General features: G+C 53.6%; 12 protein-coding genes, 2 long non-coding RNA genes and 1 pseudogene across 46 annotated transcripts; 7 read left to right on the forward strand and 8 right to left on the reverse strand.

Annotated features, from left to right (window-relative positions):
- Positions 1 to 56,121: 56,121 nt before the first annotated feature.
- On the reverse strand, positions 56,122 to 64,282 carry PMVK (phosphomevalonate kinase). Of its 2 annotated transcripts, XM_058309769.1 has the most exons (6): positions 63,902 to 64,266; positions 63,313 to 63,756; positions 61,281 to 61,344; positions 59,873 to 60,025; positions 57,081 to 57,210; positions 56,122 to 56,632 (listed from the first exon to the last, which is right to left on the reverse strand). In XM_058309769.1, the coding sequence occupies exons 2-6, from the start codon at positions 63,441 to 63,443 to the stop codon at positions 56,496 to 56,498; spliced, it is 615 nt and encodes a 204-aa protein (XP_058165752.1). In that variant the 5' UTR covers positions 63,444 to 63,756; positions 63,902 to 64,266; the 3' UTR covers positions 56,122 to 56,495. The 2 variants fall into 2 exon arrangements, with proteins under 2 accessions (XP_058165752.1, XP_004475095.2); XM_004475038.5 differs by lacking the exon at positions 63,313 to 63,756 and having other exon boundaries at positions 63,902 to 64,282.
- Positions 64,283 to 79,985: 15,703 nt separating this feature from the next.
- On the reverse strand, positions 79,986 to 92,239 carry PBXIP1 (PBX homeobox interacting protein 1). Of its 2 annotated transcripts, none has more exons than XM_058309772.1 (11): positions 92,155 to 92,239; positions 89,222 to 89,309; positions 86,298 to 86,424; positions 85,969 to 86,030; positions 85,728 to 85,893; positions 83,992 to 84,225; positions 83,874 to 83,897; positions 83,528 to 83,610; positions 83,305 to 83,436; positions 81,095 to 82,329; positions 79,986 to 80,668 (listed from the first exon to the last, which is right to left on the reverse strand). In XM_058309772.1, exons 2-11 carry the CDS (start codon positions 89,270 to 89,272, stop codon positions 80,572 to 80,574), a joined length of 2,211 nt encoding a protein of 736 aa, XP_058165755.1. In that variant the 5' UTR covers positions 89,273 to 89,309; positions 92,155 to 92,239; the 3' UTR covers positions 79,986 to 80,571. The 2 variants fall into 2 exon arrangements, with proteins under 2 accessions (XP_058165755.1, XP_058165754.1); XM_058309771.1 differs by having other exon boundaries at positions 79,986 to 80,671.
- Positions 92,240 to 93,088: 849 nt separating this feature from the next.
- Positions 93,089 to 98,063, reverse strand: PYGO2 (pygopus family PHD finger 2). 2 transcript variants are annotated; one of them, XR_009188557.2, is made up of 4 exons: positions 97,153 to 97,372; positions 96,685 to 96,734; positions 94,733 to 95,851; positions 94,098 to 94,197 (listed from the first exon to the last, which is right to left on the reverse strand). XR_009188557.2 is itself a non-coding variant. In XM_058309777.1 (3 exons), exons 1-3 carry the CDS (start codon positions 97,253 to 97,255, stop codon positions 94,784 to 94,786), a joined length of 1,221 nt encoding a protein of 406 aa, XP_058165760.1. In that variant the 5' UTR covers positions 97,256 to 98,063; the 3' UTR covers positions 93,089 to 94,783. The 2 variants fall into 2 exon arrangements, 1 of the variants encoding a protein (XP_058165760.1); XM_058309777.1 differs by having other exon boundaries at positions 93,089 to 95,851; positions 97,153 to 98,063.
- An 11-nt stretch (positions 98,064 to 98,074) lies between these two features.
- Positions 98,075 to 108,412, reverse strand: SHC1 (SHC adaptor protein 1). Of its 4 annotated transcripts, none has more exons than XM_058309776.2 (13): positions 108,276 to 108,412; positions 104,785 to 104,952; positions 104,115 to 104,185; positions 103,522 to 103,585; positions 103,247 to 103,366; positions 102,936 to 102,989; positions 102,684 to 102,735; positions 102,364 to 102,490; positions 101,225 to 101,423; positions 101,079 to 101,148; positions 100,865 to 100,996; positions 100,464 to 100,702; positions 98,075 to 99,736 (listed from the first exon to the last, which is right to left on the reverse strand). In XM_058309776.2, exons 2-13 carry the CDS (start codon positions 104,947 to 104,949, stop codon positions 99,608 to 99,610), a joined length of 1,422 nt encoding a protein of 473 aa, XP_058165759.1. In that variant the 5' UTR covers positions 104,950 to 104,952; positions 108,276 to 108,412; the 3' UTR covers positions 98,075 to 99,607. The 4 variants fall into 4 exon arrangements, with proteins under 4 accessions (XP_058165759.1, XP_058165758.1, XP_058165757.1 ...); XM_058309775.2 differs by having other exon boundaries at positions 100,865 to 100,999; XM_058309774.2 differs by lacking the exon at positions 108,276 to 108,412 and having other exon boundaries at positions 104,785 to 105,776.
- A 274-nt stretch (positions 108,413 to 108,686) lies between these two features.
- Positions 108,687 to 111,778, forward strand: CKS1B (CDC28 protein kinase regulatory subunit 1B). Its single transcript, XM_004455840.5, has 3 exons — positions 108,687 to 108,833; positions 110,908 to 111,035; positions 111,593 to 111,778. The coding sequence occupies exons 1-3, from the start codon at positions 108,775 to 108,777 to the stop codon at positions 111,643 to 111,645; spliced, it is 240 nt and encodes a 79-aa protein (XP_004455897.1). The 5' UTR covers positions 108,687 to 108,774; the 3' UTR covers positions 111,646 to 111,778.
- Positions 111,779 to 114,501: 2,723 nt separating this feature from the next.
- FLAD1 (flavin adenine dinucleotide synthetase 1) lies at positions 114,502 to 120,605 on the forward strand. Of its 2 annotated transcripts, XM_023588047.3 has the most exons (8): positions 114,502 to 114,842; positions 115,021 to 115,246; positions 117,018 to 117,762; positions 118,426 to 118,573; positions 119,035 to 119,133; positions 119,215 to 119,404; positions 120,200 to 120,273; positions 120,389 to 120,605. In XM_023588047.3, the coding sequence occupies exons 2-8, from the start codon at positions 115,166 to 115,168 to the stop codon at positions 120,522 to 120,524; spliced, it is 1,473 nt and encodes a 490-aa protein (XP_023443815.1). In that variant the 5' UTR covers positions 114,502 to 114,842; positions 115,021 to 115,165; the 3' UTR covers positions 120,525 to 120,605. The 2 variants fall into 2 exon arrangements, with proteins under 2 accessions (XP_023443815.1, XP_071063567.1); XM_071207466.1 differs by lacking the exons at positions 114,502 to 114,842; positions 115,021 to 115,246 and adding an exon at positions 116,304 to 116,400.
- Positions 116,152 to 130,257, reverse strand: LOC105745892 (uncharacterized). The gene is made up of 3 exons (XR_001118474.4): positions 129,841 to 130,257; positions 118,824 to 118,894; positions 116,152 to 117,455 (listed from the first exon to the last, which is right to left on the reverse strand). It is a non-coding gene; the product is annotated as an uncharacterized lncRNA (long non-coding RNA).
- Positions 128,408 to 144,238, forward strand: ZBTB7B (zinc finger and BTB domain containing 7B). 6 transcript variants are annotated; one of them, XM_071207464.1, is made up of 4 exons: positions 128,408 to 128,539; positions 128,959 to 129,058; positions 140,456 to 141,606; positions 142,012 to 144,238. In XM_071207464.1, the coding sequence occupies exons 3-4, from the start codon at positions 140,462 to 140,464 to the stop codon at positions 142,475 to 142,477; spliced, it is 1,611 nt and encodes a 536-aa protein (XP_071063565.1). In that variant the 5' UTR covers positions 128,408 to 128,539; positions 128,959 to 129,058; positions 140,456 to 140,461; the 3' UTR covers positions 142,478 to 144,238. The 6 variants fall into 6 exon arrangements, with proteins under 6 accessions (XP_071063565.1, XP_004455900.2, XP_058165766.1 ...); XM_004455843.5 differs by lacking the exon at positions 128,408 to 128,539 and adding an exon at positions 128,712 to 128,801; XM_058309783.1 differs by lacking the exon at positions 128,408 to 128,539 and adding an exon at positions 128,732 to 128,784.
- A 3-nt stretch (positions 144,239 to 144,241) lies between these two features.
- DCST2 (DC-STAMP domain containing 2) lies at positions 144,242 to 154,863 on the reverse strand. 2 transcript variants are annotated; one of them, XM_058309779.1, is made up of 15 exons: positions 154,201 to 154,863; positions 153,867 to 154,037; positions 153,481 to 153,582; positions 153,038 to 153,235; positions 152,755 to 152,820; positions 151,618 to 151,831; positions 151,366 to 151,523; positions 150,624 to 150,788; positions 149,585 to 149,752; positions 149,340 to 149,440; positions 147,988 to 148,118; positions 147,498 to 147,625; positions 147,071 to 147,164; positions 146,825 to 146,965; positions 144,242 to 144,464 (listed from the first exon to the last, which is right to left on the reverse strand). In XM_058309779.1, exons 1-15 carry the CDS (start codon positions 154,466 to 154,468, stop codon positions 144,263 to 144,265), a joined length of 2,307 nt encoding a protein of 768 aa, XP_058165762.1. In that variant the 5' UTR covers positions 154,469 to 154,863; the 3' UTR covers positions 144,242 to 144,262. The 2 variants fall into 2 exon arrangements, with proteins under 2 accessions (XP_058165762.1, XP_058165764.1); XM_058309781.2 differs by lacking the exon at positions 150,624 to 150,788.
- DCST1 (DC-STAMP domain containing 1) lies at positions 154,502 to 168,802 on the forward strand. The gene is made up of 16 exons (XM_058309782.2): positions 154,502 to 154,942; positions 155,283 to 155,408; positions 155,502 to 155,576; positions 159,124 to 159,252; positions 159,616 to 159,755; positions 160,432 to 160,648; positions 160,740 to 160,883; positions 161,565 to 161,686; positions 162,092 to 162,249; positions 164,413 to 164,512; positions 164,644 to 164,739; positions 164,853 to 164,979; positions 165,327 to 165,443; positions 165,930 to 166,072; positions 166,224 to 166,337; positions 168,483 to 168,802. The coding sequence occupies exons 1-16, from the start codon at positions 154,882 to 154,884 to the stop codon at positions 168,735 to 168,737; spliced, it is 2,124 nt and encodes a 707-aa protein (XP_058165765.1). The 5' UTR covers positions 154,502 to 154,881; the 3' UTR covers positions 168,738 to 168,802.
- Positions 168,803 to 169,395: 593 nt separating this feature from the next.
- ADAM15 (ADAM metallopeptidase domain 15) lies at positions 169,396 to 180,381 on the forward strand. Of its 19 annotated transcripts, none has more exons than XR_011645414.1 (24): positions 169,396 to 169,595; positions 170,752 to 170,858; positions 171,470 to 171,546; positions 171,953 to 172,031; positions 172,211 to 172,287; positions 172,381 to 172,573; positions 173,365 to 173,430; positions 173,504 to 173,572; positions 173,648 to 173,817; positions 173,958 to 174,042; positions 174,492 to 174,640; positions 174,720 to 174,894; positions 175,145 to 175,237; positions 175,367 to 175,671; positions 175,753 to 175,948; positions 176,204 to 176,281; positions 176,704 to 176,776; positions 176,968 to 177,106; positions 177,545 to 177,614; positions 178,216 to 178,290; positions 178,393 to 178,447; positions 178,700 to 178,771; positions 179,050 to 179,168; positions 180,058 to 180,381. XR_011645414.1 is itself a non-coding variant. In XM_058309787.2 (23 exons), the coding sequence occupies exons 1-23, from the start codon at positions 169,520 to 169,522 to the stop codon at positions 180,098 to 180,100; spliced, it is 2,586 nt and encodes an 861-aa protein (XP_058165770.1). In that variant the 5' UTR covers positions 169,396 to 169,519; the 3' UTR covers positions 180,101 to 180,381. The 19 variants fall into 19 exon arrangements, 15 of the variants coding, with proteins under 15 accessions (XP_058165770.1, XP_058165772.1, XP_058165771.1 ...); XR_011645415.1 differs by having other exon boundaries at positions 178,219 to 178,290; XR_011645412.1 differs by lacking the exon at positions 178,393 to 178,447 and having other exon boundaries at positions 178,700 to 178,920.
- Positions 179,275 to 181,567, reverse strand: LOC131280891 (uncharacterized). Its single transcript, XR_009188558.2, has 3 exons — positions 181,454 to 181,567; positions 180,868 to 181,097; positions 179,275 to 179,585 (listed from the first exon to the last, which is right to left on the reverse strand). It is a non-coding gene; the product is annotated as an uncharacterized lncRNA (long non-coding RNA).
- Positions 181,516 to 190,069, forward strand: EFNA4 (ephrin A4). Of its 2 annotated transcripts, none has more exons than XM_023585851.3 (4): positions 181,516 to 181,632; positions 183,643 to 183,938; positions 184,257 to 184,325; positions 189,754 to 190,069. In XM_023585851.3, exons 1-4 carry the CDS (start codon positions 181,520 to 181,522, stop codon positions 189,969 to 189,971), a joined length of 696 nt encoding a protein of 231 aa, XP_023441619.2. In that variant the 5' UTR covers positions 181,516 to 181,519; the 3' UTR covers positions 189,972 to 190,069. The 2 variants fall into 2 exon arrangements, with proteins under 2 accessions (XP_023441619.2, XP_012376780.2); XM_012521326.4 differs by lacking the exon at positions 189,754 to 190,069 and adding an exon at positions 184,732 to 185,272.
- Positions 190,070 to 194,736: 4,667 nt separating this feature from the next.
- On the forward strand, positions 194,737 to 204,000 carry EFNA3 (ephrin A3). Its single transcript, XM_004482802.3, has 5 exons — positions 194,737 to 194,864; positions 200,917 to 201,230; positions 201,726 to 201,791; positions 201,978 to 202,055; positions 202,269 to 204,000. Exons 1-5 carry the CDS (start codon positions 194,737 to 194,739, stop codon positions 202,397 to 202,399), a joined length of 717 nt encoding a protein of 238 aa, XP_004482859.1. The 3' UTR covers positions 202,400 to 204,000.
- A 7,672-nt stretch (positions 204,001 to 211,672) lies between these two features.
- LOC101434651 (small ribosomal subunit protein uS5 pseudogene) lies at positions 211,673 to 212,356 on the reverse strand (annotated as a pseudogene).
- Positions 212,357 to 238,317: the final 25,961 nt, after the last annotated feature.

Below are 238,317 nucleotides of genomic sequence, written 5' to 3' on the forward strand. Positions count from 1 at the left end.
GGAAACGCATCTGTGTGGGGTTGGTACCAAGACAAGGAATTTTCCAGAATAGATTGCCAGAGACAAGTATCCCCTACTTCGGGCTAGACAAGCACTAACTGGAAAGATTCAGTCTCCCTGTGAAGTAATAGATGTGACACGCCCAGTGCAGTACTGAGCACACAGTAGGTACTCAATAAATGTTCACTCCCTTCTCGACTCTCTCTTCATCCTCCTGGGTGAAAATGTTCCACTGATGAAAAGGGGGATTTGGTCAGGAAAAAGGGTCTCTGTGGTACCCGGATCAAGGCCCCCGAAGCACTGAAGCCAATGAGTACGACTGAATTTAATTCATGCCATTGCCAGGGGAGGGAAGCGGATAGGCACGTTTGTTTCCTGGAATGTGTGGCAAAAGGGAAGGAGCTGGAGCACGCCAAGTTAGTTGTGTCCTGGCTGGACTAGGCAGGGCCCATGTGGGCAGGGGAGCCACACCTCGGAATCCCTGAACCTCCTAAAAAGCCTGGAGAAACCAACATCCAACTAGCCCAGGGGGCAGACAGAGGCCAACCCCAAGGCCAAGCTCATGGTGCAGCTCCCAGGCTATTCTCGGTGTGAGCGTTCAGCCCCCTTGCTTCTCCTCCTTCGCCGTGGCCTTGGCCGTTTTGAAGTGGGCGAGCAGCTTGGCCAAGGGATGCACCAGAAGAGAGAAGAACAGAAATGTGCATCCATGTGGCAGTGTGTCAGCTGCACCAGAAAAGTGACGGTGGGGGAGGTGGTGGAAATCAGTGACTCAAAGCAGGTTCGGGGGATTATCTGCTGTTTTCAATTATCCATGTCCCTCATCACCATGGAGAATTGAGAATTGGGTGTATTTGCCTCCTCCTCAATGCTGTTGCTGGCATTGGAGACATGAATCGTACTTGGAGCAACTGTGGGTAAAGGACTCAGAATGGTCTCTGTGTTCAATTTTTGCCAGCACTGAAATGTCATTAACTAGCTCTCTGAGCTGGCACCTCTTGGTCCCTTTAAAAATAGCTGGAAGAGAAACATATCTAAGAAGAGAACTGACAATTATTGACCATCTGTGTGGTACTCAATACTCATTTTGAGCCAAGGAAACTTCAGAGAGGTTGTGACTCGCCCGTGCCTTGTCACAGGTGTGACAACAAAGCCAGTGCTCCAACATGGAGCCATCTGACTCCAAAGCTCATTTCCCACTTCACTCCTCTCTTGGTGAACTCAAACCACACTTAGAAAATACGGCAGGACCATCTCAGACCTCCTCGCCTCTGTCTGTTAAGATGTTTTCAGCTGCCAGTAAAGAAACCCCAACTCAAGAAGAGTTTAAAAACAAGGGCATTTATTATCCTTCCCACTAAGAACTCCAGAAGCAGGACAGTTCCAGGCATGATTAACTTGATGGCACCATGTCGTCATGAGCATAGGCTCTTTCTGACTTTCTGCTCTGCCATCCTCAGCACGTTGGCCACTCCCTCATGATCACAAGATGGCTGTAGCACCTCCAGGCATCCCATCATCACCCTTCAAAGAAACAACAAAGGGAAGCCTCCCTGTCTTGAATCTCTTTTTAATAATGAGAAAACCTGTCCCAAAAGCTCCCAGACCTTCCTTCACATCTCATTGGCCAAAAATGGGCTAGATGCTCAGCCCTAAACCAATCACTGGCAGAGAGGAGAGGAATCACTATTTGGCTAGATTGGGGCTGACGGCCTCCAAATCTCATGTTGACCAGAGAAGTGTGGACAGATTGGATGTTCAAGGAGAAGGTTTGGGAGAGGGCTGTTACTGGCCTCTGGGTAGGAAGAGCTGAATCTGCCACCCCAGCCAGAGGTCCAGATGCACCTCGAGATAAGGGTGCTCACCGCAGGGGCAGCTAACCAGTGTGCACCCTGAGGCCATGTGCCAGCTCCGCGTCCTTGCCACTCAGATAAGAAGGGGTGAGGCACTGGTTCGCACCAAAATGGGAAACAGCTGACCTGATTGTGAGCTTATCTAGAGGGCACATATGACTGACTATATTAAAGAGATTTGGGAAATAAGTTTTATTAAAGATTTGTTCTATCCTATAGCAGGGAAGCAAAGCCTTTCGTGAAATGTAACGGACAGCGCAAGTGATGCCATCAGCTCCACGGTGCCGAGATCTTTAATTTCCTGTAGAAAAACTTGATGATTATCTGTCTGGAAATGTTTCGGCTCAAGTAGGGGTATGTGAGAGCCAGCATGAAAGAGCCCTTTGTATTTTAATGCTACAAATCTCAACTCCTTAAAAAGAGTTGCTGGTCGAGGGAGGCAAGTTGAGAGCATCCGCTAACTCTGCCCTCTCCAAACACCGGTAAAGGCAAGTTGGGGCACCTTTAAACAAAGGAACCCAAGTCCCAAGAGTCTACTTAGAGGAAGGTGGTCCTGAGGCAGGCAAAGAGAAACAGAGTAGAAAGATGAGCGAGAGACAAGAGCAAGGTGAGCAAAGCAGCAGAGACGACAAGCCCTCAGAGATGGAAGGAGACAGAGAAAGACCAAGGGGCTAGAGAGGGAAGGAAAGGAAAGGCAGAGAAGAGAAGAAAGGAGATGAGGAGATATGGCAAAGAGGCAGGGAGAGAGAAAGGAAAAGCAGGATAGAGAGAAAGGAGAAAGGAGGGGAGAAAGAAGAGCTCCACAGGCAAGAGATCCCCAGCAATCAGTTTTTCAAGATTTCCTGTTGACACCAATACCTACCAGTGGGCATTTCCAGCCATGTCACCTCTGGAGGCCATTCTTGCCTCCTGCATGAGGACAGAAACCCAAGGGTCACATGGCTGTTCCAGTCCAGCAGGGTCCAGATGTTTCCATTCCTGGACCTAGTGATTCTGATGGATTGAGGGGTCATTTTTCAAATAGGCCTTGAACACACATGACTCTTAGCTAAAAATGGGAGGAGAAACAGCCAGGACTCAAAGGAGTTATTTTGATTTTGTGTGTTCAGACCTTTGAACTCACTTCTTCCCTTGATTTCTGTGCCTGGGATGAGGACAAGCGTCTATAAGCAATTCACTTGTTCCATCTTCCCTCTTAGCACATGTAGGCATCTCCAAAAATAATTCCCAAAGTGTCATGAAATCCATTTCCCTCTGTCTTCTGCCTAGAGAACTCTTATTCATCCCTCAAGACCCAGGTCAAATGACCCTCCTTATGAGACCTTCCCTACTGCCCACAGCCCCAAACAGGGTTAGCTGCTCTCTCTGAGGCACTTCTTACATCACATTGTAATTATGTGCTTATGTTCCCCAGCCTGGATAATGCCTGGAATATATTAGGGGCTCAATAAATATTTGTTGAATGACTGAGTAAATAAATAGATCTGCCTCCCTGACTAGATTGTAAGCTTCTCAATTTATGTACAATTATGTTGATTCACAGAACTTTGCAGCAAAAGGATGCTTGGCACTCACCTAGTCCAACTTTCAAACATCAGTGTCTGCTTTATTACAAATATGAACCTACTAATCACCAAGTTCTGCTTACATCCCTGGAGAAGCTTGTCTTATCTATGCCGAGGTAGAAACATGGGAGACTTGTCAATCTTTCATTTAGTTTTCTGAAATTTCATGGTAAATATTTGCTCAATATAAGAAGTTTGGAGGGAAGCGGACTTGGCCCAGTGGTTAGGGCATCCGCCTACCACACGGGAGGTACGCAGTTCAAACCCCGGGCCTCCTTGACCCGTGTGGAGCTGGCCCATGCGCAGTGCTGATGCACGCAAGGAGTGCCCTGCCACGCAGGAGTGTCCCCCGCGTAGGGGAGCCCCACGCGCAAGGAGTGCACCCATAAGGAGAGTCGCCCAGTGCGAAAGAAAGTGCAGCCTGCCCAGGAATGGTGCTGCCCACACAGAGAGCAGACACAGCAAGATGACTCAACAAAAAGAGACACAGATTCCCATGCTGCTGACAACAACAGAAGCGGACAAAGAAGATGATGTAGCAAATAGACACAGAGAACAGACAACTGGGGCGGCAGTGGGGGGGGGGGGGGGAGAGAAAGGGGAGAGAAATAAATAAATAAATCTTTTTAAAAAAAAGTTTGGAAAGAATAGAAACTATAAAGAATCAGAAAAAAATTTTCTATAACCCTTTACCTAAAGTAGGTATCATTACTATCTTTTGCTACGCATCATGTTTTCCTTACCGAGCTGAGAATATAGTGTGCATACGTGGGTTTCCAAGCAGCTGTGATTAGTGTGCACCTGATATTTTATGTTCTACTTCTTTCATTAAATACATTCTCATAGAAACATTAAATCCCATCTCATTTACACATCAATATAATCCCACATCCTTGACATTTTTTTACATTTTCCTACTCACCCATCACATATCTACAGTTTGTTTGGCCACCCATTATTCTTGGGCGCGTGGACGATTGTCACTTTCGGGCCATTATAAACTTCACTGCCCTGAACCCCTAGCAAGCAGGTATGTGAGTGGAGAAAAAGCTCCCAGTCACAGCGTCATCCACGGAAGGGGGCGTCTCAGCCTGGTTAGATGGAGATGAAGGTAATGTGCTCTGGCACCTGCTAGTGGACTCAAAGGTGGCTCTGGTGAGGGTGGCACCCCTTGGGTGTAGCTGCACGTGAAGTACGTGGGCTCAAGGGGCAGGTCCCAGCCTGACTCGGCGTCATGACATCCCCAGAGCCCAGCACGGGGCCTGGCACACGGCGCGGGAATGAACGAGGGCTGCGTGGCTGGACGGCTGGGCGAGCTGAGTTCAGACACCCGGGCAGTGTGCTTGGAGCTTCAGCTTTCTGAGTGTTACGTTCTCCGGTTGCAACATGGAGCCCCCACCGCCTGGGGACGTCTGGGGGTGTTATGTGTTGCTGGTTGGAAAGTGTTCCAAGTCCTTGGGCTAAAAGCACTGCCCGGCAGCCTGGCCATCCCCCCAGCTGGGCAGTAAATATTAGCGAATGGTGATGAGGCGCCAAGTGCAGCAGGCGCCCCAACTCCCAGGCTCCCCCTTCCTCTCTCACACCCACACAAGCCCCCACTCACTCCCCGTCTGTGCCCCTCTCTGCTCTCATCTGGGGTAAGCGTCCGAGCCATCGGTTTGGGCAGATCATTCAGCGGGTCAGAAACAACAGAACAGCCTTTCCCTCGGTCGTCACGGAGCAGTGCTGGGTGCTGGCGACTCCCCTGACAATGCGGATCAGCAGGCCCGAGCGTGGCTGTGCAGTCACTCATTCCACAATCTTCTCTTGGGCCCCTGAGATGAGCAAGACGCACCTCGCCCTTGAGATCTCACGTATGTCCCGCGTAGACTCTTTTTTTTTTTTTAAAGATTGATTTTTTATTTATTTCTCTCCCCTCCCTCCTGCCCCAGCTGTCTGCTCTCTGTGTCCATTCGCCGTGTGTTCTTCTGTGTCTGCTTGTATTCTTGTCAGTGGCACTGGAAATCTGTGTCTCTTTTTTGTGTGTCATCTTGCCACGTCAGCTATCCATGTGTGCGGCGCCACACTTTTTTTGCGCTGGGCAGCTCTCCTTATGGGGCGCACTCCTTGTGCGTGGGGCTCCCCTACGCGGGGGACACCCCTGCGTGGCAGGGCACTCCTTGCGTGCATCAGCACTGTGCATGGGCCAGCTCCACACGGGTCAAGGAGGCCCGGGGTTTGAACTGCAGACCTCCCATGTGGTAGACGGACGCCCTAACCACTGGGCCAAGTCCACTTCCCCCGTGTAGACTCTTGATCTGCTCTTCCCCCCCTCCCAAACTATCCCTCCTCCAGTGTCCCTGCCTCAGGCAGAACCCCATCATCCCCCGGAAGCCGGGAGAGGTCTTATAATTAAGAAAAGGGACAGAGAGAGCATGAAAGGATTTAATCAGGGCAGTGACCTTCTTCAAAGGCGGACCCTGGCTACAGTGTGGGCAAAGGCGAGGACAGACAGAGGCTGCAGAGCAGGAGATGAGCCGGAGTTGGTGTCAGTAATCCAGGAAGAGGAGAAGGGCCTGAGGCAAGGCAGTGCGGGTGGAGGGGAGGGGAAGAGGGAGATTAGGTAGACATTTGGAAATGGGCCTGACCAGGCTTGGTGATAAAATGAGTGGGCAGTTAAAAGAGAGAAAGGATGGTCTCCAGATTCCTGTCTCAAGCAACTCGATGTACTTCCCCCGAGAGACGAGAGACGGTATGGGGCCAGGGCAAGATGAGGATACACCCTTTACGAGGTAGATTGAGATTCAGGAGTCTGTGGGACCAAGCAACGGCACCCATCAAACAGGGCCAGAGCTCAGGAAAGAGGCCGGCAAGGCTGCGGTTCAGTTCAAAAAAACACTAAATGAGCACTTAGAATGAAAGGTTGGTGCTCGGAAATATCAAAATCACAGAGGACCAAGAGGGAGAGCTACCCAGGTTACCATGGGAACCCAGAAAGAGGTATTGGATCACCTGCAAGTTCTGGAAAGCCTCCTAGAGGAGGCGGGGCCTGAGCTGCCCTTTAAGGAATAAAGAAGTGGTGTGGCCGGCGAGTGTGGGAGACCACAGAGATTTGATGTTAAAGGAGTGAGAAAGTGCAAGAGGGAAGTAGTGGGAGAAGAGGCTGGAGAGGTCGGTAAATGCCAGATCACGGAGGCCGCCGTGCTAAGAACTCAGAACTTAGTCCGAAGTTACTGTGTCGCCGTTGGAGGGTTTAATCCAAGCGTTGGCGTCGTCTGACCCGGAGGGAGCAGAAGGAGAGAAACAGACACCGCTACCTCCCCAGGAGGCACTGCTCCCCCCACCCCCTGAGTCCTTGTAACAGAACCCAGCTTCGTTCAGGGAGTTCATATTCCATGAGGCCGTATGTCTCAAGGAGGGAGGGCGCCGTCTCTAACTCCAGAGCTTGAATCGTAGTTGGTCTAAGGCTGCTATGGTGACCCTGTTCTCCTTATCAGTGAACGGTTCAGGCTTGGGCAAGTGGTAGCCAGTGAGACGAAAGGACGCTATGAGAGGCTTCTGGGAAAGTTTTATTTGATGCTTGGCCTTGCTGGATCTGTATGAGATGTCTGAACCTATGGCAGCCGTCTTGGGACCATGAGGGAAGTAAGCCCGCGGAGAACTCCATGAAAGTGGCAAAGCAGAAAGCTGAGAGGAAGCCCTGTGTCTGACGACATCACTAAGTTGTTGAAGCAACTAGCTCTGACACTGCCCTCTTTCCATCTTCTTATTATGTGGCCTAAAAACCCCGTATGCTGAAGCCAACCTGGGGCAGTCCCCTGAAGCCAAAAGCACCATCGCCAACACAGAGGACAAGAGAGGACGCTGTGGTGCTGGCCGGGAGAGCCGCAGGCAGGAACGTGGCAGCACGGGGCTCGTGGCTGAAGGCATCTGTGGGGATGAGGTGTCCATCAGGGAAGGTAGCAAGTGCAGAGTGAGACGCCGAGGAAGGAAGGACAGTGTTCTGGAACAGCAGTTAAGGGGCTGGCTAAGGAGAAGGAACCCTCGTCGGAGGCCTCGGAGTGGCTGCAGACAAGGAAGGACGAGGAGAGAGCAGAGCATCAAGATGCAGAGAAATAAAAGGAGTGCCCAAGAGCAGAGCGGTCCAGAGATGACTGTGGAATTCGCCCTGGCCTCAAGGAGGTCACAGGTGACACTAGTGAGAACTAAGTCAGGGGAGCTGGTGGGCGGGGAGTGACAGAACCTTGATGGCAATGGGATGGGGATAAACGGAAGGGAGGAAGCAGAGCCAGTAGTGAGTGCGAGCGGCTCCCCAGAACTCTTCTGGAATTCCACCGGCCGGGCCAGCACAGTGTGACAGTGGCCGGATGATGCAGGGTGTGGGGCGTCCACCCAGGTCACCTGCAGCCGCCTCGAGAGTCCGGCCGTGAGCAGGTGCTACAGGAGCAGCGACAGCCGGAGCAGCATGGGCAGGTCCGACTAGTTTTCTAGGAATATTCTGAGTCATTGAATCCAGTGTTCGCAGGCAGTCAGCAAGCAGTGAGAAGCAGTTATTACTCTAGTAGAGAAAGCTGTAGGACCCATTTTGCCCCATGAATCTGTAAAATCTGGATTTTAAAATGACCCTTTCAGTGTTTCCTCATGCAAGCTTTCTTCTAGGTTGTCCTGCTGAGGGAAGAATCCCTTAAACTATTTTCTCAATTAACATTTTGGGGGTATACTTCAGAGCGATGTTACCTGACTTCAAAGTAGTTTCTAATTCATTAAGTGTGGGTCTTTTACACCACATGGCAGTGAACACATTCGAGAGACATGCTTCCATGGAAAACTCAAATGTGCTAGAACCCTAATTTTAAAAAGAAGCATCTGGGGGAGCGGATGTGGCTCAAGCAGTTGAGCACCTGCCTCCCACAAGGGAGGTCCCAGGTTGGGTTCCCAGTGCCTCCTAAAGAAAACAAAACAAAACAATGAACAGACAATTAGCGAAAACAACAAACAAAAACAACAAGCAGACAATAAGTCAAAAAAACGAGCAGACAATGAGCAAAAACAAAGAGCAAACAATGAGCAGACAACAAGCAAAAAAAAAAAGCAAGGAGTGGATGGGGGGGAACCTCCCAAAAGGGAGGTCCCAGGTTGGGTTCCAGGTGCCTCCTAAAGAAAAAACAGACAACAAGCAGACAATGAGCAAAAACAATGAGCAAACAGATAAGGGAGCCATCTTGGGGTGGGGGGGGTAGGGGGAGGGCAGAGATGTGGATAGAAAAGAAAAAAAACATTGGCTCAAGTGGTTGAGCACCTGCTTCCCACGTGGGAGGTCCTAGGTTCTGTCCCCTGCGCCTCCTAAACAACAACAACAAGAAGCAAAACTAGGGAAGCGGATTTGGCTCAACTGATAGAGCATCCGCCTACCATATGGGAGACCCAGGGTTCAAATCCAGGGCGTCCTGACCCGTGTGATGAGCTGGCCCACGTGCAGTGCTGATGCGCGCAAGAAGTGCTGTGCCACACAGGGGTGTCCCTCACATAAGGGAGCCCCACATGCTGTGCCCGCGCAAAGAGAGCCACCCCATGTGAAGAAAGCGCAGCCTGCCCAGGAGTGGCGCTGCACACACAGAGAACTGACGCAGCAAGATGATGCAACAAGAAGAGACACAGATTCCCAGTGCCACTGACAAGAATGCAAGCGGACACAGAAGAACACACAGCGAATGGACACAGAGAGCAGACAACGGGAGGGGAGAGAAATAAATAAAAAATAAATCTTTAAAAAAAAAAAAGAAGGAAAACTAATGAAAAATCTAACCTAAGGGAGTCCATGTGGCTCAGTGGTTGAGTGCCGGCTTCCCCCATACAAGGTCCCGGCTCATTCCCTGACCCCAGTAACATAAAACAAATAAAGTAAAAAACATTTCTCACGTGTGGCAGTTTGAGATTATTTATGAATCCCCCCCAAAAAGATTGCTTATAAGCTGGTCTGTACCTCTGAGTATGATACCCTTTGATTGTATTAAATTCAATGGTTTTAGATTTCCTTGATTAAATCCATTTGGGGCTTTTGATTCCATGTCCGTAGGGCATGACTCTGGTTGAGTCCCTGCCCCCTCGGTGGGCTGATATAAATGGACCTTCACTCAAGATGACACACGGAAGAGGCGATAGCTCTGTCAGGTTTGAACCTGGGCCCCTGGGGAGAGAGATGAGCTATTCGCTTGACAGTTTGCAGCTGAAGAGAACAGAGCAGCTGGGCAGCTGAGAAGGCCTAGAAAGAAACCAGCCCTATGCCAGAGACTGATATAAGACGCTCTGCGAGACGAGCCCCGTGCCAGCCTACAGCTGAGACCCGAAGAAGCTGGGCCCACAGAGCCTTAAGAGAAAGGACGGAGAGACCGGCAGAGATCACCCGCCGTCTTGCTTCAACACGGGGCAGCTGACTTTGGTGAGAAAGCAGCCTTGAGTTGGACTCTTGGGCCTTGTAACCATAAGCTTCTACCCCAAATAAATACCCTTAATAAAAGCCAACAGGTTCCTAGTACTCTACATCAGCCCCCTTTGACTAATACACTCATGTTTGTTTGTTTCAGTTTTATTTTCATTTAAATCTTTTAGGTTAAGGCTAAGCTTTTTAAAAAGTAAATTTTTGAAAATTGACACAATACTAATACTGTAGGACTGGTGAGCCTTTTTTGTGCTGTATTTGTTTTCGGGTGTATTTTGCTAAATGAAACTTGTTAACTCAATTTTTTTCTTAAAAAAGACTTTTTCACAACAACAACAAAATAGCAAGTGTATGATTCTCTTCTTACAACTTGGCCATTAAAGAGAGTCTTACACATGGAGAAACTAGAAGGGAAGACAAAGAGGAAGGATTAGTTATCTATTGCTGCATTACAAATTACCCCGAAAACTTAGTGGTTTAACTAACAAACACCAACAAACATTTCATAGAAGCATTATTCACAGCAGTCAAAAGGTGGAAACAACCCAAGTGCCCATCACAGATGAACAATAAGCAAAATGTGGCGCACACATGCAATGGAATATTATTTAGCCATAAAAAGGAATGGAGTCCTGATACACACCACAACACGAATGAACCTTGAAAACATTATGTAGAGTGAAATAACCCAGACACAAAAGGACAAATATTGTGTGATGCCACTTAGATGAAATATCTAAAATAGGCAAATTCATGAAGACAAAGTATATGACAGGGTAGCAGGAGCTGGGGACGGGGGAGAATAGGGAGTTATTGCTTAATGGGTAGAGTCTCTGTTGGGAGTGATGAAAAATTTTAGAAATAGATAGTGGTGAAGGCTGCATAGCATTGTGAATATAATTAGTGCCACTGAACAGTATACTTAAAAATTGTGACAATGGAAAATTTCACGTTATAGATAACCACGATAGAAAAATAGTAATAAAAAAAGACTTTTTTTATACAAACAAAAGCTAAGGAATTTATCACCAGCAGATCTGCACTACAAGAACTTTTTTGTTGCTGTTTTTTGTTTTTTAAAGATTTGTTTATTTATTTATTTATTTATTTATTTCTCGCCACCACCACCACCACTGTCTGTTCTCTGTGTCCATTTGCTGTGTCTTCTTCTGTGTCTGCTTGTCTTCTCTTTACGCAGCACCAGGAACCGATCCTGGGACCTTCCAGAGTGGAAGAGATGAGCTCAATCCCTTGCACCACCTCAGCTCCCTGGTCTGCTGCATCTCTTCTTATCTCTCCTCTGTGTCTCTTTTTGTTGTGTCATCTTGCTGCTCCAGCTTTCCACATGGGCCACCTTGCCTTTACCAGATGGCCCCAGGAATCGAACCCCAGGCCTCCCATATGGTTGACAGGAGCCCAATTGCTGGAGCCACCTCGGCTTCCTATTACAAGAACTGTTAAAGGAAGTCCTTCAGGCAGAAGGAATATGACACCAAATGGAAATACGAATGTACACACAGGAATGAAAGCATCAAAAATGATAACTGTGTAGTTAAGCCAAAAAAAGAAATAAAATGGAATTATAAAAAATATTCAATTGTTCCAAAAGTAGGTAGAACAAAAGAGGAAAGAGAGAACAAAGAATAAAGGGATGTTGTGTCATCTATTTAACTTAAAAAAAAAAAAAGACTAAATAAATAAATAAAACCTGGGGGTGGGGGGGAAGAATAAGGGGAACAAACAGAAAAATCAGTAACTATCTAGAAGCCTTAAACAACACAATCAACTGAATTGGCCTAATCAACATTTGCAGTGCCCTCCACCCACCAGCAGTAGAATACACATTCTTTTAAAGTGCATATAGAACATTTACCAAGATAGGCTTTGTTCAGAGCCATAGAACAAATCTCAATGAATTTAAAAGGATTCAAGTCATACAAAGTATGTTCTCTGACCACAATGAAATTAAATTAGATATCAATAACAGAAATATTTTCTCAAAATCCCCAAATATTTGGAAACTAAGTAATGCTTCCAAACAACCTATTAGTCAAAGAAGAAAGCAAAAGGGATATTAGGCAGTATTTTTTACCTGAATGGAAAAAAAAAACACAACAAATTTGTGGAATACTGTAAAGGCAATACTTAGGGGATTTATAGCACAAAACACCTATATTAGAAAAGAAGAAAGGTTTCAAATCAATGACCTTAACTCCTACTTTAAAAATCAGAAAAAGAAGAGCAAACTAAACCCAATGTAAACAAAAGAAAGGAAAGAATAAAGACCAGTGTGGAAATCAATTAAATAGAAAGTAGAAAAACATTAGGGGGAAAAAATCAATGAAATCAAAAGCTGGAGCATTGATAAGACCAATAAAATTAATGAACTCCTAGCCAGATAGATCATGAAAAAGAAAGAAGACAAAAATATCAGGAATGAGAGCAGCTACATCACTCAGATTCTACAGATACTAAAAGGATAATAAAGGGATATTTTAAACAACTCTATTCCAATAATTTTGGCAACTTAGATTAACAGATAAATTCTTTAAAAGACACAAACTTTCAGGGTTCACACAAGAATAAATAGATAACATGAATATCCCTATATTTATTAAAGAAATTGAATTTGTAGTTTAAAACCTTCTCACAAAAAAAGCCCCAGGTCCAGATGGCTTCACTGATTAATTTCACCAGTAATTTTAGGAAGAAATAATACCAGTTCTACACAAAGCCTTCCAGAAAACTGAAGAGGAAGAATATTCCCAACTCATTCTATAAGACCAGAATTACCCTGATACCAAAACAAAGGACATTATTAGAAAAGAAAACTGCAGACCAAAAATCCCCTGTAAATATGAATACAAAAATTCAAAACAAAATTCTAGCAAATCAAACTCAACCATATAGAAAAAAAATAAAACAACATGATCAGAGGAGAAGGTGTATCTCAGTGGTTGAGCACCTGCTTCCCAGGTACAAGATCCCAGTCTCAATCCCCTGAAACCTCCTAAAAAAAAAAAAAAAATCAAGTTAGATTTACCCCAGAATGCAAGGTTGGTTTAATTTTTGAAAATCAATCAATGGAATTCACCATATTAACAAACTAAATAGGAAAGAATATATAACCATCTCTATAGCAGCAAAAAAAAAAAGGTATTTGGCAAAATCCAACATACATTCCCGATTAAAAACCCTCAGCAAACTACAAATAGAAAGGAACTTCCTCAAAGTAAAAACCTACAGCTAACAGCATGCATGATAGTGAAAGACTGAATGCTTTCCCCTTAAGATCAGGAGTAAGATAAGCATGTCTGTTCTCACCGCCTAATCAATATTGTACTAAATTTTCTGGTCAGTGAAACAAGGCAAAGAAAAGAAATAAAAGGCATCCTTGTTGGAAAGAAAGGAATAAAACTGTCTTTATTCATGAGGAAATGATTGTCTACATAGAAAAACCAATGTGGGAAGTGGATGTGACTCAAACAATTGAACTCACTCCGACCACATGGGAGGTTCCAGGTTCGGTTCCTGGTGCCTCCTAGAGAAGATGAGCAAGAGAGAGAGCCGGCACAACAAGCAGGTGCAGTAAGCTGATGCAACAAGATGATGCAACAAGGAGGCACAAAGAGAAAGACAATGAGAGATAAAACAAACTAGGGAGCTGAGATGGCTTAGTGATTGAATGCCTCTCTCCCACATGGGAGGTCCCAGGTTCAGAGAGCAGATAGTGCAAAAACAATGAAAGGGGAGGGGAAAAATAAATAAAATCTTTTAAAGAAAAGAAAAACCAATGAATTCTATTTAAAAAGCTACTAAAACTGAGTGAGTTTAGTAAGATTTCAGAATACAAGATTAATATTTTAAAAATAATTTGTGTTTCTTTATACTAACAACAAATAATCAGAAATTGAAATTTAAAACAAAATCCATTTAAAATATCATAAAAAATATGAAATGGTTAAGAATGAATCAAATGTTAACCAAAAACTGCAAAAAAATTGCTAAGAAAATTTGAAAAAGGTTTAAATAATGGAGCACTATATACCATATTCATGGGACAAAGAATCAATATTAAGATGCAGTTCTCCCCACACTGATCAATAGATGCAGTGCAATCCCAATCAAAATCTCAGCATGCTTTCTTATAGAGATTGGCAAGCTGATTCTAGAGTTTATATGGATATGTAAAGGACCTAAAAGAGCCAACACAACTTTGAAGAAGAATGCTGTAGGCTTTACAGTGCCTGTTTTCAACACTTATTGTCAAGCTACAATAATTAAGACACTGTGGTGTTGACATAAAAATAGTCAACTAGATCAGTGGAACAGAATAGAGTGCCCAAAAATAGATGCACACGTTTGTGGACAACTGATATTCAACAAAGCTGCAAAGGCAGTTCAGTGGAGAAAAAAATACGCTTTTCAATAAATGATGCTAGAACAATTGAATATCCATACACACAAAAAAAATTGACTTTAATCACACCATACACAAAAATTAACTCAAAATGCATCATGGATTAAAATATAAAACCTAAATCCATAAACTTCTAGAAGGGAACATAAGTGAAAATCTTTGTGACTATGGGTTAGGCAAAGGTGTCTTCGATAGGACACTAAAAGCAAAATTCATGAAGGAAAGAAGATGATAATTTGGACTTCATCAAAATTCAGAGAAGTTGGAGACCCAGACATAAGCACACAGCTCTAAGTGCCAAGGGAATGAGTGCAGTGGGCCTTTGCTGACTGCGGTCCCAGCAACCAGCAACTGCTTCTGTTTCCTAAAAGGTTTCCCTTTGGGAACTACCCCACTCACGCTTTGTAGCAACCGTGCGTTTGGGTGAGACTGACTCCCAGGTCCAAGGTAGGCCCTGCCTGGCAGAATGCCAATGTAATTTGATCCCTGCACCACACACTGACGGACTGAGGAAAAGGAGGTACTGCTGACCTAAGTCAGCCAGTGTGTGGATTCTCTTGGACAGTAACTGGTTTAGGTCCATCCAACCACAGTGACGCTCAGGGCTTTTGCTTTACAGCTGGGGAGAGGGTGGATGAAGGATGAATGTGGTTGCTATTGCTGCTGGCAGCCACCTTGCCTTCTTGGGAGAAGCCAGGCTGAGGACAAAGACAACATATCAAAAGGTGAGGGGAGCAGATGTGGCTCAAGCAACTGGATGCCCACCTCCCACCTGGGAGGTCCTGGGTTCAGTTTCCAGTAACTCCTAAAAGAAGTCAAGCAGATAGACAAGGGAGCCTCGGGGGGGGGGGGGGGCGGGTGACATAGATAGATAGACAGACAGACAGACAGACAGACAGATGAAGTGGGTCTAGAGAACTAATGAGAAGCAGAGCTATAGCCCTGATCAAACCAGACCTGAAGCTTACATTACCACTGGAATTTTAAGTTATCTAAGTTAATGAATTTCCTTTATTAAGCCCATATGAATTGAGTTTTCTGTTACTTGCAACCAAAAGCCTCCTTTCTGATATGGAAGCCTATTAATTCTGGTGTTGCTGGGGAAGTCATCTCAAAAAGGGAAACACTCAAGCTTTGATTTTGATTTATAGAATAAGTAGGCGTTCACTAGGAAGAAAAAAAAGAGGAAAAAATTAGCAGGACCTGAAACTGTCAGCCAGTTGGGTCGTCCCCATGACCCCCCCGGTGACTTCAAGGCCAGCCTGACTGCCCCCCCCCCCCCCCCCCGCTTTTGCTACTGCTGAAATCCTTTTCCTCTGGTGCCCCCGCCCCCGCAGGGTTCGCACATTCTCATCTCTATTCAGCAGGCGGCCACTTATCGGCAGGGAGGGGAGATATTAAAGCTGACTCCTTCTGCCCAGGAAATGGAAAGAACCCAGGAGAATTAGCTGGAGAAAACCTATTAAGCAACAAAGAACATACCCAGCTCTCAAGTCATCTCCAGAATTTTAAATGGTGTTAAGTTGCCTTCCAAGAGGTTTTCCCAGCCGGCGTGGGCTCTCTCCTTCAAGAGGGCCTTGGAGGCCAGCAGTCTTTGGAATTTTACCAGCCTGGGCAAGACCTCTTCCATCTCCCCCGTGTGCTTCTCTCTAATCGGCCGCGAGACATTTACAACAAAACCAACCGTGCAGTCACGACACCCCCTAATAAGTACAGTGAATCTTCGTTCCTTTTGAAAAGCCGAACTTTGTCGCTTGGGCTGAGATAAAATCCAGCCGTGGATGGGACACATTGACAAGAGCCCCTCTCCTGGTGCAGCTCTTTCCTACCCCTGCCTGCCTGGAGCGTCCCCGCAGCCCTGAGAACCAGGCACAGGTGTCCCAGCCAGGGGGCAGGTGATGCGGTGCAGAGGCTGGGAAAGATCGTCTTGCTCAAGGTCACACAACTAATACCTGGACCCGCAGGATCTGAGTACAGGCCGTTGTTCCTGGAATCTGTGCTGCCTCTCGGACCCAAAAACCCTAAGAGCCCCTTCTTCCTGAGCCTGCCCGGCCTGCCAGGGGGAGCAGCAGAATAAGAGGAGCCAGTCCTTCCAGAAAACCAGGGGACTCCTGGTGAGAGCTCAGCTGCCCCCGTGAGACCTCAGGGATACCATGCCGTGGGCCTGAGCCTCAGGGCCCTCACGACAAGGGACGCAGCCTCACAGGCGCGGGGAGGATCTCACAGGGGCGCGGCGTTCCGCTGGGGGGCTGGCGTCCACCCTGCGCCAGCCCGATGCCCGGGCAGAGCCCCCAGACGCACGCAGGCACACACTGGCCAGGGCGGCGCTGGCGTGGGAGCCGAGGGGTCTGGCCGACGCCACGCTTGGCTGGGACGATGGAAAAGCCGCTCACGGCAGAAAGAGGTCAGGGGAAGGGCAACTTCCTACCTGCTCCGTGGGAACCAGAGCAGAACCTCCCCAGGGCAGAAACCTCCACCCCGAGCTCACAGTTTCCATCCTTGTCACACCGCGGCGGCCGCCGGCTTCCTTTCCCACACCGGTCTCGCCGCCTGAAGCCACCACCCCTGCCGCCCAGCCTCGCCCAGAACAATAGGACCTGGAGGCTCCTGGGCTGAGCCGGCTCTGCCTCCAGCCCTGCCCGGGGCCCCGCCAGCTCTCCTGCCGCTGCCCAGGTGCCGGCGGGGGCTTCCTGAACCAGCGTGGAGCCCCCGTTCCCCCCCCCCCCCCCCCCCCCCCGCTGTGTGTGCCCTCTCCCCTGCCTCCCTCCTTCCCATCCCGGGGCTCTGGGTTCCACCTGAATGAGCAAAGGTGCCAAGGGGGCAAAGCGGGGCGTGCACGAACAGCAGGCTTCCCTCTGAGTGAAGAGCCGGGGCTATTTCTAAGCCGCAGAGGAGTCCACTCCATACCCTCTGGTCCCACCACACTTCCCTGGAGAGGACCCTTCCTCAGGTCATTCCTTCCCCTCATTGCCCAGATCTCCTCCATTCTGCCCCCTGCCACCCGCCTGGAGACACCGATGACCTTGCTTCGTGCTTCATGGGGAAAATGCCCATGCGCTTAGACAGGAACCCCTCCTCTCTCTACCGTCAAACCTACAGCCCACCCACGTCAGGACACCTGCTCTGCTTCCCTCCTGCCATGTCTCTGCCCCCATTCTCCAGGGCATCACGCCTGCCTCATGTCCTCTCTCCTGCAGCATTCATTTCTCCTTTTCGACCAAATCCATCCATCAGGGTGCAAATGTTTCATCATCTCCTATCTTTAACACACACACACACTTGATCCCATATCCCCTTCCAGCTACTGCCCCACTGCTTTTCTCCCCATCCACAGCAAAGCTTCAGAGGAGAGTTGCTCCCGCCCCAGGCGCCACCTCCTTCCCCCTTGTTCTCTCTGCTGCACGCTCCCCTGAGCCTGCTCAGGTCCAGGGGACTAGTGACCCCATCTGCCAAGTCCAGTGGCCCTTCTCATCAGTATTTTACACAGCGGACAATTCCCTCCTTGGATCACATTATTCTCTTGGCTGTTCTGATTCCACATTCTGGTTTGGATTTCCTCCAGCTCCACGGCTGCCCCTTCTAGGCCTTCTTTGTAAGTTCTTCCTCCTTTAAATCGTGGAGGATCTCAGGGCTCTGTCCCAGGACTCCCTCTCATCTCTGTCCGCACACTTTCCCTAGGTGATCTCCTCCAGTCCCAAGGTTTAAAGTACCATCTATATGCTGATGGGCCCCAAATCTACATTTATAGCACTGGAAATCACCCTGGAACTCTATGTCTGAATATTCAACTGCCTCCACGAATGTGAAAGTATAATTAGCATCTCAAACTTCACCTTGGCAGAAAAGAACTCTAGATTTCCAATCTCTAAATCCTTTCCTCCCTTAACGTCCCTGTGTTACTTTCCTGGCTGCCGAAACAAATACCATACAACGGGTTGCTTAAGCAATGGGAATTTATTGGCTCCTGGTTTTGCGGCTAGGAGAAGCCAAAACTGAGGCATCAGCAAGGTGATGCTTTCTCCCAAAGACTGTGGTATTGCAGGGCTGGCTGCCAGAGATCCTTGTTCCATGGCAATGCACATGGCAGCATCGACTCCTTTCTCCTCGGGGTTGCATTGCCCGCCAGCTTCCAGCTGCTCCCCGCGGCTCCTCTCTGTCATGTCCAATTGCCTTTGCTTACAAGGACTTCAGGCGTATTGGATGGAGGCCCACCCTCTTTCAGTGTACGAGTAACATCTTCGAAGGTCCTGCTTACAAATGGGTTCACGCCACAGAACCAGGAGCTGGAACCTGCACGTGCCTTTTGTGGGGGTCGCCAGCACTGCCCATCTCAGTAACACCACCATTCTATCCAGTTGCTCCCTCCAGAGTCGGCTCACTTCTCTCCACCTATACCACCTTCACCTTTGCCCAGTCACCTTGGTCTCTCCTAGTGGGTCTCCCTGCTTCCTCTCTTGCCCATGAAATAATGAGTGATCTTTAAAAACCTAATTCAGGTGGCAAACTTGGCCCAGTGGTTAGGGCGTCTGTCTACCACATGGGAGGTCCGCGGTTCAAACCCCGGGCCTCCTTGACCCGTGTGGAGCTGGCCATGCGCAGTGCTGATGCACGCAAGGAGTGCCCTGCCACGCAGGGGTGTCCCCCGTGCAGGGGAGCCCCATGCGCAAGGAGTGCGCCCATAAGGAGAGCCGCCCAGTGCTAAAGAAAGTGCTGCCTGCCCAGGAATGGCGCCGCGCACACGGAGAACTGACACAACAAGATGATGCAACAAAAAGAGACACAGATTCCCGTGCCGCTGACAACAACAGAAGCGGACAAAGACAACGCAGCAAATAGACACAGAGAACAGACAACCAGGGTGGGGGGAAAGGGGAGAGAAATAAAAATAAATAAATAAAGCTTTTTAAAAAAATTTTTAAAAATTAAAAAAAAATAAAACCTAATTCAGGTAAGGTCACTTCCATGATTGAAATCCTCCATTGGCCTATCATCAGGCTTAAAATCCAAACTCCTTGCCCCAGTTCACAAAATTTTATCTGTCCAAATGCTGGCTTAACTTCTACTCTTATCCCATGCTGTTCTACCCAACACACTCCCCACTCCAGCCACTCAGGCTTTTCTCACTTCATTTGTTTATGGTCTATCTTCCCCCACAAGAATTAAATTCCACGACAGCAGAGACCTTATCGCTGCTCTGTCCCCAGTGCCTAGGGCAGTGCCTGGCACACAGTCAGTAGTCAGTAACTACTTGTCATTTGAATGAATAAAGGTGTCCCAAGTGGGCCTATTTTGATCTTTAGAAAGGGGTATGAAAGATCACACTTGGAACTAAGTGTGGGACAGGTTAATATCAAAAGTCTCCAAAATGGATTGGGAGGGTGAGAAGCTGAGCACCAAGCTTCCTCTTAGAAGGCTGATGCAAGAGGGGAGGCAAGAGGATATGTTGCCAAGATTGGTGAAAATGACAAAATTCAGTAGTGTCCAATGTTGGCAAGGGTGGGGAAACCAGCACTGTCATCAACTGCTGCTAGTATATACTGTCTGATGTTTGGGGAGGGAAATTTGGGAGTAGCTATTAAACATATTCAATGTTTATATTCTCTGACCCAACGTTTTCACTTCTGGGAGATTATCCTACAAAAATACTCCCATGAATGCATAAAGAAATATGTACACAAGGACATTCATTGCCGCATTGTTTATAATGGCAGAAACTTGGAAACAACCCAATGTCTATAAATAGAGGACTGGTTACATAAACGATTATACAGCCACACAATGGACTACATATGCGAAAGAGGCAGACCGATACGTAGAGTCATGGAAAGATGTCTAATGTATTTTGATAGGAAAGAAGAAACAAATTGCAGGATAACAGTATACATAGTATTATCCTATTTTTGTTTTTAAAAAGAGATAATAATATGTTGGTATAGGTATAAAAACTTTGGAAGAAAATGCACTAAATTGTTGATGATAGTTATTTCCGGGAGGCTACATACAGGGAGGAGGGGTACTTTCTACATTTTGTATTTCTGCGGTGTTTGGGTTTGCATATCTGTGCATTACTTTTGCAGTCGGAACACATAAACAGCAAACAAGAGGTAATGAACGATGAGAATTTGAACTAGGACAGTGGGAGAGGGAATGGTGAGGAGGGGACAGATGCGAGAGCTACTGATGATCAGACAGGATTCACAGAACCAAAGAGGGAGAGGAAGGCATCAAAAATGTTATGAAATTTTGGGGAGCGAATATGGCTCAGGCAGTTGAGTGCCCACCTTCCACATGGGAGGCCCCAAGTTCAGTTCCTGGTGCCTCCTAAGGAAAATAAGCAATGAGCAGACAACGAGCAAAACAAAAACAAACAGACAACGAGCTAAAAACAAACTAGCAAAACAGCGAGCGAAACAACAAGCAAAACAACAAGGGACGAACAACTCAGGGGAGCCGATACAGCTCAGGGGTTGAGCACTGGGCTCCTGCATACGAGGTCCTGGGTTCAATCCCTGGTCCCAGAACCTAAAAAAAAAAAAAAGTTACAAAATTTAAGTCTGAGTGATTGGGAGGGTGATGGCCTCTAACTGGTGAATGAGCACCTCCCCAAATTGGAATCACAAAATAGTCACATTTCATTTAAATATCCAAATTATGATTGGCCAACCCCCACTGGTAACAGCCACCACTCGAACCCTACCCTTTCCAGGCCACTCAGCCCCAGTGTGACTACAGCTCTTTCCTCCACTCCCCACTAAAGAGCAGGGACCTGGCTGCCAGTCCCACCGTTGCACCTGGGCCAAAGAGGCTCTGCCCTGCAACAGCACACACATACGTCCACACACCAACTCTGTACAAGAACACGGGGCCCAGGGGTTCCCCTTCTAGGTAAAGGCCCAAGAGAATTGAAAATATCTGTCCCCACAAAAATCTGTACACAAATGTTCATAGCAGCATTATTCATAATTGCCAAAAAGTGGAAACAACCCAAGTGTCCATCAATTGATGAACAGATAAACAAAATGTGGCATAGCCACGTAATGGGATATTATTTGACTATAAAAAAGAATGAAATCCGGATACATGCTACAACATGGTTGAACTTTGAAAACATTACACTAAATGAAAGAATCCAGACACAAAAGACAACATGAGATTCCATCTATATGATAAGTCCAGAATGGGCAAATCTACAGAAAGGAGGGGGAGTGGGGAGTGACAGCTAATGGGCATGGGGCTTCTTTTTGGGGTGATGAAAATGTTTTGGAATTAGTGGTGATGGTTGCACAGCTCGATAAATATACTAAAAACTCCTGCACTTTCAATGGGTGAATTGTACGATATGTGACTTATATCTCAACAAAGCTGTTATAATAAATCCCACACACACGTTCATCCTGGCACAGCATAGCACTGAGCCGTAAACATCCTCTCTTGTCACTCACGTTTCTCCAGACAGAGGCCACTAGGTCCAAATACGCCTTCCCAGGGCGTGGGCTGTGGCGCCGCCGACGCTGGAGATGAGCATCCGCGCTTTAGAGTGCAGGGAGGTTTCAGCGGAGACGTGCTTAGGCAAAAGAAAGGCAAATTAATTAATTTGTCAAATCCTTCCTTTTTGGTAGCATAACAACCTTTTCTTTACCACTCAACCATCTGGGTGAAGTGTTCATTTTCTTGTTTCTCCTCCTGTTTTAATTTTGATTCTGGAAATTTGAAAGTATTCGTGAATTAGCAGAGTATTCTCAACCGTTGCGCATGGTGGCTGAGGGATATTTTCAATGTTAAATAATTCATATTACTCTTAAATTTGTACCTACATATGTTTAGATATAAATGCATAAAGCTTGATACTGACTGTTTACATTGGCCAGCCAGATGAAGGTTGAATGGTAGAATTGGAAATAGTTTCATTTTTCTAAAAGCATGTAATATGATAATATTTTCATTAAATAAAATTTGAAATTGTCCTCTTCTTTCAAGATTTTGCTTTGAGTTTTTTATATTCATTTTATTTTTTTTTTAAGATTTATTTATTTATTTATTTAATTCCCCTCCCCTCCCCCGGTTGTTTGTTTTCTGTGTCTTTTTGCTGCGTCTTGGTCTTGTTTCTTTGTGCGCTTCTGTTGTCGTCAGCAGCACGGGAAGTGTGGGCGGCGCCATTCCTCGGCAGGCTGCTCCCTCCTTCGCACTGGGCGGCTCTCACTTACGGGCGCACTCCTTGCGCGTGGCTCCGCTGCGCCGGGGACACCCCTGTGTGGCAGGGCACTCCTTGCTCGCATCAGCACTGCGCGTGGGCCAGCTCCACACATGTCAAGGAGGCCCGGGGCTTGAACCGCGGACCTCCCATGTGGTAGACGGACGCCCTAACCACTGGGCCAAAGTCCGTTTCCCTATATTCATTTTAATTAGTATGTTGCCTTTTTATTGTAATAGATAACTGGACTATTTTAGAAAAGAAAAGTAACTTTTCTGAAACCATATGGAAATTAAGTTTAATTTTTCAATGTTTTCCTTTCACATCAATATACATTTTTATGAAAATATATCAAATTCTGTACTTTTTTTCCCTTTAGGGTATGATTATCTATAGTAGCAAATTAGGTGAAAATCGTGACCAAATCAATATCTATAGCAGCAAATTAGGTGAAAATCGTGACCAAATCAATATAATTTCTCTAAAATAAAGGTAAGAAAAAGAACTGTTATGGAAAAATACATAATAATTTACGAATGACATCGTATTTTACTACTCATCCAATCATCTCTGGCTCAACAGTACACGACCTGCACAATCATTAAACTCAATCAATTTTGATACTTTGTCAACTTTGAACCACATAACTTTCAATACACAATATACAAATAAAGGAATATTTGAAAAAGCGAGAGGTTCGAATGAATTTCATTTAACGGCTCGTTAGTGTGACTTATTTAAACTTTACAGCTCTTGGACGTGCAGCGGGGTCTCCCTCTCCGCCCGGGCCCTGGCCCCACAGACGTGCGGGGCGGGTGCCAGGGCTGCGCTCACCAGCCGAATGGAAGGAAAAGAGCAGCTGCCGGAGACCGGGCTCCGCGCGGGCCCACCCCCGCCTCCGCGCGACTCCCAGCGGGAAGGGAGGGAGAAGCCGGCCACGACCCGGGGGCCTGCCTTCCCAGGGACAAGCCCGGCCCCACCGGGAGGGGGCGCTCCTGCTGCGCGGCCCCAGCTACAGCGACCGCAGCACTGCACCCCGCTTCCTTCCTGCAGCCGCCGGCGTCCGGGCCCGCGCAGGCGGGCGCGTGCCGGGAGAGGCCCCAGCCGCTGGCAGCCCAGTGGCTGTAAACACGTGGCCCAACAGGCAGGCGCCGGCCGCTCCGCAGGTCCTGCCGCACGACCGCTCTAGCCTCCGTGTCTCCTCCAGGGTCGAGTGTGAGCCCGTGCGTCCTGCCGGGGCCATCCCCCAGACCGCTGGGTCAGCAAGGCCACTTGGCGCACAAGAGCAAACCGCAGCCCTGTGAGTTTGTGCAGGTCGGGGAACTATTTCTCCTCCCCTCCACCCCCACAAAAGTGAGGTGGGCTCGGAGGCGGAGCCCAGCCATACCAGAGGGCACGGCTGGGGTCAAGCAAGTGCCCTCGCTCAGGCAGCTGGTGGCTTCAGCCTTCCCCAAGGTCAATGGGAAAGAACACTCACTTCACATGCAGGCGACCAAAGGGCCCCTGTGGGTATCTCTCCTGAAAGGAAGGGAAATTGCCTGATCCAAAATGAAGTCTCCAAGTCTAAAGTCAAAACACTTTTTGCGACTCTTCGGTGACAGTCTTCCTCCCTCAGTGCACCAACATTTCACAGATCTGAGGTTCAGTCCCAGCCAGGACACCCTGTTAGAGCGTGGCGGAGGGGAAGGGGGCACGTAGGGGGGGTACTTCAGAGGGGCCGGGAAGAGGCTAGTTTGAATATAACTGAGGGACGTGGGTGAGAGACGCAGGAAGATTCCGGAGTCATCTCCTCCTGGCGAGCTGGCCAAGGAAGGGAGGAGGAGGGAGCAGAAGGCAGGGCCTAAGAACACCTATATTTCTAGGACAAGAAGAGAGGAGGGGTCCGAAACAGAGAAGGCAGGAGAACCAAAGGAGTGAATTCGAGAAAGAGGAAGTGGGTGATGGCGTCGGCTGACGCAGGCAGGTGGTGAGAGCTGAACAGGGCTGCGTGCCTGGCAGGTCACCTTCAAGGAGCAGTTTCACTCTAATCCATACTCTATTCCTCCAAGAAATTGTAGCAGTGATGTGGAGAAAGTGTCCATGATAGCTGCGGAAGGTAGGGAGTGGGAAGAAAAGGTGTGATGTGGGGGCATTTTCAGGACTTGGAGTTGTCCTGGGTGGTGCTGCAGGGACAGATGCTGGACACTGTGTGTCCTGCCACGGCCCACTGGGTGGACTGCGGGAGCGTGTAAACTACAATGTAAACCACTATCCATGTGGTGCAGCAGTGCTCCACGACGTAGTCACCAAATGCAAGGAATGTGCCACGATGGTGAAAGAGGTTGTTAATGTGGGAGGAGTGGGGTGAAGGGGGTGGGGGGTATATGGGGACCTCTTATATTTTTTGAATGTAACATTTTTTTTTAAATAGAGGGAAAAAAAAGAAGCAGCTTCAGCCGAGATGGGAGCAGAGGTCAGATTTCAGGGTTAAGGAGGGGAGGGAGGCAAGAACTGAGATGGGGCTTGGAGGGAACAAAGGGAAGGGGAGCTGATTCAAGACAAAGGAGGAAGGAAAAGCTGGAGAAGCCGAGGGAGGAGGGCGGGAGAGGGGCCACCTGATTGGCAAGGTCACGGATGGGGAGGTTAGCACTGCAGAGAAGCCAGGACAGCCGGTCCACTGAGGCCGAAGCGGCCAGAGGGGAGGATCGGGTGGAGGTGAGCCTAGGCTAAGGCTCAGCAGCTCTGAGCAGCCCTCCTGATGCCACCGCGCTAAGGGACGCAGGTGGCACTTCCAAGGTCGCAAGTTTGGCCCCTGACCAGGACCCGCTCGCCCTCTCCGACGTTCACTGCCCAGCTACTGCCTGATGGTGCCGTGCTAGGTGCTGGGACGTGGCCTCCCAGGGCTCAGAGACGGGGCAGGGGACCCTCGGGGGACTTGCACCGCGGCTGGTAAAGCTAGGTGGGGGGCTAAGGAATTCCAGAGAAGGACACGCCGCCCTGCGTGTGTGTTTACAGGGGGCTGGGTGGGAGGGGCCCGGCACCCAGGGAAGGAAGGGACAGCTCATAGAGAACCAAAGCGAGGGGAGGGGCACGGGCATTCCACGCAGAGGGCAGAGCACACGCAAAGGCCCAGCGGGGACAGAGGGACTGGTGAGGCCCGGGAGCTGCGAAGAAGTCCAGGGCGGGCGGCTGGAGAGCGGAGCTCGGCGCCAGCGGTGAGGCTGAAGCCCCAGGACCGCGGCCTCCCTGGGGGTAGCAAAAAAATAAAATTACCTAATTATAGGTAGAGGCACTCCTGGGGCAGGTAGCCTGCGATCAGAGCAAGTGTGCACATTGTGGCCGGAATAAAGTCCAAACCCCCCGGCGGGGTGGGGTCCTGATTTACCCCAGTGGCCGGACCAGGGACCAGCAGCAGGGACCTCCTGAAGGCAGAAGTGGGTGCCGGGGACTCACCGCAGCAGGACGGGAGCTGGTCGTGCCGGCCAGTGCTGGGAGAGGCTCACCCCACCCCCCGTCCCGATGGGTGCACGGAGTCGTGGCTCCCCAAAAGCTACGTCCCGGCCCTGACCCCCGAAATCTGGGAAGGGTCTTAGAAAAAAAGAGTGAAGTAAATGAACCTACAACTTCTCTAAGTTTAAAAAAAAAATGGTTATAACTTGGAACGGGTCACCGGAAAACAGAATGAGGTTAGAGAGTGGAAAGCTGAGAGTTACCCTCCACGGATCAGTAAATTACGTAAATTGGTAAATTGTGTTAATCTTTGGAAATGAACAGAAGTGAAAGTACAGCATGATGCTTGTAACTAGCAGTACTATCATGTGGGTATGAGAGTGGTTTAAGGGAAAGTCTAAGGTCATATATATCACTAAAAGGAAAACAACAAAATGTAACATGGGACTCTATAGCATAGTAAAACCACATGCGAAATATGAATAGGAGTAAAATTGCATATATAAGACCATCTTTCTTTGAAACTGAACAAATGTATGTTAATACTACAAGATGTTAATATCAGACAAAAAAATCCTTTATGCTAAGCGAAAGAAACCAGACACAAAGTACTACATATTGTACGATTCCATTTATATAAAATGTAAATATAAATCAATTTATAAAGATGAAATTAGATTAGTAGTTATGTAGGGCTGGGGAAGGACTGCTAAAGGGTGTGGAGTTTTTATTTTTGGAGTAGTGAAATTGTTCTAAAATGTTTTGTGGTGATAAATGCACAGCATTGTGATTATACTAATAGCCATTGATTATACCCTTTCAATGGAGCATATGGTATGTGACTGTATTGCAATAAAATTGCTTGATCAATAAATAAATAATTGTGCAGGAATAGCCAGAAATAGCAGCTACGTCCAGCAGGGGTTGAGGGGTGAAGAAGTTTCCTGTTGGTCGGTTTTTTGTTTATTAGTATTATTACTGCAATAATGAAGATGCTCTGACAATGACTGAGGTGATGAATGCCCAACTATGTGATTATACCAAACACCACTGATTGTACACGTTAGAGGAATTGTTTACTTTATTAATATGTACCAATCAAATTGATTTGTTTAAAAAAAAAAGAAGGCGCACCTCTCCCTGCAGCACAGCCACACCTGTATCTCAGGTGCTTACTTCCCCTTTCTTTCGTTTCTCAATAAACTCTTTACTTGCTTGGCTACCCTAAAAATAATAATTTTTTTTTTTAAAGAGTGCAACCAAACAGAGATGAGACAGACAGAGGAGGAGGACACACAGAGGCCCTCCGGCCAGGAGAGGCCAGGGCAGAGGCGCGGTCACACAGCCCTAAGCCAAGGAGCCTCCAGGAGCTGGAAGAGGCCAGCCGGGGCCTGGGCCTGCGCAGGCCCGTGGCCCTGCCCGCACCTTGACGCTGGGCTTCGGCCTCCAGAACCCTGGAAAATGCATGTCTGTCGCGTTAAGCCGCTGCGTGGGCGGCAATTTGTTACGCAGCCCTGGGACCCTAGGACACGACGGGTGAAAACGCAGGCCACGTGGCGCAAACTACCCGGAGGAAGGCGGCGAACTGGGGCGCCCTCGAGGCGACGCTGCTGGGCACCCGCGCTCACGGCGCCGCCGCCCGTGCTGGGAGCCCCGATGGCAGCGGCTGCAGGAGGAGGACTGTCACAGGCCTGCTTGGCTTGCAGGGGTCGGCACATCCAGCCCATGGATTCTGCCAGGCCCCTTCTGACCCCGTCACCCACCCTCATCTTGAAGGCGTTACCTCCCCTGTTCAAGCGAGTGGCATCGCAGTATTGGTATCTTCTTGTCTTCGTTGATTTGTTAGCTCCCCAAGGGCAAGGAGGGGGTTGTTCATCCTTCTACACCCTGATTCGTGGATTCTTGTGCTCGAAATGAACGGATGAACAGGCTTGCAGGACCGGGTATCACGCCCATGCTTGGTTTAAGAGGAGCTAAACGTACCTGACCTCATCGTTTGGAGGTGGGCAAGCTCAATGCCAGCAGATGTCGTGAAAGTGGAGCCCGTGAAGAATGACTGCCAGCAGGAGAGCGGGTGTGGACACGGCCTGATCTGCACCTGACCTGCATGCCCAGCTCCATCCCGGGTGTGGACACTGTCTCACGTAAACACCTCCTCCACGGCCAGCCTACTGTGGCGGGAAGGGCTTCAGGTCCTGAGGCGTGCTGAGAAGCCACCCTGGGGCCCGGGGCCACCAAAGAAGGCAACCGAATGGGTCCCGGGAGGCCGACTCCAGTTGCCCACCCCCTCCCAGCTCAGCGTGGGCTCAGAAAACTCATCAATGAGGCCATATTAGAGCCTCTCCTCGCTCCCAGAGCAGCTGGGAAAAGCTCCCCAGAAGATCCCAAGGACCTTGGCAGACCTGCCTCTGGGGCCCATACAAGTGTGGGCCAGCCAGGGAGGGGGCAGCGGGAGGACACAGGAGCGGGGAGAGGGCCGGAGGGCTTGGACACCCGGGAGCAGCATTCTGCCCTTGGTTCAGCCATTCATTTCCATGTTTCTGAGTTTCCTCTTCATTTCTTAAATAAAAGTTCCACCTTATATATCCCAAAGAGAAAGGTGGAAAGGAAAAAAAGAAGAAAAACCCACTAACAATGGCACAGAAGCTCGATTCAGGCCAAAATCTGCTGTTTCTGGCCATGTGATCTTGGGCAAGGGAGAAAAGGAAAAGTCATCTTTCCTGAGCTGCTGCTAGGGGCCAGACCTGAACAACCCTTTGAGGTAGCATTAGCCCCAGCGGACAGGTGAGGAGTCGAGGGTCGGAAAGGTGAAGTCGCTTGCTTGAGGCCACAGGTCGATACTGGCAGGTGGGATTCAAACCCGACTGCAAAGGATGCTGGGCAAAGTCCCTTTACCTCTCTGTGTCCTCATTTCTTCAGTTTTACATTGGGAACAGCAGCAGGGCGGTGGTGGGAGTCAAATGAAAGAGCACGCGTGAAAGCGCACGGTAAACAGGAAGCGCATGACACACCAACCTGTCCCAGCAAGACTCTGAGCCCCTCTCCTCTCGGGTGCTGAGAACGACTTGCCAGATGATGCGAGGTCTTGGCTCCGCGTCCTTCCCAGCTGGCTTGGCCCGTCCTCAGCAGGATCTACAGCGCGCTTCCTGGAACATGCCGCTAGAACAAGGCCCAATCGCAGTGTCCCGAGGCCCCCGACCGCCGTGCGGGGCAGCCAGCCGCTGCAGCAGGGCCCGAGGTGCCAGCGCCACCATTGGCTCCGCTCTGGGTGCGTCTGGAAATTCACCAGGGCTGTCGCAACAGAGGGGCATTGCTGGGAATGTCTCCACTTAGCAGACGCTGTCGGGGCGCGGGTGGAAAGCAGCCACGCTGAAGGGCAGGGACGCGACCTCAGGAATCCCAGGCGCCAGCCTCCAAGGAACAGCAGGTCCGAGACTACACCCGTCTCTCCCACCCCCTCGTCCCCCAACATGCCAGGACTGTTCCCTTCTGGGACGTGACCTCTGTGGCTTCCCCGGCATCCAGCCTGATTCACCTAAGCAGGGCATGGCAGGTGGCATAGGCAGGTGGCCTGGCCTCCCCAGGAAAGGCTGGAAACACCCGGGAAGCAGGGACCTGTGCCACGCTCTCCAGGGCTCAGGCTGCGCCCTCTCGGCCATCCTCAGGTAAAGGGCGCAAGGCCCGTGCTCTCTCGAGACACAGCGGGCAGGAGGAAGGGCAGCGAGCGTGGAGTCAGGAGCCCTGGGGCCAAGCCCTGGCATTGCCACAACTGCTGTTCAACTTCAGGTAAATCACTTCCCCTCTCTGGGCCTCAGTTTCCTCATCTCTACATGAGGGCTTTGGAACTAGCTCTCTGAGGTTCATTGCAACGCTGGTTTTCTGTGTCATCCTGTAACTAGATGTCCCCTAGGACAGTCTCACACGGTCCCTGACACTGACTTTCCGTGGAAGCTGGAAACCCCTAAAGGCAAAACGACTGGGCAGGAAGCAGACAGCAAGGTCCACCTCCGACTGCCACCTTGGGCACCCCAGGCCCTAATCTTCAACTTGTGCCTGGATCCCAGCGGGAAGAACCTGGGAGAAAGGGTTAAAATCCCAAACTGTAAAGGGAGACTCTCTTGGGGTGAGTTATGTCTCCCCAAAAGATATTGTGAAGTCCTAACCCCTGGAACCTGTGAATGTGACTTCTTTGGAAATAGAGTGGCTGCAGGTGGAATTAGCTAAAGCGGGGTCCTGCTGCAGGACAAAGAAGGGGGGAGACCCAGGCAGACACGGGAGAACGCGGGTACGGTGGAGCCAGGGGTGGACGAACTGCGGCCCAAGCCAGGCAAGCCGAGGGAGGTGGCCGCCGCAGAGCGAGGGGGAGAAGGATTGTGCCCGCGGGCTTTGGAGGGGCACAGTGCTGCCCACACCCTGACTTCAGGGTCCGCCCCTCCAGATGGGCGAGGCACGAGCTTCTGTGGTTTGGACCCCCGGGTCTGTGCTGCTCCGTTACAGCAGCCTCAGGAAACTGAGGCCCGCGGCGCCGCCCGGCTGTCAGAGCAGCAGGGCCCCGTCCACATGCTGAACCGGGCCGGGCAAAGGACAGCAGCTGCCCCCTGGTTAACGACAGTTGACGAACTTCCTGTCACCGCTCATCGGCGGCGATGTCCCAGGGCCCTCGAACACGTCGTCTGCAGAGAACACAGGGTCCTTGGGGCCCCCCGGGCAGCAACGAGACCCTGGTGAACAGGAGCGGGGCAAAGGGGCCGGGCTAAGGGGCCGGGCTTCAGGCAGCGAGCCCCAGGCAGACAGACTGAATCAGGAACAGACGGGAAAGCCCGGCCGCCCTGGACAAGCCCCCTAACCTCTGGGCCTCCTTTCACTTGCTATATAAAAGGGGGAAAGTACAATAGGATCGGTGTGAGGGATAAAATGTATGATGCATAGACATGTGCTTTATAAACAGCCAAAGGGCCGCCCACATGAACTGGGGCTGCTTTGTTGATGAGGGAAAAACAAAAGAGGTGTAGACTTTTTATAGTACAGAAAGCAGCTTCCACCAGCTTGTGAGAACCATTTATAAATGTTCACGAACTTTGCGAGCCAGTGGACATCACATGGGTAGCGTGAAACGAGCCACAGCGGGAGTATTTACACCACAGAAATTGGTATATGCTAAAAATCAGGCCTTCTTTTTTGTTGTTGTTCTTTTCCAAAGAGCCTATTGTTCAATATTTAACAGCAGCCTGAAAGGGTGTCCTTCAGCTTGCCTCCTTCATCAGAAATTAGCACCAAATTTCCCTTGGCGGTTTCAAAACTCCAAATCCACTCTCACAGGATGAAAATTTGCCATCACTGAGACCAGTTTCTCAGAGCAAGGAGGATCTCCCAATGACACCTGATCGATGGTCACGAAGTGTCTGTGCCCAAGCTCCCAAGGTGTCTGCTTCAGGTTGCAGCGGGCGCTTGGATGTACAAGACCATTTAAATTTCCATCTCATTACTCAATAATGCCTTACAGGGAACAATAAGCTGCCAACATTTTTCTCTTAAGACACATTCATGTTCTGTCTTGGAGAATGCCAAATTTGAATTTCAAAAATGAAGGCAAAAAAGTCCAAATGCATCCAGGCAGAAAAAGGAGGTTACCTTCAAAGAAACAAAAGTCAAGGTGACCTCACACTCTGCAACATTAAATTTAGCAGACAATGGAGCCAGGTCATGAATTCTGTTCCAGCCAACTCATTGTCCATGTGTAGAAGCAACAGAATGCCATTCTCTCATACACACAGGTTAAGAAAACATAGCAAGAAGCAGATGTGGCTCAAGCAATTGAGCTCCTGCCTACCACATGGGAGGGCCCAGATTCAATTCCTGGTGCTTCCTAAAGAAGACGAGCAGGACAATGAGCTGACAGAATGGGCTGGCACAGTGAGGTGATGCAACAAGAGACACAAGGAGGAAAACATAATGAGAGATACAACAAAGCAGAGAGTGGTGCCTCCTAAAAAAAAAGGAAGATGAGCATACAACAGATACAGAGAGGGGGTGTGTTGGGAGCGATAAAAAGAATGTATGCCGAACTCAGCGAGAGTCAGTAGCACGGCTGCCAGAGAAGAGCCAACCTTCTCATTTGAGCAAACTATGATTAGCTCCTCACAATATGTCAGGTCCCACATCATGGCAGAACCCAAATCTGCCTTGTCACTTCCTCATTCTTCTTCCCCTTCAGGTCTTTGTTCTCTGTCTTCCCGCCACTGCCCAGGCTGACAAGGCAGTGCGCAGGCACAAGGGAGGTAAACTGAAACCCACTCTACATATCAGTAGTGACCACAACCAATCCCTAACTTTCACCTCCACCCATTACCCCTCCTTTTCCCAAGAGTATATATCCTTTGTTCCCCTCAATAAAATTTGCAGCTTGATCCTCACCCTGTCTCGCTGTCATTCCTCGCGTCTCCTGTCTCATCATTCTCCTCCACGCAAGCCACGAGCCCCAGTTCGCAGCCCCGCTGGCCGGGGCATTCACAGGGGTGCAGACTTGGCCCAGTGGTTAGGGCATCCATCTACCACATGGGAGGTCCGCAATTCAAACCCCGGGCCTCCTTGACCCGTGTGGAGCTGGCCCACGCGCAGTGCTGATGCGCGCAAGGAATGCCGAGCCACGCAGGGGTGTCCCCCGCATAGGGGAGCTCCACGCACAAGGAGTGCACCCCGTAAGGAGAGCCGCCCAGCGCGAAAGAAAGTGCAACCTGCCTAGGAATGGTGCCGCACACATGGAGAGCTGACGCAGCAAGATGACGCAACTAAAAGAGACACAGATTCCCGTGCCGCTGACAACAGAAGCGGACAAAAAAGAACACGCAGCAAATGGACGCAGAGAACAGACAACTGGGGCAGGGGGAGAAGGGGAGAGAAATCAATAAAAAATAAATCTTTTTTAAAAAAAAAGATACAGAGAGCACAAACGAGGGGTGGGAAGAAAAACATAAATCTTAAACAAAAAAAAAACATAGCACCCACACCCCTTTTGAAATAAATATTTGAAGACGCAGACCAACTTTTCAGAGATGCGTCAAAAGACAAAATTTTGGGAAGCAGATGTTGCTCAACAGAGCATCCACCTACCATATAGGAGGTCCAAGTGTTCAGTACCCAGGGCCTCCCGGCTCATGTGGTGAGCTGACCCACACGCAGTGCTGCTGTGCACAAGGGGTGCCAGCCCATGCAGGGATGCCCCCATGTAAGGGTGCCCCCCATGCAAGGAGTGACCTCTGCACAAGGAGAGCCACCCCGCGTGAAACCACAGCCCACCCAGGAGTGGTGCCACACACACGGAGAGCTGACGCAGCCAGATGACGCAACAAAAAGAGACACAGGTCCCCAGTGCTGCCTGATGAGAACACAAGTGGACACCGAATAACACGCAGCAAATGGACAGAGAGCAGACGATGGGGGGGGGCAGAAAAATAAATAAATAAATCTTTAAAAAAAAAAAAGACAAAATTTTGGAGTGGATGTGGATCAAGTGATTGAGTGCCTGCTTCCCACACGGGAGGTCCTAGGTTTGGTCCCCAGTGCCTCCTAAAAACAAAAAAACAAGCAAGCGAAAAAGTGAAAAAACCAACTCAGAGGAACCGATGCAGCTCAGTGGTTGAGCATCGGCTTCCCACATAGAGGTCCAGGGTTCAACCCCTGACCTCAGCACCTGAAAAAAAGACAAAATTCAAAACTGGGAAAATTGAAGTATCTCGAAAGGCTGAAAAGTAAGAAATACACCAATTAAGTCTGAAAAAATAAATGATCGTTATAAATTTGTTTAAATTGAATGTTAGCCATTTATGTGAAATTCTAGAGCAGGCAAAATGAATCTGTGGTAAAAGAAATCAAAAGAGTAGTTATCTCTGGGAGAGCTAGAATTGACTAGGAAGGGTTAAAAGGAAACTTTCTAGAGTGATGGAAGTATTCTCTATTTTGAGGATTTGCATTACAGGATTTGTGTGCACATTTATCAAAACTTATTGACCTGTACATTTAAGATCAGCACATTTCACTGCATGTAATTATACCCAAATAAAAAATGAATACTATCTGTTTTAGTTTCCTAGGCTGTTCCAAGCAGATATATGAAATGGGTAGGTTTAAACATGGAAATTTATTAGCTTACAGTTTTAAGGTGAGAAAATGTCCAAATCAAGGCAACATCAAGGTGATGCTTTCTTTCCAAAGACCAGCTGCTGGCAATCCTAGGTTCCTCTACCAAATGGCAAGGCACACGGCAGCATCTGCTGGTCTCTCTGTTCTCTTTCAGGTTTTTTGGGGTTTTGTTTTGTTTTTGTTTTTATTTCTCGCCCCTTCCCCCCTCCCACCCAGCTGTCTGTTCTCTGTGTCCATTCGCTGTGTGTTCTTCTGTGTCCGCTTGCATTCTCGGTGACACCAGGAATCTGTGTCTTTTTTTGTTGCGTCATCTTGTTGCATCAGCTCTCTGTGTGTGCGGCACGGTTCCTGGGCAGGCTGCACTTTCTTTCGCGCTGGGCGGCTCTCCTTACGGGGCACACTCCTTGCGTGTGGAGCTCCCCTATGCAGGGGACACCCCTGCGTGGCAGGGCACTCCTTGCGCACATCAGCACTGCGCGTGGGCCAGCTCCACACGGGTCAAGGAGGCCCGGGGTTTGAACTGCGGACCGCCCATGTGGTAGACGGACGCCCTAACCACTGGGCCAAGTCCGCTGCCCTATTTAGGTCTTCTTTAATTTCTCTTAACAATACTTTGTAGTTTGCAGTATACAGGTTTTATGTATCCTTTATCAGATTTATCCCTAACATTTTCATATTTTAGATGCATTATAATTTAATTTATTTTAATATTTTATTGTTCATTGCTATGAAGTAGAAATACAATTGATTTTTTATATTGGTCTTCTATCCTGAAACCATATTATCAGTTCTAGTAGTTTTTTTGGAAATTTCATCAAATTTTCTACATGGATGATCATGTCATCTTTGAATAAACATGCTTTCATTTCCTTTCCAATCTGAACGCCTTTTGTTTCTTTTTCTTGTCTTGTTGCACTATCTTTTTGCACCACCAGTGAAACAATAATAGTAAGATCAGACATTCTCACCTTGTTTCCAAACTTAGAGGAAAATCATGCAGTCTTTTACTGCTAAGTGATATTATTTGTAGATTTTTCACAAATATTCTTTATCAGATTAAGGACATTTCTTTCCATTCCTAGTTGGCGTAGAGTGTTAATCAAAAATGAATATGGAAAGGAGAGAACTTTGTCATTTTTGATCCTGCCATGTGACAGAAAGATAAAGGCTCAAACAGCTAAAGCCCCAGGGAGAAATAGGCCATTGGCCTGAGAGCTTACAGCTGACCTTGGGAAGAGCGCCCAGACTTACATAGGAAGCCCTGAAAGGCAAGCCCTGCGCCAGCCTACAGCTGAGATCAAAAAGAAACTTGGACTTCCGGGAAAATGGCGAACTAGAAAGACACGGGACTGTCTTCACCTCCAGAGAAATAGCTAGAGGATGGGTGAAAGAGCCTGGAAAAAAGACCTTCTAGGGTTTAAGACACCAGGCAAAGGCTGGACACCACCCAGAGGAGAGAGGGACAAAGGAGGGGAATCCCAGCCAGGAAGGGGGTTAAAGGGATTCACCACCCCAGGAAAGGGGAGCGAGAGGGACACAGCCTAAGGCTGACAGCTTTTGATGCCCCGATTTGGTCTGCTGTGTCCTAGGAGCCCTTCCAGGCCAGGCCGGGCTGTGCCATTGTCAGCCTTGGGAGCCCACAAGGGGCTATACATATATATCACTCTCCCAGTATCTTCCTCTACTAATAGGGACTGATTGTTGCAAACTCAGAGGGGAGTGGAAATATTCCTACCCGGGAAAAGGGAGGGGGCTGCCAGAGAAGGCTGGAGAACTGTCTAGGAGAAAGTTTGAATTATATGGCCCTTAGCCTCCAGACAGGAAGCTCTACCACATTGATCCTGTCTACGTTGCAACAAACACGCTCCGACCAGGCACTGAACTGAGAGCTGCCAAACAGCTCCATCTTCTGGCAGACCAAGGAAGTGCATATGAGAAAATTAAAAATAAGTAAGAGGCTTTTTCTGGTCTTTATAACTTCCCTCCCCAAAGCCCTAGGAAGTGGGTCTGCAAACAATTAATGGTTCCAGAGCCCAGTTTTGTACAACTAGCAGGGACAATCCTAACAATCCAGGTCAAGCCAAAAAATCAAAGAGCAGTGGTAACACACAGTTTTCTGCAACTAAATCCCTACAAAAGAGAAAGAAATTAAGCATCTGAGTAAACTACATCCTAATCAGATGACTACACATCAGCAAAAAATTATGAGCCATACTAAGAAAATAGAAGACATGGTCCAAGAAATGGAATATACCAAAGCCCCAGAAGAGATGCAGGATTTAAGAGAACTAATTACCAAGATGCGCACAAATTTCCAAAATCAAATTAATGATTTGAAAGGCAATATGACTGAAGAGATAAATGACATCAAGAAGATATTGAGGGAAGCGGATTTGACCCAGTGGATAGGTGTCCGCCTACCACATGGAAGGTCCAGGGTTCAGACCCAGGGCCTCCTGACCCATGTGGTGAGCTGGCCCACACACAGTGCTGATGGGTGCAATGAGTGCCCTGCCATGCAGGAGTGTCCCCCGCATAGGAGAGCCCCACACACAAGGAATGTGCCCCACAAGGAATGTGCCCCGTAAGGAGAGCTGCCCAGCACGAAAAAAGTGCAGCCTGCCCAGGAATTGCACCACACACACAGAGAGCTGATGTGGCAAGATGATGCAACAACAACAACAAAAAAAAGAGACACAGATTCTGGGTGCTGCTGACACAAGCAGACCCAGAAGAACACACAGCAAATGGACACAGAGAGCAGACAACTGGGGGGGCAAGGAAGGGGAGAGAAATAAATAAATAATAAATCTTAAAATAAAAAAAAAAAGATACTGAGTGAGTGTAAAGAATTTTAAATCCTGAACAGAAAAGTAACAGAGCTCATGGGAATGAAAGACACAATAGGTGAGATCAAAAACACATTAGAGGGAAGCGGACTTGGCCCAGTGGTTAGGGCATCCATCTACCACATGGGAGGTCCATGGTTCAAACCACAGGCCTCCTTGACCTGTGTGGAGCTGGCCCATGTGCAGTGCTGATGTGCGCAAGGAGTGCCCTGCCACACAGGGGTGTCGCCTGTATAGGGGAGCCCCACGCCCAAAGAGCATGCCCCATAAGGAGAGCCGCCCAGCGTGAAAGAAATTTCAGTCTGCCCAAGAATGGCACCACACACACGGAGAGCTGATGCAACAAAAGGAGATACAGATTCCGATGCCGCTGACAGCAGCAGATGCGGACAAAAAGAAGAACACACAGCAAATGGACAAAGAGAACAGACAACTGGGATGGGGGGAAGGGGGGAGAAATAAATAAAAAATAAATCCTTAAAAAAAAAAGATGCAATTGCAAAAAAAAAACACATTAGAGGCACACAACAGCAGACTCAAAATGATAGAAGAAAGAATAAGTGATACTGAAGACAGAATAGCTGAAATTGAAGAGAAAAGAAAGGAAAAAATTGAGCAGGGTCTCAGAGAGTTGAATGACAACATGAAACACAAAACATATGTATCATGGCAGTTTCAGAAGGAGAAGAGAAGGGAAAAGGGGCAGAAAGAGTATTTGAGGAAATAATAGCTGGAAATTTCCAACTTCATGAAAGAAATGAACTTACATGTCCAAGAATCACACCAAACCCCAATCAAAATAAATCTGAACAGATCTACTCCAAGATACATACTACTCAGAATGTCAAATGTCAAAAATAAAGAGAAAATTCTCAGAGCAGCAAGGGAGAAGCAAACCATCACATACAAGGGACACCCAGTAAGACTTAGTGCAGATTTCTCTTCAGAAACCATGGAGGAAAGAAGATAGTGATATAATACAATTGGGATACTGAAAGAGAAAAACTGCCAGCCAAGAATTCTTTATCCAACAAAATTGTCCTTCAAATATGAAGGTAAGTATAAAATACTCACAAACTGAAACTAAGAGAGTTTGCAAAAAAGAATCCATCTTTACAGGAAATATTAAAGGAAGCCTTAGAACCTGAAATAAAAAGACAGGACAGAGGCCTAGAGGAGAGTATAGAAGAAAGGATATGGAAAGGATATCCAAAAGAGGAGAGACAAAATATGATATGACATATGGAAACCAAAGAATAAAATGGTAGAAGTAAATAAAGCATTTATAGTAATACCATTGGATGTGAATGGATTAAACTCCCCAATCGAAAGATAACAGCTGATAGAATGGATAAAAAAATATGAGCCATCCATATGCTGCTTATAAGAAACTCACCTCAGACCCAGGGCTACAAACTGGCTGAAAGTGAAAGGTTGGAAAAAGATGCTCCATGCAAATAGTAGCCAAAAAAAGATCAAGGGTAGCTATATTAATATAGACAAACAGATTTCAAATGCAAAAAAGTTATGAGAGACACAGAAAGTCATTATATATTCATAAAAGGGGCAATCCACCAGGAAGCTATAACAGCCATAAATATCTATGCACCTAACCAGGGTGCCCCAAAATACAGGAGACAAACTCTGGCAAAACTGAGGGGAGAAATAGACATCTCTACATGGAGACTTCAACACCCAATTTACATCATTAGATAGAACAACTAGACAGAAGATCAACAATGAAACAGAGAACTTGAACAATATGTTAAATGAGTTAGACATAACAGTCATATACAGAACACTGCATCCAAACTCAGCAGGTTATACATTCTTCTCAAGTGCCCATGGATCTTTCTCCAGTATAGACCACAGGTTAGGGTACAATGGAGATGTCAATAATATAAAAAGATTGAAAGTATACAAAGCACCTTCTCAGATCATAATGGAATGACACTGGAAATCAATAATAGACAGGAAAAAGTAAATTTGCAAATGTGTGGAAATTAAACTACACACTCCTAAATAATCAGTGGGTCAAAGAAGAAACTGCAAGTGAAATCAGTAAATATGTTGAGATAAGCGAAAATGAGAACACAACATCAAAATGTATTAGATACAACAAAGGCAGTATTGAGAGGGAAAATTACAGCCCTAAAATGCTTCTATTTAAAAAGAATAAAGAGCTAAACTAAAAGATTTAACTGAACAACTAGAGAAAATAGAAAAGGAACAGCAAATCAATCCCAAAACAAGCAGAAGGAAAGAAACAAGAAAGATTAGAGCAGAAATAAATTAAATTGAGAACAAAAAAACAATAGAGAAATATCAGCAAATCCAAAAGCTGGTTCATGGAGAAGATCAATAAAACTGACAAACCCCTAACTTGACCAACAAAGAAAATAAGAGGGAAGATGCAAATAAATACAATCAGAAATGAAAGGGGGGAAGTTATAACTGATACCACAGAAATAAAAAGGATCATAAGAGGATACTCTGAGAAACTGTATACCAACAAACTAGACAACCTAGATGAAATGGACAAATTCCTAGAAATATACAAACAACCTACACTGACGCTATAAGAAAAGCAAGAACTTAACAAACCAATCACATTTAAAGAGACTGAGGGAAGCAGACGTGGCTCAACTGATAGAGTGTCTGCCTACCATATGGAGGGTCCAAGGTTCAATGACCCTCCTGACCGTGTGGTGAGCTGGCCCACGTGAAGTGCTGCCATGCTCAAGGAGTGCCATGGAGGGGCGCCCCCATGTAGGGGTGCCCCACGTGCAAGGAGTGCGCCCCACAAGGAGAGCCACCCCACATGAAAAAAAGCACAGCCTGCGCACACAAGATGGTGCCACCCGACAATGCAAGTGGACACAGAAGAGCACGCAACAAATGGACACAGAGCAGACAACAGTGGGGAAGGGGAGAGAAACAAATAAAAATAAATCTTTTTTAAAAATAAATAAATAAAGAGATTGAATCTGTCATCAAAAATCTCCCAGCAAAGAAAAGTCCAGGACCAGATGGCTTCACAGGTGAATTCTACCAAGCATTTTGAAAAGAATTAACACCAATCCTGTTTAATCTTTCAAAAAATTGAAGAGGAGGGAAAATTAATCAACATATTTTATGAAGCCAACATCACTCTAATACCAAAGCCAGATAAAGATACTATAAGAAAAGAAAATTAGAGACCAATCTCTCTAATGAACATAGATGCAAAAATTCTCAACAAAATTCTTGCAAATTGAATCCAACAGCATATCGAAAGACTTATACTTGGGAAGCGGATTTGGCCCAGTGGTTAGGGCATCCATCTACTATATGGGAGGTCTGCAGTTCGAACCCCGGGCCTCCTTGATCCGTGTGTGGCTGGCCTACGTGCAGTGCTGATTAGCGCAAGGAGTGCACTGCCATGCAGGGGTGTCCCCCACATAGGGGAGCCCCACGCGCAAGGAGTGCGCCCCGTAAGGAGAGCCGCCCAGCGCGAAAGGTACAGCCTGCCCAGAAATGGTGCTGCACACACAAGAGCTGACATAACAAGATGATGCAACAAAAAGAAACACAGATTCCTGTGCCACTGACAACAACAGAAGCAGACAAAGAACACGCAGCAAATAGACACAGAGAACAGACAACTGGGGTGGGGGGAGAAGGGGAGAGAAATAAATAAATAAATCTTTATTAAAAAAAAAAAAAAACTTATACTTCACGACCAAGCAGGATTTATTCCTGGTATGCAAAACTGTTTCAACATAAGAAAATCTATCAACATAATATACCACATTAACAAATTGAAGGAAAAAAAAACATGATTATCTCAATTGAACAGAAAAGGCATTCAATAAAATCCAGCATCCTTTTTTGATAAAAACACTTCAAAAGATAGTCATAGAAGGAAAATTCCTCAATCTGATAAAAGGCATATATGAAAAACTCAAAGCCAACATCATACTCAATGGGGAGAGGCTGAAATCTTTCCCTCTAAGATCAGGACAAGAAAAGGATGCCACTGTCACCACTGCTATTCAACATTGTACTAGAAGTTCTAGCTAGGGCTATTAGACAAGAAAAAAAAAAATTAAAGACATCCAAATAGGAAAAGAGGAAGTAAAACTCTCACTGTTTACAGATGACATGATCCTATATATAGAAAATTATGAAGTAACCACAACAAAGCTACTTGAGCTAATAAATGAGTTCAACAAAGTGTCAGGAAACAAGATCAACACCCAAGAATCAGTAGTGTTTTTGTACACTAGTACTGAAAAATCTGAGGAGGAAATCAGGGGAAAATTCCATTTACAAAGCAACAAAAAGACTCAAATACCTAGGAATTAATTTAACCAAAAAAGTACAGGACCTAAATGCAGAGAAAACTACAAAACAATGCTAAAAGAAATTTTAAAAGACCTAAACAAATGGAAAGACATCCCATGTTCATGGATTAGAAGAATAAATATCATGAAGATTTCAATCTTACCCAAACTGATTTATGGATTCAATGCATTACCAGTCAAAATTCCAACAGCCTACTTCACAGAATTAGAAAAGGCAATTACCAGATTTATTTGGAAGGGAAAGTGCACTCGAATAGCCAAAATCATTCTAAAAAAGAAGAATGATGTGGGAGGAATTTCATTGCCTGACCTTGAAATATTTTACAAAGCTACAGGGGTCAAAACAGCATGCTACTGGCATAATGATAAACATCAATCCATGAAATAGAATTGAAAATCCAGAAATAAATCCTCACCTATACAGTCAACTGGTTTTTAACAAACCTACCAAGTCCATTTTATTGGGACAAAACAGTCTCTTCAACAAATGATGCTGGGACAACTGGATATCTATAATCAAAAGAATGAAAGAGGACTCCTATCTTACTCCCTATACAAGAATCAAAGACCTAAATGTAAAAACCAGGACCATAAAACTACTAGAAGAAAATGTAGGGAAACATCTTCAAGACGTTGTAGTAGGTGTGGCCTCTTGGACTTTACAACCAAAGCACACATAACAAATGAAAAAATAGATAAATGGGATGTCCTCAAAATTAATACTTTTGTGCCTCACAGGACTTTGTCAAAAAGGTGAAAAGGCAGCCGATTCAATGGGAGAAAATGACATGTCCGATATATAAAGAGATGTTACAACTCAACAATAAAAAGACAAATGACCCAATTAAAAATGGGCAAAAGACTTGAATAGACACTTCTCCAAAGAAGAAATATAAATGGAAAAAAAAAAACATGAAAAAATGCTCAACATCACTCATGATTAGGGAAATGAAAATCAAAACTACTATGAGATATCACATCATACCTATCAGAAATGGCCACTATTAAAAAGACAGTGAACTACAAGTGTTGGAGAGGAGGTAGAGAGATAGGAACACTTATTCACTGTTGGTGGGAATACAGAATGGTACAACCACTGTGGAGGACTGTTTGGCAGTTCCTAAAGAAGCTTAATATAGACTTACCACGTGACTCTACAATACCACTACTGGGTATATACCCAGAACTGAGAGCAGTAGCACAAACACACATCTGCACACTGAAATTCATAGCAGCATTATCCATGATTGCCAAAAGCTGGAAACAACCCAGGTGTCCATCAACTGATGTATGGATAAACAAACACTGGTGTATTCACACAATGGAATATTACGCAGCTGTAAGAAGAAATGAAGTCATAAAGCATGTGACAACATAGATGAACCTGGAGGACATTATGTTGAGCAAAGCAAGCCAGACACAAAAGAACAAATACTGTAGGATTTCATTACAATGATCCAAATATACTGTGTAACGTATTTTATGATTCCAAAAAAATTATATGTATCCAGAACATTTGAGAAATGTATGTTTTTATTCAGTGCTGTTTTCTTTTTATTTTTTAATTGTCTATATTTTCAACTATTAAATGTACAAAATAAAGTTTAAAATTAAAAAAAAGAAGGTCCTACGAAGCCTCAGAGGAAGAGGAAGCCCAGAAGGGAAGGCTGAAACCTGGCAGAGATGGACCACCATCTTGCTTCAACACATGGCAGCTGAATTTGGTGAGAAAGTACCTCTTAAGGTACTATATTAGTCAGCCAAAGGGGTGCCGTTGCAAAAATACCAGGAATCTGTTGGTTTTTATAAATGGTATTTATATGGGGTAAAAACCTACAGTTACAAAGCCCTAAAGAGTCCAACTCAAGGTTGCTTTCTACCAAAGATGGTTGCCCATCTCTGTGAGGGTTCAGCCTACCTCTCTCTCAGCTACAGGCTGGCATAGGGCTCAGTTCCTTCAGGCTTTATCATCTGTTCAGCTGCCCTGTTCTCTTCACAAGGTCACATGTAAACTATCAAACAGCTCATCTTTCTTCCTGGGCCACAGGATCAAAATTCTCTCCTCTGCTATGTCTGTGGAGCTCTCTCTCTATTCCCATGTCTTCTCCTGTGTCTTCTTAAGTGAGGGTCTGTTTCTGTCAGCCCACCCAGGGGGCGGGTACTCAACCCTGAGTCACATCCTAATCTTAACGTAATGTAATCAAAGACATCTCAGGTGAATCTAATACAATCAAAGTGTATCACACCCAGAGGAACAGGCCAGTTTGCAAACATAATCTCTTGTTTTGAGATGCATAACCTCAAACTGCCACAGGTACCTAGAGTTGGGCTTTCCATGGCCTCGGGACTAAGCTTTTACCCCAAATAAATACCCTTTATAAACATCAACAGATTTTTGTTACTTTGCATTGCCACCCCTTTGGCAGATTAATGCAAACGTCCTTCCTTGAAACTCCTGTTTATAGCCGGTAGCAATGTAAAATGGTGTAGCTGCTGTGGAAGACAGTTTGCCAGTTCCTCAGAAAGTTAAGTATAGAATTACCATATAACTGGGCAATCCCATTTCTAGGTATATACACAGAAGAACTGAAAGCAGGTTCATAGCAGCATTTTCACAAAATAAAATATAGAAACAGCCCAAGTGTCAATCGTCTGATGAATGGATAAACAAAATATAGTCTATACATCCAATGGAATACCATTCAGCTGTAAGAAGAAATGAAATTGGAATGCATATGACAACATGGATGATGATCCTTGAAGACATTATGTTGAGTGAAATAAGCCACACACAAAAGGACAAATATTTTATAGTCTCACTAATATGAACTAAATACGATGAATAAACTCAGGGAGGTAAACTCTGGAGTATAGGCTACCAGGAACTAGAATGTGGCGTAAGAATGGGAGCTATGAGATGGCCAGGTTTACAGAGCCGCCACGCTGGCTCTGTTTCATAGGGCCGAAGGGCACTAGGCACCAGGCCAGTGAAATACTGGAGCTTGCCTCCAAGGCCAATGATGCTGGCTACGAGAAGGATAGACCAAGTGGAAAAATAATTGCCAGAGTAATGTGACTAGAACTTAAACAAACAGAATTGGTATTATGGCCTGTTCCCACGGAGAGATAGCATGTATGGTATTGCAAACCTGGAACTTAGATCTATTAACTACAGCTCAAAGAGGAACTTGTGCATTGATTAGTACTAAGTGCCGTGCCTGTATACCTGATATGATAATATCTCTTCTATTCTAAATCATTTTCAGAAGGATATTGAACATGGTAAGTCTTAGTAAACTTAATTCATTTTTTTAAAGGTTTATTTCTCCCCACCCCACCCCCTTGTTGTTTTGCACTCACTGTCTGCTCTCTGTGTCCATTCACTCTGTGTTCTTCTGTGTCTGCTTGTCTCTTCCTTAGGCAGCACCAGGAACCGATCCTAGGACCTTCCGGAGTGGGAGAGAGGCACTCAATCTCTTGTGCCACCTCAACTTTCTGGTCTGCTGCATCTCTTATTGTCGCTCTTCTGTGTCTCTCTTTGTTGTGTCATCTTGCTGTGCCAGCTCTCCATGTGAACCAGCCCTCCATGCAGGCCAGCATTCCTTCACGGGCCAGCGCTCCGTGTGGGCCAGCTCTCCTTGGGTCAGCTTTCTGTGCAGGCCAGTTTGCCTTCACCAGGAGGTCCCAAGAATCAAACCCTGGACCTTCTAGATGGTAGATGGGAGCCTGATCTCTTGAGCCACATCTGCTTCCCTAAAAATTTATATTTTATTTCTTTATTTCTCCCCACTCCCCTTGTTGTTTGCACTTACTGTGTCTGTTCACCTTCCTTGTTTCTTTAGGAGTTACCAGGAACTGAACCCAGGATATCCAATGTAGGAGGGAGGTACCTAATTGCTTGAGTCACCTCTGCTCTAAACTTAATTCATTTTCTAAGTAGTTAATGAGCATGCCTATAAGATAAAGGAATGGCTCTCTTAAGTTCTGTCTTTATTTTGCTTGTTGCCTATACTGCCTTTATGAGTTTATGTCTAGGGCAGTGCCTCTCCTAGCTGTCCTAGGCATAACCACTGCCATGGGAACTGGGGAAACCCAGCAGTTCTACCACGATCTCTCCCTAGAGTTAACCAGCAGCATAAAGAGCTCAAGGAAGAAGGCTGCTTCCCATCAACCTAAGGAGGATGCAGCCTCTAAGGCACCCGGCCTTCCTCACTCTCGTGGTCTAGTATGGCATGGCTGGCTCCCCCTTTTGAGGCCCACTTATCACCATTTTCTTTATCATTTTAAGTAGGACCATATATCTTAAATTCTAATGCCTTCCAGAACAATATTTAGTCATGCAGGGTTTTCATCCAGTTCCCTCTACAGTGCCAGACCCATCTTCCCTCAAACTCAGTAAAATAGCCAGAGGGTTTTACACCTGGTCAGGTCGGGCCTACTCCCCCAAACCAGTAGGAAGAAGCTACAGAAGAATGGCCATCACCCTTCAGCTCCCCTTAAGAATAAGGGTGTAAACTCTCTGAGGGGGGAGTTGAGGCAACTTAGCGTAGTGAAAGAAGAAAGGCGGCTGAGACCCAGCAGAGAACGTGCCCAGCAGACCACACGGCCGGGAGACCCCGCCCAGAAACCTCCTGAGGCTACAACTAAAGAACAAAGCTGGAGAGGCCCTGTGAGACCCTGGCCACAACGTCCCATTTGGAACTCTTTCCAGGGCCAAAGAGAAGTCCCGAACAGGCCTTCCTCACTGGGCCCCTGAGAGCTAACAGGTGGGAATTGTAAGGCAACTAGTCAGAACAGCAAACAGCTGGGGCCCCTGCCCAGCATTATGAAGGGGGAGGAGAAGTCTTAAAAAGGTGCAACCTGGGGCCCCACACGCGCATCTCACCCTGCGACACACCCACAATCCACGTCTCAGATTGCGTACTGTTTTTCTTTTCTTGTTTCTTGATAAACTCTTTACTCCCTTGGGGGAAAAAAAAACATGGGAGCTGATCCTTAACATATGTAGGATTTTAATAAGGTTTATCATAAAAGTGTGGAAATGAATAGAGTTGATAACACATTATAGTGAATATAACTGGTGATTTATAAATATGATTGTGGCTGAAAGTCTGTGGACACAAATGTCAATTGAAAGGTAGCAAGAGACTAATCTAGGGACTGTATAACAGAAATTTTGGTAGTGGATGGAGATTGCGGTTAATAGTATGAATATAAGGATGTTGTTTTACTAAGTGTCAAGACTATGGTGATACATGGGAAAGTTACAACTAATTTATGAACAATAGTTTACAGTAATATTGTGATATTTTTGCAGCAATGGCAAAGAAGATGTTATATCAATTCTGAGGGACAACAATGGGGGGGGGGAGGTAAAAAGGGGTATGGGGCAGTGCCTGGCATTGTCCCACTCTGGACCCCCAAAGATGGGCCCGGGCAGGGCTGGAGGCTTCTGCCACCGAGCCAGCGGCTGCATCTGGGGTAGAGGGTGAGCCGGGTCCCAGCACCAAATGCCCCTGCCTCCCTGCCAAAATAAAAAGGGGTGGGGGGGGGATATAGGATTTTTCCTTTTGGAGGAATGAAAACATTTGAAAATTGACTGAGATGATGACTGCACAACTATATGATGAAGATAAGAGGCACTGAGTGTACATTCTGAATGTATTATACAAAGCATGGGGCTGTGAAACACAGTGAAACCTGTGGTAGAAGATGGACTGTGGTTAACAGAACAAATATGAGAATGTTCTCTCATGAACTCTATCAATTAAATAATACTAACACAGGTTGTTAATTATCGGGTGGGTTGGGGGAAAATACACTAAATGTAAGATATGGACTATAGTTAGCAGTAACGTTTTGATGGTACCTTTTTTTTTCTTTTTCTTTTTTTTGGGGGGGCTGGGTACCAGGGCCAGGTATTAAACGTGTGACCTCCTATGTGGGAAGCTGGTGATCAACCACTGAGCGATACCAGCTCCTCATATTCTTTCATAGTTTGTAACAAATATTTCACAACAATGCAAGGTGTTGGTGGGGCGAGACATATGGGAGCCCTGTGTGATGATACGCTTGCTTTGTAAGTTCACAACTTTTACTATACACTATTTGTTTATGTCTGTTCCTGTATGAATTATATACTTCAATAAAACTTTTTAAATGAATATGGAATTTTGTCAAATTGATATTTAGCTACAACACAAACTCAATTAAAATTTCTTTAACTGTAGATGGGAAACAGATATGGCTCAAGCAATTGAGTCCCACCTACCACATGGAAGATTCCCTGGTTTGGTTCCCAGGGCCTCCTAAAGAAGATAGCAAGCGGCACGACGGGTAGGTGTGGCGAGCTGACTCAACAGGATGACACAACAGAGACACAAGAAGAAAAAACATAATGAGAGAAAATAAAACAAGGAGCAGAGGTTCCCAGCGCCGCCTAAAAAAGGTGCGTAAGACAGCAGACTGCCATGGGAGCAGGCACGGCAAGCTGATGCAGCAGGATGGTAGAACAAGAGACACAAGAAGAAAAACATAATGGGAGACACAACAAAGCAGGAAAACAGGTGGCTCAAGCAATTAGGCACCTTTCTCCCACATCAGAGGCCCAAGGTTCAGTTCCCAGAGACGCCTAAAGAAACAAGAAAGATGAACAGACACCACAAATGCAAACAACAAGGGGGTAGGGAGAAATAAATAAATTTTTAATCTGAAAAAAAATTAACAAATTTCTTTGTGGAAACTGATTCTACAAAAGCTGATTCTAAAATTCATATGGAGGGAAGCAGACTTGGCCCAGTGGTTAGAGCATCGTCTACTACACGGGAGGTCCGCGGTTCAAACCCCGGCCTCCTCGACCCGTGTGGAGCTGGCCCATGCACAGTACTGATGCACGCAAGGAGTGCCCTGCCACGCAGGGGTGTCCCCTGCATAGGGGAGTCCCACACGCAAGGAGTGCGCCCCATAAGGAGAGATGCCCAGCGAGAAAGACAGTGCAGCCTGCCCAAGAATGGCGCCGCCTACACGGAGAATTGATACAAGATGACATAACAAAAAGAAACACAGATTCCCTTGCCACTGACAACAGAAATGGACAAAGAAGATGACACAGCAAACAGACACAGAGAACAGACAACCGGGATGGATGGAGAGAAAAGTGGAGAGAAATAAATAAATAAATCTTAAAAAAATAATTCATATGGAAATACAAAAGACCCAGCATAGCCAAAACAATTTTAAAATGAGCAAAGTTAGAGTGGCTATACTACCTGATTTCAAGATATGTTCATCAGGATGTGTCTTGATCCTATTAGTGGAGTCCTTTATACACAGAATGAATACAGAGAAAGAAAGAAAAGGAAAGAAAAGAGAGAGGAAGAGAGAGAGAGAGAGAGAGAGAGAGAGAGAGAGCGCCACAGGAGCAAGAAGCTGAAGTCAACAAAACCCAGAAGAGAACAGAGAACCCAGCAGACATTACTGGGTGCCTTGCCATGAGGCCAAGGAGCCAAGGATTGCCAGGAGCCGGTCTTCAGGAGGAAAGCATCACCTTGATGATGCCTTGATTTGGACATTTTCACAGCCTCAAAATTCTAAGTTAATAAATTCCCATTTCTTAAGCCAAATCATTTTATGGTATTACTTTAAGCAGCCTAGGAAACTAAAAGAGGTACAAAGACAACTTAAATCCTAACACTATAAAACTTCTAGAGCAGAACATTGGAGAAAATCTTTGTGAGCCTGGATTAGACAAAGATAACTTAGATATCGAAAGCATGATCCATGAAAGAAAAATTGACAAATTGGACTTCATCAAATTAATAACTTTCGCTCTTTGGAAGACAATTAAGAGAACGAAAAAACAAGCCACAGACTGGGAGAGACTACATATCTAAAACAGGATATTATCCAGAATATTAAAAAGAAAAATCCCAAAACTCAATAATAAAATAAAAAGATAAGCAAAAGATTTGAACAGACACTTCACCAAAAAGATATATACAATGGCAAATAAGCATATGAACAGATCCTCAATATCATTATTAGGAAATGCAAATGAAGCTAAAATTCCAAAGACTGATCCTAACAAGTATCAGTGAGAAGACAGAACGACTGGAACTCTCGTTCACTGCTGGTGGGAATGAAAAATGGGGCAGCCGCTTTGGAAAACAGTTTGGCAGTTTCTTAAAAATTTAAAAGTTACCCGAGAGAAATGAAAATATATATCCATACAAAGACTGGTACATGAATGTCCATATCCACTTAATTTTAATAGCCAAAAGCTGGAAACAATCTACATGTCCAGCAATGAATAAATGGATAAACAATTATGATAGGCATACCACATGCCAGCAATTAAAAAGAATGAACTTTTTGGGGGGTGAGGAGGTATTTATTTATTTATTTTTATTAGGGAAGTTGTAGATTTACAGAAAGATCATGCAGAAAATACAGAGTTTCCATACACCCATCTCATTTTTAACATTTTGCATTAGTGTGGTATCTTTGTTACAACAGTCGAAAAAATATTACTATAATGTACTATAACCTATAGTCCATAGTTTACTTTAGGGATCACTGTGCTGTACGGTTATTTTTTGCTTTTGTCTTTTATACTTTTGTTCCAAAAACATATATCACCTAAAATTTTCCCTTTTTAACTACACTCAGACATATAATTCAGTGGAATAAATGACATAAAATCATAATGTTGGGCTACCATCACCACCATCCTTTACTAAAACTTTTCCATCACCCCAAAAAAAACGGCACCGATTAAGAATTAACTCCCCATTGCCCACCCCACCCCAAACCTGGGCAACCTACATTTTAGTTTCTACGAGCTTGCTTAAAGAATTAACTTTTTTAAAAAATAAGTTTTCTTTTTTTTTTTTTTAAGATTTATTTATTTATTTCTCTCCCCTCCTCCCCCACCCCGGTTGTCTGTTCTCTGTGTCCATTTGCTGCATCTTCTTTGTCCACTTCTGTTGTCAGTGGCACGGGAATCTGTGTTTCTTTTTGTTGCGTCATCTTGTTGTGTCAGTTCTCCATGTGTGCGTCGCCATTCCTGGGCAGGCTGCACTTTCTTTCCTGCTGGGCGGCTCTCCTTATGGGGCACACTCCTTGCGCATGGGGCTCCCCTACATAGGGGACACCCCTGCGTGGCGCGGCACTCCTTGCGCGCATCAGCACTGCGCGTGGGCCAGCTCCACACGGGTCAAGGAGGCCCGGGGTTTGAACCGCGGACCTTCCATGTGGTAGACGGTCGCCTTAACCACTGGGCCAAGTCCGCTTCCCAGAATTAACTCTTAATACCTGCAATAATGTGGATGAATCCCAAGATAATTACATTGAGTGAAAAAAAGCCAGGCAGAAAATAATATATACCACATGGTCCGTTTGTATAAAATTTTAGACAACGTACGCTACTCTAGAGAGAAAGCAGAGCCTTGGTTGCTCAGTGTCTTCACCTGACAGGGCCGCTAGAGCAGATACCACAGGCTGGTTGGCTTAAACAGCAGGAATTTGCCTCACAGTTTCGGAGGTCAGAATTCTAGATTCAAGGTGTTGCCAGGATCATGCTTTCTCCATTGTCTCAGCCTACTGGCAATGACTTGCCAGCAACCCATATCTCAATCTCCAACCTCCTTCACATGGCCGTCTGTCCCCTGCTGTCTCCTGTATCCAATCTCCTCTGCTTGTAAGGATTTTAGTCATACTAGATCAAGGCCACCCTCATTCAGGTTGGCCTCACCTTAACTAACAATATCCTCAAGATCCTATTTACAAGTAAGTTCATATCACAGGTTCAGGGATCTGAACTTGAACATGACTTTATGGGGGCATGATTCAATCAGTCATAGTTGGGGATGGGGTGCAAGTCTGGTGGGTGAGGCAGGAGGGAGGGCACAGGCTGAAGGTGATAGCTATGTCCATTGTCATCATTATAGTGATGGCTTCCTGGTGGTACACATATGTCAAAACTCATCCAATTGTACACTCTAAGTAGGTGCAGTTATTATATGCCAACTGTATTTCAAGAGAGCTTTTTTGAAGTGGAATAGAATATTTTAAAGAATGTTAGTGTAACAAATAATTTTTTTTAAAGAATTATATTTTTTATTTATTTCTCTCCCTTCCCCCGCCCCAGATGTCTGCTCTCTGTGTTCATTCACTGTGTGTTCTTCTGTGACCACTTCCAACCTTATCAGTGGCACCGGGAATCTGTGTTTCCTTTTTTGTTGTGTCATCTTGTTGTGTCAGCTCTCCGCGTGTGCAGCGCCATTCCTGGGCAGGCTGCACTTTCTTCACGCTGGGCGGCTCTCCTTACAGGCCGCACTCCTTGCGCATGGGTTTCCCCTACATGGAGGACACCCCTGCGTGGCAGGGCACTCCTTGCGCGCATCAGCACTGCGCATGGGCCAGCTCCACACGGGTCAAGGAGGCCCGGGGTTTGAACCGTGGACCTGCCATGTGGTAGGCGGACGCCCTAACCACTGGGCCAAGTCTGCTTCCTAAATAATTCCTGGAAGGACATGGACAATATAAAAACAACCGCAATACTCTGCGATTATAACCACAGACAAAGTTAGCAAAGACTAGGTCAATTGGGGCGGGTATCTTAGAATAAAAGTAGCTAAATCGTCGTGGTAACAGAGGGTTTCAAAAGCTGAGGTTATTTTCTACTTTGATGTTTAGAGAAATAACCATTTGAGAAAAGGAGAATAAGAGAGCTTCAAGTCCATCAAAACCAAGTCTGGTTAACCACTTGCCTCCCATCTTAAGAAGTGTCAGAGCCAACCAGTCAGGAGGTGGGGACCCGCTGGCTTCCCAAGCCACAATCCTGTGATGCGTCGAAATGCCCAGGGCTGAGGGACGAGGTCAGCACCCCTCTCGGGAGACCCACCAGCCCCTCCTCCCCTTTCCTAGGGCCACAGTCAGTGATCCCTTACCCTGGTGCCCACTTTATAGGCTCACATTCATCCTGAGCTTTGGAACTCATGGCCTGTGAGGGCAGGGCGTGGTGCCATGCTGCAGGGGAAAGTGAAGCTCCGGGAGGTGCCACGAGCTCCGGGCCACACCGGTGGTCGTTATGGCACAGCGACCTTGACCAGGTCTCCTAAGGTCACTGCTCTTTTATTTTTTTTTTAAGATTTTATTTATTTCTCTCCCCTTCACCCCACCCCACCCCACCCCAGTTGTCTGTTCTCTGCGTGTTCTTCTTTGTCCGCTTCTGTTGTTGTCATTGGCACGGGAATCTGTTTCTTTTTGTTGCGACATCTTGTGTCAGCTCTCCGTGTGTGTGGCGCCATTCCTGGGCAGGCTGCACTTTCTTTTGCGCTGGGCGGCTCTCCTTACCGGGCGCACTCCTTGCGCGTGGGGCTCCCCTACGCGGGGGACACCCCTGCGTGGCAGGGCACTCCTTGTGCGCATCAGCACTGCGCATGGCCAGCTCCACACGGGTCAAGGAGGCCCGGGGTTTGAGCCACGGACCTCCCATGTGGTAGACGGACGCCCTAACATGCTGCCTCTTCCAGTAAAAAAGAACTAGATGTTTCTTCCTGGCTCCAGCACGTCCCACCCACCAAAGACTCAAGAGCGAAAGTCCAGTTTGGGCTTGGAAGCAGCTGGGAGAAAACATCACAAGCTTTGGTCAGCTCCCTTGGAGGAGAATTCCTGTTTCTAATGGAAATCGAGACTTACACTGGAGGGGGCTTACACGGGCTACTCTGCCCCGCCCAGGAGAAAGCCTGGGACCACTCCTGCCCTCGCCTCCCCTGCGCTCCTCCGAGGCCGTGGGAGGCTGCCCAAGTAATCGCGCTGCACGCAGTCCACCCTCCAGACCCAAGGGGCGAGGCTGGAGGGAGATGAGGGGTCGCTGAGGAGGTAGGCGGGAGTCACCCCATGCCCAGCCCCCCCTCCCCTCAGCAATCAGAACGGCTGGAACACGCTGTGAGTCACAGGGACCAAAGACAAGGAGGGGCCACCGACTCCCGCCTAAGGGGCTGCCCCTCACACCGGGGACACCCCCGGGGCAAGGCCGTCAAGCCCAGGGCTTCCAGGCGCGAGAGCTTTGCCACCCGCTCCACACGCACTGGCTGCGTGGCCCTCGGAGGATCCAAAGGGACCCTCAGGTTAGTCCCGTTAAGTGGGAATCCACGGGCCGCCTCTGTATGCAGTGGCTTAGCCCAGAGCCAGCACAGTCATCCTGAAAAAAATGCAATCACCATCATCATTCTCATAAAATCTACCTTTGTTGTTGTTAAACACCTGAGAGCTTTGTTGATATTCTTCCTCATTCATTTTTTTCACGAATTCTAAAAGCTCTTTCCAAGGATACATGTAAAGGACCTAACGTGATGTCTGGGGCCTGGTGGACATCCAATGACGGTCACTCACATGGGCACTGGGACACGTAGGTGAAGCAGGCACAGGCCTGTCCTCAGGGAGCTCTCGGCCCAGGGGGGCAGGCAGAGGTGTACCCCAAGGGAACACGACGTCAGTGCAGCCTCGAGGGAAGGAGGTGGGGGCGCCACAGCCTGCAGGCCGGCCCCCAGGCGAGCGCTGTCCTCTCGTCCCGGGGGCTCTGCCACGGCTGCTTGGGAAGCCTGCTCTGCGGTGGCTCTGGGGCCCCGGGCAGATGCCTCCCAACAATCTCAGTCATGACAAATCCCCTTGAGGGTGGAAACGGCTCCTGGAAAATGACCCAAGGCCATGGCAGCCGTGTCTGGTGAATACAGGAGGTAAGGCTCTTCAGGTCGCAAACCTCAGAGGAGTATAAAGCAGAGTCACCGACGACGGGGGCTCACAAACGGCCACCGCCACGCTGAGCAGAGCCCAGTCACCGAGGCTTGGCATTGGCAAGGGCCCCGGGGAACTGATGCGACCGCGGCCTAAGACAGGGACCTCTCAAGGGTGTCCCCAACAAAGGTATTTTGAGAAAATTAAAACATAACAACAAGAAACCTGAGAGCTGATTTTGGAGGCACCTACTTCATGCAAGCGCCATGCTAGCAGTTTTCACACACCTGCCTCAATCTTCACACCTTTCTCAGGAAGCATAATTATCCCCATTTTCAAGATAAGCAAACAGACTCAGAGAGGTTTTTATAACTCACCCAAGTGGGGCCACAGAGAGAGCTGAGATTTGAGCCCAGGTCTGTCTCGCCACAAAGCCCCCCCTCTCAGCCACTAAGCCCCCACCGTCCCCACACTGGGTAACCACTTCAAAGAAAGCCCTTGGACACAAATGCATTTTTTGGTTAGAAAAAACAGAGTTCCGCTGGCAGAAGTGTCGGAGCAGAGCACTGAGAGCTGTGCTGGGCGAGCGAGGAGGGGGCGGCCTCTGCCCTCAGGCGCTCCCTGGACAGCGGTTGGCGTCTAAAGGCGACTCTGGGACAGGACAGAAGGTGGCCCACACTGTGAGGGAGTCCCTTAGGACTCTCGGGAGTTCAGAGAAAGAGAGGTGCTGGCAGGGGCGAGGGAGGGAGCAGGACAGGGCCCCGGAGAGGGCGGCGATTCAGCCAGTCTTGCGGCAGAGTGGAGTGGGCACAGGCAGAGGTGGGTGGGAGAGGAGGTGCGGTGGGCCCAGGTACAGAGGCGGGGGTCCCGAGGTGGGCCGAGGCTGCTAACCAGTACGCGATGAGGGGGCAGGAGGGCAGAGTGATGTGAAGCCAGCAGACACACGGGAAGGCCTTAAATGACGGGCTGAGGAGACTGGAGGAGGAACACAAGGTCAGAGAGGCAGGGAGCACACAATCATACCAGGGAGAAGTCAGAGCCAAGAGACCAGCTAAGAGGCTTCTGTAAGATTCCAAACGAGAAGTAATGAAGGCTGAAGGGGGGCAGGCCTGCTGGGAGGCAGATGGAACGGCGGGAGGCTTCCACCTTGTTTCTGACCCAACCCCCCTGAGACAGACCGGACCTACTGCCATCAGCACAGCAGGGAGAGCAGACATGCAGTCCCTGGGAGCTGGGTCAGAACCTTCTGGTTCCGGGTGAGAAAACATGTACTGCACAAAATGACAGCCCGCCCCGTGGCTCCAGAGGGACTTCTGTGGAGCTGTCTCACCATGCATTCAGCCGTGCCCCTTTACTCAGCACCCACTATGGGCCAGGACGGGTCGAGGGGCTGGCGGGGCAAGGCGGCCAGGGGAGGCGCAGGAGTGCGAGGCGACCCCCGCATCCAGGTGTGGGTGGCTGGAAGAGGGGAGAGCTGGCCGTGGGAAAGGGCGGCCAGGGGAGGAGGTGGGCTCGAGGTTCCATTCGGGGCATGTTGAAGTCAAGGTCACTTCTTTGTCCTCTTGTGCATGAAAACTGACAGCATTTGTGAGAGGACAAGGAAGCCAGGGCCAGAGCTGGGGGGCTCAGACCTGGCGTGAAGATGGCAGGAGGCTGGGGCCCGGTACCACCCCCCACAGGAAGGGGCGGCGGAGCCCTGGCTCAGGGGGCGAAGGCCCGCGCTCTGCTCGGCACTGACACTTCCGGGCCAGCTAACCTGGGCAAGTTACTTCACTTTTGAGTTCTTGGCATCTGCTAATCCTCGCCCATTCCACAGGGTGGCTGGGAAGAATCTGGAAGGTATTTAGAAATTGTGAAAGGCTATATAAATAAATGAGGACAAGTCCAAGACTTCAGATGAGCCAAGGTTCCAAACGGTGATGTGCTCGTGGGCCCTGCGTCGCTCAATGGTGACGGGAGACCGTTGCTCCCTGGTGCTTCCACCCCTGTGCACTGCAGCCCCCGCGGGTGCTTCTTGGTGGCCTTTCTATGGAACACGGAGCCCTTTCTTGAGGCCATCCCCGGAAGCAAGACCCTCCAGTGGGAGACAGGGGAACATGCAGCCACCAGGACCACCCTGGCCCCGCGGGGCCTCACACAGGTCATGTGGGTGTCTGGGAAATGAGACGTCCAGCTCTGAGCATGTGCGTCAAGGTTTATTAGTGTCCACACTGGGGAGCCCCAGGCTCTCGCCTGGGACGAGGGACTGAGAGCACCAAGGGGGAAGCAAGGCCACCACAGGCCCCATCCGGCCCGGCACCCAGGAGAGGGTGATGCTTCTGCTTCCAGCACAGCCAGGTGGCCCTCCCTGCCCGGCCAGTGTCCCGCTGAGGAGGCAGTGCCATCCTCTCCACTGGGAACCGCGCTCCCCAGAGGCTCCCCAGCTTGCCCGATCCCATCAGCCCCCCCAGGAACCTAGACTCAGGCCACCTCAGCCAGCACCAGAGACCCCATGTCCTGCAGAGTCGGCCCCACCACCGGCCACTCCCGTCTTGCTCCCAGGACCGAGGACTAAAGTCGGGAATGGACGAATTTTCTCAGGTTCTCCAACTGCTCCTCCAGGCGCTGCTCATCTCCATGGTTCTCGATGACCCAGTCGAAGTCCCCAAAGCCATCCAGGCCACATTCAGACTCAGCATCGTCCACTCCTGTGGAGACATGGGCCAGGTCAGGCCTCAACCCTCGGGACAAACACCAGGCATGGAGGTCCACGGGTCCCAGCAGGAGCAGGGCTTCCCCAGGCTGCTGCCCCCAGCCAGCCCCCCGCCCCCACTCTGGAGGGCATTTGCCCACCCTCAGAGACACTGGGAAGCAGGCTGAGAGCCCCGGGATTCCCTGCGGACTTAACCCTTCCCTTGCCACTGCCTACGGAGGGTGGACTGGGTCATCTAAAACCATAGACAACCAAAAGGGCAGGGCGTTTTCATCTTGTTCTACCCGGGAGTCTTTCTGACTGGAGCCTCGCAGCACTCCTGAGCCCAGGACGCAGCGTCTCAGATTCGGTTTCATAATGCCTGGCTCCTCCAGCCTGCCCTGGAGACAGCAGGAGGCTGTGCCCTGCAGGGGGGCTGCAGGCAAAGGTTGTGAGCAGCTCACCTGGCGTGAACTCCCAGCCCCGCTGCCGTCGGCTCTGCTCCGAGGCCACCACACGGACTGTCCGTGTAGCGGCCCCATAGGCCTCCCGAAACCACTGGATGTCGGACAGTCTCCTTGTGTCGCTCACCAGCTGCAGGGGAGGGACACAGCAGGTGACCAATGGGACAAGGTGCAGGGAAGTGCAAGGCAGGGCGCTGGGGGGGAGGGGAAAGGAGGGGAAGACCCAGCCCAGCCCCCCTCTGCGGAAGCAGCTGCACAGGGGATCCAGAACCACGGTGCAGCCCCCTCGCTCCCCACCATCACCTGGCAGGAACAGACATGGCCTCCACCTCCAGGCGGCCCTCCCGGATGGCCATAGCCACCTTCCACACTGCCCATGCTGCCTCTGCTGGGGCGGGGGGAGGGGGCGGAGGTGCGGGGGGGGGGGGGGGGGTAATGCATTTATATGCTGAATATGGCTGAGAGAGAGGCCACACTTGAGCAACAAGGAGGCCCTCGGGAGGTAACTCTTAGGCAATATATAATACTAGGCTAAGTTTCAATTCGACAAGAAAAGGTTCATAAGTACAAGCATAAAGTACAGTATCAAGGGCCTGGCATAACATCTGTCCTCCTTTACCAGGCACTGCCCATGTACTGGGGATTCTTGCTGTCCTATTAAAGAACGTAGCAGAACTCTCAGGATGAGAATTCAGTATTCTTCCAGTTATTATGTGGATCTCCACTCCCCGAGACAATTTCCCATAAAACCCAAACCTTTCACCAGGCTGAGAAGGCCCTAAGAGATCTGGCCCCTGATTTCCCATTCTCTTCCCTCATTCACTCTGCTGCAGCCAACTGGCCTCCTTCCTGTTTCTCAAACATGCCAACCACAGGCCCTCCCCAGGGCCTTTGCACATGCTGTTCTCACTGTCTGAATAATCACACGGGAAGCTCCCTCACTTACTGGACGTCGCTGTTGAAACGTCACCGCTTCAGGTACGGCTTCCCTCAATGCCTTGGCTCTTGAGCCTGACATGCTGTTGACCTTCCTCTTAGCACTAAGTCCTCTCTGAAATCATCCTAATTGACTAGTTTGTTTGTCTGTCTGCCCCACCAGAGTCCGTTCCAAGAGGGCAGGGACTTTGTCTCACTGACTGGTGCATCCCGGGCCCTGGACCTGACACATAATCAGCCCTCGTCAGCATATGTCAATGAGCGAATGATTGGCTCAATGAATCAAGAGGCCTGTTCACGACAATGCCACTGCTGTGTTTATTCACCCAGTTATTAAATGAGTTTTGTCAACAGCACCTACTGTGTGCCAGGGACGGGCCAGGTGCTGAGGGTAGAGGCATGAGCAAACAGACCTGGTCCCTGCTCTCACGGAGTCGGGCTAGTGGGAGAGGCAGGCCTTAGACAGGCAGCCTCGCCAGTAACCAGGGAATCACAGCGCCTCGTCGCAAGCATCACAACCGGAGCCCCGCCACAGCCGGACTCCTGACTCTCCCCCTCAACCTGCTCCCCCCACATCTCCCCTGCCTCAGAAAATGACAACCCTATTTGCCCAGTTGCTCAGGAAAAAACCCTTGTCACCATCTCCTGTCCTCACAGCCCGTAGCCAACCCATCAGCAAATCCTATTGACTCGCTCTTCAAAATCTAGGCCAAACCGTGACACTGAGCAGAGTCAGTCCTGTCCCCTGCAAAGGGCCTCTAGGATGCCCCTCTGCCTTGCTCCTGCCTTCCACCCGGCAGCAACCCCCTCTGCTCAAAAGCCTTCAATGACTCCCTGGTTCCTGCAGAGTAAAATCCAGGGTCCTTCCAAAGGCCCTGCAAGACCTGATCACCTCCCACCACCCGCCCCTCTTCCTCCAACGTGCTAGGCACGCTCCCACCCCAGGGCCTTGACCCTCACTCCTCCCTCTTCCTGGAAAGCTCTTTTCCCAAATAGCCATTCAGCTCACTCCCTCATTTTCTCAGGCCCTGCTTAAATGGCATGGTATATCAGAGCCGCCTTCCCTAACGCCCTTAAGAACGCCCCTCCCCAGCCCTCCCTGTGCCCTCGTCTGCTTCATCTTGCTCCTCAGTATCTAGCCCCACCTGACATATTCCATATTCGTCCATCTTGTGCCTCTCTCTCCCCCTGCCCCAGGAGGGGCTCCCCAAGGGCAGGGACTTCATTGCTTTTGTGTACCAATGTATCCCCCAGAGCCTAGAGTCATCCCAGGTATGAGACACTCAAGCAACACTTAGTGCAGAACGAATGAGGCAGGAAAAGGGCAGGCTGCTATGGGCACACCTAACAGGAGTACCAGTTAAGACATGGGCATCAGGGAAGGCTGCCCTAAGGAGGTGACGTTTACGCTGACCTGGAGCTAACCAGGTCAAGAGGGGAAGAGAGCAGTCCAGGCAGGCGGAAGAACACGTGCAAAGGGGCCTGATTCTGGAAGGCCCCTGACGTGTTCATGGAACAGGGAGAAGCCGTGGTAGCTGCAGCTCAAGGAGTAAGGGGCAAAAGGGGCGCAGGCGCCAGCTCCCGCAGGGCCAGAAGTTCATCAGAACTACGGGAAGCCACAAAGCGTTCACGCAACAGAACGGCATGTTCTGCAAGGGTCTTGCTGCCGCTGTGTGGTGAATGGATCCCAGGGGACAAGAGGGGCAGGGGGGACCAGTGACTGTCCGGGTGAGAGACAGTGGTGGCTTGGAACAGGGTGGAGAAGCGGAGAGAGAGGAAAGGACACGGCTGAGGTGTACCCGAGGGCAGGGCAGGGTGGGAGTGGGTTTCCCTCATGCTCTCAGGGAGCCTCGTACCCAGACGGGCTGGGGCACGCCCTCCACAGCCTTCCTGCAGAAGAAGCCGGGGTCGGCCTGGCGCTTCTCCTCCCCCCAGCGGATCATGTCCCTCCGGAAGGCCTCCTTGTAGGTGCTGGCGTCCAGCAGTCTCTGGAAGTCCAGGCCATGTTCCTGTCCAAAGCACACGTCAATCACCAGCCCCTCCAGCCGTCTCTCCTCAGACAGGGGGGGAGTCACCCCTGAGCCCCCCTCCCCGCACACACACAGGCCGCCGCGGGGACTAACGCAGTTCCACCCAGGACCCGGGCCTGCAGGGGAGAGGCCCAAAGGGCTCCCGGTCACCCGCGGACGGAGGAAAGGTCTAGGATAATTCAGAAAATGGTTCAATTTGTCTTGGGATTGCGCGATGTGGCTTTCTTCTTTGCAATGGTTTTACCTCCCAATTATTTCTGGCTTAAACTAATCCTGAAATTAGTTTGCATCCCCTGGGCACAGGCTTAGCCTTCAACTCAAGTGGGAAATCTGAAAAAAACTGTATCCCGTATCCTCCCACGACCCCTTCTGGCCTTGTTTTCCCCCATCCCAGTGCCCAGGAGATTGCATTCCCCTGTCTCTCTCCTCTCCCTTCCTCACTCCCCATCCCCCACATTTCTGGCACCTTTGCTGAAGGAGCAGCATTCCACGTGACTCCCGGCATGCCCTGGGCCTCCCACTCCCAGAGGACACCTCTGGGTGCTCCCGACCTGGCTGCTCTGACCACCCTGGGGCGCTGCTCCCAGACCTGGCCTTTCCTTCCCCAGGGACACTGCAAGCATGAGGAATCCCTCCAGAGGGCCCCAGGAAGGGCAGGGGTCTGGAGGCACCCCATAAATATTCATTGAATAAATGAATATATGAGCAAATATGTATCATTATTTTTTTACCATTTTTCTATAAATGTACAAAACATAGCACTCGAGAACTCCTATGTGGGAAGCAGGTATTTAACCGCTTGAGCCACATCCACTCCCCGATTTATCAATATATCTTGACAATTCATGTGACTAAATTTCTAAGGGGAGAATTCCAGGGGCTGTCAGGCCAGCATGGGGGGAGGGGGACGGAAAACGTAATAATGTGAGGGGTCACAGCTTTAGAGCAGGGGGAGGTGTGCAGACCCTTGCTAATCACACTGCATCAGCAGCTGCCAACTCGAACCCACGGCCCTTCCTGCACACACATCCTTGAACCTTCTGGGGAGTAAGTGAGTAAAGCTGGTGGGAAAGAAGCTGGAGCTGACAATGCTCCCAGAGAAGCCCACCCGGAGAAAACTGAAAGCTGGCCGCCAGCAGTCACCTGGTCAGTGCCCGTGACTCGAGTGGCAGCCACAGCACCCCCAGCCCGGGAGAGGGGCTCCTCTCAACCCCGCCACAGGACCACCGCCTACCTGAGCATACTGCGCCTTGAGCGGACCGGAGAGCCGGAGGACAGCACAGACGTCAGCGCCGAGGCTGTGGGAGGGGAGAGCAGAACCCAGTCAATCTAGAGCTTCCAGGCTCCAGACAACGAGTCTGGAGGGCTGGGCTGAAGCCCCATTTCTGCTACTGGCATCTACGTACCTTTGGGAGATCTCGACTTCCCTGATCCTATTTCCTCAACCTTAAAATGGGGGTAACAGTTTCTGTCCTGCCTCCCACACGGGACAATCACAAAACTCAAATGTATGTGAAAGAGCCCTGAAACTATTAATAGGTAAAACAGATACTCGGTGATAAAATTATAAGTACGATGTGAACACCCATGCCTGGAGATGTTCTGGCTGGACTAGATGGCACTGCTGGGCCTGTGAACTCATTCTCCCACAGCCCAGCCTCGACAGGCTTGGTCTCCGCAACATAAAGAATTCATTCAGGGGAATAGGTATAGCTCAGTGGTTGAGCACCTGCTTCACATGTACGAGGTCCCGGGTTCAATCCCTAGTACCTGAAAAAAATTCATTCATTCAATTTACCCAACATTTATTAGGAACTGTGTTTGGAAAGAGGCGTTACAAATGTGAATAAGATACATGAGGAGAGGCGGGGCAAGATGGTGTCTGACTAACATGGAGTTGAAGAATGTCAACCACCACACCATAGAGCCAAGAGTGCCTACAACTGAAAGCAGGAGGATTGCATCCAGCATCCAAGTGGAATCTAAGTCCCCTCTTGACATAGATGTGGAGTGGACACAACCAATCCAAGGTCCACAGGATGGAGAAATAGAGTAAGGATTAGAGTGGACTTACTGATAATCTATTCATGAACTATTGTGGTTAGTAATCAAAGAAAATGGCATTGGTGTGCAGAAAGTGGCCATAGTGGCTGCTGGGTGCGGGGAATGAGAGGAAGAGATGAGATGTGGAGGCATTTTCGGGACTTGGAGTTGTCCTGGGTGGTGCTGCAGGGACAATTACCGGACATTGTAGATCCTCCCACGGCCCATTGGATGGAACGTGGGAGAGTGTGGGCTATGATGTGGACCATTGACCATGAGGTGCAGCGATGCCCAGAGATGTATTCACCAAATGCAATGGATTTGTCATGATGGGGGAGAGTGTTGCTGTGGGGGGAGTGGTGGGGTGGGAGGGGGGAGTGAATGGGGACCTCATATTTTTTTAATGTAATATTTTTTAAAAATGAATTAAAAAAAAAAAAGATACATGATTCCTGCCCTCGCCTTGAGATACTCACAGATACTCTTAAACACTGACTCTTAAACAATTTCCATCGTTCAGATGAGAAAACTGAGGTTGAGTGAGGAGGATCAACTCACTCAAAGCAACAGCATTGGTAAAATAAAAGTAATAGCCAACATTTAGTATCTGAACCTTTGCTAGATGCCAAGAATTGTTCCATCTAAGCCTTTCACATGCATTATAGCATTTCATCCTTACAACCCTATTATTATCCCCTTTTTACAGATGACAAAACCAAGGCACAGAATAGATAATAATTTACACAAGAACGTGCACTGGTAAGTGGTAGGGCCAGGATTTGAATCCAACAATCTAATTCCAGAGCCTGTGGTTCTAACCATTATTTGATTTCTGTGTTTTAGGGTAAGGAGGGGTCCAATTTAAGAAGGTAGTGAGATCCCTGGTGGTGGTGAAAGATTCAGGTGGCAGACTCTGCCCCGGGCTTCCCCCATGACCTCTTAGAACCCAAAATCAGCCCCCCCAGTACACCCGCCACACTGGCCTTCAAGAGAAGAGCCCACTCCACTCTCCCCAGCTCCTCCACTCTCAGCCCCATGTTCCAGCAAAAACGCTGGCAGCCAGAACATCTTGCTTTGAGAGAAAACACAGAGCAAAATGTACTATTTGTGGAGGCAGTGGGGTAAAGGAGAAGAAAACCTAGTCCTTAGTGCCAGGCAAAGCTGGACTTGAATAGTGGGTCTGCCACTTACTTTGTGACTTGGCAAGCTTTTGTTTTGTTTACCTTTTCAGAGTCTCGGTTTCTTCATCTGTGAAATGGAGATGCTGACACTTATAATACCACCAAATAGTTAAAGAGACTATGAGAAATGAATGAGATGATGTGCACACACAGTGCCTGGCACATAGTAACATTCGGCAGAGTGATTAGCTAAGTCATCAGATGTCACTGGAGGCAGGTGCACTTGGGTGTGGTCTTAAATCAAATCCTGTACCTGTGCCTCGGTTTCCTCATCTTTCATGGTTACTGCCTGACACGTGGTGAGGCTTAGAAATAGTGTATGGAAAGCACCCTGGCAGTAGCTGTTCTTAATGCTTCTTGGAGAGAAAGACCAATAGATAAAGGTCTTTAGAGGGGCGGCCGTCTGGTTCTTTGCAGTGTGTAGACTGTCGTTCCCACGTGATGGCAGCCGTCTTCCAGCTCCCCGCGCCCATCGCTCCTCTTGCCCTGCAACCGAAGAAGGACCCCTGCTCCGAGGCTCACTCCATCTCACACACACACACACACACACACACACACGCACGCACCCCTCGTGTCACGTGCTGCGGGGTCGCCCCCCACGCTGCCGCCGCCTCCCCCGCCCCACCCACACCTGCTCAGCAGCGCCTCGGTCACGAAGTCCTTCCCGGATTTCCTCTTCCCGCTGAACAGCAGCACCAGCCGCGGGGCGCTCGCCTGCGGGGCCATGGGGCCGCCCGCCGAGCTCTCCCCGAAGCGCACGCCTCTCCCCACCCCTACAACCCGGCCACCCCGCGCGGCACGGCCGCGGCCACTAGGGGGAGGGACAACAAGGATTTCTTCCTTCTCCAGAGCTGCAGAGAGACGTCATTTTAATCGACGTTTAAGCAAAATTAAATAGGGAGGGAAGGAGAGTGTACGTTCGGTGCAGCCTCCTTCCGTAAACAAGGACCCCCACCAGACCCATTTAGAGGCTCCCAGGCCCGCCCGGGCCCTACGTCACCGCCCCGCCTTCTCGGCCCACCCCCGGGTGAGCTGGACGCAACTCCTTTCCTCCACGGGGGAGGATGTTTTCGAATTTCCTGAGGTAAATTTCTCACTCCCTTCCAAAGAACCGTGAAGACATTACCAAAATTCATAAGCGTAATTTCGTTGGATAAGTTTCCAAGCCTACTTTTTAACCTGTGTGTTATACTGCATTCATGCACGCACTAAAGCAAACCTGTGTTTCCCCCACAGTGAAAATGGGTCTTTCCAGAGAGGAAACGAATCAACGACGCGAGGGGGCGGTGTCTGGTGACGTCGTGGGGGGCGGGGCTTAGTCGAACACGCGCTCTTTTATTGTTCAATAGGTTTCGTAACCCGACAACCGCTCTGACTTGACCTTTTAAGCCCAGTACAGGCCTGTCATCCCTTCTAGAGTGTAGCCGCCTTTCCAGAGGTCCTTGGAAGGGAGAGAGCTTGGAGTGGCGTGGGTGAGATCAGTAGTAAAGGTGACTCAGGGGCTTTGAAGCCACTGCTGGGCGAGAGGACCCTGGTTATATGCGGAGTCAGCTCCCAGCCAGGAGTTCAGGGGCCAGAAATAAGGGGTGGCGAGCGCTCCCTTCCTGGAATCCCAGTTCTGCCTCTGCCCACAACAGCTGACGCCCAGTCCCAGTTGAGTAAATGGAGTTGCCTTTAGCTATGACTTGCTGTGCTGCAATTTTCTGAGCCTGTCCAAACAGATCCCGCGACCCATTACGGAATCCATTTCACAAGCTATAAGGTCATGTAAAGACAAGAAGCGAGTGTGGAGGCCCACTTTGTGAGAAACCATTAATTCCCTGAATATTAATGACGCTAAGGACATTAGAGTGGTCAGATGCAAAAAAAAAACAGACTTTGGGAGGTTAGGATTAGGGTTAGGATTTTTTGTCTTTTTTTTTCTTAAGCAAATCAGAAAACGCTGCCCCCTTCAAGGCACTTAGGAGGCAGCATAGAGTGGAAAGAGCTTTACTCCCACTTTTGACCCTTGGCAGGAACGTAACCTTGAGTAAGTCATTCAGAGCTCACCATTGATAATGCTCACCTCACAGAATTGTGCTAAGAAGGAAGTGAGGAAAATGTACGGTTAAGCACAATTAAAGTACTTTGTGAATTCCAAAGTGATATCCAAGAGTACGGGATTGTTACTTACTCCCAGCACTTTGTGCTTTTACAGTTTGTACTTCAAACTTTGGCAGGAAATCTTCAAAAAAACATTTATTTGGGTATCCCACATCTCAGCTCTGCCAGCAGAAACAAAAAGAATGAGCTCCACTTGCACATTCCTACTTGTTTGCAACACCACCAGGAGCGTCTGAATCTCCAAGGCTATCTCCCCCAGGACCTCTTCCCTCCAATCTACCCCGGACTCTGGAACTTCCAGTCAGTGATCAGAAAACTCACCCCATACCCTTGCCTCTGCTCGGAAGTTTCCCTCCTACTCCCTCTCACCTGAACCTCACTGTTCCCTACGGCCCTCTCAGTGGAGATGCTTTATTCTTCCCCAGCCCTTATACCTCAGCGTAGACTTCGTGACTGGCTTCCCTCCCTGCCCATTTCAGCTTCCGGACCAGTACTCTCACTGCCTCTTGGAAAACTCTGGCTCTTCTAAAGCTCTCACCACCTGGCTGAGCTACCCTTTCCCCCTCGGTGCTGACAAGCACGGGTCCCAGTGGGCTTGCTCTCGTTTACTGAGGACCAGCCACTGGCTCCTCGTCTTCTCGTGCCTCCAGTTCCTTTCATCATTCTCGGCAACGTCACTATCCGCATAGCCAACCTTTCCAACGCCCTGCCCACTCAAGTCCTTGTCCTCAGAGGTCTAAGGACTTTTTCCTTCTCTCCTCCCCAGTTGCCTGCTCCCATGGACACACCTTGGGCTTTGTCATCACCAGAAGCCACCCAACCTGCAAATTCACAATTCACACACTCACCCGTCCTGCCCTACAAAGCTACTTACTCAGATACTCCCCAGAGCAGTGCTGCCACCCAAGGCCACCACTAGCCCTCGAAGCTATATTATATAACATCTGTTCTGCCTTGAGAGCATCAAACGAGTTAATATAGGTGGAAAGCCTTTGTAAGCTGTAGAGGGCTGCACAAAAGTGAGGCACTATTTTTAAGGTAGAACAACCTGTCTCAAGGCTGGGATGTTGGGAAGAGTGAGACAGGAAGGGGAGGAGGAGCAGGATTAAGTGATGGGGGCAGAGACTGCCCTGAACCCCAAGGGAGTCGGCAGAGTCCTTGGGGACTTCACTGGAAGCCAGAGATGTCTGACACCAGCGCCCCATGCTGGAGCGCCAGGGCGAAGGGATGATGCTAAAGGAAACCAACACTGGCCTCGGACAACAGATGAATGCCCTGAAACACAGGGACACAATTCTTCCTGAAGGGCAGACCCGCTAAAGAGAGGTTTGCCTCGCTGTCTAGGAGGCTGGAGCTGAGCTTGGAAGTCAAATCGAGCGTGGTTGAAGGCCATCTGCTTACTGTATTAACACAGAGATAGTTTGGGCCTACAAGGAACCAGCTCTTCCAGCTCTGCAGAGCCTAGAAGAGGTAGGAGCTGGGCTTTTGCAGGTGACCCTCCAACCCCTATCCAAATAGGGAGTACCAAGGTCCCCACCTCCCCAAGCAAGCCGGTCCCATGGAACCGGATGGCATCCTGGCTCAGTGATGCCACCAGTTGCCCCTGGCCCTGTTCAACTCTGATTACAGTTTCTCCTCCCCAGGTCACGTCCCAGCTGACCCAGTCATTCCCCTCTGTGTTGCCTGTGGACTGTGAATGTAGTTTGTGACTTAGTCCTTCTGTGTTTGAGGACCATTGCTCCAGGGACAATAGGGCCTGCCATGTGAGGGATGGAATAGGGTGGGTCTTGTAGGGAAGCGGATGTGGCTCAAGCAATTGGGCTCCTGTCTAGGTCCAGGGTTTGGTGCCCAGGGCCTCCTGGTGAAGGCAAGTTGACCCATGTGACGAGGTGGCCCACGTGGAGTGCTGGCCTGCACATAGTACTGCAGTGCTGGCCCACACAGAGAGCTGGTGCAGCAAGATGATGCAACAAAAAGAGACTCAGAGGAGAGACAATAAGAGACACAGGAGACCAGGTTGCTGAGGTGGCGCAAGAGAATGATCACCTCTCTCCCACTCCGGAAGGTCCCAGGATTGGTTCCCAGAGCTGCCTGGTGAGAATACAATCAGATGCAGAAGAACACACAGTGAATAGACACAGAGAGCAGACAAGGGGGGGTGGGGGGATAAATAAATAAATAAATCTCTAAAAAAAAGAGAGAAAGAGAGGAAGTAGAGTCTGAGTCTTTGGGGACCTAATGGGAGAGAAATCTGTTGTTTATTCATTCATCATGTATTTAAATGCCTAAAATAGAAAAGCACACCTGGCTCAACGGATAGAGCCTCCCCCTCCCACTTGGGAGGTTCACGGTTCAAACCCAGGGCCTCCTGACCCGTGTGGAGCTGGTCCATGCGCAGTGCTGATGCGCACAAGGAGTGCCGTGCCACACAGGGGTATACCCCACGCAGGGGAGCCCCACGCACAAGAAGTGCGCCCCGTAAGGAGAGCCGCCCAGCGCAAAACAATGCAGCCTGTCCAGGGTGGCGCTGCACACATGGAGTGCTGACACAGCGAGATGACGCAACAAAAAAGAGACACACAGATTCCTGGTGCCACTGACAAGAATAGAAGCGGACATAGAAGAAAACACAGCAAATAGACACAGAGAACAGACAACTGGGGTGGGGGTGGGAGGAAGGGGAGAGAAATAAAAATTTTAAAAATAAATCTTTTAAAATAAATAAATAATAATAAATGTCTAAAATATGGCAGGTAATGCAGGAGACACAACAGTGAACAAAACAGAACCTGCTTTCAAAGAGCTTCCATTCCCATGGGACTCAGGCAATGACAAGACAGCTTCAGAATGGGGGGTGAGGGACTTCATCCCAAAACTGGAGAGGGAGAGTTGAAATAAATTCATACTTTCATGGTGGTTTTTTTGTTTGTTTGTTGTATTTTTTTAACCAGGAACATTTTTTTAATGGTTTACAAGCTAAATTACAAATAATGTTAATAGCAAGAACACTCAAGGACAAGGGATGGGGAAAGAGAGACAAAATCATAAAAAGAAAATATATAGAAAGACTTAAAATGTACAGAGTTTCTATTTGAAATAATGGAAACATTTTGGTAATGGATGGGGGTGATGGTAGCACAACATTGTGAGCATAGCACACTGAGTTATATTTTTGAATGTAGTTAAAAGGGGAAATTTTAGGTTGTATATATAGTACTAGAATAAAATTTTTTTTAATCTATGGAACTATGCACTGTGAACCCAAAGTTAAACTATGGACAAGTTAATAGTATCATTTTAAAAATTTGCTTTTATCAATTGTAGCAAATGGATCACACCAATGCAAGGTGTTATGATAGGACGGTATATGGGAATCCTGTATTTTAAGCATGATTGTTCTGTAAACTCACAACTTTTCTAATTTGAAAAAATCTAGTTGAGAAGATAAGTTGATATATATTAAACACTTACTATATAAATGTTTTTTAAAAATAATATATATATATATATATTTTTTTTACATTTTCATTACAAAACCCCAAGGCGCACATGACCACAAATCCCTCCCACCCCTGTCCACAGAGACTTTAAAAACTACTACAGGGAAGCGGACTTGGCCCAGTGGTTAGGGCGTCCGTCTACCACATGGGAGGTCCGTGATTCAAACCCCGGGCCTCCTTGACCCGTGTGGAGCTGGCCCATGCGCAGTGCTGATGCGCGCGAGGACTGCCCTGCCACGCAGGGGTGGACCCCGGGTAGGGGAGCCCCACGCGCAAGGAGTGCGCCCGGTAAGGAGAGCCGCCCAACGTGAAAGAAAGTGCAGCCTGCCCAGGAATGGCGCCGCACACACGGAGAGCTGACATAACAAGATGCTGCAACAAAAAAAAGAAACACCAATTTCAGCTCTGCTGACAACAACAGAAGCGGACAAAGAAGAACATGCAGCAAATGGACACAGAGAACAGACAATGGGGGGAGAGGGGAGAGAGATAAATAAAAAATAAATCTTAAAAAAAAAATAAAAACTGGGGGGGGAGAAGGGGAGAGAAATAAAAAATAAATAAAAGAAAAATTTTTTTTAAAAATTAAAAAAAATAAAAACTACTATAACCTGAAATATAATTGTTCATCCTTCTTTTAAAGAAATATATTTTTTCCCAATACCCCCTCTCAGTCACAGCCCAGAAAAAGTGTCAATACTCCCCTCCTCTGGAGGGGGAGGGAGGCCTTCATGGGAAGATGGGAGCAGAGATCCCTGCAACTGAAGAATGAAGAGTTCTCAAGGAGAAAAATCCAAACATCCCTCATCTGCCTTGTGAGGTTGCAAGGAAGTGGATCCTGGTAAAACCCAGTCCCTACCCCAGAGACCATCAGAAGACTCCCTTGCTCAGGGGAGGGGCAGACAAGTGGTTTGGGGGCAAAGATTTCCACTGCAGCCCAGCCTACTAGGGGGGTGAAACACTAAAATAAAGGCATATTGGCGGGATCTATTTTTTTAACCTAATTCTTTAAAACAGAACCCCCCCCCATGGTTTTGTTTTGCTTGGTTTTCAAAAGTTTCAACTTAGCCCTCTGTTACCAGTTGGCCTTACAAAAAGAGCGGTAGCAAAGGTTTTGGGGTCCTGGAAGCGGCTGTGGCTCAATCAATTGGGCTCCCGTCTACCATATGGGAGGCCCTGGGTTCGCATCCCGGGGCCTCCTTGTGAAGGGAGGCTCGCCCGCACCCGTGGAGAGCTGACGGCCCACGCCAACAGAGAGCTGGCGCAGCAAGATGACGCAACAAAGGGACACAAGCAGACACAGACGAACGCGCAGCAAATGGACACGGAGAGCAGACAGCAAGCGAGCAGCAAGGCGGGGCGGGGGGGATAAATAAATAAATAATCTTTTTTTTTTTTTTTTAAGTTTTGGGGTCCTGTCACTCCCAAATACAGGAAATATTCATGACTGGGCATTCAGAGATTAGGACGTCAAACCCAATGTCGGGTGAGGGGAAAGGAGTCATCTTTTTTGGTTTTTTGCCATCCCTCCTCAGCAACAATTAAGAGGAAGGAGAGAGTGTGGTAGAGGCAGACTTCAGTGCATCTGACACTGAAACCCCCTTTCATCCTCACCCCCCCTCCCCTCCACTCCCTCCAGCCCCAGAGCTGACCAGCCAAGAGGGGAAGGGGAGTGTTGAGGCAGCCAGGCAAGAGTGGGGGGCCCGCCTGAGTCCAAATAGCCCCAAGCCAAGCCAGGTCACCCCACACTGGAGAAGAGGGTGAGCTCGAGGGTGGGGGGCCGAGGGAAGGACATCGGAGTGGAAGGTGGGGTACGGGCTTGGTGACATCCTGGAAGAAAGGGCGAGCCCGAGCTGCCATCGCTGAAATGCGCTTGTCGGGGTCATAGGTATACCCTGACTTCAGTGATGGGATAGTGGACCAGGGGGGCAGCAGGTGTTCCAAGAAATCAGGAACACGGAATTTCTGTCTTTTCCCCAAGGCAGAGTTCTTTCAGGGTATTTTAATATACGTTACTGAATGGCTCCAACTAACTACGCATCCTCATGTGGTTCCCTTGGCCCAAACACCCTTCCCATCTTTTGTGTGTGTAACAAACTCCTACTTGTACTTCATCACTTAGCCTTTCTGACTCCTGGTGTGACTTAGAGACCCCTTTTCTATGCTCCTGATACACCCTGTGCTTACCTGGACCGTAGCACCTTACACTATACCATAATTACCAATTTCCTTATCTGTCTCCCTTCCTCCCAGAATAGCTATTAATTGAGCACTTACCATGTACCAGACACTGTGATAAACCTTTTCTCATTTAATCCTATGATGTAGGCACTATTATCTCTATGTACAGATGAGGAAACTGAGGCTCATTTTAATTAAGAGACTTGCCCAAGAATCTACCCACTAGGTTAGTGTACAGATGCCCAGCCCTGGAACCCCAATCCAGAGAGAGGGGCAAAAAATATCCAAGCAAACAAATGAAGGGTCAGAGATACAGGCTCCCACCCATCTCATGAGCCTTCTCCCCCCACATTCTTTAAGTACACAGTGAGGGTGAAGCCAGAGAAAATATAAGGTACCTCCCAGCCCTGTCTTTGTTGGATTCTCTAGCTTTCAAGAAATGGCCCAGATGGAAGATCCTCTTCCATGCAAGTGGCTGCTTCCTTGTGGCAGTGCCAGGTGGCATCCAGCCTTCACATCCCGCCTGAGCAGACCGTCACCTGACCAGTGGGAAGGTTGGACTCTCCCATTTTGTCCTTGGCTTACGATTATTTCTATAATTCTACCCTGGATAGGATAGGTTACTTAATCCTAAAAGTCACCTTACAAGGTAGACATATTAACTTTGTTTTTACGGCCAAGGAAACTGAGGCACCATGTCAATGAATGCTGTGCAGGCAAGGTAAAATTTGAGCAGTCCTCTTCTAAATTGCTATCAACTTAGAAAAATGCATGCCTTGAGCATTCAAAGTGCACTCACCGCGATCCATAAAAACTTCCGACTCTTATTTTATCACAACAACCCACAATGTAATTGATAAAGCATGGATCCTCCTATATTCAAAAGAAAATCTCCAAAAATGTAACCTGTGTGCCTAAGGATGGTGACTACATCCAAATTTGGAACACAAAGAGAGAACAGAGTGTGTGGCGGTTTGTTTTTTTTTGTTTTTTTAAACAAAGATGCATGATTAAGAGAAATATTTTGTTTTTCTATTACATCATTTTGTAGTAAATGTCGACCTTGGAGCTGGGGAGCTAACCCCACTTCAACTGCTATTAAGAGTGACTTCTTGGGAAACGGACTTTGGCCCAGTGGTTAGGGCGTCCGTCTACCATATGGGAGGTCCGCGGTTCAAACCCCGGGCCTCCTTGACCCGTGTGGAGCTGGCCATGCGCAGCGCTGATGCGCGCAAGGAGTGCCGTGCCACGCAAGGGTGTCCCCGCGTGGGGGAGCCCCACGCGCAAGGAGTGCGCCCATGAGGAGAGCCGCCCAGCGTGAAAAGAAAGAGCAGCCTGCCCAGGAATGGCGCCGCCCACACTTCCCGTGCCGCTGACGACAACAGAAGCGGACAAAGAAAGAAAAGCAGACAAAGAAACAAGACGCAGCAAATAGACACCAAGAACAGACAACCAGGGGAGGGGGGGGATTAAATAAATAAATCTTTAAAAAAATAAAAAAAATTAAAAAATTTAAAAAAAAAAAGAGTGACTTCTTGATTTCACTTTACTGTTTCTTTAATGATCTTAGTGATAAAAATAGATATTTATTTTCTAAGGAGATTGAGAGATTTGCCACAAAGACAGGAGCTTATTAGTGGTAGAGCCGGGTCTAACTCCAAAGCCAGCCTTTTCCCAGGCCAGGGGCAGCCCCTTGGCCATGCAGCCCCACCTCTGCACGCAGGGATTTTCAACACTTAGCCTGCTGTAAAGTGTATCAAGTGACCCCACCCAGCTCCAGGCACAGAATAAGTGGTCCATACATGATTGATGAATGAATGAATGAGTGGATGGGTGGGTGAATGAATGAGCAAATTAATGGGCAGGCTCTTTCGAAGGAGATAAGGGCGGCCAAACTTCACTTCTGAGCCTAGAATATTCCCTCGTGGGTGGCCCTGAAAGCAGAGACCTGATAACCCCGTACCCAGTAGCTCAGGTTCCCGCAGGGGCCCTGTTACCTGTCCTCCCCTCTCTTGCCCCTCCTGCTGCTGCTCCCCTGTCCCACCACCAGACGGCGCTGCAGAGGGAGTCAGGAGCGAGCGCAGGGCAGGGGAGAGGAGAAGAACCTGACTTGTAGCCAGCGGCTCCTCTGCATCTCCCCTGGGTCGGGGGGAGAGCAGGAAAGGCAGACTCTTTGGGCTGTCGACCCCACTTTGCCCCTAGCAAGCTTCTTTTTTTAGATTTATTTTATTTATTTCTCTCCCCTTCACCCTCCACCCCGCCCCCCCCCACCCCAGCCCATTCGCTGTGTGTTCTGTGTTCGCTTGCATTCTTGTCATGCAGCACTGGGGAAACTGTGTTCCTTTTCTTGTTGTGTCATCTTTTTTTTTTTTTAAGATTTATTTTTTATTTATTTTTCTCCCCTTCCCCACCCCCCCCAGTCTGCTCTCTGTGTCCATTTGCTGTGTGTTCTTCTGTGACCACTTCTATCCTTATCAGTGGGTTTCTTTTTGTTGCATCATCTTGCTGCGTCAGCTCTCCGTGTGCGGCGCCATAACTGGGCAGGCTGCACTTTCTTTCACGCTGGGAGGCTCTCCTTACGGGGCGCACGCCTTGCGCGTGGGGCTCCCCTACGCGGGGGACACCCCTGAGTGGCACGGCACTCATGCACGCATCAGCACTGCGCATGGGCTAGCTCCACATGGGTCAAGGAGGCCCGGGGTTTGAACCGTGGACCTCCCATGTGTAGGGGGATGCCCTATCCATTGGGCCAAGTCCGCTTCCCTGTTGCATCATCTTGCTGTGTCAGCTCTCTGTGAGTGCAGTGCCACTCCTGGACAGGCTGCGCTGTTTTCGCATGGGGTGACTCTCCTTGCAGGGCACACTCCTTGCACGTGGGGCTCCCCTATGCGGGAGACACCCCTGCGTGGCAGGGCACTCCTTGCACAGCAGCACTGCACGTGGGCCAGCTCACCATACAGGTCAGGAGGCCCTGGGTGTGAACCCTGGACCCTCCATATGGTAGGAGGGCGCTCTACGAGTAAGAGCCACAACTGCTTCCCCCTAGCAAGCTTTGTGACCTTGAACAAGTCACTTCCCTCTCGGCCTCTGAACAACAAAGAGGTGGAACTAATGCTCATGAAGGGCACGGCCAGGGCTGTTTCCTGGACCTACAAGCTGGCACCAACAAGGTGGTAGCTGGTGGCCAGAGAGGAAGTGCTGCCAAGGCCACCTGGGGAGCTGAAGTGAGAGGACGGGGCACCCGGCCCCAAGGAGAAGACACTAGAGAGACACCCAAATGGGAGCTCAGAGGTTGCTACCAACCTCCAAGTCACCTGGGGTGGAAGAGAAGGGGAAGGCAGCAGACCTGCCATGCCAGTGCCCACGCTGGGACCAGGTGTTTTCCACTGTCTAGCTATCAGGTGGCCTCAGGCAAGTCACCTAATCTCTCAGTTTCTTCATCTGTGAGATCTGGTCTCTCCTTCAAAGTCTACAGCTCAGCGAGAGAAAGGTTAGGAGGGGCTCTGCAGAGTGAGGGCCCTATAGATGATGACGGGGTGGCCGGATTCTTTCCAGGCCTAAACGGCAGCCTCTGCTTCCAAAGCCGCCCTCCCAGAGGGCCACGGCCACAGGCCCTGCATTTGTGGCCCGTCTGGCCTGCGGGCGACTGACCTCCCCAAGGGCCTGCCTCCACGGCACGGGGCTTCCCGTAGGGTTTCTGCCTGTCCCACCCCAGCCTAAGGACCTGTCCCTTTGACTCTGAACAGGGTCCCAGTGAAGACAAGTCATGCCCACCCCACGCTGGGCTGGGATTCTCCCCTCAAGCTCTGTAAACCTTCTCCAAAGGACACTGCCCTGGAGAGGAATGGGGGGGGGGGGCCAGCATGACATGGAGGGACAGCGTACAGGCAACTTGGGGGGGCAGAGAGGTGATCTGCCGGGGGCTAGCCCTCCCCCAAGGCCCAAGTCCAGCATCTTCCTCCCCACCGCCTACCCCCACAAAGCCAGTTCTGGCCTCTTCTCCAGCCTTGCCTGAGCTGCCAGAGGGATGTTACAGTCACCTGCCTGTCACCAGGCGGGGACGTGGGTGTGTCCTTGTCCCTCCCCCCCACTCCCACTCTCACCCAAGCCCGTCCCTTCTAATTCCCTGCCCTGAATCATCTCTCTCTCTGGGCTGTTTGGTGACACCTCCTAACTCCCTCCAATTTCCTGTCGCTCCTTTCCAGCCTTCTGGCTGCCAGTTACACTGCACCCACATGTATTTCCCTCCACGCAGGTGCCCCCATGGCCCTCAGATGCCTCCAGGGGCACCCCTATTTCCTAGGGTAAAGCCAACCCCACTGCTCTGGACCTGGAGTCAGGCCTGTGCAGGAATCCACCCCTCCATGAGGCAACTATTGGCTACAAGGCTGTTCCACTCTCCCACTCTCCTCCCTCTGCCCAGCCTGACGTCCCCCTACTGAAATCCTGGAATCCTTCAAGGTCCAGCTCAAAGGCCACCGCCCCTCCCCCTCCCCTCCCCTCCCCCTCCCCGTACCATTAAGGGAGCACCTTTTTTTAAAAGATTTATTTATTTATTTCATTTTTCTCCCCTCCCGCCCCACCCCAGTTGTCTGTTCTCTGTGTCTATTTGCTTCATCTTGTTTCTCTGTCTGCTTCTGTTGTTGTCAGTGGCATGGGAATCTGTGTCTCTTTTTGCTGAGTCATCTTGCTGTGTCAGCTCTCTGTGCTGGCGCCATTCCTGGGCAATTCCTGGGCAGGCTGCACTTTCTTTCGCGCTGGGCGGCTCTCCTTATGGGGTGCACTCCTTGTGTGTGGGGCTCCCCTACACGGGGGACACCCCTGCGTGGCAGGGCACTCCTGGCGCACATCAGCTCTGTGCCCAGCCAGCTGCACACGGGTCAAGGAGGCCCGGGGCCCGAACCGCGGACCTTCCCTGTGGTAGGTGGACGCCCTAACCATTGGGCCAAGTCCGCCGCCCTTCTTTTTTTAAAAAATCTGGTTGAATTATAGTCGTTTTTGGTGCATTGCTTTGCTGCGAGGGCGGGGCGCAGGGGAGCCTGTGCGTCTACACAGCCCAGGTCTGGGATGCCTTTTTCTTTTTACCAGGAGGTCCTGGGGATGGAACCCGGGTGCTCCTTATGGCAAACTGGAGCTCAACTGCTTCAGCCACAGCGCTTAATTCTTTTTATTTTTAAAGAAGCTTTGGAAGGAGCACTTTTACACTCTGCTTTGTGTTGACCTAATCCAGTTAGCCCCAGGGGCAAGGCCTGGGGGCCCCACAGCACCTGGCGCAGGGTTAGACCTGAACGCCGGTTAGCATCGCCGCCAGCTCCTGCTGCGCGGTGTGGAAACCAGCACCTTCTCCGCCGTAGCAGCAGCCCCCAGAGACCCCAGCTCCCCCTTAGAGGTTCAGTTAAATAACAACAGCTACTATGCTGATAGTTCTCTATGGTTTTTCACTTTTAGTGACTCATCAATCCCTCACAACAGCTCACAAGGGGCTATCTAGACGCTTTAACGATGAGAAAGCTGAACCCTAAAGCCAGGAGGGGCGCCGTCTGCGGGCCCCCGGCAGGCAGTGGTGGAGACGCGAGAGTCCGGGTTTTCTGACCTCAAAGCTTGCCCAGCCAAAGCCCTGATCATGAGAGTTCTGGGCTGGGCCTCCACCTGATACAGGCTAAAGAAGAACAGGAGGGGAGCAGATGTGGCTCAAGCAGTTGAGCACCCACCTCCCACACGGGAGGTCCCGGGTTCGGTTCCCGATGCCTCCAAAAGAAAACAAACAACAAGCAAAAAAAAAACCACCAGCAAAACAATCACCAGACAGATGAGGGAGCCAACTCATGGGAACCAAGATGGTTCACTGGTTGAGTGCCGGCCTCCCACACATGAGGTCTGGGTTTCAATTCCTGGTCCCAGGACTTGAAAAAAAAAAAGAGCAGGTGATCCTTTACTAATATGTATCAATAAAAATTGATTTGCTTAAAAAAAAAGTGTGTAAGTGGGGAAGGGGCTCTGCTCTTGCTCTAAGTTGTTCCACTGGTGCTTGGACAGGGGCCTATGCTGAGAGCCCAGGGCTGAAACCTCAAGGAAAGGCCAGGGAGGGGAGGGGAGGGAGCTGGAGGAGGGCACCAAGGACACAGACCTAAGTCTGAAGTGGCCGGCAAGGGGCTCTCTTCCACGGGCTGGGGGACTGAACGGTGAGGCAGGGAGGGGCAGCACTTCCCTGTTCTTGTCTGGGCAGGTGGCAACAGCCCACCCCCGCCCCCACGCACCCCACCCCACCCCCTGCCTGCAGGCCCTACTGTAAGCCTGGGAAAGGGCCAGGAGCAAGTGTGCCCTGGAACAAGGCCAGGCAAGGAGCTGTGCCTGCACCAGCGCAGCCTTGAGGAGTTCCCATGGCAACAGCCAACGGGTACGGCATCTGTCCTTGGGCCCAGCAGAGGAGGCTGGGAGCACTTCCCCACAGGAGCACCTGCCTCTGGCCCGGGAGGAGTTGGGAGAGGTGCAGAGGCTGAAGGTCACCCACACGTGCTGGCGCCACCCCCCCCCATCACCGGAGGATGGGTGGGACCTGGGAGGACCTGGTCACGGGCCGGAGGGACATGGGCGATAGAAGGATGAGCTGGAGGCAGTGGGGGAAATGGGTTGTTGGAGCCTGGCAAAGGGCTGAAGAATGAGGGGCGGGGATGGGAGGGAGAAGCAGCAGATGGGGAGACAGCTGGGAAATGAGTTTTGGGGGCTGGCCAAAGTAAGTAGAATTTTTCCTCTTGAGAGGGGAAGGCCCAAGAAGGCCACCTGTAGCTCCAGTGATTTCTTCCTGGGGGAGCTGGGGAGCTCCCAGAGGGAAGGGCAGAGAAGCTAAGTGCCAAGATGCCAGGAGCAAGAGCCCAGACAGGCCCCGGGAGGTCCAGCAGGGAGTGCGGCAGGGCCAAGGGGGCCGCCCACGGGCCTCCCGAGCTGTCCCCGAGCCCCTGGGGACGTCTCCGCAGCTGCAGCCTGCCCCGGCTCACGTCCGCGCGCGGGTCCCACGGTCTGGAGAGCTCCCTGGAGCTGCCTGGGGTCTGCGCCAACGCCGCCATGGGCGCCCGAGGGTGGCAGCACCTGGGGCCTCGCAGCCTGCGACGGGCGTGAGGGTCACCTCCCTCCCAAGGGCACTCGGACTGGCCATGTCCCCAGTGTCCCGGCCCGCCCCATGGAGGCTTTTCATGGCTCCTTTTCTCCTTAGCGCAGCACTTTCAGAAACCTCCAACTCAGCAAATCCATTTCCTGAGGAAAATGGGGGCTTGGGGAAACCTCTCAGCCTCCCCCAGAGTTCGTTATGCAAACGAAGGTAACGGGCCCTAGAAACGAAACTGAGAAGCCCCAAGCAGCCTCGAGTGTCACCCTCTGGGAACCCGTGCAGGCCGGTCTGTGTCCCCTCCCTGAGCCCAGCCCCCCCCCCACCCCACACTGGACGCTGCTACCTTCCGGCCTGAACCCCTCCCCAGCAACCCGATTCAGACAAGAATTCCCAGCACCTGCCGAGGCGAGGCGGTATGAACAGGGTGCCAAATCCAGGCCCTGCCCTGGGCCAGCCTCTTCTTGCTCCTCCCAACCCCCTCTCCAGAAACTGAAGACCCCTTCCTAAAGCCCCCTCTCCAGCCCCTAACCCCTATCGCTGCCCTTCTGCCTGGAAGGAGACTCATCCTGAGGTCTAACTAGAGTCCCTCCTGCTGCAGAGAGCAAGCAATAGCCCTCTCCACTGGACTAGAAGTTCCTGGAGGAGTCCAGTGTTCCCAGGGCCACGCTGCTTCTGATACATAATAGATTTTATAAATATTTGCTGAACGACTGGTCCTTGTTCTATCCCCAGCCTGCTCTGGGCCCAGCCCCCCACGCTTGAATTAAATGAGCTAATACATGTAAAGCCCTCAAGCGGCATTTGCTAAATAAAGCAGAAGTGGCCACAGCCCTTCCAGAAGCCCAGACCCTCCCCTCCCTACCTGGCGCTCCCTCCTCACGCCAGGCCTGGGCAGTTGTTCCGCCCTGGGGGCGGGGGCTGTCAGGAGGCCCCAGGTGCTGCCAGAGGGTTTGAGGTTAGAGCTCAGGAAGGACTTCCTAAAGTCAAGGGGAGTCTGGGTTTCCTTCTTGGGAAAGCTAGCCAGAAGCACTGGCCCAGGGTATGAAATTTCTGGAAATTGGGTGCTAACTATTGGGGAGCAAGGTCAGGGACAAATGTGGAGCCAGGGCGCCACCTAGTGGCTCACTCCCCTCCCCACCTGGAGGTGCCGAGGAGCCCAAGCCTCTCCTGTCTGCTTCTATCCTGTGCACCAAGGCAGGGAAATGAACTTTGAGCGCCAAATATGGGTCAGGAATTTTGCTTCCATGGTGTTTTTTTGTTTTTGTTTTGTGTTTTTTGAGGTGTCAGGGCCGGGGACTGAACCGCAGACCTCATATGTGGGAGGCTGGCGCTCAACCACTGAGCCACATTGGCTCCCGTGAGTTGGTTTTTTCGTTTGCTTGCCTTTTTTTTTTTAGAAGGGACTCCCACGTGGGAAGCAGGCGCTCAACTTTTTCAGCCACCTCTGCTCCTACATGGTTTTATTTACTCTTCCCCTATGCCTTTAATCCCCCCCCCTTTTTTTTTTTTTGAGGATAAGAAACCCTAGGCGCCCAGGGATTAACTTCCCCAAGATCACTCAGTCTACATTTGAGCCCGAGGCTCAGACTCCAAAACCCATGCTCATTTTCCGACATTTCCCAGGGGTGCAGCCAACGCAGCTGTGAGCAAAATGAGGGTGTCCCAGCCCAGAGGGCCACAGGTCTGTCGGGAGGGTGAGGTGAGGGCCGCGGGGGCACATGAGGCAAGCAGCCGCGCCTACGCCCACCCTGTCCGCTCAGGTGGGGGGTGTGGGCTGTGTCCCCTGCATTCAGAAACCACCCCAGGTGACAGAGCCCCAAGCAGTGTCACAGCTCCAACAGCACTTTATTGGGCTCGGAGTCTCCGGCCGGCGCGAGGAGGTGAGGCCCTGTGAGAAGCGGGGCTGAGGAGGGGGCTCTGCCCCCTGGGACCTCTGCTTTCAAATCCAGCCAAATCCGAGGGAAGGCCTGGGGGCTGGACCTCCGGCCAGCAAGTCCAGTCTAATCCCAGCGGGCAGCGTGTGTGGGACTGCAGGGCGCCCCCGAAGGGCGTGCGCACAAGAGGATGAAAGCGCTTTGGCTTCAGGGTCAAAATGACACCCCCCCAAAAAAAAATACAGATTCCTCTCCCATCCATCCTCCCTTCCCATCGGCACAACACAATCAGGTTACCAAGGGTCAGTTCCCTGGGTCCTGAGCATTTGCATCCATTTGCATCCATTTGCATCCACAGCGAGGCAGGTCCAGCTAAGGCCTTTCTCTAGCGAAAGTGGCATCAGTGCAAGGTGGGTGGTTTGGCTCTCCTCTGCTGCTTCCCCCCCAACCCGGGACACCAGGCAAGCCCAGGGAGAGGTCGGACGCCGACCCCAGGGCCGGGCCAGGCCGAGGTGATTCCCGGGCTGGCTGCGGCCCCTCAGCCCTGGCGGTGGTGGTGGTGGCGGCGGTGGCTGGGGTCCTCCTGGGGCCCTGCGGCTCTGGGGCCCTGCACGGGCCTGTCCTTCTTTCCTGACCTGCTGGGAGACATGGGGTGGGGGGAAGAGGCCTTCAGAGCAGCACACCACGTGACGAGAAGGGGCTCCCTGAGGAGGGACCCTGTCCGCAGCCCCCACCAAGCTCGCCGGGCTGCTGGCCTGCTCCTCCAGGAGGGAGGCCTGAAGGGGAGGCAGACAGGTGGGGTGCACCCTGGGCCGTGCAGGTAGAAGAAGGGCAGGTGAGTGCAAGGAGGAAAAGCCCCCCACTCAAAAGGGGACCTCCCAGGATCGCCCTCGGGGGCACACGCCTGGTGGCCTTCTCTACGGGAAGCCAGCCAGGGACTGCAAGTGCAGCTGAGCTCAAACTAAAGCCCCCGCCCCACTCGGGGCCCTTGCTCCTTTACCCCCCCCCCCCCACTCAGCCTCCTCCTCCGTCCCAGCAGACCCGCCCCCACGCCTGCCCACCTCTTTTTCAGTGCTTTGTCTCCAAAGAAGTGGCTGAAGATGAAGTCCTCAAAGTCATCCACCACCTCGTCATCACCTGTCTGTCTCACAGCCACCTCCTCCAGACTGTCCTCCAAGGCATCCACAAAATCCCGGAAGCGAAGGCGGTCGTGGCGGAAGATGCCGTCCTCGCCAAAGTACGCGGGCGAGAGGGGCAGCTCCTCGGCCAGCTGCCCGGCCCAGGGCAGCCGTCCCAGGTACGTCCTCAGCAGAGACGTCAGCTCCTGCTGCCGCACCGGGGCCAGCTCCACACCGAAGAAGGCCAGGCCCTCCTGCCGGGCACACTCGTCCACGCCGGAGCAGCCCTGCGGGGCCCGGTACTTGTGCCTCGCCAGCTCCGCCCAGGGTGGTAGGGGGTCACGCCCGTCTTTCGCGCCCTCCCTCCACCGAGGGTGCTTCTGCCTGTCTCTGGAGGAGGAGGGGCTCCCATTTTTCCTTGGGGGCTCCTTGGGGCCTTGCCGCTTGCCATCCTTCTTGTGGCCCCAGTCTTCTACCCGTGGTTTGCCCTCCTTCTGTTTCCCTGCCAGACCCCTGTCCTTCTCACCCACCCAGCTCTTCTTCCTTTCCCGGCCAGGCTCTTCCTTCTTATGCTTCCAGGGCTTGGCCTTCTTCCAGTCCCCCTGCCCATCCCACCACTTTTCCTTTCCACTCCGCTCCTTAGATGTCTGGAAGTGGGGCTCTCGACCCCAGGCCTCGGAGACATTGGCAGGGACCCCAGGGTCCTGCCCCCAGCTCTCCAGGCCCTGCAGCTTCTGGGCCAGTCTGTGGCCCAGCTCGGCCAGACCGGGGTGGGCCGGGTCCCCTCGGCCAGCCTCCCTCAAGCTCCGCTCCAGGTCCTGCTGCACGGACCCCAGCAGCCGCCGCTGCCTCTCCAGCTCTTGCCTTAGCGCCTGGGCCTCAGCCTCCAGCTGCTGCTTCTGCGCCAGGAAGCCGGGTCCTGGCTGCTGCCCCTGGGGGCCTTGCTCTTCGGTGGCCTGGCCTTCCTGAGGGCCTCTGCCCCAGTGGAGGCACACCCCATCTGTGCCCCGGGTGCAGCCAGCCTCCAGGCCCTGAAGCCGGGCCCGCAGCTGCTGCAGCTCTGACTCTAGGGCCTGCTGGGAGGCCGCCCCCTGCTGCAGGGCCCCCCGGAGCCGGGCGTTCTCCTCCTCCAGCCCACTGGGCTGGCGTAGCAGGCTCTGGAGCTCTTCCTTCTGGGTCTGGAAAGGGGGTAGGCATGGGGGCATCACAAGGAGGGGCCCTTGTCAGGATGGGCCCTGGGCCTTTGACCCCAGCTCCATTCTCTCGTGGTGGGCAGGAGGCCCAAGATCCTTCTGTTCCCCACCCCCCACCCTGCATTAGACCCTGGGATCCCCAAACTCCATCCGGGGCCTCAGCTTCTCTGAGATTCCCCTAAGGACAGTCAATATGTGGCTCTTGTGGGGAAACGGATTTGGCCCAAAGGATAGGGCGTCCGCCTACCACATGGGAGGTCCAAGGTTCAAACCCCGGGCCTCCTTGACCCGTGTGGAGCTGGCCCATGCGCAGTGCTGATGCGCGCAAGGAGTGCCCTGCCACGCAGGGGTGTCCCCCGCGTAGGGGAGCCCCACGCGCAAGGAGTGTGCCCTGTAAGGAGAGCCGCCCAGCATGAAAGAAAGTGCAGCCTGCCCAGGAATGGTGCCGCCCACATGGAGAGCTGACACCGCAAGATGACGCAACAAAACAAGACACAGATTCCAGGTGCCGCTGACACAAGCGGACACAGAAGAACACACAGTGAACGGACACAGAGAACAGACAACTGGGGGGGCGGGGCAGGCTGGGAAGGGGAGAGAAATAAATAAAAATAAATCTTAAAAAAAAAAATGTGGCTCTCGTGGCCCTATTTCCACCTCCCAAACCCGGATAGGGCATTAGTTGGTCGCAGCACTTCCTTCCCCCAGGGCCTCGGCACAGTCTTCAAACCCTTCACCCGCCAATGCTCTAGGCAGACCAGAGCAATCAGCCAGTGGGAGCATGCCACAGGAAACTCAGCTGGAGGCGAACAGAGAACTAGGAAGAAGCCCCGACTATGGCGGGAAAGGGAGAGGGTCAGGGTGTGTGGGGAACGAGGGCACACTCCTCTGGGGAGAGGACACTGAGATGGAAACCCGGCTGGGGGACCTGGCCGGCTTGCCCCCTCCCCCCGTGCCCACCTGCAGCTGGGCCTGCAGCAGCCGGATGTCCTGGCTCTCCTTGGCCAGCCTGTCCAGCAGGAGGCCCATGTTCTGCAGGCTGGGAACACTGCCAGGGGGGGCCGGGGGCTGCAGCTGCTCCCTTAGCCCATCCTGAGGGCAGAGGAGCCAGTTACCCCACGCTGCCCCACAGCACAGGGTGGCCCCGACTCTCCCCCAAACCTATGGAGACGCTCACACGTACCTGCCCATCCCCCATGTCCTCCGGCAACTCAGTGTCGGACCCAGGATCCGGGAAGACCTGCAGCTCCACTTCCTCCAGGGACCCTATGGGGAAGTGAGCTCCTCAGCCCTGGCCCCAAGGCGCGCCCGTGGGCGCACCCCCGCACCCCTCCTGTCCTAGACCAACTCTATGGCTCGGGGATCCAGTGAGGTAAAGGGCCAAGGGTGACCCTCTACAGCTGACAAGGCCAATAACGAAGCAATAAATATGCAATTCCTAGCACCCCTACTCCTGGCCAGGGCACCCCTGTCCTTCCCCATCACTGACAGAGGTCAGGCACGCCAAAGCCAGGGCCCCTTCCACTCACCACTGTCAGACTCTGAGAGGCCACCTGAGATGGAGACAGAGGGAGGGGTGGGTGAGAACGTGGTAAGAGGCAGGAGGGGACGGAGGGGAGCGCGGCCCCCGCGGGGAGGACCACTCACCGGAGAAGAAGAGGAGTCCCAGGCCCAGCAGAACCAGGGCTCCGAGGAGACACATGTTGAGGGAGATGCCCAGCTCCCCGTCCGCAGCCCCGTCCCCGGCCTGGCCCTCCACACCCACGGCCGCCGCGGGCCGAGGAGGGCTGGGGTCCCGGCCACGCCGCCTCCGCAGACCCTCCACGTCGAGGTCGGTGTCGTCCTCACTGCTGGAGCAGCCGAGCTCCTCTCTGATCTGAGCTGGGGGAGGGCAGTGAGACAACGGGAAAGACAGGGCCAGGGGAGGGGTAGAGGAGTGTGGAGGAGGGCACCTGGCCTCCCGGCCCTGGCTGCAGAGAGGGGCGCGCGAAGACCCTGCCTCTTCTGCCTGGGCCTCGAGGACAGCCTCTGTCCAGTCTGGAGGCAGGGGACCAGTCCTCCCAACGACAGGAGCCACGTGCAGCCCCCAAGTCTCCTCCTTCCTCAGTGTGTGCCTCCGCCTCAAGCTCCCGCAGCCGTTACCGGCCTCGGGGCTTCTCTGGTTAGCTCAGGCCTGTCTGTCTGATTGTCTGTCCCTCTGCCCCTCCGTCTTTCCATCCCCCTCCCTGGCTCATCTGGAATCCAGTCTCATTCACCGAGGACCTCTGCTCGTCTCACCGCACACAGTCACCGACTCTCCCCCGTGCCCCTGACGGCCCCCACAGCGACGGGTCCTTAATCTCTAGCTCCTGGCCCGGCCTCCCTGGCACTCCAGGTCTGAACTGCCTCCCGGGCACGCCTTGACAACTCAACACCGGAGCATCTCATCAGTCCACCCCTCTTCAATCCTCATTGCCACTGCCTTAGCGCAGACCTGCACTTCCCTTGGCCCGACCACTGCATCACCTCCCGCAAGGCCCCTGCCCGGGCCTCTCCCCGCCGCGTGGCTGCTCGGCCAGAGGGACGGATGGATCGTGCCACCCCTTGGCCACAGGCCCCGCACTGCGCCTCCTGAGCACCGGGCCTGAAACGCAGCACGGCTGGGCCCAGCTCCTCCCTCCTCTCCTCACCCGCACCCCCTCCTGCCCCGGGGCACCGCCTGCTGATCCGGGAGTGGAGCACCCTGGACCGCGGGCCCCCATTCCTTTGCCGATGCTGCAGCCTGGAAAGTTCTCTTCCTCCTGCCCTACCTACCAAAAGCCTTGTTGCTCAAGGCCCCACACAAAGCTCACCTCCAGGGCGACCCCTTCCCTCCTGCCCCGTCCTCTCTCTTGCCCCCCCACCTGCCCTGACTGAACCACTCTCCTCCTCTTTCGGGAGCACCTGACCACCCCTCCTTTCGGCACCCCTCGGAGGTGTGACTTCCATCTTGGCTTGCTTGGTCCTGGGCTGCCTCCTGCACACCATGAGCCATCCACCCTCCCTTCTTCCCTTCCTTCCAGGCCCAGGGCCGGCACATGGAAGGGACTCAGTGAACAAGGGCCGAATTCCAGAGGAAAGGAGAAGGGAAGCCCCACGGCTGAGAAGACGGAGTCAGCCGGCCCTGGCCCTGCCACTTAGCAGCTGTGACCTTGGTGAAGTCACTTAACCTCTCTGAGCTCAGTGTCCTTACGGGGGAGGGGAGGAGTCACTGGTGGAATTTAAGGAGGGCCCAAACTGCTGTGTCTCCGGACCTGTACTGCTGTGCCTCAGGACCTGGACTACGGCATGTGCTCAGTAGTGACGGCTGCTCCCTTCCCTTCTAGAAGGAGAGGGACAGAGGGAGGCAAGGAGAAGGTTCTCACCTGCTTTGGGGGATGAGGGCAGGCTCTGTGGGGGGCTCTGGTCCTCCAGGTCCTGTGGCTCAGACCCCAGGCCTGCCTCGGTGGGGGTCTCCGGCAGGTCGCCCTGGGCCACCGAGTCTCCTGGGCCAGGGGGCTCGAGCCCACAGCCATCACTTTCCAGGGTGCCCTGTGCAGACACAGCCGTGAGCAGCTCCTGGCCCTGCCCCACGTCCTGCCCGTCCTTCCCAGTGAAGGATCTCACCTTGGCCTCAGTCTCCTCTGGCACAATGGGGTCAGGCTGGGAGTCCTCGCTCTTGAAGGTGCCTATTTGGGGAGAAAAGGCCCAGGAAAAACATTAACCACTCCACCCCACCTGAACTTCCCGTGCAGCCTTCTGGCTCCCAGAGCCCCCTATTGGGTTGGGAGAGGTAAGAAAAAGCCAGAAAATCCAGGATGGAACGGGGGAAAGCGTTTCTCAACCAAGATTAAAGGGGGAAATAAGACTAACCAGCCCCGCTGTCCCCGAGGAAACTGGAAACTCCAGCAGGCGGAGGAGAGGTAGCCACCCCGACCCTCAGCAGGGCCCCTTACCGTCTCCATCCAAGGTGCCAGCTAGTTCCTCCCCCTCTGCCCTGGACGGACTTGGACAGGTGAGGGGGGCCATCTCAGACTCTGGGTCCATCCTGGACTCTGGGCCCAGGGTCTCCACGGGCAGGCTCTGAGGAGAGGGGCAAAGCGGAGGGGCTGCACCAGAGCCAGGACAAACCAGGCAGCCTGGGGTCCCCGCCAGGGTCCCTGGGACCGGCCGCACCTCTCAGGGACCCTAACCCCCATCCCGTGAAGATAAGGTACGCTCGGCAGCGGGTGGGGAAGCTGGCACCGCAGCCCCTCAGCTCAGACATAAAGCCTCCGGCCGTCCCCTAACCTTGCTTCTGCCGTGAGGGACTGGCAGAGGCCAGGTTTCTGTAAAACAAAGAAGCACCCCTTGGGAAGCGGATGTGGCTCAACTGATAGAGCATCCGCCTACCATATGGAGGGTCCAGGGTTCAATCCCCCAGGCCTCCTGACCTGTGTGGTGAGCTGCCCACGCGCAGTGCTGCCGCGCACAAGTAGTGCCATGCCATGCAGAAGCGTTCCTGCATAGGGGGGCCCCACACCCCCAAAGGAGAGCTGCCCCGTGTGAAAAAAAAGCACAGTCTGCCCAGGAGTGGCTCCACATACACGGAGAGCTGACGCAGCAAGATGACACAACCACAACAAAAAAAGAGACACAGTTTCGCAGTGCCACCTGGTAAAACAAGTGGACGCAGAACACACAGCGAATGGACAGAGAGCAGACAAAGGGGGGGAAGGAGAGAGAAATAAATAAATCTTAAAAAAAAAAAATAAAGTAACACAAATCATAAAATATTTAGGTATAATATTACAAAAGATTAGTAAGATGTTTTATTGAAAACTCTAAATACTGAAGAGACATATTTAAAAAGACCTAAATAAATTGAGAAATATAAAAAAAAAAAAAAAAAGAAGCACCACTGGACCAAGGAGGTGAGTCAGTCAGCTTAGCAACAAAGGCACAAGCCCCCACATCAAAAGTCTTAGTACCCCACTCCCCCTCACACACACACCACGGCTTTGGCTGGGGGGCTGGGGGTGGCAAGTGAATAGAACCCCCTGGGCACCCAAGGGTGGCAGCTCTATTCCCCAGGGGATTCCCTCCCAACTGCCCACCCTCCTACAGCTTCCAAGTTTTCCTGGCCTTTCCCGCTGGCCCCCGGCCTGCCCTACCCCACCCCTCCCTCAGCAGCTGCTGGCAAGGCCAGCGCACGCCAGCCACAGCCAGGGTGGGGGTGGACCCTGCCTCCCATGGTGCTCTCGGCCTGGCCGTCCAGCCCTGGCCATGCAGCCTCTACCGCTCCTCTCCCTGGATATGCTCCTCCTCAGCAGGCCCCCACCCATCCACCCCTGCACAGCTCTCATCATCCCTTCAAAAATAATCCTTGCGGGGAGCAGAGGTAGGTCAAGGGGTTGAGCGCCTGCTTCCCATGTAAGGGGTACTGGTTTTGATCCCTGATACCTCCGAAAAAAAACAAAAAAAGCAAAAAACCAACTCTCACTGGGGAGCAGAGGTAGCTCAGTGATTGAGCACCTGCTTCCCATGTAAGAGGTCCTGGGTTCAATCTTCTGGTACCTCCTTTAAAAAAAATCCTTGGCCTTAGTATGTTTCTTCACAATTTTCAAAACACTTTGGGAAGTGAATGTGGCTCAAGCAATTGAACTCGTGCCTACCCAAGAAGACACTGAGCTGGCACGATGGGCAGGCGCAGCAAGCAGATACAAGGTGACATAACAAGAGACACAAGAAGGAAAAACATAATGAGAAACAGCAAAGCAAGGAAGAGAGGTGGCTTGAGGAATTAGATACCTCCCTCCCACATCGGAGGTCCCAAGTTCAGTTCTTAGTGCCTCCTAAAGAAACAAGGCAGATAAACAGATACAGCAAGTGCAGACGATGGGGTGGGGAGAAATGAATCTTTGAAAAACAAAAAAAACCACTTTGACAACTACTGTCTTGCTTTATTCTCATGACCATCCCCACAAGGCAAGAATCACGGCTCCCAATTTACAGATAAGGACAGAAAGGTGAAGTGGCCTGAGGACCCCCAACTGTCAGCACAGGTACCCCAACATGAGACCAAGAACATGGTACCCGACTTCTGCACTGCCTTCTCCTCCACCAACGGGTCCCGCCCAACCTGAGGTCCCCTCCCTCACCCCCAGCTGGGCTCCTCAAGGGCGTCGCAAACTCAGCAAGTCTAAACTGAGAGCCTCACCTTCTCTCCTGGTTGTTCTAAGACAGTCTCTGGGGCTGGGAATGCTCACAGATCCCTTTTGACAAAACTTCTCCATCCTCTCTCCAGACCAGCAAGGCTCCCAGCCCCCCTCCCTTCTCAGTGGCTTCAGGAGCCCAGGAGCCCGCCGGGTTCCTGTCCCCACCAGCTCCTTCCTGGACTGTATGTAGTAGGAGCCCCGGAAACCCTCTCCCCATACCCACCCAGCCTCAAGAGGGTGCCAGCCTCTTCCCGAGGCAGGGATTGTCCTGCGCTGGTGCAAATGCCTCACCAGGCCCGCAGGCCTCCTCCAGGGGCCCCGGCTCTGCCCCCACCTCACCTCCCTCGCTGGCTCTGACATGGTTCCACCTCAAGTGATGGGCCTCCTCACGGTCTCCCCCAAAACAGCTCTCCCACTGTTAACTCAACATCGTAGCCCACGCTGGTCTCCTCCTCAGAATTCCCTGCCCACTTCTCAGCTTACTCCTTCAAGGCACGGTCCAAGTCACAACACCTTCTCCATGAGACCTTCACCAGCAGCCCCGCCCTGGGGTCCGCGCCCCTCCTCCCTGCCTCTGGAGTCCCCCTCGCAGCCAGCTGGAGATGCTGCAGGGGGCCAGCAGCACCCAGAAAGCTGCAGGAACGCCCGCTCCATGCGATGATTCCCAGGCCTGCTCGTCTTACCTCTGAGCCGGCGAGCACCCAGCTATTATCTGAGTCTGGACAGGAGGCCATAGCTGCTGAGGTCCCCAAGGCTGCAGTGGGTCACCACCTGCAGAGAAAAGCTCTCAGCAATCCCAGCTCCCTTCAGGAAAGGAACGATGCCGTGCAGCCTTGGCTGCTCCAAGGTTCAAGGGCTGGGCAGGGGCCTCTAGAACCCAGCCTGGTTCCAGCCCTTCTATCCCTAACACCTGAACTCTTCTGGACAGGATTTGCCTTGCAAATCAGAACCTGCCAACAGCCACAGAGAGGCCTGTCTCTTCCAGGGACAAACTGGGCCTTGGGAAACTGACCTGCCCCAGAAAGGTAAAAAGGCATAGGGCTGGAAAGGCTCTGGGGAATGTCCCGCCCAATTCCCCTCAAATTATAGAAAGGGAAAACGAAAACCCAGAAATGTTGACTGATTTAACTTGCCAAAGATCAGCAGCTAGTAGGAAGAGCAAAGCAAGCAACTGGGCTCTCCCTTCACAATCACTAAGTCCCCAGGACCAGACAGAGAAGTCTCTATGGCCCCCTTCAGCCCTAAGTCTCTCACCATAAGTCCTTTCTATGGTGCTATTCCAGGGGTTCTCAACACTGGCTACACATTGCATCAACGAAGATTCAGATTCAATTGGTTGATGCAGGACCCAAGCATGGGTCTTTTTTTATTTTTTAATGGTCAAAAAACATACTTAGAATTAGCCAGCTGGACTCAGTTTAGATGATCCCAATTATGTTGGCAATATCCAAAGCATCGTTGTCAGGAGTCGGTCAAATATATGCCTTCTCTCCATCAGGCCTGGTCACGGTGTTGACCTGGGCCACATCCAGGTCATAGAGCTCCTTCACCACCTGCTTTATCTAGCACTTGCTGGCCTTCACAGCCGCAAAGAACACGAGTGTGTCAGTTGTCTTTATTCTTCACAGCTGACTCAGTGGTCAGGGGGATCTTGATGATGGCCAAGCCTGTTTCTCCCAGGGGCACTTTTTCAAGGATATCTGGGCTGTCTTCTGAGACACAGTGTCTTCGGCCACTGGAAGGTGGGTGACGTGCAGATCTTTTTTGTGTGGCTGTGAATGGCTTTCAGTACTGCCTTCTTGGCTTTCAAAGCTTTTGCTATGGCTTCGGTTTTGGGAGGTGCAGGGGCTTCCTTCTTCGCTTTCAGCGCCATCTTCGTGAATAGGTCACCCGGGCCTTTTTCAAACCCTTTCCAGATGATTCTCAAGTGCAGCCAGAATTGAGAACCACTGGCTTACCTGAGATCCATCTGGATATACCTTTGGTAAATCTCCCTGTCAGTCTCACTCTTTATCCTCAATTTGGTTTCCCTTCTTAGTTATCTCCAGGGTTTGAGTTTAGGGGACTCGAGGGTGAGTGGGAAAAGGAATTTATGACAACTGTCATGTATAAAGCACTTCACAGCTTGCAAAGCATGGCCAGAGATCAGGGCTGCGGGCCTGCTCCTGCTGATCTGCTCTGACTTGGCAGAGCAAGAGGGAGAAGCTGCTCCAGCCTCCAAAACCTAACAAAAAGACAGGGGCCCACCACTTCATGCAAGACCAAGACTGTCCCCTCACGCCGTGGCAGCAGCAATTGGGACCTGGTATGGAAGTAGAGGGACAGAGGAGTTGACCTCTCTGAGTCCTGGGTTGTGATCTTTCAGAGGGGGGTAAACGACTGCTCACTGAGACACTGGAAGGGCAGGATGTGGAAGATGACTATGAAAGGGAAGTGAGGAATGGGGAAGGAGCATGGCAGTTCCACCTTTGAAAACAACCTCAAGGTTCCTTCTGCTTTGAGCTGGTTTAAGTTCTGCATTAACCTCTGTGGCCCTTGCCGGTCGAGATCCAGTTCGAGGATGGGTGAAGGACAGACACCTCAGAATCTTCCCCAACATCCAAGTCTCCCAGACACATGAACTCATCCCACATGAGAACAGGAGAATGGCTGCAGTGACTTCCTCAGGCCAAGGCCAAGAGGACACCCTGGCAGGCTTCTACAGGCGTCTACAGAGCCTTCACTGCTCTGCCCGCTGCTTTCGGGCCCCTCCCCCACTGTCCTGTCATCATCTCCCCATCCCCAGTTGCTGCGTGTGACTGTTAACAGGTGGTGGCAGGAAGGAAGTGGCAGCAGCTCGGGCTGAAGTCCCTGTTTATCCCTGGCTGTGTACAGCCTACTCAGGTCCTCCAGAACCAGGCACCATGGCAACCAGGGTGATGTCAGACCCACTGTCTCCATAGAAACCAGTAACGGTATTTGGGTCAACAAGACAAACACTTCTGAGACCCAAATAGGAGGCGGTCTGGAACCTCTGCGCTCAGGGTCTCAGACCCTAAAACCTCTCTCTTTGTTGGGTTCACCTAAGATTCGGAAGGATATCCCTGTTCTCCCAAGCAGCATCTCACTGCCTTATTAGGAAGTTCTTTCTGCTGCTTAATCTCCACCCCTCCCTGCTGTATTTTCAGATCTTTTTCTTCTCATCGACCTGACATCTGGAGGGGGAGCGCCCCCCCTTACTCCCTCCCTTTTCATTCATTGTCCACCCCCAGGCAGGATTCAACAAAAACATCCTCAAAGGACTGACAGAGACCTGCTATTTCTAAAAGACAACTAAAGGGGGAGCTCTCCCACTCTGTACAAAACTAGGAAGTCCCTGGCTAATTTCAATCCCTTTAACAGTTGTTCCCCCAAATCCTCTAAAGCAAACGACCTAGGACCACAAGTACTTGCCTAGGGGACCCAGGGCAAGTTCCTGTTTTGAAAACGTACGCCCGTGCCCCGCCTTCCCCCAGCCCAGAAATGACAAGCAGCGCTGCGGTCCCGGGGGAAGCCCATCCCCTCAAGGATTCAGTCTCCCTTCCCTTTATCTCCTTTCGCGAGGGATCTGCAGTCCCCTTCCGCGCTAGGGCATTACCTGACCCAGCTCTGGCTTCGGTCTTCAACTGAACTTCTTGTGGCCTCTCCGGGTTTCCAGCCCAAGAACTGAGAGGAGAGTCACGTGACCAGTGACTGACCAATGGCAAGTCAGCTCCCCCGAGGGGGCGAAAACTTTTGACCAATAAGAACTGGACCTGAGAACCAGGGGAGGGTACCGGGGACCTGAGCTGCCCATAGACCCGGGTTTACCTCCCGGCGGAAGAGTGAGGGTCTCCTCAAACGGAATTTGGGGTGACCTTCCCTCCTTTCGCGATGCCTAAACAGTTTCTAGAGGGAAGACCAAAAACCAAGAGAAAGGCGAAGTGTGGCCTCTCCTGAGACAAGAACAAGGGGCCAATTGGCCCCAGGAATAGACAGAGACAGCTGCAGGACGGGGGAGGGGAGGGAGCAAATTGTGGGCTTGGAAATAGTCCTCCTGCCACTCTCCAGCGCAGACTGTTTAAGGATGCCGCTATTTTTAAAAGGTGGGAGGGGTCCGAAAAACCCTCCAAAAATGAGCTCGACTGGGGACAACCCCTGCCTCGCCCACCCTGGAGCTGCACCTGACCCTAACCCAAACAAATGAGGCCCGTGTGGTGGGGGTGGGGGCAGGACGCTAAACCCATAAGAGTTTCCTGCACTTGTCCCCCGGAGGCCTTGGAGCTGAAGTTCTTGCCTGGCTCCAGGCCTGGCCCAGGAATGCGCTCAGAAAGGAAACTCAGTTTCTCACAGCAGAGATGCAAGGGGAGGGGTAGGGTCAGACCTTTGGCTCAGCAGCTTGTGCCAGGGCTCCAGGGCCTGTATCTTTTTGCCATGCCCACTTCCAGGGACTGTGGGTGGTATGTATTCCACCTCCCCCCTGCCCAGTACCCTTCCCCAGTGGTGACAGTGACTCATACTAATCTTTTTGCACAAAAACAGCAAGGAGTCCATTTGGATTTTCAAGTCATTTTATTAATCCAACAGTACAAAAGATTCCCCCTCCACATCTCTGCCATCTCACTTCTTCTAAGTACTGGAGCAAGAGTGAGCAGACACTCCCCCAAAAGCCATTTTACAAAATGGGGAGAAGGAAGACAACACAAAAATACCAACAGATAAAAGGGGCAAACAGAAGCACATACACAACACAAAGCTGCGGTGGGGGGTGGTCTTCTGTGCTCTTCTCAGCCTCAAAGGATGTTGGCCCCACCAGACAGATGAGTTCTGCCCCATACCCCGTCTTCTCTCCACGTGCTAGGGAACTGAGAGAACTGAGGGTAGGGGGCCACAGAGGGGTCTCTGCCGCCACACCTCCTGCAGAGGGGCCACCAGCTTCTCGAGAGGGCTACATCCCCTGCCTGCCCGTCCCCACCCCAGTGAGGAATGTGTACATGAGCTGTAAGGAAAACAGAGCAGCTGTGAGGGGTTCCTCATCACACCCCCAGCCCATCACTGCCAGGCAGTACTTAAAAAAATAAAAACTAAGTCCAGTTCAGGACTTTGGCTGAAAAGTATCAGAACTGCTAGACCACTAGGCCCGAGAAGATGTGGGACAGTGGCCAGGGAAGAGAGAAGCAGAAAAGTATCCAGGCTCTTCAGACTTTTAGTAATATGGCAATGCTGCCCCACACCCCTCACCCCCAGGGCCTTACTTGGATCCTATTATCAGGAGAGGAAATGAGGTATAAGGGCTCTGCCCCTTTCCAAGCTTTTCTTCGGTCAAGCCAGGGGAGGCAAGGGAATAAGGGCACCCGAAGTTGAAGGCGCACAGGATAATGTGCAACAGGTGGACAAATTGGGGGAGGGTTGTACGACCAGAGTCCACGCTTCCAGGAAGGCCCACACTTCCAATATGCTGGTCTGTCAGACCACATATCCCAATTTTTGGCAAAAATATGGTCATTAGGAAGAAAGCACAAGAGACTGAGAAAGAACCAGTGACTTTGGTATGAGGGAGATATGTTCTGACAGCATCTCTTACCTACTGTTTTGAAGCCCCAAATCACCAAGAAACTGCCACAGCCAAGAACTCTCCTGCTTCTTGAAGCTATTTGGTTCTCTGAGGGGGGAGGAGTTGGGGAGGACTTAGAGGAGGCAAAGGGGAAGTGGAAAAAGGGGAAAATCCCCATTTATTCCCTAAAGCTGTCTCCCAGAGCCCACTATAGGGCTACTAAAGATGAAGAGACCCAAACTCCTCTGGTCAGAAACCTTTAGCACTTGACTCCAAAAAGTAAGGCTGGAGCTGTGAAACTAGAGTGTTAGGGTGTTAGGCACAGGTATCAGAGGGTACCCATCAGCAGCAGAGGGAACCCTCTTCCCCTCCAGGTCTTCCTCCAGCCCCCTTTCTCTTGCAGCCACATCCCTAGACCTCCAGAGATATCCATCCAAGAAATGGCTCCACTCAGCAAGGCTTTGGTTTCCTGGACCTCTGTAGATCTCAATGTGCAAGTTTCCAGAAAAGTGAGTGATCCAGCCCCTCTCCTGCCTGCCCACCTTAGTTCCATTTCTGCCCCCTGGAGCCATTGTGTTTCTGCCCCAAGGGGATGGGAAGCCAGGGGGAACAAGGACCGAGAGCCAGACAGGGAAACAATTACCCTGGAAGAGCCAGGAGGGATGTGTGCACTTCCCAGGCCACCTTGCCAGTGTCACCCATCATTGGCAGCCACCAGTTGCCCCATGCCCTCGCGGATATAGACGGACTGGATCTCCTTGGTCTTGAGGCAGAGATCGCAGGCCCAGACAGCAGAGGCCTCAGTAGTCAGCAGCCCATAGGCGCTCTCAGTCATGCCCGTGCACTCTCGGTGGAACCACTTCTGGCAAGAGGCCTCACACAGAATGGCATCTTGGTCGTCGTTCACCTCACTCCGACAGGCACCACATGGGTACACCAGGCCTGGGGGAGGCTGGGGCCCTGAGCCCCCACCTGTCTTGCCAGGGGGGGCCAGGCTGTTAGCATCTGGAGTGCCCCCACCCCGCCCACTGCTGTTTGGGGGAAAACTGGGCTGATTCCCATTAACAGCAGCAGCCGGGGAGCCTGAGTGGGGCTCCTGGGGAAAAGCAGTGGGAGCAGGCGGATTCAAGGGCTTCCCCCCATCCTCACCGCCAGGGCCAGGAAAGCCAGGATCCGGACCAGGGAAGGGACTTGTGTTGGGCGGTAGGCTGGGGAGCCCCTGACCAGGTCTCTGGAGAGGAGAGGGGCCAAAAGGTGCCCCTGGTTGGGCAAAGCGTTGAGGGAGAGAAGGGGGGCCCAGTTCCCCTCTGGGAGGTTGTCCCATCGTGGGTGAGATCATGGGGCCAAATCCCCCCACGGGGCCAGGCATCATCTGGCCACCAGGAGGGCTAAAGTTTTGACCTAGAGGCTGACTGAAGGGTTGGCTGGGAAAGTTCATGTTGCCTGGGGGTGGGTAGCCAGGGCCCTGGGGGGGCATGTTGAAAGCAGGGCCCATAGGGTTGGGAGGGAAAGGGGGAGGCTGCCGACGAAGAGGCTGGGGACCCCCTCCACCGCCAGTGCCGTAGCCTGGGGGTACCTGGCCAGCCATGCCCCCCTGTACACGGAAGCCTCCAAAGGGCACAGGACTGCCAAGGAACTGAGGGGCTGCGCCCCCCACCTTAGGAGCTCCGAAGTCATCCTCAAAAGGGTTGGACGCAACCAGGTGATCCACCATGGGAGTCGGGGGTGGCGCAAACTCCGTCAGATGTGAATATGCAGGGCCCTAGTAGGAAACAAATGAGAAAAGATCATAAAGGAAGATGCCCAGTTAAACCAGGAGAACGCTAGAGATACATTATGTTGTTGAGGCTAGGCCAGCCAGCTCAGATCTGAAACCAAGATGGACCTTAGAGCACAACAGAGGAACAGAGAGTTGACAGAATAGCAATAGTATAGTAATTGTTGTGTGTGTGTGTTTTTAAGGAGGTACAGGAGACTGAACCCAGGACCTTGTACTTGGGAAGCAGGCACTCAACCACTTGAACTACATCCACTCACCAATGAGAGTTGGTTTTTCCGTTCGTTTATTTTGTTTTTAGGAAGTACCAGGGATCAAACCCAGGACCTCATACATGGGAAGCAAGTGCTCAACTAGTTAAGCAGGTAGAATTAGGCTAGAATCCCAGCTCTGACCCTGAATAATAGTTTCAAGATCCCAGGACAGTAAACAAGGAGAATCTTTTAAAAATAAAGTAAAATAAAGATAATATCCACCTCCTAAACTACACAGCACTTTAGCACAATCACTGGCACCTGTAAGTAGTAGGTGCTATCATCATGAGGGAACTAGGACAGGAAAAGGAGGTGGGAGGTGGGCGGTGAGGGGGTGGGAGGCGGGGGATGGGATGGACCATTTCTATGCCTGATGAGATCTTTGGCCATATTATCTCTTGAGGGAGTGTATTTCCCCAGTTTATGATGATGTTGAAAGAAAGGACAAGAGGGGACAGCTTTCCCTTCTCTCTACCTGATAAGATACAGATATATACTGGAGTGGCAGTTAAGACAGGGTCCCAAGAGACTGCTAGGAATTCCCCACCACCAACCACCATTCACCTGAGTATTTGACTTCCTTCGCTTTTTTTCCGGGCTCTTCATTTGCAGACCTGGAAGAGCAGCAAACAGCAGAAGCAGACAAGTTTTCCTGAGGTTTCCTCAAAATCCTTTCTCCCAACTATCCCCTGAGGAACTCCTCCAATTTCATACACTTGCTAATTTATTGAACAATGACCAAGAGAATGATAGAAAAACAAAGTGAGTATGACCATACACTTAGCTACCTTCTCAATTAAATGAGAGATCGTCCGTCTCTTAATACCCTCAGACTTTAAGTGACACTTGAATTCCACGTGGCTTCAAACCCTAGGGCCTTCAGTGATACCTGCCCCCAATCCCTGGAAGTCTTCGCCCACCTACCCTCTCTTCTGAGCCTTTTTCCTTCAGGCCCCTGAGCTTATGATCCCAACTCCCTTCGGGGTTCCCAGGATCGGCCTCCCCAGCCCCCGTCCCTCTCAGCGCTCTCACCGGCCTTGCCCTGCTTCCTCCCGGTGCTGGGCGGTGCAGGGGGCGGTGCGGGGCCGCCACCTCCCTCCAGCTTGTCCGGTGGGGGCGGCGCCGAGGCGGCCATGGAGTGGGAGACCAGGGTCAGCGGCGGCGGGGGATGGAGGCGCCCTCGAGCTGCACCATCGCCCAGAAAGGGAGCCAGGGGCAGTGCAGACAGCAAACTGCAGCGACCTCAAGGTGCGGTGAGGAGGCGGCGCGGAGCAAAACGCAAATCGCGCGCCCGCTCCAGACTCAACGCCAGCCCGCGGCAGCAGCTACAGGAACCGGAACTGCGCGCGGCCGCCACCACCGAGCCCGGCGAGGAGGGGGAGCCAGGGAGTAAGGAGCGGGCGAGACGCTCCTGCAAACTCAAAGCAGCGTGAGCGGGGAGAGCAGAGCCACAGGGCGAGCCTAGTGGAGAGGGCGCTTCCCTCTAACGGAGTGGCGCGGACCACCTCGCCTCGGGGCGGCGCCGGCCGTCACCCTGCTGCCGGGCCGTACCACTGCGGGCGGAGGGGCCGCGCAGAGGAGGCGCGCGCGCCGGAGGGGCGTCCTGGGGGTCTCGGCTCGCGGCCGGAACCGGGCTTTCTGGCCTTCTGACCTTCTGGCCTTCGACCCCGCCCAGCCCGCGGGGAAGACAAGAACGCGAAGACCGGAACCTCTTCGCAAACACAAATAGGCCCGCGGCACCTAACGGAGGGGCTGCACGCCCCTCCCGGCCGCGCCCGTCCGGCAAGCCGGCTCCGCAAACCTCGTTTCCGCGGGCGGTGCCTCGAGGGTCGAGCCGGGCGCAGCGGCTCCCGCCGCGCCCCGAGGCGGCCGCCAACTTCCCTCCTCCCCTCCCAGCATCACGAGCCCACTGCGAACCTTGGGCCTGCGAGAGAGACTGAGACAGAGGCCGGGAGAGAAGAAAGATGGACTTTAATGGGGCGTATTTCCCTTTGGTATAAATGACACCCGTGAAAACATCCACACAAAAGGAAACGAGGATAAGTCAACGCTCCTTATGCCCCGGGCCTAAAGAGCAGGGCCGTCTTCTCTGGCGTCGTGGCCACACCAGGCCTAGCAGGACTGGGCATGTAAAAAGTCGATAAATAATGGCAGGTTTTCATTTTACTTTTCTGAAACATTTCTTAAGCCAAACGTTTCTCTCTCAGCCTCGATGTAAAAGGCCCATGTTTTTCTAGTCCTAGCTCTTAAACTTCTCCCTGCCTTACAGCTCTCCTATTAAAAAAAAAAAAATTAATGCTGCTGATCCCCATTACCTCACCGGCTAGGGTGAAGAAAATGCTAATTGTAAAAGGGCTTTGCAAAAGTCAAAAAGGTGATATATAAACATAATCGATTATCATGTTGTGCTCAAGCACAAGCCATAGAAAATAAAATTAGAAAGTAAACCTACAATTCTAAAATACATGTATATAAAATAAAAAATAAAAGCAGTTCCACCTCTAGAGATGGTATTTGGGGATGTCTACTGCTTTATAGTCTCAAAGCCCCTGTTCCCTCCTCTATAAAATCCTCCAGGAGGCCCAAATTCAGTCTTCCTCCCATCCCCACCACACCCCAGCAGTGGGGGAGGCAGGGCAGAGGCTACAGGAGGAAGGGCTACACTTTGGCTATAGAGCATAACATGCATGCAACCTGGTGGAGTGGGGGCTCACGAAATATATATACAGACCCCTTCTGTGAGGGGCCCCGGCCAGGAGGCACTGAGTAAGGGAAGGGTCCATTTCCCCCCTGGCCGGGAGGGGGGCTCTGGGGTAGTCTCTAAGGGTTACATATCCCCCGTGGAAAGGGGACAGCTGGCACCCCTGCCTCTGTTCTCCCAACAGAAACTGGAGGTGCTGAGCGAGGAGAGAAGGGGGTCCCAGAAGCCAAGGCGTCAAGACCCCTGTCCTTGACCTCAGGGGCCCAGGAACTCTTTGTATAAAGTATCTTCAAACCTAGGAGACCTCAAAGGCACAAAGTTTAAACATTGAGGGCGGGGGAGGGGGCGGTAGTTGAGAGGGGCCTGGGGGGTATCCTGAGCCCAGGTGTGGACCAAACTTGTGATGTGTTCCCCCTTCCCTGGAAGGGTGACTGCTTCACTGGGTCTATTCACAGGACATTTCCCACCACAAGGAGGCACTGCCCAGGCCTCAAGCATCCACTTTCTTGGGGAAGAGGGGATCAGGTTGGCACAGGCAAGGCCCAGGGAAGAGGGCTGCTCTGTACACTAATACTTTGGTGAGGTTTGGGGAGAAGCAGGATTCTACCACAGTCTCTTGCCTCAAACATTCTCACTCAGCCAGATGCTGAACCCAGTGTCCATACCACTCCCAGCTCCGACACAAGGCCAAGCCTTGGGAGAATGCTCCTAAGAGGGGTCCTGAAAATCAGGGAATAGGGTGGATGGGGCTGGAGGGTATCTTCTGGGAAAGAGCCTGGGCACGGATCATAGTTTCCGCTCCACAGGCTGCTGGAGACAGAGTTCGCTGCCCGCAGAGATGATGGGCAAGTGATTGTCCATGTGGTAGCTGATGAGGTGACTGACACTCTCAAAGCGGTGATCCTTTGTCCGAACCTGAGAAGGAAAGGAGGGCAACTCAGGTGAAGAGTCTAATAAGACCTCAGCCTCCAAAGTCAAGGAAGCTGGAATATTCAAGAGGGTTGAAGAAGAATAAAAAAAATGGTGGTGGTGGGGGTGGAGCTGTCAGTCCTGATCACTGAGGTTTTTCTAGAAAAAAGCTAGAGATGGCTGTGGGAATGGGCAGGGCAAAGAACCGGGAAAAGGAGAGAGAACACCAGCCCAGGAATCATGAAGCTGAGGGATATCTACTTCTTCCTTGCCCTAGAGGCAGCTAGGATGTCTCAAAAAGAGGATACACAGTGCAAAAAAAGCTGTGTAAAGAAGGTTGAGACTGCTGAAGCAATAAGACCAAAATGTTGAGGGGAAATGGGACAGTGCAAACGGGAGAAAGAAGAGCACTGCCCTGAACCCTCAGTGCAGAGAAGCTGGGAAAGCACATGGCTCACCTTGCAAGAGGAGATTCGGGGTCTAGCCTTGAACTACCTGCCCATTGGACACAACCTTCCCAGGATGGTTTTCTCATCGTTCAGGGGAAAGAAGGGAAGGAACCCTAAGCCGCTGGAGAGCAGTCACTAGGCATCTTAAAGAGCAGGGGAGACCTATACAAAGCTGCCCAAAAGGAAAAGCCTAGGAAGCAATGCCTGAAGGAACAGAGCTGCACTGGAGAGGACAGTACCTTTTTTACTGCAACCCCTCCCCCCACACACCCCACCACACTCACCACACCCTCAGGATCCACTAGGAGCAGGTGCTTGGGCTGCCCACTCTGCAAGCCAGTGAGCACATACTGGCCCGTTGTGGTTGTGCTCTCCCGCACCAGGAAGTCCCCATTGAGCTGCAGCAGTGCCTCAGCCTCCCTCCGGCTCAGCTTCCCATGGAACCAGGGCTCCCCTCGGAGCTGCTCAGCCATGGACAATGACTGCGGAGGCGGAGGCACCCGCAGGGCATCTTCAAAGGGCTCTGGGGGTGCAGAGAGAGGGTAGGATTGGCAGCCCATGCAACACTCACCCAGGACCCAGACCTTAGGGGAGAGGCAGCCAGGAAGGAAAGGGCAGATGGGCAAAAAAACAAAGGAGGATCCAAGGGGAGGTGGGGATGCAGAAAGAAGAGAGAAACACTCACTCATGTCAAAGAGGTCACGGGGCGTGCAGCCATTGATGGTAGGATTGGAGGGCCCACCCCCGCCCCCTGCTTGCCGAGCCTTGTCTAGGTTCTGGACGTTGACATAGGAGGGGTCATCAAAGAGCTCTCTGCCTGCTGAGGAAAAGGAAGCTTTACAGTGATCCCAGCCTGACCCCTGCACCCCTGGTTTTGTTCATCTCAGCTCCCTTCATACCTGGGCAGGGTGGCGGAGGTGGCATCTGCTTGCGGACTTCTGTGTCTCCCCCCACAGGCTGCCCCACAGGCTGCAGGGACAAAAATAAAGTGAGAACAGCCTCCCCCACATCCTGGGCCCAGCCCACCTCCATCTAAGCAACTTACCAGCGTGGCCCCCAGGTGGCTGGGGGTCTGGGCACTGGGTGGAGTGGGTCGAACAGCCCCCGGGGTAGCGCCTTCCCGCAGCCTCATGTCTACCACCCCCCCAAGAGGGGGTTCCTTCCCCGGGAAATCATTATAGTACTGATGATCGGGTGGCTCCTCCTCTTCCTCATCCCAAGCCGAGCCATCAAAGCCAGCCATTCTGAGAGAAACGGGGCGGCGTGAGGAGTATGGGTATAAATGCGTGAGGACGAATGGGAGGGAACACAACAGTGGCCATGTGGGCATTTAGTACAGGCTAAACCTGAGGCTGGAGTTTACACCCAGACATTTCATCCTCCCGACACTCTTGTAAAGTAGGTAATTCTTAAAATTTTATTGATAAGGAAAATGAGGGTCAGAGAGGTGAAAAGATTTGCCCACGGACACATAACTAAAAGGTGATGGAGCTGAGATTTAAATATAGGTTTGACTTTAAAAGCTCATGCCCGGGAGCAGGTGTAGCTCGGTGGATGAGCACCTGCTTCACATGTACGAGTAAAAGGTCCTGGGTTCAATCCCCAGTACCTCCTAAAAACAAAAGAAACAAAAAAACAAACTCAGGCCCTGTGCTATCTCCCAAGGGGGAAGGGAAGCACTAATAGCAGGAAGGCTCCCAGAATCTTTTAACCTCCTCTAAAGACTCAAGACCTACTAGTCACACAGCTGATCCCTCAAGGCCTGATGGTGGGAAAGGTGGAAAAAAGAGGTATCTTAACTCAAGCTTATACTTGATGGCTTCTAGGGGCGGGAAAAGGCAGGCAGATGGGGAAATGGACAAAAAAGAGGGATAGGCCAGAAGTGAGGAGGCTGGGACTAGAGGCCCATCTAGTCAGGGAAGGAGATGCAGCCCGGAGGCCCTGGAAAACAGCTCCACTGAGGGTAAACCTAAGGAACACTTGGCCGTGCAGCAGGCAGGGCCTCAAAAGCCTTTCCTGACGGGCCACAGGAAACTTAAGAATAGCAGGAAGTGGGAAGCAGGGGCGCACAGGTTATTTCCTTCCCTGAACTTCTCCGAGCCCAAGCATGAGAAGAGCAGAACTCCTTTCCCAACTCAACCTCTGGAGCCTAAGAGCTGCCCCGCACCCTCTTCGCCCACTCACCTGTCATGGGGGGTGACTAGCTTGGGTGGGTTCCTGAGGTATTGTTTAAAGCGCAACTCGAAGGCTTGGCCAATGGTGCTGATGACGTCCTGGGCGAGCCCTTCAGGACACTCCAGGATGTGGCAGGCTGAGGGCACAGCAGATGCTGTCAGTAAGCTCTGAGGTGGGGGGTTGCCAGAAGGCATGGACAGAGGCCCGCATCCCCGTCAGGAGAAGCCCCTCCTTAGCTCCACGCAGTAAAGGCAGGGAAAGACGTCCCTGGTCCTGCTCACCTGCCTCATGGAGAGCCGGCCCCACCCAGTGCTCCCCACCCGCCTCACCTCTCTGATTCACAGGGTCTTTGGCAACGTAGGCGACGTACTCGGCTGTGTCCTGGCAGGGACAAAGAGGCCACTGAGCAAAATGTATTGCCCCTACCTCACTCCTAACCCCCAGAACCCAGTCCTTTTCAGATGTCCCCTCAAGATTAGCACCCCCACCTCTCCTACCAGGGGTCTTCCCAATCCCTTACCCCTTACTCTTCCCCCACCACCTTCACTCTACTCCCCAACTCACCCTACTCCCCAACTCACCGGGTCCCCACCGGATGCAAACGAGATGGACTGCATATGGTGATTGGCAATGATCTGAGGGTCAGGGCAAGGGATGGAGAGAGAAGGGAATGACATATGTCAGACAGCTTCAGGGCCCATCTAGGTGCCCTGGCCAGAACCCTGGAGTCCTAGTCTCATTCTCTCAGCTTATCCACGGCCTCAAAATTTCCTCATTCCCGACTGTACCTCTCTGTTCCCAAACCCTCTCTCCTACTTTCTTGCCCTCATCACCAGATCCCCCCTGAGTGCTCCCATCAGAGTTTGGGGTCCCCCTGCCCCAGCCCACCAACCTGCTTGCAGTCTGCAGCCATGAGGTTGAGGCTGCTGGTGGAGATGGTAAGAGTGATTGGCATTCCAGCAAATTTCAGGTTACTCCTCCCCAGGATGGAGCTGAGCGGGCGGCTACAGGGCTGAGGGAGGGCCCAGAGGCGGCAGAAGTGAGTGTTCCCAACACCAGGAAACCACACCCCTGCCTTCTGGTCTTCTCTCCACCAGCCCCACACCTGCCACCCCCTGCCCCTCCACATCTCCCAGCAGCACCCCCAGCCCCACTGACCCCAGATACCTTTCTCCTTCTTGTCGCCCCCTTAGCACCCGGCACAGCCTCACACACCAGACTGATGGCCTCCCTGGGGAAAGAATGGTACTCAGCCCCAGGGCCTGCCTCTCTCTAGACTGGGGCTGCCACAGGGCTGGGGGAGGGGAGGGCCAGGCCAGACTACCGGGGCACTCCAGGCTCTTTGTCGTGGCAGATTGAATTAAGGGCCTTTAATATTTGATGACACTGAGAGGCCGCTTCCTGGCTGACTGGGTTAGACCCTGAATGGGTACAGCCCCACCCCCTTCCACTAAATACCCCACTCCCTTCCCAAAGGCAGCCGCCACCTTTGATCTGCCCCCCTTTTCCACTCAAGCTCAACCTGCCAGCTGCCTCTGCCACTGGCCCCACAACTCTCAAAGCTGGACAGGTAAGGAGGATCCAGGCCAGAGTTGCCCCTTTTCATTCAGACTGAGACTTACTCCCCTAACTTTCTCAGTCCCCTCTATCTCCCAAAGACAAGCCACCATTAGCATCACCACCAAGTGACCCGTGCCCTCCTCCCCCTTCCCACAGCCTCACTAGTCCAGGGCTTCACAGTCCAGCCCCTCCTGACTCACCTGGTAACCTGAGTCCGGGTGTTGAAGTCCAGGGCACGCATCGACTGCAGGACCTCCACACAGCCCATGTACTGAGGGGAAGGGCAGGAGAGCGCAAATCAGTTGCTTCCCCCAATCCCTTTACAAAGGGCCCTGGGACTTTTCCCTATGTGGTCTCTAAAGAGGCAAAAATGAGAAGGTTCTGCCCCCTGACTGTGGCGACATCCCACAACGTGCAAGACAACAAGGAATAAGGGTAGGAAGAAAGGGCAAGCCAGGGGGATCTCATGCATCTGGGAAGAGAATTTGGAGGGGAGTATCTAGCAAGGGGTGGGGTAGAGACAATAGAGTGACATCTCCAGAAAGGGGGAGGAGACCAGAGGAAAATCAAGAAGTCACTCCTTCCCACACTTACTGAGGGCCTACCATGTGCTGGGCATTGTGCGAATCATGGCACGGTGGGGGTCAGGGAGTCAAAGAAGGAAGGGGCCCAGGCAGAGTTGGAAGGGAAGGGGCTACAAAAATGGAGAAGGGGCAAGAAAGGTTTAAGACAGGAAATGAGACGTTGGAACAGAGCTCTCAAGGAGGGGAGTGTTGGGGAAAAGCAGGAAAAAAAGATATTTCAGCAAAGCGGGAGTGAGCAAAGGAAGTGAAAGGGGCCTGGGAGGGAGAAGGGAGGATGTTCACTCACCCGAACCAAGTAGGAAACCCCGGGTCCCATGACTTTGTCGTTGGGATGCAGCCAGCCCCGCGTGGGCTTATTGACAAAGCTCCCGTGGCGGGTCCACTCCTCGCCCCCCAGCTGGCCCCCTTCCACCCGAGTCCTGCGCCCGCCGCCTCCACTCAGCTTGTTCATGTCCTGGAGGAGGGGCAGGGGGCCTGAGTCCGGCATGGCTGCCCCTACGATCCCCTCCCCATCCTCGGCTGCCCTTCCTGGCTCCCCTCTTGGTCCCGAGCGCCCCCCAGCCGGGTTGGCCAGCTTCAGGTTGCTCATCCGGGGGAAGAAGGAGCACAGGGTAGTGGGACTATCGTCCACAGGCAAAGGTGGCAGGATGGGTCCCAAGGACGAGGCTGACGGGGAAGGCAGCTCCTCCGGGGGCGTGGACCCTGAAGCCCCTTCCTCCAGCGATGACAGAGACTCATTCCGAAGTGGGTTGTACTTGGGCTTAGGGGGCAGGAGATCCATGGCTGGGGTGAGAGGGGGGCTGCTGCCCAGCCTGGCCCCCCTGCCAGTCTGGGCAAGGGGGCCAGGCAGGGGGCATTCCCAGGCCCTTAGCCTGGTCAGACCTCTATGGCCTAGGGGTCTCAGGGGTCCTGCCAGGGAGGGAGGTAAGTAGCTTCCACTCCCCCAGCTCAGACCCAGCCAATTTCAGGCCACATCCCCGCCCAACGTGGAGCCTCTTCTCTGGCGAGAGGAGAACAGGCTGGACCCAGAGCTGCCTGGCTCCTCCCCAGGGGCGGGGAGCTAAGGGGAGAGACCAATCCCAAGGACAGTGCTGACTCACAGGCTCTGAGGGGCTGAGCCCCCCCCCAACCTAGAACCTAGGCAGGGGCCGGGATATCTGTGCCCCCACCCCTGAGCGGGGAGGAATAAAGTGGGGGTTGGGGGCTGAGGGAATGATGGAGAAGCGGGAAGGAAAGGAGGGAGACGAGAGGAGGTCTGGATCTGGATCAGTCCAAACCGGACATAGGCAGGCCAGGGGGAGCAGGAAGCCAGGATGGGGGGGCGGGGGGGGGCAATGAGGGAGGAAACAGTGGCCGCTGGGGGTGGGAAAGGGAGGGGATCCCTGAGCTCAGCACTTCCTTCCAATCCTGGTTGAACTCTCACACTCCCCCATCCTCCAGCCCAGGCCACCTCCCCACAACCACACACAGTGGGGTAACCCCAGGGAGCCTGAGCCATTAGCATCCTCTGCCACAACAGCTGTGGACTGGAGCTAGAGAAATGGGGAAGGGACAGAAGTGGTGTCAGGGGATGCACAGAGGGGCCAAGAAGAAAGGCAAAGCTGGTAGACTGAAGGGGATAAAGTCCAACCTGGGTGGTGCAGCAGGAATGCACTAGGCGACAGCTGGAACAAGAGGACAGGCTGATCCAGCCTTGTTCTCGATGCATGGCACCTACCATGCCAAGGAGCAAGGGCCCATGGCCAGGCACTGTTCTATGCCCCTTTCCACAGGCCTAGTTAGCAAAGAAAGCTGTCAAGGCTGAGAATTGGGGGCCAGAGCACTAACTGGAAAGACAAATCCCTGGATCTGGCAGATATACTTATACCCCGCCTCTCTCTTGCAGTGGTGACTAGGGAATGGGGCAGTGTCCAACATTAAGCACAATGTTCCTCACACCAGGGGAGGAGTCAAGCTGCAAGAGAAGTGGGGGCTACAGGCCACTGCAGGATAGAAACAACAGAAGACAGATATGTTAATAACAACAGGAGAAAAGGATACCAGGAGAAGATGGGCTGAGGCTCGACACAAGGAACAGTCCCAAACCTTTGGCCCATGGCTTCCAGCCACAACAGCTCTGCTTAAGGGAGCCATAGAAGAAATTAAGAAGTGACTTAAAAAAACAAGAATAAAAGACACACACCCCCAGCTCACCTTGGAATTACCCTCTCCTGCAATCTACTTCAGAGGATAAAAAGGAGAGCAAATATGATTATAGTGATCAACATTAACACTTAAAAAGTTTGAGATACTGTACTAAATAAACTCTTTCACGTCCCCTTAGCTCTCATCCCAGAAGAGCTTATCTCTCCATCACTCCTGAGAAGGAATTCTATCATTCCATCTCCTAAGGCCTCAGCTCTCAGGCAGAAAATGAGGAAAGAAAGAATGCTCTCACAGTCCCACACCTCCAATACCTCCTCATCTTTCAAGGCGGGCATTCTGTGGATGACTGAAGTATACAGAGGCAGGTAGTGACCAACAGGTGTGGGCATTTGGAAGAAAAGAAGGCGGAAGTTAGACTCTAAATTTGCATAGAAAGGACAATGCCTACAGAAGTCCCGGTGGTTGGGTGTGGGGAAGCTGTGCCTGCCTTCTCAGCCCAGCTGGGAGGAGGCAAGAGGGGAGGGAAGTAGCAGGAAATGGCGAAAGCCTCAGGAATGTTTCCAGCGGGAAGGCTGGGCAAGTGGGGCCAAGAGGAATGCCCAGACAAGAACTCCCGGAGGGGGAGGGGAAGAACCAGAGAAGTGGTGGAGCTGAGGAGTCCCCTACAAAATCAGCCACCACCAAGTAACCACTTCTCTGGTGGAAGAGAACTTTCACTCCTTCATACCCGCATGCCACACACCAATGAATCTGCAGCTGTTCCTAGGGTGGAGTCGGTCCTGGAAAGGGAAACTAAGTGAGTGCGGCTGGGCATCTATGAGCAAGTCTCTCTCCCACTCTCTTGCCAAATCCCAAGACCGGCCACTGTCGAGTGCGTCCACCTTTGGAAAGGGATAAGGGAGAGGAAAGGGGCTGCCTGTCTCTCACTCCTCAGAGCCAGAGATGGGAACTTAGACTTTTCATTCGGTGGAACTTCAGAGCGCTCAGGAAAGCTGAGCCCAAAGCCCAGAAAGCAGAAAAGGACGGAGAAATGTATGCACGCACAGGGTCTGGGATCTAAGACAAAGCTTCTGCAGTGATGACCTGCGTCCTACAAGGATAAGCTCCTGAGGGGGTGTGGTCCCCTAAAACGCGTGCTTCAGATACTTCCAGGAGCAGAGGTTACTAGACAATCAGACAAGAATTAAGGAAGAGGTGTGGCCTCTGGAGGGGTGGAGCCCCTCAAGAGGCGTGGCTTCGATGAATTTGAATGGTTCCCTGAGGGGCAGGGCTTTGCCCTTTCGGGAGAAAGGCCTTTTGATAGACTAGTTAGCGGAGAGTCCTCGCAAGGAGGCGGAACTTCAGAGAGTTGAAAGGACTAACGAAGAGTTTCTTGTAGTAGTACTTGGAAGCATGTCTGGGAGTGGGCTGGGGGTGGGGCTCCCAAGAAAGCTGGCGACAGGGAAGGATCAGGAACAATAAGTGGAAAACAAGTCGGGGTTCGGGGAGCCCCTTCAAGTTGGGAGGTGGGACTTCCGGGCAGGGGGTCTCAGGGGGCGGGACTTGTAAATGAAGACCGGAAGTGGGGTCCCGGGAGAGGGGTTCCGGGGTGGAGGTGTGGGTCATCTTAGGGGAAAGAGAGTCAAGACTTACCAGGGCCTCATGGAGTCTTCACACCACAGCGCGAGCCGATTTGGTTCCGGATTACACCACTGCCTCCCTAGGTCGCTGCTCCAACTTTCTCCCGGGGCCCGGCCTCCCTGGAGAAACTTTATTGCACTTACTTCCGGCCTCACTAACCCCTGACCCTCTACCTCACCGTCCCGCCTTTACCCCGCCCACTTCCCAGAATCAGCCAATGGCAACGCAAGAAAGAGCATAAGTGCAGTGATAGCCAATAAGAGGCCTAATTTGGACCCAAACTCTTTCTAGAGAAACGTAGGGTACTGCTCTCCAATAAAGGCCCGAAGAGAAGCAAATCTAAGCCAATCGGAGGCTTGAAGGTGGAGCTGTCCCGCCTTGAGCCAAAGGAGCCAATAGGAAGTGCGGGCGGCGTGTTTGAAAGCGAGGCCAAAGAGGGTGGGAGCGCGTGCTGCTGGGAGTTGTTTGGAGGTTGGCGGCGCGGGGCTGAGGGCCCTCAGTCAGAGCGATCATGTCGCACAAGCAAATTTACTATTCGGACAAATACGACGACGAGGAATTCGAGTACCGGTTAGTGCCGGCGCGGGGGCCATAATGAGGTCTTGAGCCTTGACAAGTGAGAGCACGAGAAGTTTGTAACGAGCACTGAGGCGACATATTCGGCGCATGCGCTGGAGATTAACGGGAGGGATGCGAGATAGTGGAGGGCGTGAAGCGCATGCGCAAAGGGTGGGACGCGCTCTTGAAAAACGATGAATTGGTGGCGAATTTGGAGTGAGTCTTCTACTGAGTAGTTTAGAGTGCATGATTAGATCCCTGACCACCATCACCCTTGCAGGTTTCCGAATCATTCTCCCAATTTTATTGGGCAAGCTGACCTTGCCCTCTTGGGACTACTGCTATCACGGAATACCATAGGACCAGAGAGCCTACGGGGAAAAGGTGGCAAAAGCGGAGCTGGAGTTTTCCTGGTGTCCTCAATGTGAGGAGAGGCCCGAGAGAGCCCAAGTGTTGCTTATTAATTCATGGAAAGGGGCGTGGCTGTCTGGCTTGTTTAGGAAGGGGACACTGAGAAAAGGTTTAAGATAGGTCTAATAGAGGTTTCAGATAGTTGAAGGGCATCTATTAAGGAAACAATTGAGTGCTTGTAGGTTTCAGGTGTCAGGTGCTAAAGTGCCAGGTTAAGACGTTGTCTCTGCATTCAATGAACCCAAAAATCTGTCGAAAATACAGATATATGATAGGTACAGGTTGTGATGGGAGTACATAGGAGTACCTAATACTTGGCAAGGAAGGGCGCAGGTCGGGAAAAGTTTTCCCTGAGGAAACTGCCTGAGATTGACTCTAAGAGAAGTAGGAAGCAGAAGGCACCTCAGAATGAAGTTGCTGGTTAGCCCATCTACCAAGCATAGTGTAAAAGAAATCCCTGCACTGGATGTAAAGTTAAGATTTGATAAATCCATAATTCAAGATTGGAAAATGAAGAAATACAAAGGATTCTACAATTGTTGACATTCTATTAATACAAATCTGTATTAATTGTAATATTTAAGACAACTTCCTAGTTTGCATCTTGTCTCCTTAATTGGAGAACAGAAAATGGAAGTTTGCTTTTCTTGTGTCTCTTCACCCAGCCTAGTACAGGGTTCTGAGCATACTTTGGAAAATTGTGTGTGTTGACAGATAAATAACCATCTTCATTCTAGGTCCTTAGGAAAAGACCCCAAGCTCTTCCTTCTTGGACCCAATTAACTTTCTTTTCCTCAGCTCTTTTCCTCTACATCTGAACTAAATTAACTAAAAGTATACTTATCTTTGCAAGGCTAAGGAGAAGTTACTCATTTCATCCTCTGGAAGATGTAACTCTTAGCGTGGCAGTGGTATTTTGGTTTAAGTGGCTTTTTTGTTAAATTATGTCTTGAAGTCCAGCTTTATGCCAGAAGCTAGTTAGAATGTAAGCTATTTTCAGACGTCTATACTAGAATTATCTCTGGAAAAGGAAAAAAAAAACCTCTGGTACTAGCACAGAGGGAGCATTTAGTACATTTTTACTGAACATGATGAGATCCTGGTTAGCCTGATTCAAACTCAAGATTGTGTCATGAAGAGAGATTTCTCCTTGGTTAGGAAAGCATGGAGTTTCCCAAAAGAAGTCTCATGGCACATCACTTCAGAATTGGGAAAATGATTTGTAATAGATTAAAGGATAAGACATTTCCATTTCACCCTTTATGATGGCTCTTATACACAGCAGTACATAATGGGCTTTTCCTCCCCACAAAATTGCTGTCCCTTTACTAATCCTGTTCAAAACCTAGCTTAATAATCAACAAGATGTATATTGTGGGGCTCCCACTATGTTATGGGTAATCAGTGAGAAGACTAAGCGTGATGAAGGCAGAGACAATGTCTGAAACGTCAGGGCTCACTCATTTAAATTATTCATGTATACTTTTGTGAGGATTTACATAACTTGGGCTGTATTTATAGCTGCCTCTACCCTCTATACACAATAAGGAATGTATAAACTAGACATCAAAAACTGGTTTTTCTTTCCTCTTGTGGCTTTGTATACAAGCACTTTTCTAACAGACTGTACCCAGGACTGACACAAATTCCCTGCCTTCCCATGTTTCTATTACAGGCATGTCATGTTGCCCAAGGACATAGCCAAGCTGGTCCCTAAAACCCATTTGATGTCTGAATCGGAATGGCGGAATCTTGGCGTTCAGCAGAGTCAGGGATGGGTCCATTATATGATCCATGAACCAGGTCAGTGGAAAGGCTGAAAGCATCTGTCTAGGACTGCTACATTGAGGGAATAAAAGAAGATTGTGTAACCCAAAGAAATGGGGGGTAGGGAGTGGGCATGAATTACTGAGCCTCTCCCCCACCCCACCCATCTAGAAAAGCTGGAGTGACCAAAAATATGGCCCTGTTTAATTCTCCACTAGAAAGCCAATTTTTGGATGTGTTCCAAATAAGTCAAGGAAAGTGTATTTCCTGATAAGACACCAGACACCCAGCTGCCAGGCAAAACTAATAAGGGACATCCTGGGGCTGTATAAACACAGCAAAAGAACTGATATTAACAGTTCTGTATTTGGCAGACAAGACAGACCTCTGGGTCTGCTTCTAGAGCCATAAGCTTAAATGTTAATTTTTTTTTCTTCTTTATTTTCTTTTAAATGTAATTAAATCTTAATTTAGTTAAAGATCTGAGTGGGTGAAAGCTGGGAGGTGGGGGTGGGGAGTGGAAGGAGGGAGATAAACCGGGGTGTGCATAGAATGGTGTGAACTTGTCTCTTAAGATGTCACTCCTCTTTCAGAACCTCATATCTTGCTGTTCCGGAGGCCACTGCCCAAGAAGCCAAAGAAATGAAGCTAGGGAGCCATTTTTCAGCCTCAAGCTGTACACAACTGTCCTTACTTGCTAACATCTTTCTGATAATGTTGCCTTCTTGTTGTTCACTTTGATATTTAAAAAGGATGTTCAATAGACTATTTGAATGTGCGGTGACTGCTTTGCCTCTTGAGCAGAGCCAACACCACCACTGCCCAGCCAGACAAGTGGTCTGTGGGCTGCAGCCTCAGCTAAGTGTGACCCCAGAAGCCATGGTGGGCTCTGTATCCAGCAGAACACACCTAGCAGATGGAGGAAACATCTGAGAGTAAGGCCCATGGTTCAGTTACTGGGATTGTGTAAACTTGGTGTTTTGTTTTTCCCTGCCGGGTATTACATGTATGGTGACTTGTGGCTTTATGTTTCAATGTATTGGAAACTTTCCATTTTATTCAAGAATCTCTTCCATATTAAAACCCTTGATTAAAGAAGACATTTTTATAATTCAAATCTAATTGTAAGGTTTTTTCCCCCCCAACATTCTCAGGTGAGCATTATATTCAATATCATGGTCTATTATCTGTCCTTCAGATAGATAATGAGGTTTATCTCAGCAACAGGTAGTTGGTTTTGGTTGGTTTTTTAAAGATTTATTATTTATCTCTACACACGCACGCACACACACACACACACACCCCACCACCACCACCACCACCACCACCCCCCCCCCCCCCCGTATATTTGCACTTGCTGTCTATTCATTGTGGTCTTCTTTTTGCAGGCACTGGGAACCAAACCCAGGACCTCCCATGTGGTAGGCAGGAGCTCAGTCACTTGAGCCACAGTAACTAGTTTTTAATTGACTTCAAGCAGACATGCTGTCCAACATCTACTGATCATTATTTCACTCTAACTACAGGCTTGAGGTAGAGGATATATAGGGATAACCTCATCTCGCCAAAACACATGAGCTGTTTCCTTCAGTCAGGGATGTTGCCTTAAACCTAGTCCCAATATTTGAGGCGTACATGAGGGTACAGGGAGGAGGCGGTCAGCCAGCAGCTGCTAATGTGCTCCAATTCCTGCCCAGCTCATAAGGCTCAGGTACACCTATGAACTATTCATGGGATGAGGGTGTTTTCAGTGGCTCTCAGCTTTGGCTGGGCATTGGAATCACCGGGGAAGCTTTAAAACACCACTGCTGGAGTCATTCTTAGAGTTTCAAGCATTCATATGCAAGTAGCTACAGCACTAAGCTTTGAATAAGCAGGTGTGGACTGTTAATAGTTTAGGAAAATATTTTGTCAAGTAATAGCTCACCCTCTATTTTTAAAGATAATAGTACTAAGTAAGGAAGATTATTCTCCCTCTCCCCTTTTAACCATTTATTCCTACAGCACTTCTCCTAGTTCAAGAGTTCTTACAAGGGGTCAATGAGCTTGAATTTAAAGCCAAAAAAAATTCTTGTGGAGACGTGTTGGTGCAGGTGTGATACACTTATTAAATAATACAGTATAGTGTGGCCTTAGTAAGGGATCCATGATTTTCACCTGATGAGCTGAGGGGGTCTGAGGAACAAAAAAAGTTAAGAACTCCTGTCCCAATTGGTCTCTGGACCAGAATTCTCAACATCACTTTAAAACATGTTAGAAATGCAAATTGTTGGCCTTTGCCCTAAACCTACTGAATCACAAACTGGGGGCGGGGGGGGGGGGGGGGGGGGGGGGGGCAGTGCTAGCCTCTTCAGGTGATTCTGATTAAGAGCCCACTGGTAAAACACTGAAATCAGAGCTGATGTTCTTTTCACTAAAAACAAACCGCTTATTACCCGAAAAAGGACAATCTACCACTTTTGTGGCTGTTGGGTAGTGGCCCTTCATCTTTTCGAATCTCCTGTAAAATCGGCATTATACCTATCTTAGGTTTTTAAGGGAGTAAAATGAGGCCAGATGTGGTTCAGCAGCCTTCCGAAGGTTGAATGAACAATAGACGCTTTTTACTCAAAATTTAGTCCAGAGAACAGCTGCATGAGTAACATATGGGAACTTAAGTGCACCTCTCAGACCCCACCCAAACCTACGAATCAAGATCTGCAGGTGAAAAACATCCCCAGTATGAACACTAAATTTTCAGAAACACTTAGACCAAAGGCAACTGAGATGGGAGTAAATTAGGATGACCAGGGAATCTACTGTGGACACAGAAGGCATTCCCTACTCGCTGCCCTCACTTGTACCTACAAGATCAATGAAGGGGAAGGATGACGTTTAAGCACCACCTGGAGCATGGGGAAGCACGAGAAAAAGGTTTCAATTTTTTTTTTTTTAGAAGTTTAAGTAATTAGTTTTGTCTTTTATATTAGAGACAAATGAAAGTCCCACGTACTGAAAGCTCAGCTACTCCAAGATCTTCCTACCACACAGGGAACACCTTGTAATCATTCTCGGAGGGCCTTCTGCTACAATATAAAACCCCTTCTGGCACCAGTTTCAGTCCCTGACCCCTAGAATTCGAGTTATGGTTAATAAAAACTGCATATGAATACAGGACTCTGACTAGAGAGTGTAGGAAAGAGTGAAGCCTGTTACCGCCAAGCACCAAAAAAGAAGCAACCCAAAGGCCTTAGAGTACCTACAACCACAGCTCTTTCCACGCCCGGGACTGTAGGTCCCGCCCCTGGAGAGAAAGCCCCTCCGCCGGCTAAGGCCCGGCCCCCACATTTCCTGTCGAGGGGCGGGCAACTGGTTGTCGCCAATGCTACCGAGCACCGCTCCCACCCACTGGCTAAAGCCCGCGAGCGACAGCCAATTAGGCCAATGAAACCTTGGAGGCGGGTCTGAGCGACAGACAAACTAACCAATTAACATGAGGCAGGTGAGAGTCTGAGGCGGGACTCTGGGTACGGAAGCTGCCCCAGGACACGAGGAAAGGAAAGAAGGAAAGACCCGGTGGAGGGGCAAAAGAGGCAGGAGAGAGAGCTTGGAAGAACTCAGTAGTTTGGAGCGTCAGGGGAGGCGAGAGGATTCCGGGCTAGAAAGGGTGCGGAAGCCTGGAGGAGAAGGCGACAGGGTTCTGGTCAAGGGTAGAGGCGGAGAACGCATTTAAAGGGGCCAAGGCCCTGGAGAGGATAGACTGTAAAGGTTCAAGGCCTTGAAAAAGAGACATTTGAAGGTTCAGATCCCCGAGATAGTGCAGCCACTTGAGACCAGCTCGGCCTACAGAAGACATTTAAAGGGGTAGGTGCTCGGGAGAACAGGGCATATTTCAGCTTAGAAGACGTATTCAAAAAGCCATAGAACAAGTTTATTAAAGAGGCGTGGATAAAGGAGTCGCTTGTCAAGGGCTTGGTTAGAAAAGACCCTTAGAGGAACATGCACTCACGCTCTGCCCTATTGTACTTTCTGGTTTCTCTAGAGTTCCCTCGACCCAGGACCCCCAGTTCCCACGCTATGGCCCCCAGTGCCCTGTAGACCTGGCGGGACCCCGGGGCTTGCGACCCCTATTTCGGGGTCTAGGTGGCTACTTGAAGGTCTTGCAAAGGTGCAGAGAAGGCAGAGCCATGGCATCTAGGGCCTCTGAACCTCCCTCGAGGCGCAGCGTGACGGCGGGCATCATCATTGTTGGAGATGAGATCCTCAAGGTGTGTCTGGGACAGAAGTCAGGGTGGGGTGGGGTGACCATTCTCATGTCCTTGGGAACTTGTCCCCTGTCCTGCCCAGGGAGGGTGAGCTAGGTGGGAATCCCTTCCTGCATTTGGGTACTGGAGTGAATCCCGTGTATCGAAAGAAAAATGACCCTTGTTTTTTCAATTGCTCTGTGGAAAAACTTGTGGCAAGTCCGTACAATTTGCCAAGCAGTGTCATAGAGGGAGGAGAAGGCTATACATAAATGACAGGGAGTCCAGGGTGTAGAGGAGGTACGGGTGCATGTATTATTTATTTATATCCAGTGTTATTTGGAAAATGACTCAAGGCACTCAGCAGTGTGGACAAGCAAGGTAGAAAGAAAGTACTAGAAGGTAGGAATCCCTTCTGAATGATCAGGGAAGTTATTGGAATATGTGGCATTATGATTAGGCTTTGACGCATAGTAGGTTCTTGACAAGGGAAAACCAAAGAGGGCATTAGAGATATAGTATGTCCAGAGAGCAAAGTCATAAAGGTATGAAAGAAAATATCTTTTAACAGAAGTCAAGTAGTCCAGTTCTACCTGACATCAGGTTCATAATAGTAGTATTGACCCCTAGTTATGAGGTGCATACTGGGGCCCTCATGCTTAATAAGCACGCTTATTACATCACATGTGTGATTTTACTAATGCTCACAACAATCCTCTGCGGTTGGTACTTCTATTATAAATCTCAGTTAATTGTGAAACTGAAACTCAGAGAGGCTGAGAACTTGCCCAAACTTAACACAACTAGGAAATATTGAGATGGAATTCCAACGTAATCCTCCCTTACTCTACTTACTCTTAACCACTAAACCCTCTTTAAAGAAGCAGAAGGAGATTGGGTACACACTAGAAATAGAGCTTCAAATACTCTGCAAAGGAATTTGAACTTTATTCTGTATACAGTTGGAAACAACAAATGGCTTTTGAGCCCAAGAGTGATGCAATCCCAGTGACACATTACGAAGGTTACTCAGGCAGCGCTGGGCAGAGTGCTTTGGCTAGAGGCAGAAGTAAGGAGCCTGGCCAGAAGGCTGTCGCCCCTGTCCAGGTGAAGGATGCCGAGGATCTACTTGGTAGCAGTGGGCTCAGAGAAGAGAGCAGATGAAGAGATATTTTGGGGTACATGGGGACCTCATATTTTTTTAATGTAATATTTTTTTAAAATGAATTAAAAATAAGTAAAAATGTGAATAGTGATCAAAATAAAGAAACCTCATGTGGCAACAATTCAGCTCAAAGAACGCCTGGAAATGCTAAAGAAATAAAATTCTTCTCTTTTAATCTGTGCAAAAAAAAAAAAAAAGATATTTTGGGGGTAGAATTGACAATCCAGGCTCAATTAGCTGTGGACAGTGCCTGGGGATGCCATTAACCAAAGTGACAATAGCCAGGGATATAGTGAGGCTATCCAACAAGCACTAAAACTGGGTGGAAGGTTAGCATTGGTGAAGAAGCAGACAAGTTGTCATATAGAACTGATCACTGAATCTGTAAGCATAGATGTAAGCATAGGTCCAGAGAAGGAAGCCCAAGGTGGGTCATGTTATCCCTAACTCCGTTTCAAATGGACTTTTCCACTCTTGGGTGCCGTCCAGGCTTTTTGGTAGCCCAAGGTGGTGTCCCCCAAAGATCAGAGCACCCCATCATCAAGCAGATGCAACTGTCATCCCCTGCCCCTCTGCCCTTCATCTTCACAGCATTGATGCTCTCATCCTCTGCCTTTCCCTTCCCTCCAGGGATACACTCAGGACACCAACACCTATTTTCTGTGCCGGACACTGCGCTCCCTGGGGGTTCAGGTGTGCCAAGTCTCTGTTGTACCTGATGAGGTAGCCACTGTCGCAGCTGAGGTCACCTCTTTCTCCAGCCGCTTCACCCATGTCCTCACGGCTGGGGGCATCGGCCCCACTCATGATGATGTGACCTTTGAGGCAGTGGCACGGGCCTTTGGGGATGAGCTCAAACCGCACCCTGAGCTGGAAGCTGCCATCAAAGCTCTAGGAGGGGAGGGCCGGGAGAAGCTGTCTCTGTTGCCCTCCTCTGCCCGCCTGCATTATGGCACAGATCCTCACACTGGCCGCCCCTTCAGATTTCCTCTGGTCTCCGTCCGAAACGTCTACCTCTTCCCAGGCATTCCAGAGCTGCTGCAACGGGTGCTGGAAGGACTGAAGGACCTGTTCCGAAACACAGCTGTTCAGTTCCACTTGCGAGAGCTGTATGTGGCTGCTGATGAGGCCTTTATCGCCCCCATCCTGGCCAAGGCCCAGGCCCACTTTGGGCACAGGCTTGGCCTGGGTTCCTACCCTGATTGGAGCAGCAACTACTATCAGGTGAAACTGACACTAGACTCGGAGGAAGAAGGACCCCTCGAGGAAGGCCTGGCCTACCTGACTGCCCATCTGCCCCCGGGATCGCTGGTCCCCTACATGCCCAATGCCGTGGAGCAGGCCAGCAAAGCTGTATACAAAGTCACTGAATCAGGTGAGAGCTTCCTGGGGGTAGGACAGCAGGCACCAGGCCATTAGAGCCACCCCTGGTCTCAGGAATGCAGGGGCTGCTTGGGGCTTCCCTCACATCCAGGGAGGGTAGAAGATAGCACCTATTGATTCATTCATTATTCCTGTATTGACTGCTTTCGCCAGCATTTGCTGGGTATTGGAGATAAAACACAACGGGTTGGCTGTATGCCCTGCCCTTATGAGCCAGTAGTTTAACAAGAATGGTGGATGTTAAAAAGGTAATCATGTGTGCAGTGTGAGTAACAACGGGTGCTCCAAAGCAGGGAGATCACCCTTGATCTGGGGTCCAGGAAGGCTTCTCTGGGCAGTGACCTTTAAGCAAGCTGAGTGATAAGGAGGGTTTGGTCAGACCAGGAAGTGGGCAAGAGCAGACATTATGAGAGAAGGCCTGGAAGGAAGTGGAATCAGGTTTAGGGGGTATATGGAATCCAGGACCCCCAAAGGGAAGACACGGAGGGAGAGAGTGGCGTGAGGGGTAAACTGAATGGCAGATGCGGCAGATTGCAGCGCCCAGTGGGCAAGGTGGAGTTTGGGCTTTATTCTGGGAACCCTGGGAAGATGCTGAAGGGTTTAAGCAAGGACAGTGTGTATCTATCTGTTCCCTTCTTCCCAACCTGCCTGGCAGGGTCTCCTCTGGGGCAAAAGGTGGCAGACGCCCTGCAGACCATTGAGACTGCCCTGGCTCGGTACAGCCTCAGCCAGCTCTGCGTGGGCTTCAACGGGGGCAAGGACTGTACTGCCCTCCTGCACCTCTTCCACGCTGCTGTGCAGAGGTGAGCCCACACTGGGAGGCGGGACCCCACAGGTACCTGGTTGCCCCTTCTCCAGGTCCCCGTCCCAGGAAGCAGGAAGAAAGGGGTATCTGGGTGGGGTTTGGGAGGAGCCATAGTGACCTCTTGCTTCCATTCCCCCACTGTGTTCACTGAGCCTCTGGCACACGTGCAGCACAGGTGTGGGCCTGCAGGCCACCGTCCCTGCCCACAGGGAGGTTACTGTCCTTTTGGGGAGGTGAGATTTACATACCTGAAACATACACGTGTGCTCAGGATTTGAGGGGTGAGAGATCAGGCTGGGCTTCCCAGAGGAAGTGGGTTCTGGTGCAAGAGAAGCACAAGAAAAAGGAGAAAGAGAGAGTGTACATCTCAGGACCCAAAGAGAATAGAATGAGCCCTCTGGGGAGCTGGCTTCCTGCCTTCGCGGGCCAGCCTGTGGATTCTCTGTCCCCATCTCCCAGGAAACGCCCTGATGCCCAAGAGCGGCTCCAGATCCTGTATATCCGCAGCATCTCCCCTTTCTCTGAGCTGGAGCAGTTTCTACAGGACACTATCAAGAGGTACTAGGAGTCTGGGGGTTGGGGCTTCAAGAGGGGCTTGGTGGGGCCCACCCCTGACCCCCACCTTGCCTCCTTTCCAAGGTACCGTCTGCAGGTGCTACAAGCAGAAGGTGACATGAAGCAGGCCCTGGGTGAGCTGCAGGCACGGCACCCCCAGCTGGAGGCCGTCCTCATGGGCACCCGCCGCACGGACCCCTACTCCTGCAGCCTCCACCCCTTCAGCCCCACTGACCCAGGCTGGCCTTCATTCATGCGCATCAACCCGCTGCTGGTAACAGGGGAGAGAATTTACCCCGTAGCCTAGGCGCCCATCACCTCTGTCATCATTGCACCCTGGTTTCCCCCTGGGCAGGGGGCTGGAGCCTGGAGCTTCAGTGACAAAGAACAGGCACCCGTAGCCAAGGCAGGCAGTGCTATTTGCTCATTCAGTCTTTTGATCAATATTTACTGAGTACCAGAGTTCAATTGTAGGCATTGTGCTCTGCGCTATGAACAGAACAATCACTTAGACCTGTGCTGTCCAATATGGTAGCCACTAGCCACAAGTAGCTATTTATACTTCACATGTCATTCATTAAAACTCAGTACAAATCACTAAAATCCCACAGAATCATACATTTGGAAAGGTTGTGTATTAATTAGATCTCAATTTAATACCACTTCATACAATTAAAATTTCGGTTCCTCAGTTATACTAATCACATTTCAAGTATTTGATTGTTTTGTGTGGCGTGTGGCTCCTGTATTGGACAGCATAGACATAAGACATTCCCGTCATCACAGAACGTTCTCTTGGACAGCACTGGCTCAGGCAGAGACCACTCCACCCTGACCTCCTGGAGCTTTACACACAATGGAGGGTGGATTGGGAAGGGAGAAGGGAGAGGATGAAGACTTTCTCTTTCTCACTGCATAGCCTACACAGAGCTAGAGAGACCAGAGAATCAGCTACCAGGCCCACCCTCAGAGGCCCAGGGAGCAACAGGAGAGCCTGAGACAGGCCCCTTCCTGGGACAGCGGGGGAGGCAGGTATTTGTGACTAGTCTCTGATTCCCTGACCCCCCAGGACTGGACCTACAGAGACATCTGGGACTTTCTGCGTCAGCTGTTTGTCCCATACTGTATCCTGTACGACCGAGGGTAAGGGTGTTGGGGGAAGGAGTGGGTGTGGAAAGGATATAAGGATGCTGGTCTGGGGAAGCCCACCGGGGGGCCCACCCCACCACATACGTATCCTTCCTTCTCCCCGCTGTAGTTACACATCACTGGGGAGCCGGGAGAACACGGTGCGGAACCCAGCCCTGAAGTACCTGAGCCCGGGAGGACACCCCACCTACCGCCCGGCCTACCTCCTAGAGAATGAGGAGGAGGAGCGGAACTCCCGCAGATGACCGCCCCCCTCTCCCAGTCCAGGAGGGAGGGAAGGAGGCTCTCCTGACAGAAGCTGCCAATAAACCGTGCCTCTCACTGTGCCCGTTGTTCTAGCTGTTTCTTCCAAGGGTGGAAGAAGTGAGCCAGACCTGCTCACTCTCAGGGCTCCAGGTAAGAGGCAGAACCAGCTGGAAAGGAGCTCATCAATGGTTCTCCGTACCAGCTTGGGCAGGAGACACCAGGGGGTAGGAGCAGGGAAAGGGTAACCAGTGAGGGTACCCAAGGTACCAAGGCCTGGGCTGGAAGAAGGGAGCTGAGCTGACCTAACTGTAGTGGGTGAAAGAGGGAGTGGCCGGGCCCTCCCTCCCACTAACACCCTTCCCCCTCCTGCAGGGGCTGACTCAGCCCATTCCTGGCCCAGAACCTTCCCTTTGCTTGGCCCTGAGGCCTTTGTCTCTGTCAGTCATGAGGCCTGAGGGGTGGGGGACAATACTGATAAAAGGCTCTAGAGGCAGCTCCCCCTCTTCCTCAGAACTGCTGCCCACATGCAGCCTCGGACACAGCCCTTAGCCCAGGCCCTACCCTTCTCCCTTGGAGGGGCCCTGCGAGACGCTGGGCTCCGGGTGCCTGTCATGAAGATGGGCACAGGGTGGGAGGGCCTGCAGCGGACCCTGAAGGAAGTTGCCTACATCCTCCTCTGCTGTTGGTGTATCAAGGAGCTGCTGGATTAATGGCAGAGAACTGCCTCCTCTCCATGGCTGGCATCTCTCAGGTGGGCAGAGTAGGGCAAACAGGCAGGAGGCATGGCTGCAGCTTCTGCAGTAGACCTGCCTCTCAGCTTCCCATTCTCTTCTTTTAGCACCAGCCTGACCCCTCAAGACTGCTCAGGCCAGCTGTGCTTGACCAAGGATGGGCCACAAACAACAAGTTTAGATCCTGCTTTAAGCTGTGCCATCTGTCAGACCTGCTTTGTCTCTGGGCCTCCATTCCCAATCCCCACCTCTGGTGGGCAGGAGCTACGCCTGTTGGCTGGGACCCCGTAAGATTGCAGCAGGTCCTGGAGCTCCTCCCATCCTGGCACAGTCAACCCATCGGCCCAGATGGCTGATCCTACCAAACCCTCTTAATACCAGAAATGGACTGCCGTAAGCCGGATAGCTGAAAGATATATATAATAAATGGGCCTTGTGGCCAAAAGTTCTAAATGTCTAAAGGGGAATTCGAAAAAGCCGGCAGCCTGGGTACAGACCAAGAAGGGAAGGAGTTGTCCTGGATAGAACTGAGACTGAAAGCCAGTCTCCTGACTCACACTGGCGCTTGGGTGGAGAGGGCGAACAGCAGAGCTGGAAGGGCCAGGTTCCTCCCAGCCTGTGGGTAGGGAGGGGTCCAGCTTGGGTGGGGTCTTACTCTGAGGCTCTGGGTCTTAGGATGGGAACCCCCAGAACCCAGCCCCTTCCCAAATAGAAGGCCTGGTCTGGGCAGCTCCCTGCTTCTGAGGATCTTGGGGGAAACCACTGATCCTGATACTAGTCCCCAGCTCAGAGGAAATAAGGCAGTGAAGCCTGCTCTCCCAGCTCTCACAGAGCTGCAGGAGAAAGGCTCCTGTGTGGCCGCACAGGTCCCTCAGGCCACTCCATCAGGGCACAAACAGCCCAAGCAAGCAGACTTGACTCCTTATTTCCCCTTGGCAGCTACATGCTTTCCCTGAATCACTCCCAGCGGTGGATACATCAGCCATGCACTATCATGCACATACCCCCACGGCTTCAGAGCCAGCCGTAGGGCTTTTTCAGAGTCTCCCTGGGATCCCTATTCAGCATCCCCTCCTCTTGGGGCCCAGCTATTGCCTGCCTCCCTTTCTAACCTGGAGAACTGGCCTGGAGATGGTATTAGGGCCCTCCCAGGGGCCAGCTCTTACTCAGCCTTCTTAGTTAACTCCTTCTCTGGGCTTATTTTTCTTTTTGTAAACATATGTCTAAAGAATTCTGATAGTCAAACCTAAGTCTCCCATGCCTATCCCCAAAACTGCCAGCTCTCATTCCTAGAGGTACCTATGGTTACCAGTTTCTTGGAGAGCCTTCCAGAGATAGTATGTATATACTGCATTTTCATTCACTCAATTGCTCAACAATATTTTAGAGCATCTACTATTTGCCAGGCTGGCAAAACAAGTAAGGATGCTAAATAACATTAGGTCCCTGCACTCACGGAGCTTATGTTCTAGTGGTGGGGACAGAATATAAACTATAGATAAAGAAAAATAAGTATATAGGTGATAGAAGATGGCAGTAGCTACAGAAAAGAGAAAAAGAGCTGGGAGTTAGGGCGAGCTCATGGAGGGCTTTGTAGGCCGCCAGGGAGAATTTGCGCTTCTACACTGAGCGGAACCACCACCCACCAGAGGGTTTTGAGCATGAACTGACTGGTGATTGCAAAGGCTCACACATGGTGCTGTGTTGAGAACAGGCTGTAAAGGAGCAAGGGTAGATTATGAGGGACCGATTAGGTAATAGCACAATCCAGGCCAGAGATTGGCAGTTCAGACCAGGTTATGGCAATAGCAGTGATTAGCAGAGGTGAGCAGTGGCTGGATTCTGGATATACTTACTCTTCCTAAGCATACACTCAGGGCACTGTTCCACACCTTGCTTCTTTCTCTTAATAAACCTTGTGCAGGACTCCACAACAGCACATGTGGAGCCTCCCCATTCTTTTCTACTGCAGTATAATACTCCAACTCGAGATTATGTCTCATCCCTGGTAGCTCAGACCCCTCTTTAGCCATCCACAAAATCCAGGTTGGTGGGTGCTCTTGCCTGGTCTCTTCAGAGCCCCCAGCCTCATGCCAGAGCACAGCAGTGAGGGAGCCAAACAGAGAGGAGGTTAGGGAGGGAGAACACAGAACACACAGTCCCATCTGAATTGGGGGTTCCTTCCTCTGAGCCTGGTTGGCCAGCTCCAGTTCTTCCCTGACTCAGGCTCTGGCCTCCTGCCTCCCTCCCTTTCTTAGGCCCCACTCCCACCAAGTTGGGGCAGTGCCTGGTGGTGGATCCTGGAATCTGAGGTCTGGCCCAGGGTGGGCAGGGATGTCTGGCAAAGACCACTGTGGAAGTGGTGGGTGGAGGAAGGCAGGGCCCAGGGCTGTGGGCTGTGGTGGGGTGGACTGTGGAGAGCTGGAGTGGGGAATGAGGAGTATAAACTGACAGTGTGGCCCAAGGAGAATGTCAGAGCTGGAAAGAAGACTGGAAGTGGAAAGATCGTGGGGGGGGGGAGAGAACAACAATAACCTCACCTACCATTCTAAGAGCGCTTTTCACATCACAAAGTGCTTCGAGCCTCATAAAAGTCCACTTTGAGGAAGTGGATTTGGCTCAACTGATAGAGCATCCACCTACCACATGGGAGATCCAGGGTTCAAACCCAGGGCCTCCTGGCCTGTGTGGTGAGTTGCACCATGTGCAGTGCTGATGCGTGCAAGGAATGCTGTGCCACACAGGGCTGCCCCCCGCATAGGGGAGCCCCATGCACAAGGAGTGCACCCCATAAGGAGAGCTACCCTGCGTGAAAAAAGTGCAGCCCGCCTAGGGGTGGCACCACACACATGGAGAGCTGACCCAGCAAGATGATGTAACAAAAAGAGACACAGATTCCTGGTACTACTGACAAGAATGCAAGCAGACACAGAACATAGCAAATGGACACAGAGAGCAGAAAACGGTGGGGATGGGAGGGGAGAGAAATAAATAAAAAATAAATCTTTAAAAAAAAAAAAGTCCACTTCAACAGTAGGCAGGACAACATTATCCCACTTTAAATTGAAGGAAACAGGTCCTGAGTAGTAAAGTGACTTGTCCAAGGTCATACACAGCACACTGCAGTAGGGCAGTCATCTAGTGAACCAGTATTTACTGATCTCAAATTCAGGGCTTCTCCTTATTAGCCTGTCTTCCTTTTCTGAGCTGCTGGTGGCAGACACAGTGGTGTAAGCCACCTGGAAGGAGAGGCCAGGCAAGCAAAGGAGGGGAAGGTGCCACCAGGTCTTGGTTCCCTGGCTCATCTGGGGACCCAGGAGAGGTTGGGATAGAGCAGCGCATCACCACTAGCTCTGGTTCACAGCCTCCCACTCCTCTAGAAGGAAAAAGGGTTGCGGTGGCCTCCCCCGCTCCATATTCTCTTCAGGGTCTGAGTGTCCAAACTAGTTCTTATGGAACTCGTAGTAGATGTGCCCGTAGTAGGGGAGCAGTGAACATGGAGCCAAGACAGTGAGGGATGGCTAAGATCTCACCTATCCCTTGGCACCCCCAGGGCGTCTAGTGGCCACAGGGTTAGGGGTGGGGTAGGAATGGAGGAGAAAAGGAGGCGTTGCAAGTGACCCCCAAATACCCATGGCGAGAGGAAGAGGCACCACGCGAGATCCAGGGCCTCCAGTGTATTTCGTTAGCCACAGTGCTAGATGATGTGCCAGGGGCAGGTGGAGGCAAGGGGGTCACGACCAAGTGGTCTGAGGAGCGGTACGCAATACACGGAATATTATGGTAATCATCCCAGAAGGGTCCCAAGCTTTCACTGCAAGGCCGAGAGGGCCGTGGAGGGAGGGAGATGGCAACGGTTTCACGGAAGGCACCGGAAGGCAGAACCCCCAAAGGCAGGGGCTCATACTTGCGTTCTATTTGCATCTCGTTTGCATATGAGTTATTTCCCCTTCAACAGGCAGATATCCCCACCCCCTTCCCAGTCAGTCCAACTCCAGTCCTCGCCAGCCTCGGGGGCACAAAACCACTCTTCCGGCCGTTCTCAGGCCCGCTGACCTCCGCCCCTCAATACCTCTCAGTGGGTGGCCCCGTTACCTACCCCGGCTTCCCAGGAGCGACCTGAACTCCAGCCGGGTTGGAGGAGCTGGGAGACCTGCGCCGCCTGGTGGCTGGCGGGGGGGAGGCTGAGGGCAGAGGGGTTGCTTCACCCTCGCTGGGACGTGGAGTTTTTGGAAAAAGTTTCCCCGAGCTTCCTGAGGCTAAATTTACCTCTCCCCGCCCAGGGGGGCGCAGAGATCCCAGCGACGATTAGAACTGCGCTGCAGCGGGCTCCCGAGCTAAGGCCCGGAATAGGCGCCGAGTTATAAATAGTGCCGCCCGCAGGTGTGGGGGGAGTCGGCGGGAGGGGGTACCCCTGGCAGCCACGGCCCCTTCAGGTGGGTTGGGCGGTCGCGGTGGGAGCGCCGGGGGGCGGCAGCCGGGGGAGCTGCGGTCTCAGAGCCCCCGGCGGTTTCCTGGGCGGCGGGTTTTTCGAGGGAAGCGGAGGCAGCGGGGTGGGGGCGGGGTGGGGGAGCGGTGGGCGCCTGGCGTCGACTGAGCTCCGCTGCCAGCTCAGCCCCCAACATCCCGAGACAGGCCCCCAGACCCAGACCTCAAGCCCCCGCCCGGCGAGCCTGGCCTCCCTCCGCGCTAGCAGCCCTCTCTCCCCAGGCCCCGCAGGCATCCGACGCCGCAGCTGCCCCTCTGCGCACGTGGCCCGGCCGGTCCCGGCACCTGACCGCCACCCTGAATCGCAATCCCCAGCCCCAGGTGTATATCCTTCCTCGGAGGGGGTGACTCCCAGCCCGGGCTTTCATCCCGCTCTTTGGGCAAACACCTCACACTCTGGGTATTTACCCACCGCCTGCTACTTTCCCCAACTATTCAGGTCTAGCTGATGGCCCGAAGATTTAAGCCTGACCGCTGCCCTATCCCCAGGAGCTCCGTGCAGGCCTCACCCCTGCCCTCCAGCTCCCAGCTCCAGTCCCGGCCGGGTGCGAGGCAGGGGTTGGCGGCAGGCCCCGAAGGCCCGACCCGCGTGTCGTGGGAGGGCGGAGGCCCCGAGTTAGCTTTTCTCGGCTACCGCTGTCTCAGTGGTTTGGCACGGTTAAGGGTAAAGAGTTGGGGAGTAGGCCGGAGCTTCAAGTCGGGGACCCCCCCTCCGACTTCTGAGACGGGGATGGGGGACTGTGGATACAAGAAAAGGGAAGCTAGGGAGAGGGTCGCTGAGGAAGCCACCGCAGGCTCCAGAGGGCTGTCAGACTGCGGTGGGGAGTGGGGATCCGGCCGCAAAAAAACTCCGGGTTGTATCTACCAAGCCGGTCACGACCCTCCGAGATGGGAGGTGGGGCGAACCTGGAGCACTGGGCGCCGCTCGCGTCTCTGTGCCCACGAACTGGTGCCAAGATGCCCGCCCTTCTATTGCCCCCGGAGGCCCCGGCTCTGCCCTCCCAGGGCCACTAGCCCTCCCTTTCCCCCGGCCACGCCCCCTCCTCCCGCAGCAGCCCCTCTCCCTTTCGCTAGTGCATCTGGCACCGCTTCCTCGCCCCTGGCACTGCCCTTCTCCAGGCCAACGCGACCCCGACGGCTGGAGTAGGGAAGCAAAAACCCCGGCCTGGACGCCACCCGCTCCGGCCTTCACAGACCCAAATGGGTCCGGTGGGGCCGAAAAGAAAACCCGGAGCAGCGGCCGACCTCGGGACCCAAGAGGGACAGAGCCTATAGGAAAACCCGGAGCGGATTGCCCGAGTCGGAGCGCCCCGAGCCTGCTGTTACCTCCCCCGCCCCCCTTCCTATAGCCCTCCTAATTCTCCAGTGAGATAATGTCTGGGGTCGGGGGCTGTTTGGTTTGGCCTGGGCCCTCAGGGGCGCCTCACACTTTCCGCCCCTGGCTGGGGCGCAGGGCAGCGGCCCGAGGCTGAGTCACGGCCCGGGAGCGAGGAGAGGGAGGGCGGGCCCCGGGCTCCGCCCCTCCCCCTGCACGGGGATCCCGGGTCAGCCCGGGTGAGGGCCAGGGCCCCCTGGCGCCGCCCATTGTGGTCCAACAGGTTGAGCTGGTGTCCCGCGGAGCCACCTGCTGGAAAGGGAGGGGGGCCCCCTGCGGAGGGGGGTGGGGAGAGGAACGCGAGTCCGACCCGGTTCGGCCAGGCCCGGCCGGACGCGGGAGAGCGGAACGTGGCCCGCGGAGGCCGAATTTGAGTCCGTTTGACACCCGTGGGAGGGGCCCTGTGAGGCTCGCAGCGCCGCAGGCCCAGCTGGAAGCGTCCCTCGGGCCACCTTCCTCCTTTTGGGGGCGGGGGCGAGGGACTGAAGTACGTATCCTGGTCGCTCTCCACCCACACATACACAGGTCCCCAAATACACCCAGACCCCTCTCGCCACCTGGGTCTCTGAGCGAATCCGTGTCAAGAGCGTCCCTGCTTTGCGGAGACTCAGTTTCTCCACTTAGGGAACAGGCGGGACAGAGGCGGGGAGCAGGAACTGAGGGCGCTTCCCCCTCCCCCTCCGCAGGGGCCCCTCCCCTTCCCTCCCCTCTGACAATGCCAAGGCCGCAGTAGGCACCCGCTGGAGCGCAGAGGCTGCCTGCCCCGGGCGCCGTTCCCTCCCCGCGGGGCGCCGTCACGCGTGGGGAGGGACGCAGGGTGCCCGCAGCTTCGACTCCCTCGCTCCTTCCGAGGGGGAGGGGCAGAGGGCCTGCTGGCTCTCCCTCCCCCTCCCTCCCGGGGCCTTGACCTGATTATAGCCCCTCACGGGACCCTCTCCCGCAAGACCCTTAATCCCCGCCTCGTCCCCAGCCAGCCTATCCTTAACCTCTCACATCCTTCCCTCCCGAGGTGCTGCCCGTACAGAAGCCCTTCTCGAAGGAATGAGAGCTCGGGATGGGGTGCTCGGTTCCCCAGCCGCCGCGGACACTGCCCCTCCCTTATCCCCTCCTCCAGGTTTCAGGCCAGCCCCTTGGCTCCGCCCCCTCCCTGGCCGAGCACAAGGCGGGACCCATTTGGGACGGGCGGCTGTTCAGTCCAATGAGCGAGCGGGGCGGTGGAGTGCAGGGGGCGGAGCGAACCAGCCGCGGAGGGCTGGATGGGGGTCGGGGGCGGGGCTCGAGTTAAGGTGGCCTGGGAGAGATACCCGCAGTAGAAGAGCGAGAGAGGGGTGGCGAGGGACCGCAGCAGGTGAAGGGAGAAAGACAGAGAGGAGGAAAGAAGGAGAGAAAAGAGAAGGGTGGGAAGGGCTCGGAGCGCAAAGTAAGAGCTCGGAGGAAGGGGGCGAAGGAGGAGGGAGGGACCTATCCGCGCCCTGCAGGGACTAGCTGGACTAAGAGGTTGAAGTTTATGTCCTTATTGGGCGGAGGAAGGGGGGCCTGGGGGGGGCGGGCGAAAAACCAGGAAGTGACTGAGGGTGTTGCTAAGGGTTTGGGGGGGGAGTTTGGGGGTGGCAGGGGGCGGGGGGAGGGAGGGGAGGGATGGGGGGAAAGCAAGCAGGAGGACAGGTGAGACAGCAGGACAGGTGAGGCGGGCCCTAAGGGGGGGGCGGGTGGGAGCCAGGTGGATGTGCGGCTCTCGGCGGCCGAGGGGGGGGCGGGCGGCAGGAGGAGGCAGAGGGCGGCGGAGGAGGAGCCCCCCAGCAGCGAGCGGCGAGCGACTGACCGCGGCCTTCTGACCAGGACAGAGCAGGGCCCCAAGCCCCCGGGCCTGGCGGGGGACGCGCTTCTCCGCATACCCCGTGCCTCAGCAGTTCCAGCCAGCGGACCCGACGGCCGAGAGGTGAGTGTACCCCACTTTTGTCTCCCGGCTCGAGGTCCTCCAGAACTCAAGACTACTGCAGTGTCCTTCGCCCGTCCTGTTAAGAGTGGACCCCCCCCTCTCCACGCGTGCAAACCAGATTCCCACCACTCCCCTTCCCCGTGGCTTCTCAGCACCCCGGGTCTTTGGAATTAGTTTTAACTGCGGGAAAAGGTAGAGCTGAACTACGGCCGCCCCCCAACTCTAGGCAGAGGTCCCCAGAAACTTTCTCTGCACTTCTCCTGGGATTAGACAGACAGGCGGCTCTAGGATGGAGAAGGGGTGAGGAGGCGCTGAACGCTCCCCCAGTTTCCTTCGTGATTTTAGGGGAGACCCCTGACCGGATCGAGGTGAGGGAATGGAAACGCTGACGGACTCTAACTAGGACAACGCGCCACCCCCCGCGCCCCCTGGCGCGGTGGGTTGGACCCGGGCCAGTTGTATGGGGGGGTAGGGGGGGACACAGGAGGAGCCGCGGCTTGGGGGAAAGTTACCGGCTGGACTATTCGGTTTCTTGCCCTTCCAGAGTCGCGCTCCCTCGCCAGCGGTAGGGGGGTTCCGCGACAACCTCCGAGCGCCATAGAACGACCCTCTCGCCGCCGCCCCTCAATCTTGTTCCCTTCCTTCAGGCTCCAGCCCCGCCGCCACCATTTCAGAGCCAGCTCAGGCCCCCAGAACCCGAGAGCGAGGGTGGGTGACTGGGAAGAATTCCCCTCCCTACTACCCCCCCCACACACACACACACCAGCCCTGGTGCCGCGCACCTGCCCTTCCCAGGATGGGGGTCGCTGCTGGGTGGTTGTAGGATCTTCAGTAAGCGCCGCTGGCAGAGGGCTGCCATTCAAAGGGGTGGGGGGCGCTGCTTTGAAATTCCAGCTTTCCTTCCCTCCTCCCACCCCACCCCAAGTAAGAGAGCGACGTGTCCCGGCCAGAACGAGGGGGGGCTGGGAATGGGGGGGCGGCGTGGGCAGTGGGTTGTGCCCGGACACGTGCCTGCCCAGGCGCCCCGGCCCTGCTGGTGTTTGGAGAGAGGGCGGGTCCCCTGCCCCCCGCCCCGCACAACCCCTGCGTATCAAAGGGCGGCTGAGACGTGGTGAGACCTCGGGGCGCCCTGGGGGGCGGAGGGGAGGCGGGGAGCCTGGGTCCGGAGCAGGGGAGGGGCAGAGGCGCCGGTGCTAGCTGACCCACAGGAAACGAGCGCTGCTGACCTAGTTTGGGACACCGGAAGTGGGTGCTGGGGAGAGGGGGAGACCGGCAGGCTGTCCTGGCTTCCGGGCCAGGTGGAGAGCGTTCTTGAATTGACCCCCGCCTGAATGCCTTGGAGACCCCTGGCTGCAGCTGAGAAGGGGAATGAGTCAGCGCGGCCATTCCCCCTTCCCCCAACTTATTCCTGGTGGAGAAAGGCAGTTTATCAGGGGCTGGGGGAGCCAAATTGGGCAGTGTAGGGTTAAACCAAGATGGGAAGTCTCTGTTCCCTGGTGGAGTGGGGGGGGGGGTAGGTCTGATGAGGCCTGGAGGATTATGAGGTTGCCTCCTGTCCCCCCCCCTTCCCAGCACCAACTGGTTTGGTGGCCCCTGTACCTGCCTGGCACTGAGGGCACTAGCGTGGAGGTGGACGTCAAGTCCAGTGGGAGGAGAGTGGGCATAAGGAGGCCTGGGCTGGAGCAGGCCATAATTGTGACTGGGCTTGGGTGGCAGGTAGTGTTCCTCCTTAGTGGTGACTGGGGAGAAGGGCAGGGGGCTCCCCCTGGAGCAGCTGATGAAACAAGGAGAAATCTCTGTCAGTGCCTCCTGTCCCTGGCCCCCGGGACCCCAGCTCCCCCAGCGTGCCTCTGTTACATGGTTGCTGTGGGCACGACGCAGCCTGCTGGCACCCCCAGACACTGTCCCTTCCCTTGGGTACCACACGCCCTCCATCCTCGGGGCAGGGGTCAGGAATGGGTTAATACCACCAGGAAGGGGCTCTAGGGAAGAAAGAAGGCAGTGCCCACTAGGCTCAGGTGTCAAGGAGAGAGACCTGCTCTAATGGGGCACTCTCATCACTCCTGGCTGATAGGACCCCAGTGCCTGCGAGACAGGTGCTGTCCTCTGCCCTTTTCCCCGTGGTGCCCCCTGGCACCCAGGGCCCCCAGCTCCTCCTTGGCCTAGTGCCCGCCCCGGGAGGGCGCGGCGGGCAGCGGGGGCTGGGCTAACAATGCACCATCGGGCCCTTTGTGTGCTTGCACTTGGCACCCTGGGGAAGGGTGGGGGAGGGGGCCCTGGCGGGCATGGGGGGGCGGAGCGCCTCTGGGGTGGGGACAGTGAGGACTGGGGGAGAGAAGCAGAGAATGAAAGCAGGTGGGGAGGAAAGGGAAGTAGGTCAGATAGGATGCCAGGCCCCCCATTCCAAGCCAAGGCTGAGAGAACCAGCCCCTGGTCCTACAGCTGCCCTGGTGGCATCATGCTGGCGCCTGAGGCACAGCCTGGGACTGGACGCTTGGGGTCAGAAGTCATGGCCCAGGGGACTGCTCAGATGGGGGAAGCCTGGCCTGGTACTGCCCCCTTCTTGGCGGCCGAGGGGCCCCGTTCTCTAGGCCCAAGGCTGAAGCCCTAAGATGGCTAGTCACTGGGCTCCAGGCAGGACACTGCCCTCTGATAGAAGCCTCTGGGCCTCCTTCGGGCTTCCTGCCTCCAGCCTGCTTGGCTCTCTGACCTTCCTGAGAGTTAAGACTGCCCTGCCACCAGGCCTTGGGGCCTATGCCTGTTTTGGCCTAGAGCTGAAGAGGAGGGTGGGGGAGGAAGGTGGGGACAGGCAGACGGGTAGGACCCTGGCATGGGGTGTGCCTGCCCTGGCCTCTTCCCCCTCCTTCTGCTGAGTAAACTCGTGAGTAAACTTGACGTTTTGCCCGGACAGTTTGAAGTTGCCTCGCCGCCCCCCCCAGTCCTGCCAACACACAGGCGGCCAGACGCCAAGGCGGGCCTGGGGGACTGGAGGGAAGGGGATAGGGCTACTGCCACCCGCCGTCAAGGGCTCCTGAGGTGTAAGAAAGACCCCCACCCAGCCGGGCCCGGGCGTTGGCAAGAGTGTCCGTCCCAGAAGCGCGGGGAGCCCAGGGAACGTGGCCTCGGGTCCTCTGCCCACCGCTGACCTTCGTGCCCTCTCCACCCCCCACTAGGGAAAGGTGCCCAGCCGCCATCTGGCCCCCTGAGGAGTTGCCACCTTTAGTGCTCAAGAGGATGCCTGGCACAGGGGGAAGCTACCTTTAGCAAATTCCCCAGGGAGGCCAGGAGGGCGGCCCTCTCTCCATTCAGGCCCACTGCCTTGGCCTGGGGTGGGTGGCAAGCTGGTGGCCTCGGTCTCCCAGGCCTCTCTTCTCTGAAGCCTCCCAGCTCCTCTGCCGCGGAAGAGAGCGTCCTTGTGTGATTTGCCAGCACTCTTCCTTGACCCCACCCCTGGGCCCAGCACCACATATGCCACCACCCTCTTCACCCCCAGGCCTGGCCCTGGCACCCCCCAACCCACTGCTCTGACTGTTGGCACCCGCAGAAACTGGTGGGCCCTCAGAGCTGCCAGGCCAGCCAACTCCTGCACCAGGTGCAGTGGTGGAGGGAGACCCGGACACAGAGGGACAGTGGCAGGGAAATGGAGCCAGCGACCCCCCATGCCAGTTGCTACCACTCAGTACTACTGATTCTTCTGAAGCCTGCCCAGTCCACCAGAAAGCGGGGCTGGGGGGAGGGGGGCTTCCCAGTTCCTGCAGGCCTCGGAGTGGGGCTCCCCCAGGCCTTTGCTTTCGACCTCATGTCTCTGGCTTCAGTTTCCTTCCTGTTTCCACTGCCCCCCCCCAACTCCTCCCCACCCATATGCCCCTTTCAACAGACATCCTCTCCTCCTTCCTTCCTCCTTTCCTCCCACTTTGCCTGGGAGCAGGGGTCCTCTCCGCCCTCCATGGGTCCCCTAGCCTTTTACCCCTCCTTAAACACAGTCCCCTTGAAGAGTCGTGCCAAGTGCGCCGCCCTCCCCACCCCATCAGCAAGGCTGTAGGGGGAGAGGAGCACAGGGCTTCTCAAGGGAACTACAACTCCCAAGGTACACACAAGCAATTGTGGTGCACACTGGGAGTTGTAGTCCGCCTCGCACTCTCGGTTGGGTTGCGACTGGAAACGTTTCTGGATGGGGGTAAAGGCCAGGACTGGGATGGGTTGATACATGGGCACCCTCTGCATCCTTCCGCCTTGTTCTTGCCATCCCATTCCTATGCAGCACCCATCTCCCTTGCTGAGACATGCTGCCCATTTTCACCGTAGGCCCCACCCAAGAGATGCCCACACCCTACCCTGCTGCCCCTGGCAGGGGTGAAATGGAGGGGCCCCATGAACTCCCTCCCTGCCCCCTGCCCTCTAAGCTGGTTCCCTCCCTTTATGGGGATCAAAGGGCAGAGAGCAGCCCCACCCCACTCCCTCACAGGCTGCGGGCACTAGGGCTCTCAGGAATTGCAGGGACTTTGGTGCCCAAGCAAATGCTTGGGCAGGGGAATGCTAGGAGGCTGGCGCCTGGTGGCCGGGAGAGACATTGGCCCCCACCCTGGGGAGTGGAGCCTCGGGAACTGCTCGTCAGGCTGTCCAGAGGCGCCCGGGCTCTCTCTGTTTAGGCCCTGACCGGTGCGCTGCCTCTGGGAGGAGGCCGTTTGAGGAAAGGGTCTTAGGCCATATCTATAAGGGCCCGGGGGCCTGGGCCTGGCTGGCTGGCACCAAGGCACAGGGGTGACCCTCCCCCACCCCAGGCCCACACTTGGCATGGGGCGCTGGGAGCAGGGGGGTAGGAGGGAGAAGAGGGCAGGACTGCCAGCATCCTGGTGGGTAGGTGCCAACCGGGCCGGGAGCTGGTGAGGGGCAGCAGGCCAGCGGCACTGAGCCAGCAGCTGTTGGGGGGAAAGGGGAGGGGGTACTTGAGGGGGCATTTCTGAGGTCCCCCCCAGCCTCGCAGGACTTGAGCTAGCTTGGTGCCAGGGGGACGTCAGGATCCCCTTGTTCCAGGAATAAGGGACACAGGGAGTTGTTTAAGTGGAACTTTGTGGCCCACCCATCTCTGGGCGCAGAGCCCTCCTGAGTTGCCCCTCAGGCCCAGGCGGGTCCCACCCAACCGGCCAGGGTGGCAGCGGCTTGCGCAAGGGGTGGGGCTAGGCGCTTCCCAGCAGATGCCCCCTCCCGGCTCCTTCCTCTTTCGGTGCCCACAGTTCCCCCCAAGTGTCCACCCCCCTTGGGGCTGCTCTGTCCCCCAGTCCCCCTGGCCATTGGGGGCTGGCACGGATGCTGCCCCCTGGCCTGGTTGGCAGGGGCTGGTGCCCGGGCGAGGAACTGTGGTATGTGAGTGGGTTTGGGGTGAGGCTATGGGGAGGGCGGGGTGCCGCCTTGCCCAGCCCCTGAGGGGCCCCAGCCCAGTGCAGGGTGGGGAGAATTCGGCCAGCTCCAAGGGGCCTGGGGGACCTACCAGGGCCTAAGGGGCCACCTTGTGGTCCCCTAGCCCACATGCCCTGAGGGGCTTGGACCTGGGCACCTGTCACCCTGGCACCGACTGTCCAGGGTTCCCCTCCTCCCTCTTCTGGCCACTGCCGCCTCCTGTCCCCTCCCCTCCCCTCTTCCTTCTCCTGGTCCCACCTCCAGCAGCCTCTCCCATTGCTCCTCCTCACCTCTGTCCTCCTGGACTGTCCCCGCTCCTACCTTTCCTACCCTTCACCTTTTTCCCCTTTCAGGACCGAGCAAGGACGGGTGGGGGTGGCAGAGCTGGGGCTTCGGGCAGCGCAGGCAGAGGCTCGGCAGTCTCTGGGCCCTCTCCCACGCTGCCAGCCCTCTCCTCTCGTAACCCCTCCCTCCAAGCTGGGGGGAGGGGGGCCAGCACCCAGAGGGTTAAGGCTGTAGGGGGGAGGGGCTGGGCCAGGTCGTGGGCGGCCCCTTTGAAGGAGGGAGCTGGAGCGGGGAGCAGCCACCCTGCCTCCCCCCCAGCACAGCCCTCCCCCACCTCTCCCAACCTGCTCCCCCCAGGGGCCAAGAGGAGTTGCGGGCCAGGCCCCTCTGCGTTCAGGTGAGTAGGCCCTGCTCTGGCCTGGGAGATCAGGCCCCAGGGGAGGTTCGGAGGCCTAGAAGTGGCCAAGGGGGCAGGGCGCCAGCTACTGAAAAACAGCCTAGGAAGAGGGTGCTCAGACTTCGCCGAGGAGATTTGGGGGCACGAGGGCCCGAGGAGCTGAGAGTACGCGGAGGCTTCGGAGTCTCAGGGGGACCCAAGAGGTCCAGGAGAGGCAGGAGAGGGGCCTGCAGGAGCCCAGGGACTGCTGGGCCCGGAGAGGAGGTTGGACAGGCTGGCAGGGAGCCGGACTCCGGGGATCGGGCTGGGGTGTCCTCTGGGGCTGGGGGGCTCAGGTTTCTGCTGGCGGCTTGGCGGGTGTGGGGTTACCAGGCGGCTCGGTTACGCAGCTGGAGACGCTGGGCTGGGGGAGGGGGTGGGCACAGGACAGACCCTGGCACCTTGTGCCGGCTCCTTGGGCCCTGAGGGGAGTTGGCACTGGCCGGACAGACCCTGCTGGGAACCCTGAGTGGACAGTGGCCTGGCTGAGGATGGGCACCCTCTGGGGAAAGTCCAGCAACTCCAGGGCTGGAAACTCTGACGGGCAGAGAGGCACAGGTTGTCTCCCCCACCCCACATCCGCTCTCACGGCACTACCCTCTCCACCACCCATCCTCCCCAGCTGGCCCCCAAACTTTGGTCCCCTGCTTCATCCAGAAGGGGGGCGTGGGTACCCTAAGTGTGGCTGTCTCTTGGCATGACCAGGCCTTGGAGGGCAGGGCCCGGTCCCTGGTCTAATTCCCTTGCCCCTTCTCTCGCCACTCATGCCTGCGGAGAACGGAACGGATGCTTGGGGCAGAGGGGCGATGGAGGGGGTAAGAGAGGCTTGAGGGAGAACAGCCCGGAAAGGGAAGGAGAGGTAGTAATGGTTCCTAGGAGGACACAGACGTGGTAGAGAGGAGGTGAGGCGCCCGGCAAAGGCCGAAGGAAGGGAAGCAACGGATGAGTCTCGTGGAGGGAAGACAAGGGTGGGAGACGGTGGTAGTAAAGGGGCAGAAAGAGGCCAAGGTGATGGGCCAAGAGTGTGAGGAGAGTTGACTGAGCTGGAGGGGCAGAGGTTGCCCACAGGTGGAGGGGCGAAAGCTGAGGAAGGCTGGGAAGGAGTTTCCCGCTGCCGTTGCCCATCTTTTTTATCTCCCTCACGTTCCCCCTGATGGAGCCTGGGGGGCTCTGGGCTGGGGCTGCTGTCCTGGGAAGAAAGTGTGGGCCAACACCGAGGTCTCCCTCACTTCAGGAGCCCAGCACCAGGAATGGGGGGATTTTGAAGGGGGGAAAGGCTTAACCCCCACAGCACCGGGAAACAGCCAACTCCCCTTGCCTCCTTCCCCCTTCGTGGCTTGCGGTCTCTCTTCCCCGCCTTGGCCCCCAGGAAGTGTGAGTGCTGGGGGTGGTGAGGTTAGGACGGGGGAAGCGTCGGATGGGGGATGGGGAAGGCAGGCACAGGCTTGGAGGGGCTGGGGCGCAGAGAAAAGCGCCCCCCAGGTCCCGGGCAGAGGACCTCGCCGACGAGGTCCCTCCGGTCCTCACGTGGGGTGCGGCTCAGCCCCTTTACCCTGCCTCCCCAACGGGCAGTCCAGACAAGTGAGGAGGAGGGGTGCTGGCCAAGGCTTCTGGGGCCTTGGGCAGAACCTCGGGACTCTCCATCACCCCTGGCAGGAGGATGTCACAGCCCGGTCCTCATCCTCCCTCGCCCCAAGCTGCTGATCCTGGAGAAACCTGGCCAGACCCCCGTCAGGCTCCCCGGCAGAGCCCGGAGGTGGGGGCATTGTGGCCTGGGGCGGGGGGGTGCTGTGTGTGCCTGTGTCTCAGACCCATATCTATTTTCTCCACCGCTAATCCTGGTTCCGCCTGCTGCCCCCCACACTAAGCCTCACTCCCCTAATCCCCAGGGTGGGGGGGAGGGGGGCAGCTTTACTCAGCTGCCCTGTTCAGGGCCTCCTAGCCCTGTCCTTCAGCTGGTGCAAGCCAGCAGTGTTGGCCCCGGTGCCCCCCAGCCCTGCCCTGGACACTGCCTGAGGTCAGCACCTGGAAAGAGCGCCATCCTCCCTTTTCTTTCCAAGCCAGGGCCAGTGCCCTCTACGTTTCAGTTTCTTGGTGGTGGACACACCCTGGCAGGTGCCCTTGGGCACTGAAGGGCAGGTGATAGGGGCTACCACCTTTCTCACCCCTAAGTCTTTCCCCCACCAAAAATGGGGCAGGCTTGACTCAGGGCCCAGTTTCAAGAGAGCTGCCCACCTGCTTGGCCGGTCTAGCAGGCCTGACAGTGAGGGGAGCCTGGGGGGGTGGCAGGAAAGGGGGAGCAATGGGGCGGGGCCCCCAATTCTCCCCCTACCAGGCAAACAGACCAAACAGACCTCACCTGGTTCCTTGGCACAGCTGCCCCCCCCAACCACCACACCCGCCCATGCCCACAAGGTCTTAGCAAGAGGGGGCATGCCAGGCTGGGTGGGGATGGGCCGCCTTCACTGGGCGTCGGGGGGCTGGGCCCTTTGGGATGCAGAGGTGGGAAGGGTGCCCAAGGTGGGGTGGGCACCCTGGCACCAGTGTCCCACCCTGGCAGAAAGAAGAGGGAGGCCTCCACCGCACCCACCCCTCCCAGATGATGGGGCTAGGAGGGCCCCCTTGGCCTGGTTGGCACCAGCATAGTTCCAGGTGGCACCTAAACTGGCATGAGTGCCAGAGCCCTGGATAAGGACTGGGGGAGTTTCCCAGAAACTGGAGAGCCGTATGAACACCTTCCCTTCCCATGCACACCCTCTGCCTCTCCCACCACCTATGCTTTTGCACCCCTCTGCCTCCTTCGTTGCCACCTCTTGGCCTTGGGCATTGGATTTGGCCTAAAAGGTAAAACACCCACCCTTGCCCAAGCCTGGTGTGTGTTGAGTGGTGAACCAGCCTGAGCCTGTGACCTGACAGCAGGGTCAGCCAATCAGTGCCTGTGCCACCCCAAGTTGCCATGGAGATCAGCCCAGGGGTGGGAGAAAGGAGGCGGGCTTAGTGGTGGGAATGGGTGGGGTGGGGAGGAAAGGAGGGAGAGGGATGGGGCGAGCCATGTGCCTGTGGGTGCCCAGCTCCCTGGCCAATGAACAGTGAGGACAGCCCCCCCCACCCTCTCAGGAGGGGCAAGATCTGTTCCAGCCCAGGAGGGTGCCCACTACCGCTGTCAGTGGCCACTGCTGCTGCTGCCCACTCCGTTTTTGTTTGTTTCTAAGTCCTGGGGCCATTGTACCGTTTGCAAAGTACACGCTGAGCTCCCAAGCCGCTCGGCCCCCAGGGAGAGAAGCCGTTTGGGGTCTTAGGTTGGGAACTGGTGGGCCATGGAAGAGTACCCAGGTGTGGCTTACAAGCAAAGGCAGCCACGTGGGCGCTGCTCACGCAAGTCTTCCGTGCAGGAGCCAGGCCCTGGCGTGGCAGCGAAGGTGGCAGGCAGGGAGGCAGGCAAAGACAATGCAGCTCTTGTGAACTAAAGAGGAAATGTGTGGCCCTTGACCCTTCTACCCCCCCCCCAAAAAAAAAAAACCTTCTCCCACCAAGAGCCAGGACTGAGCAGCTGCTGGGAGGGGCAGAGGGGACAAAATGTCAGTGGAACTTATCCTAAAGACCATCTGGGCCAGCCTTTAATATTACAGAGGAGGAAACGGGCCTCTTAGGTAAAGGAAGTAACTTGACCAAGGTCCTGTAGTTGGCAGTAACCTAGCTCCCTCTTGAGGGAGGGAGGCAGACCTGTCCCCAAAGAGTTCTCTCAGCAGAGGCCGCCCTGGTAGTGGCATCTGCCCCCCAGCTGTTGGGGGCAGTGTTGAAGGAAGGGTGGGAACGTTTATCAAGTGCCTACTGTATGCCCGACAGTGCACCGTTTGTGGTCTTATTTAATCCTCACCTAGGAAGTGAAATTATCCCATATTACGGATGAAAAGAGAGGCTCAGAGATTAAATCAACTTGTTTAAGGTTGCAGAGCTAATCAGAGGCCAAGTGGGGATCCAGACTCAAGCCTGGGTGACTCCAGAGCCCATCGCTTTCCCGGCTCCAGCACTGCCTGCAGTTGCTCCAGACTCACCAAATGTCAGGGCTAGGCCCTTGGGGTGCCCATTCCCACCCCCTCCTCCTACAGACAGCCCCGAGAGAAATGACTCGCCCAAGGTCATTCAGCAAGATTGTAGCAGAGCCAGGACTTGAAGCAGATCTCCCCGCTTCCAGGCCAGACTGGCTGCTCTACCCCGCCTCCCAACCTTGGGACTGCTGCCTGCCCCGTCTCTTCTCTGAGTGCCTTGGCGGGGAAGGCGCAGCGGGGGCCCCGCTGGGCATGCTGGAGAGGGGCACGCTCCACTGGGAATGCCAAGGGAGAAACGGTGGTAGTAGCCGAAGGGGAGGGGTGGGTGTGGAACTCGGCCTATTGGCAGTGGGGGATGGGGGGCAGAGGCTGATGCTTATCTGTGTGGGGCAGGAAGCACCCCCGCCAGCAACACCCCAGCAAAGGGTGGCTGCTCCTTGGCCCAATGGGGGAGGGGAGGATGTGCGTGTATGGGGGGGTGTTGGGAACTGCGTTTCCCGTTTGGCCTCTGGGGGGGGCGGGTGGATCTAGAAAGGAGATGAACTTTGGGTGGCTGGGAGAGAGCAGGAGAAGGAGGTGGAGGAGAGGATGGTGCTTGGAAGCCACCTCCTCTTGTTTGCATTGTGTTTTACAGTGTACCAAAGGCTTGAGGGAGATAACTCAAGTTAGAGCACCTGGCCATGCCTGGCCTTGAGCAGACCTTGGTCCAGTGTGAACCTAGAGTGTGACTCTCCCTGGACAGGCAGGCAATTCCATCGCAAAGACTGTAGCCCCATTTGTTCAGATGGCTGAAGCCGATTGCCAGGGCCACCCACCAATGACCAGTCCTCCAGCCAATTCTGTATGAAGCCTGAACTGGGACCCCCGAGGCCTATCTCCCAGTTCATTCATTGTTTTTGGAGGGCTGGGGATGGGGCAGGTGAAGCAGATGGATCTCTAGGAAAGGGCCCGAAAGTAGTCAGGGCCTCTGCAGTGCAATGGTTAGGTACCCCATCCTGCCACTTACCTTGGAAAGGCACTTCACTGGTCTGAACCTCAGTTTCCTTGTCGGTGAAATGGGTAATAATAGTACTTCAGGGGGTTGCAGAAGACTAGCTGGGTGTAAAGCACTTAGAAGAATGTCGGCGTGTGGTCATCTCTCAGTAAGTGTTGGCCAGTGTTACTATTCCTTCCCCAGACCTCCTTGCAGGGCTGAGCATCTCAACATCGCCTTCTGTTGTTCCCCTGCAGGAGAAGATGGGGAGCCCTGAGGATGACCTGATTGGGATTCCCTTCCCAGACCACAGCAGCGAGCTCCTGAGCTGCCTCAATGAGCAGCGCCAACTGGGCCACCTCTGTGACCTCACCATCCGGACGCAGGGCCTCGAGTACCGGACCCACCGAGCCGTGTTGGCCGCCTGCAGCCACTACTTCAAGAAACTCTTCACCGAGGGTGGTGGTGGGATGGGGATGGGGGTTGGGGGCGGTGGGCCGGCTGCTGGGGGAGCAGGAGCTGGGGTGTGCGAGCTGGACTTTGTGGGACCGGAGGCCCTGGGTGCCCTGCTCGAGTTCGCCTACACGGCCACCCTGACCACCAGCAGCGCCAACATGCCGGCTGTGCTCCAGGCCGCCCGGCTGCTGGAGATCCCGTGTGTCATCGCTGCCTGCATGGAGATTCTGCAGGGCAGCGGGCTGGAAGCCCCCAGCCCTGACGAGGATGACTGTGAGCGAGCCCGCCAGTACCTGGAGGCCTTCGCCACAGCCACGGCCTCTGGAGTGCCCAACGGTGAGGACAGCCCTCCACAGGCGCCCCTCCTACCGCCGCCTCCTCCGCCCCCCCGGCCCGTCGCTCGCCGCAGCCGCAAGCCCCAGAAAGCTTTCCTGCAGACCAAGGGGGCACGGGCGAACCATCTGGTTCCCGAGGTGCCAGCGGTGCCCACGCACCCCTTGACCTACGAAGAGGAGGAGGTGGCAGGCAGAGTGGCCGGCGGTGGTGGCGGTGGGCTGGGGGACAGCTACAGCCCTCCCCCCGGGACAGCCTCACCCCCCGAGGGGCCCCTGAGCTACGAGGGCTATGAGGGTGAGGAAGAAGAGGAGGAGCTGGTCTATCCCCCAGGCTCCGGGCTGGCTCCGGGCGGCCGGCCGCCGCTGTCTCCAGAGGAGCTGGGCTCGGATGACGATGCCGACCTGATGGCCTACCTGAGCTCCCTGCACCCGGACACCCTGCCGCCGGGCCTGGATGGCCAGGACAAGCTGGTGCGCAAGCGCCGCTCCCAGATGCCCCAGGAGTGCCCGGTCTGCCACAAGATCATCCACGGCGCGGGCAAGCTGCCGCGCCACATGAGGACCCACACGGGCGAGAAGCCCTTTGCCTGTGAAGTCTGTGGCGTCCGCTTCACCCGGTGAGCACCCCGTGGCGAGGCGGGTGGCGGGTATGAGACCCGTGGGGTGAAGGGTGGTGGTCCTGGGGTATGTGGGTTAGGAGAGTGAGGAGAGAGGCCAGGAGAGCGGGGCGATGGGGATGGGTCATGGAGGGTGGTGGTCCTGGGGTATGTGGGTTAGGAGAGTGAGGAGAGAGGCCAGGAGAGTGGGGCGATGGGGATGGGTCATGGAGGCTTTGGTGCCCAAGAATGCTGTGATGGAGGCAGAGGAGTGGGTGATGGCACGACCTAGCTAAGCGGGGGGCCAGTCAGCAAGGGCACCCTGGGGCAAAGGTGGGAGTGGGGCAGGGCCTGGGAGGACAGCGGAAGTAGCCAGAGCCCCTGTCCTGAGTAGCTCCCTTGCTCCCTCACCCCTGCCTGTGCCAGGAACGACAAGCTGAAGATCCATATGCGGAAGCACACGGGAGAGCGCCCCTACTCGTGCCCGCACTGCCCAGCCCGCTTCCTGCACAGCTACGACCTCAAGAACCACATGCACCTGCACACGGGGGACCGGCCCTACGAGTGCCACCTGTGCCACAAGGCTTTCGCCAAGGAGGACCACCTGCAACGCCACCTCAAGGGCCAGAACTGCCTGGAGGTGCGCACCCGGCGGCGCCGCAAGGACGATGCGCCACCGCACTACCCGCCGCCCTCTGCCGCCACCCCCTCCCCCGCCGGCCTTGACCTCTCCAATGGCCATCTGGACACCTTCCGCCTCTCCCTGGCTCGATTCTGGGAGCAGTCAGCCCCCGCTGGGCCCCCAGTCTCCACCCTGGGGCCCCCTGATGATGACGAGGAGGAGGGGGCGCCCACCACGCCCCAGGCCGAGGGTGCCATGGAGTCCTCTTAAAGAGAGACAAGTGGCCAGGCTGGAGCAGCACAAGGCCGGGGACACCCATGCCAAGCAGTGGGAGCATGCAGGACAGAGCTGGGGTCGGGGCACTGAGCCTTGCTGGCATCAGAATCAGCCCCCACCCCCACCCCACCCTGGAGCCCTCATTCCACTTCCGGAGATATCCAGGCAGAGGCTCCCCAAATTGGGGTGATCCCCCAAGGAATGATAAATGATACATATATTATGTATATATTTACAGCTCTATTGTAAAGGTGGGGTCCCTGTCCCCAGCTGCTCCTGGGGAGTAGAAGCAATAATGTATTTCTGATTTGTGGGGTCCCTTTTCGGCTATGCGGGTTTCTAGGGGTGGGAGGCTTGGGACCAAAGCCTTGCCCCACCCCACACCCCCTGGGGGGTTTGGCTGTGTAGAAGGGTGCAGGACTGGCCCGCCCTTCCGAGACCCCTCCCTGGTTTCAGTTCTCTTTTCCTGACAGTGAATGATGAAAGGGGGCCGGAGGGGGTGGGCAGCGAAGGAAGGGTAGGTGGGGAAAAGCAAGGTAGAAGTTTGAAGGACCGGGGCGGGGGCGCTGGGCCTGTAAGGAAGGAGCCATCCCAGTCCCCCTCCGCCCTGCTCCCGGCGCTGAGTCACGGGGTCCCGAAGACGAAGGGGGCGGGGTGGCCTGATTGGCTCGCCCGCCCCTGGGGGCAGCGGCTGTGGCCCCGCCCGGACAGGGAGCCGCTGCGCTGCGCTCCCCTCCCCTCCAGCGTCCCCGGGCAGGGAATGTCTTGTTCCCGCCGCTCCCTCCCGGGGCCAGAGGGCAGGGCGGGCCGGGCTGCGTCCTACCCGCCTCTCCTCCCCCACCGCATCGCCTCCCCGCCCAGGTGCGAGCCGGAGCCGCCACCGGGGCCGCCTCTGACTCACGCCGCCCCCAGGCTGGCGCGGCTCGGGGTGTGGGACCGAGCGAGGGGCTGGGGGGAGCCGGCGCCATCTGGCGGCCGCGTCGGGCGGTCCCGCGGCGCGCACCGCGGGCGCCCCCTTGCCCAGGCGGTGGGCGAGTAACGTGTCGCGCGGCTGCTGGGAAAATGGGCTGCGGACCTGTGAGAAAGGGGCCCCATGGCCAGACCGTTGCCAGCCTGGGCTTCTGGTCGGGTAGGGGAGGATTAACTCCTTCAGGCTTCCACCCCATTCTGTACATAGCCCCTTCTGTTGGTCTCATTGAAATCTAGTTTCAGATTTTTAACTCCCCAATTCTGCTGGGGGTGGGGGAGTATCTCCCCTCCCCCCTTCCTCGCTGGGTGCTGGACCCCCGTTGCGGCCTGGGCTCTGCCTTGCACTATTTCCCCTCCCTGGCCTGGCGGCCCCTACCCCTCCTTAAAAGGGGCCCGGTGCTCTCTCTCCCTTCCATGCACCCCCCATGCCCATTTGCACAGCTGCCCAGGTACCCCCAACAGTTGGGGGGGTCACAGGGAGGGGGTAGTGGGACCAGTCCCTGTATCTATTTAAAAAGTGATGATGTAATATATTGGAAAGGGGGGAGAGGTTGGGTTGGCTGGACTTCATCTTAGCATTTCAGGTGATGGGTGGAGCCCAGGGCCGGGAGACCTGGGGCCTAGCCCCAGGGTGCGGGGACGCGTGGCCTCCCCTCCTCCCCTTGCCGCTTTTCCAGTCAGTGCCTTAGGGGGGGAGGCAATCCCCCCCTCTCCTGTTCCTTCCCCTTCCCCCTCCCCCCCCACCTCGGGTGTAAACGACAGGAAGAAATAATAATTTAAGATTCACACTTGTGTCCACCTCTGGTTCCTTTATTTTGGGGGCGGGTGGGAGCGATCAGGAAGGGGGGTGAGAGGGACTGGAGGTGCTGAACCTGGGCTGGGAGCTGCTCTGGGAGCAGGGGGTTTCTGAGGTTGCCAGTGGGGCTCAGAGGGCATGGGAGGGCCGGCAGCCTGGCGGGCTTCAGGTTGGGGTTTCTGCCTTCCCTGAGGCGCCTTCTCCCCATCCGGGTTACTAGAAGAAGGGGGCAGCCGATCACCAGATCACCAGCATTCTGTTTTCACAGGCCCATTCCTGCCCCCAGCCCTCCCCCAGCTGCTCAGGCCAGCACCTGTTAACCAGCCACTCCTGCTCTCAGACCAGCCTCTGGCTGTAGATAACCTGATTTCCTGATTTCCTGAAGGACCCAGTGGGCAGTAACTGAGCTGAGGTCACCTGGCTAGTAAGGGCAGAACCAGCAGTGACCTTGGTGAGCTCACCTGGCTAGTAAGGGCAGAACCAGCAGTGACCTTGGTGAGCTCAAGGCTCAAGCTGTCCCCACTGCCATCCCTGCTTTTAACTTCATTGGGAGCTCTGCAACCTCTAAAAATAAAGCTTTGCTTCCCCATCAGCCTCTTGACCCATCACTACCCCTGCCCCATTCTCACTGTCACGTGCTGGACAGTTGTCTCTGCAGCCCTCCCAAGTGGAGGCAGCTTGTTCTCAACCCTGGCTGGCCCCGGACAGCCACACCACCAGCCAAGACCCCCTGCCATGGCCATCCAGGATTCTGGCACCTGACCCCCTCACTGGGAAACCCATCCAACTCTCCGGCCTTTCAGTTCCCTGACTTCCTTGGCTCACACTTAGGCATCCTCCTAGTCTTGGCCACTCACTGAATTTGTGCCCAAACTCTTCACCTGTCCATGGCCTGCTCTCTGCTCCCCCTCCTGGCTGCTGCCGCTGTTCTCGCACCTCCGCAAGACGGAGAACCTGGACTGCCCCCTGAGCTTCCACCCCTTCTCTTCCTCAAGGACAACCATCTCAGACATTTAGCAAAATGCTTTCCCTCTCATGTCCTTCCCCTAATGTTCCCAGAAAAGCCTCTTAACCTCAATTCCTGTTCACAGCTACCACATTTGCTAGAGAAAACCACACAACCCTGCACACCGAAGTCAGTTGTTGCAGGTTGTGGTTTTCAACATGATCTGTACCTTTAAGGCTACCTGGAAATCCTGTAACTTCCCTAGCTGGCTTTTCTGTACACACTCCTCACGGCAGATATTTCAACTTCCACCACCTACTCCTTGAAACCTTGAAACCACTCCCAGCCACCCCCTCACTCAGCAGGTGCCCTTGCCTCCTACTCCCCAGGAAAAGAGAGGCCACCAGGCCCGGGGAGGCTGCCGCTGCTCAGAAGAATTGACACTCTCCCTCCTGCCTGGAGCCAGCCTGCTCCTAAGGCCATCATGCCCACCTGGCCCGAGAGCCCCCTTCTCCTGCAGTCCTCTCTCTTCAATGCCTTCTTTCTTTTTCACTTCCTAAATACTCACATCTCCCTAACCTCGAGAAAAATCCTTTGGAGCTGTGTCCTCTTCGAACTATGGTCTCTTGCTGCATGAAGCTAACTCCTTCCTTGACTACAGCAATTATTGTATTAAATGCAATACAGTATTAAATGCAGCTAGTCAGCCGCCCTTCAACCTATCATGACCAGGTTTTGACCTTTCCTTGGTCGGTGATCGAGCTCCTCGGGGTTCTGTCCCTGTCACCTTCTCTCCCACCACGTCCTCCACCAGGGTGACAGCTCGTTCTCTTTCCTACAGTCTCTTAACAGGCCAGAAGTACATCTCCAGCCCAGAACCCGGCCCCTTCCCAGCTGCCTCCTGGGCATCTCCAGCTGGAAGCTCTACAGACCTCTCAAAGTTCTCAAAGTGGTCCGTCCTCTTCTCCCCAGAACCTGTGTTTCCTGCCGAACACCCACCGGTCCTTCTCTCTCTTCCCCTGCCCCTGCCCGCCTCTGCCCTCCTAGCTCAGCATACTCAAAGACAACATCTGCAGATGCTAAGCAAGGCTCTTCTCCCTCAGTCTCGACCTTGATTTTCAATCTCATCACCCAGCATTCTCTGAAGTCTCCATTCACACACACACACACACACACACACACACACACACACACACACTTGCCTTCAGCTCTACCCTCCTAAATGGCTCCCATTCTCCCCTGAAATACTTTTCCTAACAAACCACCAACTTGCTCCAAGACTCAGCTCATCTGCTGCCTCTTCTATGAAGGCTTCATTATAAACCTCCTGTCCCAACTTGGTGGTTCTGCCTTCTGCGCTGCCCAGGGCTGGTTGCCTTCCTCTGCTGGCGCACTCTCCACAGCTAACCTACTTGCTGTCAGGCTCCCCACGACGCAGTGAGTTCCTCCAGGGCAAGGGGCCTGATGCAGAGCAGGCGCCAGGCAAATCTCAGCTCCCTCCCCTCCCCTGACCTCAGTCTCCAGCCCCGGCAGAGGGCCAGGCACCCAAGAAGGCCTTGGCCAGTGGGACAGAACATGCTAAGGCCTCCCACTTCCTGGGCTCCCTCTCCTGCTGCTGCTCCCTGCTCACCTGGATTCAGAGCTGGAGTCCGATGAGGGGGGCCTGCCCGGCGCTTCTGGGAACTGTTGCTGCAGTAACCACTCTTTCTCTGGGCCCTGCCTTTGAGCAGCAGCCAGCCACCGGTGGGGGCCCTCCTCGTCGCTGGAGTCCCTGGAGAAGCCTCTCATCTAAGTGCCCCAGAGAGGTCCTGGGGGGAGAGGTGGCTACCCCCACTATCCCCCAGATTCCAGCCCCCCGAGGCTCTGGCTGACTTACAGCTCCAGGTCCAGGTCGCCCAGGTAGGTGAGGGCAGACACACACACAGAGCAGGTGTTTTTCAGGAGGGAGAAGCAAGTGGGGCAGAAGAAACCTGTTGAGAATGAGGTGAAAGCGACTCGCCCGTCGTCCTCCCAGCCCATCCCCGCCAGCGGTGCCCCCTGGCTTTCCCTGCCTCCGCCCTCAGGCGGTGCCCACCAGGGAACTGCCGCGAGGCCACCTGTGTATAAACCCTCAGCACAAAGGAGAGCTAAGGCGAGCGCGGAGTTGCCCAGGGGCGCTATGTAAACGAGGACACGCACAGTAATGACGGGAGGGTGCAACAGTGAGGTGCGGGAGAAGCCCCCAGAGGCAGGGCTCCAGGTGATTGTCACGTGCAAACGTGGTGAGTCCTAGCAGGGAGAGGCACCCTCGCCAGGGGTCTCACCTCGGCAGCCTGGGGTGCTGCAGGACACAAAATTCTGTGTGTCTCCTTCATCCGGGGACCGCTCACAGCCCAGGCAGTAGGTCTGGTGCGGCAGGAAGTAGCTGAGGAACGGAGCCAGGAAGGGGCACCTACGGAGGGGGACCCCAGCCACTAGGCAGGCCAATCCAGCCAGCTCGGCAGCTGGGAACCCGACCACCACCGCCACCAGTCCATCCCCAGCATCACCTCCGAACACCACGTAGATCTTCCTGCACCTATAACCTCCATCCCTCCGACTATAGCAGCAACCTCTGTTACCTTGTCCTTCCCCCTTCCCTCCCTGCTCTAAGAATTCTCATCCCTAATTCTCCCAGGGCACGGAATGGGCACCCTCTTCAACCAAACCTCTCAACACTTAGGGAGGATAGTGATCCATTCTGACCTCTGGCTCTTTTTCTGTCCCTTCCCACCCCACCCCCATAAGAAATGTGTGGGATAACAGGGGACTCACCGCCTGGTCAGCACAGAGAGGACACTCATCTGGCCCTGGTCAGCTGCCCGCCGCCTCACTGCTCGGTGCAAGACAGCCGTCAAGTTGGTTCGGCGACTCAGAAGTATGCTGTACAGGTAGGCGATCCTCTCCTGGTGGGTGGAGGGGAGATCAGGAACGGGCTCCCTCTTGATCCTCCTTGCCTCCACTCACACTGTTCCAACTGCCTGGAATGCCCCTTCACCATGTCCACTCCCTACCTCTCCTTCCTTTTTTTTTTTATTTCTCTCCCCTTCCCCGCCCCCTCCCCCTCCCCCCCCCCCCAGTTGTCTGCTTTCTCTGTCCATTCACTGTGTGTTCTTTTGTGTTCACTTCTATTCTTGTCAGTGGCACCCGGAATCTGTGTCTCCTTTTCTAGCATCACCTTGCTGTGTCCGCTCTCTGTGTGCGGCGCCACTTCTGGGCAGGCTGTGCTTTTTTCAAGCAGGGCAGCTCTTCTTATGAGGAGCACTCCTTGCGCATGGGGCTCCCCTGCGCGGGGGCACCCCTGCGTGGCAGGGCACTCCTTGCGCGCATCAGCACTGCGCATGGGCCAGCTCCACACGGGTCAGGAGTCCCTGCGTTTGAACCCTGTACCTCCCATGTGGTAAGTGGACGCTCTATCCGTTGGGCCAAATCCGCTTCCCCTACCTCTCCTTTCTGTCCAACTCGCCCTTAGGCTTGGCTCAAATGTCCCTTCCTCTGGGAAGCCTTCTGGACTCCCTCAGGTAGAGTTACCCACTCCCTCCTCTGGGTTTCCATAGCACTTCATCCATTCCTTAATAAAAACACTTCAGAAATGCTAACAGCTTGTGAAAAGTCTGCCTGCTGTGCCACTCAATTGTTCACATTAAAATGGTTACATTTATGTTATATGCATTTCACCTCTATTAAAAAAAAAAAAAAGCCTGTCTGACCTGCCCTGAGACTGTGAGCTCCAGACTGTATCTGGGCGTCTGGGCGTCCTTGGAGCCCAACATGGTGACTGGTATACAGTCGATGCTCAATAAACGGTCAGCAAAAAAACTGAACAGATGGCAAGTTCTCACTCGCACCTTGCCGTGCTAACACCCTCCCTCCCTCCCGGTGGTTTTAACAAAACTAGGAGGCACGCTCTAGCTCAGGAAGCCCTGTCCCAGAGGGCACTATTTCTCCCAGCCCCATCTGGGGGCCAGAGTCCTGCAGCCCAGATGCTTCACTTTGGGACTCGACCAGAGGAGAGAGGGCTGGGGCTGCTGAAGGACTCCAGGTTCCCCAAAGCCAAGCTAGAAGGCCACTAGCTTGGCATCCTGGGGAGGGGGCCAGGGCCCAGCTGCCCGCCAGGGACCCCTCACCTGCTCCCGGGATGGGTAGTAGGAGGCACAGATGACCCGCCGCAGCCGACTGATATAGTTGCCAAACAGAGTGACAAAGAAGCACAGGCCATACATGACACCTGGGAGCAGAGCAGGCATGGCAAGCGTTGCCGGGAGGCACCAGGCACCAGCCATTCCGCAGGCCCACCCCCAGCGCCAGCAGCCTGTGCCCTCATGCCCGGAACAGTGCCCGTCCCCCAGTGCCCTCAGGGTGCAGCTGATACCGATGACCATGTAACCACGGGGGTCAGGCTCCGAGGGATGCAGGGCGCAGCGCTGCGACAAGATGCTGATGTTGCCCTGCTGTAGGACATCAAATGCTGATACCAGGTCTTGGAAAATCCTCCCGGTAAAGCCCGTCCCCTCCACGGTTATGGATATTATCACAGGGCCTGGCACAAAGATACTGCGTGAGGGCCTTTCGCAGAGGTGTCCGCTCCAGTGTGCAGGAGGGGCCGTGCCTGCCCCAGGGTGGAGCGTGGAGCAGCGTGGGTCCTAGGGAAGTGCCCGGCCTGGGTGATGTTCAAGGCATTCTCCTGGTGCCCTGGCACCCGGCCTCAGCACCTGGCACCCAGGACTGGCCCCGTGGTCCAGCTGAGCGGCACGGGTGCCCGGTCCGCCTGCTGGGCCACCGAACCTGAGATGACCTTAATGGTCAGCGAGTCCATCCCCCTGCCTCCGGGACACCTAGAAGCACTGCCTGTGTAGCTGGCACTAGACCAAGTGCTTTATGGTTTTTGTTTTACTTTGTCCATTGGACCCCGGGTACACAGAATTAAGCTCATATCCCTTGGTTCGTGGCACGCTGTCAGTCAGTGGTCTACCAGGTTCTCGTGTACTCGCTGACAAACATGACCTCGTTTACTCCTTCCAGAGAACCAGAGCAGTTGCTACCACCATTACCCAATTGTTCAGAGGAGGAAACTGAAGCTCCAGGAGGTCAAGCGACTTGCTGAAGGTCACCACCTAGTAAAGCACAGAGCTGGGAGAGCTGGGACTTAAACTCGGGCCCGTCTGTCTCTAGAGCTTGTGTTTTAACTATTCCGTTATGTTATAACCTTGAACTAGACTCAGGTGTTACCACGCAGAAGATAGATTTGGAAGAGGGGCCAAGCCAGAGTAATAGTGAGTGGGGACAGTCAGGCGGTCCCCCAAGACGGAGGGTGGGAAAGAAAGGGCTCAGGAGACGAAGGGGAGGCTGCAGGAGCTGCCAAGGGGGCTGCAGCGGCGGGGGGGGGGAGGGCGTAGGCTGCAGGCGCTCACTGCGGGCCACGATGTCCCCCTGCAAGTGGTACCGGGCCAGGTCGAGCACCCAGAAGACGGCATAGTCCAGGAAGATGAGGAACAGCACGAGCAGGAGGTGCCGGACGAGGCTGAAGACCGCCAGGATGTAAAAGAAACGCTCCCACGGAGACAGATACATGGAGCCTGGGTGGGAGCGGGACGGGGAGGGGGTGCTCCTCGATGCTGCCCCCTGCCAGACCGCAGCACCTGGAGAGGGCCCTGACCCCGACTGAGCATGGGCCCCCGTGTGCTCCTCTGAGAAACGCAAAGGAGAGGAAGCTGAGGCCCCACGGGCCCGGGGAGAACGCGCTCTGGAGGGGCAGGCAGGCTCTGGGGCTAGAGGCGCAGGCCTCGCTTCTCTGCCTGGCACGGAGACCCCTGCCCAGGCTCTGGGCACCCTCCCGGGGCTGCCCCCGCCCCGCAGTCTCCTGCCAGGCTGCCTCTCCTCCACATTAGCATGTCCTCGCTTCCTTCCTCCAGACCCTGACTTCAACTGCTCGGCATCCACTCCCCACCTATCCTTCCCTCTTTCTGGACGTCCAGGATGCGTCTAGAAGCCCCATCTGCCCCTTCTCGCTCTGTCTTCATTCTCGGAGGGTGGCTGCTGTCTCGTTTCGCAACTTAGGGCTCCCCCAGGTCAGGGATGGGTCAAGGCCGCGGGACGGGGAAAGCGCCCTCCCCCGTGTCCGGGGCGCCCCTCCCCCCTCCTCAGGGCCCTCACCTGGCTGGATGTAGCGGCTGGTCTCGTGGGCGGTGAGGGGCAGCACCGTGGGCAGGTCCACCTTGGCGCGCACAGCCTCCATGCGCAGGAACCGGCTGGTGATGTAGACGTTGTCGAAACTGTCGTGGTTCAGGTAACAGTACCGGTAAAACAGGGCTCTGGGGGGGGGCGTGCACGTGAGGCCCCTCGGCACCCCTGACCAGACCCCACGGGACCGGGGCTCCACTGCCCAGCCCGGCCCACAGCCCTCACTCGAGGTAGAGGATGGTGACCAGCAGAGGCATGGTGTAGCCCATCAGGGCCAGCACCTCTCGGGCACTGTACAGCTTCACGCTGATGGCTTCCCCGAGGTCCATGGCGACCTGCGACAGGCTCCGAGAGGCGTTGAGTTTCACAGAGAAGCGGTGGGTGGCTGTCATGTTGAACTCAAACTCCCGACGCACCCGGTCGATCAGCCTCTTCACCGCTGGAACCGGCAGGTCCAGGGAGAGATGTGAACAAGAACAGTTAGGAGGGAAGCCGATGTGGCTCAACGGACAGAGCGTCCGCCTACCGTATAGGAGGGCCAGGGTTCGAACCCAGGGCCTCCTGCCCCGTGTGCTGAGCTGGCCCACACGCAGTGCTGCTGCACGCAAGGAGTGCCATGTCACACAGAGGTGTCCCCTGCGTAGGGGAGCCCCACGTGCAAGGAGTGCGCCCTGTAAGGAGAGCCACCCAGCGCGAAAGAAAGTGCAGCCCGCCCAGGAGTGGCATCGCACACACAGAGCTGATGCAGCAAGATGATGCAACAAAAAGGGACACAGATTCCCGGTGCTGCCAAGAATGCAAATAGCCACAGAAGAACACACAGCAAACGGACACAGAGAGCAGGCAACGGGGAACAGGGTGGGGGAAGGGGAGAGAAATAAATAAAATACATCTAAAAAAAAAAAAAGAACAGTTAGGAGTGGGCAGCGCTGCTGCTCCAGGAGGGGCCTGGTACAGCCCGGGTATCACAGCCCGGGTATCACAGCGCGGGGACCGGTGGTGGAGTGAGGAGGGGTCCGAGCCTCCGCAGGTCTGTGCCCAGCACCCAGCTCCACGTCTAGCATGCAATCGATACTCCATAATGCTTTGTTGAGCCAATCGGTGAACCATGGCAATGACCAGCCCCGGGGAGCAGGAGCTCCTGGTGCTAGTTCCGGCTCCTGCCCTAAAGGCAAGCTTTGGTGAGGTCCCTTCCCTCCACTGAGCCTCGGTTTCCTGATCTGCACAGCACCGCGGCCGCCTGGGAAACCTCGCCGAGGTCCTTTCCTGTTCCCGCATAGTCGTCCACAGCCTGGGAGCATGCAGGGTGAGGCAGGGAGATCCCGGCAGCATGGCCCCGGGGCTGGGAGGGGGCGCACTCACGGATGCCGATGGTCTGGCGCAGAAAGGGCTGGACGTACCGCGGGATGACGCAGAAGATCTGGGCCGCTGCGGGCCCAAGACGGCGTCAGGAGGAGGGCAGAGAGAGTGGCAGGCAGCCTCCTCCACCTTCAGGGGCCCTCTCCTGACCAGGCCCCTCCTTCCTGGCCCCCTCCCCCTACTGGGCCCACCACCATTTGGTCCCACAATGGTCACCTCTTGTAGATCCCCCTGGCCCCGCCCCTGTGTTAGCTCCTCCCTGCGGGCGGCCGCCGGGCCTGCTCACCCCTGGCGAGGCCACAGAGCGTCAGTTTGAAGGGCATGAGCATGTAGCACAGGTGGTAGGCTCGCGGGATGGCTTCCATGCAGTTGTCCTTGGCGTGGTCGAAGATCCACGCGCACTTGGAGTAAGGGGTGCTCAGCTCGGAGTTGCACACTTCACCGATGTGCATCAGCCAGTGCCACACGTTCCGCAGGGCCCTGGCTGGGGACGGGTGTGGGGCTGGCACCGAGGGCCAGGGTCCTGCAGTGCCTTCTCAGGGGATTGGGGGACACCAGGGCCACACTCAGAGCTCGAAAGGCCTGTGGCCAGAGGCCTGGCTTTGCCATCTCCAGGGGATACCAGCCAGGACCCAGGAAGGACAGGAAGAGGCCTGGACAGGGCGGGGGTGAGGAGCCCCCGTACACACACACATACACACACACACACAGACACGCTGACGTGCTGACCTATATGCTTCACGCCATCCATGATCGACCGAAAAAAATTGCGGATCCTGTCAGCCACCACTTTGGCCTTCTGGGCAATGGCTTTAACCTTGGTCAGGGCACCTGTGGGGCAGGGGCGCTGTGGGGCCTCGCGCACTGTCCCCGGGGTAGGGAATGGAGAGGAGGCTGCCAGTCCAGAGGTGGGGAGCCTGGTTGCTCAGGCCTGGGAGCACGTTCATCTGGCAGAGAGCAAGGATGAGGGGTCTGGCGGGGCCCGGGGTACCCTTTCCGGGCCTGGGACGCTTTGAGGTGAGGCCCCAGTGCCAGCAGAGAGGGCTGAAGCCAGACGACTGTGGAACACACCGGCAAGGGGGTCTTGGGTGCCAGCGGGGGACGGGGGTCCTTACTGAGTAGGGGCTGCTTGGCCCGCTCCAGCACTTCAACGGTCTGGTTCAGGGCCAGCTCCGCCCCGCAGGCCACGGCCTCGCTGGCCCGGGTGAAGTTGCGGAGAGTGTTGGCGCAAGGCCCTTGCAGCACCAACCCAAAGGCAGCCAGCAACAGCAGTGTCCGGCTCTGTCCTGGGGAGACATCTCCATCAGGGTCAAGATCGCGGCCGCGCACACGGCAGCACAGACCGGTCCCCGGCACAAGGCTGCAGAAGAGGTCCCTCCATGGCCATCTCCCGCAGGCTCCCTCCTGCCCCTGCCCCAGCACCCACACCCCATTGGGTGCCAGGCTCACTGGAGAAGGCCTGGGGCAGCAGCAGGAAGACGGTGACTCGTACTTGGCGGGAGAAGCCCAGGCCCAGGCTAAGGAAGGCGGCCAAAGTGAGGGTGCCCACCAGGCAGCTCCAGGGGCTGTGCCGTGACACCAGCAGCTCCAGGAGCCCATAGGTCGTGGCCAAGCACAAGCCCAGGGCAAAGCCTGCCAGGCTGCGGACCACCGCCCGGCCCGTGCTGGGCATCTCTTCCTCCAGGGTAAGCACAGCATCCTTGGGGACTTTGGGCATGATTGCTGAGACCAAATGTCTGCCTGGCTCCAGGCGAGGGCCACCAGGTTATGGGGCTCTGAAAGGGTCCTGGAATTTCTCACCACATTCCAAGGTTCCGGAGGGCTTTTACTGTGTGTTCTTGGAATCCCCTTATCCAGTTCCAAGGACAAGGGAGGGGACAGGTGTGTGTCTAATCTCCTTCCCTGTATCTCAGAGCCGAGAGATCCAAAGACACCGGCCTTAGACGGAGACTGTGGGGAAGGCAGAGGACACAGGTCCTGGTCCTGCTGGAGACGTCTCCCCCGGAGCTGGGTGAGACGCTGCTGCCAGAGGCTGCCTTGGTGCTGCAAGCACCTTCTCTCACCAGAACCTCAGGTCCAAAAAGAGACCTGAGACTTCTGGGGTGAGAGGGGGTTCCCTAGAGCAGACTTATGGACATCAAACTTGACCAGAATGGAGCAAAGGAACAAAGAAGGAAACCACCCCACACCAGTGAGTCAGGCACCAGAGACCCTGCCTCTTCCCAGCAGTCCCTGACCCCTGCTCTCATCCAATCTCTCCCACAGGGATCCCCCCACCCCTTCCCCCATCTTGGGGTGCCCAGCCTCCACCCTCTCTTCCAATACCGTCCTTTCCTTTTCTCCCCTCATACCTGCCCTGCTTCTTCAGGGTTCCTCATCTTCCTCAGAACACCCCCAAGTCCCTGCCACCCTCATCCAGTTCCCCCATGCTCTACTCTCTTTCCCCGGCAAGCCCCTACTTCTAATGAGCCACATCCCAGCCAGAAGAGTGGGCTGTTGGCCCTACTGAGCTAAACCGTTTGCCTCTTCAGCGGTGCAGAGGGTCCTGAGCTGGGGGCTGCCCGTCTCCTGTAATCAATTCTTGTGGCGTCGGCCGGGGCAGTTTCCTATTACTGCTTTCCTGCTGGGGGCAAGTATCGGGGGGCTCCTGGCCATAGGTGAGTGTGGAAGCAGACGCTCAGGGGTGGGCAGGGCAGAGGGCCAGGGATGGGATCCACACTTGGACCTTTGGTCTGACTCTGGGCCCCTAGGTCTCTTTCAGCTCCTGGTGAACCCAATGAACATCTATGAAGATCAGAAGATGAAGATGTTGTACAGCTTGGCCGGTTAGTGCTGGGCAAAGGCTGGGGACGCTCCAGAGGCTTGTGGAGCACGACCCAGTCCCAGAGGCCCAGAGAGGATTCTGAGCTTGTTCCTTCTGTGTGACCTCAGCTTTTTCCTAGGCACTGGGGGAAGATCCAGATGAAAGGTGGCCCCAGGCTGAGGAGGAGACACTGTCCTTGCCCTCAAGAAGGGTCCCCGGCTGAGGGACTCCCCATTGTCCACATGACATAGTCCAAACTCCAGGACCCGTCATAATCCCCATCTCTCCTGACCTCTCTGGACTCGTTTCCGGCTCCTTCTGAGAAATTAAACTCATTCACTCATTTAACATTTATTAAGCACCTGCTGAGGATTTAGCAGTGAACAAGATTAATAAGCACCCAGCTCTCTAGGTCTTTATAGTCTCTGGAGAGTTAGATGAACAAATAAAGAAAGAAGAGCATCTCTGATGGTGACAAGTGCTATAAAAAAAGAAATTGAACAGAGGTATGTGATAGAAAGCAACTGGAGAGGTACCCTAACTTGAGTCAGGAAGGTTTCTCAGAGAAGGTGACATTTGAAGGGAGACCTATCAGGAAGCGTTGGGCTACGAGAACAGAAAATCCACCTAGAAATGGCTTAACGATAGAGTTTATTATCTTACATAACAAAACAGCTCAAAGTAGGGAACTTTTGGGGTTTGGGTAATTCAGCCGCTCCATAACCCCACCATCTCTGGCCTGTTAGCCCCTCCTCTTCAGGTCACCAAAGAGCTACTCCAGCATCACATCTTACGCAAGTCAAAAGACCAGAAAAGAGATCCTTAAGATCAAGGAAAACTTTCCCAGAAGCCCCCAGAAGACTTTCCTTCACAACCCATGGGTCAGAACTTCATCACATGCCCTTCCTAAATCCATTCTAGGCATGGGGAAAGGACTTAGCATCTTTACCAGTTTATCGAGTGGACTAAACTCTATGGGACACCACCAGGAAACAAACCACTGAATTCCAACTTGCTTCTCCTACGATGACCAACCAGACCCTTAGCTTCTGCTTGTTTTCATTTAGAAGACCTAGACCTGCTTCAGTAACTGAGCCTTATATTTAGGGATTAAAAGGTCTAATCTAGCCTACATCAAAATTTCAATCTCACATCTATTCCCAAGCATCTTGCCTCCTCACCGCCTCACCCCATTAGTTCGGGCCTGAACAGTAAAGGGGGCCTGGCCTGCTCTTTCACATTTTTCTCCATTTCCTTCCCTTCTGGCTCCTTTGATGTCAGAAAGGGAGTTAGAAGAATTAGAGGAAAAGGGACAAAAGTCTTAAGTCACTGACGCTGTTTTAATTCCACTGTTGGTGCTGCTGGCAGGCATTCTCCCACTGGCTGCCTCGGGGGCCCATGGATGGCTCTGGGTGGACTGTGGCAGCGCCCAGTTCCCTGCTGAGGGCATGAAGCACCCCTTAGCTCATGCAGGCCACCCTCATCCTCTTGCTTTTGGACCCCTCCCCAAGCAGGCGTCCCCCTTGCTCGAGGCCTGCTGCTCTCCACAAGGCCCACTTGCCCCAGAGGAAAGGTACACATCCTTGCCCTGCAGCTGGGAACACGGCACCCTGCAGTTGCCTTCTCTTTTGCCCAGATGAGAAGCAGGTACTGTCTCACGTTCCTGTTCCCTCACATGAACTCTCCGCCCACTCCCTGCTCTGGTGGCAGCCCTGGAGTGGCCCTACAAGGCTCAGCGGCTCGGCAGGAGTCCTGGCTGGAAGTGAGGACCCGGGTTGCCTTCATGCAGCACCAGTCTCAGGACCTCCTCACTAGAGGTGGAGACGGGAACACCCATCCTTCCCTCCTAGGACGGCCTACTCCAACAGCTTCTCTCCACTTCCAAAAACTTCAGATTTCTGGCTTTTCATTACATACACTGGTTAGGATAGAGGGGTGAGAGACCGTTTGGCTCAATTCCTAGAAGCCCCGTGAGGTTCTCTTTTGAACAGAGGGTATCTACATATCAAGGCTCATCCTCAGCTTGTGGTTTTCACCAAAGGGCCAAGACCACAGGACAAATCCCTTTCAAGGGCCTAGTATACCATGGCTGGGTTAGGCATCCAGATTTACCTCCTGGGGCCCAGGCAGGGCCAGACCATTGCCCTTGAACAAAACCCATGTTGTGTTAGCAAGGACGAAATCAGAAAAGAATTGTTGGGTGGCACCTGACAGGGCTTGCAACAAACCTGTATGACGAGGTGGAGCCAGCCACGTAAAGAATCCAGGGAGCAGTGCTCCTGGCAGGGGGAACAGCTGGGGCAAAGACCTGGGAGGATGAATGAACTTGGCATGTGCAAGGAACAGCAAGGCCTGTGTGGGTGGACCTGGTGGGCAGAGGGCCGAGCAGCCGGAGATCATTTCAGAGGGTAGGAAGGAGCCAGATCACGAGGGTCTGTCAACCATGACAAGGGAGTTTGGATTTTATCCCAAGTGTCGTAGGAAGTCATTGGATGGTTTTCAGCAGGGAAGGAACACAATCTGATTTAGGTTTTTAGATGATCACTCTGGCTGCTGTGTGAAAACTTCACTGTAAGGTAGCAAGAGAGGAAGTAGTGGGACTAGTTAGGAGGCTGTAGTCCCAGCGAGAGGTGATGAAGGCTCTACAAGGGCAGTGGAGAGGGAGGGAAACGTAAGCATTTGGGATTTGTTTTGGCAGGGGCTGAGTGAACGCTCCATCGGCACAGGAATCTTCTAGGTTCTCTGACCAGCTTCTGCTGTTCCTTGGGCCCGGATGCCGTCTGCTCCTCCTAACAACACTTACTCATCTTCCAGGCCTAGATGACACATCATCTCCTTTGTCCAGCCTTCCCAGCCCCACCCCTCCCTGCAGAAATACCCACTCCCTCCTCAGCTCCCACAGCTCTGTACGAGCACCTCCCTCCTGCACTTAACACATCGGGTCGTCGTCGTCATTTGTTTACTGGTCTGTCTCCCTGGATTATGAACTTCTAGCAGGTCAATGTCTCCTTGCAGGGACTACAGGGGGCACATGTGAAACTACTAAAACACAACTGGTGGTGCCTGATTGAGGGCTAAAATTAGGGGCAGAGATGGGGAGTGCTGTCAGTGTCAGAGCACAGGGGACATCCAGGTGGGCTCTGACCTCTCTTCTGACCGCTCTCAGCACCCATGCCCCTTTCCAGAATTTTTCTCTTGCACCTCTGCTCCCTCAGCACCTAAGGTAAGACTAAACCCAGCATGGATCACAAATTATTTACCCGCTTCCCTAACCCCAACAACACATACTCCCATTACACACCCAGTCAACTGCCCACCATGGCCAGTATCTAGCCATCTCTCCATCCCCTTCTGGAGGCTGGTACACAGTTTAACTCTGTAAATGGTGAAGGGAAGAAGGGAGGGAGGAAGGGAGGGAGTTAGGAAGGTCTGTCAGAATCAGTATAAATGCAGACAACAGCAGGATGGTGGAGGTTCCTGAAGGGTTGGGGCAGTTGGGGATCTGGTAGACATGGAGGACAAGGAAGCTTCCTCACTCTGCCCTGCCACCTCCTGGGCTCTCCTGACAGGCTTGGGGGCCATCGGCTGGGGGACGTCCCCTCACATCCGCTGTGCCAGCCTCCTGCTAGTCCCTAAGATGCTGGGCAAAGAGGGCCGGCTCTTTGTGCTGGGATACGCCTTGGCCGCCATCTATGCAGGTGAGTATGTGCCCCTGGGTGGCGGTTAGTGTCACTGGAGCACTGACCCCGGGTGGGCCATCCAATGGGAGCCAGGCCCAGTGGAGGAAAGTGGGAAGCTGGGGGGTGTCCTCGAGTCCCCCTTCCTATCCCAGCTGCTCCAACTTGCTGTGTGTCCGTGAGAGTTCCTCCTCATTCCGGGGACTCCTTAGACTACACAGGTGAAAATATCAGGGTTGAATAAGATGACCTCGCACAGGTTTCTCAGCCCCGTCATTGTCCAGTTCTAGAGGGTCATCACTGCATGGGAAGCAGGAGTTAGAGTCAGGCTTGAGAAAGTACGAGCTCTAGGGGAAGGTGACTTACCGGGACCTCTTCCCACAGGACCAGTAGCCAACCTGAGGTATAACCTCAACGAGGTGATAGCATCGCTGGGCTGCACCGTGGAGCTGCAGATCAACAACACCCGCTCGACCTGGCGCGTCTACACGGCTCCCCTGCGGGCAGTGTTCAAGGAGCTGTTGGTCAGGACCCCACACGGGCAGGGCCTGGGGGTCCCCCTCCCCCAGGAGCAAGATGACTTTACCTGGGAAGTGGTGGCTCTGGATTTAGTTTCCCAATGGGGGTATACTGGCAATTTTTCTTGCAGAACTGTCCCCAAACGTTGCTGAATATGCCCCTGGGTGGGTGGTACTCCAGGCAGTTGAATGTCAGGAAACTGGGGGCCTTGGCCTTGAAGAGTTCAGAAGCTTTGAAGACCTGGGAATTTAAGAATTGAGTACTCGCAGACTGGAGATTGGGGGTTTGGGAAAATGGGGGAGGTAGGGGCTGAGGGGCTTGGGCATTGAGGGCGTTGAGATGGCACAGTGGGCTAAAAGGTAAGTGAGGAGAGGTGAAATCTGAAGACCTGGGGAATGGATGACAGGCAAGGCGCTGGGATGGAAGGCCTGAGGAGGCAACCTGTGAGGTGAGCTGGGCAGAGACATGAGGCATTAGATAGGCAGCTGCAGAGAGGAGAGGGCACCCGACGATTCTGAGCAGTGGAGACTCTGAGGTGAGAGGCTGTGCCTCAGGGCCTGGGCTCCCCATGGGCCCAAGGTAGGATCCAGAGCTTGGCTGAAGAACGAAAGACAGGCTGTCGGGCAGCAGAAACTGAACTCCCATCTCTGGTCCTTTTCCTCCCTCCCCCGACAACCCCAGAGGAACAAAGAATCGTTGAAGGCTGAGTCTCAAAAAATCTCCAACTCCTTTGAGGACCTGGACACCCAGGTGAAGAGTGAGATTGGCTACATGTCTGAGAAAGTCACGGACACAGAGGAGGCTGACCAAGGTGGCAGGGCCCTCCAAGTCCCAGCCTTCAAACGCCACCTCTCCACACAGAAGCTGTTTGAGAAAAGGACCAAGCTGCGCTGCTCCTGTGAGGGGCGTTCCCGGGCCGGGCAGGCCAGGGGGGCGGGCTGCCGGCCACGGTGTGGGGTCTTCACCTACCCACTTGCCGCTTCCCACAGATGTGATGAACAGGGCCATGCTCAGCTGCTACCGCTGGTTTGACCAGAAGCATAAACAGTGCCTGCAACGCATCAGGGTCCCGCTGATCAACTACCTGCTCTGCCTGCCCATGAAGTTCAAGTTTCTCTGTCGCATCACCAAGCGTCAGTACAGCAGCAGGAGGATGGGGAGCACTGGGGCTGGAGGGGGGGGGCGGTTCGCGTCCTTGTGGACCACTGGGTAGATGTGGGGCAGGAAAGCAGCTGGGTGAGGGGTGGGAGCCCTGAGGACACTAAGCCCCTCTCTACCCAGCTCCATCCCTGACTTTGTGACCCAGGGTAAGTTAGAGCAAAGCTCTGAGCCTCCTTTCATCGTCTGAAAGATGAGCCTAATAATAGTACTTATCCCATTAGGGGTTTGGGAGGATTTAAGGGGATAATGCATGTAAAGCAGGTAACAGAACTGTCACACAGAGAACTGGCTCAATAATTGTTAGCTATCATTATTCCTATGTGTTAGAATTACGGACAGGCAAATAAATAAATAAAAAGAGGGGAAAAAACAGGTCTTGTTCCCAGGAGGAAGAATCGAAGGAGAATGGAGAGGGGAGACCCAGTGTGGTAAAAAAAATCATGGCGATTATACCAAATGCCATTGATTGTACACTTTGGATGAACTGCATGCTTTATTAATATGTATCGATAAAATTGATTTGTTAAAAAAAATCACGGACAGAAAGACAAAACAGCAGGAAGAAGAGGATCCGGGTGGGGAGGCAGGCCAGCCGAGCCCGGCCTGGGGGCTGGGCGGGGGCAGGCCCTTGACCTGGCCCCACTGCCCACCAGTTATGGAGGCCTGGTGCCGCAGTCGCATCCCCGTGGAAGGCAACTTTGGGCAGACCTATGACTCCCTCAACCAGTCTGTTCATAGCCTGCAAAAGGACTTTACAGCCAACATTGACATGAAGGTAGGGCCGGGGGCATGGGAGTGGGAGGAGGGCTCTAAGGTAACAGGGCATGAGGGAGTGGTCAAGTGACAAAGTACGGCAGAGAAGTGGCTGGGGTTGAGGGAGGGGGGCAAAGAGAGGAACGGTTCTGAGCCAGGGGTTGGTGCTGGGGGCGGGGCGGGGCGGTGCCCAGCCTGCGGTGGTCACCCACCTGGCTTTGGCTCTGAAGGGCCGGTCAGGTGAGACATGGCGTCAGCTGACAGGAGCAGAGGAACAAGACTGTCAAGGAGGGTGGCGGGCGAAAGGAAGCAACAATTCCGGAAGGTCCTGGGAGGATCCGGGGGCCATGAGCGGGGCACCAGGGGAGAGATGCCACAAAGAGGCTGGGTCTGGGCCTGGCAAAGCTGCACCTGTGTTCTCCACCAGGAGGAGAAGCAGCCTGGGCTGCTGGGCCTCAACGTGAGCTGGGAGCACGTGAGCACGGAGGTGCGGGACTACGTGATCCGCCAGGAGGCCCAGCTGGAGTGGGGCATGGGGCTGCTGCAGACCCTGCTCTCCTGCACCTTCCTGTTGGTCTTACGCGGGTGAGCGCCGAACCCCCAGCCCGCAAGCCCCTTCCCCCCAGAGCAGCCCCTTCCTCGCCCCAGCAGTCTCCCTTAACCCCAACCCCAGCAGCCCCTTGCCCCCTAGCAGTCCTCCTCCCCCCACCCATGTAGCCCCTTCTTGCACTCTGAGCCCCCCACAGCCCTGAGAGAGGCTACAAGAATGAACCGCAGAGCCCACACCCCAATCTGAACCCAAAGGTTATTTGCCGTTACCTTTTCCTTTTTTTGACATTCGGGTCATTGTTTACACAAAATAAAAGGAAATGTGGACGTTTTGTAAGAAGAAACGTTCCCCCTGTTCCCGCCACCTTGAAAGAGCAACCGTCTTCATTTATCTGTCTCCTTCCAGCCTTTATCCCAGCGCAGGCTTTTTTTACATTTAGCTTTGACTTTTGATTTTTTTTTCTTGCCCTTCATATTCCCCTTGGCTCTGACTTTGTGCCATTTTTATCGTCCAATTTTGCTTTCATTTTCTCCCGCCTGCTGCGTTGGCAGTGACTTTCCCTCCATTTGGACCAAAGTCCTCAACCCCACCCAGCCCGGTGTCCAGCGGGGCAGCCCTGGCCTCCCTCACTCTCCTCTGCTGACCTCTGGACCCTCTCCTTTCCGTCTCCACCCCCAAATGCCTGAGGTGGGCAGGGGCTGGGTTCGGGCAGCCACAGGGCCTCTGGCTCTGCCAGCCCCTGTTTGTTTGACCCAGAGTGACTGCAAGTGAGTAGTTATGTGTGCACCTGGGATGCAGTGGGAGGACAAAGGTGGGCGGGCCATAGTCCTGCCCTCCAGGAGCTGATAGTCTAGCCAGGAAGAGGAGAGACCCACCCACGGAACAGAGAATGGCTGAAGGGCCCTATAGGGACTAGCTATCAGGACAGATATGGGAGCTAAGCTGGGGTTCCCAGGCTCTGCGCCTCTGGAAGGGTCGTCACTGGGCTATAAAGGGCTGCCAATGGAGAGCCGTGGCCAAGAAAGGAGTCCTGGCATCTACCGGGTGTAGAGGGCAGAGGCTCACATGGAGGACTGGGTTAAAGGTAGGCATGGCCAGCGCAGAAAGGGCCCTGAACCAGGGAGGGTTGCAGGACAATCGGGACAGGCTGGAGGCAGGGATGCCAGAATAGGGCAAAGGCTGGGGAGCCAGGCTGAGGTGGGGCATGGCAGGAAGGTGGGCTGTGATGGGGGGAGCAAGGGGGAAGGTGCGGCAGCACTCAGCGCCAGCTTGGAGATGGAAGGAAGGATGCCCGGAGTCAAAAGCCACTTCCAGGTTTTCAACCCAGGTGAGGTCACTCAGTGAAGGGACAGAGCTGGCCAGTGGGCGGGGCCAGGGCACAGCAGCAGCAGGTCTCTCCACAAGGGGGTGCTCACAGTCTTTCTTTGCATTTATAGTTATTTCTATCTTAAAGACAAAGATGTGGATTTTTATAGGGTCCCAGAACCGATAGCATTGGAATTTATGTTTCACAGTTTACATCGCTCTTTCATGTACTTTTACAGTTCCAAACACATTTCCAACAATTAACATTTTTCCTTTAGGAGACTGAAGCATTAAGTTGGGACTTTGGGAGATACATGGAAGATAGTACACACACTGACACACGCACACACAAACACTGTTGTGCTCAAGTGTAGCCAGGGAGGGGCAGGGGTGTGTCAGGGGAAAGGGAGATGGTGGTTTGGGATGAGTTTTGCTCGAAGTGACCTCTAGATGTTCTGCAGGCTCAGCCGAGAGTCGGGGACTCGAGAAGTAACTGGGGGAGACCTAGTGGATTAGGTGATCCCTGCAGCCCTGAGAGACTCCCCATCTCTGAGCCTTTGCTCCTGCTGTTTCATCTGCTGAGATTCACTCTGCAAGATCCATGCCTGTGAGGTCTTCCCCGACCTCATGTGCACAGCCATGCTCTTACACGACCGCCCACCCCTCCCAGACAAGCTGGCACGCCCTGCTCCCCCCCAGTATCCTACTCACCTCTGTCCAGTGTGGGTCTGTGTCTTCCACTGGACAGCGAGCCGCTGGAGTGCCTAGCACAGGGCCGCGAACATAGATGGTGCTCAAGGAATGCTGATTGGTCGGTTGAATCACTGATTGACTGCGGTGGGCGGGAGAGAACCTGGAGGAGGAGATGGAGATCCTCCTACATCCGTCCCCAGGTCCTTCTCCTACACGGACAGCTATAACAAGGACATTCGCTTTGACAACGTCTACATCAGCACCTACTTCTCTCAGATCGATGCACGCAGGAAGAAGCTGGTGAGCGGGCGCAGCCCTGCCCCAGAGTGCCTTGCTGCGGGCCCTGAGCGGGCTGCGGGCTCCAGGAGGGCACAGGGGAAGGCAGAGGGGGGCCGTTGGGGTTCTTCACCGTGTGGACATTTTCTCCCCAGGGCAAACGGACCCTGCTGCCACTCCGCAAAGCCGAGGAGAGAACCATCATCTTCCCCTGCAAGCCTACCATCCAGGCCGCGGAAATGAAAAATGTGGTGAGGAGGGCGTGGGGGGCAGGGCCATAGGGGTGGAGGGCAGAAGGTCTCAGAGGTGCCCCAGGCCGGGGCCGGCGGGACTGCTGAGCACTGCCGCTCCTGCTCCTGGGCAGAGAGGGGAGCTCCTGGAGCTGCTGCCACTGCTGCTGCTGCTGCTGCTGCTGTGCTGCCTGGACTGGGCTCTCTACACCATCTTCGACACCATCCGCCACCACTCCTTCGTGCAGTACTCCTTCCGCAGTGAGCCGGGCCCCCACGCCCGGCTGCAGGCCCTCGGGTCCAGCTCGGCACCAAGAAACCTCCCCTACCCCACCCCCGGGGGATCTCCAGGCCCTGCGCACCCCGGTTCTTCTCCCAGTTTTGTCTCTTCCTTCTGCGGCCGTGGCTCCATTTCTCTGGCTCAGCGCCTCCCCGACCTTCTCAGCCTAGAAACCTGTCTTTGGCGCCTCAGTTCCCCCTCCTGCTTTACACCCCCAGCGGGGAGGGGAGCAGTTAGGATTCAGTGAGGGTGTGTGGGGCTTGACCCCTCCCCACACGCAGCCCCTTGACTCCAGCTCTTTCCTGACGTCCCCCACTCCTGGCCCCAGGCAGTCACAAACTGGAGGTGAAGGTGGAGGGGAACTCCATGCTCGCCCGGCTTCTCCGGAAAACCATCGGGGCCCTGAACACCTCGACGGAGACCATGCTGGAGACGAACACTATGCGTGAGTGGTGCGGGAAGTTTCCAGCAGAGGGATTGAGGGCCGGCGGTCAGCGGTCCACGATGTCAAAGGGAAGAGTTGGGGGACTGGGCCTCGGGTGTGGAGAGATGGGGGTCGGCGTGCTCGGGCTGGGGAACTCGGAGGGCTGGCAGGCTTGGAGAGTGGGAGCATGACAAGCTTGGGGCAGAGGAGACTGACGGCTAGGGCCGTGGGGCCGGAGGATAGAGGCATCAGCCTTCTGGAGTAGTGCTGCCCATTAGCGCTTTCTGCCAGGATAGACGCCTTCTAGGTGGGCACTACAGCGAGCAAACAGCCTCATGTGCCTCGTGGCTACTGTCGTGAGAGGCTCTGGCTGGTGAGCGGCAGGCGGAGAACGGGGGACTCAGAGGCCTTGCCTGCACATCTCACGGGGACAGGGCCCAGCCCAGGGCCGCCCTGTCCCTCAGCTGGCCCCGACCAGACCCCTGACAGGCTCGCCCCCTGCCCCAGCCTGCCTGCCCCAGCCCGTGCCCCTGGATGCCGGGGTCTATTTGAAGACGGCGCTACCCATCGGCCTGCTGGCGTGCCTCTGCCTGATCCAGGCTTTCGGCTACCGGCTCCGGAGGGTCATCGCAGCCTTCTACTTCCCCAAGGTGTGCCCCTCCCCAGACCACTCGACCTCTGACACACGCACACACACACACACACGCCAGCCCGCACCCAGCTCCCTAACAAGCCAAGCTTTTGGGGGGTGCCTTCCCCCTCTGCTTGGTCACTATCCCTGACCCCACTCCCTGCCCCCAGCGAGAGAAGCAGCGGATCCTGTTCCTCTACAATGAGCTACTGAGGAAGAGAGCAGCCTTCACCAAACTGAGGAGGGCCGCTATCGTAAGGCGGGCACAGCAGCAGAGGGCTCCAGTAAGTCCAGGCCTGTACCCCTGCCAGCTCACAACTGGGTCTGAGAACTGGGCAGAGAGAGGTCTCTCCCTTCAGTCCACTCAGCACCCACCACTGGTCCCAGGCCTACCTGAGCTCAGTGAGTTCTAAGGTCATCCAACTCCCAGGGGCAGTGCTGTGTCCATCTCTGTACCCCAGGATCCAGCCCAGCCTGCTATCCTCAGTGGACCACCAGGAAACAGGGAGTATAGGGAAGTCTGATTTGACCCACCCTGGTCAGAGGAAAGCAAGAAGGGCCCGTTAGAAATAGGAGGCCCAAGGCAAAGCCACAGGTGCTACTGAGAGGCCTGCAGACTCCAGAGGCTCCGGGGGGGTTCAGAGGAGGAGGAGGCAGGCTGTGGGCCAGGAAGGCCTGGTGAATGGGCACATGGTATATGGAAAGAGCATAGAGTCAGAAGTAGGCTGTGTGCCCTTGGCCAAGTGCCTCGTGGGGCCTCAGAATGGGAGATTGGGCCAATCCATAAGGCCTGCTCACTAGAGGTGAGTGTAGAGGGGTGGTCAGGTATGAGGCAGGTATGAGCACAGATTTGAAACCTGGCTCCTCCATTCACTGGGACAGTTGTGTGACCTTGAGCATGTTACTTAACCTCTGTGTCTTGATTCTTCCCTTTTGTAAAATGGGGTTACCTACTCCATTTGTCGTTGTGAAGATTACATGTGTTCACATGCATGAAACTCACGGTGCTGGCATGCAGCTAGTGCTATGTGTTAGTTGTCATGGCATGACCCTGTGCAAGTGACCAGCTCTCCAAGCATCAGTTCTCAGCTGCAAAAGAGATGATGCTAATAATAATATCTACCTTGAATGTTGTTTGAATTGGGTTGATTTTCTTACAGTTCTCAGTAAAGGGTCCAACATTGTGGCAGCCATTCTAATTGAATCCAGCCCTAACAAAGCTTCTAAAAGTGAGAGACTATTTTTTGTTTGGTTGGTTGGTTTTTGAGGTACTGAGAGTTGAACCTCATATGTGGGAAGCCACACTCAATCACTGAGCCGCATTGGCTTCCCTGAGTTGGGTTTTATTTTCCTCCTTCATTTTGCTTGTTGTTTGTTTTTGTTTCTTTCACAAGGCACCATGAACTGAACCCCACACCTCTCATGCGGAGGTGGGTGCTCAGTTGCTTGAGCCACATCTGATCCCCTTGAGCCACATCTGCTCCCCAAGGGACTGTTTTGCTCGGCTTTTTGTTCCAGTGCCTAAATCTCCCAGAGGCCCCACAGCATAGCACACCCGTAGGGGCTGAATTAATGTCTGATGAGAAAACAAACATGCTACGATTCCGCCCCCCAGGTCTGAGATAAACTGGATGTGGATGGGCAGATGGAATGTACGCAACCCTCATTCCAGGCTGAGGGAACAGAATGTGCAGAGACTCAGAGTAAAAGGAAATGCCAAGGGCCAGAGTTGGTCTAGGAAGAAACTGGCACAGAAAAGGCAGTGTTCAGGGAAGGGTAAGGTGGAGCAGAGGCTAGAAAGGACCAGATTACAAAAGGTTCTGAAGGCCAAGCCCAGGAGTTCTGCCTCTGTCTGGCAGGCCATAGAACCCCTGGAGTTTCTTGAGCAAGAGAGTGATTTGATAAGGTGGCCTGAGGTTCTCAGAAGACTGCAAGGCAATTGTGTGGCAAGAGGGTGGGGTGGGCGAGAGAAGAGAATGATTCAGGCTTGCTGCTTGCAATCAGGGCACCTGGGTCCAGCCCGGGTTTGACTCTTTCCTAGCTGTGTGCCTTTGAGAAAGCCCTCTAACCTTTCTGAAGTTCACCTTTCTCATCTGTAAACTGGGGATACTACAGTGATAGTTTATCTGTCCTACTCACTTGGAGGTCTCACTGTGAGAACCAAATAAGGTGATTTATAGGAAAGTGTGAAGGATAATTGTTGCAGTTATTGGCTGGGGAGACAGTCTGTCTCCTCCCACTCTCCATCACATGAAAGGAGGAGAGGAGGGAGACGCCCTAGAACACCCCCGGTCTCCAGGGGTCTTCTTCACCCACTAAGCCTCCTCCAACATGTGGGCCACTATCAGGCCTTGAGGCTTAGACAAGTAGCCCTGTTCAGGCCCCCTCGCTCGCCCCCAGGTTCTAAAGCCCTCCTCGCCTCCCCGCAGCGCCACCCCCTGGCCGGCTACCTGCACCGCCGCTGCCTGCGCCTGCGCCGCTGGCTGCGCCGCCGGCGCTGCGTGGTGTGCCGGGCACCGGAAACGCCCGAGTCCTACGTGTGCCCGACGCCGGGCTGCGAGGCCGTGTACTGCCGGTCGTGCTGGGACGACATGCGGCAGCGGTGCCCGGCCTGCACACCCCGCGAGGAGCTGTCCTCTTCTGCCTTCAGCGACAGCAACGACGACGCAATCTACGGGGAGTGAAGGGGCGTCCCGCCGGCCCTCGCGTTTCCCGCTCCTTCGGGTTTAATAAAACGCCTAGAACGCTCCTGGAGCCGGGGCTTCCCGGGGATGGCGGTGCGGGGTGAGCAGTGGGGGGGATTGGCTCCAGCGGAGGGGCTAGGAGGTGTTCCAGCCCAGCTCCTGAAGGGCAGGAGACGAGGAGGAAGATAGCGCTCCGCAGAGGTGCAAAATGAGGGGTGACAGGAGTTTCAGAACAAAGATGTTCCCATAGGGTGTGAGAACAGTTTCTGCTGGGGTCACATGAAGCGCACATGTGGGTCGTGCGCTGTCTTCGCCATGCTGGCGGGAAGGAGGTTTACCGCTTTGGGAAGATTCCAGGCTACCATGCTCTCTAGACATTCCCCCGAGAGGGTTCTTAACTGACGCCAAGGTCACGCAGGCGGCTGTGCGCTGAGGGGGGCCTGGGCCCCCACAGGACGGGCCCCAACCCGGGGTCAGGTGGCGGCGCGATGCCCAGGCCGGTGGCACCAGGCCTCAGCTGCGAGTCGCAGCTCCCGCCCAGCAGCGCTGCGGGAACGAGGCTGCGCCCAGCCGCGCGGGAGGAGCCGGGACGCTCTAGGACCGCGCGCGGGGCGGAGGCGGGGCGAGGCGGGGGCGGAGCCTGCCCGGCCCGGGGGGCGGGGCGAGGGCGGGGCCTGGGCGCGGCGCCGCTCGCGGGGTGCGCGGAGCTCACCCCTCCGCCCCGGCCAGTCCGGCGCGCGGCCCGCACCTGCTTCCCTGCCCTCGCCTGGGGCGCCGCGGCCATGCGGCTGGCGCTGCTCTGGGCCCTGGGGCTCCTGGGCGCCGGCAGCCCTCTGCCCTCCCGGCTCCCTAATAAAGGTGAGTTTGGGACGAGAGTGGGCCCGGGGCCATCCCGGAGGAGGCGCGGGGAAGTCGGGAGACTCCGGGGCACCGGACCGGGTTCGGCCGCAGACCTTGGGAGAGCCGGACCAGCGCGCGTCCGCCCCGGTCCGCTGTCCTGGGCCGAGGGCGATGGGGTGGGGAGGGAAGGAGGGAGGATGCTGGCGCTCCCTGCCGGGTCGGTCATCTGCGTGGTCCCGCGGGCGCTTTCGGACTCCCGGATCAGGCACGAGGGGTCCGGCCAGCGCCCCTGCAGGATCGCGGCAGAGGGTCGCCGCTCCCCAGCACTGACGTCTTCGCGGCTCTGGGCCTAGCTGACCGTTCCACCCGGTGCCAGGGCCCCGAGTGGACACGGTTCTTAGGGTTTGGCCAAGAGGATTCTTCCCGCCCCTCATCCCAGGCCCGGGCAGCCGGGTACCCTCGCCTTGGTGCTGATGCCACCAGAAGCCTGCCTGAGAGGGAGGGGGCCCGGGAGGAGCCAGGGGAGGGGAGAACTGGCCAGGAAAGAGGCCGGGACACCAGCTCCTCCTTGGAACTTTCACTTCCCGCTGCTGTCTTGGGCCAGGGGCCGAGAGGGCAGGCGGGGGTGGAGTGTCCGGAGGAGAGAGAGGGCCGTGGGGAGGGGGGCCGGGAGGAAGCGGAGGCTGTGCCGAGCGGGTGTGCCTGACTGGGCATGAGGGGTGTTTTAGGAGGTGGGGTGTTTGCACTGCTCACCCAGAGATGGGCGTTCCCTGCATCTCGATGTGAGGGAAGGGGCGGGTGAGTGGGCACAGGGCCACAGGCTTTGCCCAGTCCTGAGAGGGGGCGTTCCTGAGGGTGGGGGGCGGGTGGGAACAGGAGGAGGGTCCCCGTGAGAACCTGGGATTGGCCGCAGGGGCAACAGGCTGGGCAAACTGAAAGTCTTTCTCTGGGGACTGTGGATGCGTTGGTGGGTTGAAAGGGGCTAAACAGAAGCGCACCTCCCCACCCGCAGTAGTCTCCTGGAAGTCCCAGCATGCACTGCAGGAGCCCTTCAGCCAGAGAAGGGCCTTGAAAGAAGATGTGCTGGGAGCTGGGTGGGTGGGAGGACACCAGCCACCCCCAGCCCTGGTGCTGATTCTCCACACTCTCTTGGGGTGTTCTGGGGATCCTGCAGGTGGCACCGAGGAGCAGCAGGTGAGGCCGGAAAGGGCCCTGGGTAGGCCCTGGGAGCCCCAGGTCCTTCAGGACAACCTGACAGTCAGCCTAGCAGAGGTGCTTCAGGTGAGCCTCCTCACCCCTCTAATAAATAAATGCATCTCCCCCTACCCACCCCCAGGTGTCTCAAAGCCAGAGCTTGGTTGAGGAGCAGGGTGAGTGGACGCCACGGTGGCAGGTCCATTCCAGGTCTAGCTCCCTCTCCCACCACACCCAGCACCTGGCTTCACTCATCCCCGCGTTCCTTCTGCAGATACATCTGTCTGCCTCGGCCCCATCCAACCCGTCCACCTCCACTGGGCAAATTCTGAGGCCACACTTGCTTTCTTCCTCTCGTGTTGTTGGGTTTTCTCGGTGGGGGGACTCCCCCCCCCTCCCACTCCCCATTCTAAAGCTGAGTCAGAGGAAGGGCTGGGGCCTGCACTGGGTCCTCCACGATGCTTCCTCTCTGGGCAGGAAGCCGAGAAGGGGTGGTTCAGATACCTTCCTTGACCTCCCCACACAACCCCCCAGAACAATGCCCCAGGCCAGGCAGGGCTTCCTGGCCCCTCCCTCAGGACCCCCCCACCAGTGATCTAATTGTTGGTACTCTCCTGAGAGCCATGAGGTTTCCTAGTTAGAGAGAGAAGGAGTTATGGGGAGGCCCAGGGAGGTGACATGCCCTCTGGTGCCCACAGACCAGTCTGCCCGAGGCCCTGCGGATCAAACTGGAGCTGGATGGTGAGAGTCATATACTGGAACTGCTACAGAATAGGTAATAATGATGGTGGTAATCATAACCGTATTGGCTAACGACTTACATAGCATTTACTAGGTGTCAGGTAACTCATTTAATCCTCACGACAACCCCATAGGGTAGATGCTATTGTTATGTATTTTTATTGTCCTGAATTTATAGACAAAGAAGCCGAGGCACAGAGAGGTAAAGTAACTTGCTCAAGGTCACACAGCTAGCCTGGCGGAAACCGGATCACCTGGACCCAGATAGCCTGGCTGAGTCTCTGTGGCTCTAACACTGTACTCTGCTGCTTCTGGGGGAAGCACACAGGCTGGGGGTTGCCTGGCATCCAGCCCCTCCTCTACCATCTCCAGGCCTCTGGGCCCGTCACTGCACCCGGAAGGCGACTCTGACATTGCCCTCCTTTTTCTTCTTTCTCCAGGGAGCTCATCCCTGGCCGCCCAACCTTGGTGTGGTACCAGCCCGATGGCACCCGGGTGGTCAGTGAGGGACACACTCTGGTGAGTCAGGCCCCCGTGTGCCCTCTTCCTTACCTGGGGAAAGGAGGGAGGGGGCAGCTAGATAGGGCCGTCCCTGGAGGATCTGGAAGGGCACTGCACATCTTCACCAACAGGCTAGACCCCTGGGTTCAAATCCTGGCCTAATCTTCGAGTTGACACTAATGTTTCCTCTGCTGTAGGAAAACTGCTGCTACCAGGGAAGAGTGCAGGGCCACACAGACTCCTGGGTCTCTGTCTGTACCTGCTCTGGGCTCAGGTACAGTGAGTGGGTGGACTCCCTGAAGGTGGAGAGAGAGAGGGGCGCCAGGCAGGGAGCTGAAGGGCTGAGCCTTCCTGCACCTTTTCCTAGGGGCCTGGTGGTCCTGTCCCCGGAGAGAAGCTATGCCTTAGAGCTGGAGCCTGGGGACCCTCAGGGTCCTCCCATCATCTCCCGGATCCAAGACCTCCTCCTGCCAGGCTACACCTGTGCCCTGAGGAGGCGTGCATCCCTGCCCACTCGGGCTCTGCCAGAGGTCCCCGTGGGACAGCGCCACATTCGCCGAGTGAGGATGAGTGCCAGGAGAGCTGGGCTTGGGTGGATACAGACCCTGGACCCTCAGAGCTATTTGTTAACAGTAACAATAGCTCCCACTAAGGGAGCAATCTCCATGTGCCGGGCACTTTGCGGGCATTGTCTCATTTATTCTTCCCAACAATCCTAGGAGGTAGGTGCTATCAGTAGCTTTATTTTAAAATGAGAAAACCATTTCAGATAGGTTAAGTGACTTGCCCAAGGCCACACAGCTCATAAGAGTACATCTAGATTCAGACAGAGGTATTTGACTTAAACTCCTCATCTGTCTTATGATCGTTTGCAGAGAGCACACACTTGGGTGTAGAAAATACAGTTACAAATCATAAAGCAGAAAACCTCAATTTCCTCATTTCTAAAAAGGGGATAATATAACTACTTACCTTAGAGGGTTGCTGTGAAGATTAAGTGAATCAATACATATGTAAAGTGCTTTAGAACTGTGCCTGGCATATAGTAAGTACTCAATAGTATTGGTGATTTCTTTTCTTTTCCCTTTTTCTTTTCTTTTCTTCTTTTAATTTGGAGAGAGCACTGAGTTTGGAGCCAGAAAAGCAGGGCTCTGCTCCCAGCTTCATTACCTACTCGTTGCTCTATCTCGGGCAAGGCCTTGGGCCCTCTGACTCTCACTGGTTCATCTGTAAAATGGGCTCCTCATCCTCCCCCAGGGTGGGAGTGGACCCAGCTCAGTCACCCCTTCGCGGCTGCAGGCGGTGAGCGGCAGGGGGTGCCTGATGCTCCCCATCTTCTCCTTGCCCACAGCGGAGGCGGGACGTGGTCACCGAGACCAAGACGGTTGAGCTGGTGATTGTGGCTGACCATTCGGAGGTGAGCCTGCCGCCCCTGCATGTCCTCGCCTGCCCGCCCTGCTGCCTTTCACGGTGACCTCTCTCGTCTCCAGGTGCAGAGGTACCCGGACTCCCAGCGCCTGCTGAACCGCACGCTGGAAGTGGCCGTCCTTCTGGACACGGTGAGTCCAAGACTGGGCAGCATGCCCGTGGCCCCGGCCAAGGGACCCCTCCGCTGAGCCCCAGCTCTTTTTCAGTTGTTCCGGCCCCTGAATGTACGTGTGGCACTAGTGGGCCTGGAGACCTGGACGCAGCACGACCAGGTGGAGATAAGTCCGGACCCAGGCATCACGCTAGACAACTTCCTCCGCTGGCGCCGAGCAGAGCTGCTGCCTCGGTTACCCCATGACAGTGCCCAGCTGGTGACGTAAGGCCCCCAGCTCAGCTGGTGGGAACTGGCTCTGCCTTGCTCTGGCTAATTGGGCACTCCTTCAAATCCCTCCCTCAGGCCCAAAGGCTCTGGCTACCTGGGTTTTGGCTCTGACCTTTGACCCCTTGTTCCCATAGTGCTACTTCATTCTCTGGGCCAGTGGTGGGCATGGCCATTCAGAACTCCATCTGCTCTCCAGACTTCTCAGGAGGTGTGAACATGGTGAGATATTTCCAGGTCTTCTCCCCATTCCCAACGGAGTTCATCCCAACTTGGGTGCCATTCATTCACTGAAACCCAGCCCCAAAGCTGTAGGTATAGCATGTGGGGGTACATGGTGGTATCTACTGTCAGGGAACCCCCTCACTTGTGGCCAGATCATCACAGTGTGCACAGCCTTCACCTATGCGGGCTCCCTCTTTCTTGGGGCAGGGAACAGGGAGCAGGTGAGGCCCAAAAAACAGGGGTGGTCTCCCAGGGCCACACAGGAGGGAGGGAAAGCCTGGCACCCAGGCCTGGGCTCTCCTCCTTCTGTGGAAGCAATTAAGGTAGCAGGCAGTGCCCACTGTGTGCCTAAGACGTCAGAGAACAGGGGCAATCGGATGGGATGGGATGGGCATGTGGTGGAGGCAGGCTGGGGCTGGACCTGGGTATCTCCTCCCCAATGGCAGGACCACACCACGAGCATTCTGGGAGTTGCCTCCTCGATAGCCCATGAGTTGGGCCACAGCCTTGGCCTGGACCACGACCCACCTGGGAGCAGGTGTCCTTGTCCGGGCCCAGCTCCAGTCAAGAGCTGCATCATGGAGGCCTCCACAGAGTGAGTAACCCCAGGATGGAAGACGGGGAGGGGGCACGGGGAACGCCTTCGCTCCAACTTTCCTTGCCACCCTCCCCAGCTTCCTGCCAGGCCTGAACTTCAGCAACTGCAGCCGCCAGGCCCTGGAGAAAGCCCTCCTGGATGGGATGGGCAGCTGTCTCTTTGAACGGCTGCCCGGCCTGTCCCCCAAGGCCACTTTCTGCGGAAATATGTTTGTGGAGCCGGGCGAGCAGTGTGACTGTGGCTTCCCGGATGTGAGCCCCTCTCCGTGGCTCATTAGCCCTCCTCCCAGCCTCCCGAGCCCCTCTCCGGTTCCTGGAGGGAACTCCCACCCCTCTCCCGACCTCCCTGTCTGCAGGGACCACACCTGGATTGTTGGGTTCCAGCTCTCACTTGCCGGGTGGTTTGGGGTTCCCCTTCTGGGTTCATTCATCTGGGAGGGTCAGGAGGTAGGCTCTCGGACCAGCTGGCACTGAGGCTCTGCTCCTGTGCCCTTGCCCATAGGACTGCAGTGATCCCTGCTGTGACTCTTCCACCTGCCAGCTGAGGCCGGGGGCTCAGTGTGCATCCGACGGACTCTGTTGCCAAAATTGCCAGGTAGGCACAGACTGGCCTGGCCACCCAGAGCTCGCCTGCCAGGGACTAGTGTGGGGAAGGGTCATTCTGACCCCCAGGGCCTGGTGGACTTTCCTAGCACCCCCACTGATGCTCACTCACCCTCCACAGCTGCGCCCAGCTGGCTGGCAGTGCCGCCCTACCAGAGGCGACTGTGACTTGCCCGAGTTCTGCCCAGGAGACAGTGCCCTGTGCCCCCCTGACGTCAGCCTGGGGGACGGTGAGCCCTGTGCTGGAGGACAGGCCGTGTGCATGCAGGGCCGTTGTGCCTCTTATACTCAGCAGTGCCAGGCACTCTGGGGACCCGGGGCCCAGCCCATTGCACCCCTTTGCCTCCATACTGCCAACACTCGGGGGAACGCCTTTGGGAGCTGTGGGCGTAGCCCCAGTGGCAGCTATGTGCCCTGCACCCCTAGGTGAGTGAGGAAACCTGGCTCTTCCTCTGAGTCTGTGGGAGCCGTGGCCCTGCTACCACTGACCCTGCGTCCCTCTCTCAGAGATGCCATTTGCGGGCAGCTCCAGTGCCAAGGCGGAAGGGCCCAGCCTCTGCTGGGCTTAGCCCAGGATCGGCTCTGGGAGATGCTGGAAGCCAACGGGACCCGGCTGAATTGCAGCTGGGTGCACCTGGACCTGGGCAACGACGTGGCCCAGCCCCTCCTGGCTCTGCCTGGCACAGCCTGTGGTCCTGGCCTGGTGAGCAGCTTGGGTGGACAAGGCTGGGTGGAGAGACATCTGGACCAAGGCAAGCAGTGCCCAGGCTTCACTAGTCACCAGAGCAAAGGGCACAAAATCTGAGCTGCTCACTTCCAGTTGAGCAAACCCTTGTCATCCACTGAGCCTCAGTTTCCCCATCTGTAAAAGTTGGGGTGTGGCCTCGGACTTGTAGGTCTCCCAGTCCCAGAAAACTTTCTGAGATGTGATCTTTGCTCTTCTCTCCCCATTGGACAGGTGTGCATTGACCATCGATGCCAGCCTGTGGGTCTCTTGGGTGCACAAGAATGTCGAAGCCAGTGCCATGGGCATGGAGTAAGCTGGCGTGGGGGGCGGGGAGAGACAGAAAGGGGACAGGGATCCTCTAGGAAGGATGCCGGGCTTTGGAAACAGACATACATGGGTTCAAATCCCTGCTTTACTACTTCCTAGCTGTGTGGCTTGAAACAAGTTATTAACATAGCCTGCGCTCAGTTTCCTTATCTGTCAAATGGGCACAAGAATATTGCCCACGTCATGAGTATACAGATGAGCCTGAAAGCTACCATAGCACCTAGCAAAAGATCAAATGTTAATTTGATCTCATTTCCTGTGGCATAGCTTAGGAATCCCTCCCTCCAGGGCTCTAGCTCTCTCTGCCCCATCATCCCTGCACACCTTCCAGTGTGGAAATCTGAGATTTGACAAAACCGAGGACAAGAAACATGGCCCCTCACTGCTCATCCTGTACCTCCTAGGTCTGTGACAGCAATAGGCACTGCCACTGTGAGGAGGGCTGGGCACCCCCTGACTGTACCACCCAGATGAGAGGTAGCATGGGGGAAGTGGGGAGGGCAGGGCCTGCTGGGAGGGCGAAGTGGCTCATCTCTGACCGTTCCCCCTGGGCCCTCTTTTTCTGACCCTTCACCTCTCCACAATCCCTTCCCTCTTACTTGCCCCCGCTCCTTCCTGGGGAGAGAGGTCGTAACCTGTCCACCTTCAAACCCGGCTTCACCCCGCAGCCACCAGCTCCCTGAACACAGGGCTGCTCCTCAGCCTCCTGCTCTTGCTGGTCCTGGTGCTGCTTGGTGCCAGCTATTGGCACCGCGCCCGCCTGCGCCAGCGGCTCTGCCAGCTCAAGGGGCCCAGCTGCCAGAACAGGTACCAGCGATGCCTCTCGGCCCCCAGTTCCCTCAGTGGGGACACCAGCTCTGGAGCAATGCCCCCACTCCCTCTGCAGCCCCATGACCTGGTTCTGAGCAGCAAGCCCCTTGGACCTTGAACTTGCTGCCTGCCACACTCCACACACTTCCCTTCCCCACCTGTGCCCCATGACTCTGCACCTCACACAGGCACCCCTTAGGGCCGCTGGCATGCTAGGGCTGTTTCTCCCCAGGAGACCCTGTGCCAGTGGTGCTGGGTAAGCAGGGCCCTCCTTCAAGCTGATCTGCTTCCTCTCCCCACCCCTGGCTTAGCTAACCCCACACAAGCTCCTCTCCAAGGGGCTGCAGTGGGTTAACCCTGCTCAAGGGTGGCAGATGGGTGGAGAAAAGGGTCTGATGCTGGGCCCTCTTCCTCCTTGCCTTTCTCCATGCTCAGAGCAGCCCATTCTGGTCCCCCTGAGCGCCCAGGACCCCCCCAGAGGGCCCTGCTGCTGCCAGTCACCAAGGTGAGTCCTGGACGCCTGACACCCAGCCTGGGCCCTGGTGGTGGGGGAGGGGGCAGGAGCATTGAAGGCTCTAGACTCAGAGAAAGGCCAGCACTGCCCAAGAGTCAACCAGAGGAGTCAGGGCCGGCCCCAGCTCTCCCCACCCTCCCTGGCTGCAGGCAGAGGAGCGGAGTCCAGCCTGGCGCGGGGGAGGGTCAGTCACCTAGAGGAGGGCCTGCTGAGCTCTTGCAGCTGCCCGAGCTGGTGGCTTTGAGAGGTGGGTCTGTGCGTGCTCCCAGCAGCAGCCCCCCGGGGAGGGGGGTGTGCTCCGAAAGGCCTCCAGTGTGCCAGGACCTGATGAGGCCCAGGTCACCGTGTGTAGAAGGGCTGGTGAGTGTCCCTGGCCCGAGCCCTCTGGACCTGATGGCGAGTGTGTGTGGACGTGGTCTGCATGCCCACTCCACCACTTGTCACCCCTCTGCATGCAACTAAATGACTGCATGCACAGCCCCCGCTGCCCCTGGGGCCCTGGCTGCCCGCCCTGGCACTCACTCTTCTCTGCCCACATCTGTCTCTGCTCCCTCTTCCCCCCCTACTCTGTCTGCTCCTCCCGCTCTCTCAGCAGACTAGTGCTCTCGGCTTCCCGGCCCCCCCTTCTAGGCCGCTGCCGCCTGACCCTGTGCCCAAGAGACTCCAGGTAAATCTGGGCTGCTCCCCGCCTTGGCCCAGGGCAGGTGGGAGGCTTGATGCCCAGTGGCAGTTCTCACCCCTGCTCCCTGCCAGTGATGCTCTTCATTAGGTGACCAGGGTGCCCCTCAGCCTTCAGACACTCTGAGCCCCAGAAGCAGCAAAGGGTGAGCCTCCTGCCTTGGTTTCTACCACCATCTGGTGGTCAGTGGCAGGACTGCAGTTGGCCAGGGACTCCACGGTGACCCCCTCCCTCCCCTCCTGAGGCACCCGCTGGCATGCCCCCCAGCCCCCTGCGCATGTCCCCGCTCTCTCCTGGGCCCTGGCTGACTTGGCATGTAGACCCGAACCTCGGGGGAACTTCTGCATGCCCACTGCTCCTGGCTGCACTCACGGCCACTGCTCCTCTCTCTGTTCAGGCTGCACTGGCTGACCGACCCAGCCCCCCCACCCGCCCTCTGCCCGCTGACCCAGTGGTGAGGCGCCCGAAGGTAACAGTGGGGGGAGAGAAGGACATTGTCCCTCCCTCCACCCACCACTCAGGGCTGTGGTGCTGGGAGCGGCGGTGGTGGTGGCCGTAGCAAGATGCCCCCTCTGTGCCCGAGGGCACAGACCCCAGTGGCGCCTTTAACGGTGACAGGTTTGTTTGGAGACAAGGGTGACCTCTGGTGCTGCCCCCAAGCTGGTGTTCCCCGGCACCAGTGCATCGGGGGTGGGCAACTTGACACCCCCTCCCAAGCCATCCTCCTACCTTTTCTCTCTGTCCCAGGGGCCTGCCAAGCCCCCACCCCCGAGAAAGCCATTGCCTTCCGACCCCCAGGACAGACGTCCATCGAGTGACCGTGCTGACCCAGCAGCTGGAATTCTGCCCCTGGTCGTACCCTCCAGGTGGGTGAGGAGGGGTGCTGAAGCTGGCCAGGCTGACCCCATGGTCTGGGGAAAGGGGACTGTTTTAGTTGGCCACAGGTTGCCAATACAACATACTAGAAATGGGTTGGCTTTTATAAAGGGAATTTATTAGGTTAAAAGCTTATAGTTCTGAGGCTGTGAAAGTGTCCAAACCAAGGCATCATCAGAGATGCTGTCTCCCCAAGTTGCAGCTGTGGGCCGTCAGCACATGGTGCCTCATCTGAAGATGCTCTCTCCTTCCGAGCTCAGCTGTGGGGGATCGGGCACATGGCTCTCCCCTCTCCTCCAGGCCTCCTCTCAAGGGCCTCTTTCGTGCCTCTGTGCTCGGATGATTCCAGCCTGCGACCTCCCTCTCTCAGCTTCTAGGTCAGGGGTTCTTAACCGGGGGTCTGTGAGCTTGAATGGAAATTCAAAGAAACATTCTTGTGGGGACGTGTTGGTGCAGGTGTGATGTATTTATTAAATAATACACAGTATAGTGTGAACTTAGTACAGGGTCAGTGGTTTTCACCGGACTGGCAAAGGGGTTTGTGGGACAAAAGAAGTTAAGAACCTCTGTTTTAGGGGGTTTCTCTTAGTTTCTGTGACTACACGTGGTCCTGGGGTCCCTTCCCACAAGCGAGGGTAAAATGGAGGCTCTCCCCTCTCTCCTCTTCCCTCTCCCCTCTCCTCCCTTAATAATGGACTCCAGTCAAAGGATTAAGATCCACCCTGGGTCTCACAATCCAGCCGGAAGGCCCCATCTCCAAAGGGTTTGCAGGCACAGGAATGGGCTGGCTTTAAGAACAGGACTTTCTGGGGTCTACAAAGACTCAGCCAGCCCAGGAACGCCTGACCACCTCTGTGTTCTCGGCTTTCCTCACCCCAGGCCTGCGCCGCCGCCCCCAGGAGTGTCTTCGCTCTACCTCTGACCTCTCCTGAGGGTCCACCGGACTTAGGACGACTTCAAGTGGCGACCCGCTCCCTGGAGTATCCCCTGAGGACTGACGGAGTAGGAGCCGGGATGCGGGGAGCAGGCGTCTTTAAGACACCTGGCACTGCTGCGTGCTGCCCAGCTGCACCCTGGGGACCCACCCACGCGGTTGCAGTCGGGGATCGGGGAGAGGCTAGAGGCTGACGGGACCGAGGGAGTTAAACACCGCCTGTCTCGGCCGGGCCGGGCCGGGCTGCAATAAAGGAGAGCTCTTGGGAAGCGCGTCTGGGAGCCTGTCTGCTCCGGGAAGGCTGGGCCGCCCCTGCTGCGGTTCCAGGTCTGGCCGCCAGGAGACGCTGCCGCCTGAGACCAACGCGGGCCGGGAAGGGCTGGAGTCCCCGGCTGGGTCAGCGCGTGTCCGGGGAAATGCTCGCGGCTGGTTTCTGCCTGGTGGCGAAGGCTTGCTGCGCCCCCCCAGACCAGAGGGAGGTGTACGCCCCTCGCCACACCCCGTCCTCGCCCCCAACGCTGCGCAGCCCCCCGGGAGTGGCTGTCGACAAACCGGCAAGGCCGTAGGGCTCGCGGGCCCCACTCTGACCACCGACTGGGAGAGGTGGGTCCGGCCGGCGATCTCCGAGCCCGGAGCCGGGGCGGAGCGGGGCGGCGGCTCGCACGGTCCCAGGCCGCACACCTGCCTCCTCCCCCTCCCCCACCCGAGGGCTCGGGAACAAAGGTGCTTTGTACAGGCCGCAACCGCCTCTTTACCTGGTCTTCAGAGCTGCCCGCAACGAAGGTGTGGGAGGAGCAGGCCAGGGTTAAGCGCAAGGTGGCCACCGGGCGCGCCACTAAGGCTTTACAGGGGAGGAGGGGAGTGTCCCTGGAGGCGCTTTGTCTCTTCCCGTCGTGCTGTCCCCAGTCCGGCAGATGTGCCAAGGGACAGTCAGCCAAGGGAGTTGGATGGGCTTCACGGATCCTGACCCGTGCCGCCCTTTCCCCTGGGTGGGCAAAGGGAGTGCACGTCTATTTAATAGCTCCCAAACTTCTAATAATGCGTTCCACCCTGTACCAGTCCCGACACGAAAGACACGACCTCCCTTTCAAAATAAAAAAATAAACTCCCATATAGTGGGCCACATCCTCCTCCCCGCCCCTCGCGGCCAGTGTCTGTGGAGGACCGGGCGAGGAGCGGCTCGGCGGCGCGCGCGCCGGCGCGTAGCGGGTTAACCCCAAGTTGGCGCTGGGCGGGGGGGCGGAGACGCGCTCCCACTGGTGGAAAGTTATCCGGGGGCGTGGCCGGGGCACCTCCGCCGCCCGCCCGCCTCCAACACGCCCCCCCACCTCCACTTCGTACCTTTCTCGCTCGGACTGCGAAGCGGGCCGGGACCAGCCCGGCTAGACCGGGCCGGAGCCGGGGGCGATGCGGCTGCTGCCCCTGCTGCCGACTGTCCTCTGGGCCGCGCTCCTCGGCCCCCCGCCGCGGGGAGCCGCTGGCCTCCGCCACGCCGTCTACTGGAACTCCAGCAACCCCAGGTAGCCGGGCCGAACCGGGCGAGCCCGGCGGCCGGGCCTGCGCGCGCCCGGGCCTGAGCGCGCCCGCCACCCGCGCTGTGCGCGCTGCCGCCCGCGCCCGGCCGCGCGCCGGGGCTCCTTTGTTTGAGCCGGCGGGGAGGGGGGAGGGGCGAGGCGCGCCCCGGGGTTCCCCCCCTCCCGCATGTCCGGGGGGGGCGGGGGTACCCAGCCCGGTGGGCGGGCGGCGGGGGTCTCGGAGCTGGGAGCTGGGGGTCCCGGCCCGCGCTCCGGCCCCGCCCCCCTGGCTTCTCCCCCCGCGGGCGGGAGGGGGGTCGGTCCCGGGAAGGCGCGTGGGTTGCTCGCCCGCTCGCCGTGCCTCCCCTCGCGCGCTCGCTCTGCCTCCAGATTTCTTTCGTTGTCTCTGCTTTCATCTGTCCTTTATCGGTCCTTCTATTTCTGTCTGATCCAGGCTCTGCCCTTTCAAGCTGAGTTCCCTTTGGGCCAGTCGTTTGACCTCCCCAACCTCGTTTGTCTCATCTGGGAAATGGGCTCATAGTACCGGGCAGCCTGGAAGTCGGCAGGCTTGCCGAGCTCACGTGGGTGAGAGAGGAGAGGGGCTGGGCTCTACAGATGTAAATTATTACTCGTTTCTCTCTCTTAAGCTGCCTGCCTTTGAACCTCGGTATTTTTTACTGTTTCCATCCCCCTCTCCTTCCCCTCCCTGCTTTCTCCATCTGTTTCCTCTCTGATTTTCTTCTCTAGACAATCGGTGAGTCTGTTCATTTGTTCACGCACCAACATTTAAGCACAGACTGGGTGCCTGGACCTTGCTGGCAGGCGGGGGGTAGTGAGATGGGAAGGCCAAGACCCTGCCCACTGACCCTGGGGAGGGCAGGCCACAGCAGGTCACTTGAATTCCAGGACTCTCTCCTCTGAATTCCTCCATCTCTGTTCCAGGCCAGTGCCTCTGACTCACTTGGAGGACTTGTTAAAAATGCAGGTTCTAGCCCTCAACCCTGATGTGTCTGGTTCATCTATTCAATCCACCAACATTTCTTGAGCCCTCTTGTGTTCCAGACACCGGGGATGCCGCGGAATAAAACTTACAAAGGCCCTATCCTGGCCCAGCTGTGTTCTAGTAGGTGCGGGCTGGGAAGTCTGCATTTCTACTCAGGGCCCCTGTCCATTTGCTGCAGGTGGCCTTCAGACCACCAGCGAGGTACAGTTGGAGGTCTTTCATCAGTCAAGCTTCGCTGTGGTCTACGATGGTGGTGGGGAGGAAGCAGTTTATGCAGTAGTGGGTGCTGTTGGGGGGGCAGCCTGTCCCAGCCCCTCCATGTGCACTGGCTCCCCACGCGGCTCCCAGGAGGTGGGAGGGGAGTCACAAGAAGACTAGACTGACTGTTGTGTGCAGGGGGCTCTTCTCTGGGCTTCCTTGTCTTGGAAAAAGAAAAAAAGAGGGAGGCATCCAGCACCTACTCCTTCAATTTTTACCAGGGCATTCTTTGTTTGTTTGGCCAGGGCATTCTTTTCACCTTTGGATGAGATCTACATGGCAGTCTTTCTCTCTGTGTCTTTGTTGAGGACACTGTTGCCATCTCCACTTCTGTGTCTGTAACTGCCACATGGCTCCGTATCAGAGCCCCCTGCCTCACTGCCACGGCATCCACACATCTACCATTTATCCAGCACAGGCCCTCTCAGGCCCTGGAGCAAGAGATGTGGGCGGCAGCTCCAGCCCCAGAGAAGGGATGTGGCGAGTGGCCTCCCCACATTTAAGCCCTGTGGCTCTGGGCACTGCAGTCCCTTAACTACTCCAAACCTCAGTTTGTTCATCTGTGAATTGCTCCCCTCATTCATCTCTTGCACCTTATTGTCTCTTGAGTTGCCAGTCTGGGGAACTCAGGCCTTACGAGTTACACCATCTCTAGTGGGTGGGGAAGAGATTGGCAGGGACCTCTGAGAAGGGCTGTTTCTGACCCCGTGTTGTGCCAGCCCCCACTTCAGCCCATGCCTGCCCTGTGCCTGCAGGCTGCTTCGAGGAGACGCCGTGGTGGAGCTGAGCCTCAACGATTATCTCGACATCTTCTGCCCACACTATGAAGGCCCAGGCCCCCCTGAGGGCCCCGAGACATTTGGCCTATACATGGTGGACTGGCCGGGCTACAAGGCCTGCCAGGCGACGGGGGCAGGTGCCTTCAAGCGCTGGGAGTGCTCCCGCCCCTTCGCTCCCTTTGGCCCCGTTCGATTCTCAGAGAAGATCCAGCGCTTCACACCCTTCTCGCTCGGCTTCGAGTTCCTGCCTGGAGAGACTTACTATTACATCTGTGAGTGAGGAAGGGCACAGCGGACGCCTCCTGGGGGGGGAGGTGTTGGGGGGAGTGGTTTGTGGTCTCTGAAGCTCAGGAAGGGGACAGGAGGGCATCTGAGCCCAGGACTGAAGAGTGAGTCTGCGGAGAGGAGCCAGGAAAGGGGCGTAGGGGAGTAAGGAAGGTGGGACCTGGCACCCTCACGGTCCACGAGTAAGGAAAAGCTTCCTCTGGGAACTGGGGAGGAGAGGAGCTGGGAAGCTCTGAGAGAGTGGGGGGCATGCAAGGGGGCGGCTCCCTGTGCTAACCCCTTCCTTCCGATTTCCCGTCACCCAGCGGTGCCTACTCAGAAGAGTTCTGGCCAGTGCTTGAGGCTCCAGGTGTCTGTCTGCTGCAAAGAAAGCAGTAAGTCAAGTCGGGACGTGCGGAGTGAACTCTTCCGGCTAGTGTGGGGCCCCCGGGAAGGACGGAAGGGGCAGGGTGACTCTGGTAGTATCAAACTCTGAGAGGCCAGGTGGGGCTTCAAGCCGTGGCCTCTTCTCCCCCACTCAGCCCTGTGGGTGCCTCCACTCACCCCTCTTGAATGCTAGGCAGAGGGCTAGTGTCTCCAGGGATTAGCTGGGCTGGTTGTTTCTCGTGGCATTTTGGAGGAGACTTGGAAGTTGGGTGAGGTGGTAGATTATGGGAAGGGGGTGGCTGACTTGGGAGACCCGGGAGAATGGGATGGGAGTGAGTAGCCAATGGGGAGGGCAGGAAGAAGGCTGCTGCAGAAGTGGGAGGACCCACCAGTGCCACCCCCTTGCCCTCACAGAGTCCGAGTCAGCCCATCCTGTTGGGAGCCCTGGAGAGAGTGGCACATCAGGTTGGCGAGGAGGGGGTACCCCCAGCCCCCTCTGCTTCCTGCTGCTGCTGCTGCTCCCAATTCTGCGCCTCCTGCGAGTTCTCTGAGCCAAGTGGAGCCAGAGCCCTCCCAAGACCCCCTGAAGAGAATGGTCCCTGTCACCTGAGCTGGGGGTGTCAAGCCAGAAAGACAAGATGGAACAGTGATGGGGGAAATCAGAAGGTCTGAGGTGACCCTTGCAGGTGCCTGCCCCTTCATCACAGGCTGAAGATTAGTCGGGAGCCACGGACAGTCCTGGGTTCCCTGGAGCAGAAGCAAGAGAAATTAGGGTCCCTGTCAGCTGCTTCACTGATCTTGTCCCATCCCCCAGGAAGAAGGGGACTTGGCAGGATTGAGTCCTTGATCTGGCTGGGGGCCAAGACTGAAGACCTGGGGACAGGTGGATTGCGGACCAGGGCCAGAACGAAGGCCAGGCTTGGCGTCTGTGCCCACTGCCCATGGGGCCTCTTCCCTGGGGCAGCATCTTGCCCTCCCCCAGGGGGTCACTCACTTGTCTTCTGTGAAGACAGACTTGCCATGAGGTTGAATGTCATGTCAATTTGTATTTTTATAAGTGTCTGGATCTCAATAAACCACCCCTCTTTTGGTTGCCCTCCCCAACCTACTGTCCCCTGGCTCCTTCCCTGACACCAGGACTCCCACCAGCCTGTGCTCCCAGCTTGGCTTGGCCTGACCTCCGTGCCAGCTGTGCCTGAACCATCGATGCCAGGCCTCAGTGGGCACCCCTGTGGACAGTGTGGGGTAGTGCCAGCAGCAGCTGTGGAGTTTGGCACCCTCTCCCACCGACCCAGCCAGCTTTCTGTGCTGAGGAGGGGGCAGATGATCTTGACAGCCCACCCGCTTGGGGCACTGCCCAAGCCCTGGCAGCGTGGAGCGGGGCAGTTGGGGCAAAAGCAAGGGGTACTGGACAACACCTGGGTTCCAGAATGCCTGAGTCCCTGTGAGCCGGACGTCCCTCTGCCTCCCCAAGGGCACTCTGGGCGGTGCCTGGCCTAGAACTGGGAAGGTGGGGTGGGATCAAAGCCTCCTTCCCCAGCGGCCTCTTTGTTCTTCGCTTTTATAAGGAGGAGGGGTGGGGCCGAGGAGGGAGCACCCCCTTTGCTCTCTGCCAGACACTGTCTCCCCTTCCTCTGACGGGGCGAGGATGCCCCCAAGGCCACCCGGAACCCTCCTTGGGTACGGTGTCCTGGGTGGAGCCAGGGGAGGGGGCGCCCCTGCCCCCGCAGCTGGGCTCTCCCCGCCCCGATGCTCCACAGCCTCCCCTGGCACCGTGCCGGCCCGCCTGGCACCGTGCCAGCGATCGATAGGTGGATGTTGTGCTGATTAGCTCGGCCCGGCTGCGGCAGCGAGAGGCGGCGTGTGAACACGCGGGTGGAGGGGTGGGGTGAGGGCGCTGGGGGTCCGCAGACTGACAGGCACCGAGGCGCTGGCGACCGCGAGCCCCTCCCCCGCCCTTGCACTCCCAGGGCGGACCCCGAGGCCGCGGAGGGGGCGGCGGACCTCTTCCCCCATCACCACCAAGCGCCGCACTTGGGCGGTCACCGCTCCTGTTCCCTCCGCCGCTCCGAGTCCTGGGGTCAGGGGACGCCACCGCGGGCCGGGCAGACTCAAGTCGACGCCTCGGCCCACTCGAAGCCACTTTCAGAAATGCCATGTGTGTAGGTGCGTGTGTCAGCGTGTCCCTGTGTCAGGGCCCTCTCCCCAGACTGCGATCTTTAGCAGGGGCGAGGGGCTGCGGCGCGAGGAGGGGGTGGGGTCTCAGCTGAAGGAGGAGCTGTGGGCTCCGTCTTGTGGTCTTGGGTTCGAATTCCCTCCATCCGGGCGGGTACCGACGTCGTCGCCATGGAGATGGCCTGTACAACCACCTCCGCCCCTCGGCAGTGAAAGCCTAGGCAGGGCAGGCGGGCAGCGAGTGGTGAGCAGCCCCTTCCCCGGGTTGAGGACTCGGGGGCCGCTACCCTGCTCTCAGCGGCCCCAGCGCCCCCTTTTCGCGGCCCGAGCCTGGGCGCTCGCTCCCGAGTGCGGGGCCGGCGCGCGGCGCTGTCTCTGATAACGCATGTGCGGAACAGGCGCGGGGCCCGGGCGGCTCTCCCCGCACTCAGACACACACCCTCGAGCCGGGCAGACGCGCGCACTGCACGCAGACGCACGCCCTCGCCGGCCGCCCAGCCCCTGAAGGTGCGAGGGGGCCCCTCTGGCTGGAGGAGCTGGGCCGGGGGAGGGCGGAGGGTGGCACAGTGGCTCTCCCGGCCGCAGGCGCTCAGGCCCAGCCGACCTTCCCTACAGTCCTTCTTCTCACAATCTGGCCACTTCGCCGGCGGCTGATTCAGTCCCGGGGCGCGTGCCCGTGCAGAGTTAGGGTCCAGTCGGTTCACGGGACCGAGACTGGCTGACGGCGCTGGGCGGTCTCCCGGGCACCGGGCCCTGCCCACGAGAAGTCCTCGAGGCGTGTTCCAGGGCGCGGTTCCAGGAGGCTGGGCAGACCTGCAAGTTTTGGGGCGTCACCGAGCTCCCCTAAACTCAGCGGCATTAGATGGCCGAGGGTGGGGCCCTCAATTTGTTGGACCGGCCCTAGTCTCTCCTAAACCGATTCAAAAACTTCCCTCCTCTATGCTTCACCCCCTCCTTCTGCCCCGGTATCCAGCTCCACTTTTTCCGGGGCTGCAAATCGTCCTTTTCCGTTCGAGGCTAAACCCTGAAGTTTTGATCTTTTTCTGTGACCCCTCCTTTCCATCTTCTTCCCTTTCATGAAGTCCTTCTTTTCTTCTTTCCCTTATTCATTCATTCAGCAAATTACCCGCTCCCAGCGCATCCTTCTTTCAGTGGCCCACACCGGCTGGGGTCGTCGGGGGATCCCCAGCGGTGACGCAGTTGGAGAGGGCACCCTCGCTCCCAAAGAGCCAATAGCATCCCGGAGCCTGAGGCATGAGGTCATCGGCGGTGATGCCCATTGGCTCAGGTCCGGACTGAAGGGTGGTCCCCATAGCAACCGACGGTGCGTCCGACGTAACCTGGAGAGTGGTGGTGGCCTCAGCTGCTGTGACAGCCTGGATGGGTGCTGGAGATGAGGGCAGGGAGGCTGGGGTGGAGGTCAGCTGCCCAGGGCCTCAGCCCTAGCCCAGTGCTGCTCTTTCCTTTCTTGAGGTCCTTTTTGTTACTCGCAGTAGTGGTCAGCGCCACTTAAGCCAGGAATTGGGGTGAGAATATTGGTGACAGTGTTCGCGTCCTGGGTGTGTGGAGCTGCTGCCTCCAGGAATGTCAATTCTGAGATCCTTGTATTCATCTGCATATGTCTGCATCTCATTTGCATTCTCTTCATTTAAGGTCAAATTGGGCAGACATCTCCACATCCCCAGCCCTGACGCTGTCTGTCTCCCTAATCCATCCGTTAGTGGCTCGCTAATCTATCCCTCAGTTGCCCTACTCCATACCCCACTCCTCTCCCCAGCCTCCAGTGTCTCCTGGGGGTGAGGGAAGGGGCACAGACAGGCTAAAGGAGAAAGGATAAGGAGCCCGCCTCTCCCTCTGGAAGGTGGGTGACAGATGGGGAGGGCTGGTATGTTCTGCCTGGAGACTAAGCTGGCAAAGCAAAGGGGTGGGGGAGGTGCCCGGCTGGACTGAGGGTCCCCAGGGCCAAATCGCCCACCTGCCCGGCAGGGTGCTGGCACTCAGGATGCCTGGTTCCAGCAAGGGGCAGGCCTGCCCACCTGTCTGGTGCCAGGACAGCTTCCTTCCTCCAATTAAACACTAATGAGGTGTCATTAACCCTTACCGTGCCTGACAGCCCTCAGGTGGAACTCGTACTCATGGTCCCAGACTGAGGAAAGCAGCAGCAAGGAGCACTTTTGAGGACGCAGAGAGGCAATCAAGTTAGGGGGAAAATGGGAGGATTGCATCCAGCATCCATGTGGAATCTGAGCCTCCTCTTGACATAGAGGTGCAATGGACACAACCAATCCAATGTCCACATAGAAGAGGTGGCATTGGATTGGGAAAAGTGGACATGGTGGACGATGGGTATGGGGAAAGGCAGGAAGAGATGAGAGGTGGGGGCGTATTTGGGACATGGAGCTGCCCTGGATGGTGCCTAAGAGGTAATCACCGGACATTGTAAATCCTCACAGGGCCCACTGGATGGAATGGAGGAGAGTATGGGCCATGATGTGGACCATTGTCTATGAGGTGCAGAGGTGCCCAAAGATGTACTTACCAAATCCAATGGATGTGTCATGATGATGGGAACGAGTGTTGTTGGGGGGGGAGAGGGGGGGTGGGGGGGTGGGGTTGAATGGGACCTCACATATATATATATTTTTAATGTAATATTATTACAAAGTCAATAAAAAATAAAATAAAAAAAAAAAAGTTAGGGGACTAGCAGACAAGCAGAAGGGCCATACCCTGGCTATCCTCTGGGTACCTCTGAGGGATTCTGGGAATGAGTGTCCCACTGTCCAAATGCATTTATTCTTTTTTTCTTTGATTCAACAATCATTTATTAGGCACCTCATCTACTAACTAAATACTACATGGTGAATGCTGGGGTTACGTACTTTGCATAAGACAAGATCCCTTCCCTCAAGGAATCTTCAGATTACCCAAGGAGACAGCCTGGCTAACAAATAATTATAATGCCAAGTGCAAACACTGTAATAGAGTTATATACAAAGTGCTCTGGGAACACGGAAAACGGGCTGTCAGGGAAGGCTTGGTTTTTGAAGGACCAAGTTTATAGAAGGGAGGGCATGTGTAGAACTAATAATGCTTGTGACATAGTGTGGGTCTATGTTCAGGTATGTTTTCAGGACTGCTGGTCTCTGCCTTCCCAGAGCGGTCTATTTTGTATACGTGTGTGTGTGTGTGTGTGTGTTGTCTGGTTCTTGCTGTTTCTGAAATTCCTTCTCCTGAACACGCACTGTGGTTTTATTACAGATCAGTGTTCGCTGTGGAACTCTTGTGCAGATTGGCCTGGACCTGCCCAGCCAGGGGAGGGAAGGTGGAGAACTGATGCTGGCTCCTTGGGAAGAGGTGGGCAGGCACCACCTCCACCCTTGGGTGCCCAGACCCCAGGCTCCTCAACGGGCAGCAGGCTGGCCAAGGGACGCAGAGGCCTGGGCCTTGGACTGTGGGACCGTGGGCCCAGGCTGTAGCCCCCACTTCCCCTGGCTCTCCAGGGGAGACCTGGGGACTCCAGCCACAGCTTCCCACCAAGTTCTCAGGCCCCCTCCCCCAGCCGGTTCCTCTTCTGCCTGAGGAGGCGCAGGCCAGCTCAGACCTGTCTGCTGGCTCTCTCCCCCAGGGAGGGGATCCTTTCCAGGGGACAGGAGAGGGCTGGAGAATGCTGGGGCCTACTGGGAGGCCGCCAGATACTCCGCCCTGGCCCTCTGCCACCCTTTCCGGTCTGGGTTCTCCCCACCCACTCTCAGGTGCCACTTTTCTGTGTTGTTTTTTTTTTTTTCCCTCAGACCCAGACATTTTTGCTAGGGAAACCCTTGACTGCTAGTCAGAGGGTGGGGGCCAGAGCTCGGGCAGCGAGGACTCAGGAAGTTAGGGTTGCCATGCTGTTCAGAGACCCCTACCCCAATTTCCCCTGTCTCCTTGTGGCCACTTCCTGGAAAGCTACGTTTTGATGGAGAAAAAGAGAAGAAAGCCTGGATCTCGGGAGAGTTTTAGTAGTTAAGAAGAGGCTCTCGGATCTGAAAAGAAAGCCAAGGGCCCCTCTTTCTATACTATCAAGAACGGGACCTTTATTTTGGCCATACCTTCTACTTCCCTTCATTCCATTGCATCTTTTCCTTCCCTGTCCCCACTCACAAGCTCTGCATCACCTCTCCCACTCTCATAGCTATTAGGAGAATTTGGAAATGGGGGAGAACAAATGGAAAAGAGAGTCTGGAGCTGGTCTAGGCGGGCAGACCTCCGTCGATAACCTCGATAACGAGTGATAAAGTTTCCATTACTCAAGCTCCTCCTGGGTCTCAAACACTGTGCCAGGTGCTTCCCAGACATTACGGCTCTTAGCCCTCCCAACGAGCCTATTATTATCCCCATTTTACAGGTGAGGAAGCAGTCTCCGAGAAGGTAAGTGACCGGCGCAGCCAGTGAATGGTAGACCTGGGATTTGAATCCAAGCCCATGCAGCTAACTGCTAAGCCATGCTGCCTCCCACTCAGCTTTTCTTGAAGCACCTTGAAGGGATTCACGCACTCTAATGTAACACCCCAAGAGATGCCTCCCCAGCTTCTTAGCTTGCTGCGCTTCTAAGAGGGGTCAGGGCATGACTACAACCAGAGGTCGTTATACCCAACCTCACCCACCAAACCCTGCGTCCTCACTTCCTATGTCCTGACCACTCAGCAGTGCGCCGTGTGCCCTGCAGTCAGTCATGTGTGTGGCTCCGTGTCAACTCACAGACGTTAGAGCACTACATAGCCATGCAGACACACGCGCTGGGAAGTCAGAGGGCATGTGCATCACCTGCCGTGTTGGCACCAGGTTTCCATGTGAAGGCCACGCCACCGGCCCACCCGGGCTGGGCCTACACGCTGGCGCCGTGCAAGGTGCACAGTCTGTGAATATTTCATGTCTGGAGCTGGCGGCTGCCTCTCCTGCTCACACGCGTGCCTGATCCTCCATCTCACAGCCTCCTTGTTTATTTGTTTAATGAATTATTTATCCATGCCCTCCCCCCTTCCCTGCTGGCCTCCCCTCCCCCAGGCCGTAGCCTCCATGATTTATTGAACACAGCTCAGCTCTGTGGTTGCCACCCGCTGTCCCAGGAGCCACCTTGGGCCCCACAGCCTGAATGCTCCCTCTGCCCCAAACCTGCTCAGCTCACTGCTTCCTTGGCCCCACGGTGCCGAGCGGGGAGGGGGCCAGGCTGAGGCACCGTGCCAGAGAGCTCCCCGGGGCCTGAGATCAGAACCCCTGGAGTGAACATGGCAGCCAGCGGCATACTGGCAAGCCTGGGGGTCAGAGGGAAATGAAAGCAGAGCCTGGAGCCCAAGAGAGCAGAGCAGCCCCGCGAGGGCACCCCAGCTCCGACAGAGGCCCTCACCCTCCAGAGAGGTATGGAGGTGAGGCCCAGGCCCTCCTGTTTCAAACTATAGGTTGAGACTCATTATGGGTAGTGAAATCAAGAAATCAGGTTTCTGGGTCTTGACCAGCTTTTGATTATCATTATTAATTTAGTTTTAAGAATTGAACAGAAAAAAAACTACCAGACTGCATCCCTATAGTAAGAGTAAATATCATTGCATAAAACCTGTATCTCAGTTATATGTGTGAATGTATGCGTGTGTGTGCAAAATAGACATCTTCCTGTGGGTCCCAGTCCGGAGACAGTTTGAGTCACAGCTAGAGACCAAGGCCTAGACCCCATCAGTGGGAACCTGGATCCTTCCATGGCCCAGATGCCACAGGAAGAGGCTAGGTCCTCAGCTCAGATCCCAGGCATGTGGACAGTGGCCCAGATCGGCCCAGAGCCCCAGCCCCTGGAGAGGCCCAGAGCCCATGAAGAGAGGCCTATAGACAGGTGTCGGCATTCTAGCTGGAGGCACATATCCTACAGACAGTAGAATTGCCGTATATAGTTGTGCAGTTTGTGCATGGCACAAAGGAGCCACCCAAGGGGCAAACAGAAGCTGACATCAGCCCAAGCTCCCACACCAAGAAGGGGAGACACTTGGGGCCACCACCCACTGAAGGCAACAGCACCTTTGTTTTTGCACAAAGGCACCGCTTACCAATAGTGCGCCCGACGGGCTAGGTCTGCATGGAGAGGTGTTTTTCTCATTCACACAAAGGCCCAAACCAGCCAGCAGCCCTGCGGCCAAGGCCCAGGCACCCTGATGACCAGATCTCTCACGGAGGAGGCCTAGGTCAAATAGAGAGTATCCCGGAACTTAGACCCCAAAGAGAGAGCTGCTTCAACCCTGTATACAAGGCTCCAGATTCTAGAGAGAGGGGCTCAGTTATTATTGGAGGGTGGGGGGTAGGCTGCTAGAGCCTAGAGAGAAGTATCTAGATCCTGCAGACAAGGACCCAAATCCTTAAACCCAGAGTCTATAAATAGGAATTTAAATCTTCTGCAATCAAAGATGAAGTCCTAGGCCAAAAGCAGGGGCTCCCACTCTCCAGGGGCATGGGCAGACTCTGCCAGCTGGGGCCCTAGGACAGGAGCCTACCCTTGCAGAGTGGGGAGTATGGGCAGGAGGAGAGAGGGCTGGGATTTGTGGCAGCAGGGGTTGGTGGGTTAGCATCATTTGGGTGAAACTAATCTCCTTGGGATGAGGAGTCCAGTGGGGAGGGAGAACTGTTCACAAAGTCCCCCCCTTCCACCCCAAGGGGCCTAATTTATTTTCTGGCTCCTGAGAAGGGAGAGGAGATCTCCCGGGGTAGCGGGGCGCCCAGGGAGGACAGAGCCAGCTTTTGCTTGGCAGCAGCCAGGCACAGGGTCTGTGCTGGATGGCACTGCTCATCCCCCAAACCCAACACCTGTGGCAGACTTGTGGTCAGGACCTGTGTCCTGCCAGGGGGTAACAGCCGGAAGGTGCTTGTGGGGTCTCTCTCCTGAAGTAAAGAAGCAAAGTAGCATCATGCCCATCTCCTGGGCACAGGCGCCTGACTTAGGCTCTGAGAACCCAGTCTGAGGCCCAATTCTGCCTGGTCACTCTTAGACAGGGCTGCTCTATAAGAAGAGAGAGGAGGGGGACACCCCGAGTGTGGGTCCTGGACTCTTTCCCCCAACTTCTACTTTCTAGAAAAAGAGGAGAGAAAAGAGGAAGAAGGTTTGGATGGAGCCACGTGCGTGTCAGGGGGTGAGCTCCTCCATCTCTTGTGTCTCTAAGTGCTGGTATTTCTACAGACCTCTGATTGTACCTTCATGGGTACGTGTCAATGAGGGGGTGTCCATGTGTCTGTGTTCCCTCCATCCAGGTGTCCGCGCCTCTTTCCTGGATGTGTGTTCATGTCTGTGCTTGGGTGTCACTGCGAGGACAAAGACTGCGGTGAGAGCTGGAACCTGAGGCGCTCTGCTCCCTGCCCTCAGGGTCAGCGTCTGTGAGAACAGGGCTGAGAATGCCGGGGCCACCCTTGGCTGGACTGGGAGGGCCCTGCTTGAATGCTAGTGAAGCAGCCTTTGTAGGTGTCCCCGGAGAGCCTGGTTGGCTCTCGCTGACTCTCTCCTCAGCCCTCTCATCCACCTTAGGCCCCAGGCTGCCAAAGGCCCCTCCAGCCCCCTTCCAGTATGGACATTCTTGGGGGCTGAGCTCCTCCACCCCCCTTCCAAGAAAAAAAGCCTCATGCCCAGCCGCGGGCCTTCAGGCCACCAGCTGTCAGGTCCTTGGTGCCAGCTGAGGGCTTCTCCACCGTCCTCGCATGCCCACCTGACCCCTCGTGCACATGATAAGAGGGGGCATAGGGGGAGCAGAGGGCCATACTGTTCAGAAAGGAGGGGAGTCTAGTCCTACTTATTGAGAGAGCATGGACCCCAGCTTCTCAAGCCTCCTCCTTCACCCCATCTCGGAGATGAAAGTGCTCGCACGAAACCCTTGTCTTGGACTCCCCAATCCTTCTGGGAACTCCGGCCTGGGGAGCAGAAGACCCAGGAGGGGCAGAAGCAAATTGAGCCCAGGAGGGAGAGGCCAGGAGCGCGCCGGCTCGTTCCCGAGGGGGCAGCACCAGTCCCACCTCCCGCCTCCCACGCGCCGCGCGCGCCGGGCCCGAGATGGGGCGGGGCCTGGCGCGAGCGCGCCCGGGGCGGGGCTTCGGGGGCGCGCCCGAGCGGGCGGAGGGGCGGGCTGGGGGCGTGGCCTAGAGCTAGGGGCCGACGGCGGTGGCAGCAGGGAGCTGGGAAGCTGAGAAGCCGGGAGCGCGGGGCTCAGTCGGGGGGCGGCGGCGGCGGCGGCTCCGGGGATGGCGGCGGCTCCGCTGCTGCTGCTGCTGCTGCTCGTGCCCGTGCCGCTGCTGCCGCTGCTGGCCCAGGGGCCCGGGGGGGCGCTGGGAAACCGGCATGCGGTGTACTGGAACAGCTCCAACCAGCAGTGAGTCGGGGGCCCCGGGAGCCCGCGAGTCCCGAGTCAGGGAGAGGGGGAGCTGGTGGGCCCGAGAAGTCCTGGGGGAACCCGAGGTGGGAGCCCTGGGAGACCACAGCTGGGGGCTGGGAGGCGAGGGAGAGGTAGACGCACTCTGTGGGCGTCTATGAAACTCGGGGTGGGGGGGTGTCTTGAGAGAGGCTGGTGGGATTTGGCAAGGAGGACTCGGGCCGTGTGGGGGAGGATGCTCGGGGACCCCCCCACCCCACTTCGGCTTCTCCCCACCCCGCCACTGGAATCGCATACCCCCATCCCACAGCCCTCCCACATCTGCACCCCGCCGGCCGGGCTGGGGTTTGGGGGTACCGTTGTGCTAGGGATAGGCCGCAGGAGTTGAGGGCCCGGGGCTGACCTGTTTTCGGCCGGGAGGGTGTCAAGGGGTTCTGTCTAGGGCTCTTAAAAGTGGAATCCGGAGCCGAGGCAGGGAGTCCAACAAGCACCTTCCCAGAACCAAGCCGAATGGGTTGCCCGGGTTGGGTGGATGAGCCTGGCTCGCGTGAGCCAGGGCTAGGTCGCCGAGCTGGGGGGCCCTGGGAGTGCCGCTTGGCTAGGATGAGAACATGGGGTACCGGTGAGAGTGAAGGAGGCAGAAAGCTGTCGGCGTGTCACACACGCACTCACACGCACGGGCTGGAGACGGCGTGTGGCTCCAAGTGTGAGCGGGCGTGCGCGGCTGTCAGTGTGCGTGTGTGTCTGAGTGTGTGATTTGTGTGTCTGCGTCGGCGATCGTCTAGGGGTGGGAGCGGGCGGCGGGTCGGGGAGGGGGCTGTGGTCGTTGTCGGCGTGGCCGGCTGCGTCTGGGCTGAGGTGGCTGCCGGCGCCGCCGCGGTCTGGGCGGGTGTCAGAGCTACCGTGTGGTTTCCCCGGGTGCCGGCAGCGGGGCCGGGTCCTCATTCTGCTCAATCCTCGCTGCCCTTGTCGTCTCCTCCCTGCCGAGCCGCTGTGTGTATCACCCTGGCCGCCTCCGTGTGTCTTGGTGGGGGGGATCCCTAGGGACGCGAGGGTTCACTGTCACACCTGCCCGGGCGGCGGCAGCGACACGGCCTCCGGCTCCCCACCCCGGGGGGCGATTTGGGAGCAAATGGTGAGGCCCCAGGGAAGGGGGCCGGGAGGGCCGGGCGTCCGCGACCCCCAACCTCCCGGGGGAGGGGCTGCCGCTCCGTTCTTTGTTGTTTGGGGCTCCGCGCCTCCCCCTCTCCCTCCTCGCTCCCTGAGTGTCAGACTGGGGGTGGGGATGAGCCAACGACGGCCCCCTCTCGCTTCTCCTGGAAACCTCGGGGGTGGGGATGCGGCCCCTCCTTCCCGGAGCGGGACTTGGAGCTCTCCGGGGGGTTCTGGGGGCTGACTACCTGCTCTTTCTGGCTCGTCCCCCTCCCCCAGACTCACACGTCCGCCCCCCGCCCTGCTAGAGTGGCGCGGAGTCGAGAGCGCGCAAGTGAGGGGCCCCGGGTTCCCCGCCACCTTCGGGGTACCCCCAGGTTCTTAGGGGAAGCCAGAGGCAGGAGGATGCGGGAATGGCCTTAGGGAGAGGTTGGTCAGGTTCCCCTCCCCCGCATACACCTGGGCGCAGGTGAAAGCCCCGGAAAGGGGTGAGAGAACCCGAGTGCCGGGAGCCTCCTTTCTGCCCTACCCACTCCCGGGCTGGCCCGGACCCGCGGAGGTAGGAGGGGGCGCGCACTCGGCCCGGAGGCCGCTGCCGCCCCCGCCTCGCTTCCCTGGCCTTTGTTGCCGCTGCGCCCGGGCTCCCCGGCTCCCTTACTGCGGCAGCCGCGGCCCCATAAATCGTGAGAGCGACGTGCTCCGGAGCCGGGAGTGGAGAGGGCCGGGGAGCTGGGGGCGGGGCCGGGCCAAGCCACAGGCTCCCGCGCCCCCTCCCCCCGGTCACGTGAGCAGGGCTCCTGTCTCCCACTCCCCCGTCACGTGCAAAGGGTCTCTACCCCTTGGGGTCACGTGGGGAGGGTCTTGCGACCCCGCCTCCTGGGGTCACGTGGGAGGGTGCTGGTGGGACACGTGCGGCGACCTCCTTTGACAGACCTGGGGGCAGTGCCCCGCACAGCAACCTTGACCTCGCCCCCTGCCCCCCACTCAGCCCCTCTGGAATAGACGAGATCTGCCCCCAGGAACTAAAGATGGGGGATATGCTAGGGGACACATGAAAATGTGCAGTGGAGGGGTCCCCCGAAATTCAACTTGGAGGGCGCTGGCCAACGGCCAAATATATGTCCCCTTGCCTGTGTTTCATTTCTTCTTAGAACTGAGAGGGTGTTGGTATTCGCCCCGTCTCAAGAAGCCTCAAGAATCTCTCATGTTGTCTTCCTGTCTCCTCTCTAAAATGTTTTGTTCCTGATCCCTCTTTCATTCATACATTCATTCAACAAATATTTACTGAGGTTTCACTATGTCTCCGTTGGTCTCTCCCTTTATTTTCCCCTGTGACCGGGTCCCTGCCCTGCACCCCCTTCTCTCTGTCCCTGACTCTCTCCTTTCGCGTTTCCCTGTCTCCCGCTCCACTGTTCCTGGGCCTCCCTGGATCTGCCTCTACGTCCCTCCCTTTTTCCAAGCCTCCGTTCTCATGCTCTTCCCTCTGGGCTCCTGGTCCCTTCTCCCTCTCGCTATGTCTCATTCCTTTTCCCTTCTCCGTGAATCCTGTCCCTGTAAATCTCCCTCCTCCGTGCGTGTCTCGCTTTCGGCGGGTCTCTCGCTCCTCTTCGCCGCTGCAGATCAATAAACCTTCGCCGCCGCCGCTGTCGCAGGGAGGAGGGGCGGGGGTGTCGGGCGCGTTGATTCTCCTCCACCCGACGCGGACCGGGGAAGCCCACGGCCGGGACTCAGGATGGAGGGACCCGGCCGGGCAGGGCGCGGAGGCCGAGGGCGCCGAAGGGCGCGGGGGTGTCAGCGTGCACGCGCCGCCCGGCGAGCCTTCCAGTCCTCCGGCCCCTGCAACCCGGGCGCGGGGACTCCACGCCGCGCACACGTGGTCCGGCCTTGCCTGCCGGAGCAGGCGACGCGCAGCCTCGGGGGCGCGCGCCGGAGGGGCGGGAGGAGAACCCGGGTCCTGTCTCTCTACATCCCTCCTCCAGTTCCCTTTGCTGCGCATCCCAGCGTCTAGGGGCGGGGGCGGAGACTGAACAAGTTCAGGTCCCCGGGGTCCTTTCCCCACTCCCTGGGCTCGTTAGACACCCTGTTTGTCTGCCTCTAATTGCCCCGGCGAGAGAGACCAGCTCCTTCCCCGCTCCCCTGCCCCATCCCCGGGCGGTCCGGCTGAGAGGGGCCCGGCGCGAGTAGGCGGCCACTGAAGGAGCGGAGGGGAGGGGTGAGGATGCGCCCTGGGGTTGGTGCGGGCGGGGAGACAGTGTAACGGGGTGAGGGGGCATTCCCGCCAGGCGGGGTGTGTCGACGCTCGCTTTTCTTCCGGAGAAGTGGAAGGCTGGTTGGGGATGGAGAAGGGAAGGATAGAGAGTTATTTAAAGGGGCAGGGCAAATCTCAGGACCCAGATCCCAGCCCCACCCCCGCGCCCCACCCAGGCCCGGGGGGGTGCGGCTCTGAAGAAGCGCTTAGCTGCGGAGCTTCCACCTGGCATCCGCTGCACCTCCCTCTCCACTGCCCAGGCAAGGCAGGATGACAGATTCAATTAAAGCGCCCAAGCCAAGCAGACACCCCGGGTCCCCCGGGAGTTGCGATTGGGGATTCCTGGCACCCAGCACTTCTGCCCCCTGTCTGCCAGACACCAGCAGGGCACAGTCATCCAACGAGTAGGTCTTTCTCCCACATGCCCAGCTTTGGGAGTCATTTCAGGGGCTGTTCCTGCCACCAAGCACAGGGATAGTAAGAGGTGGCTTCTCTCCTCTTGCGCTGTCCTGCTAACCTTTCTACAAGACTAGTCCCTGCCCTGTTGAAGAAATCAAGATACCTGTAGGAATACCTCTGGGGTTGGTTTACTCCCTGCTGGAATAGGGTGCATTGCAGGGAGAACTGGGTGGCATAGCAGGGACAGGCTACTTTGGAGTGGAAGTGCAAACCTGGGGGCCAGAGGCTCCAATGTGTCTGTGCAGCTGCTCCAGGTCTGACACCCTACCACTGTCATCTCCCTTCGCAAAGCCTAAAGGAGGAACAGGAGAGATGGGGTTTGGGGACAGAAAGAGGCAAGCCTGGGGTGGCGGCTGGGAGCCAGGCCTGGTCTAACCCGTTTTCCTGCTCGTAGTGCCCCAGGCCGAGACTCCTGCCCACCTGAGTGCCAGGGCCAGGGAGGGGCCTGAGTGACCCATCACTCCCGTGGGAACCAAGTGGGGCTGGTGGCATTCCTGGTGACTCAAGGAGAAGGCTGTTCTCATTCCTACTGGGGTGCCCAGCACTTACCTGCCTCTCTGCCAGGCCTGGAAGTGGGTGCTTGGGGACGGGGTGGCACAAGCAAAGCCAGGGAAGGTGGTAAAGTGGGAAGGGACCCTCAAGCTTGTTTCCCTAATGGACCTAATTACTGCTTATGGAGTTGGGAGGTGCCTGGTGACCTGAGGGGCGAGTTCCTCCCTTTAGGGAGTTCCCAGAGACTAGGGACCCCAGGGGGTTGACATTTTGCCAAGTACTCTATCTTCCTGTGTTCATCACTCTCCCCCCTCATTGCCAAAATGTGGGCTTTCTTACCAGGGAAATTAGAGAAAACCTTTGCCTGTCTCCTTTCTTCATTCAGACATTTCTCCCATCCCCACACCACTCAGTACCCACCAGCCAGGGGGAAGGCCAATCATCTGATGGTGACTAGCAAGGCAGCGGGGCAGACCCAGCATCTGCTTTCTGCCCCCTGGAGCAGGGGCTCTTAACCTCTTTTGTTCCACGGACCCCTTTGCTAGTCAGGTAAAATCTACGGACTCTTACTAAGTCCACCCTACACCGTGTATTATTTAATAAGTATATCACACCTGCACCAACACATCCCACAAGAATAATGTTTTTTTTGAATTTCAATTCAAGCCCACAGACCCCGTGTTAAGAACTGCTGCCCTGGAGGGATCAGGGAAGTAAGATGCACGGCCGTCTTGTCTGGGTACTCCTCTCCCTAGCGTCATGGTGGGGGGGCCATGGTGTCCAGTTTGAGGAGGGAGGTGTACAATGAGGCAAAAGTTTGGGCTGGTTGGCATAAGGCACGTGCAGCCTTGGTACCGAGTCTCTTGGCTCCTTGGTCTGTTGTGTCAGGTCATTGGGGACCTGATTGTCGTGGCTTCAGGGTGGAGGTCAGTGGATACTTATTGATATTAGTGACATTAGGGAGCACGCGGGCCTGGATGTGTGTGTGTGGGGGGGGGAGGCAAGGAAAGAGCCTGAGGCAGCGCGAAGCCTAGCTTCTCTATGTGTGTGCCCTCTGCGAGTGGGCGGTGGGCATATTTGCGTGTAGTTCCACAGGACTTATGCATGTAGATGCATGAAGCCGCCATACAGGCGTCCATGAGGGCAGGTCCTGTCAGACTGGCCCCGGGGGTGGCCTGGCAGCCGCAGGGAAGCATGCTGGGAGAGGCGGTGGAGCGCGCGCGTCGCGCGGAAGGGATCCCTCCCACTCCCCCCCTTCCCTTCCATCCCTTCTGTCCCTCCTCCTCGCTGGTGAATTATGGAGGATGGACGGAGGAAATCCGGGCCCGGGTCTGGGAGTCGCTGAGGCCTGCGCCGTTTCTGTGGTAACCACAGCATAGGTTCCCTTCCTCCCTCTCCTCTCCGCCCCCTGCCCCCCGCCTCTCCGCCTTCGGCGGCAGGGCCCGGGCTTCCCTGCGCCTTTGCTTCCCTCTGGCGGCCGCCAGGAGAAGGACAGAACAAGAAGGAGCGGGCCCTCAAGTCTAGTGCGGGATCCGAGGTCCCCAGGGCTCCGGCGGCACACCCCGGGGTTGGGAAGAGCAGAGTCTCAGAGGAAAAGGCGGCAAGCTCCGGGGAGCCTGGCGACGGTCTGCGGAGCGGGGAGGGGCAAAGCGGGGTGGCTCTGGGCTTTCTGCTCTCTGACCCGCTTCCTTTTCCCCACAGCCTGCGGCGAGAGGGCTACACGGTGCAGGTGAACGTGAACGATTACCTGGATATTTACTGCCCGCACTACAACAGCTCAGGGGTGGGCCCCGGGGCGGGGCCGGGGCCCGGAGGCGGGGCGGAGCAGTACGTGCTGTACATGGTGAGCAGGGCCGGCTACCGCACCTGCAACGCCAGCCAAGGCTTCAAGCGCTGGGAATGTAACCGCCCGCACGCCCCCCACAGCCCCATCAAGTTCTCGGAGAAGTTCCAGCGCTACAGCGCATTTTCGTTGGGCTACGAGTTCCACGCCGGCCACGAGTACTACTACATCTGTGAGTGACAGCCGGGGCCGGAGCGACAGCCAGGGGGCGGGGCCAGGCGGGGCGGGGCCCTGAGTGACGGCCGGGGGCGGGGCCACGGGCGGCCGGGGGCGGGGCCACGGGCGGCCGGGGGCGGACCACTGCGGCGGTCCTGAGGTCTCTCTCTGCGAGTGATACCCCGGAATGAGGAGCGGGGACGTGGGCACTGAGGAGCTCAGGGTTTCAGCGCAGGGTCGTGAGGCTGAGAGAGGGGTTTGGTCCGAGTTTGGGCCAGAGAGGCAGTGTTTCTGGGAGGGCCATCCCGGGATCATTGTTTCTTGAGGAGTGGGCCCAGAAGTCCTTCTAGGGCCGACGGCGGAGCCACAGTGGCCGACATCCAAAGGGGAGGGGGACTTAGTGAAGGAGACTGCCCAAGAGGGGCAGTTTGGAGGAGGTGAGAAGAGTTTGTGAGTGAGGGCAGGGGGCGCGAACTGGGAGAAAAAGACTCAGGCCCGGTCTCCTCCGCAGCCACGCCCACCCACAACCTGCACTGGAAGTGTCTGCGGATGAAGGTCTTTGTCTGCTGCGCCTCCAGTGAGTATGCCTGGTTCCCAGCTGCGCCCCCATCCTCGCCTCCCCTGCTTTGGGGCTCCCCTGGCTTCCTGGGGGTGGGGGTGGAGAGCACAGGCGAGGGGCTCCGGTTCCCCAGCTGTAGCGGAGGGAGGGCATCCTGGCCCTGACTCTCCCCTCCTCTCTCCCCACCCGCACCCCACCCCGCAGCATCGCACTCCGGGGAGAAGCCGGTCCCCACTCTCCCCCAGTTCACCATGGGCCCCAATGTGAAGATCAACGTGCTGGGTGAGTCTGCGCAGCGCCCTCTGGTGGCCACTGCTGGGACCGCAGCCCCCTCCTGGTGCCTGCTCACCTCGCATGCCTTCCCCTGGGGCCACCGATCCTCCGGACCCCCGTGGGTGGTCCCGTCCCCGGCTCCACTGCTGCTGCCGCTGCCGCGTGCCCTCGCCCCGGCGCGCAACCCAGTCCTCAACAGTCTGTCTATCCATCTGTCCACAGAGGACTTTGAGGGCGAGAACCCCCAGGTGCCCAAGCTTGAGAAGAGCATCAGCGGGACCAGCCCGAAGCGGGAACACCTGCCCCTGGCCGTGGGCATCGCCTTCTTCCTCATGACGCTCCTGGCCTCCTAGCTCTGCCCCCTCCCTCGGCCGGGAGAGGTGGGGCGGGGCCGGGGAGGAGCAGGGGCCTTCGGCCTCTCCAAGGGACTCCATGGGACCTAGACCCTGCCTCCAACGGCGGGAGACGGCGGGAAGTGGGTTCTGCACCTACACCTGTGCCCACCACTTTGCCCCTCTCCCCCCAGGCAGGGCACTGTAGTGGACCAGGAGCAGGGACAGCCACAGGTCTCAGGTGGCCTTGTGATTCTGCTAATGTTTGGTACCAAATTGGGGGACCAGAAAGGGCAGCGCTCAGGGCTCCCTGCCCCCTGGTACTTTTCTCTGCCTCCTGGTGCCCTCCCCCTTCGTCCCACCAGAGAGACAGCCCCAGAGAGAGCAAGTCAAAGCGTGGGAGGCACCCCATCACTCTCCTCCAGGGGCAGAAGACGGGGAGGGGACTAGATGGGCAAGGGGGTAGCACCGCCTGCTGCCCTCTTCCCCTGTTTACAGCAATAAGCACGTCCTCCTCCCCCCACTCCCACCCCCAGGACTGTGGTTTGGATTGAGTCCAAGTTTACAAGTAGACGCCCCTGGGGGGCAGCAGGCAGTGGACAAGGGTAGCAAGGGGTGGGCATTGGGTGCCAGGCAGGCATGTACAGACTCTATATCTCTATATATAATGTACAGACGGACAGAGTCCCTTCCCCTCCGTACCCTCCCCGACCTTCCTTGACTTCTCAGCTTCAGACCCCTTCCCCACCAGGCTAGGCCCCCCCACCGGGGGGCCCCCTGGCCCCTCTTTTGTCTTCTGTGAAGACAGGACCTATGCAACGCACAGACACTTTTGGAGACCGTGAGACAACAATGCCCCCTGCCCCCCAGTCCTGAGCCAGGACCCCCCTGCCAGGACCTTGCCCTGCCCACCCCGCCTCGTCCCACCCATCCTCCTGGGCCTTTTTCAAGTGCTTTGGCTGTGACTTTCATACTCTGCTCTTAGTCTAAAAAAAATAAACTGGAGATAAAAATAACCGAGTGTGTGTGATTTCAAGGGACCATCACCCTTCTAGTACCAGGGTGGGGGAGGGGGTTCTGAGGACAAAGAGTCGACAAAACACCTTGTTCTGTGGCTCTTTCTCCTTAAAGGAAGGCAGGTCCGTGTGGAGAGAGGAAAACGGGCCTCAGAGCTAGGCCCGAGTGACTTTGGGCAAATCGTTTCATCTCCCTGAGCCTCAGGTACCCCTTCAGTGAAACTGGCTAATAATTCATCTCTCTCAGGGTTGGCGTCAGGATTAAATGACATAGGAAATACAAGGCTCAGTCGGTGATGGTTTTCTCCTTGCCCTGTTCCATCCTGTAACCGGAGGTTCTTGACTGGGGTCTCTGGAATTCAGGGGGTTGGTGGGCTGAGGGGGTGGGAATTAAATCTTAATTTTCACTCACCTCTAACTGAAGTTTATCATTCTCTTAGGATTTGGGCAACAAGCCACGATAATATTAATAGTACCTGCGACTGTAACCAACAGAAAAATCACAGATGTTTTCATTGAAAATTTCTCAGATATTGTTTATGCTCCTCACTACTCTGAAATTATGCTAGTTGTTAGACCTTCCTTGTTTTTAATATGTTAATAAAGATGCACAGATCTTACTATACAAAAATTTGTTAATGTTTTGATAAGTGTCATTTTTCAATAATTGTTTTCCTTTATAACTCCTTGTAGTTTTATTTTATTCATTTACAAACATTCTGTAAATGGGGTACATGGGACCCCCCAGGTGACCAGAGGGGCCCACAGCACAGAAAAGGCTGGTAACCGCTGCTGTGAGGCAACACGGCTGGGAGTTGGCTGGGCTGGGGTTCCACTTAAGTACAGCACTGCCTGCATCGGTCAGGAGACGTCTGCATTGGACAGAGGCAAAAAGATGGGAGAGTGGGTGAAGTAGTCAAAGGTGTCTTCTCAGGAGCGGCAAGCCCCGCCCGGGCTGGGTGAGGTCAGGGCTGTCGGGTGGGCACTGCATGAGGGGGGACTGAGGCTGACACCCACTTCGGGCATTACTTGCTGATCCAAGTACCCTGGCCTGGAAGGGAGAGGTGCCCTTTTCTTATTGCCGAGCTGTGGACCCAAGGAACTCCTTCCTACTCGGTTGGCACTGTGTGGGCAGGCTGGGTCTTGGGTGTGTACCCCCGTGGCTCTACCAACTGCACTGAGAGTGAGCCCTTGGCCACGGGGACTGTGTCTTCTCCCCCTCTGTACCCATAAAACATGAAATGGAATTCAGCTGGACTCTAGAGAGTGGGTTCACTTTCGGCTGTTGGGGTGGCGAGAAGCAGGGATGGAAGGGCAGGTAGGAAAAGAACCCGGGACAGCCAGTGGGCCAGTCTGAGGCCCCTACTGGGAGACGAGATGGAAAGGTAGGCCCATCCATCCAATCGCTCATTTATCCACTGACGTTTTTGAGCATCTGACGAGTGTCAGGCTTTATCCTGGGTACTGGGGATATGAAAAAAACAGTCCTTACTCTCAAAATTTAGTTTGTGTTGATGTGTGAAGGGAAATAAATAAAAACACACATATAGGGAAGCAGATGTGGCTCAACAGCTAGAGCGTCTGCCTACCATATGGGAGGTCCAAGGGTTCGATACCCAGGGCCTCCTGGCTTGTGTGGTGAGCTGACCCACGTGCAGTGCTGCAGTGCGCGAGGAGTGCTGGCCCCCGCAGGGATGTCCCCACATAAGGGTGCCCCCCGTGCAAGGATTGGCCCCTGTGCAAGGAGAGCCGCCCCGCACAAAAACACAGCCTGCCCAGGAGTTGTGCCACACACACACGGAGAGCTGACGCAGCAAGATGACACAACAGAAAGAGACACAGATCCCCGGTGCTGCCTGATGAGAATACAGGCAGACACAGAAGAACACACAGCGAGTGGACACAGAAAGCAGACAACAGGGAGGTGGGGAGGGGGGAGGATAAATAAATAAATCTTTAAAAAAACCACACATATATAATCTATGACCAGGTATTACATGGGTAAATGGCAGGGGGCTGTGGGAGCACTGAGAAAAGAGCACACCCCTGTCTGGACTTGGAGACAAGGCGGCAGGGAGGAGGCGGTACACGTAGCCGGGGCCCTACCATGGAGAGACTCTTGAAGACCAGACAAGGAGGGTGGCTTTGTCCCCACGGCGAGCTGTAGCAGTGGACCTAGGCTCAAGGCTCCCTCAAATCCCAGGACAGGTGGGGTGGGGCGGGCCGGCTGGGGTGGGAAGGGTCTTATGGGGAAATTGTTCTAGTTCCTGGCAGCAGGAACTGGAACAGAGCAGCTTCTGCTTCCTGAGCATCTTTACTAAACACCTATTATGTGCTGGGCACCATCCCAAGTATTCTATCAGGTGCTTTTAAAAAAAAATTTTTTTTTAATGCTCCTTTAAGCCTCACTATTCCAATGATATAGATGAGAAGACTGAGGGTCTAGATGTGTCCCTTGACAAAGTGAGCAGGAGGGCTGGTCTTCAAAGCAGCCACCCTCTCTAGCAAGATGCTCTGCTCATTCTCTGTAGCACTGGTCTGATGAACCCTTTTGCCACAAAGCCTGCTCACATCCCCTCATTTTCACCAGGGCTACTGGGAGTGTTGGTGGAGAAACACCAAAGGGCCGCAGGTCTGGAGGGAGCTTCACTCGCAAGGGGTGAGCTCATCCCATCCCATCATGGTGCAGATGGCAAAACCGAGACTCAGTGAGCGCGAGGCTCGCTCCCAGTCCTTCAGTGAGGGCATGGCAGAGCCAGGACCAGAACGCAGGGTCCTGAGCCCCCATCTTTTTTCTGCTATACTGTGACGCCCACGAAGAGAAGAATCACACCTTCCCAGAAACTGAAGACTGGTATTTGAGACTGGAAGAGGCACAGCTCACCCCAGAGATCCCCCTTCATTTCCACCGACCCTGTGGCTTCCAGCAGCTCTGGGGTCTGCTGAGGATCTCCCCATCAGACCAGGCTTCAGTTCTGGGAGCAGAGGAGGGGGAGTGGGGTGAGGGTTCAACTGTAGATGGACAGGCCCCAATAAGCTGGGCCTGCCTGGCACAGGGCCCCCTGCCCTGCAGCACCAAGGTGTGCACAGCCCAGGGGTCCTGGCCAAGGCAGTGGTGATATGACACCAGTGGGGGAGCCTGAGGGAAGGGCGGGAGGTACATACGGGACAGGAGGAAGGGCAGGGGCTGGTGGGAGGGAAGAAAAGGGACCCACAGTCCCAATTCAATGCCAACTGATGGGGAAGCAGATTTGGCTCACCTGATAAAGCACCCGCCTACCACATGGGAAGTCCAGGGTTCAAACCCTAGGCCTCCCTGACTCGCGTGGAGCTGGCCCACGCACAGTGCTGGTGTGCACAAGGAGTACCCTGCCACGCGGGGGTGTCCCCACACACAAGTGGTATGCCCCGCAAGGAGAGCCGCCCCGCGCAAAAAAAGCGCAGCCTGCTCAGGGGTGGTGGCACACACAGAGAGCTGACGCAGCAAGATGACACAACAAAAACAAGACGCAGTTTCCCAGTGCCGCTGACAAGAATGCAAGCGGACACAGAAGAACACACAGCAAGTGAACACAGAGAGCAGACAACGGGGGGTGGGGTGGGGAAGGGGAGAGAAATAAATAAAATAAAAACCTTAAAAATCAAAAATCTTAAAAAACAAACAAAAAAATTCCTCCTAATGGGCAGGGTAGGACAGAGCAGAACAGAGCAGAGGAGAACAAACTCAAATCGCTCTGAATTGGGATAATGGAGTGGGCGGAGGACAATGGCTAGGCAAGGGGAAGCTGGCCCGCCACCCCTTTGGACTGCCCCACCCAGCACCCAGGGGCCCTAGGCTCTGCCGACGGCTGCCACACGGCGTCCAGAGCCTGGACATGCTGCCATAGGTGCTGTTCCCAGCCTGGGCGGCGGGGCCTGGAGCAAGGAGAGTTCAACTCCGGGAGCTGTGCTTGCTCCACACTGGCAAAGCCCCTGCGCCCGGGCCCCCTCTCTGCCCAGGCTCATTCTGGCCACCACGAGGAGTCGCATCAGTACACCCTGGATTCCAGCGGGTTCTCACGGGGGGAGCTCCCAGGACCCGTTCTGAGGTGGCGCACGCAGCCCCCTCTTCCCTACTCTTCCCAGAGTTACAGCAACAACCGAGGGGCTTGGGCTTGGGGCAGTGCGCTTCGGCCGGGCCCTCCCGGGTCGCTGGGCGGGGCCCAGGTCTGCGCAGGGGGAGGCGGCAGGCCCCGCTCTTCGCCTCCACGGCCACCACCCGGGGCCACCTCTCAGGGCCTGCAGGTCCCAGCGACATCCACCAGGTGGCACACACCCGGGCCCGGGCAGTCGTGGAAGGGCTTGGGGTCTGGGGGATGCTGAGGAGGGTGATGGCCTTCGGGCAGCTGCTCTGTAAGACGTTCTGAGCTCAGCTCTTCCCCTAGTCTCAGCCGGGGCCGAGTGGGAGGCAACTCCGTCCATCCTCCCCCTAGATGTCTTCCACCTCTTCTCTTCTTCCCTCCCTCCAGTTGTTGTTTTTTAAAGATTTATTTATTTATTTTTATTTATCCCCCACCCCTTGCGGGTTGTTTTTTTCCTGTCTGTCCTCTGTGTCCATTCGCTGAGCGTTTTTTCTGTGTCTGTTTGTCTCCCTTTGTTGCATCATCTTGCTGCGTCAGCTCTCCGCCGCGCACGGGCCAGCCTGCCTTCACAAGGAGGCCCCGGGACGCGAACCCAGGCCTCCCATATGTAGATGGGAGCCCAGTCGATTGAGCCACAGCCGCTTCCCTCCCTCCAGTTCTAGATGTTGTGGCTTGGGATGGACTTGGTCCAGGCTACACCTGTCCAGCCCAGAGCTTCTCAGTCCCCAGACACTGTACATTTTCCTTCACCCTCCCCGTCCTGCCCAACTGGCAAACCAGGGGGCAAGGGGATGGGCTAGGGATTCATAGGTTAGGACAGGAGACATGGGCTGGATGTGGTGGTGACACAGCTGGGAGGAGCACATGGACTGGGACAGAGGGACACAGAACAGGATGAAGAACACGAGTTGGGTCTGGGGGCTGGGACTGGGATGAAGGACACTGGTGGGAAGTGGTGGGGACACAGGGGCTGGATGGCCGCAGCCCCTGGAGGGCAGGCTGGGGAAGCGTGGGGTTGACACGAGGGCACAGCCAGTGCTGGCGCGTGGTCAGCCAGGAACACTTCGGCCCTGGAGCAGGGGGAGCAGCTTCAGGCAGGGAGGCTGGGCTGGGGCCTGACATGGGTGGTCTGGTCTCCTCCAGCCTCCTCGGGCTTCGTCTGGGTGGAACAGATCTGGCTCCTCCCCTAGAGGGTCAACGCCAAGCTCTCGGGCCTCCCGCGGAATGGCTGGCCCTGGCTAAGCATAGGGCTGTCGCCAAGCATGGCTGTAAAAGGGTGGGGGGACCGACCCAGGAACTTGGCAGAGCTAGGCTCGGCCGGCCAGGGCGCACCCCTCGGCTTGCCCCTGACCGGCTGGTGTGGCCAGAGGACAGTTGGGCCTCACATTCACACAACACACACACAATCGCACACACTTTGATGCACACACACTCAGATAATCTCAGATTCTTGTGGCCCCACACAACCAATCAAACAGAGCTCAGGGAGAGGGGGCTCGGGGGGCGACAACCCTGAAGGGGCCTTGGAAAGGAAGGCAAGGGCTTTGCATGCACAGCTGAAGAGCAGGGGGCCTCACCCGGCCAGGGGATGGGCCCAGGCACGAGCGGAGGGGCTCAGGCACTCGAGCCTCCTCCCTCTGCCCACGCAGGCAGGACCACGGCCCCACGCCCACCGGCCACTGCCACACACACCCAGGCACGCGCCGTCAGCGCCCACCAAAACCCTCGCACACCTTTCACCGGCATTAGGCACACACTGAGGTCACACTGTCCGACACATCCGTACAGACACAGGCCCACACACAGGCACCCCAGGGTCACGCGGGGTTACACACTTGAGGGCTGGCATCCAGTCGGTGACACAGTTCCCCAGCGCAGACCATGACGACAGTCCCAACTAAACAAACAGCGGTTCCTGCGGAAAGGGCAGCGGCCAAACCGACTGGGCAAAGTCTGGAGTCCAGGAAAGTAAGGGGGAGGAAGGAGGCTGGGTGTGGGCGAGAGCAGGGCTCTGGGAACCTATGGGACATGTTGACTGTCACGCGGGACACGCAGACACGGGGAGGGCAGGGGGGCCGCTCGCTCACATCCATGTGTGCACCCAGGGACACGGGCCCACACGCAGAGTTAGACACAGACACAATCCCTCCCGGGCCGTGAGTGCCCGCCCTCCCCCGCCACGTCATGGTGAGGGAGACGACGTGGGCAAGGGGCAGGGCTCTGGAGGCAGGAGCTGAGCCTGGGACCAGAGAGGGCCCCCGCCCATGCCACAGATACCTTCACGCGTGCACACCCGTACACGCGCGGACCAGACCCTGAGCCTCGAGGGTGGGACTGGCGGGAGGCCAAACAGAGCCTGCTGCACCCCACCCAGGCCCACGCCCGTGTCTGCCCACCTGGGTGCCAGCCCTGCCCACCCGGGCTGCAGACCCCGGCCGTTAAGCCCCCGAGGCCCGGAAGGCGGTCCTGGCCCGCCTCCATCCTGAGGCGCTCGGGTACCCCTCAGGGCCTGACGAGACCTGGTCTGACGGGGAGAAAGGGGGTGCTCTCAGTGCCCTGGGAGCACTCCTCACTCGCTGAGAGCCAACTGCACCCCAGGCGCTGAGCGCAGCCCTGAGTGTGGAACCCAGATGGGCTGGGCCGTGGGCGGGGTTGTCCGGGCAGGCTTGATTGGGAGTCCAGCTAGGGCGGGGGTGGGGGCGGGGGTGGGGGGTGCTGCCAAGGGAATGCAGGCCAGACAGTGGAGGCAGCCCCATCAAAAGGGCAGGTTAGGCTTGTGTTTCATCACCTGAACAGTCGGACAAACATTCACATTCAGGCAGAGCACACTCTTTCCCCGCGCGCGTGGGCTGGATGCACCTGCAGCCGCTCCTGGAGCACGGGTTTGCGGTCCCACGTCTTTCCAGGCTGCTGCCGCCCCACCCCACACGGTGTCCATGCGAGGGCGCCCCCTAGAGCCCGTCACACCTCTGCACCCAGGCCGAGGGGCTGCCTGCCTGCCTGCGGGCGCCCACCCTGAGTGGCCTCCTCTCTGAAGAGGGGGCTGGGAGCTGGGAGCACCTGAGCCTTCCAGCGCTGCGCAGAGCAAGGAAGCCTGGGAGACTGGCCGCCTGCGAGTCTCAGAAGCAGCAAATTCTCCTTTAGCTAAAAGCACTTAAGCCTGAGTTAAAAATAGGCTGGATTTACTGCCAGAAGGTGGCAGGAGAGGGCGTTCTTTTCTGACAGCACTTGTCTTATCCCAAACACCTACAGTGGCTCTGCGGGACCCCACTGCACTGGGAACCCAACCCAGTGGCTCTGTTGGATCACTTGTCCAAAAAAAATGTTAGTGGTTCCTCTAGGATTTACAGGATGCGTATTTAACTTAGTCTGTCTTCAAGCCCCGCCATCCCACGTAGAGTGCACGTACCTCGTTCTGCTACCTGCCAGTCTTCAGACTCTTGTCATGCGTTTTATTTCTACATATCCTACAACTCCCACAATGCATGATTATTTTTGCTTTCAACCCTCAACTATCTTTTACAGAGGATTTAAACATAAGAAAAAGTCTTTTCTATTTGCCCACATATTTTCCATTTCCTGGGATCTTATTCCTTTGTGTCGATGGAAATTTCATTTGTCATCATCTTTCTTCTGCTTGAAGGACCTTTTAAAGACATTTCTTCTAGCCAGGTCTGCCGGCGATGAATTCTTTCTGCTTTTGAAAGTCTGAAATGTCTTTATTTTGCCTTCAGTTCTGAACGATACCTTCATGGAATTCTAGGTTGACAGTTTTTATCTTTCAGTACTCCACTCTCTTCTGGCTTGCATTGTTTCTATGAGAAATCTGCTCATATCATCTTCTCTATGTGAGGTGTTTTTTTCCCTTTGGCTACTCTTACGGTATTCAGCAGTGGTTAAGGCAGACTATGATGTGCCTTCAGGTAATTTTCATCACATCTTGTGCTTAAGGTTTGTTGACCTTCTTAGATCTCTGGGTTTACAGGTTTTATCAAATTTGGACATTTTTCAGACATTATTTCTTCCAATATTTTTCCCTCACCCCCCCCCACTACCACCTTTCTGGGTCTCCCACTGCAGGTATATTTTAGGTTGCTTGGTGTTATTCCACAGCTCTTTGCTTTTCTGCTCTTTTTCTTCTTCTCTTTTTCTTTCAGTTAACCCAAATGCTTATTTTGCTTGTGAGGGCCCGTGCGGTGGCCACAGGGGGTCCTCTGCACGGAGACCCTGGTGTGGCGCTTCACGAGGTGCTTGGTGGACTCCTGGTAGGGCGTGAGACAGCCGCCGGTCTAGAAGGCGGCCTTGGCGAAGTTGCCCAGGGTGGCTGTGCAGCCCGTGGCCAAGGTGTGGCAGTCGTAGATGCCTTCCGTTGGCAGCAGCTTCTTGAGCACAGGGGCCGAGACGATGCCAGCGCCTTCTGGTGCAGGGATGAGACACAGCAGCTCAGAGCTGCAGCGTCCCGCCACCTTGAAAGGACAGTGTGGGCTTGCCAATCTTGTTCCCCCAACAGCCCCGCTGCACAGGGACGGTGGAGAGCTTGGCCAGAATGACGGCCCTGCAGAAGGCGGTGGCTAGCTCCTTGGAGTGCTTCATGCCCAGGTCCATGTGGCAGTTGTAGTCCCCGATGGTGACAAAGTCTAAGCCTGGTCCGCTGGCCAAAGCGCGACTGCTTTGGCACAGGCATCAGTTTCAGAATCTCGTCTTTGAGGGACATCCCCAGGAAAAAGTCAGTGATTGCAGACCACTTGATGGGCAGAGACAGCTCTCCTCCAGGGACCTGATCGTCATGGCCTTGACCAAGCGGCCCAGCCTGGTGGCAGGGACCGCTCCTTGGCTTTGGCCTTGCCTCCACAATAATGGCCACAGCCTCGGCCCTGGACCCCGCTGCCCAAGCCCCCATGGGAGTGACTGTGGCCTCTCATTCCAGCACCCTCAGAGCTCCCAGGGCCATCCGCGGCACCGGCACCATCTGCCCTTTGGCATTTTTTCAAAAAGAAGTTTTTCTTTTCTTTTAAGGCTTTTTTCCATCTCTGTATTTCATTTTGGAGTTGTTTTTTTAAGTACCAGGAGCGGGATTGAACCTGGGACCTCACATGTGGGAAATCAGTGCTCAACCCCTGAGCCACATCAGCTCGCCTGAGTTGTTTTCACTTGTTTGCTTGCTGTTGGCCTTTGTTTTCAGGAGGCAGCAGAAATCAAACCCAGGACCTTCCCTGTGGGAACAGGCACTCAATTGCTCAAGCCACATCTGCTCCCCCATTTTGGATAATTTTTATTTTTTTAAGATTTATTTTACAGGAAGCAGATGTGGCTCAAGCGATTGGGCTCCCATCTACCATATAGGAGGTCCAGGGTTCAATTACCAAGGTCTCCTGATGAAGGCAAGCTGACCCTCACGGAGTGCTGGCCCACACAGAATGCTGGAGAGCTGGTGCAGCAGGATGACACAACAAAAAGAGACACAGAGGAGACAATAAGAGACACAGCAGACGAGGTGCCCCACACGCAAGGAGTATGCCCCACAAAGAGAGCTGCCCTACCCAAAAAATGCACAGCCCGCCCAGGACTGGTGCCACATGCACGGAGAGCTGACGCAGCAAGATGATGCAACAAAAAAGAGACACAGTTTCCCAGTGCCGCTGACAAGAATACAAGTGGACACAGAAGAACACACAGCAAATCGACACGAGAGGAGACAATGGAGGCGGGAGGGGGGAAGGAGAGAGAAATAAATAAAAAGAAATCTTTAAAAAAAAACAATCATGAACACTGTACAGAGTTCCCATGAAACACCCCTCCACCAACATATTAAATTGTTGTGATACATTTATTACATATTATGCAAGAACATCATCAGATTATTACTACTAACTGTGTTCTAGTACTTTTGGTACTTTCTGTGACATTAATGCAAGAATATTACAATACTGCTGTTAACTATAGTCCATAAATTACATTAATTATGTTTTCCCATGCATCACTATATTCTTACCACCTTGCAATAGTGACATACGTTTTTTCTAGTTCATAGAAGAATGTTCCTGTACTTGCATTATTAACCACAATTTTCATCCACCTCCAGATTCACTATGCTCTTCAGTGTCTAGATTATTCTCCAGCTTCCTTTCAGTTGATATTTACACCTCTAGACTACCCCTTCCAGCCACAATCCCATTGATAGACCAGCCGTGTTAGTTCTACTCACTATAATGTGTTACCCTCAGCTCTATCCATTTCCACATTTTTACAATCGAGCTCATTAAAAATTCTACATTCATTAAGCATCAGTACCTCTTCTCAGTCCTCATCTGATCTCTTAGTAACCTGTACTCTAGGTTTTAACTCCATGTGGTTATTCTTCATGCTTAGTTCATTTTAGTGAGACCATACAATATATGTCTTTTTGTGCCTGGCTTATTTCAGTTAGCATAATTGTCCTCAAGGTTCATCTATGTTATCATAAGTGTCCCAATTTCATTTCTTCTTTTTACAGCAGCATAGTATCCCATCATATGTATATAGCATATTTTGTTTATCCATTCATTGGTTGGATACTTGGGTTGGTTCCATCTTTTGGCAATTGTGAATAATGTCGTTATGAACATTGGTGAGCAAATGTCTGTTTGCATCATTGTTTTCAGTTCTCTTGTATATATTCCTAGTAAAGGGATTACTGGCTCATACAGCAGCTCTATATTTAGCTTCCTGAGGAACCACCAGACTGCCTTCCACAGAGGCTGCACCATTCTACCTTCCCACCAACAGTGAATAAGAGTTCCTACCTCTCCACATCCTCTCCAGCACTTGTTGTTTTCTGTTTTTTGTTTTAATAACGGCCATTCTATGAGGTATGAAATGATATCTCATCTTAGTTTTGATTTCTGTATCCCTAATAACTAGTGATAGTGAACATTTTTTTCATGTGCTTTTTCAACATTTGTATTTCCTCTTGGGATAAATATCTATTTAAGTGTTTGGCCCATTTTTAAATTGGATTGCTTGCTCTTTTATTGTTGAGTTGTATGATCTCTTTATATAGCATGAAAATCAAATTCTTATCAGATACGTGGTTTCCAAATATTTATTCCCATTGAGTGGGTTGCCTTTTCACCTTCTTGACAAAGCCCTTTGAAGCACAACAGTGTTTATGTTTAAGCACATAGCAGTTTAATATGGTTCATGAGTTCCAAAAATAGATATTGGATTATGTTTGTAAACTGGTCTGTGCCTGGGCATGATTAAATTATGATTAGGGCTTTGACCGGGCCATGTCAGTAGGGTGTTGAATCCCTGCCGCTTGGGGGGTGGGGACTCACAGATAAAAGACATGGCAAAGGACAGAGATGGAGTTTGATGCTGGAGTCTTGAGCTGGAGCCCAGGGTAGTAAGCACACAGAGGAGCTTGGTCATGAGGAAAGAGAAGGCTCTGGAAGGGAAACAAGCCATTTGCCTAATAGTCTACAGTTGGCCTTGTGGACAGAGGCAAAGCCTAGCTGACCTTGTGGAGCAAACAGGGGACCTGAGCCCGGAGAGAAATGAACCCTGGGAAGAGAGGAACCCAGGAAGCCTGAACCCTGGCAGATGTCGGCAGCTATCTTGCTCCAGTATGTGGCAAAAGACTTTGGTGAGGGAAGTAACTTACGCTTTATGGCCTGGTAATTGTAAGGTTCTACCCCAAATAAATACCCTTTATAAAAACTAATTGATTTCTGGTATTTTTACATCAGCACCCCTTTGGCTGACTAATACAAAGTGCTTTCACCATTGACTACAATGTTAGCTGTGGGTTTTTCAAGCAGTTGGGCACCTGCCTACCACATAGAAGGTCCCAGGTTTGGTACCTGGTATCTCCTAAAAAGATGTGCAAACAATGGTGGGGGGGGGGGAGAAATAAATAAAATAAATCTTTTTTTCCCAAAGTGTTTAAGTTTGAGGAGGTCCTGTTTATCCATTTTTTCTTTCTTTGCTCATGTTTTTGCTATAAGGTTTAAGACTACCACCTGCTACCAGGTCTTGAAGATGTTTCCCTAAGTTTTCCTCTAGGAGTTTTATGGTTCTTGCTTTTATATTTAGGTCTTTGATCCATTTTGAGTTAATTTTTGTATATGGTGTGAAGTAGGGGTTCTCTTTCTTTCTTTGGGATATGGATATCCAGTTCTCCCAGCACCATTTGCTGGGTGGGTTTGACAGCCTTGTCAACAATCACTTGGCCACAGATGTAACGGTCTGTTTGTGAACTATCAATTCAGTTCCATTAGTCTACTTGTCTATTATTATGCCAGTACCAAGCTGTTTTTACCACTATTGTTGGTAATATGATTTAAAGTCCAGGAGTAGCAGAGTGGGTGTAGCTCAGTGGTTGAGTGCCTGCTTTGCATTTATGAGGTCCTGGGGTCAATCCCCAGTGCCTCCTAAAACAAATAAAAGTCCATCAACCATTATTTGGGGGGGGGGCGGAAGTCCAGAAGTGAGAGTCCTCCAACTTTGTTCTTCCTTTTCAAGATGTTTCTGGCTATTTGAGGCCCCTTGCCATTTCAAATAAATTTGATAATTGGGTTTTCCATTTCTTTAGAAAAGGCTGTCAGAATTTTTTATCAGGATTGTATTGAGTCTGTACATCAATTTGGGTAGAACTGACATCTTAATGATATTTAGTCTTCCCATCCATGAACACAGAACTTTCTTCCTTTTTTTTTTTTTTTTTTTAAGATTTATTTATTTATTTCTCTCCCTTTCCCCATCTCCTCCCAACCCGGTTGTCTATTCTCTGTGTCTATTTGCTGCATCTGCTTCTGTTGTTGTCAGCGGCATGGGAATCTTTCTTTTTTTGTTGCGTCATCTTGTTGTGTCAGCTCTCTGTGTGTGCGGCACCATTCCTGGGCAGGCTACACTTTCTTTTGTGCTGGGCGGCTCTTCTCTTATGGGGCGCACTCCTTGCACGTGGGGCTCCCCTATGCAGGGGACACCCCTGCGTGGCAGGGCACTCCTTGTGCGCATCAGCACTGTACATGGGCCAGCTCCACATGGGTCAAGGAGGCCCGGGGTTTGAACCGCGGACCTCCCATGTGGTAGACGGACGCCCTAACCACTGGGCCAAGTCTGCTGCCTACCTGTTCTTCCATTTATTTAGGGCTTCTTTGATTTATTTTAGCAATGTATTGTAGTTTTCTGAATACAAGTGCTTTATATCCTCGGTTAAGTTTATTCCTAAATATTTTATTCTTTTTGCTACTATTGTAAATGAAATTCTTTTCCTGACTTACTCCTCATTACTAGTGTATAGAAATACTACCAATTTTGCATATTAATCTTGTATCCTGCCACTCTGCTGAATTCGTTTATTAGCTCTAGTAGCTTTATTGTAGCTTTTTCAGGATTTTCTAGGTATAGGATCACATCATCAATGAATAGTGAAAGTTTTACTTCTTCCTTTCAAATTTGGATGCATTTTATTTCTTTTTCTTACGTGATTGCTCTATCTGGAACCTCTAGCACTATTTTGAGCAACAGTGGTGATAGTGGGCATCCTTGTATTGTTCCCAGTCTCAATGGGAAAGTTTTCAGTCTTTCACCATTGAGTACAATGTTAGCTGTGGGTTTTTCATATCTCCATTTATCATGTTGAGAAAGATTCCTTCAACTCCTATCTTTTGGAGTATTTTTATCAAGAAAGGAGAGACAACCAGCAAGATGGCGCAGAGTGAGGAGCTCCTAGAGTCAGCCCCTGCTACAGGGCAGTTAGTAAACGCCCAGAACTCTCTGGAACTAGCTGAAGCACATGTTTGGGGGCTCCAAGAGACCAGAAGAGCATCCTGCAACATCCTTGAAGGAGTGGAAGGAGGAGACTGTCCATCTGCAGAGAAGACTCGTTAAGTAGAGCACTCCATGCCACGGAGGCCAGTGCCCATCCTCCACTGGAGGCACAAGCCACCTTGGGAGCTGTTCTGCAGCTGGAATTGAAAGCTCCACTTCCCAAAAATGGGGAAGGAAGAGACAGTTGGGCACAAACTTCAGTGGGCTAAAGTATAATCCTGAGAACAGTTAAAGTTTAAGTCTGTCCAAGCCAGAGAGACTGGTGGCTGCCATCTTAACTCCATGCCTGGCACGAGGGGAAGTGGGGCAGACTGAAAATTACAGTGCTGGTGGGGACTGCCTTCTTTCCATCCAGGTCAGATTGCAGCTCTAGCCTAAGCCTCAGCCCTGCCTTTGGAGGGAGGAAGCTGGGGTGACCTGCGCCCACCTCTCCAGGAAATTACCAGCCAAGCCATGGAGGCTGGTGATCATCCTACTTTGGCAGTACAAGCTGCCCCGGGAGCTATTCTGTGGCTGGAATCGGAAGCTCCATTTTCCAAAAACAGGGAGGAGGAGATGGTTGGCCACCGATTTCAGTTACTGATTATTGGATTTAGCTGGCTAGAGTATAACCCTAAGAACAGCTGAAGTTTGAACTTGCCCAGGTCAAAGAGGCCAGTGGCCGCCATTTTGGCTCCGCCCACAGCATGAGGGGATGCTGGGCTGACCAGAAATCACAGTGATGGTGGGAACCCGTTTCTTTCATCCAGATCGACCTGCAGCCCCAGCCTAGGCATCAGCCCTGCCTGTGGCAGGGAGGAGGCTGGCGGGCACTGCACCCGCCTATCCAGGTAACTGCAGGTATATTTGGCTGGCACAGACTGAAAAATCGGAAATCTATCAGGGCAACGGTGGTCATCTTGGACCTGCATTGCATAGATTGCTGCCCACGCCTGTGGCTCCATCCCCACCCCAGGCAGGGGAGAAAGAGGCGTGAATCTTCATCAGTCTCTCCAGGCAACTACAGTCTAGGTCTGCATGACTTGGATTATTCCACACAGTTGTGACTCTGTCCCTACCCTGGCAAAGGAGAAAGTTGGGAGAAGCTTCATTGGTTCCTGGGGTAATGAGGGCAGCTTGAACCTCCACAGCTTATAGCACCAACTACATCCTTGACTCCTGCTGCACAACCAGAAAGGGAGAAATGGCAGGAAGACCTAAATTAAAGAGAAAAACCACACCCAGAATAAATACTCTAGTAAGTCAGTTGCCAAGACAACAATAAAAACTTTTACAATCCACACCAAGAAACAGGAAGATATGGCCCAGTTAAAGGAACAAGATAAGCCTCCAGATGACATAAAAGAATTGAGACAATTAATCATAGATATTTAAACAAATCTCCTTAATAAATTAAATGAGATGGCTAAAACGATTAAGGATATTAAGAGACATTTGATGAGCACAAAGAAGAATTTGAAAGCATACATAGAAAAATAGCAGATCTTACGGGAATGAAAGGCGCAATAAAGGAAATTTTAAAAACATTGGAATCATATAATAGATTTGAAGAGGCAGAAGAAAGGACTGGTGAGCTTGAAAAAATGGTCTCTGAAAGGGAACATGGAAAAGAACAGATGAAGAAAAGAATGGAAAAAATTGAACAAGTTTTCAGGGAACTAAATGACAGCAGAAGACATGCAAACATATGTGTCATGGATGTTCCAGAAGGAGAAGAGAAGGGAAAAGGGGCAGCAGGAATATTTGAAGAAATAATGGTAGAAAACTTCCCAACCCTACTGAAGAACATAGATATCCATGTCCAAGCAGCACAACTTACTCCCATCTGAAAAAAATCCAAATAGACCAACTCCTAGACACATACTAATCAGAATGTCAAATGCCAAAGACAACAAGAGAATTCTGAGAACAGCAATTGAAAAGCAATGCCTAACATATAAGGGATACCCGATAAGATTAAGTGCTGATTTCTCACCAGAAACTATAGAGGCAAGAGTACAATGGTGTGATATATTTAAGATACTACAAGGTGGGAAGCGGATTTGGCTCAACTGATCGAGCATCTACCTACCACATGGGAGGTCCAGGGTTCAAACCCTGGGCCTCCTTGACCCATGTGAAGCTGGCCCATGCGCAGTGCTCATGCACGCAAGGAGTGCTGTGCCACGCAGGGGTGTCCCCTGTGTAGGGGAGCCCCACGTGCAAGGAGTGCGTCCTGCAAGGAGAGCTACTGCATGCAAAAAAAAACCACAGCCTGCCCTAGAGTGGTGCCACACACATGGGGAGCTGACACAGCAAGATGATGCAACAACAGAAAAAAGAGACACAGATCCCTGGTGCTGCTGACAAGAATCCAAGTGGACACAGGACAACACACAGTGAATGGACACAGAGAATGGACACAGTGGAGGGGGGGGAAGGGGAGAGAAATTTTTTTAAAATCTTAAAAAAAAAAAAAGATACTACAAGAGAAAAACTTCTGGCCAAGAATCTTATTTCAAGCAAGATTGCCTTTCAAAAATGAGGGCAAGTTTAGAATATTCACAGATAAACAGAAACTGAGAGAACTTCTAACCAAGAGACCCGATTTTCAGGAAATTCTAAAGGGTGTGCTAGAGCCTGAAAAGAAAAGAAAGGAGGGGCCTAAAAGAGTCTAGAAATGAAGATTATATCAATAAAAGTAACTAAAAGTATCAAAAGAGTGGTGAAAATAAAATATGACAGATAAAACTCAAATAGTCAGGAATAAACTTAAACAATGATGTAAAGCACTTGGATTCAGAAAACTGCACTCAATGTTAAAAGAAATCAAAGAAGTCCTAAATAACTGGAAGAACATTCCATGCTCATGGATTGGAAGACTAAATATCATTAAGATGTCAGTTCTACTCAAATTCATATTCAGATTCAATGCAATCCCAATAAAAAGTCCACCAGCATTTTTAAAAATTGAAAACATGATTATCAAATTTATTTGGAAGGGTAAGTGGTCCTGAGTAGCCAGAAGCATCTCAAAGAGGAAAAACAAACTCTCCTCTCTAGACTTTAAATTATATTACCTAGCTATAGGGGTAAAAACAGCACGGTCCTGGCATAAAGGCAGACACATAGACCAATGGAACCAAACCGATAGTTCAGAAACAGACCCTCACATGTATGGTCACATGTATGTGGTATTAACAGATTTTTGAATACCTGTCAAACCCACACAGCTTGGGCAGAACAGTCCTTTCAACAAATGGTGCTGAAAGAACTGAATACCCATAGCTGAAAGAAGGAAAGAGGACCCTTATCTCATATCTTATCCAAAAATTAACTCAAAATGGATCAACAACCTAAAAATAAAGGCAAAAAGCATAACGCTTCTAGAAGAAATTGTAGGAAAATAGCTTCAAGACCTGGTGGTAGGTGGTGGATTCTTAAAGGAGATAAGGTGAGGACTGAGATGGACTACTGATGTCTAATGTATGTAGCAGTTTTAATTAGCTTTACTGTAAAAGTGTGGAAATGTATAGAGTGGACGGTAACACACAGGAACAGCTAGTTTATAAATGGGGTTATGGCTGAAAATGGTAGTTTAGGGAAGCGGACTTGGCCCAATGGATAGGGCATCCGCCTACCACATGGGAGGTCTGAGGTTCAAACCCCGGGCCTCCTTGACCTGTGTGGAGCTGGCCCATGCACAGTGTAGATGCACATAAGGAGTGCCGTGCCATGCAGGGGTGTTCCCTGCGTAGAGGAGTGCACCCCGTAAGGAGAGCCGCCCAGCGCGAAAGAAAGCGCAGCCTGCCCAAGAATGGCGCCACACACACGGAGAGCTGACACAACAAGATGACGCAACGAAAAGAAACACAGATTCCTGGTGCCGCTGATAAGGATAGAAGCAGTCACAGAAGAACACACAGTGAATGGACACAGAAAGCAGACAACTGGGAGGGAGGGAAGGGGAGAGAAATAAATAAAAAATAAATCTTTAAAAAAAAAAAGGTAGTCTAGGTATGTAAATGCCAATTAACAGAATGCTAGAGAATATTTATTCTAGGAACAGAATAGCACAGTAAACCAAGAGGTGGATGAGAATTGTGGTTGATGGTACAGATGCAAGGGTGTCCTTTGTTAGCTTTTGTACATCACTATTGCAGGGTGATGGGAATGTGGAGAAGCATGGGGAAAACATAACTGGATTGACCTGTGGACTGTGGTTGGAAGTAATAATATAATATTCTTGCCTCTATGCCAAAGACGTACTGTGTTGATAATGGGGCATTATGGAAAATGTGTGCCAAAGTACACCATGAACATGGTAACCATCAGATGATATTATCTTAACTGTAACAAATGTTCCACCACAGTGTGGTGTGTTGATATAGGGGTGTTTGGGAATTCTGTACATGTGCATGATTATTTTATAAGTTTACAACTTCTGTCATAAAAAACATATTTAAAAATAATAATAGGGTAGGTTGGGGGGTAAATATACCAAATATAAGGACTATAATTAGTAGTAAGGTTTTGACAACATTCTTTCATAATTTGAAACAAACATTTCACAACAATGCAAGGTGTTGGTGGAGGGTTGATGTATGGAACCCCTGTATGATGTTAAGCATGTTTGCTTTGTAAGTTCACAACTTTTACTATATACTTATTGTTTATGTACGTTCATATATAAATAATATAAAGATAATAATAGGGGGTTGGGGGAAATACTTTCTTTAGTAGTAATAGTTTGACAATGCTCTTTAATCATTAGTTAAAAAGGTTTAACAACAATGCAAGGTATTAGTGGTAGGGTGAGGTGTGAGAGTCCTGTATGATGTTATATATGTTTGTTTTGTAAGTTCACAAGTATTACTGTACACTTATTGTTTATGTATGTTCATGTATGAGTGATATACTTCAATAAATTTTTAAAAATTAAAAAAAAGAATGTTGGATTTTGTCAAATGTCTTTTCTGCATCAATTAGATGATCATTTGATTTTTCTTCTTTGATTTATTGATGTGGTGTATTATGCTGATTGATTTTCTTGTGTTGAACCTCCCATGCATGCCTGGGATAAAGCCCACTTGATTATGATAAATAATTCTTTTAATGCGTCGCTGGATTTGATTAGCAAGTACTTTGTTGACAATTATTGTATCTGTATTTATTAGGGAAATGGATCTCTAATTTTCTTTTCTCATCATATCTTTTTTTTAAGATTTTATTTTTTATTTATTTCTCTCCCCTCCCCCACCCCAGTAGTCTGCTCTCTGTGTCTATTCACTGTGTCTTCTTCTGTGACTGCTTCTATCCTTTATCAGTGGCACCGGGAATCTGTGTTTCTTTTTGTTGCATCATCTTGTGTTAGCTCTACATGTGTGTGACACCATTCCTGGGCAGGCTGCACTTTCTTTTGCACTGGGCGGCTCTCCTTATGGGGTGCACTCCTTGCGCATGGGGCTCCCCTACGCAGGGGACACCTCTATGCGGGGGACACCCCACGTGGAACAGCACTCCTTGTGTGCATCAGTACTGCACATGGGCCAGCTCCACACCGGTCAAGGAGACCCAGGGTTTGAACTGCAGACCTCCCATGTGGTAGGCAGACGCCCTATCCACTGGGCCAAGTCTGCTTCCCTTTCATATTATCTTTATCTGGCTTTGGTATTTGGATGATATCGGCTTCATAGAATGAGTTGGGTAGTGTTCCTTCCTTCCTGTTCAATTTTTTTGGAAAAGTTTGATCAAAATTGGTAATAAATCTTCTTTAAATGCCTGGTAGAATTCACCTGTGAAGCCACCTCATCCTGGGCTTTTCATGTTGGGAAGTTGTTTGATAACTGTTTTAATCTCTTTACTTGTGATTGGTTTGTTGAGGTCTTCTGTTTTTACTAGGGTCAGTGTAGGTTGTTTGTATGTTCCTAGGAATTTTTCCATTTCATCTACATTGTCTAGTTTGTTGGCAAACTATTATTCAAGTATCCTCTTATGATTGTTCTTATTTCTGTGGGGTTAGTAGTAATGTCCCCATTTTCTTTTCTAATTTTATTTACTTGCTTATTCTCTCTTTTTTTCTTTATCAGTGTAGCTAAGGGTTTGTCAATTTTGTTGATTTCCTCAAAGAACCAACTTTTGGTTTTGTTAATTCTCTCTACTGTTTTGTTGTTGTTTTTGTTGTTGTTGTAGTTGTTCTCAATTTCATTTATTTCTACTCTGACCTTTGTTATTTCATTCCTTCTGCTTGCTTTGGGCATAGTTCGCTGTTCTTTTTCTAGTTCTTCCAGCTGTGTAGTCAAGTCATTGATTTCAGCTCTTTTTTTTTTTTAAAGATTTATTTCTCTCCCCTTTCCCTCCCCTCCAGTTGTCTGTTCTCTGTGTCCATTTGCTGCATGATCTTTGTCCAGCGGCATGGGAATCTGTGTTTCTTTTTGTTGCGTCATCTTGCTGCGTCAGTTCTCCATGTGTGTGGAGCCATTCCTGGGAAGGCTGCACTTTCTTTCACACTGGGTGGCTCTCCTTACGGGGCGCACTCCTTGTACATGGGGCTCCTTTACATGGGGGACACCCCTGCGTGGCATGGCACTCTTTGCACGCATCAGCACTGTGCATGGGCCAGCTCCACATGGGTCAAGGAGGCCCGGGGTTTGAACCGCGAACCTCCCATGTGGTAGATGGATGCCCTATCCACTGGGCCAAGTCCGCTTCCCTCTTCTTTTTTAATGTAAGCCTTGATGGCTATAAATTTCCCTCTCAGCACTGCTTTTGCTGCATCCCATAGGTTCTGATGTGTTGTGTTCTCATTTTCATTCATCTAGAGATATTTATTAATTTATCTTGCAATTTCTTCTTTGACCCACTGATTTAATAGTGGGTTGTTTATTCTCCATATATTTGTGAATTTTCCCTTTTTATGCCTGTTGTTGATTTCCAGCTTTATTCAATTATGATCAGAGTAAGAGCTTTGTATAATTTCTATTTCTCCCTTCAGTTTTTTAAAGATTTATTATTTATTAATTTATTTATCCCTCTCCCCCACACACTATTGTTTGTGCTTGCTGTATCTGTTTGTTGTGTGTTCATCTCCTTTTTGGAGGCACCAGAACCAAACCCAGGACCTCCTGTGTGGGAGGGAAGTACCTAATCACTTGAGCCACCTCTGCTCCCTGCTTTGTTGTATCTCTCATTGTGTTTTCCTCCTTGTGTCTTTGTTGCATCATCCTATTATGTCAGCTCACCACACCAGCCCATCCCATCAGCTTGCTGTCTTGCTCCTCTTCTTTAGGAGGCAATGGGAACTGAACCTGGGACTTCCCATGTGGTAGGCAGGAACTCACTCTTGAGCCACATCCTCTTCCCTCTCCTTTCAGTTTTGGTGCAGTGTTTGTCTCATGTAATTTAGGGCATCCTGGTTAGGTACATATATATTTATGATTGTTAGTTCCTCCTAGAGAATTGTTCCTTTTATTAGTATATAATGACCTTCTTTGTTTCTAATAGCATCTTTGCTTTTAAAGTCTATTTCATCATATATAAGTCTAGGTACTCGAGATTTTTTACTGCATATGTGTAATATCTATTTCCAGCCTTTCACTTTCAATTTATTTGAATCCTTGGCTCTAAAGTGAGTTTCTTGTAGACAACATACTGATGACTTATATTTTCTTTTCCATTCCATCAGTCTGTGCCTTTTGATTGAGGACTTTAATACATTATCAGTCAATGTTATTACTGTAAAGGCAGTTCTTACTTCATTCATTTTGATCCTTGGGTTTTATCTATCATATCTTGTTTCACACTCTTTTTACACTTTCAGTTAAATTTACTGATATAATGTTCATTTCTACATTATCTTCCAAGTCTCTTTCTCCTGTCTTTCTCCCCAGACTATAGCTCTCCCTTTTGTATCTCCTGCAAAGTCCGTCTCTTCATTACAAACTCTCTCAGTTTCTGTTAATCTGTGACTATTCTAAACCTACCTTCATTTTTGAAAGACATCCTTGCTGGATATAAGATTCCTGACTGGCAATCCTTCTCTTTCAGTATCTTAAATATATTATACCACTGCCTTCTTGCCTCCATGGTTTCTGATGAGAAATCAGCACCTACTCTTATTGGACATTTCTTGTATATGATGGACTGCTTTTTTCTTGCTGCTCTCAGGATTCTCTCTTTATCTTTGGCATTTGGATTCCCTCCTCTGCCTCTTCATATCTGCTGTGATATACCTCCAGTGTATTTTTTATTTCATTATTGTTCCTTCCATTCCCATAAGATCTGCCATTTTTCTACATATGCTTTCAGATTCTTCGTGCTCACCAATGTCTTCTTTTTTATTTTTCAAACATTTATTATTTTTAAAAATTTATTTCTCTCCCCTTCCCTGCCCTCCCCCCCACCCCCAGTTGTCTGCTCTCTGTGTCCATTCACTGTGTGTTCTTCTGTGTCTGCTTATATTCTTGTCAGCAGCACTGGGAATCTGTGTCTCATTTTGCTGCATCATCTTGCTACATCAGCTCTTCATGTGTGCGGTGCCACTCCTGGGCAGGCTGCACTTTTTTTCACACTGGGTGGCTCTCCTTATGAACTGCACTCCTTGTGCGTGGGGCTCCCCTACGCGGGGAACACCCCTGTGTGGCAGGGTGCTCCTTGTGCACATCAGCACTGTGCATGGACCAGATCATCACACAGGTCAGGAGGCTCTGGGTTTGAACCCTGGACCTCCCATGTGGTTGGTGGACGCTCTATCTGGTGAGCCAAATCTACTTCCCACCCATGTCTTCTTTTTTTAAAAATTTAAATTTCTTTATTTTTTGTCTTTATTTATTTTTAATGTTACATTAAAAAAATATAAGGTCCCCATATACCCCCCACCCCCTGTCACCCCACTCCTCCCATAACAACAACCTCCTCCACCATCATGGGACATTCATTGCACTTGGTGAATACATCTCTGAGCACCCACCAGTGTCTTCTTGATGTCCTTAATCTCTTTAGCCATCCCATTGAATTTATCAAGATTTGTTTGAACATCTATGATTAATATCTCAACTTCTTTATGCCATCTGGAAGCTTAACTTGTTCATTTGATTGGGTCACATCTTCCCATTTCTTGATATGTATTGTAATTTTTTTTGTTGGTGTCTCAGCCTCTGCTTCACTAGATATATTTGTTCTTGGTCCCTTTTCTCTCTGTAATCTAGGGTTTTATATTTGGTTGACTTTGTGCTACAGCTCCTGTTTGATACTCGGTTCAACAAATAGTGGCTTGTGTTTAGCCAATCTGAATTTTTTCAGCTCTTTCTCATTTTTTTTCTTGCCTTTTCTCCCTTGCAGGTTGTGGAATAAAGCCAAAGATGCATTTGATACTGTAAGCCGTAGAGGCCAAAGCTACTTGTGTTGCCCAGAAACCAATGAAGCTTCTCCCACCTTTCTCCTGGCCAGGGGTAGGGCTGGAGCTGCAGCCATGTGCAGAAATCCAAGCCATGCAGGCTAAGACCATCTATAGTTGCCCAGAGAGACTAACGAAGCTCTCTGCCCATTCCTCCCCTGCCTGGGGTGGGGATGGAGCCGCAGGTGCGGACAGCAAACCAAGCCGTGCAAGTCAAAACTGACCACATAGCAGTGCTCCAAATGTATTCACCAATGCAATGAATGTCACACTAATGAAAGAAGTTGTTGATGTGGGAGGAGTGGGGTGGGTGGGGAGTGGGGTATTTTTTAATGTAACATTTTGTGTGATCTATGTATCTTTAAAAAAACAAAACAAAGAGAAAAAAAAACTGACCACAGTTTCTCAGGTAGACTGATGCAGTACCAGCCCCCCCTCCTCCCCTGCTGAAAGCGGGAATGGAGCCTCCAGCGTGCCCAGCAATCCAGCCTGTTCTTGCCCAAAGCGACCGCCATTGCCCAGAGAGGAGGAGGGAGCACGTCCCTCCCCCTGCCCTGTCAGGGGTGGGGTCGGAGTCAGAGATGTGTCCAACAGTCTAGTGCGTGCAGGCTAAAGCAGCTGCAGTTGCCTGAAGAGGCTGAGTGGGCACTGTCCCTCCTCCTGCTCTGTCAGGGATGGGGACGGAGCCACAGACGTGCCCGGAAAGCTGGCCCAGGTCCCCTTAGCCTTCCCACCTGCTGGAGGCAGGGCTGGAGCCCAGGCCAGGGCCACAGTCCGGCCCAGGTGGAAAGAAGTCCATCCCCACCCCCACCATGAGTCCCAATCAGCCCTGCCCGCACCCCCATACTGGGAGCAGAGAATGGAGGTCCCTGGCCTTCCCTCTGGCCCACACAGGCCCAAACCCCAGCTGTTTCCAGGACTGGACTCCAGCCAGCCGAAACCCACCGGCCACCAGCTCCCCGGCCCCCAGCCCCAGAGCATGGAGCCTCCAGCTCCAGCCAGGAAACAGCTCCCAAGGCAGCCAGAGCCTCCAGCCGGGGACATGCCCTGGCCCCCGCTGTGCAGAGCATTCCACCCGCAAAGCTCCACTGCAGACACGCAGCCTCCCCTCAGCCCCTCTGAGGATGCCACAGGGTACTCTTCTGGTCTCCTGGGCCCCCAAACAGGTGATTTAAATAGCTCTGGGTTATTTCTAACTGCCCTGAAGGACACGCTGACTCTTGGAGCTCCTTCACTGCCACTATCTTGGCTCCTCCCCCCAAGGCTTGCTTTTAAGTGATATCTGGTGGCACCAGCCTTTAGTCTTGGGCTAATTGGACCTTGCTCCAGGGGCAAACCCTTCTGAGGACTCTACTCAATGCCCCACGTACCAGTCAGTATCCAGTTAGGAGACAGAAACCACATGGTGATTTGAACAGGGAAAATTTAATATAAAGAATTAATCAATGTCACAAGGGATTGGAGTAATGAGGGATTGGTTGGTTGGCAGGAGGTAAACAGATCTCCAAAAGAATATAGGAGGGAAGCGGACATGGCTCAACTGATAGAGCATCCGCCTACCATATGGAGGGTCCAGGGTTTGATCCCCAGGGCCTCTTGACCCGTGTGGTGAGCTGGCCCACATGCAGTACTGCTACGCTCAAGGAGTGCCCTGCCATGCAGGGGCACCCCCGCATAGGGGTGTCCCACGTGCAAGGAGCGCACTCCACAAGGAGAGCCACCCTGCGTGATAAAAGCGCAGTACGCCCAGGAGTGACACCGCACACATGGAGAGCTGACGCAACAAGATGATGCAACAAAAGAGAGATGCAGTTTTCCAGTGCCACCTGACAAATGCAGGCGGACACAGAAGAATGCACAGCGAGTGGACAGAGAGAGCAGACAACAGAGGGGAAGGGGAAAGAAATAATAAAATAAAATCTAAAAAAAAACTATATATATATATATGAATAGGAGATTTTAGGAGAAGCCACAACTCCCAGGGTAGAGATAGAGCACCTAAGGAAAAACTCTCCCTCCCCAGGTCTGAGATCCAGATGTTTTAGGAAATGGCATGACTATGGCTCAGTGAATGATAGAGAAGTTGTTGGGTGCTCTGCCAATGGAACTTGCTGGAAATACACCCTCTAGGATATGGGGAGTTGTAGCAGTTTGATATGGTTATTACTTTAAAAAATAGATATTGGATTATGTTTGTGATTTGGCTGTACCTGAGCGTGATTGAGTTATGATTGAGGCTTTGATTGGGCCACGTCATTAGAGCATTGGGCCACCAAGGGGTGGGGACTCACAGATAAAAGTCATGGCAAAGGACAGAGTTGAGGGTTTTTAATGTTGGAGTTTGATGCTGAAGTCTTAAGCTGGAGCCTGAGGAATTAAGCTCACAGAGGAGAGAGAAGCAAGCCCTGAGAAGAGAGGACCTGAGCCAGGAGAAGAACACAGAGGAACAGAGATGGCTCCTTAGACATGGCAGAAACCCCAGGGAGAGACACAGAGCCGTTCACCTGAGAGTCTACAGCTGACTTTGTGGAGAGAGGCAAAGTCTAAAGAGCCTCACAGTCTACAGCTGACCTTGTGGAGAAAACAGGCGCTGAGCCCAGAGGAACCCAGGAGCCTGAAGCCTCACAGACGCCGGCAGCCATCTTGCTCCAGCACGTGGAAATAGACTTTGGTGAGGAAAGTAACTTATGCTTTAGGGCCTGGTATCTGTAAGCCCCTGCCCCAAATAAATACCCTTTATAAAAACCAACCAGTTTCTGGTATTTTGCATCAGCACCGCTTTGGCTGACTAATACCGGAGTCATCTCATCAGGGGCACTCTACTACAAAGCCACCTGCTAGGGTGAGGGAGAAAGCTGTGGCCACAGGACGTGCTCGCCTCTGTGCTCTGTAGAATGTGGGCGCTAGTCAAGCTGCATATGTTGCAGGAACCTGAGGAGAGGGCTCACCAGAATCAGGAAGGAAAGCCCCTTCCTCCAGCACCCTGTACTGACAAAGCGTGACATATTTAAAGGGCTCAGAGCTCTTTGTGCAAATCAGGCAATGAAGTATCAATTTGGAAGTGAGAGAAAATACACTGGTAACTGGCACAAATTGATAACTGTTAGAAGGTCTTCCACTCTGGCTGGGAGGAACACAAATTATTCCTGGCCCTCTCTGAGCTCTGCGGATGGCTCTGCCTGCTCTTTCTGGTGGTTCTTTCCCTAACCCTGCAGTTTCCTCACATGCACGCACTGATAAGCATACCGCCAAAGACCTGAGGGGAGCGGATCTCAGAATTCTCTCTCTGTGCAGTTCTCTCTTCTCTCCAGCACTCTACCCTACAAACTTTAGCCATCTTGGCCTCCTTCACCCGGAGACCATCTCTCCTCTGCCTGGCTGTCCCCTCCTTACCCTGCAGCCTGGAAACTCTCTTTGGGCAGTAAGCTGGAGCAATCGTAGGGCTCACTTCATTTGTTTCCTCTCTCTTAGGAACCTTTGTCCTGTGCTCTCTGTTGTCCAATGTCTGGACACCATTGTCTTAGTTTAATTAATTAATTAATTTTTTAATTTGTTTCTCCCCCTTCCCTCCCCTCCCTGGTTGTCTGCTCTCCGTGTCCATTCACTGTGCGTTCTTCTACATCCGCTTGCATTCTTGTCAACGGCACTGGGAATCTGTCTCTTTTTGTTGTGTCATCTTGCTGCGTCAGCTCTCTGTATGCTAGGCGGCTCTCCTTACGGGGCGCATTCCTTGCGTGTGGGGCTCCCCTACGTGGGGACACCCCTGCGTGGCACAGCACTCCTTGCGTGCATCAGCACTGCGCATGGGCCAGCTCATCACATGGGTCAGGAGGCCCTGGGTTTGAACCCTGGACCTCCCATGTAGTAGGCGGACGCTCTATCAGTTGAGCCAAATCCACTTCCCGACCATTGTCTTAGTTTACTACAGGGCTGCCAATGCAAAGTACAAGATATGGGTTGGCTTTCATAAATGGGAAATTTATTTAGGGTTTAAGTGTATGGTTCTAAGGGTGTGAAATGTCCAAATCGAGGCATCAACAGAGAAGATCAGGGTCCTGACACATGGCAAAGCAAGATGGCCGCTGATCTCTGCCTTCCCCTCTAGAATCTGCCATCTTGTGGAGTTCAGCTATGGGCAGCCAGGCATGGGCTTGTCTCTTTAGCCTTGGGTTGCTCCATGGACCCAACTCTTAGGGGCTTTGTACTTAAGCTGTGGCTGCTGGCTATCTCAAACCCTCTCTCACAAGGCAGGATCAAAAATGGTAGAGCTCCCTTTTCCTTTGTCTCTGTTTATATCAGACCCAGCAAGAGGGGGGAGACCCAGCCTGAGTCACACCTCACTGGTCTAGTCCAGTGAAAAGGGTCTCACACCGTAGCAGTTTGATATTGTTTATGAATTCCAAAAATAGATACTGGATTATGTTTGTGAACTGGTCTGTTCCTCTGGGCATATTAGATTGGATTGGATTCAGAGGTTTCACTTACTTGATTAAATAATGTTTAAGGCTTTGACTGGGCCACGTCAGTAGGCAGAGGAGAAAGTTAGAGTTTTTGATGCTGAAGCCCCAGGAAGTAAACACACAGGAGAAGAGCACAGAGGAATAGAGATGGCTCCATAGACACAGCAGAGGCCCTGGGAAGAGAAAAAGCCTGAAAGTCTACAGCTGACCTTGTGGAGAGAACAGAGCAGCTGACCCCAGAGAGGAACGAGCCCTGGGAGAGAGACAAGACTTATCCAAGCTTACAGCTGCTATAGGAAGAAGCTGGGACCGTGGAGCCTTAAGAGGAAGAGGGAGGCTGAACCCTGTAGACGTCGGCGGCCATCTTGCTCCTACACGTGGCAACAGACTTTGGTGAGGGAAGAAATTTATGCTTTATGGCCTGGTAACTGTAAACTTCTCCCAAATAAATACCGTTTATAAAAGCCAGCAGATTGAGGTGCAGTTAACGTTGGGGTTTAAGATATAGTTAGGGGATTTGAATCTCTGGACTGATAATGTGATAGCCAGGTCCTGAGCCTCAACAGACTCCAGCACCTACAATCTGATTTATTGGACTTACCACACTCAGCTAAGATGGAGTTGAAGAAGGACAATCACCACACCATGGAGCCTAGAGTGATTACAACTGAAAATGGGAGGATGGCAGCCAGCATCCATGTGGAATCTGAGCCTCCTCTTGACATAGAGGTGCAATGGACACAACCAATCCAATGTCCACATAGAAGAGGTGGCATTGGATTGGGAAAAGTGGACATGGTGGACGATGGGTATGGGGAAAGGCAGGAAGAGATGAGAGGTGGAGGCGTCTTTGGGACATGGAGCTGCCCTGGATGGCGCCTCGGGGGTGATCACCGGACATCGTGGATCCTCACAGGGCCCACTGGATGGGATGGAGGAGAGTATGGGCCATGATGTGGACCATTGTCTATGAGGTGCAGAGGTGCCCAAAGATGTACTTACCAAATCCAATGGATGTGTCATGATGATGGGAACGAGTGTTGTTGGGGGGGGAGAGGGGGGGTGGGGGGGTGGGGTTGAATGGGACCTCACATATATATTTTTAATGTAATATTATTACAAAGTCAATAAAAAAATAAATTAATTAATTAAAAAAAATAAAAATAAAAAAATAAAAAAAAATAAAAGCCAGCAGATTTCTGGTACTTTGCATCAGCACCCCTTGGGCTGACTAACACATACCCACAGGAATGAATTTGTTCAAAAACAGAGTCTTTTTCTTTTCAGGATTCACATAAGAACTTCAAACTGTCACAACCACAATTTCATACAGTTTGTCCATTTTTTCAGTTGTTTAAAACAGGACAGTAGAGGGTGATCCCTGCTACTCCCTCATGGCCAGAATCAAAGTCCACCAGTGATTTTGGAAGAGACTCTTCTCCAAATACGAATTTGTCGGTTTTCCAAAAAGACCTTGGTGGATCCTCTTCAGTCTTTTATCCCCTTCCTGCTTTAATAATGGACAAAAACTCTCCTGGATGTCATATTCCATAGTATCCCTTTCTTTAAAAAGTAAAGGTTTTATATTGAAATGTATCTAGCATCCTTTTAAATTATATATATATTTAATTTTATTTTATCTTAATAGTGTATTACATAGTTTTAAAAGGGTCAAATATGAAATAGCTTTAATGAAAAATGATAGCCCCTTGGGAGGAGAGGGATTGGGGAATTATTACTAAATGAGTATGAGTTTTGGTTTGGGATAATGAAAACAGTCTGGAAATAGGTAATGGTGAAAGTTACTGTCAATATACTTAATGTCAAAGAACTGTCCAATCAAAATGGTTACAATGATTTCTGTTGTATATATTTTACCATAAATGTATATATATATTTTTAATGATAACCCCTGCCATCACTTCCCCAACTCCCAGTCCCACCTACCAGAGGTAGCCACCCTCAAATCTTCTAGTTGTCCTTCTGATATTTACTTTCATTGTTCTAAATAAGACGCTTATAATGCTATTTTTTTTCCTTTTCAATTTTATTTTTTTGTAAAGATTTATTTATTTAATCTCCACCCCCCCCCCCCCGGTTGTCTGCTCTCTGTGTCTATTTGCTGTGTCTTCTTTGTCGGCTTCTGTTGTTGTCAGCGGCATGGGAATCTGTGTTTCTTCTTACTGTGTCATCTTGTTGTGTCAGCTCTCTGTGTGGGCGGCGCCATTCTTAGGCAGGCTGCACTTTCTTTGGCGCTGAGCGGCTCTCCTTATGGGGTGAACTCCTTGCGTGTGGGGCTCCCCTATGCAGGGATACCCCTGCATGGCAGGGCACTCCTTGCACACATCAGCACTGCGCATGGGCCAGCTCCACACAGGTCAAGGAGGCCCGGGGTTTGAACTGCGGACCTCCCATCAATGTGGTAGACGGTCCAATGTGGTAGGCGGACACCCTAACCGCTGGGCCAAGTCTGCTTCCCTCCCCCTTTTCAATTTTAGACTCTATCTATTGTGCCCTCTTATGGAAGATGAGGATTTATTTCTCTTATATCCTGTCCCTCACACATACTCACTTCACCTACACCCTCACAATATAATTATATTCAAAATTTTTGGTTAAATTAATATTTAGCAAAAAAAAAAAAATTTAGCGTTTAGATTGTCATGGAGATGTAACAATTATTCACATAATATATACATAATATACTCTGATCCTTTCCATTTTATTTTAAAACCTTTCTTTTCCTTGGAGTTAATAATTATCTGGAAAGACCAACAACCCAATAGAGAAATGACCAAAGAATATGACTAGTTCACAAGAAAGAAATGCAAATGGATCTTAAAGGTGTAAAAAGATGCTCAATATCACACATAGATAAATGAAAATTAAAGCTACTTTGATATAACATTTCTCATTTATCAGCTTGGCAAAAATCCAAAAGCGTACAACACAGTCTATTGTTTGAGACCCTAAGGAAGCAGGCATTCTCCTACACTGTCGATGGGTGGGTAAAAGCTACAACTTGCATGGAGGGGAATTTGGAAATACCAAGCAAAATTACAAATGCATTTACCCTTTAACCCAGCAGTCTTGCTTCTGGGAATTTATCCTGTAGCTGTACCTGCACACATTTGAAATAACATACGCGTAGTTATTCATTGTGATATTGTTTATAATAGTAAAGTACTGGAAACAACCCGTGTCCTTTTATAGAGGACTGATCAAAGCACTGTAAATCCCCACAATGGAACAGTAAGCAACTAGTCAAGAGAATTAGGAAGTTCTCCATGAGAAGAACTCCAAGATATATTGTAAAGTAAAAATAGCCCAAGTGTAGAACAATGTATATAGCATGTAAGGAAAATGAGATAGCATATTCCTATACCTTATTCTAAAAACACTGGCATATACATGAGAAAGTAATCTAAATGGTTTCCTGTTTTGGGAGAGACTGGGTGCATGGAGTCAGTTATTGAACTTTTGACATCATTTTGATTTTTGAACCTCATGAATGTATCACCTATTCAAAATGAATTAAAAGAGAAGTAGATGTGGCTCAAGCAGTTGGGTGCCCACCTACCATATGGGAGGTCCTGGGTTCAGTTCCTGATGCCTCCTAAAGAAGACAAGCAAGACAGCAAGCTGACGCAATGAAGAGACTCAACAAGATGATGAACAAGGAGACATAACAAGCAGGGAGTGGAGGTGGTTCAAGCGATTGGGCTTCTCCCTCCCACAAGAAGTTCCCCGGTTCAGTTCCTTGTGCCTCCAAAAAAGATGAGCAAACAGCAAGTGCAACAAGAGGGGGAATAAATAAATAAAAATCTATCTTTTTAAAAAATGAATTGAAAATTTTTAAGTGCCTAGTTTTTTTGTTTTCTCAGTTTTCTACTACTTATTACTAATTTATCTCCACACGCTGATCAGTTCTCCCTCTCTATATAGTCAAATTCATCAAGTAGCCTGGCAGTTACCTTTTTCTTGGAAACACCCTTCCTGGAGACTTTCCTCTCTTTGTTCTAACCGGCTGTTCTTTGGTTTTGTTCACAGCTGCCATCTTGGAGCTTCTCAGAATTCAACAACCTTCTGAGAATTCTTGTCCCCTCTTTCCAGTGTCAAAGCCCTAATTCTGGATCTCATTGCTCATTGTTTCTTTGTTTACTTCTCTTTTTATGGAGCACATCTCAGGGCTTCCTGAGAAAGTTTTCACTGAATGTAAATATTTTGCGGCATGCGGCATTGAATGACTGAAAGTGCTCTTTGTCATGTCCCCGTTCTTAATTGCTAGTTTAGTGGGAATAGAATTCTGGGTTGGAAAACATTTTTCCTCCAGAATATTGAGGTTATTGCTCAATAAGTTTCCTTGCTTCTAGTGTTGATATTGAGACGTCTAAGACCAAAATGATTCCTGATCCTCTGTGTGACTATACGTCTTTTATTTATCACTGTTGTTCCAAAATTTCCATACTTGGAAAGTTTCTTATATTATTTCTTTTATATTTTCCTCCCGTCTCTTTTCTCCTATTAGTTGGATGTTTAGCCAACTAGGTTGATTCTCTAATTTTATATTTTTCTCTCCTATTCTCCAACTCTTTGTATATTTAGTCTGCTTTCTTGGAGATTTTCTCAGCTACACTTTCTATCCTTTTGATTAATTTTTTTTAGGAGGTACCAGGGAATGAACCCAAGACCTTGTACCTGAGAAGCAGGCGCTCAACCACTTGAGCTACATGCATTCCCCTTGATCAATTTTTTTTACTGACCTACATTTAATTTCTAAGAATTTTATCTTTAAATATAATCTTATTATTTCATGGATCCTCCCTTACCTTTCTAAAATACTAATTATCATTTTTAAAATTTTCTTCTACTTCCTGCATTATTCCTATTTCCTTTTTATTCCTGTTTCTCTGTGTGCTTTGGACTTTGTTTTTTGGGTGTGTGTCTCTTTGTTTTTTTGCCATTGGAGTTTTTCTCAAATGCCTACTTAATCCTTGACTGTCCATTTTAGTATGAGATACAAAAACGCTGACAGGTATCTGTGTGTGTGAACAGGGATTGTGTTTTCACCGCTGCTGGAGCGTGAGGTCCTCAAGATAAGGCTCTTCGCTGGATTTGTTTACAGCTAGAGCCCAAGTACCTAGGAGAGTGGCCGGCACCAAATGCACAAGAAATATTTGTGGGAGGAAGGAAAGAAGGGAGGAAGGGAACAATAAAAGGACAACTAGGAGCTTTTTCCTTTTTTCCAAATGTTGATCTGTTCTCTGAGTCCGTTCTCCAGGACTTTTCCAGAAAAGAGTTCTCTGATCTCCTTGGGAGCATCACCACGGGCTTTCTGGAAGCAGGGTAGGGGAAAGGGGCAGGGGCCTTGCCATGCAGCATGCACGTTGTCGTTTAATGCCCCTGCTTTTTATAGAGATGGAAATAGATTGGCAGTTATGTGTGGCGGGGAAGGTTACAGGGAAGAGAAAGGTAGGGCATTTTCTTTTCGGAGAAATGAAAATGCTCTAGTGTTGTTTTGTTTTTTTTTTTTAAAGATTTATTTATTTATTTACTTCCCCCCCCCTCCCCGGTTGTCTGTTCTTGGTGTCTATTTGCTGCGTCTTGTTGCTTTGTCCGCTTCTGTTGTCATCAGCGGCACGGGAAGTGTGGGCGGCGCCATTCCTGGGCAGGCTGCTCTTTCTTTTCGTGCTGGGCGGCTCTCCTCACGGGCGCACTCCTTGCGCGTGGGGCTCCCCCACGCGGGGGACACCCTTGCGTGGCACGGCACTCCTTGCGCGCATCAGCACTGCGCATGGCCAGCTCCACACGGGTCAAGGAGGCCCGGGGTTTGAACCGCGGACCTCCCACATGGTAGACGGACGCCCTAACCACTGGGCCAAAGTCCGTTTCCCATCTAGTGTTGATTGCAGTGATGAATGCACAACTCTGTCATTGTACCGACAGCCATTGATTGTACACTTTGGATGGAATGTATGGTTTGTGAATAAGTTTCAATAAAATAGATTTTTTTTTAAAACGCCCCCTTTTTTTTAAAGATTTATTTTATTTTATTTTATTTCTCTCCCTTCCCCCACCCCCCACCCCAGTTGTCTGCTCTCTGTGTCCATTTGCTGTGTGTTCTGTGTTTGCTTGCATTCTTGTCAGCAGCACTGGGAATCTGTGTTTCTTTTTGTTGCGTCATCTTGCTGTGTCAGCTCTTCGTGTGTGCGGCCCCACTCCTGGGCAGGCTGCAATTTTTTTTGCTTGGGGCGGCTCTCCTTACAGGGTGCACTCCTTATGCATGGGGCTCCCCTACGTGGGGGACACCCCTGCGTGGCAGGGCACTCCTTGCACACATCAGCACTGTGTGTGGGCCAGCTCACCACACAGGTCAGGAGGCCCGGGGTTTGAACCGTGGACTTCCCATGTGGTAGGCAGACGCCCTATCCATTGAGCCAAATCCGCTTCCCAAAGCTCTGTTCTTACGCCCATTTTTCCTGGTGTTCCCGTGGCGGGAGACATGCTTTCTCTTTGTTTGGTTTTTTTTTTTCAAATCCTGCTACATGCCCAGCACTGTTCTCCAGCAGGGCACTGTTCTCTACAATCTACTGGGGAGAGACAAAAAATATCAGAAAGTGATAAGTGCTATGAAGAGGAGCAAAGCAAAGTAAGAGGAGAAAGAGTAACAGGTGTGTGTGCGCGTGCGCCCCGGCTGGAGTCATCAGGGAAGACCTGCAGGCGGGTGTTTGAAGCCTGAACCTGGAGGAGCTCTCCCAGGGCAGGAGGGAGGGGGTTTCCTGCGGGCACTTGGCTGCCAGGCAACACCTCTGCGGCCGCCTCCCCTTTCCAACTCCCGCCACATCCTGCCTGGAGAAGTGCCTTTCCCTCCCTTCCCGGGTTCCGCGGGAGCCAGCAGGCTCCACTCTCGCAGGACTTCGCCCTGCCGGCACCCAGTAGGGCTTCTTCCTCTGGCAAATCCGTTCCCTCTCGCCACCTGCTGTCCATCTTCCAAAATAGGTTCAACCTCTCAGGTCATGTGGTCTCTTCTCCCATCTTGGGCGGGGGTGGGGGTGGGTTTGTACATAATTGTTACATAATGATTCACAGTCATTTTACTGCAGTTTTGAGAAATAGACTGTGCGATTAACCCCTTATGTGTCCCCAAGTCCTTTTT

Source organism: Dasypus novemcinctus, chromosome 13 (assembly GCF_030445035.2).
Source record: "Dasypus novemcinctus isolate mDasNov1 chromosome 13, mDasNov1.1.hap2, whole genome shotgun sequence".
Taxonomy (NCBI): Eukaryota; Metazoa; Chordata; class Mammalia; order Cingulata; family Dasypodidae; genus Dasypus; species Dasypus novemcinctus.

What these genes read in the sequence shown, in the direction of transcription:
- PMVK (XM_058309769.1), bottom strand. Translation starts at nt 63,443, where the DNA reads ATGTTACTATGTGCCAGGCACTGTGTGTGCACATCATCTCATTCATTT. An exon ending in GCGTGCCCCAGCCCGTCTGG is followed by an intron (nt 57,211 to 59,872) that starts GTACGAGGCTCC and finishes CCTCCCCTGCAG; the next exon opens with CTGGTGAGCGACACAAGGAG. An exon ending in GGGCTGGGAGTTCACGCCAG is followed by an intron (nt 56,633 to 57,080) that starts GTGAGCTGCTCA and finishes ATGTCTCCACAG; the next exon opens with GAGTGGACGATGCTGAGTCT.
- PBXIP1 (XM_058309771.1), bottom strand. Translation starts at nt 89,272, where the DNA reads ATGGCCTCCTGTCCAGACTCAGATAATAGCTGGGTGCTCGCCGGCTCA. An exon ending in TGGCACCTTGGATGGAGACG is followed by an intron (nt 86,031 to 86,297) that starts GTAAGGGGCCCT and finishes CTCCCCAAATAG; the next exon opens with GCACCTTCAAGAGCGAGGAC. An exon ending in AGGACATGGGGGATGGGCAG is followed by an intron (nt 83,437 to 83,527) that starts GTACGTGTGAGC and finishes CTCTGCCCTCAG; the next exon opens with GATGGGCTAAGGGAGCAGCT.
- PYGO2 (XM_058309777.1), bottom strand. Translation starts at nt 97,255, where the DNA reads ATGGCCGCCTCGGCGCCGCCCCCACCGGACAAGCTGGAGGGAGGTGGC. An exon ending in GAGGAAGCAGGGCAAGGCCG is followed by an intron (nt 96,735 to 97,152) that starts GTGAGAGCGCTG and finishes CTGCTCTTCCAG; the next exon opens with GTCTGCAAATGAAGAGCCCG. An exon ending in GAAGGAAGTCAAATACTCAG is followed by an intron (nt 95,852 to 96,684) that starts GTGAATGGTGGT and finishes GTTTCCTACTAG; the next exon opens with GGCCCTGCATATTCACATCT.
- SHC1 (XM_058309773.2), bottom strand. Translation starts at nt 105,279, where the DNA reads ATGGATCTCCTGCCCCCTAAGCCCAAGTACAACCCACTTCGGAATGAG. An exon ending in GGGCGACAAGAAGGAGAAAG is followed by an intron (nt 103,367 to 103,521) that starts GTATCTGGGGTC and finishes GCCCTCCCTCAG; the next exon opens with CCCTGTAGCCGCCCGCTCAG. An exon ending in GCCACCTGGGGGCCACGCTG is followed by an intron (nt 101,149 to 101,224) that starts GTAAGTTGCTTA and finishes TTGTCCCTGCAG; the next exon opens with CCTGTGGGGCAGCCTGTGGG.
- CKS1B (XM_004455840.5), top strand. Translation starts at nt 108,775, where the DNA reads ATGTCGCACAAGCAAATTTACTATTCGGACAAATACGACGACGAGGAA. An exon ending in GACGAGGAATTCGAGTACCG is followed by an intron (nt 108,834 to 110,907) that starts GTTAGTGCCGGC and finishes TTTCTATTACAG; the next exon opens with GCATGTCATGTTGCCCAAGG. An exon ending in TTATATGATCCATGAACCAG is followed by an intron (nt 111,036 to 111,592) that starts GTCAGTGGAAAG and finishes CTCCTCTTTCAG; the next exon opens with AACCTCATATCTTGCTGTTC.
- FLAD1 (XM_023588047.3), top strand. Translation starts at nt 115,166, where the DNA reads ATGGCATCTAGGGCCTCTGAACCTCCCTCGAGGCGCAGCGTGACGGCG. An exon ending in TTGGAGATGAGATCCTCAAG is followed by an intron (nt 115,247 to 117,017) that starts GTGTGTCTGGGA and finishes CCTTCCCTCCAG; the next exon opens with GGATACACTCAGGACACCAA. An exon ending in ATACAAAGTCACTGAATCAG is followed by an intron (nt 117,763 to 118,425) that starts GTGAGAGCTTCC and finishes CCTGCCTGGCAG; the next exon opens with GGTCTCCTCTGGGGCAAAAG.
- ZBTB7B (XM_004455843.5), top strand. Translation starts at nt 128,758, where the DNA reads ATGGGGGGAAAGCAAGCAGGAGGACAGGTGAGACAGCAGGACAG. An exon ending in CAGGTGAGACAGCAGGACAG is followed by an intron (nt 128,802 to 128,958) that starts GTGAGGCGGGCC and finishes CCTTCTGACCAG; the next exon opens with GACAGAGCAGGGCCCCAAGC. An exon ending in TGTGGCGTCCGCTTCACCCG is followed by an intron (nt 141,607 to 142,011) that starts GTGAGCACCCCG and finishes TGCCTGTGCCAG; the next exon opens with GAACGACAAGCTGAAGATCC.
- DCST2 (XM_058309779.1), bottom strand. Translation starts at nt 154,468, where the DNA reads ATGCCCAAAGTCCCCAAGGATGCTGTGCTTACCCTGGAGGAAGAGATG. An exon ending in CAGCCGCTACATCCAGCCAG is followed by an intron (nt 150,789 to 151,365) that starts GTGAGGGCCCTG and finishes GCTCCCACCCAG; the next exon opens with GCTCCATGTATCTGTCTCCG. An exon ending in CCGTGGTTACATGGTCATCG is followed by an intron (nt 149,441 to 149,584) that starts GTATCAGCTGCA and finishes CTCTGCTCCCAG; the next exon opens with GTGTCATGTATGGCCTGTGC.
- DCST1 (XM_058309782.2), top strand. Translation starts at nt 154,882, where the DNA reads ATGGACATCAAACTTGACCAGAATGGAGCAAAGGAACAAAGAAGGAAA. An exon ending in CGGGGGGCTCCTGGCCATAG is followed by an intron (nt 155,409 to 155,501) that starts GTGAGTGTGGAA and finishes CTGGGCCCCTAG; the next exon opens with GTCTCTTTCAGCTCCTGGTG. An exon ending in CAGCCAACATTGACATGAAG is followed by an intron (nt 161,687 to 162,091) that starts GTAGGGCCGGGG and finishes GTTCTCCACCAG; the next exon opens with GAGGAGAAGCAGCCTGGGCT.
- ADAM15 (XM_058309787.2), top strand. Translation starts at nt 169,520, where the DNA reads ATGCGGCTGGCGCTGCTCTGGGCCCTGGGGCTCCTGGGCGCCGGCAGC. An exon ending in GACAGCGCCACATTCGCCGA is followed by an intron (nt 172,574 to 173,364) that starts GTGAGGATGAGT and finishes CCTTGCCCACAG; the next exon opens with CGGAGGCGGGACGTGGTCAC. An exon ending in TTGTGGCTGACCATTCGGAG is followed by an intron (nt 173,431 to 173,503) that starts GTGAGCCTGCCG and finishes TCTCGTCTCCAG; the next exon opens with GTGCAGAGGTACCCGGACTC.
- EFNA4 (XM_023585851.3), top strand. Translation starts at nt 181,520, where the DNA reads ATGCGGCTGCTGCCCCTGCTGCCGACTGTCCTCTGGGCCGCGCTCCTC. An exon ending in TGGAACTCCAGCAACCCCAG is followed by an intron (nt 181,633 to 183,642) that starts GTAGCCGGGCCG and finishes CTGTGCCTGCAG; the next exon opens with GCTGCTTCGAGGAGACGCCG. An exon ending in AGAGACTTACTATTACATCT is followed by an intron (nt 183,939 to 184,256) that starts GTGAGTGAGGAA and finishes CCCGTCACCCAG; the next exon opens with CGGTGCCTACTCAGAAGAGT.
- EFNA3 (XM_004482802.3), top strand. Translation starts at nt 194,737, where the DNA reads ATGGCGGCGGCTCCGCTGCTGCTGCTGCTGCTGCTCGTGCCCGTGCCG. An exon ending in CTTTGTCTGCTGCGCCTCCA is followed by an intron (nt 201,792 to 201,977) that starts GTGAGTATGCCT and finishes CCCACCCCGCAG; the next exon opens with CATCGCACTCCGGGGAGAAG. An exon ending in TGTGAAGATCAACGTGCTGG is followed by an intron (nt 202,056 to 202,268) that starts GTGAGTCTGCGC and finishes ATCTGTCCACAG; the next exon opens with AGGACTTTGAGGGCGAGAAC.